This window comes from Spea bombifrons, chromosome 6, assembly GCF_027358695.1.
Source record: "Spea bombifrons isolate aSpeBom1 chromosome 6, aSpeBom1.2.pri, whole genome shotgun sequence".
Lineage (NCBI taxonomy): Eukaryota > Metazoa > Chordata > Amphibia > Anura > Pelobatidae > Spea > Spea bombifrons.
In genome coordinates this window covers 30,719,298-30,982,261 of record NC_071092.1, presented here as the reverse complement: position 1 = coordinate 30,982,261, position 262,964 = coordinate 30,719,298, and the positions used below count along the sequence as shown (strand labels likewise).

At 41.1% G+C, this 262,964-nt stretch overlaps 14 protein-coding genes and 15 long non-coding RNA genes across 72 annotated transcripts; 8 read left to right on the top strand and 21 right to left on the bottom strand.

Moving 5' to 3' along the window:
- Positions 1-9,208: 9,208 nt before the first annotated feature.
- On the bottom strand, positions 9,209-11,481 carry LOC128499886 (uncharacterized). 2 transcript variants are annotated; one of them, XR_008354832.1, is made up of 4 exons: positions 10,640-11,481; positions 10,405-10,514; positions 9,783-9,888; positions 9,209-9,343 (listed from the first exon to the last, which is right to left on the bottom strand). It is a non-coding gene; the product is annotated as an uncharacterized LOC128499886 (long non-coding RNA). The 2 variants fall into 2 exon arrangements; XR_008354831.1 differs by having other exon boundaries at positions 9,829-9,888; positions 10,640-11,477.
- A 2,463-nt stretch (positions 11,482-13,944) lies between these two features.
- On the bottom strand, positions 13,945-18,045 carry LOC128499885 (ATP-binding cassette sub-family D member 3-like). Of its 5 annotated transcripts, XR_008354830.1 has the most exons (6): positions 17,775-18,045; positions 16,323-16,423; positions 15,595-15,642; positions 14,862-14,894; positions 14,256-14,403; positions 13,945-13,984 (listed from the first exon to the last, which is right to left on the bottom strand). XR_008354830.1 is itself a non-coding variant. In XM_053468864.1 (5 exons), the coding sequence occupies exons 1-4, from the start codon at positions 17,781-17,783 to the stop codon at positions 14,281-14,283; spliced, it is 285 nt and encodes a 94-aa protein (XP_053324839.1). In that variant the 5' UTR covers positions 17,784-18,043; the 3' UTR covers positions 13,945-13,984; positions 14,260-14,280. The 5 variants fall into 5 exon arrangements, 2 of the variants coding, with proteins under 2 accessions (XP_053324839.1, XP_053324837.1); XR_008354828.1 differs by lacking the exon at positions 14,862-14,894 and having other exon boundaries at positions 17,775-18,041; XM_053468864.1 differs by lacking the exon at positions 14,862-14,894 and having other exon boundaries at positions 14,260-14,403; positions 16,323-16,427; positions 17,775-18,043.
- Positions 18,046-28,053: 10,008 nt separating this feature from the next.
- On the bottom strand, positions 28,054-29,793 carry LOC128500293 (uncharacterized). 2 transcript variants are annotated; one of them, XR_008354911.1, is made up of 4 exons: positions 29,491-29,793; positions 29,256-29,365; positions 28,628-28,733; positions 28,054-28,188 (listed from the first exon to the last, which is right to left on the bottom strand). It is a non-coding gene; the product is annotated as an uncharacterized LOC128500293 (long non-coding RNA). The 2 variants fall into 2 exon arrangements; XR_008354910.1 differs by having other exon boundaries at positions 28,674-28,733.
- Positions 29,794-32,616: 2,823 nt separating this feature from the next.
- Positions 32,617-38,628, bottom strand: LOC128500001 (ATP-binding cassette sub-family D member 3-like). Of its 5 annotated transcripts, XR_008354858.1 has the most exons (6): positions 38,358-38,628; positions 34,975-35,075; positions 34,247-34,294; positions 33,514-33,546; positions 32,928-33,075; positions 32,617-32,656 (listed from the first exon to the last, which is right to left on the bottom strand). XR_008354858.1 is itself a non-coding variant. In XM_053469006.1 (5 exons), exons 1-4 carry the CDS (start codon positions 38,364-38,366, stop codon positions 32,953-32,955), a joined length of 285 nt encoding a protein of 94 aa, XP_053324981.1. In that variant the 5' UTR covers positions 38,367-38,626; the 3' UTR covers positions 32,617-32,656; positions 32,932-32,952. The 5 variants fall into 5 exon arrangements, 2 of the variants coding, with proteins under 2 accessions (XP_053324981.1, XP_053324980.1); XR_008354856.1 differs by lacking the exon at positions 33,514-33,546 and having other exon boundaries at positions 38,358-38,624; XM_053469006.1 differs by lacking the exon at positions 33,514-33,546 and having other exon boundaries at positions 32,932-33,075; positions 34,975-35,079; positions 38,358-38,626.
- A 3,603-nt stretch (positions 38,629-42,231) lies between these two features.
- On the top strand, positions 42,232-49,383 carry LOC128500002 (uncharacterized). The gene is made up of 2 exons (XR_008354859.1): positions 42,232-43,007; positions 48,749-49,383. It is a non-coding gene; the product is annotated as an uncharacterized LOC128500002 (long non-coding RNA).
- On the bottom strand, positions 48,653-51,147 carry LOC128500003 (uncharacterized). 2 transcript variants are annotated; one of them, XR_008354861.1, is made up of 4 exons: positions 50,088-51,147; positions 49,853-49,962; positions 49,227-49,332; positions 48,653-48,787 (listed from the first exon to the last, which is right to left on the bottom strand). It is a non-coding gene; the product is annotated as an uncharacterized LOC128500003 (long non-coding RNA). The 2 variants fall into 2 exon arrangements; XR_008354860.1 differs by having other exon boundaries at positions 49,273-49,332; positions 50,088-51,139.
- A 548-nt stretch (positions 51,148-51,695) lies between these two features.
- LOC128500833 (ATP-binding cassette sub-family D member 3-like) lies at positions 51,696-55,641 on the bottom strand. Of its 4 annotated transcripts, none has more exons than XR_008354953.1 (5): positions 55,536-55,641; positions 54,030-54,130; positions 53,302-53,349; positions 52,007-52,154; positions 51,696-51,735 (listed from the first exon to the last, which is right to left on the bottom strand). XR_008354953.1 is itself a non-coding variant. In XM_053470127.1 (5 exons), exons 1-4 carry the CDS (start codon positions 55,542-55,544, stop codon positions 52,032-52,034), a joined length of 285 nt encoding a protein of 94 aa, XP_053326102.1. In that variant the 5' UTR covers positions 55,545-55,641; the 3' UTR covers positions 51,696-51,735; positions 52,007-52,031. The 4 variants fall into 4 exon arrangements, 2 of the variants coding, with proteins under 2 accessions (XP_053326102.1, XP_053326103.1); XM_053470127.1 differs by having other exon boundaries at positions 54,030-54,134; XM_053470128.1 differs by having other exon boundaries at positions 52,011-52,154; positions 54,030-54,134.
- A 7,619-nt stretch (positions 55,642-63,260) lies between these two features.
- LOC128500291 (uncharacterized) lies at positions 63,261-67,127 on the bottom strand. 3 transcript variants are annotated; one of them, XR_008354908.1, is made up of 5 exons: positions 66,825-67,127; positions 66,590-66,699; positions 66,008-66,067; positions 65,422-65,522; positions 63,261-63,411 (listed from the first exon to the last, which is right to left on the bottom strand). It is a non-coding gene; the product is annotated as an uncharacterized LOC128500291 (long non-coding RNA). The 3 variants fall into 3 exon arrangements; XR_008354907.1 differs by lacking the exon at positions 63,261-63,411 and having other exon boundaries at positions 65,388-65,522; positions 65,962-66,067; XR_008354906.1 differs by lacking the exon at positions 63,261-63,411 and having other exon boundaries at positions 65,388-65,522.
- Positions 67,128-69,970: 2,843 nt separating this feature from the next.
- On the bottom strand, positions 69,971-75,904 carry LOC128500011 (ATP-binding cassette sub-family D member 3-like). Of its 5 annotated transcripts, XR_008354864.1 has the most exons (6): positions 75,634-75,904; positions 72,317-72,417; positions 71,589-71,636; positions 70,856-70,888; positions 70,282-70,429; positions 69,971-70,010 (listed from the first exon to the last, which is right to left on the bottom strand). XR_008354864.1 is itself a non-coding variant. In XM_053469021.1 (5 exons), the coding sequence occupies exons 1-4, from the start codon at positions 75,640-75,642 to the stop codon at positions 70,307-70,309; spliced, it is 285 nt and encodes a 94-aa protein (XP_053324996.1). In that variant the 5' UTR covers positions 75,643-75,902; the 3' UTR covers positions 69,971-70,010; positions 70,286-70,306. The 5 variants fall into 5 exon arrangements, 2 of the variants coding, with proteins under 2 accessions (XP_053324996.1, XP_053324995.1); XR_008354862.1 differs by lacking the exon at positions 70,856-70,888 and having other exon boundaries at positions 75,634-75,900; XM_053469021.1 differs by lacking the exon at positions 70,856-70,888 and having other exon boundaries at positions 70,286-70,429; positions 72,317-72,421; positions 75,634-75,902.
- A 3,585-nt stretch (positions 75,905-79,489) lies between these two features.
- Positions 79,490-86,640, top strand: LOC128500012 (uncharacterized). Its single transcript, XR_008354865.1, has 2 exons — positions 79,490-80,265; positions 86,006-86,640. It is a non-coding gene; the product is annotated as an uncharacterized LOC128500012 (long non-coding RNA).
- LOC128500013 (uncharacterized) lies at positions 85,910-88,408 on the bottom strand. Of its 2 annotated transcripts, none has more exons than XR_008354867.1 (4): positions 87,349-88,408; positions 87,114-87,223; positions 86,484-86,589; positions 85,910-86,044 (listed from the first exon to the last, which is right to left on the bottom strand). It is a non-coding gene; the product is annotated as an uncharacterized LOC128500013 (long non-coding RNA). The 2 variants fall into 2 exon arrangements; XR_008354866.1 differs by having other exon boundaries at positions 86,530-86,589; positions 87,349-88,400.
- Positions 88,409-88,956: 548 nt separating this feature from the next.
- Positions 88,957-93,080, bottom strand: LOC128500030 (ATP-binding cassette sub-family D member 3-like). Of its 5 annotated transcripts, none has more exons than XR_008354874.1 (5): positions 92,801-93,075; positions 91,303-91,403; positions 90,575-90,622; positions 89,268-89,415; positions 88,957-88,996 (listed from the first exon to the last, which is right to left on the bottom strand). XR_008354874.1 is itself a non-coding variant. In XM_053469042.1 (5 exons), exons 1-4 carry the CDS (start codon positions 92,807-92,809, stop codon positions 89,293-89,295), a joined length of 285 nt encoding a protein of 94 aa, XP_053325017.1. In that variant the 5' UTR covers positions 92,810-93,080; the 3' UTR covers positions 88,957-88,996; positions 89,272-89,292. The 5 variants fall into 5 exon arrangements, 2 of the variants coding, with proteins under 2 accessions (XP_053325017.1, XP_053325016.1); XM_053469042.1 differs by having other exon boundaries at positions 89,272-89,415; positions 91,303-91,407; positions 92,801-93,080; XM_053469041.1 differs by having other exon boundaries at positions 91,303-91,407; positions 92,801-93,076.
- A 3,661-nt stretch (positions 93,081-96,741) lies between these two features.
- LOC128500032 (uncharacterized) lies at positions 96,742-104,037 on the top strand. Its single transcript, XR_008354877.1, has 2 exons — positions 96,742-97,517; positions 103,403-104,037. It is a non-coding gene; the product is annotated as an uncharacterized LOC128500032 (long non-coding RNA).
- Positions 103,307-105,805, bottom strand: LOC128500033 (uncharacterized). Of its 2 annotated transcripts, none has more exons than XR_008354879.1 (4): positions 104,746-105,805; positions 104,511-104,620; positions 103,881-103,986; positions 103,307-103,441 (listed from the first exon to the last, which is right to left on the bottom strand). It is a non-coding gene; the product is annotated as an uncharacterized LOC128500033 (long non-coding RNA). The 2 variants fall into 2 exon arrangements; XR_008354878.1 differs by having other exon boundaries at positions 103,927-103,986; positions 104,746-105,797.
- A 548-nt stretch (positions 105,806-106,353) lies between these two features.
- Positions 106,354-110,287, bottom strand: LOC128499943 (ATP-binding cassette sub-family D member 3-like). Of its 5 annotated transcripts, XR_008354840.1 has the most exons (6): positions 110,164-110,287; positions 108,688-108,788; positions 107,960-108,007; positions 107,223-107,255; positions 106,665-106,812; positions 106,354-106,393 (listed from the first exon to the last, which is right to left on the bottom strand). XR_008354840.1 is itself a non-coding variant. In XM_053468940.1 (5 exons), the coding sequence occupies exons 1-4, from the start codon at positions 110,170-110,172 to the stop codon at positions 106,690-106,692; spliced, it is 285 nt and encodes a 94-aa protein (XP_053324915.1). In that variant the 5' UTR covers positions 110,173-110,284; the 3' UTR covers positions 106,354-106,393; positions 106,669-106,689. The 5 variants fall into 5 exon arrangements, 2 of the variants coding, with proteins under 2 accessions (XP_053324915.1, XP_053324913.1); XR_008354838.1 differs by lacking the exon at positions 107,223-107,255 and having other exon boundaries at positions 110,164-110,282; XM_053468940.1 differs by lacking the exon at positions 107,223-107,255 and having other exon boundaries at positions 106,669-106,812; positions 108,688-108,792; positions 110,164-110,284.
- A 9,576-nt stretch (positions 110,288-119,863) lies between these two features.
- LOC128499944 (uncharacterized) lies at positions 119,864-127,013 on the top strand. Its single transcript, XR_008354841.1, has 2 exons — positions 119,864-120,639; positions 126,379-127,013. It is a non-coding gene; the product is annotated as an uncharacterized LOC128499944 (long non-coding RNA).
- LOC128499945 (uncharacterized) lies at positions 126,283-128,781 on the bottom strand. 2 transcript variants are annotated; one of them, XR_008354843.1, is made up of 4 exons: positions 127,722-128,781; positions 127,487-127,596; positions 126,857-126,962; positions 126,283-126,417 (listed from the first exon to the last, which is right to left on the bottom strand). It is a non-coding gene; the product is annotated as an uncharacterized LOC128499945 (long non-coding RNA). The 2 variants fall into 2 exon arrangements; XR_008354842.1 differs by having other exon boundaries at positions 126,903-126,962; positions 127,722-128,773.
- Positions 128,782-129,329: 548 nt separating this feature from the next.
- On the bottom strand, positions 129,330-133,363 carry LOC128500019 (ATP-binding cassette sub-family D member 3-like). Of its 5 annotated transcripts, XR_008354870.1 has the most exons (6): positions 133,093-133,363; positions 131,655-131,755; positions 130,927-130,974; positions 130,194-130,226; positions 129,641-129,788; positions 129,330-129,369 (listed from the first exon to the last, which is right to left on the bottom strand). XR_008354870.1 is itself a non-coding variant. In XM_053469029.1 (5 exons), the coding sequence occupies exons 1-4, from the start codon at positions 133,099-133,101 to the stop codon at positions 129,666-129,668; spliced, it is 285 nt and encodes a 94-aa protein (XP_053325004.1). In that variant the 5' UTR covers positions 133,102-133,361; the 3' UTR covers positions 129,330-129,369; positions 129,645-129,665. The 5 variants fall into 5 exon arrangements, 2 of the variants coding, with proteins under 2 accessions (XP_053325004.1, XP_053325003.1); XR_008354868.1 differs by lacking the exon at positions 130,194-130,226 and having other exon boundaries at positions 133,093-133,359; XM_053469029.1 differs by lacking the exon at positions 130,194-130,226 and having other exon boundaries at positions 129,645-129,788; positions 131,655-131,759; positions 133,093-133,361.
- A 3,613-nt stretch (positions 133,364-136,976) lies between these two features.
- On the top strand, positions 136,977-144,125 carry LOC128500020 (uncharacterized). Its single transcript, XR_008354871.1, has 2 exons — positions 136,977-137,752; positions 143,491-144,125. It is a non-coding gene; the product is annotated as an uncharacterized LOC128500020 (long non-coding RNA).
- Positions 143,395-145,782, bottom strand: LOC128500021 (uncharacterized). Of its 2 annotated transcripts, none has more exons than XR_008354873.1 (4): positions 144,838-145,782; positions 144,603-144,712; positions 143,969-144,074; positions 143,395-143,529 (listed from the first exon to the last, which is right to left on the bottom strand). It is a non-coding gene; the product is annotated as an uncharacterized LOC128500021 (long non-coding RNA). The 2 variants fall into 2 exon arrangements; XR_008354872.1 differs by having other exon boundaries at positions 144,015-144,074; positions 144,838-145,769.
- A 2,747-nt stretch (positions 145,783-148,529) lies between these two features.
- LOC128499900 (ATP-binding cassette sub-family D member 3-like) lies at positions 148,530-152,615 on the bottom strand. Of its 4 annotated transcripts, none has more exons than XR_008354833.1 (5): positions 152,348-152,614; positions 150,924-151,024; positions 150,196-150,243; positions 148,841-148,988; positions 148,530-148,569 (listed from the first exon to the last, which is right to left on the bottom strand). XR_008354833.1 is itself a non-coding variant. In XM_053468880.1 (5 exons), exons 1-4 carry the CDS (start codon positions 152,354-152,356, stop codon positions 148,866-148,868), a joined length of 285 nt encoding a protein of 94 aa, XP_053324855.1. In that variant the 5' UTR covers positions 152,357-152,615; the 3' UTR covers positions 148,530-148,569; positions 148,845-148,865. The 4 variants fall into 4 exon arrangements, 2 of the variants coding, with proteins under 2 accessions (XP_053324855.1, XP_053324854.1); XM_053468880.1 differs by having other exon boundaries at positions 148,845-148,988; positions 150,924-151,028; positions 152,348-152,615; XM_053468879.1 differs by having other exon boundaries at positions 150,924-151,028.
- Positions 152,616-156,186: 3,571 nt separating this feature from the next.
- Positions 156,187-163,332, top strand: LOC128499904 (uncharacterized). Its single transcript, XR_008354836.1, has 2 exons — positions 156,187-156,962; positions 162,698-163,332. It is a non-coding gene; the product is annotated as an uncharacterized LOC128499904 (long non-coding RNA).
- LOC128499903 (uncharacterized) lies at positions 159,682-162,736 on the bottom strand. Its single transcript, XR_008354835.1, has 2 exons — positions 162,636-162,736; positions 159,682-160,629 (listed from the first exon to the last, which is right to left on the bottom strand). It is a non-coding gene; the product is annotated as an uncharacterized LOC128499903 (long non-coding RNA).
- A 150-nt stretch (positions 163,333-163,482) lies between the features above and the next one.
- On the bottom strand, positions 163,483-165,933 carry LOC128499902 (ATP-binding cassette sub-family D member 3-like). The gene is made up of 5 exons (XM_053468881.1): positions 165,865-165,933; positions 165,488-165,587; positions 165,315-165,406; positions 164,047-164,326; positions 163,483-163,921 (listed from the first exon to the last, which is right to left on the bottom strand). The coding sequence occupies exons 1-4, from the start codon at positions 165,909-165,911 to the stop codon at positions 164,299-164,301; spliced, it is 267 nt and encodes an 88-aa protein (XP_053324856.1). The 5' UTR covers positions 165,912-165,933; the 3' UTR covers positions 163,483-163,921; positions 164,047-164,298.
- Positions 165,934-173,369: 7,436 nt separating this feature from the next.
- LOC128500240 (dimethylaniline monooxygenase [N-oxide-forming] 2-like) lies at positions 173,370-180,561 on the top strand. The gene is made up of 9 exons (XM_053469326.1): positions 173,370-173,492; positions 174,454-174,652; positions 176,062-176,250; positions 176,544-176,706; positions 177,324-177,466; positions 177,595-177,791; positions 179,094-179,449; positions 179,746-179,818; positions 180,131-180,561. Exons 2-9 carry the CDS (start codon positions 174,524-174,526, stop codon positions 180,489-180,491), a joined length of 1,611 nt encoding a protein of 536 aa, XP_053325301.1. The 5' UTR covers positions 173,370-173,492; positions 174,454-174,523; the 3' UTR covers positions 180,492-180,561.
- A 17,441-nt stretch (positions 180,562-198,002) lies between these two features.
- LOC128499806 (dimethylaniline monooxygenase [N-oxide-forming] 2-like) lies at positions 198,003-206,288 on the bottom strand. Of its 2 annotated transcripts, XM_053468736.1 has the most exons (8): positions 206,154-206,288; positions 205,020-205,208; positions 204,623-204,785; positions 201,613-201,755; positions 200,023-200,222; positions 199,369-199,721; positions 199,158-199,230; positions 198,003-198,511 (listed from the first exon to the last, which is right to left on the bottom strand). In XM_053468736.1, the coding sequence occupies exons 1-8, from the start codon at positions 206,286-206,288 to the stop codon at positions 198,160-198,162; spliced, it is 1,608 nt and encodes a 535-aa protein (XP_053324711.1). In that variant the 3' UTR covers positions 198,003-198,159. The 2 variants fall into 2 exon arrangements, with proteins under 2 accessions (XP_053324711.1, XP_053324712.1); XM_053468737.1 differs by lacking the exon at positions 205,020-205,208.
- Positions 206,289-215,243: 8,955 nt separating this feature from the next.
- Positions 215,244-227,340, bottom strand: LOC128499805 (flavin-containing monooxygenase 5-like). 2 transcript variants are annotated; one of them, XM_053468735.1, is made up of 9 exons: positions 227,317-227,340; positions 223,492-223,629; positions 222,721-222,909; positions 222,011-222,173; positions 220,722-220,864; positions 218,968-219,167; positions 217,531-217,880; positions 216,170-216,242; positions 215,244-215,830 (listed from the first exon to the last, which is right to left on the bottom strand). In XM_053468735.1, exons 2-9 carry the CDS (start codon positions 223,621-223,623, stop codon positions 215,491-215,493), a joined length of 1,590 nt encoding a protein of 529 aa, XP_053324710.1. In that variant the 5' UTR covers positions 223,624-223,629; positions 227,317-227,340; the 3' UTR covers positions 215,244-215,490. The 2 variants fall into 2 exon arrangements, with proteins under 2 accessions (XP_053324710.1, XP_053324709.1); XM_053468734.1 differs by lacking the exon at positions 227,317-227,340 and adding an exon at positions 225,256-225,392.
- Positions 227,341-231,695: 4,355 nt separating this feature from the next.
- Positions 231,696-239,416, bottom strand: LOC128499813 (flavin-containing monooxygenase 5-like). The gene is made up of 8 exons (XM_053468749.1): positions 239,285-239,416; positions 238,526-238,714; positions 237,824-237,986; positions 236,989-237,131; positions 236,195-236,391; positions 235,415-235,770; positions 232,713-232,785; positions 231,696-232,159 (listed from the first exon to the last, which is right to left on the bottom strand). The coding sequence occupies exons 1-8, from the start codon at positions 239,414-239,416 to the stop codon at positions 231,814-231,816; spliced, it is 1,599 nt and encodes a 532-aa protein (XP_053324724.1). The 3' UTR covers positions 231,696-231,813.
- Positions 239,417-255,777: 16,361 nt separating this feature from the next.
- Positions 255,778-261,951, top strand: UAP1 (UDP-N-acetylglucosamine pyrophosphorylase 1). 3 transcript variants are annotated; one of them, XM_053468732.1, is made up of 11 exons: positions 255,778-255,834; positions 256,025-256,332; positions 257,105-257,309; positions 257,448-257,623; positions 257,810-257,982; positions 258,071-258,264; positions 258,953-259,093; positions 259,219-259,407; positions 260,089-260,136; positions 261,311-261,377; positions 261,562-261,951. In XM_053468732.1, exons 2-11 carry the CDS (start codon positions 256,053-256,055, stop codon positions 261,658-261,660), a joined length of 1,572 nt encoding a protein of 523 aa, XP_053324707.1. In that variant the 5' UTR covers positions 255,778-255,834; positions 256,025-256,052; the 3' UTR covers positions 261,661-261,951. The 3 variants fall into 3 exon arrangements, with proteins under 3 accessions (XP_053324707.1, XP_053324705.1, XP_053324706.1); XM_053468730.1 differs by lacking the exon at positions 255,778-255,834 and having other exon boundaries at positions 255,891-256,332; XM_053468731.1 differs by lacking the exons at positions 255,778-255,834; positions 260,089-260,136 and having other exon boundaries at positions 255,891-256,332.
- Positions 261,952-262,964: the final 1,013 nt, after the last annotated feature.

Below are 262,964 nucleotides of genomic sequence, written 5' to 3'. Positions count from 1 at the left end.
TAAAGAGTCAGATTACGGAGTTGAAAGTCAATAAAAAGGAAGCCATGAGCAGCGTAAGCGTAAGGTGCATGCGTGAGGTCTTACACGGCTATTACTGCTGGGCGTTAATTAGCACCATGTACTACAAAGAAATTGAATATGAATCAGCGCCGTCCGGAATTCAAAAACCTGCAGAGTTTCCAATGGAAGCAGAGACTTACGGATAAACACATATAATATGTGTTAACTCCTTAATTCCCTCTTTAGGGATTTGAGAGGTAGGCAGTGGTTCATTTTTGGTTTCAGATCCACATTGAGGACAGAATAGACTGTCCTTAAGTGTAGACGGGATAAAATGTGTAATAATAGTAATGGAGATCTGTGTAGGGAGAGGAACAACCCAGGGCCACCATAGAGCCGTCTCTATTTAGAATGATTATAATGCTAGGAGGGTACAGGTAGGCATTTTCATTATGCGGTGCTGGCAAGCGTTACCGTCGGACAGCACCCAATATAAAGCCAACGCTTGCCCTTTGCCCACACCTTTGTTCACCAAAAGAAATGCTCTCCGCTCTTCAGTCCTTTATCCCCGTCTGTCTCTGGCGTGGTGCGGGTACTATAATACATGACTGCCCATCAAAGCCGGCTTTTCCTCCCCATCCCCTGTGTCTTTTGATTGATTAAATATTAATTGCTTACCATTTGATGAATGCTCTCTTTTTTTGCCAATTGACAAATATGTTTTCTCGTGTTCAAGCTCCAAGGACCCATGCAAAAAAACAAACAAACAACAAAACAGTAAAATTTCAGATGAAGAAAAAAGCAAATAAAAAAGAAAAGATGCCAGAAAGACTCCTGCATCAGAGGAAAACATTATGAAAACTGATAACTGGTTTCGCTTAATTAGTTATATTATAACATACATTACACATAACACCCTACGCTTCATTAGGTTAACATTATGAAAACTGATAACTGGTTTCGCTTTATCGCTTTATCAGTTATATTATAACATACATAACACATAACACCCTCAGCTTCATTAGGTTAACTGCAGCTCTAGTCTTATTATCATGAAGCCCAATGGAGTGATCCAGCTGATTATTGCTGTGGTTGCTTATAGCGATTAGACCATTTTTCAGCCAGCAGCAAAAATAAAAAAAATAAAAAAAAAAAAAAGGAATATGATCCGTTTGGCGTCCAAGTCCTGCAGTAACTGCGCTAACTATGGCTGTATAAAATAGTTTTGCGTGTTTGGGTTTATCTTCAGCTTCGTAGTTGGCACAGGACCACAAAACCGAACGTTCAAGCGAACGCAAATGCAGACTATTATTATTATTTACTGTTTTATATAGCACCATCAAATTCCGGAGCGCTGTACAATGGGTAGACAAGACATAGCAAGTAGTATGTAACATAACACATTGACTTACAGAGACAACAGGTGAGTAGAGCCCTGCTCAAAGGAGCTTACAATCTAGAGGGTGTATTACACAATAGTTAAAAGGTGCCATTGTAAGGGATAGACTAGCCCCGCTAGTGTAAGTATTGCGAGGAGGGGTGAGCTAAGGGAATATGGGGGGTGTTAATGTGCAATATTTTAAGCGTCCTTAAAGAAGTGGCCCTTGAGGGATCTTTTGAAGGACCGAAGGCAGTGGGGCGAAGGATAGACCGGGGGAGGGCATTCAAGAGGATAGGAGCAGCCCTGGAGAAATCTCGTAAGCGTGCATGACAGCTAGAAATCAGAGGAGAGGATAGAAGGAGATCGTTGGATGAGCGGAGAGACCGGTGTCGAGTGTATTTAGAGATGAGCGAGGAGATGTAGGGAGGGGAAATGCTGTGAAGGGCTTTGAAAGAAAGAGTGAGGATTTTGAATGAATCCTGAATCACACAGGCAGCCAGTGAAGAGACTGACAGAGGGGAGAGACGTTAGTAAAGCGACGGGAAAGGAAGATGAGTCTGGCAGCAGCATTCATGGTGGATTGTAGAGAGGTCAGACGGTTAAGAGGGAGACCAGCTATAACAGACAGAATAACAGTAGTCAAGACGGGAGATGATCAGGGCATGGACAAGAGCCTTAGTGGCATGCTGTGTTAGGAAGGGACGGGTGCAGGCAGTGTTTTTAAGATGGAGACGACAGACTGAATGTGGGGGGTGAACGGAAGGTCGGAGTCAAGGGTGACACCAAGACAGCGTGCATGAGTAGACGGGGAGATGATGGCACCATTAGCAACTAGGGAAATTGATGGGGGAATCTTAGCATTGGAGGGAGGAAAGATGAGAAGTTCTGTTTCAAAAAATGTGCAGATATCCAGGAAGGGACAGATGCAAGGCAGTTAGTTACACGAGCTAAGACAGAGGGAGAGAGATCAGGGGATAATAGATAGATAGATCAGGGTGTCATCAGCATACGGGTGGTATTGAAAGCCAAAGGATGAGATCAGTTTGCCAAGGGAGGAAGTGTAAAGAGAGAAAAGAAGGGGCCCTAGAACAAAGCCTTGGAAGAAGTTCTGAAGGTTAATAGAGCTGACGTCTCTGGTTAGGCGGGGTTGGGGTGCAAGGGAGTGAGTAGGAGGCAAGGTTAGAGAGCAGGAAAGGAAGTGGTGGTCAGAGAGGGGGAAAGGGGAATTAGAAAGGTTAGAGAGAGAGCACGTGCTAGAGAAAAGGTCCAGGGTGTGACCATCCTCATGAGTAGGGGAGTTAATATGTTGTTGGAGATCAAAAGAGGAGGTAATAGAAAGGCATTTTGAAGCCATGGGACTCAATGAGGTGTCAACTGGGATGTCGAAATCCCCAAGGACAACAGAAGGAATATCAGAGGAGAGGAAGAGAGAAGTGATTGAGAAATATGTTAGCCGGGCCAGGGGCGGTATATAACAGCAACGCGTATGGAGATGGGATGAAATAGTCGGATAGCATGGACTTCGAATGAAGAGAAAGAGAGTGATGGGGCAGAGGGAATAGGTTGAAAAGTACACGTAGGGGAGAGTATGAAGCCTACCCCCCTCTCCCTCCACCCTTCCTGTCATCAGGTCTGGGAGTGTGAGTGAGGTGTAGGCCACCATAGGAGAGAGCAACGGGAGAGGCAGTGTTAGAAGGGCATAGCCAGGTCTCAGTTAGAGCGAGAAGGTGTAAGGAACTAGAGATAAAGTGATCATGTAGGGCTGTTTGTTTGTTACAGACAGAGCACGCATTCCAGAGCGCAAGGGTAAATGGGGGAAGGAGGAGCGGCAGGGTATGTGGGAGATTATTGATTTCTGGAATGTTGACTGGGAGAGGATGGGGGAGAGATCACCTAAGGAGGTCCAGGGTTTGGGGAAATATCCCCAGCTGCTAAACAAATAGTAGAAGAGAAAGCGAGAGGAGGTGGGAATAGGACCTGTGCGAACGGAGAGATTGCTGGGAGTGAGGGGAGGTGGGGGAAAGGGAGGAGGTGACGTTGAAAAGTGCTTGGGATGAGAGAAGGGGAGAAGAAAGTAGTCATGGTGCAATACAGACATAGTGTGGGGTTGCAGGTGGCTGGAGAGAGATAATGATTTTACTAACAACAGAGGAAAGAGAAAAGTGGAACAAGAGGATTGTGAACACTGTATGTGAAGGAAAATGGTGATGGGAATGGAATGGAGGTGGGGGGAAACACAAAAAGCAGTAGGCAGCACTTGACAGTTCAGTGGAATATTGATTGTGGGGAGTCTCCCAGGTCTTCTCTGTCCTTCCTTGTTGTCCTCCTTGGTGAACTCCCAGATAGTGGCATTTAGTAAAAATTGGCACTTGGATTGAAAGTGGCACATTCATTAAGATTTAAAAAAGAGGGTACTTAACCTTAGGGGGCAGCGGCAGCTGCTCTCCTCCACTGCAGTCCAATCACTTTCCACGGGTTAGCTGCGTGAAATCAGGTGAAGCACTTTGCACACGCGCACACAATGTTCGCAGAGTTGGGGCTGGGGCAGTAAGTATATCACATGACAGGAGATATAGAATGCACAGAAAATAGCTGGTGAGGGGGGAAATGCAAATAAGGGGATTCTGCTATTGCAGGGGGGGTCACAATAAACATTTAACCCCTTAAGGACAATGGGCTGTCCTTAAACCCAATAAAAACAATGCATTGTGAGCCTGTACATGTACGGGCTTTGGCATGAAGGGGTTAGAGAGACCTCTCAGTTATCACATGCATTGATGGCTAATGTCCCTTTAACACATTTTTTTTGGCATTTCTCTTACATTTAAGCTTTCTATGAACCGCTTAGGCTACTGACTTAATTCCCTCCAAGCAGACTTTTACTCGCCCATCCCCTTTTTTTTCTCCGCTCTTGTGTCTTTAACCCCTTCGTGACAAAGGCTGATTTTACTTTTTGTACCCTTCGTGACAGTGGCCGTTTTAACATTTCTGTTATGGCGGACGTTGATGCCCCGGGGAGGGGCCAGACATGGCCCCTAGTGCCGATCGCGGCGTTGCTGAATGCCTCGAAGTCGAGGCATCACAGCAACAACGTTTGGGTGCAGAAAGCGAACGTAGATCGCTTTCTGCACCCGTTTAAAATCATGACGGTCCTGGCACGTCAATTGTCACTAACCTGATGGATAGGGAAGGCTTCCCCAAGCGCAGACCTGTATACAGCTGCCCCTGGCATTCTCTTCTTGGATAACTGATGCAGGATACCGTGACGTGATAATACACCCCGGGTGATGAGCCCAGCGAGAAGAGATTTAGGCCAGCAGAACAGTATCCTAGTAGCCAATACATATCTCCACTTTCATGCCACTTCATGGGTTGTATTTTGACAAATAAGGTGTATGAGTTTCTATGGGTAATGTATTAGTTGCCATCAAGTTGAAGTAAAAAAAAAAAAAAAAAAGGTGTGTTATTAAAAAAAATGTATAATAAGGTATCGGAATGGTCTTACTTACACTCCTTCCGTCATTGCGGCCGCTGTAATCAGTCGTTTTAAGTAACAGTGATTTTGAACACAGGCCCAGATCTAAGATGCTGGCGTGCAAGCAGCTCTTCTGACGAGGGTACCGGTTTCCATGCGGTCTGCTTCTCCAGACGTGTTTTTTTTTTTTTTTTGTCCGTTCACATCCAACCCTCATGTTTGTATTATATCGGAAGGTTTAAAGCCACTAAGCGGTGTAGACAATTTGTGTTTTTATCATTATTAACCCACAACAACCTGTTTATTTAAATAAGCGAGAGGTACGGGGAACATTTGAAGAGAATACATCAATGTGTTGCCCACAAAGTATTAGAATCGGATATTGTGTAAGTGAGATTCCAACTACAAGAAGTGCATCATTGCATAGTATGGAACGTAAGGAAATGCGAGTAAAATTAATGGGTCACCAACAATGGTCACTTGTAGTAATTTGAGGCTAGCATACATCTACGTAAAGGGAACACAAAGTTACAATTGACCAGGGAATTAGCTCATTGGAAATATATCTATTTCTGACGAGGCACTGAATCTCTCTATTAGCTTTCCGACCAGAGAAACTTGAATACATTTGAAGATGAAAAGGAGGACCCGAGTGCTCTGTGTGGAAAAACAAAACTGACATCAAATTATGAAAAGCCCAAAGTGCTTACTTTGCATCGAACCCGATCCGTAGCTACTCGACTAGGAAGTCATATTTATTGATGCGTCTGTTTAACTTCTTTAGTTCATAATATTCCACATATAATTTAAACGAATTGTGGCAGATGTTTGGATTTCAGTTATGTAGACTATTTTAGTGATCAGTCATAGAAGTCATTCCCCCCCCCAGCACATAAATTGGAGAATTTATGGTATTTCAGAAATCACTACTTGTGAAATGTCTGTGTGATTTTGCAACGTATAATACTTCATTGCAGATTTCCATGGGATAATGATTAAGTATCCTATTACAGTGGGAAGGTAGGAGTGTATACTAGGGCATTACTCATAGGATTTCATCCATGTAGTTTATGCAAGTTTACAGCTACCCGCTTCCTTCCCGGTATAATATAGTGGTGGAGTATTCAGGAGAAAAATTTTTTTTGCACATTTTCACTACCTTGGATGCTTTATAAATATCCACGGTGACACAGGTTACTTGAAAAGGTTTTAGCAACGATTGGGGGGGGAAACAGACCAAGGACTGTTTAAGGTCTGAGTCTCTACATCGCATGGCATAGGAAGTTTTCTATGGCCGCTGGTTAGATCCAACCGTACGGATTTGTTCCAGCGAATGCAGTAAGTTTGTGGATCAAACTTTACCCAGAATGTTTACCATTTGCCAGGATGACATTAAGCACAGTAGAGTAGAGACTTTGGGGAAGGATTTACACACATTCAATTTATTGCATACTTAGTGCATGCCTTCATCAAGCACATTTCTGTGTTACACGATTTGCTCAAACCCCCCCCCCAAAAAAAACACATATCTACAATACATGGTTTACATTCCAGTAGGGACTGCTCCATTTAACAATGTAAAAAGTCATCCTACTAGTTTAAATTAATAGATTTTAAATCTTACTGGGAAGTGTATAAAATTTGACGACGTATGAATTCAGTCCAACCGGCACACCTAGTGAGACATACAAACCTGTCAACTGGCTCTATTTAGAGCCAAGTGCCAACGCTCAGGGATTTTACTGAGCACGCCGAGTATTTATGATACTCAACTGATTAGTCAGGCGCAAAAATAAAAAGTGAATCTTTGGACTCAAAAATAAAAAAAAACAAAAATTGAACCGGAGATTCATTTGAAAGGAAAACCGTTACAGTTGATGCAATGCCCCAGCGTACGTATCCCATCAGAGCCAGGGGATTAGGGGATCCTCTAGTCTAGCCAGCGGTATCTAGTGCAAAACAAGAAGTGACACAGTCATCTACGATCCTACGGCCATTCTTTGGTCAAAAAAAAATAAAAAAATTATAGCATTCGCTTCGGAACTAAACTTCAAAGAAAACGGGAGACACCTTTCTCCTAGCTAGAAAAGTTACAGTAGTTGATTTCTACCATATAAACCAACTTCACTTATTTATACCCTGAACTTTCAATGTTAGAGTAGTATTGGTGTTGATTATTAAACGGATAAGTGCACAATTGCCAGTTTTCTAAATTGCACATGAAAAAAAAGGCTGCATTATATTTCGCCACAAGTTACTTTCGATTTCCGGTGTACCCTGATATTTATCAGCATAAAACACTTAAGAGCTGAATTCAATGGCGTCATCTGTGATCTGCTTGAACTCAGTTTCCTCTGCTGTCCATGTGGAGGTAGTACTGCAAGAGAGGGGAAACATGAATCAGTGACTTCAATATTACTAAGCAAAATAATAAAAAGGTCGTTCTAATGTTAGAAACACCAGGAAACTAGGAGAGGTGAGCTAAGAGAATATGGGGGGGGGGTGTTAATGTGCAATATAAGCGTCCTTAAAGAAGCGGGGAAGAGGGATTTTTTGAAGGATCGAAGGCAGGGAGGAGAGACGGATAGACTGGGGGAGGGCATTCCAGAGGATAGGGGCAGCCCTGGAGAAATCTTGTAAGCGTGCATGAGAGCTAGAAATCAGAGGAGAGGATAGAAGGAGATCATTGGATGAGCAGAGAGAGCGGCGTGGACTGTATTTAGAGATGAATGAGGAGATGTAGGGAGAGGAACCGCTGTGAAGGGCTTTGAAGGTAAGAGTGAGGATTTTGAAATGAATCCTGAGGCGCACAGGCAGCCAGTGAAGAGACTGACAGAGGGGAGAGATGTAAGTAAAGCGATGGGAGAGGAAGATAAGTCTGGCAGCAGCATTCATGGTGGATTGTAGAGAGGTGAGACTGTTAAGACCAGCTTAGACAGAGTTACAGTAATCAAGGTGGGAGATAATCAGGGCATGGACAAGAGCCTAATTGCCAAGCTGTGTTTGGAAGGGATGGATGCTGGCAATGTTTTTAAGAAGGGGACGACAGTTTTTAGAGACAGACTGAATGTGGGGGGGGGCGAACGAAAGGTCAGAGTCAAGGGTGACACCAAGACTGCGTGCATGAGTAGACGAGGAGATGATGGCGCCATCAACAATGAGGGAAATTGATGGGGGAGTCTTAGCATGGGAAGGAGGGAAGATGAGAAGACCTGTTTTGGAGAGGTTAAGTTTCAAGAAACGTGCCAATATCCAGGTGGAGACAGATGCAAGGCAGTTAGTTACACGATCTATGACAGAGGGAGAGAGATCAGGAGAGGATAGATAGATAGATCTGGGCGTCATCAGCATACAGGTGGTATTGAAAGCCTAAGGATCAGGGCAGGGTGGTGACAGTGCAGATATGTCACCTCTGATGGTTTTAATTTTATTATCGAAGTATGTGGCAAAGTCCGATGCATTAAGGTTAGTGGAAGGGGTTGCAGGGATCGGTTGAAGCAGGGAATTGAAAGTATTAAAGAGTCGTTTAGGGTTGTAAGACAGGGAGGAGATTGAAAGCAGAGTAGTAGGAACATAGCATAACATAGCATTCATTTATAGCGCAGAAAGTCAGACATGGAATGAGGAGACTTTCGCCAACTACGTTGAGCGGTGCGGGAACATCGACGTAGGTGTTGGGTTACAGTCGTGTGCCAGGGTTGGAAGCGTGAACGTCGTGAGGAGCGAGTAGTAACTGGTGCTACATGATGGAGAGCAGATGCGAGAGTGGCGTTACAGACAGAGGTGGCGTTGTTTGGGCACGTCATGTTTGAGATAGGAGAGATAGTAAATTGATTGAGAAGTTCTGAAGGTTAATAGAGCTTAGGGCTGTGCGGAGATCTGTGAGAGCCAGGGACACCTTCATCTAATCAGTGTCCACGTCCTAAAGTTCTCTGCCTTCTCCCCACCCACCCTTACAAATGAACAACGGCGTAAAGGTAACATAACATAATGGGGAGGAATAATCATGTAGATTCAGTGAGAAGGAGAAGATGACTCCCAAGTTGGGTTTGTAACATATATGCATTGCTTATTTAATGCCTAGGCATAGTTACATTTACGTATTTAGCGTGAAGAACTATAAATGTGGGTTTAGCAAAAGGGGCACATTCACTAAGTCTCCAAGTAGTAGTAGAAATTGTAGTGTGGACAACAGGTGTTTTTGTCTAGAAGGTTAATGAAGATACACAATCTCTTGAATAAACGCATGGTCTACCTTTTCTTTTTAGGCTGGGAGCCCTTTTCATAGCATTTTCTTTAGAGATGTAGGCAATTATTATTATGATTTTTCTTTTTTTTTTTAAATACAATAATGCAGTGCTTTCATGAAATGTTTAAAAGATTTACCTCGTGGTGCTTCCATAGGGACTTTCTGTGTGACACTGTGCTCCCTTTTCTTATCCTCTTAGGTTGGAATAGCTTTGTTCACAGTTGAAAGAGGAAACGTGCTGGAGACAACAGACGGCATTAGAAGACCAATGTATGAAAATCTGGAGTGTGTGTAAGACACCGTCTAAGCAACTGATTTTGGAACACGCGGACAGCAAAAGGTTTCCCCGATCGGATGGCTTCTGCGGATAAAATTTTGTCAACGTCAGAAAATGTCACAGAATTTATAAGGTCCACACGCTAATGACATTTCTTTATAAACGTCATAAACAATTATAAACTGCCTGCCGTCCTTTACTTAGTGTGTTTCAGTTTAGGAACTCTGGACGTATGCAGAATCCCAATCTGCACTGCTTGGGCACCGTGTCTTTAGTTTTATTATTTACTGCCACAATATTTTACAGAAGGCGTGGAAGGTCCTGCTCACTAGTGCTTATAATCCAGAGAGAAGTGTAAATCTGACAGACAAGGTTCAGTATGTAGGTGACGATAATTTACCTTTCTGCAGTGGTCATAGATATAAACCTTCTACATCCATACTAACCGCACTAGTGCACTCGTCCAAAATGGCAAACTGGGGTACATGGTAAAATTATCTTGCCATCTGGAAATAAACATAAGTTTAGCTCTCAAGTAACGAGTCTACTTAGCCAAATGAGAAGAAAAAAAAATGAATACTGAATAGTAAGGCAGGAGGAAAAGGAAAAAAAATTAAATATATATATATATATATATACATACATACATATACATGTTTTAACAACATAGCAACTAATAAAATATTCTTGCTGATTGGATAACTCTATAATAGCCACAGTGAAAAATATAAATTTCAGAAAATGTGAATTTGAAGTTAGATTACCCAGACTTGCTTTTATTATAAAGTTTTACTAAGTTTTTTTTTCATTGTTGAGCAAGTACAAATTGGAGATAGTTGGATGGATTTATTAGTGGTCAAAAACAGAATATTGAAAGTTAAATCCAATTCCTCTGTAATCCTAGTATCGCAGTGTGTCTCATCCACTGAACACACCAGCTCAGCCCATAAATGGACACATTTACAATGCTAGAAAATCAGAATTCTGTAGTCTGTAAATTAAAACCAAGATCAAATACGTACTGCCATCCTCTGCTTTTCGCCCCCACTCAGTACATCCAGTCTTGAACACTGTCCCAGCCGCCTTCACGTTCCAAACCCAGCTGCACATTGTCAAGGTATTCCTTCAATACCTGGGGAGTGAATATAAAACAAAGATGGGTAGTTAAGCCACTTAACTAAATACAGCTAAGTAAGTAATTTCAGTGTGTAAGAAAATTAGAAGAGAAGTTTCAACATACTGGACCGTTCTTCTCACCTTATCAGGAATACCTTTACGTTTCCGGTGTTCTGGAGTGTCTGGGTAAATGACTTGGTCCCGTAACGTTCCCAAAGTCATATGGTCTCTATGTAAGATATTGTGCTACAAATAAATTACTGACACCACAACTCAGGATATATTGATTCTACAAATCAAAAGGTGCTGAAATGTGATCACACTACAGGAACAGAGACAGCTGGGCAGAACATAATCAGAAGTACATAAAATATCTTCCTCGTTCAGGTTTGGTCAGACATCCACCGAATAGAGGCCACAGCTGCAGAATAAAACATATTTAGGTAAATTGCTCAAAGATTATTCTATATAAATAATATGTACATTTTTACTTCTACAATTAGACATTACCTAGGCTACTGTAATTTCATCTACATTAGGGCCGTTGTATTACGTAGCATTTACCTATGTTTTATTTTCAACATAAATACCACGCCGTCGCTATAATGCCCTTTAGGGCTGCGGCACTAAACGTTGAGGAGGTTAATTCATACAGAAATTCTAAAACATTTTTATTTTAATTATAGATACAACCGGCTGACACCGCATCACCTAATGCAATAGTAGCTCTTTTAATATATTAGTGGGAACAAATGCCATCAGAAAACCACAGCTTCATCATGTAGCAAGATACAAATCTTGCCTTACACTTCCAACCTTACATAGTTACATTAGCACAAAAACCAAGGATCTTTAAAGTACAATGTCACTACATGATATATAAACACACACCATATTAGAGGTTGCAGCTTCACCCATACTTGAAGTTTGCACCTAAGTATATTTCGAATCGGAAACAAAATTTCTAGAAATTTTCAATACCCTGAATTTTCCCAGGAATAATCCTTTAACCCCTTAAGGACAATAGGGGTTATTACTCGTAGTATATTGTGGGACAATGGCTATTTTAACATTTTTCGGTGTTCCTGTTTAGCTGTGATTTTCTTCTTTCTCATTTCGTGCTCCCACACATATTATATATTGTTTTTTTCAGGACAAACAGGGCTTTCTTTAGATACCATTAATTTTATCATATCATCTAATTTACTATAAAAAAAATGATAAAATATGGGGATTTTTTGTTAAAAAAATACTTTTTCTCACTTTTTAAACAAAAAACTTTTACTCATCTGCAAAAACGAATGAAAAAACCTGCTAAATAGATTCTACTATTTGTCCTGAGTTTAGAAATACCCAATGTTTTTATGTTTTTTTGCTTTTTTCTGCACGTTATGGGGCAATAAGTACAGGTAGCGTTTTGCTATTTCAAAACCTTTTTTTCCAAATCTGGTAATTCTTCCCCCCATGTGCCATTTCGGGTATCTTTGAAGCCGGCCAATGCAATTTACCCCATCAAGTCATATATTTTTAAAAACTAGACACCCCAAGGTATTTCACATGCTGGTAATTTAACCCTTTCCATGCACTAATTTTACCACCAGCCTTTGTGAAACTTTATGGTAGTAAATTTTTTTGTATTTTTTTCACACACGTTGTACTTCAGGTATAAATTTATCGCTCCTGGTATATGTCCGTGTCAAACAACACCCCAATATGTGTTCAGTAACATCTCCTGAGCGCAGTGATACCCCACATGCATGGGTTTGTTGGGTTATTTGGGAGGTAAAAGGCCGCCTTTGTGAGGTGTGTATTTTTTGGCCATTTAGACATCTGATCCTACTGCCCCCATGTCCCATATTTGGGACACCTTTGAACCCGGCCAATTCAATTTATCCCATCCACTCATGCATTTTTTAATACGAGACACCCTATGGGCATTTGTAATGCCAATATTTTAACTCTTTCCATGTTGGAAGTTTTGTAAAGATAAAGAATTTTAGGACTTGCTTATTAATTTTTTTTTTTATTTTTTTGGTGACAGTGGGGATTTTTATATGTTACCATATTATTTTAATTTTTTAAACATTTTTTTAAAAAAAAAATTTTAATTTTTTTTTTTTTTACTTATCACTCATTAGTGAGCTGGGCTCCATTGACCTTGCATGGTTGGATGCAGTACCTGCATTCAACCTGCAGGAGGAGCTCGAGAGTTCACAAGAGGGTCTGGATAGACCCTCTATGAACTCATTTCTATTGTTGATGCCATCCTGTGAATGACGGCAACGTCATTCACAGGATGGCACTTGTGGTTGCTCTTCGGAGCAATCACAAGGCGATCGGGGGTCGGGGGGTAGTGTTGCTACATGCCTCGATATCGAGGCATGTCAGTAACACCATTTATGCTTAGGAAGCGATTCAGTTCGCTTCCTAAGCTGTTTTAGCCGGGCGCCGCCGCGATCTTTGGTGATCGGTGCGGCGGCGGCCATTTTTCTTCCGGGGAGGGCTGCCAAGGGCTGCCCTCCCCGGATCCACGGTCAGCCTCACTTAGGAGGCTTCCGTGGATGCTGCAAAGCCGCCGATCGCGGCGAAAACGCCGCGATCGCGGCGATGCAGCTATTTAACGGCAGCCCGTACATGTACGGGCATTGTCGTTAACCCGTTGCACGGCAACCCCGTACATGTACGTGGATTGTCGTTAAGGGGTTAAGCATGTAAAGTGTTCCCTCTGTTATAATGTCTGCCAGCAACACTTGTCATGTGACACAAGTTTATAAACTCTCAAACATACTGGAGGCGGCAGTTATTGTCGTAACAGCAACCTTTAACAGTGGGTTCACAAGGTGAGAGAGAAAACTTATTACTACATCTCTCATTCCATAAACCGCTGTGAGATACATAACCAAGCCACGGGGAACTGAACTCTTAGGCAAGGCAAAGCATTAAACATTAAGGACGTGCTTGGCTGCAGAGTATATCATCATTTATCCCACCATTATTTCGCTCACCTCAAGGAGCTCAGCTTGAGTGCTGTTCTGATGACGTGGGGGCACATAGGGGTGAGGAACGGACGGCTGAAAACCAGGTAACCAACCACAGTCGCTAGAACTGCAATAATCAAAAAGCACACCACAGACATTAAATGCCAGCATAGACACTGACCACTTAAAATCAATAAACCGCAGGTGCAATCTACAGTCTACTTTTTACACAGCTATATGCAGATGAAGCTATCTGAGAGACCCGGGCATACAGAGCGTCTCCCACCGCCACAGCCTACCTATACCGCACAGTAAATAATAACAACGCTAAACTGTCACAATCTTCTATAGCAAACGGAAAAATATTACTAAAGTATGACATGCAAATAATTCTTGCCAGTAACATTTTCTGATGGTCTCCTGTCTGGTGCGAGTAGCCAAAAACCACCATGTTCACATTCGCATCTCTTTTATTTTTTTATTTCCATTGTAAAAGGCCATTTCTTCACTAGAAATAAATACAAAAGAGAAATGATCAGTATAATTTAATTACACATTACAGATACCAAGCTCCTAGTAAGTACAAGGTTTTTATTAATTGAGTTAACGACCATCATATTTGGCAGCAACAAGCAATGTGTAAGTGGGACATAATAGTTATATCAATTATTTCAAAATTACATTATATCAAAAATGTACTTAATACATTCAGTTTTTACAAAATTTACAAAAATAAATACAATCTGAAAATACAGGAAGCCAGAAGATCGCATACGTACCTACCTATTGATGATGAGACGGGAGTTAACATATCTGTATTTCACCTTCATACCGCTGCTCGGCTACTGTCATCTTACCAATAGGCCTTCTAAGGTGTGTAAGGAAAAGGTCAGCTACGAGTAGGTAAGCCATCATGCTGGCTGGTCCCTATATATGCATGGAAAGAAAGAAAGAAAGAAAGAAAGAAAGAAAGAAAGAAAGAAAGAAAGAAAGAAAGAAAGAAAGAAAGAAAGAAAGAAAGAAAGAAAGAAAGAGTTACTAAGGTTACTTGAAAGAATAAAAAAATAATCAACATACCATAAAAAAAAAACACCTCAACGTGTGAGGAAAGGGATTTAGGGGTAATTATTTCTGAGGATTTAAAGGTAGGTAGACAATGCAGTAGAGCAGCAGGTAATGCTAGCAGAATGCTTGGTTGTATAAGGAGAGGTATTAGCAGTAGAAAGAGGGAAGTGCTCATGCCGTTGTACTGATCACTGGTGAGATCTCACTTGGAGTATTGTGTACAGTACTGGAGACCGTATCTCCAGAAGGATATAGATATGTTGGAGAAAGTTCAGAGAAGGGCTCCTAAAATGGTTTATGGATTACAAAATAAACCTTACCAGGACAGGTTAAAGGATCTTAACCTATATAGCCTGGAAAAAAGACGGGGCAGGGGGGACATGATTTGAAACATTTCAATACTTAAAGGGAATCAACAAAGTAAAGGAAGAAAGTTTATTTAAAAGGAGAAATAAAACCGCAACAAGAGGACACAAGCATAAACTAGAGGGGCAAAGGTTTAATGGTAACATCAGAAAATATTACTTTACGGAAAGGGTAGTGGACGCATGGAATAGCCTCCCAGTGGAAGTGGTAGATGTTAATACAGTAAAGTCATTTAAGCAAGCATGGGATAGGCATAATGCCAAGCTAGATATAGGATAAGGGCAAGTACTAAAGGAGAGTACTCAGAGGTTGGGCAGACTGGATGGGCCTTCTGGTTCTTATCTGCCGTCACTTTCTATGTTTCTAAACTCTTAAAAATAATCCATGTGCGTATAATATAATTTTTTGACTCGGATGCAAGTAAAAAAAAAATATATATCAGCATGTGAAGAATGATTTGTCCTGGCTGATTTTCTACATTATGAAAAATTCAGATAACATGAGTGTGAGTGTGTGTGTGTGTGGGGGGGAACCTGGTTATATCACGATGACCACAGCAGTAATAACCACAGTCTAACTGTTCAATCTGACCGGGATTTTGGCCCTCTGCTCTTTGCACAATTGATGTAATTCATCAATATTCGTGACTTGTGTTGTTAAAGAAGCCCTAGTCATACAAAAACTTACCTGAGCATTTGTCAGCTTGACAATATACAGAACGATATCCAAAAATAGCTGAAGAAAAAAAAATAACAAATGAAACTCACAATACTATATAACAACTCTGTATACCCGCAACAATAATGGGAAATATGTATAATACAGAAGAATAGGAAAGCAAGCCACTAGTTAACGTGGAAAGACGGTATTTTGTTCAACACTGCAAAGTGCACCTTGGGTAAATCCAGACCACAATGGCAAATGATTACATGTTATTCACAAGAACAGCGTATGCATGTATGTAAATTTTATTGATAAATAACAGCATAAAAAAGGGGGAGGCATAATACGTGTAGCCAATAGATTGTCAGCTTCGGTACCAGTATATTTAATGTATGTTCATTTGTAAGTTGTATTTACTTTTACGGTACCCTATTGTAACAGCTCTACCAAATCTGTTGGTGCTATATAAAATGTAAATGTAGTCATGAAAGTACAGCAGTCTACAGACAACTTTATTGGGGTACAAAAGCTATGGATACATTTGTAAAGGAGGCCCCTGTCTGTAAATCTCACAGTGTAAGTAATATACTGGTAATATAAATGGTAGCTACATTAACTTTATAATTATTTTCCTTGTGAAAGAAATACAGTAAGAGCATAAAGGGCCATAGCCTATTTTTGAAGTACCCAGCACAAACAAAAAAAAAAGGTAACAAAACACTCACAACTAGAAGAGCCATGAGGAAACTCACCTTGCTTAAGTTTGAATACTGGTTCACCACGCTGTTACAAAACCTCTCAACATCTTGCGTGAGCAGCTGATGTGCATTTGCTATCCTGTTGTCCAAGTTGCCTATCTTAAACGTGTGGGGGGGGGAACAATCTATGTGGGGAACGTATTATACCTTGTGATATTTTATACATCTAATGGAACATTACTGAGAAAATAAGTAATTGTCTCTTAGGCTCAAAACCAGTTTATATCACCACGATCACAGCAACAATACCCACAGTCAAACTCTTCAAGTAGTTATCAATCTGGCCGAGATTTTGTTCACCGGCTCATTGTAGAATTGATGTAATTCATCAGTGTTTGTGGCTTGAAGTCCTAGTCATACAAAAACATACCCGAGCCCCAATAGCACTTACCAGCTTGATGATATACAGAGACATGATCCTACAGAACAACAGTAGCTGCTAGACACGAGAAATCCATCTTGTATGTCCAGTTATTTAGCCTTGTTCAAGACTATGTTAGCTGTAGCTAAAGTTTCCACACACACACACACACATATATATATATATATAAAAATATACACACACACACACACAGCTACAGTTTTTACCATCATTAAACCATGACAAAAATTGCCCATAGATCCTGCTTTGCATAAACTTGTTTTTGGAGATATGGGGTTTAAAAATAAGAGCCAGTCAAGAACCCTGGCAAAAGGTGGCAAACCCAGCAGAACAGATCTCTGCCTTGTAGGCCTCTATTTTTTTTCTCTTAGACAGCATGTCATGACCTACATGTACTTCCCAAAAGGGAGGAGGAATAACTTAAGGTGAGATGATTCAGGTCAACATGGCTACTCCTACACATATTATATATATATACATATGTGTGTATATACACACACACACATACATACATATACACACACACACACATATATATATATATATACACACACACACACACACACACACACACATATATATATATACACACACACATATATATACATATACACACACACATACACATATATATACATATACACACACACATACACATATATATACATATACACACACACACACACATATATATACATATACACACACACACATATATATATATATATATAAACACTTAAATGCAACATTCTCACTAAGCTCCTGGGCTTACAAACTCAGCGTCTCCTTGGCACAGATAAAATAAAGTTAATAAACGGACAGGCTGATTTAAGAGACGTGTATCTTCACTCATGACATGCCACAGAGGGCAAAAGAAGAAAACAAACATAAAACAAACGTTTTAGCTTACTATAATAACTAGAAAAGCATCTGGCAGCGAGCGGCTCTTGAAAATAGTATCTGGTCGTGTGATATAGCCACTACCAAGCACACATGTCTTAGCATATCCCCCAATGTCTAAACTTTCGATTAAGTAGAAAAAAAGGCAACACAAGAATGCTTACGGCAGGCATGGCGGCTATAAAGTTGAAGAGGCCTCTCTTAAAATCGTTTCTGCTGCGGCTGATGATCGCACTGCAAACCACCACATGTATGTATGTTACAGCGCACTTTCCACAGAGGCAACAGATATTTGAGAAAATCAGTGAAATGCAATATCCTTATACTATGCTTTTGATGGATGCAGAACGGATTTAATATAAAGGCCATGTGGTAGAAACCCAATGCTGCACAGGCAGCAGGCAGTTACGTGACAGTCAAAACCAAGAGCTCACCAGCGGAATGGCAGCTATATGGCGCCAAACCGGAAGTGGGGCACGAAACCGGAAGTGACCATCATCCTAATGCGCATGCGCAGAACGGAGCTGACAGAAACCGGAAGTGGGGCATGAAACCGGAAGTGGGCATGAAACCGGAAGTGGGGCATGAAACCGGAAATGGGCACGAAACCGGAAGTGCCCAACCTCTTACTGCGCATGCGCAAAACAAGAAGTCCGCGCATGCGCAGAACGGACCTGACCGAAACCGGAAGTGGGGCATGAAACCGGAAGTGGGGCACCTCCTACTGCGCATGCGCAAAACCGGAAGTCCGCGCATGCGCAGAACGGACTTGGCCGAAACCGGAAGTGGGGCATGAAACCGGAAGTGGGGCACCTCCTACTGCGCATGCGCAAAACCGGAAGTCCGCGCATGCGCAGAACGGACTTGGCCGAAACCGGAAGTGGGGCATGAAACCGGAAGTGGGGCACCTCCTACTGCGCATGCGCAGAACCGGAAGTCCGCGCATGCGCAGAACGGACTTGGCCGAAACCGGAAGTGGGCACGAAACCGGAAGTGGGGCATGAAACCGGAAGTGGGGCACATCCTACTGCGCATGCGCAAACCAGGAAATCGGCGCATGCGCAGAACGGACCTGGGCGAAACCGGAAGTGGCCGCGAAACCGGAAGTAGCAGGCGAATTACACAGGAGTGGTGTCAGGTCACCAGAGAACAGGACTGGACAGCGGTCAGGTCGATGATTACAGCCAGATAACTGAAATAGGATTGGGTTTCTTGCCACCACTTTTAACAACAGATAAAGAGTCAGATTACGGAGTTGAAAGTCAATAAAAAGGAAGCCATGAGCAGCGTAAGCGTAAGGTGCATGCGTGAGGTCTTACACGGCTATTACTGCTGGGCGTTAATTAGCACCATGTACTACAAAGAAATTGAATATGAATCAGCGCCGTCCGGAATTCAAAAACCTGCAGAGTTTCCAATGGAAGCAGAGACTTACGGATAAACACATATAATATGTGTTAACTCCTTAATTCCCTCTTTAGGGATTTGAGAGGTAGGCAGTGGTTCATTTTTGGTTTCAGATCCACATTGAGGACAGAATAGACTGTCCTTAAGTGTAGACGGGATAAAATGTGTAATAATAGTAATGGAGATCTGTGTAGGGAGAGGAACAACCCAGGGCCACCATAGAGCCGTCTCTATTTAGAATGATTATAATGCTAGGAGGGTACAGGTAGGCATTTTCATTATGCGGTGCTGGCAAGCGTTACCGTCGGACAGCACCCAATATAAAGCCAACGCTTGCCCTTTGCCCACACCTTTGTTCACCAAAAGAAATGCTCTCCGCTCTTCAGTCCTTTATCCCCGTCTGTCTCTGGCGTGGTGCGGGTACTATAATACATGACTGCCCATCAAAGCCGGCTTTTCCTCCCCATCCCCTGTGTCTTTTGATTGATTAAATATTAATTGCTTACCATTTGATGAATGCTCTCTTTTTTTGCCAATTGACAAATATGTTTTCTCGTGTTCAAGCTCCAAGGACCCATGCAAAAAAACAAACAAACAACAAAACAGTAAAATTTCAGATGAAGAAAAAAGCAAATAAAAAAGAAAAGATGCCAGAAAGACTCCTGCATCAGAGGAAAACATTATGAAAACTGATAACTGGTTTCGCTTAATTAGTTATATTATAACATACATTACACATAACACCCTACGCTTCATTAGGTTAACATTATGAAAACTGATAACTGGTTTCGCTTTATCGCTTTATCAGTTATATTATAACATACATAACACATAACACCCTCAGCTTCATTAGGTTAACTGCAGCTCTAGTCTTATTATCATGAAGCCCAATGGAGTGATCCAGCTGATTATTGCTGTGGTTGCTTATAGCGATTAGACCATTTTTCAGCCAGCAGCAAAAATAAAAAAAAAAAAAAAAAAAAAAAAGGAATATGATACGTTTGGCGTCCAAGTCCTGCAGTAACTGCGCTAACTATGGCTGTATAAAATAGTTTTGCGTGTTTGGGTTTATCTTCAGCTTCGTAGTTGGCACAGGACCACAAAACCGAACGTTCAAGCGAACGCAAATGCAGACTATTATTATTATTTACTGTTTTATATAGCACCATCAAATTCCGGAGCGCTGTACAATGGGTAGACAAGACATAGCAAGTAGTATGTAACATAACACATTGACTTACAGAGACAACAGGTGAGTAGAGCCCTGCTCAAAGGAGCTTACAATCTAGAGGGTGTATTACACAATAGTTAAAAGGTGCCATTGTAAGGGATAGACTAGCCCCGCTAGTGTAAGTATTGCGAGGAGGGGTGAGCTAAGGGAATATGGGGGGTGTTAATGTGCAATATTTTAAGCGTCCTTAAAGAAGTGGCCCTTGAGGGATCTTTTGAAGGACCGAAGGCAGTGGGGCGAAGGATAGACCGGGGGAGGGCATTCAAGAGGATAGGAGCAGCCCTGGAGAAATCTCGTAAGCGTGCATGACAGCTAGAAATCAGAGGAGAGGATAGAAGGAGATCGTTGGATGAGCGGAGAGACCGGTGTCGAGTGTATTTAGAGATGAGCGAGGAGATGTAGGGAGGGGAAATGCTGTGAAGGGCTTTGAAAGAAAGAGTGAGGATTTTGAATGAATCCTGAATCACACAGGCAGCCAGTGAAGAGACTGACAGAGGGGAGAGACGTTAGTAAAGCGACGGGAAAGGAAGATGAGTCTGGCAGCAGCATTCATGGTGGATTGTAGAGAGGTCAGACGGTTAAGAGGGAGACCAGCTATAACAGACAGAATAACAGTAGTCAAGACGGGAGATGATCAGGGCATGGACAAGAGCCTTAGTGGCATGCTGTGTTAGGAAGGGACGGGTGCAGGCAGTGTTTTTAAGATGGAGACGACAGACTGAATGTGGGGGGTGAACGGAAGGTCGGAGTCAAGGGTGACACCAAGACAGCGTGCATGAGTAGACGGGGAGATGATGGCACCATTAGCAACTAGGGAAATTGATGGGGGAATCTTAGCATTGGAGGGAGGAAAGATGAGAAGTTCTGTTTCAAAAAATGTGCAGATATCCAGGAAGGGACAGATGCAAGGCAGTTAGTTACACGAGCTAAGACAGAGGGAGAGAGATCAGGGGATAATAGATAGATAGATCAGGGTGTCATCAGCATACGGGTGGTATTGAAAGCCAAAGGATGAGATCAGTTTGCCAAGGGAGGAAGTGTAAAGAGAGAAAAGAAGGGGCCCTAGAACAAAGCCTTGGAAGAAGTTCTGAAGGTTAATAGAGCTGACGTCTCTGGTTAGGCGGGGTTGGGGTGCAAGGGAGTGAGTAGGAGGCAAGGTTAGAGAGCAGGAAAGGAAGTGGTGGTCAGAGAGGGGGAAAGGGGAATTAGAAAGGTTAGAGAGAGAGCACGTGCTAGAGAAAAGGTCCAGGGTGTGACCATCCTCATGAGTAGGGGAGTTAATATGTTGTTGGAGATCAAAAGAGGAGGTAATAGAAAGGCATTTTGAAGCCATGGGACTCAATGAGGTGTCAACTGGGATGTCGAAATCCCCAAGGACAACAGAAGGAATATCAGAGGAGAGGAAGAGAGAAGTGATTGAGAAATATGTTAGCCGGGCCAGGGGCGGTATATAACAGCAACGCGTATGGAGATGGGATGAAATAGTCGGATAGCATGGACTTCGAATGAAGAGAAAGAGAGTGATGGGGCAGAGGGAATAGGTTGAAAAGTACACGTAGGGGAGAGTATGAAGCCTACCCCCCTCTCCCTCCACCCTTCCTGTCATCAGGTCTGGGAGTGTGAGTGAGGTGTAGGCCACCATAGGAGAGAGCAACGGGAGAGGCAGTGTTAGAAGGGCATAGCCAGGTCTCAGTTAGAGCGAGAAGGTGTAAGGAACTAGAGATAAAGTGATCATGTAGGGCTGTTTGTTTGTTACAGACAGAGCACGCATTCCAGAGCGCAAGGGTAAATGGGGGAAGGAGGAGCGGCAGGGTATGTGGGAGATTATTGATTTCTGGAATGTTGACTGGGAGAGGATGGGGGAGAGATCACCTAAGGAGGTCCAGGGTTTGGGGAAATATCCCCAGCTGCTAAACAAATAGTAGAAGAGAAAGCGAGAGGAGGTGGGAATAGGACCTGTGCGAACGGAGAGATTGCTGGGAGTGAGGGGAGGTGGGGGAAAGGGAGGAGGTGACGTTGAAAAGTGCTTGGGATGAGAGAAGGGGAGAAGAAAGTAGTCATGGTGCAATACAGACATAGTGTGGGGTTGCAGGTGGCTGGAGAGAGATAATGATTTTACTAACAACAGAGGAAAGAGAAAAGTGGAACAAGAGGATTGTGAACACTGTATGTGAAGGAAAATGGTGATGGGAATGGAATGGAGGTGGGGGGAAACACAAAAAGCAGTAGGCAGCACTTGACAGTTCAGTGGAATATTGATTGTGGGGAGTCTCCCAGGTCTTCTCTGTCCTTCCTTGTTGTCCTCCTTGGTGAACTCCCAGATAGTGGCATTTAGTAAAAATTGGCACTTGGATTGAAAGTGGCACATTCATTAAGATTTAAAAAAGAGGGTACTTAACCTTAGGGGGCAGCGGCAGCTGCTCTCCTCCACTGCAGTCCAATCACTTTCCACGGGTTAGCTGCGTGAAATCAGGTGAAGCACTTTGCACACGCGCACACAATGTTCGCAGAGTTGGGGCTGGGGCAGTAAGTATATCACATGACAGGAGATATAGAATGCACAGAAAATAGCTGGTGAGGGGGGAAATGCAAATAAGGGGATTCTGCTATTGCAGGGGGGGTCACAATAAACATTTAACCCCTTAAGGACAATGGGCTGTCCTTAAACCCAATAAAAACAATGCATTGTGAGCCTGTACATGTACGGGCTTTGGCATGAAGGGGTTAGAGAGACCTCTCAGTTATCACATGCATTGATGGCTAATGTCCCTTTAACACATTTTTTTTGGCATTTCTCTTACATTTAAGCTTTCTATGAACCGCTTAGGCTACTGACTTAATTCCCTCCAAGCAGACTTTTACTCGCCCATCCCCTTTTTTTTCTCCGCTCTTGTGTCTTTAACCCCTTCGTGACAAAGGCTGATTTTACTTTTTGTACCCTTCGTGACAGTGGCCGTTTTAACATTTCTGTTATGGCGGACGTTGATGCCCCGGGGAGGGGCCAGACATGGCCCCTAGTGCCGATCGCGGCGTTGCTGAATGCCTCGAAGTCGAGGCATCACAGCAACAACGTTTGGGTGCAGAAAGCGAACGTAGATCGCTTTCTGCACCCGTTTAAAATCATGACGGTCCTGGCACGTCAATTGTCACTAACCTGATGGATAGGGAAGGCTTCCCCAAGCGCAGACCTGTATACAGCTGCCCCTGGCATTCTCTTCTTGGATAACTGATGCAGGATACCGTGACGTGATAATACACCCCGGGTGATGAGCCCAGCGAGAAGAGATTTAGGCCAGCAGAACAGTATCCTAGTAGCCAATACATATCTCCACTTTCATGCCACTTCATGGGTTGTATTTTGACAAATAAGGTGTATGAGTTTCTATGGGTAATGTATTAGTTGCCATCAAGTTGAAGTAAAAAAAAAAAAAAAAAGTGTGTTATTAAAAAAAATGTATAATAAGGTATCGGAATGGTCTTACTTACACTCCTTCCGTCATTGCGGCCGCTGTAATCAGTCGTTTTAAGTAACAGTGATTTTGAACACAGGCCCAGATCTAAGATGCTGGCGTGCAAGCAGCTCTTCTGACGAGGGTACCGGTTTCCATGCGGTCTGCTTCTCCAGACGTGTTTTTTTTTTTTTTTTGTCCGTTCACATCCAACCCTCATGTTTGTATTATATCGGAAGGTTTAAAGCCACTAAGCGGTGTAGACAATTTGTGTTTTTATCATTATTAACCCACAACAACCTGTTTATTTAAATAAGCGAGAGGTACGGGGAACATTTGAAGAGAATACATCAATGTGTTGCCCACAAAGTATTAGAATCGGATATTGTGTAAGTGAGATTCCAACTACAAGAAGTGCATCATTGCATAGTATGGAACGTAAGGAAATGCGAGTAAAATTAATGGGTCACCAACAATGGTCACTTGTAGTAATTTGAGGCTAGCATACATCTACGTAAAGGGAACACAAAGTTACAATTGACCAGGGAATTAGCTCATTGGAAATATATCTATTTCTGACGAGGCACTGAATCTCTCTATTAGCTTTCCGACCAGAGAAACTTGAATACATTTGAAGATGAAAAGGAGGACCCGAGTGCTCTGTGTGGAAAAACAAAACTGACATCAAATTATGAAAAGCCCAAAGTGCTTACTTTGCATCGAACCCGATCCGTAGCTACTCGACTAGGAAGTCATATTTATTGATGCGTCTGTTTAACTTCTTTAGTTCATAATATTCCACATATAATTTAAACGAATTGTGGCAGATGTTTGGATTTCAGTTATGTAGACTATTTTAGTGATCAGTCATAGAAGTCATTCCCCCCCCCAGCACATAAATTGGAGAATTTATGGTATTTCAGAAATCACTACTTGTGAAATGTCTGTGTGATTTTGCAACGTATAATACTTCATTGCAGATTTCCATGGGATAATGATTAAGTATCCTATTACAGTGGGAAGGTAGGAGTGTATACTAGGGCATTACTCATAGGATTTCATCCATGTAGTTTATGCAAGTTTACAGCTACCCGCTTCCTTCCCGGTATAATATAGTGGTGGAGTATTCAGGAGAAAAATTTTTTTTGCACATTTTAACTACCTTGGATGCTTTATAAATATCCACGGTGACACAGGTTACTTGAAAAGGTTTTAGCAACGATTGGGGGGGGAAACAGACCAAGGACTGTTTAAGGTCTGAGTCTCTACATCGCATGGCATAGGAAGTTTTCTATGGCCGCTGGTTAGATCCAACCGTACGGATTTGTTCCAGCGAATGCAGTAAGTTTGTGGATCAAACTTTACCCAGAATGTTTACCATTTGCCAGGATGACATTAAGCACAGTAGAGTAGAGACTTTGGGGAAGGATTTACACACATTCAATTTATTGCATACTTAGTGCATGCCTTCATCAAGCACATTTCTGTGTTACACGATTTGCTCAAACCCCCCCCCCCAAAAAAACACATATCTACAATACATGGTTTACATTCCAGTAGGGACTGCTCCATTTAACAATGTAAAAAGTCATCCTACTAGTTTAAATTAATAGATTTTAAATCTTACTGGGAAGTGTATAAAATTTGACGACGTATGAATTCAGTCCAACCGGCACACCTAGTGAGACATACAAACCTGTCAACTGGCTCTATTTAGAGCCAAGTGCCAACGCTCAGGGATTTTACTGAGCACGCCGAGTATTTATGATACTCAACTGATTAGTCAGGCGCAAAAATAAAAAGTGAATCTTTGGACTCAAAAATAAAAAAAAACAAAAATTGAACCGGAGATTCATTTGAAAGGAAAACCGTTACAGTTGATGCAATGCCCCAGCGTACGTATCCCATCAGAGCCAGGGGATTAGGGGATCCTCTAGTCTAGCCAGCGGTATCTAGTGCAAAACAAGAAGTGACACAGTCATCTACGATCCTACGGCCATTCTTTGGTCAAAAAAAAATAAAAAAATTATAGCATTCGCTTCGGAACTAAACTTCAAAGAAAACGGGAGACACCTTTCTCCTAGCTAGAAAAGTTACAGTAGTTGATTTCTACCATATAAACCAACTTCACTTATTTATACCCTGAACTTTCAATGTTAGAGTAGTATTGGTGTTGATTATTAAACGGATAAGTGCACAATTGCCAGTTTTCTAAATTGCACATGAAAAAAAAGGCTGCATTATATTTCGCCACAAGTTACTTTCGATTTCCGGTGTACCCTGATATTTATCAGCATAAAACACTTAAGAGCTGAATTCAATGGCGTCATCTGTGATCTGCTTGAACTCAGTTTCCTCTGCTGTCCATGTGGAGGTAGTACTGCAAGAGAGGGGAAACATGAATCAGTGACTTCAATATTACTAAGCAAAATAATAAAAAGGTCGTTCTAATGTTAGAAACACCAGGAAACTAGGAGAGGTGAGCTAAGAGAATATGGGGGGGGGGTGTTAATGTGCAATATAAGCGTCCTTAAAGAAGCGGGGAAGAGGGATTTTTTGAAGGATCGAAGGCAGGGAGGAGAGACGGATAGACTGGGGGAGGGCATTCCAGAGGATAGGGGCAGCCCTGGAGAAATCTTGTAAGCGTGCATGAGAGCTAGAAATCAGAGGAGAGGATAGAAGGAGATCATTGGATGAGCAGAGAGAGCGGCGTGGACTGTATTTAGAGATGAATGAGGAGATGTAGGGAGAGGAACCGCTGTGAAGGGCTTTGAAGGTAAGAGTGAGGATTTTGAAATGAATCCTGAGGCGCACAGGCAGCCAGTGAAGAGACTGACAGAGGGGAGAGATGTAAGTAAAGCGATGGGAGAGGAAGATAAGTCTGGCAGCAGCATTCATGGTGGATTGTAGAGAGGTGAGACTGTTAAGACCAGCTTAGACAGAGTTACAGTAATCAAGGTGGGAGATAATCAGGGCATGGACAAGAGCCTAATTGCCAAGCTGTGTTTGGAAGGGATGGATGCTGGCAATGTTTTTAAGAAGGGGACGACAGTTTTTAGAGACAGACTGAATGTGGGGGGGGGGCGAACGAAAGGTCAGAGTCAAGGGTGACACCAAGACTGCGTGCATGAGTAGACGAGGAGATGATGGCGCCATCAACAATGAGGGAAATTGATGGGGGAGTCTTAGCATGGGAAGGAGGGAAGATGAGAAGACCTGTTTTGGAGAGGTTAAGTTTCAAGAAACGTGCCAATATCCAGGTGGAGACAGATGCAAGGCAGTTAGTTACACGATCTATGACAGAGGGAGAGAGATCAGGAGAGGATAGATAGATAGATCTGGGCGTCATCAGCATACAGGTGGTATTGAAAGCCTAAGGATCAGGGCAGGGTGGTGACAGTGCAGATATGTCATCTCTGATGGTTTTAATTTTATTATCGAAGTATGTGGCAAAGTCCGATGCATTAAGGTTAGTGGAAGGGGTTGCAGGGATCGGTTGAAGCAGGGAATTGAAAGTATTAAAGAGTCGTTTAGGGTTGTAAGACAGGGAGGAGATTGAAAGCAGAGTAGTAGGAACATAGCATAACATAGCATTCATTTATAGCGCAGAAAGTCAGACATGGAATGAGGAGACTTTCGCCAACTACGTTGAGCGGTGCGGGAACATCGACGTAGGTGTTGGGTTACAGTCGTGTGCCAGGGTTGGAAGCGTGAACGTCGTGAGGAGCGAGTAGTAACTGGTGCTACATGATGGAGAGCAGATGCGAGAGTGGCGTTACAGACAGAGGTGGCGTTGTTTGGGCACGTCATGTTTGAGATAGGAGAGATAGTAAATTGATTGAGAAGTTCTGAAGGTTAATAGAGCTTAGGGCTGTGCGGAGATCTGTGAGAGCCAGGGACACCTTCATCTAATCAGTGTCCACGTCCTAAAGTTCTCTGCCTTCTCCCCACCCACCCTTACAAATGAACAACGGCGTAAAGGTAACATAACATAATGGGGAGGAATAATCATGTAGATTCAGTGAGAAGGAGAAGATGACTCCCAAGTTGGGTTTGTAACATATATGCATTGCTTATTTAATGCCTAGGCATAGTTACATTTACGTATTTAGCGTGAAGAACTATAAATGTGGGTTTAGCAAAAGGGGCACATTCACTAAGTCTCCAAGTAGTAGTAGAAATTGTAGTGTGGACAACAGGTGTTTTTGTCTAGAAGGTTAATGAAGATACACAATCTCTTGAATAAACGCATGGTCTACCTTTTCTTTTTAGGCTGGGAGCCCTTTTCATAGCATTTTCTTTAGAGATGTAGGCAATTATTATTATGATTTTTCTTTTTTTTTTTAAATACAATAATGCAGTGCTTTCATGAAATGTTTAAAAGATTTACCTCGTGGTGCTTCCATAGGGACTTTCTGTGTGACACTGTGCTCCCTTTTCTTATCCTCTTAGGTTGGAATAGCTTTGTTCACAGTTGAAAGAGGAAACGTGCTGGAGACAACAGACGGCATTAGAAGACCAATGTATGAAAATCTGGAGTGTGTGTAAGACACCGTCTAAGCAACTGATTTTGGAACACGCGGACAGCAAAAGGTTTCCCCGATCGGATGGCTTCTGCGGATAAAATTTTGTCAACGTCAGAAAATGTCACAGAATTTATAAGGTCCACACGCTAATGACATTTCTTTATAAACGTCATAAACAATTATAAACTGCCTGCCGTCCTTTACTTAGTGTGTTTCAGTTTAGGAACTCTGGACGTATGCAGAATCCCAATCTGCACTGCTTGGGCACCGTGTCTTTAGTTTTATTATTTACTGCCACAATATTTTACAGAAGGCGTGGAAGGTCCTGCTCACTAGTGCTTATAATCCAGAGAGAAGTGTAAATCTGACAGACAAGGTTCAGTATGTAGGTGACGATAATTTACCTTTCTGCAGTGGTCATAGATATAAACCTTCTACATCCATACTAACCGCACTAGTGCACTCGTCCAAAATGGCAAACTGGGGTACATGGTAAAATTATCTTGCCATCTGGAAATAAACATAAGTTTAGCTCTCAAGTAACGAGTCTACTTAGCCAAATGAGAAGAAAAAAAAATGAATACTGAATAGTAAGGCAGGAGGAAAAGGAAAAAAAATTAAATATATATATATATATATATATATATACATACATACATATACATGTTTTAACAACATAGCAACTAATAAAATATTCTTGCTGATTGGATAACTCTATAATAGCCACAGTGAAAAATATAAATTTCAGAAAATGTGAATTTGAAGTTAGATTACCCAGACTTGCTTTTATTATAAAGTTTTACTAAGTTTTTTTTTCATTGTTGAGCAAGTACAAATTGGAGATAGTTGGATGGATTTATTAGTGGTCAAAAACAGAATATTGAAAGTTAAATCCAATTCCTCTGTAATCCTAGTATCGCAGTGTGTCTCATCCACTGAACACACCAGCTCAGCCCATAAATGGACACATTTACAATGCTAGAAAATCAGAATTCTGTAGTCTGTAAATTAAAACCAAGATCAAATACGTACTGCCATCCTCTGCTTTTCGCCCCCACTCAGTACATCCAGTCTTGAACACTGTCCCAGCCGCCTTCACGTTCCAAACCCAGCTGCACATTGTCAAGGTATTCCTTCAATACCTGGGGAGTGAATATAAAACAAAGATGGGTAGTTAAGCCACTTAACTAAATACAGCTAAGTAAGTAATTTCAGTGTGTAAGAAAATTAGAAGAGAAGTTTCAACATACTGGACCGTTCTTCTCACCTTATCAGGAATACCTTTACGTTTCCGGTGTTCTGGAGTGTCTGGGTAAATGACTTGGTCCCGTAACGTTCCCAAAGTCATATGGTCTCTATGTAAGATATTGTGCTACAAATAAATTACTGACACCACAACTCAGGATATATTGATTCTACAAATCAAAAGGTGCTGAAATGTGATCACACTACAGGAACAGAGACAGCTGGGCAGAACATAATCAGAAGTACATAAAATATCTTCCTCGTTCAGGTTTGGTCAGACATCCACCGAATAGAGGCCACAGCTGCAGAATAAAACATATTTAGGTAAATTGCTCAAAGATTATTCTATATAAATAATATGTACATTGTTACTTCTACAATTAGACATTACCTAGGCTACTGTAATTTCATCTACATTAGGGCCGTTGTATTACGTAGCATTTACCTATGTTTTATTTTCAACATAAATACCACGCCGTCGCTATAATGCCCTTTAGGGCTGCGGCACTAAACGTTGAGGAGGTTAATTCATACAGAAATTCTAAAACATTTTTATTTTAATTATAGATACAACCGGCTGACACCGCATCACCTAATGCAATAGTAGCTCTTTTAATATATTAGTGGGAACAAATGCCATCAGAAAACCACAGCTTCATCATGTAGCAAGATACAAATTTTGCCTTACACTTCCAACCTTACATAGTTACATTAGCACAAAAACCAAGGATCTTTAAAGTACAATGTCGCTACATGATATATAAACACACACCATATTAGAGGTTGCAGCTTCACCCATACTTGAAGTTTGCACCTAAGTATATTTCGAATCGGAAACAAAATTTCTAGAAATTTTCAATACCCTGAATTTTCCCAGGAATAATCCTTTAAGCATGTAAAGTGTTCCCTCTGTTATAATGTCTGCCAGCAACACTTGTCATGTGACACAAGTTTATAAACTCTCAAACATACTGGAGGCGGCAGTTATTGTCGTAACAGCAACCTTTAACAGTGGGTTCACAAGGTGAGAGAGAAAACTTATTACTACATCTCTCATTCCATAAACCGCTGTGAGATACATAACCAAGCCACGGGGAACTGAACTCTTAGGCAAGGCAAAGCATTAAACATTAAGGACGTGCTTGGCTGCAGAGTATATCATCATTTATCCCACCATTATTTCGCTCACCTCAAGGAGCTCAGCTTGAGTGCTGTTCTGATGACGTGGGGGCACATAGGGGTGAGGAACGGACGGCTGAAAACCAGGTAACCAACCACAGTCGCTAGAACTGCAATAATCAAAAAGCACACCACAGACATTAAATGCCAGCATAGACACTGACCACTTAAAATCAATAAACCGCAGGTGCAATCTAGGGCTGCAACTAACGATTATTTTAATAATCGATTAATCGGCCGATTATTTTTTCGATTAATCGATTAATCGGATAAAAAAAAACAATATGCAAATTTTTCGTTTATTTAAAAGAATTTAATGAACTGGATGTTAAAAAACAACTTAAAATTTACATTAACATTCTTATTTTGTTATGATGTAATAAAAAACAATATTTTCAAAGTACAAGAACCCAAACACAATATTTATGAAACAAAATAACCCCAAACATTCTGAAAAGAGGTGGACTATTACTGTTCAAGAAACTTTGCCCCAGCACTTTGCACTTTGCACCCAGCACTTTGCACCCAGCACTTTGCACCCAGCACTTTGCACCCAGCCCTGGCACTTTGCACCCAGCACTTTGCACCCAGCACTTTGCCCCAGCCCTGGCACTTTGCATCCAGCACTTTGCACCCAGCATTCAGCACTTTGCACCAGCACTTTGCACTTTGCACCCAGCACTTTGCACCCAGCCCTGGCACTTTGCACCCAGCACTGGCACTTTGCACCCAGCACTTTGCACTGTGCCCCTGCACCCAGTCTCTAACTCTGCCCTGCACCCAGCCCTGCCCCCACATTCTGCCCTGCCCCCACACTCACACTCTGCCCTGCACCCACTCTGCCCTGCACCCACACTCACACCCTGCCCTGCATCCCCACCCCCACTCTGCCCTGCACCCAGTCTCCCACTCTGCTCTGCACCCACACTCACACCCTGCATCCCCACCCCCACTCTGCCCTGCACCCAGTCTCCTGCCCTGCACCCCCCACCCCCACTCTGCCCTGCACCCCCACCCCCACTCTGCCCTGCACCCCCACCCCCACTCTGCCCTGCACCCACACTCACGAACCGCTCTGTGCGAATGGAGCCACTCGCACAGAGCGGTTCGCTCTGTGCGAATGGAGCCACTCGCACAGAGCGAACCGCTCTGTGCGAATGGAGCCACTCGCACAGAGCGGTTCGCTCTGTGCGAATGGAGCCACTCGCACAGAGCGAACCGCTCTGTGCGAATGGAGCCACTCGCACAGAGCGGTTCGCTCTGTGCGAATGGAGCCACTCGCACAGAGCGAACCGCTCTGTGCGAATGGAGCCACTCGCACAGAGCGAACCGCTCTGTGCGAATGGAGCCACTCGCACAGAGCGAACCGCTCTGTGCGAATGGAGCCACTCGCACAGAGCGAACCGCTCTGTGCGAGTGGCTCCATTCGCACAGAGCGATTCGCTCTGTGCGAGTGGCTCTGTGCGATCCGTGCACATAGACATGAAGAATACTTACCTCCGGAACGCGTCACATCCGTCACGTAGCTAGAAGGCGGAGACTGCAGAGCGTGTAGCAGAAGCGGGGAACGCTCGCGGAGGTAAGTAAAAGGAGCCGAGTGCTCCAACAACGAATTGATCACTCGATTAATCGATAACGGAAATCGTTATCGATGATTTCCGTTATCGATTATTATCGATTTTATCGATTCGTTGTTTCAGCTCTAGTGCAATCTACAGTCTACTTTTTACACAGCTATATGCAGATGAAGCTATCTGAGAGACCCGGGCATACAGAGCGTCTCCCACCGCCACAGCCTACCTATACCGCACAGTAAATAATAACAACGCTAAACTGTCACAATCTTCTATAGCAAACGGAAAAATATTACTAAAGTATGACATGCAAATAATTCTTGCCAGTAACATTTTCTGATGGTCTCCTGTCTGGTGCGAGTAGCCAAAAACCACCATGTTCACATTCGCATCTCTTTTATTTTTTTATTTCCATTGTAAAAGGCCATTTCTTCACTAGAAATAAATACAAAAGAGAAATGATCAGTATAATTTAATTACACATTACAGATACCAAGCTCCTAGTAAGTACAAGGTTTTTATTAATTGAGTTAACGACCATCATATTTGGCAGCAACAAGCAATGTGTAAGTGGGACATAATAGTTATATCAATTATTTCAAAATTACATTATATCAAAAATGTACTTAATACATTCAGTTTTTACAAAATTTACAAAAATAAATACAATCTGAAAATACAGGAAGCCAGAAGATCGCATACGTACCTACCTATTGATGATGAGACGGGAGTTAACATATCTGTATTTCACCTTCATACCGCTGCTCGGCTACTGTCATCTTACCAATAGGCCTTCTAAGGTGTGTAAGGAAAAGGTCAGCTACGAGTAGGTAAGCCATCATGCTGGCTGGTCCCTATATATGCATGGAAAGAAAGAAAGAAAGAAAGAAAGAAAGAAAGAAAGAAAGAAAGAAAGAAAGAAAGAAAGAAAGAAAGAAAGAGTTACTAAGGTTACTTGAAAGAATAAAAAAATAATCAACATACCATAAAAAAAAAACACCTCAACGTGTGAGGAAAGGGATTTAGGGGTAATTATTTCTGAGGATTTAAAGGTAGGTAGACAATGCAGTAGAGCAGCAGGTAATGCTAGCAGAATGCTTGGTTGTATAAGGAGAGGTATTAGCAGTAGAAAGAGGGAAGTGCTCATGCCGTTGTACTGATCACTGGTGAGATCTCACTTGGAGTATTGTGTACAGTACTGGAGACCGTATCTCCAGAAGGATATAGATATGTTGGAGAAAGTTCAGAGAAGGGCTCCTAAAATGGTTTATGGATTACAAAATAAACCTTACCAGGACAGGTTAAAGGATCTTAACCTATATAGCCTGGAAAAAAGACGGGGCAGGGGGGACATGATTTGAAACATTTCAATACTTAAAGGGAATCAACAAAGTAAAGGAAGAAAGTTTATTTAAAAGGAGAAATAAAACCGCAACAAGAGGACACAAGCATAAACTAGAGGGGCAAAGGTTTAATGGTAACATCAGAAAATATTACTTTACGGAAAGGGTAGTGGACGCATGGAATAGCCTCCCAGTGGAAGTGGTAGATGTTAATACAGTAAAGTCATTTAAGCAAGCATGGGATAGGCATAATGCCAAGCTAGATATAGGATAAGGGCAAGTACTAAAGGAGAGTACTCAGAGGTTGGGCAGACTGGATGGGCCTTCTGGTTCTTATCTGCCGTCACTTTCTATGTTTCTAAACTCTTAAAAATAATCCATGTGCGTATAATATAATTTTTTGACTCGGATGCAAGTAAAAAAAAAATATATATCAGCATGTGAAGAATGATTTGTCCTGGCTGATTTTCTACATTATGAAAAATTCAGATAACATGAGTGTGAGTGTGTGTGTGTGTGGGGGGGAACCTGGTTATATCACGATGACCACAGCAGTAATAACCACAGTCTAACTGTTCAATCTGACCGGGATTTTGGCCCTCTGCTCTTTGCACAATTGATGTAATTCATCAATATTCGTGACTTGTGTTGTTAAAGAAGCCCTAGTCATACAAAAACTTACCTGAGCATTTGTCAGCTTGACAATATACAGAACGATATCCAAAAATAGCTGAAGAAAAAAAAATAACAAATGAAACTCACAATACTATATAACAACTCTGTATACCCGCAACAATAATGGGAAATATGTATAATACAGAAGAATAGGAAAGCAAGCCACTAGTTAACGTGGAAAGACGGTATTTTGTTCAACACTGCAAAGTGCACCTTGGGTAAATCCAGACCACAATGGCAAATGATTACATGTTATTCACAAGAACAGCGTATGCATGTATGTAAATTTTATTGATAAATAACAGCATAAAAAAGGGGGAGGCATAATACGTGTAGCCAATAGATTGTCAGCTTCGGTACCAGTATATTTAATGTATGTTCATTTGTAAGTTGTATTTACTTTTACGGTACCCTATTGTAACAGCTCTACCAAATCTGTTGGTGCTATATAAAATGTAAATGTAGTCATGAAAGTACAGCAGTCTACAGACAACTTTATTGGGGTACAAAAGCTATGGATACATTTGTAAAGGAGGCCCCTGTCTGTAAATCTCACAGTGTAAGTAATATACTGGTAATATAAATGGTAGCTACATTAACTTTATAATTATTTTCCTTGTGAAAGAAATACAGTAAGAGCATAAAGGGCCATAGCCTATTTTTGAAGTACCCAGCACAAACAAAAAAAAAAGGTAACAAAACACTCACAACTAGAAGAGCCATGAGGAAACTCACCTTGCTTAAGTTTGAATACTGGTTCACCACGCTGTTACAAAACCTCTCAACATCTTGCGTGAGCAGCTGATGTGCATTTGCTATCCTGTTGTCCAAGTTGCCTATCTTAAACGTGTGGGGGGGGGAACAATCTATGTGGGGAACGTATTATACCTTGTGATATTTTATACATCTAATGGAACATTACTGAGAAAATAAGTAATTGTCTCTTAGGCTCAAAACCAGTTTATATCACCACGATCACAGCAACAATACCCACAGTCAAACTCTTCAAGTAGTTATCAATCTGGCCGAGATTTTGTTCACCGGCTCATTGTAGAATTGATGTAATTCATCAGTGTTTGTGGCTTGAAGTCCTAGTCATACAAAAACATACCCGAGCCCCAATAGCACTTACCAGCTTGATGATATACAGAGACATGATCCTACAGAACAACAGTAGCTGCTAGACACGAGAAATCCATCTTGTATGTCCAGTTATTTAGCCTTGTTCAAGACTATGTTAGCTGTAGCTAAAGTTTCCACACACACACACACATATATATATATATAAAAATATACACACACACAGAGCCGGCCTTAGGTGTTCTGGCGCCCTGTGCGGACTACTCGTCTGGCGCCCCCCCATCCCAAAAAAAGAAAGGAATCAAAACTTGTAACAAAACCCCAATCACTATATACTACGCCAAACATTGATGTGGTGTAGGCCTACCACTTCATTGTCTGGCTTAGTAGTAGGGATGCACCGAAACGAATTCTGGACTGAAACCAAAAGTGCAGCATTTACCTGGCCGAAACCGAATATGACCCCCCCCCTACACATAACAAAACAATTAAATAACAATATTTATATATATATATATATATATATATATATATGATTAACAGCAATCACATTCTTATCATGCCCGCAGATTCCAGGATGTACTCGTAGACTACTTGGCATGATAGGAGTATGATTGCCCTATGTACCCCGTCTCACTCCATTCTCCCTACCTACCCCCTCCTAACTATCTACCCTCTCCCTCTTTGAAGTTCACTTACCTTTCAGAAGTCCTGCGGTGGGGGTGCAATGCCTCTGCCTCCCAGCTCTGCCACTGTATGGAACAGTATAGAGTGATGGGAGTTATGATGTACTTTAGAGCATAATTATATAATGAAAAATACATTGGAAATGGTACAGCATAACACCCATCACTCTCACACCCTTACCAATCCACACACATACACCAATCCACACATATACACCAATCCACACATATATACCAATCCACACACATACACCAATCCACACACATACACCAATCCACACATATACACCAATCCACACATATACACCAATCCACACATATATACCAATCCACACACATACACCAATCCACTCCACACATACACCAATCCACACATATACACCAATCCACACATATACACCAATCCACTCCACACATATACACCAATCCACATATATACACCAATCCACACACACATACCAATCCACACATATACACCAATCCACACATATACCAATCCACACATATACACCAATCCACACGCATACCAATCCACATGCATACCAATCCACACGCATACCAATCCACACGCATACCAATCCACACACGTATACACCAATCCACACATATACACCAATCCACACATATATACCAATCCACACGCATACCAATCCACACATATACACCAATCCACACATATATACCAATCCACACATATACCAAACCACACATATATACCAAACCACACATATATACTAATCCACACATATACCAAACCACACATATATACCAAACCACACATATATACCAAACCACACATATATACTAATCCACACATACACCAATCCACACATATACACCAAACCACACATATATACTAATCCACACATATACCAAACCACACATATATACCAAACCACACATATATACCAAACCACACATTTATACTAATCCACACATATACACCAATCCACTCTCACTGTCACTTTATGCTTTCCTACCTTTCCTCTTTCAGTTTCTTTGCCTCCTCTTCGCTCTTCTTCTTAGTTCTTCTGTCTTCTCTTCTTCCGGGTCAGAGGGCACGGAGACCGGTGGGCGCGGCTTCAGTGCTGTGCGCCGGGATCTGACAGCAAACCCCGGCGCACAGCAGCTGTTGCCGCGGGGATCACAAGGGAGCGGTATCGGAGGTCTGTTAAAGACCTCCGATACTGCTCCCTTGCGAGCCTGCTCCTCCAGCGGCGGACATTACTGTCCGTCTCTGGAGGGGTGCCGGGTGCCCCCATACTGGCGGCAGCGGACCCCGCGGCGGCAGGGGCGTCGGACCGCGCTGCGGCGGCGGCGGCGGCGGCGGTGGACCCCGGCGGACCCCGCGGCGGCGCCCCCTGGAGTGTGGCGCCCTGTGCGGTCGCACAGGTCGCACACCCCAAAGGCCGGCCCTGCACACACACACACACAGCTACAGTTTTTACCATCATTAAACCATGACAAAAATTGCCCATAGATCCTGCTTTGCATAAACTTGTTTTTGGAGATATGGGGTTTAAAAATAAGAGCCAGTCAAGAACCCTGGCAAAAGGTGGCAAACCCAGCAGAACAGATCTCTGCCTTGTAGGCCTCTATTTTTTTTCTCTTAGACAGCATGTCATGACCTACATGTACTTCCCAAAAGGGAGGAGGAATAACTTAAGGTGAGATGATTCAGGTCAACATGGCTACTCCTACACATATTATATATATATACATATGTGTGTATATACACACACACACATACATACATATACACACACACACACACACATATATATATATATATATATATATATACACACACACACACACACACACACACACACACATATATATATACACACACACATATATATACATATACACACACACATACACATATATATACATATACACACACACATACACATATATATACATATACACACACACACACACATATATATACATATACACACACACACATACATATATATACATATACACACACACACATATATATATATATATATAAACACTTAAATGCAACATTCTCACTAAGCTCCTGGGCTTACAAACTCAGCGTCTCCTTGGCACAGATAAAATAAAGTTAATAAACGGACAGGCTGATTTAAGAGACGTGTATCTTCACTCATGACATGCCACAGAGGGCAAAAGAAGAAAACAAACATAAAACAAACGTTTTAGCTTACTATAATAACTAGAAAAGCATCTGGCAGCGAGCGGCTCTTGAAAATAGTATCTGGTCGTGTGATATAGCCACTACCAAGCACACATGTCTTAGCATATCCCCCAATGTCTAAACTTTCGATTAAGTAGAAAAAAAGGCAACACAAGAATGCTTACGGCAGGCATGGCGGCTATAAAGTTGAAGAGGCCTCTCTTAAAATCGTTTCTGCTGCGGCTGATGATCGCACTGCAAACCACCACATGTATGTATGTTACAGCGCACTTTCCACAGAGGCAACAGATATTTGAGAAAATCAGTGAAATGCAATATCCTTATACTATGCTTTTGATGGATGCAGAACGGATTTAATATAAAGGCCATGTGGTAGAAACCCAATGCTGCACAGGCAGCAGGCAGTTACGTGACAGTCAAAACCAAGAGCTCACCAGCGGAATGGCAGCTATATGGCGCCAAACCGGAAGTGGGGCACGAAACCGGAAGTGACCATCATCCTAATGCGCATGCGCAGAACGGAGCTGACAGAAACCGGAAGTGGGGCATGAAACCGGAAGTGGGCATGAAACCGGAAGTGGGCATGAAACCGGAAGTGGGGCATGAAACCGGAAATGGGCACGAAACCGGAAGTGCCCAACCTCTTACTGCGCATGCGCAGAACAAGAAGTCCGCGCATGCGCAGAACGGACCTGACCGAAACCGGAAGTGGGGCATGAAACCGGAAGTGGGGCACCTCCTACTGTGCATGCGCAAAACCGAAAGTCCGCGCATGCGCAGAACGGACTTGGCCGAAACCGGAAGTGGGGCATGAAACCGGAAGTGGGGCACCTCCTACTGCGCATGCGCAAAACCGGAAGTCCGCGCATGCGCAGAACGGACTTGGCCGAAACCGGAAGTGGGGCATGAAACCGGAAGTGGGGCACCTCCTACTGCGCATGCGCAGAACCGGAAGTCCGCGCATGCGCAGAACGGACTTGGCCGAAACCGGAAGTGGGCACGAAACCGGAAGTGGGGCATGAAACCGGAAGTGGGGCACATCCTACTGCGCATGCGCAAACCAGGAAATCGGCGCATGCGCAGAACGGACCTGGGCGAAACCGGAAGTGGCCGCGAAACCGGAAGTAGCAGGCGAATTACACAGGAGTGGTGTCAGGTCACCAGAGAACAGGACTGGACAGCGGTCAGGTCGATGATTACAGCCAGATAACTGAAATAGGATTGGGTTTCTTGCCACCACTTTTAACAACAGATAAAGAGTCAGATTACGGAGTTGAAAGTCAATAAAAAGGAAGCCATGAGCAGCGTAAGCGTAAGGTGCATGCGTGAGGTCTTACACGGCTATTACTGCTGGGCGCTAATTAGCACCATGTACTACAAAGAAATTGAATATGAATCAGCGCCGTCCGGAATTCAAAAACCTGCAGAGTTTCCAATGGAAGCAGAGACTTACGGATAAACACATATAATATGTGTTAACTCCTTAATTCCCTCTTTAGGGATTTGAGAGGTAGGCAGTGGTTCATTTTTGGTTTCAGATCCACATTGAGGACAGAATAGACTGTCCTTAAGTGTAGACGGGATAAAATGTGTAATAATAGTAATGGAGATCTGTGTAGGGAGAGGAACAACCCAGGGCCACCATAGAGCCGTCTCTATTTAGAATGATTATAATGCTAGGAGGGTACAGGTAGGCATTTTCATTATGCGGTGCTGGCAAGCGTTACCGTCGGACAGCACCCAATATAAAGCCAACGCTTGCCCTTTGCCCACACCTTTGTTCACCAAAAGAAATGCTCTCCGCTCTTCAGTCCTTTATCCCCGTCTGTCTCTGGAGTGGTGCGGGTACTATAATACATGACTGCCCATCAAAGCCGGCTTTTCCTCCCCATCCCCTGTGTCTTTTGATTGATTAAATATTAATTGCTTACCATTTGATGAATGCTCTCTTTTTTTGCCAATTGACAAATATGTTTTCTCGTGTTCAAGCTCCAAGGACCCATGCAAAAAAACAAACAAACAACAAAACAGTAAAATTTCAGATGAAGAAAAAAGCAAATAAAAAAGAAAAGATGCCAGAAAGACTCCTGCATCAGAGGAAAACATTATGAAAACTGATAACTGGTTTCGCTTAATTAGTTATATTATAACATACATTACACATAACACCCTACGCTTCATTAGGTTAACATTATGAAAACTGATAACTGGTTTCGCTTTATCGCTTTATCAGTTATATTATAACATACATAACACATAACACCCTCAGCTTCATTAGGTTAACTGCAGCTCTAGTCTTATTATCATGAAGCCCAATGGAGTGATCCAGCTGATTATTGCTGTGGTTGCTTATAGCGATTAGACCATTTTTCAGCCAGCAGCAAAAATAAAAAAAAAAAAAAAAGGAATATGATACGTTTGGCGTCCAAGTCCTGCAGTAACTGCGCTAACTATGGCTGTATAAAATAGTTTTGCGTGTTTGGGTTTATCTTCAGCTTCGTAGTTGGCACAGGACCACAAAACCGAACGTTCAAGCGAACGCAAATGCAGACTATTATTATTATTTACTGTTTTATATAGCACCATCAAATTCCGGAGCGCTGTACAATGGGTAGACAAGACATAGCAAGTAGTATGTAACATAACACATTGACTTACAGAGACAACAGGTGAGTAGAGCCCTGCTCAAAGGAGCTTACAATCTAGAGGGTGTATTACACAATAGTTAAAAGGTGCCATTGTAAGGGATAGACTAGCCCCGCTAGTGTAAGTATTGCGAGGAGGGGTGAGCTAAGGGAATATGGGGGGTGTTAATGTGCAATATTTTAAGCGTCCTTAAAGAAGTGGCCCTTGAGGGATCTTTTGAAGGACCGAAGGCAGTGGGGCGAAGGATAGACCGGGGGAGGGCATTCAAGAGGATAGGAGCAGCCCTGGAGAAATCTCGTAAGCGTGCATGACAGCTAGAAATCAGAGGAGAGGATAGAAGGAGATCGTTGGATGAGCGGAGAGACCGGTGTCGAGTGTATTTAGAGATGAGCGAGGAGATGTAGGGAGGGGAAATGCTGTGAAGGGCTTTGAAAGAAAGAGTGAGGATTTTGAATGAATCCTGAATCACACGGGCAGCCAGTGAAGAGACTGACAGAGGGGAGAGACGTTAGTAAAGCGACGGGAAAGGAAGATGAGTCTGGCAGCAGCATTCATGGTGGATTGTAGAGAGGTCAGACGGTTAAGAGGGAGACCAGCTATAACAGACAGAATAACAGTAGTCAAGACGGGAGATGATCAGGGCATGGACAAGAGCCTTAGTGGCATGCTGTGTTAGGAAGGGACGGGTGCAGGCAGTGTTTTTAAGATGGAGACGACAGACTGAATGTGGGGGGTGAACGGAAGGTCGGAGTCAAGGGTGACACCAAGACAGCGTGCATGAGTAGACGGGGAGATGATGGCACCATTAGCAACTAGGGAAATTGATGGGGGAATCTTAGCATTGGAGGGAGGAAAGATGAGAAGTTCTGTTTCAAAAAATGTGCAGATATCCAGGAAGGGACAGATGCAAGGCAGTTAGTTACACGAGCTAAGACAGAGGGAGAGAGATCAGGGGATAATAGATAGATAGATCAGGGTGTCATCAGCATACGGGTGGTATTGAAAGCCAAAGGATGAGATCAGTTTGCCAAGGGAGGAAGTGTAAAGAGAGAAAAGAAGGGGCCCTAGAACAAAGCCTTGGAAGAAGTTCTGAAGGTTAATAGAGCTGACGTCTCTGGTTAGGCGGGGTTGGGGTGCAAGGGAGTGAGTAGGAGGCAAGGTTAGAGAGCAGGAAAGGAAGTGGTGGTCAGAGAGGGGGAAAGGGGAATTAGAAAGGTTAGAGAGAGAGCACGTGCTAGAGAAAAGGTCCAGGGTGTGACCATCCTCATGAGTAGGGGAGTTAATATGTTGTTGGAGATCAAAAGAGGAGGTAATAGAAAGGCATTTTGAAGCCATGGGACTCAATGAGGTGTCAACTGGGATGTCGAAATCCCCAAGGACAACAGAAGGAATATCAGAGGAGAGGAAGAGAGAAGTGATTGAGAAATATGTTAGCCGGGCCAGGGGCGGTATATAACAGCAACGCGTATGGAGATGGGATGAAATAGTCGGATAGCATGGACTTCGAATGAAGAGAAAGAGAGTGATGGGGCAGAGGGAATAGGTTGAAAAGTACACGTAGGGGAGAGTATGAAGCCTACCCCCCTCTCCCTCCACCCTTCCTGTCATCAGGTCTGGGAGTGTGAGTGAGGTGTAGGCCACCATAGGAGAGAGCAACGGGAGAGGCAGTGTTAGAAGGGCATAGCCAGGTCTCAGTTAGAGCGAGAAGGTGTAAGGAACTAGAGATAAAGTGATCATGTAGGGCTGTTTGTTTGTTACAGACAGAGCACGCATTCCAGAGCGCAAGGGTAAATGGGGGAAGGAGGAGCGGCAGGGTATGTGGGAGATTATTGATTTCTGGAATGTTGACTGGGAGAGGATGGGGGAGAGATCACCTAAGGAGGTCCAGGGTTTGGGGAAATATCCCCAGCTGCTAAACAAATAGTAGAAGAGAAAGCGAGAGGAGGTGGGAATAGGACCTGTGCGAACGGAGAGATTGCTGGGAGTGAGGGGAGGTGGGGGAAAGGGAGGAGGTGACGTTGAAAAGTGCTTGGGATGAGAGAAGGGGAGAAGAAAGTAGTCATGGTGCAATACAGACATAGTGTGGGGTTGCAGGTGGCTGGAGAGAGATAATGATTTTACTAACAACAGAGGAAAGAGAAAAGTGGAACAAGAGGATTGTGAACACGGTATGTGAAGGAAAATGGTGATGGGAATGGAATGGAGGTGGGGGGAAACACAAAAAGCAGTAGGCAGCACTTGACAGTTCAGTGGAATATTGATTGTGGGGAGTCTCCCAGGTCTTCTCTGTCCTTCCTTGTTGTCCTCCTTGGTGAACTCCCAGATAGTGGCATTTAGTAAAAATTGGCACTTGGATTGAAAGTGGCACATTCATTAAGATTTAAAAAAGAGGGTACTTAACCTTAGGGGGCAGCGGCAGCTGCTCTCCTCCACTGCAGTCCAATCACTTTCCACGGGTTAGCTGCGTGAAATCAGGTGAAGCACTTTGCACACGCGCACACAATGTTCGCAGAGTTGGGGCTGGGGCAGTAAGTATATCACATGACAGGAGATATAGAATGCACAGAAAATAGCTGGTGAGGGGGGAAATGCAAATAAGGGGATTCTGCTATTGCAGGGGGGGTCACAATAAACATTTAACCCCTTAAGGACAATGGGCTGTCCTTAAACCCAATAAAAACAATGCATTGTGAGCCTGTACATGTACGGGCTTTGGCATGAAGGGGTTAGAGAGACCTCTCAGTTATCACATGCATTGATGGCTAATGTCCCTTTAACACATTTTTTTTGGCATTTCTCTTACATTTAAGCTTTCTATGAACCGCTTAGGCTACTGACTTAATTCCCTCCAAGCAGACTTTTACTCGCCCATCCCCTTTTTTTTCTCCGCTCTTGTGTCTTTAACCCCTTCGTGACAAAGGCTGATTTTACTTTTTGTACCCTTCGTGACAGTGGCCGTTTTAACATTTCTGTTATGGCGGACGTTGATGCCCCGGGGAGGGGCCAGACATGGCCCCTAGTGCCGATCGCGGCGTTGCTGAATGCCTCGAAGTCGAGGCATCACAGCAACAACGTTTGGGTGCAGAAAGCGAACGTAGATCGCTTTCTGCACCCGTTTAAAATCATGACGGTCCTGGCACGTCAATTGTCACTAACCTGATGGATAGGGAAGGCTTCCCCAAGCGCAGACCTGTATACAGCTGCCCCTGGCATTCTCTTCTTGGATAACTGATGCAGGATACCGTGACGTGATAATACACCCCGGGTGATGAGCCCAGCGAGAAGAGATTTAGGCCAGCAGAACAGTATCCTAGTAGCCAATACATATCTCCACTTTCATGCCACTTCATGGGTTGTATTTTGACAAATAAGGTGTATGAGTTTCTATGGGTAATGTATTAGTTGCCATCAAGTTGAAGTAAAAAAAAAAAAAAAAAAGGGTGTGTTATTAAAAAAAATGTATAATAAGGTATCGGAATGGTCTTACTTACACTCCTTCCGTCATTGCGGCCGCTGTAATCAGTCGTTTTAAGTAACAGTGATTTTGAACACAGGCCCAGATCTAAGATGCTGGCGTGCAAGCAGCTCTTCTGACGAGGGTACCGGTTTCCATGCGGTCTGCTTCTCCAGACGTGTTTTTTTTTTTTTTTTGTCCGTTCACATCCAACCCTCATGTTTGTATTATATCGGAAGGTTTAAAGCCACTAAGCGGTGTAGACAATTTGTGTTTTTATCATTATTAACCCACAACAACCTGTTTATTTAAATAAGCGAGAGGTACGGGGAACATTTGAAGAGAATACATCAATGTGTTGCCCACAAAGTATTAGAATCGGATATTGTGTAAGTGAGATTCCCACTACAAGAAGTGCATCATTGCATAGTATGGAACGTAAGGAAATGCGAGTAAAATTAATGGGTCACCAACAATGGTCACTTGTAGTAATTTGAGGCTAGCATACATCTACGTAAAGGGAACACAAAGTTACAATTGACCAGGGAATTAGCTCATTGGAAATATATCTATTTCTGACGAGGCACTGAATCTCTCTATTAGCTTTCCGACCAGAGAAACTTGAATACATTTGAAGATGAAAAGGAGGACCCGAGTGCTCTGTGTGGAAAAACAAAACTGACATCAAATTATGAAAAGCCCAAAGTGCTTACTTTGCATCGAACCCGATCCGTAGCTACTCGACTAGGAAGTCATATTTATTGATGCGTCTGTTTAACTTCTTTAGTTCATAATATTCCACATATAATTTAAACGAATTGTGGCAGATGTTTGGATTTCAGTTATGTAGACTATTTTAGTGATCAGTCATAGAAGTCATTCCCCCCCCCCAGCACATAAATTGGAGAATTTATGGTATTTCAGAAATCACTACTTGTGAAATGTCTGTGTGATTTTGCAACGTATAATACTTCATTGCAGATTTCCATGGGATAATGATTAAGTATCCTATTACAGTGGGAAGGTAGGAGTGTATACTAGGGCATTACTCATAGGATTTCATCCATGTAGTTTATGCAAGTTTACAGCTACCCGCTTCCTTCCCGGTATAATATAGTGGTGGAGTATTCAGGAGAAAAATTTTTTTTGCACATTTTAACTACCTTGGATGCTTTATAAATATCCACGGTGACACAGGTTACTTGAAAAGGTTTTAGCAACGATTGGGGGGGGGAAACAGACCAAGGACTGTTTAAGGTCTGAGTCTCTACATCGCATGGCATAGGAAGTTTTCTATGGCCGCTGGTTAGATCCAACCGTACGGATTTGTTCCAGCGAATGCAGTAAGTTTGTGGATCAAACTTTACCCAGAATGTTTACCATTTGCCAGGATGACATTAAGCACAGTAGAGTAGAGACTTTGGGGAAGGATTTACACACATTCAATTTATTGCATACTTAGTGCATGCCTTCATCAAGCACATTTCTGTGTTACACGATTTGCTCAAACCCCCCCCCCCCAAAAAAAACACATATCTACAATACATGGTTTACATTCCAGTAGGGACTGCTCCATTTAACAATGTAAAAAGTCATCCTACTAGTTTAAATTAATAGATTTTAAATCTTACTGGGAAGTGTATAAAATTTGACGACGTATGAATTCAGTCCAACCGGCACACCTAGTGAGACATACAAACCTGTCAACTGGCTCTATTTAGAGCCAAGTGCCAACGCTCAGGGATTTTACGGAGCACGCCGAGTATTTATGATACTCAACTGATTAGTCAGGCGCAAAAATAAAAAGTGAATCTTTGGACTCAAAAATAAAAAAAAACAAAAATTGAACCGGAGATTCATTTGAAAGGAAAACCGTTACAGTTGATGCAATGCCCCAGCGTACGTATCCCATCAGAGCCAGGGGATTAGGGGATCCTCTAGTCTAGCCAGCGGTATCTAGTGCAAAACAAGAAGTGACACAGTCATCTACGATCCTACGGCCATTCTTTGGTCAAAAAAAAATAAAAAAATTATAGCATTCGCTTCGGAACTAAACTTCAAAGAAAACGGGAGACACCTTTCTCCTAGCTAGAAAAGTTACAGTAGTTGATTTCTACCATATAAACCAACTTCACTTATTTATACCCTGAACTTTCAATGTTAGAGTAGTATTGGTGTTGATTATTAAACGGATAAGTGCACAATTGCCAGTTTTCTAAATTGCACATGAAAAAAAAGGCTGCATTATATTTCGCCACAAGTTACTTTCGATTTCCGGTGTACCCTGATATTTATCAGCATAAAACACTTAAGAGCTGAATTCAATGGCGTCATCTGTGATCTGCTTGAACTCAGTTTCCTCTGCTGTCCATGTGGAGGTAGTACTGCAAGAGAGGGGAAACATGAATCAGTGACTTCAATATTACTAAGCAAAATAATAAAAAGGTCGTTCTAATGTTAGAAACACCAGGAAACTAGGAGAGGTGAGCTAAGAGAATATGGGGGGGGGGTGTTAATGTGCAATATAAGCGTCCTTAAAGAAGCGGGGAAGAGGGATTTTTTGAAGGATCGAAGGCAGGGAGGAGAGACGGATAGACTGGGGGAGGGCATTCCAGAGGATAGGGGCAGCCCTGGAGAAATCTTGTAAGCGTGCATGAGAGCTAGAAATCAGAGGAGAGGATAGAAGGAGATCATTGGATGAGCAGAGAGAGCGGCGTGGACTGTATTTAGAGATGAATGAGGAGATGTAGGGAGAGCAACCGCTGTGAAGGGCTTTGAAGGTAAGAGTGAGGATTTTGAAATGAATCCTGAGGCGCACAGGCAGCCAGTGAAGAGACTGACAGAGGGGAGAGATGTAAGTAAAGCGATGGGAGAGGAAGATAAGTCTGGCAGCAGCATTCATGGTGGATTGTAGAGAGGTGAGACTGTTAAGACCAGCTTAGACAGAGTTACAGTAATCAAGGTGGGAGATAATCAGGGCATGGACAAGAGCCTAATTGCCAAGCTGTGTTTGGAAGGGATGGATGCTGGCAATGTTTTTAAGAAGGGGACGACAGTTTTTAGAGACAGACTGAATGTGGGGGGGGGCGAACGAAAGGTCAGAGTCAAGGGTGACACCAAGACTGCGTGCATGAGTAGACGAGGAGATGATGGCGCCATCAACAATGAGGGAAATTGATGGGGGAGTCTTAGCATGGGAAGGAGGGATGATGAGAAGACCTGTTTTGGAGAGGTTAAGTTTCAAGAAACGTGCCAATATCCAGGTGGAGACAGATGCAAGGCAGTTAGTTACACGATCTATGACAGAGGGAGAGAGATCAGGAGAGGATAGATAGATAGATCTGGGCGTCATCAGCATACAGGTGGTATTGAAAGCCTAAGGATCAGGGCAGGGTGGTGACAGTGCAGATATGTCACCTCTGATGGTTTTAATTTTATTATCGAAGTATGTGGCAAAGTCCGATGCATTAAGGTTAGTGGAAGGGGTTGCAGGGATCGGTTGAAGCAGGGAATTGAAAGTATTAAAGAGTCGTTTAGGGTTGTAAGACAGGGAGGAGATTGAAAGCAGAGTAGTAGGAACATAGCATAACATAGCATTCATTTATAGCGCAGAAAGTCAGACATGGAATGAGGAGACTTTCGCCAACTACGTTGAGCGGTGCGGGAACATCGACGTAGGTGTTGGGTTACAGTCGTGTGCCAGGGTTGGAAGCGTGAACGTCGTGAGGAGCGAGTAGTAACTGGTGCTACATGATGGAGAGCAGATGCGAGAGTGGCGTTACAGACAGAGGTGGCGTTGTTTGGGCACGTCATGTTTGAGATAGGAGAGATAGTAAATTGATTGAGAAGTTCTGAAGGTTAATAGAGCTTAGGGCTGTGCGGAGATCTGTGAGAGCCAGGGACACCTTCATCTAATCAGTGTCCACGTCCTAAAGTTCTCTGCCTTCTCCCCACCCACCCTTACAAATGAACAACGGCGTAAAGGTAACATAACATAATGGGGAGGAATAATCATGTAGATTCAGTGAGAAGGAGAAGATGACTCCCAAGTTGGGTTTGTAACATATATGCATTGCTTATTTAATGCCTAGGCATAGTTACATTTACGTATTTAGCGTGAAGAACTATAAATGTGGGTTTAGCAAAAGGGGCACATTCACTAAGTCTCCAAGTAGTAGTAGAAATTGTAGTGTGGACAACAGGTGTTTTTGTCTAGAAGGTTAATGAAGATACACAATCTCTTGAATAAACGCATGGTCTACCTTTTCTTTTTAGGCTGGGAGCCCTTTTCATAGCATTTTCTTTAGAGATGTAGGCAATTATTATTATGATTTTTCTTTTTTTTTTTAAATACAATAATGCAGTGCTTTCATGAAATGTTTAAAAGATTTACCTCGTGGTGCTTCCATAGGGACTTTCTGTGTGACACTGTGCTCCCTTTTCTTATCCTCTTAGGTTGGAATAGCTTTGTTCACAGTTGAAAGAGGAAACGTGCTGGAGACAACAGACGGCATTAGAAGACCAATGTATGAAAATCTGGAGTGTGTGTAAGACACCGTCTAAGCAACTGATTTTGGAACACGCGGACAGCAAAAGGTTTCCCCGATCGGATGGCTTCTGCGGATAAAATTTTGTCAACGTCAGAAAATGTCACAGAATTTATAAGGTCCACACGCTAATGACATTTCTTTATAAACGTCATAAACAATTATAAACTGCCTGCCGTCCTTTACTTAGTGTGTTTCAGTTTAGGAACTCTGGACGTATGCAGAATCCCAATCTGCACTGCTTGGGCACCGTGTCTTTAGTTTTATTATTTACTGCCACAATATTTTACAGAAGGCGTGGAAGGTCCTGCTCACTAGTGCTTATAATCCAGAGAGAAGTGTAAATCTGACAGACAAGGTTCAGTATGTAGGTGACGATAATTTACCTTTCTGCAGTGGTCATAGATATAAACCTTCTACATCCATACTAACCGCACTAGTGCACTCGTCCAAAATGGCAAACTGGGGTACATGGTAAAATTATCTTGCCATCTGGAAATAAACATAAGTTTAGCTCTCAAGTAACGAGTCTACTTAGCCAAATGAGAAGAAAAAAAAATGAATACTGAATAGTAAGGCAGGAGGAAAAGGAAAAAAAATTAAATATATATATATATATATATATATACATACATACATATACATGTTTTAACAACATAGCAACTAATAAAATATTCTTGCTGATTGGATAACTCTATAATAGCCACAGTGAAAAATATAAATTTCAGAAAATGTGAATTTGAAGTTAGATTACCCAGACTTGCTTTTATTATAAAGTTTTACTAAGTTTTTTTTTCATTGTTGAGCAAGTACAAATTGGAGATAGTTGGATGGATTTATTAGTGGTCAAAAACAGAATATTGAAAGTTAAATCCAATTCCTCTGTAATCCTAGTATCGCAGTGTGTCTCATCCACTGAACACACCAGCTCAGCCCATAAATGGACACATTTACAATGCTAGAAAATCAGAATTCTGTAGTCTGTAAATTAAAACCAAGATCAAATACGTACTGCCATCCTCTGCTTTTCGCCCCCACTCAGTACATCCAGTCTTGAACACTGTCCCAGCCGCCTTCACGTTCCAAACCCAGCTGCACATTGTCAAGGTATTCCTTCAATACCTGGGGAGTGAATATAAAACAAAGATGGGTAGTTAAGCCACTTAACTAAATACAGCTAAGTAAGTAATTTCAGTGTGTAAGAAAATTAGAAGAGAAGTTTCAACATACTGGACCGTTCTTCTCACCTTATCAGGAATACCTTTACGTTTCCGGTGTTCTGGAGTGTCTGGGTAAATGACTTGGTCCCGTAACGTTCCCAAAGTCATATGGTCTCTATGTAAGATATTGTGCTACAAATAAATTACTGACACCACAACTCAGGATATATTGATTCTACAAATCAAAAGGTGCTGAAATGTGATCACACTACAGGAACAGAGACAGCTGGGCAGAACATAATCAGAAGTACATAAAATATCTTCCTCGTTCAGGTTTGGTCAGACATCCACCGAATAGAGGCCACAGCTGCAGAATAAAACATATTTAGGTAAATTGCTCAAAGATTATTCTATATAAATAATATGTACATTTTTACTTCTACAATTAGACATTACCTAGGCTACTGTAATTTCATCTACATTAGGGCCGTTGTATTACGTAGCATTTACCTATGTTTTATTTTCAACATAAATACCACGCCGTCGCTATAATGCCCTTTAGGGCTGCGGCACTAAACGTTGAGGAGGTTAATTCATACAGAAATTCTAAAACATTTTTATTTTAATTATAGATACAACCGGCTGACACCGCATCACCTAATGCAATAGTAGCTCTTTTAATATATTAGTGGGAACAAATGCCATCAGAAAACCACAGCTTCATCATGTAGCAAGATACAAATCTTGCCTTACACTTCCAACCTTACATAGTTACATTAGCACAAAAACCAAGGATCTTTAAAGTACAATGTCACTACATGATATATAAACACACACCATATTAGAGGTTGCAGCTTCACCCATACTTGAAGTTTGCACCTAAGTATATTTCGAATCGGAAACAAAATTTCTAGAAATTTTCAATACCCTGAATTTTCCCAGGAATAATCCTTTAAGCATGTAAAGTGTTCCCTCTGTTATAATGTCTGCCAGCAACACTTGTCATGTGACACAAGTTTATAAACTCTCAAACATACTGGAGGCGGCAGTTATTGTCGTAACAGCAACCTTTAACAGTGGGTTCACAAGGTGAGAGAGAAAACTTATTACTACATCTCTCATTCCATAAACCGCTGTGAGATACATAACCAAGCCACGGGGAACTGAACTCTTAGGCAAGGCAAAGCATTAAACATTAAGGACGTGCTTGGCTGCAGAGTATATCATCATTTATCCCACCATTATTTCGCTCACCTCAAGGAGCTCAGCTTGAGTGCTGTTCTGATGACGTGGGGGCACATAGGGGTGAGGAACGGACGGCTGAAAACCAGGTAACCAACCACAGTCGCTAGAACTGCAATAATCAAAAAGCACACCACAGACATTAAATGCCAGCATAGACACTGACCACTTAAAATCAATAAACCGCAGGTGCAATCTACAGTCTACTTTTTACACAGCTATATGCAGATGAAGCTATCTGAGAGACCCGGGCATACAGAGCGTCTCCCACCGCCACAGCCTACCTATACCGCACAGTAAATAATAACAACGCTAAACTGTCACAATCTTCTATAGCAAACGGAAAAATATTACTAAAGTATGACATGCAAATAATTCTTGCCAGTAACATTTTCTGATGGTCTCCTGTCTGGTGCGAGTAGCCAAAAACCACCATGTTCACATTCGCATCTCTTTTATTTTTTTATTTCCATTGTAAAAGGCCATTTCTTCACTAGAAATAAATACAAAAGAGAAATGATCAGTATAATTTAATTACACATTACAGATACCAAGCTCCTAGTAAGTACAAGGTTTTTATTAATTGAGTTAACGACCATCATATTTGGCAGCAACAAGCAATGTGTAAGTGGGACATAATAGTTATATCAATTATTTCAAAATTACATTATATCAAAAATGTACTTAATACATTCAGTTTTTACAAAATTTACAAAAATAAATACAATCTGAAAATACAGGAAGCCAGAAGATCGCATACGTACCTACCTATTGATGATGAGACGGGAGTTAACATATCTGTATTTCACCTTCATACCGCTGCTCGGCTACTGTCATCTTACCAATAGGCCTTCTAAGGTGTGTAAGGAAAAGGTCAGCTACGAGTAGGGAAGCCATCATGCTGGCTGGTCCCTATATATGCATGGAAAGAAAGAAAGAAAGAAAGAAAGAAAGAAAGAAAGAAAGAAAGAAAGAGTTACTAAGGTTACTTGAAAGAATAAAAAAATAATCAACATACCATAAAAAAAAAACACCTCAACGTGTGAGGAAAGGGATTTAGGGGTAATTATTTCTGAGGATTTAAAGGTAGGTAGACAATGCAGTAGAGCAGCAGGTAATGCTAGCAGAATGCTTGGTTGTATAAGGAGAGGTATTAGCAGTAGAAAGAGGGAAGTGCTCATGCCGTTGTACTGATCACTGGTGAGATCTCACTTGGAGTATTGTGTACAGTACTGGAGACCGTATCTCCAGAAGGATATAGATATGTTGGAGAAAGTTCAGAGAAGGGCTCCTAAAATGGTTTATGGATTACAAAATAAACCTTACCAGGACAGGTTAAAGGATCTTAACCTATATAGCCTGGAAAAAAGACGGGGCAGGGGGGACATGATTTGAAACATTTCAATACTTAAAGGGAATCAACAAAGTAAAGGAAGAAAGTTTATTTAAAAGGAGAAATAAAACCGCAACAAGAGGACACAAGCATAAACTAGAGGGGCAAAGGTTTAATGGTAACATCAGAAAATATTACTTTACGGAAAGGGTAGTGGACGCATGGAATAGCCTCCCAGTGGAAGTGGTAGATGTTAATACAGTAAAGTCATTTAAGCAAGCATGGGATAGGCATAATGCCAAGCTAGATATAGGATAAGGGCAAGTACTAAAGGAGAGTACTCAGAGGTTGGGCAGACTGGATGGGCCTTCTGGTTCTTATCTGCCGTCACTTTCTATGTTTCTAAACTCTTAAAAATAATCCATGTGCGTATAATATAATTTTTTGACTCGGATGCAAGTAAAAAAAAAATATATATCAGCATGTGAAGAATGATTTGTCCTGGCTGATTTTCTACATTATGAAAAATTCAGATAACATGAGTGTGAGTGTGTGTGTGTGGGGGGGGGAACCTGGTTATATCACGATGACCACAGCAGTAATAACCACAGTCTAACTGTTCAATCTGACCGGGATTTTGGCCCTCTGCTCTTTGCACAATTGATGTAATTCATCAATATTCGTGACTTGTGTTGTTAAAGAAGCCCTAGTCATACAAAAACTTACCTGAGCATTTGTCAGCTTGACAATATACAGAACGATATCCAAAAATAGCTGAAGAAAAAAAAATAACAAATGAAACTCACAATACTATATAACAACTCTGTATACCCGCAACAATAATGGGAAATATGTATAATACAGAAGAATAGGAAAGCAAGCCACTAGTTAACGTGGAAAGACGGTATTTTGTTCAACACTGCAAAGTGCACCTTGGGTAAATCCAGACCACAATGGCAAATGATTACATGTTATTCACAAGAACAGCGTATGCATGTATGTAAATTTTATTGATAAATAACAGCATAAAAAAGGGGGAGGCATAATACGTGTAGCCAATAGATTGTCAGCTTCGGTACCAGTATATTTAATGTATGTTCATTTGTAAGTTGTATTTACTTTTACGGTACCCTATTGTAACAGCTCTACCAAATCTGTTGGTGCTATATAAAATGTAAATGTAGTCATGAAAGTACAGCAGTCTACAGACAACTTTATTGGGGTACAAAAGCTATGGATACATTTGTAAAGGAGGCCCCTGTCTGTAAATCTCACAGTGTAAGTAATATACTGGTAATATAAATGGTAGCTACATTAACTTTATAATTATTTTCCTTGTGAAAGAAATACAGTAAGAGCATAAAGGGCCATAGCCTATTTTTGAAGTACCCAGCACAAACAAAAAAAAAAGGTAACAAAACACTCACAACTAGAAGAGCCATGAGGAAACTCACCTTGCTTAAGTTTGAATACTGGTTCACCACGCTGTTACAAAACCTCTCAACATCTTGCGTGAGCAGCTGATGTGCATTTGCTATCCTGTTGTCCAAGTTGCCTATCTTAAACGTGTGTGGGGGGGAACAATCTATGTGGGGAACGTATTATACCTTGTGATATTTTATACATCTAATGGAACATTACTGAGAAAATAAGTAATTGTCTCTTAGGCTCAAAACCAGTTTATATCACCACGATCACAGCAACAATACCCACAGTCAAACTCTTCAAGTAGTTATCAATCTGGCCGAGATTTTGTTCACCGGCTCATTGTAGAATTGATGTAATTCATCAGTGTTTGTGGCTTGAAGTCCTAGTCATACAAAAACATACCCGAGCCCCAATAGCACTTACCAGCTTGATGATATACAGAGACATGATCCTACAGAACAACAGTAGCTGCTAGACACGAGAAATCCATCTTGTATGTCCAGTTATTTAGCCTTGTTCAAGACTATGTTAGCTGTAGCTAAAGTTTCCACACACACACACACATATATATATATATATAAATATACACACACACACACACAGCTACAGTTTTTACCATCATTAAACCATGACAAAAATTGCCCATAGATCCTGCTTTGCATAAACTTGTTTTTGGAGATATGGGGTTTAAAAATAAGAGCCAGTCAAGAACCCTGGCAAAAGGTGGCAAACCCAGCAGAACAGATCTCTGCCTTGTAGGCCTCTATTTTTTTTCTCTTAGACAGCATGTCATGACCTACATGTACTTCCCAAAAGGGAGGAGGAATAACTTAAGGTGAGATGATTCAGGTCAACATGGCTACTCCTACACATATTATATATATATACATATGTGTGTATATACACACACACACATACATACATATACACACACACACACATATATATATATATATATATATACACACACACACACACACACATATATATATATACACACACACATATATATACATATACACACACACATACACATATATATACATATACACACACACATACACATATATATACATATACACACACACATACACATATATATACATATACACACACACACACACATATATATACATATACACACACACACACACATATATATACATATACACACACACACACATATATATATATATATAAACACTTAAATGCAACATTCTCACTAAGCTCCTGGGCTTACAAACTCAGCGTCTCCTTGGCACAGATAAAATAAAGTTAATAAACGGACAGGCTGATTTAAGAGACGTGTATCTTCACTCATGACATGCCACAGAGGGCAAAAGAAGAAAACAAACATAAAACAAACGTTTTAGCTTACTATAATAACTAGAAAAGCATCTGGCAGCGAGCGGCTCTTGAAAATAGTATCTGGTCGTGTGATATAGCCACTACCAAGCACACATGTCTTAGCATATCCCCCAATGTCTAAACTTTCGATTAAGTAGAAAAAAAGGCAACACAAGAATGCTTACGGCAGGCATGGCGGCTATAAAGTTGAAGAGGCCTCTCTTAAAATCGTTTCTGCTGCGGCTGATGATCGCACTGCAAACCACCACATGTATGTATGTTACAGCGCACTTTCCACAGTAGGAGGTGCCCCACTTCCGGTTTCATGCCCCACTTCCGGTTTCGGTCATGCGCAGAACGGACTTGGCCGAAACCGGAAGTGGGGCATGAAACCGGAAGTGGGGCACCTCCTACTGCGCATGCGCAAAACCGGAAGTCCGCGCATGCGCAGAACGGACTTGGCCGAAACCGGAAGTGGGGCATGAAACCGGAAGTGGGGCACCTCCTACTGCGCATGCGCAGAACCGGAAGTCCGCGCATGCGCAGAACGGACTTGGCCGAAACCGGAAGTGGGCACGAAACCGGAAGTGGGCATGAAACCGGAAGTGGGGCACATCCTACTGCGCATGCGCAAACCAGGAAATCGGCGCATGCGCAGAACGGACCTGGGCGAAACCGGAAGTGGCCGCGAAACCGGAAGTAGCAGGCGAATTACACAGGAGTGGTGTCAGGTCACCAGAGAACAGGACTGGACAGCGGTCAGGTCGATGATTACAGCCAGATAACTGAAATAGGATTGGGTTTCTTGCCACCACTTTTAACAACAGATAAAGAGTCAGATTACGGAGTTGAAAGTCAATAAAAAGGAAGCCATGAGCAGCGTAAGCGTAAGGTGCATGCGTGAGGTCTTACACGGCTATTACTGCTGGGCGTTAATTAGCACCATGTACTACAAAGAAATTGAATATGAATCAGCGCCGTCCGGAATTCAAAAACCTGCAGAGTTTCCAATGGAAGCAGAGACTTACGGATAAACACATATAATATGTGTTAACTCCTTAATTCCCTCTTTAGGGATTTGAGAGGTAGGCAGTGGTTCATTTTTGGTTTCAGATCCACATTGAGGACAGAATAGACTGTCCTTAAGTGTAGACGGGATAAAATGTGTAATAATAGTAATGGAGATCTGTGTAGGGAGAGGAACAACCCAGGGCCACCATAGAGCCGTCTCTATTTAGAATGATTATAATGCTAGGAGGGTACAGGTAGGCATTTTCATTATGCGGTGCTGGCAAGCGTTACCGTCGGACAGCACCCAATATAAAGCCAACGCTTGCCCTTTGCCCACACCTTTGTTCACCAAAAGAAATGCTCTCCGCTCTTCAGTCCTTTATCCCCGTCTGTCTCTGGCGTGGTGCGGGTACTATAATACATGACTGCCCATCAAAGCCGGCTTTTCCTCCCCATCCCCTGTGTCTTTTGATTGATTAAATATTAATTGCTTACCATTTGATGAATGCTCTCTTTTTTTGCCAATTGACAAATATGTTTTCTCGTGTTCAAGCTCCAAGGACCCATGCAAAAAAACAAACAAACAACAAAACAGTAAAATTTCAGATGAAGAAAAAAGCAAATAAAAAAGAAAAGATGCCAGAAAGACTCCTGCATCAGAGGAAAACATTATGAAAACTGATAACTGGTTTCGCTTAATTAGTTATATTATAACATACATTACACATAACACCCTACGCTTCATTAGGTTAACATTATGAAAACTGATAACTGGTTTCGCTTTATCGCTTTATCAGTTATATTATAACATACATAACACATAACACCCTCAGCTTCATTAGGTTAACTGCAGCTCTAGTCTTATTATCATGAAGCCCAATGGAGTGATCCAGCTGATTATTGCTGTGGTTGCTTATAGCGATTAGACCATTTTTCAGCCAGCAGCAAAAATAAAAAAAAAAAAAAAAAAAAAAAAAGGAATATGATACGTTTGGCGTCCAAGTCCTGCAGTAACTGCGCTAACTATGGCTGTATAAAATAGTTTTGCGTGTTTGGGTTTATCTTCAGCTTCGTAGTTGGCACAGGACCACAAAACCGAACGTTCAAGCGAACGCAAATGCAGACTATTATTATTATTTACTGTTTTATATAGCACCATCAAATTCCGGAGCGCTGTACAATGGGTAGACAAGACATAGCAAGTAGTATGTAACATAACACATTGACTTACAGAGACAACAGGTGAGTAGAGCCCTGCTCAAAGGAGCTTACAATCTAGAGGGTGTATTACACAATAGTTAAAAGGTGCCATTGTAAGGGATAGACTAGCCCCGCTAGTGTAAGTATTGCGAGGAGGGGTGAGCTAAGGGAATATGGGGGGTGTTAATGTGCAATATTTTAAGCGTCCTTAAAGAAGTGGCCCTTGAGGGATCTTTTGAAGGACCGAAGGCAGTGGGGCGAAGGATAGACCGGGGGAGGGCATTCAAGAGGATAGGAGCAGCCCTGGAGAAATCTCGTAAGCGTGCATGACAGCTAGAAATCAGAGGAGAGGATAGAAGGAGATCGTTGGATGAGCGGAGAGACCGGTGTCGAGTGTATTTAGAGATGAGCGAGGAGATGTAGGGAGGGGAAATGCTGTGAAGGGCTTTGAAAGAAAGAGTGAGGATTTTGAATGAATCCTGAATCACACAGGCAGCCAGTGAAGAGACTGACAGAGGGGAGAGACGTTAGTAAAGCGACGGGAAAGGAAGATGAGTCTGGCAGCAGCATTCATGGTGGATTGTAGAGAGGTCAGACGGTTAAGAGGGAGACCAGCTATAACAGACAGAATAACAGTAGTCAAGACGGGAGATGATCAGGGCATGGACAAGAGCCTTAGTGGCATGCTGTGTTAGGAAGGGACGGGTGCAGGCAGTGTTTTTAAGATGGAGACGACAGACTGAATGTGGGGGGTGAACGGAAGGTCGGAGTCAAGGGTGACACCAAGACAGCGTGCATGAGTAGACGGGGAGATGATGGCACCATTAGCAACTAGGGAAATTGATGGGGGAATCTTAGCATTGGAGGGAGGAAAGATGAGAAGTTCTGTTTCAAAAAATGTGCAGATATCCAGGAAGGGACAGATGCAAGGCAGTTAGTTACACGAGCTAAGACAGAGGGAGAGAGATCAGGGGATAATAGATAGATAGATCAGGGTGTCATCAGCATACGGGTGGTATTGAAAGCCAAAGGATGAGATCAGTTTGCCAAGGGAGGAAGTGTAAAGAGAGAAAAGAAGGGGCCCTAGAACAAAGCCTTGGAAGAAGTTCTGAAGGTTAATAGAGCTGACGTCTCTGGTTAGGCGGGGTTGGGGTGCAAGGGAGTGAGTAGGAGGCAAGGTTAGAGAGCAGGAAAGGAAGTGGTGGTCAGAGAGGGGGAAAGGGGAATTAGAAAGGTTAGAGAGAGAGCACGTGCTAGAGAAAAGGTCCAGGGTGTGACCATCCTCATGAGTAGGGGAGTTAATATGTTGTTGGAGATCAAAAGAGGAGGTAATAGAAAGGCATTTTGAAGCCATGGGACTCAATGAGGTGTCAACTGGGATGTCGAAATCCCCAAGGACAACAGAAGGAATATCAGAGGAGAGGAAGAGAGAAGTGATTGAGAAATATGTTAGCCGGGCCAGGGGCGGTATATAACAGCAACGCGTATGGAGATGGGATGAAATAGTCGGATAGCATGGACTTCGAATGAAGAGAAAGAGAGTGATGGGGCAGAGGGAATAGGTTGAAAAGTACACGTAGGGGAGAGTATGAAGCCTACCCCCCTCTCCCTCCACCCTTCCTGTCATCAGGTCTGGGAGTGTGAGTGAGGTGTAGGCCACCATAGGAGAGAGCAACGGGAGAGGCAGTGTTAGAAGGGCATAGCCAGGTCTCAGTTAGAGCGAGAAGGTGTAAGGAACTAGAGATAAAGTGATCATGTAGGGCTGTTTGTTTGTTACAGACAGAGCACGCATTCCAGAGCGCAAGGGTAAATGGGGGAAGGAGGAGCGGCAGGGTATGTGGGAGATTATTGATTTCTGGAATGTTGACTGGGAGAGGATGGGGGAGAGATCACCTAAGGAGGTCCAGGGTTTGGGGAAATATCCCCAGCTGCTAAACAAATAGTAGAAGAGAAAGCGAGAGGAGGTGGGAATAGGACCTGTGCGAACGGAGAGATTGCTGGGAGTGAGGGGAGGTGGGGGAAAGGGAGGAGGTGACGTTGAAAAGTGCTTGGGATGAGAGAAGGGGAGAAGAAAGTAGTCATGGTGCAATACAGACATAGTGTGGGGTTGCAGGTGGCTGGAGAGAGATAATGATTTTACTAACAACAGAGGAAAGAGAAAAGTGGAACAAGAGGATTGTGAACACTGTATGTGAAGGAAAATGGTGATGGGAATGGAATGGAGGTGGGGGGAAACACAAAAAGCAGTAGGCAGCACTTGACAGTTCAGTGGAATATTGATTGTGGGGAGTCTCCCAGGTCTTCTCTGTCCTTCCTTGTTGTCCTCCTTGGTGAACTCCCAGATAGTGGCATTTAGTAAAAATTGGCACTTGGATTGAAAGTGGCACATTCATTAAGATTTAAAAAAGAGGGTACTTAACCTTAGGGGGCAGCGGCAGCTGCTCTCCTCCACTGCAGTCCAATCACTTTCCACGGGTTAGCTGCGTGAAATCAGGTGAAGCACTTTGCACACGCGCACACAATGTTCGCAGAGTTGGGGCTGGGGCAGTAAGTATATCACATGACAGGAGATATAGAATGCACAGAAAATAGCTGGTGAGGGGGGAAATGCAAATAAGGGGATTCTGCTATTGCAGGGGGGGTCACAATAAACATTTAACCCCTTAAGGACAATGGGCTGTCCTTAAACCCAATAAAAACAATGCATTGTGAGCCTGTACATGTACGGGCTTTGGCATGAAGGGGTTAGAGAGACCTCTCAGTTATCACATGCATTGATGGCTAATGTCCCTTTAACACATTTTTTTTGGCATTTCTCTTACATTTAAGCTTTCTATGAACCGCTTAGGCTACTGACTTAATTCCCTCCAAGCAGACTTTTACTCGCCCATCCCCTTTTTTTTCTCCGCTCTTGTGTCTTTAACCCCTTCGTGACAAAGGCTGATTTTACTTTTTGTACCCTTCGTGACAGTGGCCGTTTTAACATTTCTGTTATGGCGGACGTTGATGCCCCGGGGAGGGGCCAGACATGGCCCCTAGTGCCGATCGCGGCGTTGCTGAATGCCTCGAAGTCGAGGCATCACAGCAACAACGTTTGGGTGCAGAAAGCGAACGTAGATCGCTTTCTGCACCCGTTTAAAATCATGACGGTCCTGGCACGTCAATTGTCACTAACCTGATGGATAGGGAAGGCTTCCCCAAGCGCAGACCTGTATACAGCTGCCCCTGGCATTCTCTTCTTGGATAACTGATGCAGGATACCGTGACGTGATAATACACCCCGGGTGATGAGCCCAGCGAGAAGAGATTTAGGCCAGCAGAACAGTATCCTAGTAGCCAATACATATCTCCACTTTCATGCCACTTCATGGGTTGTATTTTGACAAATAAGGTGTATGAGTTTCTATGGGTAATGTATTAGTTGCCATCAAGTTGAAGTAAAAAAAAAAAAAAAAAGTGTGTTATTAAAAAAAATGTATAATAAGGTATCGGAATGGTCTTACTTACACTCCTTCCGTCATTGCGGCCGCTGTAATCAGTCGTTTTAAGTAACAGTGATTTTGAACACAGGCCCAGATCTAAGATGCTGGCGTGCAAGCAGCTCTTCTGACGAGGGTACCGGTTTCCATGCGGTCTGCTTCTCCAGACGTGTTTTTTTTTTTTTTTTGTCCGTTCACATCCAACCCTCATGTTTGTATTATATCGGAAGGTTTAAAGCCACTAAGCGGTGTAGACAATTTGTGTTTTTATCATTATTAACCCACAACAACCTGTTTATTTAAATAAGCGAGAGGTACGGGGAACATTTGAAGAGAATACATCAATGTGTTGCCCACAAAGTATTAGAATCGGATATTGTGTAAGTGAGATTCCAACTACAAGAAGTGCATCATTGCATAGTATGGAACGTAAGGAAATGCGAGTAAAATTAATGGGTCACCAACAATGGTCACTTGTAGTAATTTGAGGCTAGCATACATCTACGTAAAGGGAACACAAAGTTACAATTGACCAGGGAATTAGCTCATTGGAAATATATCTATTTCTGACGAGGCACTGAATCTCTCTATTAGCTTTCCGACCAGAGAAACTTGAATACATTTGAAGATGAAAAGGAGGACCCGAGTGCTCTGTGTGGAAAAACAAAACTGACATCAAATTATGAAAAGCCCAAAGTGCTTACTTTGCATCGAACCCGATCCGTAGCTACTCGACTAGGAAGTCATATTTATTGATGCGTCTGTTTAACTTCTTTAGTTCATAATATTCCACATATAATTTAAACGAATTGTGGCAGATGTTTGGATTTCAGTTATGTAGACTATTTTAGTGATCAGTCATAGAAGTCATTCCCCCCCCCAGCACATAAATTGGAGAATTTATGGTATTTCAGAAATCACTACTTGTGAAATGTCTGTGTGATTTTGCAACGTATAATACTTCATTGCAGATTTCCATGGGATAATGATTAAGTATCCTATTACAGTGGGAAGGTAGGAGTGTATACTAGGGCATTACTCATAGGATTTCATCCATGTAGTTTATGCAAGTTTACAGCTACCCGCTTCCTTCCCGGTATAATATAGTGGTGGAGTATTCAGGAGAAAAATTTTTTTTGCACATTTTAACTACCTTGGATGCTTTATAAATATCCACGGTGACACAGGTTACTTGAAAAGGTTTTAGCAACGATTGGGGGGGGAAACAGACCAAGGACTGTTTAAGGTCTGAGTCTCTACATCGCATGGCATAGGAAGTTTTCTATGGCCGCTGGTTAGATCCAACCGTACGGATTTGTTCCAGCGAATGCAGTAAGTTTGTGGATCAAACTTTACCCAGAATGTTTACCATTTGCCAGGATGACATTAAGCACAGTAGAGTAGAGACTTTGGGGAAGGATTTACACACATTCAATTTATTGCATACTTAGTGCATGCCTTCATCAAGCACATTTCTGTGTTACACGATTTGCTCAAACCCCCCCCCCCAAAAAAACACATATCTACAATACATGGTTTACATTCCAGTAGGGACTGCTCCATTTAACAATGTAAAAAGTCATCCTACTAGTTTAAATTAATAGATTTTAAATCTTACTGGGAAGTGTATAAAATTTGACGACGTATGAATTCAGTCCAACCGGCACACCTAGTGAGACATACAAACCTGTCAACTGGCTCTATTTAGAGCCAAGTGCCAACGCTCAGGGATTTTACTGAGCACGCCGAGTATTTATGATACTCAACTGATTAGTCAGGCGCAAAAATAAAAAGTGAATCTTTGGACTCAAAAATAAAAAAAAACAAAAATTGAACCGGAGATTCATTTGAAAGGAAAACCGTTACAGTTGATGCAATGCCCCAGCGTACGTATCCCATCAGAGCCAGGGGATTAGGGGATCCTCTAGTCTAGCCAGCGGTATCTAGTGCAAAACAAGAAGTGACACAGTCATCTACGATCCTACGGCCATTCTTTGGTCAAAAAAAAATAAAAAAATTATAGCATTCGCTTCGGAACTAAACTTCAAAGAAAACGGGAGACACCTTTCTCCTAGCTAGAAAAGTTACAGTAGTTGATTTCTACCATATAAACCAACTTCACTTATTTATACCCTGAACTTTCAATGTTAGAGTAGTATTGGTGTTGATTATTAAACGGATAAGTGCACAATTGCCAGTTTTCTAAATTGCACATGAAAAAAAAGGCTGCATTATATTTCGCCACAAGTTACTTTCGATTTCCGGTGTACCCTGATATTTATCAGCATAAAACACTTAAGAGCTGAATTCAATGGCGTCATCTGTGATCTGCTTGAACTCAGTTTCCTCTGCTGTCCATGTGGAGGTAGTACTGCAAGAGAGGGGAAACATGAATCAGTGACTTCAATATTACTAAGCAAAATAATAAAAAGGTCGTTCTAATGTTAGAAACACCAGGAAACTAGGAGAGGTGAGCTAAGAGAATATGGGGGGGGGGTGTTAATGTGCAATATAAGCGTCCTTAAAGAAGCGGGGAAGAGGGATTTTTTGAAGGATCGAAGGCAGGGAGGAGAGACGGATAGACTGGGGGAGGGCATTCCAGAGGATAGGGGCAGCCCTGGAGAAATCTTGTAAGCGTGCATGAGAGCTAGAAATCAGAGGAGAGGATAGAAGGAGATCATTGGATGAGCAGAGAGAGCGGCGTGGACTGTATTTAGAGATGAATGAGGAGATGTAGGGAGAGGAACCGCTGTGAAGGGCTTTGAAGGTAAGAGTGAGGATTTTGAAATGAATCCTGAGGCGCACAGGCAGCCAGTGAAGAGACTGACAGAGGGGAGAGATGTAAGTAAAGCGATGGGAGAGGAAGATAAGTCTGGCAGCAGCATTCATGGTGGATTGTAGAGAGGTGAGACTGTTAAGACCAGCTTAGACAGAGTTACAGTAATCAAGGTGGGAGATAATCAGGGCATGGACAAGAGCCTAATTGCCAAGCTGTGTTTGGAAGGGATGGATGCTGGCAATGTTTTTAAGAAGGGGACGACAGTTTTTAGAGACAGACTGAATGTGGGGGGGGGGCGAACGAAAGGTCAGAGTCAAGGGTGACACCAAGACTGCGTGCATGAGTAGACGAGGAGATGATGGCGCCATCAACAATGAGGGAAATTGATGGGGGAGTCTTAGCATGGGAAGGAGGGAAGATGAGAAGACCTGTTTTGGAGAGGTTAAGTTTCAAGAAACGTGCCAATATCCAGGTGGAGACAGATGCAAGGCAGTTAGTTACACGATCTATGACAGAGGGAGAGAGATCAGGAGAGGATAGATAGATAGATCTGGGCGTCATCAGCATACAGGTGGTATTGAAAGCCTAAGGATCAGGGCAGGGTGGTGACAGTGCAGATATGTCATCTCTGATGGTTTTAATTTTATTATCGAAGTATGTGGCAAAGTCCGATGCATTAAGGTTAGTGGAAGGGGTTGCAGGGATCGGTTGAAGCAGGGAATTGAAAGTATTAAAGAGTCGTTTAGGGTTGTAAGACAGGGAGGAGATTGAAAGCAGAGTAGTAGGAACATAGCATAACATAGCATTCATTTATAGCGCAGAAAGTCAGACATGGAATGAGGAGACTTTCGCCAACTACGTTGAGCGGTGCGGGAACATCGACGTAGGTGTTGGGTTACAGTCGTGTGCCAGGGTTGGAAGCGTGAACGTCGTGAGGAGCGAGTAGTAACTGGTGCTACATGATGGAGAGCAGATGCGAGAGTGGCGTTACAGACAGAGGTGGCGTTGTTTGGGCACGTCATGTTTGAGATAGGAGAGATAGTAAATTGATTGAGAAGTTCTGAAGGTTAATAGAGCTTAGGGCTGTGCGGAGATCTGTGAGAGCCAGGGACACCTTCATCTAATCAGTGTCCACGTCCTAAAGTTCTCTGCCTTCTCCCCACCCACCCTTACAAATGAACAACGGCGTAAAGGTAACATAACATAATGGGGAGGAATAATCATGTAGATTCAGTGAGAAGGAGAAGATGACTCCCAAGTTGGGTTTGTAACATATATGCATTGCTTATTTAATGCCTAGGCATAGTTACATTTACGTATTTAGCGTGAAGAACTATAAATGTGGGTTTAGCAAAAGGGGCACATTCACTAAGTCTCCAAGTAGTAGTAGAAATTGTAGTGTGGACAACAGGTGTTTTTGTCTAGAAGGTTAATGAAGATACACAATCTCTTGAATAAACGCATGGTCTACCTTTTCTTTTTAGGCTGGGAGCCCTTTTCATAGCATTTTCTTTAGAGATGTAGGCAATTATTATTATGATTTTTCTTTTTTTTTTTAAATACAATAATGCAGTGCTTTCATGAAATGTTTAAAAGATTTACCTCGTGGTGCTTCCATAGGGACTTTCTGTGTGACACTGTGCTCCCTTTTCTTATCCTCTTAGGTTGGAATAGCTTTGTTCACAGTTGAAAGAGGAAACGTGCTGGAGACAACAGACGGCATTAGAAGACCAATGTATGAAAATCTGGAGTGTGTGTAAGACACCGTCTAAGCAACTGATTTTGGAACACGCGGACAGCAAAAGGTTTCCCCGATCGGATGGCTTCTGCGGATAAAATTTTGTCAACGTCAGAAAATGTCACAGAATTTATAAGGTCCACACGCTAATGACATTTCTTTATAAACGTCATAAACAATTATAAACTGCCTGCCGTCCTTTACTTAGTGTGTTTCAGTTTAGGAACTCTGGACGTATGCAGAATCCCAATCTGCACTGCTTGGGCACCGTGTCTTTAGTTTTATTATTTACTGCCACAATATTTTACAGAAGGCGTGGAAGGTCCTGCTCACTAGTGCTTATAATCCAGAGAGAAGTGTAAATCTGACAGACAAGGTTCAGTATGTAGGTGACGATAATTTACCTTTCTGCAGTGGTCATAGATATAAACCTTCTACATCCATACTAACCGCACTAGTGCACTCGTCCAAAATGGCAAACTGGGGTACATGGTAAAATTATCTTGCCATCTGGAAATAAACATAAGTTTAGCTCTCAAGTAACGAGTCTACTTAGCCAAATGAGAAGAAAAAAAAATGAATACTGAATAGTAAGGCAGGAGGAAAAGGAAAAAAAATTAAATATATATATATATATATATATATATACATACATACATATACATGTTTTAACAACATAGCAACTAATAAAATATTCTTGCTGATTGGATAACTCTATAATAGCCACAGTGAAAAATATAAATTTCAGAAAATGTGAATTTGAAGTTAGATTACCCAGACTTGCTTTTATTATAAAGTTTTACTAAGTTTTTTTTTCATTGTTGAGCAAGTACAAATTGGAGATAGTTGGATGGATTTATTAGTGGTCAAAAACAGAATATTGAAAGTTAAATCCAATTCCTCTGTAATCCTAGTATCGCAGTGTGTCTCATCCACTGAACACACCAGCTCAGCCCATAAATGGACACATTTACAATGCTAGAAAATCAGAATTCTGTAGTCTGTAAATTAAAACCAAGATCAAATACGTACTGCCATCCTCTGCTTTTCGCCCCCACTCAGTACATCCAGTCTTGAACACTGTCCCAGCCGCCTTCACGTTCCAAACCCAGCTGCACATTGTCAAGGTATTCCTTCAATACCTGGGGAGTGAATATAAAACAAAGATGGGTAGTTAAGCCACTTAACTAAATACAGCTAAGTAAGTAATTTCAGTGTGTAAGAAAATTAGAAGAGAAGTTTCAACATACTGGACCGTTCTTCTCACCTTATCAGGAATACCTTTACGTTTCCGGTGTTCTGGAGTGTCTGGGTAAATGACTTGGTCCCGTAACGTTCCCAAAGTCATATGGTCTCTATGTAAGATATTGTGCTACAAATAAATTACTGACACCACAACTCAGGATATATTGATTCTACAAATCAAAAGGTGCTGAAATGTGATCACACTACAGGAACAGAGACAGCTGGGCAGAACATAATCAGAAGTACATAAAATATCTTCCTCGTTCAGGTTTGGTCAGACATCCACCGAATAGAGGCCACAGCTGCAGAATAAAACATATTTAGGTAAATTGCTCAAAGATTATTCTATATAAATAATATGTACATTGTTACTTCTACAATTAGACATTACCTAGGCTACTGTAATTTCATCTACATTAGGGCCGTTGTATTACGTAGCATTTACCTATGTTTTATTTTCAACATAAATACCACGCCGTCGCTATAATGCCCTTTAGGGCTGCGGCACTAAACGTTGAGGAGGTTAATTCATACAGAAATTCTAAAACATTTTTATTTTAATTATAGATACAACCGGCTGACACCGCATCACCTAATGCAATAGTAGCTCTTTTAATATATTAGTGGGAACAAATGCCATCAGAAAACCACAGCTTCATCATGTAGCAAGATACAAATTTTGCCTTACACTTCCAACCTTACATAGTTACATTAGCACAAAAACCAAGGATCTTTAAAGTACAATGTCGCTACATGATATATAAACACACACCATATTAGAGGTTGCAGCTTCACCCATACTTGAAGTTTGCACCTAAGTATATTTCGAATCGGAAACAAAATTTCTAGAAATTTTCAATACCCTGAATTTTCCCAGGAATAATCCTTTAAGCATGTAAAGTGTTCCCTCTGTTATAATGTCTGCCAGCAACACTTGTCATGTGACACAAGTTTATAAACTCTCAAACATACTGGAGGCGGCAGTTATTGTCGTAACAGCAACCTTTAACAGTGGGTTCACAAGGTGAGAGAGAAAACTTATTACTACATCTCTCATTCCATAAACCGCTGTGAGATACATAACCAAGCCACGGGGAACTGAACTCTTAGGCAAGGCAAAGCATTAAACATTAAGGACGTGCTTGGCTGCAGAGTATATCATCATTTATCCCACCATTATTTCGCTCACCTCAAGGAGCTCAGCTTGAGTGCTGTTCTGATGACGTGGGGGCACATAGGGGTGAGGAACGGACGGCTGAAAACCAGGTAACCAACCACAGTCGCTAGAACTGCAATAATCAAAAAGCACACCACAGACATTAAATGCCAGCATAGACACTGACCACTTAAAATCAATAAACCGCAGGTGCAATCTAGGGCTGCAACTAACGATTATTTTAATAATCGATTAATCGGCCGATTATTTTTTCGATTAATCGATTAATCGGATAAAAAAAAACAATATGCAAATTTTTCGTTTATTTAAAAGAATTTAATGAACTGGATGTTAAAAAACAACTTAAAATTTACATTAACATTCTTATTTTGTTATGATGTAATAAAAAACAATATTTTCAAAGTACAAGAACCCAAACACAATATTTATGAAACAAAATAACCCCAAACATTCTGAAAAGAGGTGGACTATTACTGTTCAAGAAACTTTGCCCCAGCACTTTGCACTTTGCACCCAGCACTTTGCACCCAGCACTTTGCACCCAGCACTTTGCACCCAGGCCTGGCACTTTGCACCCAGCACTTTGCACCCAGCACTTTGCCCCAGCCCTGGCACTTTGCATCCAGCACTTTGCACCCAGCATTCAGCACTTTGCACCAGCACTTTGCACTTTGCACCCAGCCCTGGCACTTTGCACCCAGCACTTTGCACCCAGCCCTGGCACTTTGCACCCAGCACTGGCACTTTGCACCCAGCACTTTGCACTGTGCCCCTGCACCCAGTCTCTAACTCTGCCCTGCACCCAGCCCTGCCCCCACATTCTGCCCTGCCCCCACACTCACACTCTGCCCTGCACCCACTCTGCCCTGCACCCACACTCACACCCTGCCCTGCATCCCCACCCCCACTCTGCCCTGCACCCAGTCTCCCACTCTGCTCTGCACCCACACTCACACCCTGCATCCCCACCCCCACTCTGCCCTGCACCCAGTCTCCTGCCCTGCACCCCCCACCCCCACTCTGCCCTGCACCCCCACCCCCACTCTGCCCTGCACCCCCACCCCCACTCTGCCCTGCACCCACACTCACGAACCGCTCTGTGCGAATGGAGCCACTCGCACAGAGCGGTTCGCTCTGTGCGAATGGAGCCACTCGCACAGAGCGAACCGCTCTGTGCGAATGGAGCCACTCGCACAGAGCGGTTCGCTCTGTGCGAATGGAGCCACTCGCACAGAGCGGTTCGCTCTGTGCGAATGGAGCCACTCGCACAGAGCGAACCGCTCTGTGCGAATGGAGCCACTCGCACAGAGCGAACCGCTCTGTGCGAATGGAGCCACTCGCACAGAGCGAACCGCTCTGTGCGAATGGAGCCACTCGCACAGAGCGAACCGCTCTGTGCGAATGGAGCCACTCGCACAGAGCGAACCGCTCTGTGCGAGTGGCTCCATTCGCACAGAGCGATTCGCTCTGTGCGAGTGGCTCTGTGCGATCCGTGCACATAGACATGAAGAATACTTACCTCCGGAACGCGTCACATCCGTCACGTAGCTAGAAGGCGGAGACTGCAGAGCGTGTAGCAGAAGCGGGGAACGCTCGCGGAGGTAAGTAAAAGGAGCCGAGTGCTCCAACAACGAATTGATCACTCGATTAATCGATAACGGAAATCGTTATCGATGATTTCCGTTATCGATTATTATCGATTTTATCGATTCGTTGTTTCAGCTCTAGTGCAATCTACAGTCTACTTTTTACACAGCTATATGCAGATGAAGCTATCTGAGAGACCCGGGCATACAGAGCGTCTCCCACCGCCACAGCCTACCTATACCGCACAGTAAATAATAACAACGCTAAACTGTCACAATCTTCTATAGCAAACGGAAAAATATTACTAAAGTATGACATGCAAATAATTCTTGCCAGTAACATTTTCTGATGGTCTCCTGTCTGGTGCGAGTAGCCAAAAACCACCATGTTCACATTCGCATCTCTTTTATTTTTTTATTTCCATTGTAAAAGGCCATTTCTTCACTAGAAATAAATACAAAAGAGAAATGATCAGTATAATTTAATTACACATTACAGATACCAAGCTCCTAGTAAGTACAAGGTTTTTATTAATTGAGTTAACGACCATCATATTTGGCAGCAACAAGCAATGTGTAAGTGGGACATAATAGTTATATCAATTATTTCAAAATTACATTATATCAAAAATGTACTTAATACATTCAGTTTTTACAAAATTTACAAAAATAAATACAATCTGAAAATACAGGAAGCCAGAAGATCGCATACGTACCTACCTATTGATGATGAGACGGGAGTTAACATATCTGTATTTCACCTTCATACCGCTGCTCGGCTACTGTCATCTTACCAATAGGCCTTCTAAGGTGTGTAAGGAAAAGGTCAGCTACGAGTAGGTAAGCCATCATGCTGGCTGGTCCCTATATATGCATGGAAAGAAAGAAAGAAAGAAAGAAAGAAAGAAAGAAAGAAAGAAAGAAAGAAAGAAAGAAAGAGTTACTAAGGTTACTTGAAAGAATAAAAAAATAATCAACATACCATAAAAAAAAAACACCTCAACGTGTGAGGAAAGGGATTTAGGGGTAATTATTTCTGAGGATTTAAAGGTAGGTAGACAATGCAGTAGAGCAGCAGGTAATGCTAGCAGAATGCTTGGTTGTATAAGGAGAGGTATTAGCAGTAGAAAGAGGGAAGTGCTCATGCCGTTGTACTGATCACTGGTGAGATCTCACTTGGAGTATTGTGTACAGTACTGGAGACCGTATCTCCAGAAGGATATAGATATGTTGGAGAAAGTTCAGAGAAGGGCTCCTAAAATGGTTTATGGATTACAAAATAAACCTTACCAGGACAGGTTAAAGGATCTTAACCTATATAGCCTGGAAAAAAGACGGGGCAGGGGGGACATGATTTGAAACATTTCAATACTTAAAGGGAATCAACAAAGTAAAGGAAGAAAGTTTATTTAAAAGGAGAAATAAAACCGCAACAAGAGGACACAAGCATAAACTAGAGGGGCAAAGGTTTAATGGTAACATCAGAAAATATTACTTTACGGAAAGGGTAGTGGACGCATGGAATAGCCTCCCAGTGGAAGTGGTAGATGTTAATACAGTAAAGTCATTTAAGCAAGCATGGGATAGGCATAATGCCAAGCTAGATATAGGATAAGGGCAAGTACTAAAGGAGAGTACTCAGAGGTTGGGCAGACTGGATGGGCCTTCTGGTTCTTATCTGCCGTCACTTTCTATGTTTCTAAACTCTTAAAAATAATCCATGTGCGTATAATATAATTTTTTGACTCGGATGCAAGTAAAAAAAAAATATATATCAGCATGTGAAGAATGATTTGTCCTGGCTGATTTTCTACATTATGAAAAATTCAGATAACATGAGTGTGAGTGTGTGTGTGTGTGGGGGGGAACCTGGTTATATCACGATGACCACAGCAGTAATAACCACAGTCTAACTGTTCAATCTGACCGGGATTTTGGCCCTCTGCTCTTTGCACAATTGATGTAATTCATCAATATTCGTGACTTGTGTTGTTAAAGAAGCCCTAGTCATACAAAAACTTACCTGAGCATTTGTCAGCTTGACAATATACAGAACGATATCCAAAAATAGCTGAAGAAAAAAAAATAACAAATGAAACTCACAATACTATATAACAACTCTGTATACCCGCAACAATAATGGGAAATATGTATAATACAGAAGAATAGGAAAGCAAGCCACTAGTTAACGTGGAAAGACGGTATTTTGTTCAACACTGCAAAGTGCACCTTGGGTAAATCCAGACCACAATGGCAAATGATTACATGTTATTCACAAGAACAGCGTATGCATGTATGTAAATTTTATTGATAAATAACAGCATAAAAAAGGGGGAGGCATAATACGTGTAGCCAATAGATTGTCAGCTTCGGTACCAGTATATTTAATGTATGTTCATTTGTAAGTTGTATTTACTTTTACGGTACCCTATTGTAACAGCTCTACCAAATCTGTTGGTGCTATATAAAATGTAAATGTAGTCATGAAAGTACAGCAGTCTACAGACAACTTTATTGGGGTACAAAAGCTATGGATACATTTGTAAAGGAGGCCCCTGTCTGTAAATCTCACAGTGTAAGTAATATACTGGTAATATAAATGGTAGCTACATTAACTTTATAATTATTTTCCTTGTGAAAGAAATACAGTAAGAGCATAAAGGGCCATAGCCTATTTTTGAAGTACCCAGCACAAACAAAAAAAAAAGGTAACAAAACACTCACAACTAGAAGAGCCATGAGGAAACTCACCTTGCTTAAGTTTGAATACTGGTTCACCACGCTGTTACAAAACCTCTCAACATCTTGCGTGAGCAGCTGATGTGCATTTGCTATCCTGTTGTCCAAGTTGCCTATCTTAAACGTGTGGGGGGGGGAACAATCTATGTGGGGAACGTATTATACCTTGTGATATTTTATACATCTAATGGAACATTACTGAGAAAATAAGTAATTGTCTCTTAGGCTCAAAACCAGTTTATATCACCACGATCACAGCAACAATACCCACAGTCAAACTCTTCAAGTAGTTATCAATCTGGCCGAGATTTTGTTCACCGGCTCATTGTAGAATTGATGTAATTCATCAGTGTTTGTGGCTTGAAGTCCTAGTCATACAAAAACATACCCGAGCCCCAATAGCACTTACCAGCTTGATGATATACAGAGACATGATCCTACAGAACAACAGTAGCTGCTAGACACGAGAAATCCATCTTGTATGTCCAGTTATTTAGCCTTGTTCAAGACTATGTTAGCTGTAGCTAAAGTTTCCACACACACACACACATATATATATATATAAAAATATACACACACACAGAGCCGGCCTTAGGTGTTCTGGCGCCCTGTGCGGACTACTCGTCTGGCGCCCCCCCATCCCAAAAAAAGAAAGGAATCAAAACTTGTAACAAAACCCCAATCACTATATACTACGCCAAACATTGATGTGGTGTAGGCCTACCACTTCATTGTCTGGCTTAGTAGTAGGGATGCACCGAAACGAATTCTGGACTGAAACCAAAAGTGCAGCATTTACCTGGCCGAAACCGAATATGACCCCCCCCCTACACATAACAAAACAATTAAATAACAATATTTATATATATATATATATATATATATATATATGATTAACAGCAATCACATTCTTATCATGCCCGCAGATTCCAGGATGTACTCGTAGACTACTTGGCATGATAGGAGTATGATTGCCCTATGTACCCCGTCTCACTCCATTCTCCCTACCTACCCCCTCCTAACTATCTACCCTCTCCCTCTTTGAAGTTCACTTACCTTTCAGAAGTCCTGCGGTGGGGGTGCAATGCCTCTGCCTCCCAGCTCTGCCACTGTATGGAACAGTATAGAGTGATGGGAGTTATGATGTACTTTAGAGCATAATTATATAATGAAAAATACATTGGAAATGGTACAGCATAACACCCATCACTCTCACACCCTTACCAATCCACACACATACACCAATCCACACATATACACCAATCCACACATATATACCAATCCACACACATACACCAATCCACACACATACACCAATCCACACATATACACCAATCCACACATATACACCAATCCACACATATATACCAATCCACACACATACACCAATCCACTCCACACATACACCAATCCACACATATACACCAATCCACACATATACACCAATCCACTCCACACATATACACCAATCCACATATATACACCAATCCACACACACATACCAATCCACACATATACACCAATCCACACATATACCAATCCACACATATACACCAATCCACACGCATACCAATCCACATGCATACCAATCCACACGCATACCAATCCACACGCATACCAATCCACACACGTATACACCAATCCACACATATACACCAATCCACACATATATACCAATCCACACGCATACCAATCCACACATATACACCAATCCACACATATATACCAATCCACACATATACCAAACCACACATATATACCAAACCACACATATATACTAATCCACACATATACCAAACCACACATATATACCAAACCACACATATATACCAAACCACACATATATACTAATCCACACATACACCAATCCACACATATACACCAAACCACACATATATACTAATCCACACATATACCAAACCACACATATATACCAAACCACACATATATACCAAACCACACATTTATACTAATCCACACATATACACCAATCCACTCTCACTGTCACTTTATGCTTTCCTACCTTTCCTCTTTCAGTTTCTTTGCCTCCTCTTCGCTCTTCTTCTTAGTTCTTCTGTCTTCTCTTCTTCCGGGTCAGAGGGCACGGAGACCGGTGGGCGCGGCTTCAGTGCTGTGCGCCGGGATCTGACAGCAAACCCCGGCGCACAGCAGCTGTTGCCGCGGGGATCACAAGGGAGCGGTATCGGAGGTCTGTTAAAGACCTCCGATACTGCTCCCTTGCGAGCCTGCTCCTCCAGCGGCGGACATTACTGTCCGTCTCTGGAGGGGTGCCGGGTGCCCCCATACTGGCGGCAGCGGACCCCGCGGCGGCAGGGGCGTCGGACCGCGCTGCGGCGGCGGCGGCGGCGGCGGTGGACCCCGGCGGACCCCGCGGCGGCGCCCCCTGGAGTGTGGCGCCCTGTGCGGTCGCACAGGTCGCACACCCCAAAGGCCGGCCCTGCACACACACACACACAGCTACAGTTTTTACCATCATTAAACCATGACAAAAATTGCCCATAGATCCTGCTTTGCATAAACTTGTTTTTGGAGATATGGGGTTTAAAAATAAGAGCCAGTCAAGAACCCTGGCAAAAGGTGGCAAACCCAGCAGAACAGATCTCTGCCTTGTAGGCCTCTATTTTTTTTCTCTTAGACAGCATGTCATGACCTACATGTACTTCCCAAAAGGGAGGAGGAATAACTTAAGGTGAGATGATTCAGGTCAACATGGCTACTCCTACACATATTATATATATATACATATGTGTGTATATACACACACACACACACATATATATATATATATATATATACACACACACACACACACACACACACATATATATATACACACACACATATATATACATATACACACACACATACACATATATATACATATACACACACACATACACATATATATACATATACACACACACACACACATATATATACATATACACACACACACATATATATATATATATATAAACACTTAAATGCAACATTCTCACTAAGCTCCTGGGCTTACAAACTCAGCGTCTCCTTGGCACAGATAAAATAAAGTTAATAAACGGACAGGCTGATTTAAGAGACGTGTATCTTCACTCATGACATGCCACAGAGGGCAAAAGAAGAAAACAAACATAAAACAAACGTTTTAGCTTACTATAATAACTAGAAAAGCATCTGGCAGCGAGCGGCTCTTGAAAATAGTATCTGGTCGTGTGATATAGCCACTACCAAGCACACATGTCTTAGCATATCCCCCAATGTCTAAACTTTCGATTAAGTAGAAAAAAAGGCAACACAAGAATGCTTACGGCAGGCATGGCGGCTATAAAGTTGAAGAGGCCTCTCTTAAAATCGTTTCTGCTGCGGCTGATGATCGCACTGCAAACCACCACATGTATGTATGTTACAGCGCACTTTCCACAGAGGCAACAGATATTTGAGAAAATCAGTGAAATGCAATATCCTTATACTATGCTTTTGATGGATGCAGAACGGATTTAATATAAAGGCCATGTGGTAGAAACCCAATGCTGCACAGGCAGCAGGCAGTTACGTGACAGTCAAAACCAAGAGCTCACCAGCGGAATGGCAGCTATATGGCGCCAAACCGGAAGTGGGGCACGAAACCGGAAGTGACCATCATCCTAATGCGCATGCGCAGAACGGAGCTGACAGAAACCGGAAGTGGGGCATGAAACCGGAAGTGGGCATGAAACCGGAAGTGGGGCATGAAACCGGAAATGGGCACGAAACCGGAAGTGCCCAACCTCTTACTGCGCATGCGCAGAACAAGAAGTCCGCGCATGCGCAGAACGGACCTGACCGAAACCGGAAGTGGGGCATGAAACCGGAAGTGGGGCACCTCCTACTGCGCATGCGCAAAACCGAAAGTCCGCGCATGCGCAGAACGGACTTGGCCGAAACCGGAAGTGGGGCATGAAACCGGAAGTGGGGCACCTCCTACTGCGCATGCGCAAAACCGGAAGTCCGCGCATGCGCAGAACGGACTTGGCCGAAACCGGAAGTGGGGCATGAAACCGGAAGTGGGGCACCTCCTACTGCGCATGCGCAGAACCGGAAGTCCGCGCATGCGCAGAACGGACTTGGCCGAAACCGGAAGTGGGCACGAAACCGGAAGTGGGGCATGAAACCGGAAGTGGGGCACATCCTACTGCGCATGCGCAAACCAGGAAATCGGCGCATGCGCAGAACGGACCTGGGCGAAACCGGAAGTGGCCGCGAAACCGGAAGTAGCAGGCGAATTACACAGGAGTGGTGTCAGGTCACCAGAGAACAGAACTGGACAGCGGTCAGGTCGATGATTACAGCCAGATAACTGAAATAGGATTGGGTTTCTTGCCACCACTTTTAACAACAGATAAAGAGTCAGATTACGGAGTTGAAAGTCAATAAAAAGGAAGCCATGAGCAGCGTAAGCGTAAGGTGCATGCGTGAGGTCTTACACGGCTATTACTGCTGGGCGCTAATTAGCACCATGTACTACAAAGAAATTGAATATGAATCAGCGCCGTCCGGAATTCAAAAACCTGCAGAGTTTCCAATGGAAGCAGAGACTTACGGATAAACACATATAATATGTGTTAACTCCTTAATTCCCTCTTTAGGGATTTGAGAGGTAGGCAGTGGTTCATTTTTGGTTTCAGATCCACATTGAGGACAGAATAGACTGTCCTTAAGTGTAGACGGGATAAAATGTGTAATAATAGTAATGGAGATCTGTGTAGGGAGAGGAACAACCCAGGGCCACCATAGAGCCGTCTCTATTTAGAATGATTATAATGCTAGGAGGGTACAGGTAGGCATTTTCATTATGCGGTGCTGGCAAGCGTTACCGTCGGACAGCACCCAATATAAAGCCAACGCTTGCCCTTTGCCCACACCTTTGTTCACCAAAAGAAATGCTCTCCGCTCTTCAGTCCTTTATCCCCGTCTGTCTCTGGAGTGGTGCGGGTACTATAATACATGACTGCCCATCAAAGCCGGCTTTTCCTCCCCATCCCCTGTGTCTTTTGATTGATTAAATATTAATTGCTTACCATTTGATGAATGCTCTCTTTTTTTGCCAATTGACAAATATGTTTTCTCGTGTTCAAGCTCCAAGGACCCATGCAAAAAAACAAACAAACAACAAAACAGTAAAATTTCAGATGAAGAAAAAAGCAAATAAAAAAGAAAAGATGCCAGAAAGACTCCTGCATCAGAGGAAAACATTATGAAAACTGATAACTGGTTTCGCTTAATTAGTTATATTATAACATACATTACACATAACACCCTACGCTTCATTAGGTTAACATTATGAAAACTGATAACTGGTTTCGCTTTATCGCTTTATCAGTTATATTATAACATACATAACACATAACACCCTCAGCTTCATTAGGTTAACTGCAGCTCTAGTCTTATTATCATGAAGCCCAATGGAGTGATCCAGCTGATTATTGCTGTGGTTGCTTATAGCGATTAGACCATTTTTCAGCCAGCAGCAAAAATAAAAAAAATAAAAAAAGGAATATGATACGTTTGGCGTCCAAGTCCTGCAGTAACTGCGCTAACTATGGCTGTATAAAATAGTTTTGCGTGTTTGGGTTTATCTTCAGCTTCGTAGTTGGCACAGGACCACAAAACCGAACGTTCAAGCGAACGCAAATGCAGACTATTATTATTATTTACTGTTTTATATAGCACCATCAAATTCCGGAGCGCTGTACAATGGGTAGACAAGACATAGCAAGTAGTATGTAACATAACACATTGACTTACAGAGACAACAGGTGAGTAGAGCCCTGCTCAAAGGAGCTTACAATCTAGAGGGTGTATTACACAATAGTTAAAAGGTGCCATTGTAAGGGATAGACTAGCCCCGCTAGTGTAAGTATTGCGAGGAGGGGTGAGCTAAGGGAATATGGGGGGTGTTAATGTGCAATATTTTAAGCGTCCTTAAAGAAGTGGCCCTTGAGGGATCTTTTGAAGGACCGAAGGCAGTGGGGCGAAGGATAGACCGGGGGAGGGCATTCAAGAGGATAGGAGCAGCCCTGGAGAAATCTCGTAAGCGTGCATGACAGCTAGAAATCAGAGGAGAGGATAGAAGGAGATCGTTGGATGAGCGGAGAGACCGGTGTCGAGTGTATTTAGAGATGAGCGAGGAGATGTAGGGAGGGGAAATGCTGTGAAGGGCTTTGAAAGAAAGAGTGAGGATTTTGAATGAATCCTGAATCACACGGGCAGCCAGTGAAGAGACTGACAGAGGGGAGAGACGTTAGTAAAGCGACGGGAAAGGAAGATGAGTCTGGCAGCAGCATTCATGGTGGATTGTAGAGAGGTCAGACGGTTAAGAGGGAGACCAGCTATAACAGACAGAATAACAGTAGTCAAGACGGGAGATGATCAGGGCATGGACAAGAGCCTTAGTGGCATGCTGTGTTAGGAAGGGACGGGTGCAGGCAGTGTTTTTAAGATGGAGACGACAGACTGAATGTGGGGGGTGAACGGAAGGTCGGAGTCAAGGGTGACACCAAGACAGCGTGCATGAGTAGACGGGGAGATGATGGCACCATTAGCAACTAGGGAAATTGATGGGGGAATCTTAGCATTGGAGGGAGGAAAGATGAGAAGTTCTGTTTCAAAAAATGTGCAGATATCCAGGAAGGGACAGATGCAAGGCAGTTAGTTACACGAGCTAAGACAGAGGGAGAGAGATCAGGGGATAATAGATAGATAGATCAGGGTGTCATCAGCATACGGGTGGTATTGAAAGCCAAAGGATGAGATCAGTTTGCCAAGGGAGGAAGTGTAAAGAGAGAAAAGAAGGGGCCCTAGAACAAAGCCTTGGAAGAAGTTCTGAAGGTTAATAGAGCTGACGTCTCTGGTTAGGCGGGGTTGGGGTGCAAGGGAGTGAGTAGGAGGCAAGGTTAGAGAGCAGGAAAGGAAGTGGTGGTCAGAGAGGGGGAAAGGGGAATTAGAAAGGTTAGAGAGAGAGCACGTGCTAGAGAAAAGGTCCAGGGTGTGACCATCCTCATGAGTAGGGGAGTTAATATGTTGTTGGAGATCAAAAGAGGAGGTAATAGAAAGGCATTTTGAAGCCATGGGACTCAATGAGGTGTCAACTGGGATGTCGAAATCCCCAAGGACAACAGAAGGAATATCAGAGGAGAGGAAGAGAGAAGTGATTGAGAAATATGTTAGCCGGGCCAGGGGCGGTATATAACAGCAACGCGTATGGAGATGGGATGAAATAGTCGGATAGCATGGACTTCGAATGAAGAGAAAGAGAGTGATGGGGCAGAGGGAATAGGTTGAAAAGTACACGTAGGGGAGAGTATGAAGCCTACCCCCCTCTCCCTCCACCCTTCCTGTCATCAGGTCTGGGAGTGTGAGTGAGGTGTAGGCCACCATAGGAGAGAGCAACGGGAGAGGCAGTGTTAGAAGGGCATAGCCAGGTCTCAGTTAGAGCGAGAAGGTGTAAGGAACTAGAGATAAAGTGATCATGTAGGGCTGTTTGTTTGTTACAGACAGAGCACGCATTCCAGAGCGCAAGGGTAAATGGGGGAAGGAGGAGCGGCAGGGTATGTGGGAGATTATTGATTTCTGGAATGTTGACTGGGAGAGGATGGGGGAGAGATCACCTAAGGAGGTCCAGGGTTTGGGGAAATATCCCCAGCTGCTAAACAAATAGTAGAAGAGAAAGCGAGAGGAGGTGGGAATAGGACCTGTGCGAACGGAGAGATTGCTGGGAGTGAGGGGAGGTGGGGGAAAGGGAGGAGGTGACGTTGAAAAGTGCTTGGGATGAGAGAAGGGGAGAAGAAAGTAGTCATGGTGCAATACAGACATAGTGTGGGGTTGCAGGTGGCTGGAGAGAGATAATGATTTTACTAACAACAGAGGAAAGAGAAAAGTGGAACAAGAGGATTGTGAACACGGTATGTGAAGGAAAATGGTGATGGGAATGGAATGGAGGTGGGGGGAAACACAAAAAGCAGTAGGCAGCACTTGACAGTTCAGTGGAATATTGATTGTGGGGAGTCTCCCAGGTCTTCTCTGTCCTTCCTTGTTGTCCTCCTTGGTGAACTCCCAGATAGTGGCATTTAGTAAAAATTGGCACTTGGATTGAAAGTGGCACATTCATTAAGATTTAAAAAAGAGGGTACTTAACCTTAGGGGGCAGCGGCAGCTGCTCTCCTCCACTGCAGTCCAATCACTTTCCACGGGTTAGCTGCGTGAAATCAGGTGAAGCACTTTGCACACGCGCACACAATGTTCGCAGAGTTGGGGCTGGGGCAGTAAGTATATCACATGACAGGAGATATAGAATGCACAGAAAATAGCTGGTGAGGGGGGAAATGCAAATAAGGGGATTCTGCTATTGCAGGGGGGGTCACAATAAACATTTAACCCCTTAAGGACAATGGGCTGTCCTTAAACCCAATAAAAACAATGCATTGTGAGCCTGTACATGTACGGGCTTTGGCATGAAGGGGTTAGAGAGACCTCTCAGTTATCACATGCATTGATGGCTAATGTCCCTTTAACACATTTTTTTTGGCATTTCTCTTACATTTAAGCTTTCTATGAACCGCTTAGGCTACTGACTTAATTCCCTCCAAGCAGACTTTTACTCGCCCATCCCCTTTTTTTTCTCCGCTCTTGTGTCTTTAACCCCTTCGTGACAAAGGCTGATTTTACTTTTTGTACCCTTCGTGACAGTGGCCGTTTTAACATTTCTGTTATGGCGGACGTTGATGCCCCGGGGAGGGGCCAGACATGGCCCCTAGTGCCGATCGCGGCGTTGCTGAATGCCTCGAAGTCGAGGCATCACAGCAACAACGTTTGGGTGCAGAAAGCGAACGTAGATCGCTTTCTGCACCCGTTTAAAATCATGACGGTCCTGGCACGTCAATTGTCACTAACCTGATGGATAGGGAAGGCTTCCCCAAGCGCAGACCTGTATACAGCTGCCCCTGGCATTCTCTTCTTGGATAACTGATGCAGGATACCGTGACGTGATAATACACCCCGGGTGATGAGCCCAGCGAGAAGAGATTTAGGCCAGCAGAACAGTATCCTAGTAGCCAATACATATCTCCACTTTCATGCCACTTCATGGGTTGTATTTTGACAAATAAGGTGTATGAGTTTCTATGGGTAATGTATTAGTTGCCATCAAGTTGAAGTAAAAAAAAAAAAAAAAAAGGGTGTGTTATTAAAAAAAATGTATAATAAGGTATCGGAATGGTCTTACTTACACTCCTTCCGTCATTGCGGCCGCTGTAATCAGTCGTTTTAAGTAACAGTGATTTTGAACACAGGCCCAGATCTAAGATGCTGGCGTGCAAGCAGCTCTTCTGACGAGGGTACCGGTTTCCATGCGGTCTGCTTCTCCAGACGTGTTTTTTTTTTTTTTTTGTCCGTTCACATCCAACCCTCATGTTTGTATTATATCGGAAGGTTTAAAGCCACTAAGCGGTGTAGACAATTTGTGTTTTTATCATTATTAACCCACAACAACCTGTTTATTTAAATAAGCGAGAGGTACGGGGAACATTTGAAGAGAATACATCAATGTGTTGCCCACAAAGTATTAGAATCGGATATTGTGTAAGTGAGATTCCCACTACAAGAAGTGCATCATTGCATAGTATGGAACGTAAGGAAATGCGAGTAAAATTAATGGGTCACCAACAATGGTCACTTGTAGTAATTTGAGGCTAGCATACATCTACGTAAAGGGAACACAAAGTTACAATTGACCAGGGAATTAGCTCATTGGAAATATATCTATTTCTGACGAGGCACTGAATCTCTCTATTAGCTTTCCGACCAGAGAAACTTGAATACATTTGAAGATGAAAAGGAGGACCCGAGTGCTCTGTGTGGAAAAACAAAACTGACATCAAATTATGAAAAGCCCAAAGTGCTTACTTTGCATCGAACCCGATCCGTAGCTACTCGACTAGGAAGTCATATTTATTGATGCGTCTGTTTAACTTCTTTAGTTCATAATATTCCACATATAATTTAAACGAATTGTGGCAGATGTTTGGATTTCAGTTATGTAGACTATTTTAGTGATCAGTCATAGAAGTCATTCCCCCCCCCCAGCACATAAATTGGAGAATTTATGGTATTTCAGAAATCACTACTTGTGAAATGTCTGTGTGATTTTGCAACGTATAATACTTCATTGCAGATTTCCATGGGATAATGATTAAGTATCCTATTACAGTGGGAAGGTAGGAGTGTATACTAGGGCATTACTCATAGGATTTCATCCATGTAGTTTATGCAAGTTTACAGCTACCCGCTTCCTTCCCGGTATAATATAGTGGTGGAGTATTCAGGAGAAAAATTTTTTTTGCACATTTTAACTACCTTGGATGCTTTATAAATATCCACGGTGACACAGGTTACTTGAAAAGGTTTTAGCAACGATTGGGGGGGGGAAACAGACCAAGGACTGTTTAAGGTCTGAGTCTCTACATCGCATGGCATAGGAAGTTTTCTATGGCCGCTGGTTAGATCCAACCGTACGGATTTGTTCCAGCGAATGCAGTAAGTTTGTGGATCAAACTTTACCCAGAATGTTTACCATTTGCCAGGATGACATTAAGCACAGTAGAGTAGAGACTTTGGGGAAGGATTTACACACATTCAATTTATTGCATACTTAGTGCATGCCTTCATCAAGCACATTTCTGTGTTACACGATTTGCTCAAACCCCCCCCCCCAAAAAAAACACATATCTACAATACATGGTTTACATTCCAGTAGGGACTGCTCCATTTAACAATGTAAAAAGTCATCCTACTAGTTTAAATTAATAGATTTTAAATCTTACTGGGAAGTGTATAAAATTTGACGACGTATGAATTCAGTCCAACCGGCACACCTAGTGAGACATACAAACCTGTCAACTGGCTCTATTTAGAGCCAAGTGCCAACGCTCAGGGATTTTACGGAGCACGCCGAGTATTTATGATACTCAACTGATTAGTCAGGCGCAAAAATAAAAAGTGAATCTTTGGACTCAAAAATAAAAAAAAACAAAAATTGAACCGGAGATTCATTTGAAAGGAAAACCGTTACAGTTGATGCAATGCCCCAGCGTACGTATCCCATCAGAGCCAGGGGATTAGGGGATCCTCTAGTCTAGCCAGCGGTATCTAGTGCAAAACAAGAAGTGACACAGTCATCTACGATCCTACGGCCATTCTTTGGTCAAAAAAAAATAAAAAAATTATAGCATTCGCTTCGGAACTAAACTTCAAAGAAAACGGGAGACACCTTTCTCCTAGCTAGAAAAGTTACAGTAGTTGATTTCTACCATATAAACCAACTTCACTTATTTATACCCTGAACTTTCAATGTTAGAGTAGTATTGGTGTTGATTATTAAACGGATAAGTGCACAATTGCCAGTTTTCTAAATTGCACATGAAAAAAAAGGCTGCATTATATTTCGCCACAAGTTACTTTCGATTTCCGGTGTACCCTGATATTTATCAGCATAAAACACTTAAGAGCTGAATTCAATGGCGTCATCTGTGATCTGCTTGAACTCAGTTTCCTCTGCTGTCCATGTGGAGGTAGTACTGCAAGAGAGGGGAAACATGAATCAGTGACTTCAATATTACTAAGCAAAATAATAAAAAGGTCGTTCTAATGTTAGAAACACCAGGAAACTAGGAGAGGTGAGCTAAGAGAATATGGGGGGGGGTGTTAATGTGCAATATAAGCGTCCTTAAAGAAGCGGGGAAGAGGGATTTTTTGAAGGATCGAAGGCAGGGAGGAGAGACGGATAGACTGGGGGAGGGCATTCCAGAGGATAGGGGCAGCCCTGGAGAAATCTTGTAAGCGTGCATGAGAGCTAGAAATCAGAGGAGAGGATAGAAGGAGATCATTGGATGAGCAGAGAGAGCGGCGTGGACTGTATTTAGAGATGAATGAGGAGATGTAGGGAGAGCAACCGCTGTGAAGGGCTTTGAAGGTAAGAGTGAGGATTTTGAAATGAATCCTGAGGCGCACAGGCAGCCAGTGAAGAGACTGACAGAGGGGAGAGATGTAAGTAAAGCGATGGGAGAGGAAGATAAGTCTGGCAGCAGCATTCATGGTGGATTGTAGAGAGGTGAGACTGTTAAGACCAGCTTAGACAGAGTTACAGTAATCAAGGTGGGAGATAATCAGGGCATGGACAAGAGCCTAATTGCCAAGCTGTGTTTGGAAGGGATGGATGCTGGCAATGTTTTTAAGAAGGGGACGACAGTTTTTAGAGACAGACTGAATGTGGGGGGGGGCGAACGAAAGGTCAGAGTCAAGGGTGACACCAAGACTGCGTGCATGAGTAGACGAGGAGATGATGGCGCCATCAACAATGAGGGAAATTGATGGGGGAGTCTTAGCATGGGAAGGAGGGATGATGAGAAGACCTGTTTTGGAGAGGTTAAGTTTCAAGAAACGTGCCAATATCCAGGTGGAGACAGATGCAAGGCAGTTAGTTACACGATCTATGACAGAGGGAGAGAGATCAGGAGAGGATAGATAGATAGATCTGGGCGTCATCAGCATACAGGTGGTATTGAAAGCCTAAGGATCAGGGCAGGGTGGTGACAGTGCAGATATGTCACCTCTGATGGTTTTAATTTTATTATCGAAGTATGTGGCAAAGTCCGATGCATTAAGGTTAGTGGAAGGGGTTGCAGGGATCGGTTGAAGCAGGGAATTGAAAGTATTAAAGAGTCGTTTAGGGTTGTAAGACAGGGAGGAGATTGAAAGCAGAGTAGTAGGAACATAGCATAACATAGCATTCATTTATAGCGCAGAAAGTCAGACATGGAATGAGGAGACTTTCGCCAACTACGTTGAGCGGTGCGGGAACATCGACGTAGGTGTTGGGTTACAGTCGTGTGCCAGGGTTGGAAGCGTGAACGTCGTGAGGAGCGAGTAGTAACTGGTGCTACATGATGGAGAGCAGATGCGAGAGTGGCGTTACAGACAGAGGTGGCGTTGTTTGGGCACGTCATGTTTGAGATAGGAGAGATAGTAAATTGATTGAGAAGTTCTGAAGGTTAATAGAGCTTAGGGCTGTGCGGAGATCTGTGAGAGCCAGGGACACCTTCATCTAATCAGTGTCCACGTCCTAAAGTTCTCTGCCTTCTCCCCACCCACCCTTACAAATGAACAACGGCGTAAAGGTAACATAACATAATGGGGAGGAATAATCATGTAGATTCAGTGAGAAGGAGAAGATGACTCCCAAGTTGGGTTTGTAACATATATGCATTGCTTATTTAATGCCTAGGCATAGTTACATTTACGTATTTAGCGTGAAGAACTATAAATGTGGGTTTAGCAAAAGGGGCACATTCACTAAGTCTCCAAGTAGTAGTAGAAATTGTAGTGTGGACAACAGGTGTTTTTGTCTAGAAGGTTAATGAAGATACACAATCTCTTGAATAAACGCATGGTCTACCTTTTCTTTTTAGGCTGGGAGCCCTTTTCATAGCATTTTCTTTAGAGATGTAGGCAATTATTATTATGATTTTTCTTTTTTTTTTTTAAATACAATAATGCAGTGCTTTCATGAAATGTTTAAAAGATTTACCTCGTGGTGCTTCCATAGGGACTTTCTGTGTGACACTGTGCTCCCTTTTCTTATCCTCTTAGGTTGGAATAGCTTTGTTCACAGTTGAAAGAGGAAACGTGCTGGAGACAACAGACGGCATTAGAAGACCAATGTATGAAAATCTGGAGTGTGTGTAAGACACCGTCTAAGCAACTGATTTTGGAACACGCGGACAGCAAAAGGTTTCCCCGATCGGATGGCTTCTGCGGATAAAATTTTGTCAACGTCAGAAAATGTCACAGAATTTATAAGGTCCACACGCTAATGACATTTCTTTATAAACGTCATAAACAATTATAAACTGCCTGCCGTCCTTTACTTAGTGTGTTTCAGTTTAGGAACTCTGGACGTATGCAGAATCCCAATCTGCACTGCTTGGGCACCGTGTCTTTAGTTTTATTATTTACTGCCACAATATTTTACAGAAGGCGTGGAAGGTCCTGCTCACTAGTGCTTATAATCCAGAGAGAAGTGTAAATCTGACAGACAAGGTTCAGTATGTAGGTGACGATAATTTACCTTTCTGCAGTGGTCATAGATATAAACCTTCTACATCCATACTAACCGCACTAGTGCACTCGTCCAAAATGGCAAACTGGGGTACATGGTAAAATTATCTTGCCATCTGGAAATAAACATAAGTTTAGCTCTCAAGTAACGAGTCTACTTAGCCAAATGAGAAGAAAAAAAAATGAATACTGAATAGTAAGGCAGGAGGAAAAGGAAAAAAAATTAAATATATATATATATATATATATATATATACATACATACATATACATGTTTTAACAACATAGCAACTAATAAAATATTCTTGCTGATTGGATAACTCTATAATAGCCACAGTGAAAAATATAAATTTCAGAAAATGTGAATTTGAAGTTAGATTACCCAGACTTGCTTTTATTATAAAGTTTTACTAAGTTTTTTTTTCATTGTTGAGCAAGTACAAATTGGAGATAGTTGGATGGATTTATTAGTGGTCAAAAACAGAATATTGAAAGTTAAATCCAATTCCTCTGTAATCCTAGTATCGCAGTGTGTCTCATCCACTGAACACACCAGCTCAGCCCATAAATGGACACATTTACAATGCTAGAAAATCAGAATTCTGTAGTCTGTAAATTAAAACCAAGATCAAATACGTACTGCCATCCTCTGCTTTTCGCCCCCACTCAGTACATCCAGTCTTGAACACTGTCCCAGCCGCCTTCACGTTCCAAACCCAGCTGCACATTGTCAAGGTATTCCTTCAATACCTGGGGAGTGAATATAAAACAAAGATGGGTAGTTAAGCCACTTAACTAAATACAGCTAAGTAAGTAATTTCAGTGTGTAAGAAAATTAGAAGAGAAGTTTCAACATACTGGACCGTTCTTCTCACCTTATCAGGAATACCTTTACGTTTCCGGTGTTCTGGAGTGTCTGGGTAAATGACTTGGTCCCGTAACGTTCCCAAAGTCATATGGTCTCTATGTAAGATATTGTGCTACAAATAAATTACTGACACCACAACTCAGGATATATTGATTCTACAAATCAAAAGGTGCTGAAATGTGATCACACTACAGGAACAGAGACAGCTGGGCAGAACATAATCAGAAGTACATAAAATATCTTCCTCGTTCAGGTTTGGTCAGACATCCACCGAATAGAGGCCACAGCTGCAGAATAAAACATATTTAGGTAAATTGCTCAAAGATTATTCTATATAAATAATATGTACATTTTTACTTCTACAATTAGACATTACCTAGGCTACTGTAATTTCATCTACATTAGGGCCGTTGTATTACGTAGCATTTACCTATGTTTTATTTTCAACATAAATACCACGCCGTCGCTATAATGCCCTTTAGGGCTGCGGCACTAAACGTTGAGGAGGTTAATTCATACAGAAATTCTAAAACATTTTTATTTTAATTATAGATACAACCGGCTGACACCGCATCACCTAATGCAATAGTAGCTCTTTTAATATATTAGTGGGAACAAATGCCATCAGAAAACCACAGCTTCATCATGTAGCAAGATACAAATCTTGCCTTACACTTCCAACCTTACATAGTTACATTAGCACAAAAACCAAGGATCTTTAAAGTACAATGTCACTACATGATATATAAACACACACCATATTAGAGGTTGCAGCTTCACCCATACTTGAAGTTTGCACCTAAGTATATTTCGAATCGGAAACAAAATTTCTAGAAATTTTCAATACCCTGAATTTTCCCAGGAATAATCCTTTAAGCATGTAAAGTGTTCCCTCTGTTATAATGTCTGCCAGCAACACTTGTCATGTGACACAAGTTTATAAACTCTCAAACATACTGGAGGCGGCAGTTATTGTCGTAACAGCAACCTTTAACAGTGGGTTCACAAGGTGAGAGAGAAAACTTATTACTACATCTCTCATTCCATAAACCGCTGTGAGATACATAACCAAGCCACGGGGAACTGAACTCTTAGGCAAGGCAAAGCATTAAACATTAAGGACGTGCTTGGCTGCAGAGTATATCATCATTTATCCCACCATTATTTCGCTCACCTCAAGGAGCTCAGCTTGAGTGCTGTTCTGATGACGTGGGGGCACATAGGGGTGAGGAACGGACGGCTGAAAACCAGGTAACCAACCACAGTCGCTAGAACTGCAATAATCAAAAAGCACACCACAGACATTAAATGCCAGCATAGACACTGACCACTTAAAATCAATAAACCGCAGGTGCAATCTACAGTCTACTTTTTACACAGCTATATGCAGATGAAGCTATCTGAGAGACCCGGGCATACAGAGCGTCTCCCACCGCCACAGCCTACCTATACCGCACAGTAAATAATAACAACGCTAAACTGTCACAATCTTCTATAGCAAACGGAAAAATATTACTAAAGTATGACATGCAAATAATTCTTGCCAGTAACATTTTCTGATGGTCTCCTGTCTGGTGCGAGTAGCCAAAAACCACCATGTTCACATTCGCATCTCTTTTATTTTTTTATTTCCATTGTAAAAGGCCATTTCTTCACTAGAAATAAATACAAAAGAGAAATGATCAGTATAATTTAATTACACATTACAGATACCAAGCTCCTAGTAAGTACAAGGTTTTTATTAATTGAGTTAACGACCATCATATTTGGCAGCAACAAGCAATGTGTAAGTGGGACATAATAGTTATATCAATTATTTCAAAATTACATTATATCAAAAATGTACTTAATACATTCAGTTTTTACAAAATTTACAAAAATAAATACAATCTGAAAATACAGGAAGCCAGAAGATCGCATACGTACCTACCTATTGATGATGAGACGGGAGTTAACATATCTGTATTTCACCTTCATACCGCTGCTCGGCTACTGTCATCTTACCAATAGGCCTTCTAAGGTGTGTAAGGAAAAGGTCAGCTACGAGTAGGGAAGCCATCATGCTGGCTGGTCCCTATATATGCATGGAAAGAAAGAAAGAAAGAAAGAAAGAAAGAAAGAAAGAAAGAAAGAAAGAAAGAAAGAAAGAGTTACTAAGGTTACTTGAAAGAATAAAAAAATAATCAACATACCATAAAAAAAAAACACCTCAACGTGTGAGGAAAGGGATTTAGGGGTAATTATTTCTGAGGATTTAAAGGTAGGTAGACAATGCAGTAGAGCAGCAGGTAATGCTAGCAGAATGCTTGGTTGTATAAGGAGAGGTATTAGCAGTAGAAAGAGGGAAGTGCTCATGCCGTTGTACTGATCACTGGTGAGATCTCACTTGGAGTATTGTGTACAGTACTGGAGACCGTATCTCCAGAAGGATATAGATATGTTGGAGAAAGTTCAGAGAAGGGCTCCTAAAATGGTTTATGGATTACAAAATAAACCTTACCAGGACAGGTTAAAGGATCTTAACCTATATAGCCTGGAAAAAAGACGGGGCAGGGGGGACATGATTTGAAACATTTCAATACTTAAAGGGAATCAACAAAGTAAAGGAAGAAAGTTTATTTAAAAGGAGAAATAAAACCGCAACAAGAGGACACAAGCATAAACTAGAGGGGCAAAGGTTTAATGGTAACATCAGAAAATATTACTTTACGGAAAGGGTAGTGGACGCATGGAATAGCCTCCCAGTGGAAGTGGTAGATGTTAATACAGTAAAGTCATTTAAGCAAGCATGGGATAGGCATAATGCCAAGCTAGATATAGGATAAGGGCAAGTACTAAAGGAGAGTACTCAGAGGTTGGGCAGACTGGATGGGCCTTCTGGTTCTTATCTGCCGTCACTTTCTATGTTTCTAAACTCTTAAAAATAATCCATGTGCGTATAATATAATTTTTTGACTCGGATGCAAGTAAAAAAAAAATATATATCAGCATGTGAAGAATGATTTGTCCTGGCTGATTTTCTACATTATGAAAAATTCAGATAACATGAGTGTGAGTGTGTGTGTGTGGGGGGGGGAACCTGGTTATATCACGATGACCACAGCAGTAATAACCACAGTCTAACTGTTCAATCTGACCGGGATTTTGGCCCTCTGCTCTTTGCACAATTGATGTAATTCATCAATATTCGTGACTTGTGTTGTTAAAGAAGCCCTAGTCATACAAAAACTTACCTGAGCATTTGTCAGCTTGACAATATACAGAACGATATCCAAAAATAGCTGAAGAAAAAAAAATAACAAATGAAACTCACAATACTATATAACAACTCTGTATACCCGCAACAATAATGGGAAATATGTATAATACAGAAGAATAGGAAAGCAAGCCACTAGTTAACGTGGAAAGACGGTATTTTGTTCAACACTGCAAAGTGCACCTTGGGTAAATCCAGACCACAATGGCAAATGATTACATGTTATTCACAAGAACAGCGTATGCATGTATGTAAATTTTATTGATAAATAACAGCATAAAAAAGGGGGAGGCATAATACGTGTAGCCAATAGATTGTCAGCTTCGGTACCAGTATATTTAATGTATGTTCATTTGTAAGTTGTATTTACTTTTACGGTACCCTATTGTAACAGCTCTACCAAATCTGTTGGTGCTATATAAAATGTAAATGTAGTCATGAAAGTACAGCAGTCTACAGACAACTTTATTGGGGTACAAAAGCTATGGATACATTTGTAAAGGAGGCCCCTGTCTGTAAATCTCACAGTGTAAGTAATATACTGGTAATATAAATGGTAGCTACATTAACTTTATAATTATTTTCCTTGTGAAAGAAATACAGTAAGAGCATAAAGGGCCATAGCCTATTTTTGAAGTACCCAGCACAAACAAAAAAAAAAGGTAACAAAACACTCACAACTAGAAGAGCCATGAGGAAACTCACCTTGCTTAAGTTTGAATACTGGTTCACCACGCTGTTACAAAACCTCTCAACATCTTGCGTGAGCAGCTGATGTGCATTTGCTATCCTGTTGTCCAAGTTGCCTATCTTAAACGTGTGGGGGGGGGAACAATCTATGTGGGGAACGTATTATACCTTGTGATATTTTATACATCTAATGGAACATTACTGAGAAAATAAGTAATTGTCTCTTAGGCTCAAAACCAGTTTATATCACCACGATCACAGCAACAATACCCACAGTCAAACTCTTCAAGTAGTTATCAATCTGGCCGAGATTTTGTTCACCGGCTCATTGTAGAATTGATGTAATTCATCAGTGTTTGTGGCTTGAAGTCCTAGTCATACAAAAACATACCCGAGCCCCAATAGCACTTACCAGCTTGATGATATACAGAGACATGATCCTACAGAACAACAGTAGCTGCTAGACACGAGAAATCCATCTTGTATGTCCAGTTATTTAGCCTTGTTCAAGACTATGTTAGCTGTAGCTAAAGTTTCCACACACACACACACATATATATATATATATAAATATACACACACACACACACAGCTACAGTTTTTACCATCATTAAACCATGACAAAAATTGCCCATAGATCCTGCTTTGCATAAACTTGTTTTTGGAGATATGGGGTTTAAAAATAAGAGCCAGTCAAGAACCCTGGCAAAAGGTGGCAAACCCAGCAGAACAGATCTCTGCCTTGTAGGCCTCTATTTTTTTTCTCTTAGACAGCATGTCATGACCTACATGTACTTCCCAAAAGGGAGGAGGAATAACTTAAGGTGAGATGATTCAGGTCAACATGGCTACTCCTACACATATTATATATATATACATATGTGTGTATATACACACACACACATACATACACATACACACACACACACATATATATATATATATACACACACACACACACACACACACATATATATATATACACACACACATATATATACATATACACACACACATACACATATATATACATATACACACACACATACACATATATATACATATACACACACACACACACATATATATACATATACACACACACACACATATATATACATATACACACACACACATATATATACATATACACACACACACATATATATATATATATATAAACACTTAAATGCAACATTCTCACTAAGCTCCTGGGCTTACAAACTCAGCGTCTCCTTGGCACAGATAAAATAAAGTTAATAAACGGACAGGCTGATTTAAGAGACGTGTATCTTCACTCATGACATGCCACAGAGGGCAAAAGAAGAAAACAAACATAAAACAAACGTTTTAGCTTACTATAATAACTAGAAAAGCATCTGGCAGCGAGCGGCTCTTGAAAATAGTATCTGGTCGTGTGATATAGCCACTACCAAGCACACATGTCTTAGCATATCCCCCAATGTCTAAACTTTCGATTAAGTAGAAAAAAAGGCAACACAAGAATGCTTACGGCAGGCATGGCGGCTATAAAGTTGAAGAGGCCTCTCTTAAAATCGTTTCTGCTGCGGCTGATGATCGCACTGCAAACCACCACATGTATGTATGTTACAGCGCACTTTCCACAGAGGCAACAGATATTTGAGAAAATCAGTGAAATGCAATATCCTTATACTATGCTTTTGATGGATGCAGAACGGATTTAATATAAAGGCCATGTGGTAGAAACCCAATGCTGCACAGGCAGCAGGCAGTTACGTGACAGTCAAAACCAAGAGCTCACCAGCGGAATGGCAGCTATATGGCGCCAAACCGGAAGTGGGGCACGAAACCGGAAGTGACCATCATCCTAATGCGCATGCGCAGAACGGAGCTGACAGAAACCGGAAGTGGGGCATGAAACCGGAAGTGGGGCATGAAACCGGAAGTGGGGCACGAAACCGGAAGTGCCCAACCTCTTACTGCGCATGCGCAAAACAAGAAGTCCGCGCATGCGCAGAACGGACCTGACCGAAACCGGAAGTGGGGCATGAAACCGGAAGTGGGCACCTCCTACTGCGCATGCGCAAAACCGGAAGTCCGCGCATGCGCAGAACGGACTTGGCCGAAACCGGAAGTGGGGCATGAAACCGGAAGTGGGGCACCTCCTACTGCGCATGCGCAAAACCGGAAGTCCGCGCATGCGCAGAACGGACTTGGCCGAAACCGGAAGTGGGGCATGAAACCGGAAGTGGGGCACCTCCTACTGCGCATGCGCAAAACCGGAAGTCCGCGCATGCGCAGAACGGACTTGGCCGAAACCGGAAGTGGGGCATGAAACCGGAAGTGGGGCACCTCCTACTGCGCATGCGCAGAACCGGAAGTCCGCGCATGCGCAGAACGGACTTGGCCGAAACCGGAAGTGGGCACGAAACCGGAAGTGGGGCATGAAACCGGAAGTGGGGCACATCCTACTGCGCATGCGCAAACCAGGAAATCGGCGCATGCGCAGAACGGACCTGGGCGAAACCGGAAGTGGCCGCGAAACCGGAAGTAGCAGGCGAATTACACAGGAGTGGTGTCAGGTCACCAGAGAACAGGACTGGACAGCGGTCAGGTCGATGATTACAGCCAGATAACTGAAATAGGATTGGGTTTCTTGCCACCACTTTTAACAACAGATAAAGAGTCAGATTACGGAGTTGAAAGTCAATAAAAAGGAAGCCATGAGCAGCGTAAGCGTAAGGTGCATGCGTGAGGTCTTACACGGCTATTACTGCTGGGCGTTAATTAGCACCATGTACTACAAAGAAATTGAATATGAATCAGCGCCGTCCGGAATTCAAAAACCTGCAGAGTTTCCAATGGAAGCAGAGACTTACGGATAAACACATATAATATGTGTTAACTCCTTAATTCCCTCTTTAGGGATTTGAGAGGTAGGCAGTGGTTCATTTTTGGTTTCAGATCCACATTGAGGACAGAATAGACTGTCCTTAAGTGTAGACGGGATAAAATGTGTAATAATAGTAATGGAGATCTGTGTAGGGAGAGGAACAACCCAGGGCCACCATAGAGCCGTCTCTATTTAGAATGATTATAATGCTAGGAGGGTACAGGTAGGCATTTTCATTATGCGGTGCTGGCAAGCGTTACCGTCGGACAGCACCCAATATAAAGCCAACGCTTGCCCTTTGCCCACACCTTTGTTCACCAAAAGAAATGCTCTCCGCTCTTCAGTCCTTTATCCCCGTCTGTCTCTGGCGTGGTGCGGGTACTATAATACATGACTGCCCATCAAAGCCGGCTTTTCCTCCCCATCCCCTGTGTCTTTTGATTGATTAAATATTAATTGCTTACCATTTGATGAATGCTCTCTTTTTTTGCCAATTGACAAATATGTTTTCTCGTGTTCAAGCTCCAAGGACCCATGCAAAAAAACAAACAAACAACAAAACAGTAAAATTTCAGATGAAGAAAAAAGCAAATAAAAAAGAAAAGATGCCAGAAAGACTCCTGCATCAGAGGAAAACATTATGAAAACTGATAACTGGTTTCGCTTAATTAGTTATATTATAACATACATTACACATAACACCCTACGCTTCATTAGGTTAACATTATGAAAACTGATAACTGGTTTCGCTTTATCGCTTTATCAGTTATATTATAACATACATAACACATAACACCCTCAGCTTCATTAGGTTAACTGCAGCTCTAGTCTTATTATCATGAAGCCCAATGGAGTGATCCAGCTGATTATTGCTGTGGTTGCTTATAGCGATTAGACCATTTTTCAGCCAGCAGCAAAAATAAAAAAAAAAAAAAAAAAAAAAAAGGAATATGATACGTTTGGCGTCCAAGTCCTGCAGTAACTGCGCTAACTATGGCTGTATAAAATAGTTTTGCGTGTTTGGGTTTATCTTCAGCTTCGTAGTTGGCACAGGACCACAAAACCGAACGTTCAAGCGAACGCAAATGCAGACTATTATTATTATTTACTGTTTTATATAGCACCATCAAATTCCGGAGCGCTGTACAATGGGTAGACAAGACATAGCAAGTAGTATGTAACATAACACATTGACTTACAGAGACAACAGGTGAGTAGAGCCCTGCTCAAAGGAGCTTACAATCTAGAGGGTGTATTACACAATAGTTAAAAGGTGCCATTGTAAGGGATAGACTAGCCCCGCTAGTGTAAGTATTGCGAGGAGGGGTGAGCTAAGGGAATATGGGGGGTGTTAATGTGCAATATTTTAAGCGTCCTTAAAGAAGTGGCCCTTGAGGGATCTTTTGAAGGACCGAAGGCAGTGGGGCGAAGGATAGACCGGGGGAGGGCATTCAAGAGGATAGGAGCAGCCCTGGAGAAATCTCGTAAGCGTGCATGACAGCTAGAAATCAGAGGAGAGGATAGAAGGAGATCGTTGGATGAGCGGAGAGACCGGTGTCGAGTGTATTTAGAGATGAGCGAGGAGATGTAGGGAGGGGAAATGCTGTGAAGGGCTTTGAAAGAAAGAGTGAGGATTTTGAATGAATCCTGAATCACACGGGCAGCCAGTGAAGAGACTGACAGAGGGGAGAGACGTTAGTAAAGCGACGGGAAAGGAAGATGAGTCTGGCAGCAGCATTCATGGTGGATTGTAGAGAGGTCAGACGGTTAAGAGGGAGACCAGCTATAACAGACAGAATAACAGTAGTCAAGACGGGAGATGATCAGGGCATGGACAAGAGCCTTAGTGGCATGCTGTGTTAGGAAGGGACGGGTGCAGGCAGTGTTTTTAAGATGGAGACGACAGACTGAATGTGGGGGGTGAACGGAAGGTCGGAGTCAAGGGTGACACCAAGACAGCGTGCATGAGTAGACGGGGAGATGATGGCACCATTAGCAACTAGGGAAATTGATGGGGGAATCTTAGCATTGGAGGGAGGAAAGATGAGAAGTTCTGTTTCAAAAAATGTGCAGATATCCAGGAAGGGACAGATGCAAGGCAGTTAGTTACACGAGCTAAGACAGAGGGAGAGAGATCAGGGGATAATAGATAGATAGATCAGGGTGTCATCAGCATACGGGTGGTATTGAAAGCCAAAGGATGAGATCAGTTTGCCAAGGGAGGAAGTGTAAAGAGAGAAAAGAAGGGGCCCTAGAACAAAGCCTTGGAAGAAGTTCTGAAGGTTAATAGAGCTGACGTCTCTGGTTAGGCGGGGTTGGGGTGCAAGGGAGTGAGTAGGAGGCAAGGTTAGAGAGCAGGAAAGGAAGTGGTGGTCAGAGAGGGGGAAAGGGGAATTAGAAAGGTTAGAGAGAGAGCACGTGCTAGAGAAAAGGTCCAGGGTGTGACCATCCTCATGAGTAGGGGAGTTAATATGTTGTTGGAGATCAAAAGAGGAGGTAATAGAAAGGCATTTTGAAGCCATGGGACTCAATGAGGTGTCAACTGGGATGTCGAAATCCCCAAGGACAACAGAAGGAATATCAGAGGAGAGGAAGAGAGAAGTGATTGAGAAATATGTTAGCCGGGCCAGGGGCGGTATATAACAGCAACGCGTATGGAGATGGGATGAAATAGTCGGATAGCATGGACTTCGAATGAAGAGAAAGAGAGTGATGGGGCAGAGGGAATAGGTTGAAAAGTACACGTAGGGGAGAGTATGAAGCCTACCCCCCTCTCCCTCCACCCTTCCTGTCATCAGGTCTGGGAGTGTGAGTGAGGTGTAGGCCACCATAGGAGAGAGCAACGGGAGAGGCAGTGTTAGAAGGGCATAGCCAGGTCTCAGTTAGAGCGAGAAGGTGTAAGGAACTAGAGATAAAGTGATCATGTAGGGCTGTTTGTTTGTTACAGACAGAGCACGCATTCCAGAGCGCAAGGGTAAATGGGGGAAGGAGGAGCGGCAGGGTATGTGGGAGATTATTGATTTCTGGAATGTTGACTGGGAGAGGATGGGGGAGAGATCACCTAAGGAGGTCCAGGGTTTGGGGAAATATCCCCAGCTGCTAAACAAATAGTAGAAGAGAAAGCGAGAGGAGGTGGGAATAGGACCTGTGCGAACGGAGAGATTGCTGGGAGTGAGGGGAGGTGGGGGAAAGGGAGGAGGTGACGTTGAAAAGTGCTTGGGATGAGAGAAGGGGAGAAGAAAGTAGTCATGGTGCAATACAGACATAGTGTGGGGTTGCAGGTGGCTGGAGAGAGATAATGATTTTACTAACAACAGAGGAAAGAGAAAAGTGGAACAAGAGGATTGTGAACACGGTATGTGAAGGAAAATGGTGATGGGAATGGAATGGAGGTGGGGGGAAACACAAAAAGCAGTAGGCAGCACTTGACAGTTCAGTGGAATATTGATTGTGGGGAGTCTCCCAGGTCTTCTCTGTCCTTCCTTGTTGTCCTCCTTGGTGAACTCCCAGATAGTGGCATTTAGTAAAAATTGGCACTTGGATTGAAAGTGGCACATTCATTAAGATTTAAAAAAGAGGGTACTTAACCTTAGGGGGCAGCGGCAGCTGCTCTCCTCCACTGCAGTCCAATCACTTTCCACGGGTTAGCTGCGTGAAATCAGGTGAAGCACTTTGCACACGCGCACACAATGTTCGCAGAGTTGGGGCTGGGGCAGTAAGTATATCACATGACAGGAGATATAGAATGCACAGAAAATAGCTGGTGAGGGGGGAAATGCAAATAAGGGGATTCTGCTATTGCAGGGGGGGTCACAATAAACATTTAACCCCTTAAGGACAATGGGCTGTCCTTAAACCCAATAAAAACAATGCATTGTGAGCCTGTACATGTACGGGCTTTGGCATGAAGGGGTTAGAGCAGGGGTGTCCAACCTGCGGCCCTCCAGCTGCTGCAGGACTACATATCCCATAATGCTCGTTCAGCTAAGGGGCTGGCTGAGGAGTATGGGAGATGTAGTCCTGCAGCAGCTGGAGGGCCGCAGGTTGGACACCCCTGGGTTAGAGAGACCTCTCAGTTATCACATGCATTGATGGCTAATGTCCCTTTAACACATTTTTTTTGGCATTTCTCTTACATTTAAGCTTTCTATGAACCGCTTAGGCTACTGACTTAATTCCCTCCAAGCAGACTTTTACTCGCCCATCCCCTTTTTTTTCTCCGCTCTTGTGTCTTTAACCCCTTCGTGACAAAGGCTGATTTTACTTTTTGTACCCTTCGTGACAGTGGCCGTTTTAACATTTCTGTTATGGCGGACGTTGATGCCCCGGGGAGGGGCCAGACATGGCCCCTAGTGCCGATCGCGGCGTTGCTGAATGCCTCGAAGTCGAGGCATCACAGCAACAACGTTTGGGTGCAGAAAGCGAACGTAGATCGCTTTCTGCACCCGTTTAAAATCATGACGGTCCTGGCACGTCAATTGTCACTAACCTGATGGATAGGGAAGGCTTCCCCAAGCGCAGACCTGTATACAGCTGCCCCTGGCATTCTCTTCTTGGATAACTGATGCAGGATACCGTGACGTGATAATACACCCCGGGTGATGAGCCCAGCGAGAAGAGATTTAGGCCAGCAGAACAGTATCCTAGTAGCCAATACATATCTCCACTTTCATGCCACTTCATGGGTTGTATTTTGACAAATAAGGTGTATGAGTTTCTATGGGTAATGTATTAGTTGCCATCAAGTTGAAGTAAAAAAAAAAAAAAAAAAGGGTGTGTTATTAAAAAAAATGTATAATAAGGTATCGGAATGGTCTTACTTACACTCCTTCCGTCATTGCGGCCGCTGTAATCAGTCGTTTTAAGTAACAGTGATTTTGAACACAGGCCCAGATCTAAGATGCTGGCGTGCAAGCAGCTCTTCTGACGAGGGTACCGGTTTCCATGCGGTCTGCTTCTCCAGACGTGTTTTTTTTTTTTTTTTGTCCGTTCACATCCAACCCTCATGTTTGTATTATATCGGAAGGTTTAAAGCCACTAAGCGGTGTAGACAATTTGTGTTTTTATCATTATTAACCCACAACAACCTGTTTATTTAAATAAGCGAGAGGTACGGGGAACATTTGAAGAGAATACATCAATGTGTTGCCCACAAAGTATTAGAATCGGATATTGTGTAAGTGAGATTCCCACTACAAGAAGTGCATCATTGCATAGTATGGAACGTAAGGAAATGCGAGTAAAATTAATGGGTCACCAACAATGGTCACTTGTAGTAATTTGAGGCTAGCATACATCTACGTAAAGGGAACACAAAGTTACAATTGACCAGGGAATTAGCTCATTGGAAATATATCTATTTCTGACGAGGCACTGAATCTCTCTATTAGCTTTCCGACCAGAGAAACTTGAATACATTTGAAGATGAAAAGGAGGACCCGAGTGCTCTGTGTGGAAAAACAAAACTGACATCAAATTATGAAAAGCCCAAAGTGCTTACTTTGCATCGAACCCGATCCGTAGCTACTCGACTAGGAAGTCATATTTATTGATGCGTCTGTTTAACTTCTTTAGTTCATAATATTCCACATATAATTTAAACGAATTGTGGCAGATGTTTGGATTTCAGTTATGTAGACTATTTTAGTGATCAGTCATAGAAGTCATTCCCCCCCCCCAGCACATAAATTGGAGAATTTATGGTATTTCAGAAATCACTACTTGTGAAATGTCTGTGTGATTTTGCAACGTATAATACTTCATTGCAGATTTCCATGGGATAATGATTAAGTATCCTATTACAGTGGGAAGGTAGGAGTGTATACTAGGGCATTACTCATAGGATTTCATCCATGTAGTTTATGCAAGTTTACAGCTACCCGCTTCCTTCCCGGTATAATATAGTGGTGGAGTATTCAGGAGAAAAAATTTTTTTGCACATTTTAACTACCTTGGATGCTTTATAAATATCCACGGTGACACAGGTTACTTGAAAAGGTTTTAGCAACGATTGGGGGGGGGAAACAGACCAAGGACTGTTTAAGGTCTGAGTCTCTACATCGCATGGCATAGGAAGTTTTCTATGGCCGCTGGTTAGATCCAACCGTACGGATTTGTTCCAGCGAATGCAGTAAGTTTGTGGATCAAACTTTACCCAGAATGTTTACCATTTGCCAGGATGACATTAAGCACAGTAGAGTAGAGACTTTGGGGAAGGATTTACACACATTCAATTTATTGCATACTTAGTGCATGCCTTCATCAAGCACATTTCTGTGTTACACGATTTGCTCAAACCCCCCCCCCCCAAAAAAAACACATATCTACAATACATGGTTTACATTCCAGTAGGGACTGCTCCATTTAACAATGTAAAAAGTCATCCTACTAGTTTAAATTAATAGATTTTAAATCTTACTGGGAAGTGTATAAAATTTGACGACGTATGAATTCAGTCCAACTGGCACACCTAGTGAGACATACAAACCTGTCAACTGGCTCTATTTAGAGCCAAGTGCCAACGCTCAGGGATTTTACGGAGCACGCCGAGTATTTATGATACTCAACTGATTAGTCAGGCGCAAAAATAAAAAGTGAATCTTTGGACTCAAAAATAAAAAAAAACAAAAATTGAACCGGAGATTCATTTGAAAGGAAAACCGTTACAGTTGATGCAATGCCCCAGCGTACGTATCCCATCAGAGCCAGGGGATTAGGGGATCCTCTAGTCTAGCCAGCGGTATCTAGTGCAAAACAAGAAGTGACACAGTCATCTACAATCCTACGGCCATTCTTTGGTCAAAAAAAAATAAAAAAATTATAGCATTCGCTTCGGAACTAAACTTCAAAGAAAACGGGAGACACCTTTCTCCTAGCTAGAAAAGTTACAGTAGTTGATTTCTACCATATAAACCAACTTCACTTATTTATACCCTGAACTTTCAATGTTAGAGTAGTATTGGTGTTGATTATTAAACGGATAAGTGCACAATTGCCAGTTTTCTAAATTGCACATGAAAAAAAAGGCTGCATTATATTTCGCCACAAGTTACTTTCGATTTCCGGTGTACCCTGATATTTATCAGCATAAAACACTTAAGAGCTGAATTCAATGGCGTCATCTGTGATCTGCTTGAACTCAGTTTCCTCTGCTGTCCATGTGGAGGTAGTACTGCAAGAGAGGGGAAACATGAATCAGTGACTTCAATATTACTAAGCAAAATAATAAAAAGGTCGTTCTAATGTTAGAAACACCAGGAAACTAGGAGAGGTGAGCTAAGAGAATATGGGGGGGGGTGTTAATGTGCAATATAAGCGTCCTTAAAGAAGCGGGGAAGAGGGATTTTTTGAAGGATCGAAGGCAGGGAGGAGAGACGGATAGACTGGGGGAGGGCATTCCAGAGGATAGGGGCAGCCCTGGAGAAATCTTGTAAGCGTGCATGAGAGCTAGAAATCAGAGGAGAGGATAGAAGGAGATCATTGGATGAGCAGAGAGAGCGGCGTGGACTGTATTTAGAGATGAATGAGGAGATGTAGGGAGAGCAACCGCTGTGAAGGGCTTTGAAGGTAAGAGTGAGGATTTTGAAATGAATCCTGAGGCGCACAGGCAGCCAGTGAAGAGACTGACAGAGGGGAGAGATGTAAGTAAAGCGATGGGAGAGGAAGATAAGTCTGGCAGCAGCATTCATGGTGGATTGTAGAGAGGTGAGACTGTTAAGACCAGCTTAGACAGAGTTACAGTAATCAAGGTGGGAGATAATCAGGGCATGGACAAGAGCCTAATTGCCAAGCTGTGTTTGGAAGGGATGGATGCTGGCAATGTTTTTAAGAAGGGGACGACAGTTTTTAGAGACAGACTGAATGTGGGGGGGGGCGAACGAAAGGTCAGAGTCAAGGGTGACACCAAGACTGCGTGCATGAGTAGACGAGGAGATGATGGCGCCATCAACAATGAGGGAAATTGATGGGGGAGTCTTAGCATGGGAAGGAGGGAAGATGAGAAGACCTGTTTTGGAGAGGTTAAGTTTCAAGAAACGTGCCAATATCCAGGTGGAGACAGATGCAAGGCAGTTAGTTACACGATCTATGACAGAGGGAGAGAGATCAGGAGAGGATAGATAGATAGATCTGGGCGTCATCAGCATACAGGTGGTATTGAAAGCCTAAGGATCAGGGCAGGGTGGTGACAGTGCAGATATGTCACCTCTGATGGTTTTAATTTTATTATCGAAGTATGTGGCAAAGTCCGATGCATTAAGGTTAGTGGAAGGGGTTGCAGGGATCGGTTGAAGCAGGGAATTGAAAGTATTAAAGAGTCGTTTAGGGTTGTAAGACAGGGAGGAGATTGAAAGCAGAGTAGTAGGAACATAGCATAACATAGCATTCATTTATAGCGCAGAAAGTCAGACATGGAATGAGGAGACTTTCGCCAACTACGTTGAGCGGTGCGGGAACATCGACGTAGGTGTTGGGTTACAGTCGTGTGCCAGGGTTGGAAGCGTGAACGTCGTGAGGAGCGAGTAGTAACTGGTGCTACATGATGGAGAGCAGATGCGAGAGTGGCGTTACAGAAAGAGGTGGCGTTGTTTGGGCACGTCATGTTTGAGATAGGAGAGATAGTAAATTGATTGAGAAGTTCTGAAGGTTAATAGAGCTTAGGGCTGTGCGGAGATCTGTGAGAGCCAGGGACACCTTCATCTAATCAGTGTCCACGTCCTAAAGTTCTCTGCCTTCTCCCCACCCACCCTTACAAATGAACAACGGCGTAAAGGTAACATAACATAATGGGGAGGAATAATCATGTAGATTCAGTGAGAAGGAGAAGATGACTCCCAAGTTGGGTTTGTAACATATATGCATTGCTTATTTAATGCCTAGGCATAGTTACATTTACGTATTTAGCGTGAAGAACTATAAATGTGGGTTTAGCAAAAGGGGCACATTCACTAAGTCTCCAAGTAGTAGTAGAAATTGTAGTGTGGACAACAGGTGTTTTTGTCTAGAAGGTTAATGAAGATACACAATCTCTTGAATAAACGCATGGTCTACCTTTTCTTTTTAGGCTGGGAGCCCTTTTCATAGCATTTTCTTTAGAGATGTAGGCAATTATTATTATGATTTTTCTTTTTTTTTTAAATACAATAATGCAGTGCTTTCATGAAATGTTTAAAAGATTTACCTCGTGGTGCTTCCATAGGGACTTTCTGTGTGACACTGTGCTCCCTTTTCTTATCCTCTTAGGTTGGAATAGCTTTGTTCACAGTTGAAAGAGGAAACGTGCTGGAGACAACAGACGGCATTAGAAGACCAATGTATGAAAATCTGGAGTGTGTGTAAGACACCGTCTAAGCAACTGATTTTGGAACACGCGGACAGCAAAAGGTTTCCCCGATCGGATGGCTTCTGCGGATAAAATTTTGTCAACGTCAGAAAATGTCACAGAATTTATAAGGTCCACACGCTAATGACATTTCTTTATAAACGTCATAAACAATTATAAACTGCCTGCCGTCCTTTACTTAGTGTGTTTCAGTTTAGGAACTCTGGACGTATGCAGAATCCCAATCTGCACTGCTTGGGCACCGTGTCTTTAGTTTTATTATTTACTGCCACAATATTTTACAGAAGGCGTGGAAGGTCCTGCTCACTAGTGCTTATAATCCAGAGAGAAGTGTAAATCTGACAGACAAGGTTCAGTATGTAGGTGACGATAATTTACCTTTCTGCAGTGGTCATAGATATAAACCTTCTACATCCATACTAACCGCACTAGTGCACTCGTCCAAAATGGCAAACTGGGGTACATGGTAAAATTATCTTGCCATCTGGAAATAAACATAAGTTTAGCTCTCAAGTAACGAGTCTACTTAGCCAAATGAGAAGAAAAAAAAATGAATACTGAATAGTAAGGCAGGAGGAAAAGGAAAAAAAATTAAATATATATATATATATATATATATATATACATACATACATATACATGTTTTAACAACATAGCAACTAATAAAATATTCTTGCTGATTGGATAACTCTATAATAGCCACAGTGAAAAATATAAATTTCAGAAAATGTGAATTTGAAGTTAGATTACCCAGACTTGCTTTTATTATAAAGTTTTACTAAGTTTTTTTTTCATTGTTGAGCAAGTACAAATTGGAGATAGTTGGATGGATTTATTAGTGGTCAAAAACAGAATATTGAAAGTTAAATCCAATTCCTCTGTAATCCTAGTATCGCAGTGTGTCTCATCCACTGAACACACCAGCTCAGCCCATAAATGGACACATTTACAATGCTAGAAAATCAGAATTCTGTAGTCTGTAAATTAAAACCAAGATCAAATACGTACTGCCATCCTCTGCTTTTCGCCCCCACTCAGTACATCCAGTCTTGAACACTGTCCCAGCCGCCTTCACGTTCCAAACCCAGCTGCACATTGTCAAGGTATTCCTTCAATACCTGGGGAGTGAATATAAAACAAAGATGGGTAGTTAAGCCACTTAACTAAATACAGCTAAGTAAGTAATTTCAGTGTGTAAGAAAATTAGAAGAGAAGTTTCAACATACTGGACCGTTCTTCTCACCTTATCAGGAATACCTTTACGTTTCCGGTGTTCTGGAGTGTCTGGGTAAATGACTTGGTCCCGTAACGTTCCCAAAGTCATATGGTCTCTATGTAAGATATTGTGCTACAAATAAATTACTGACACCACAACTCAGGATATATTGATTCTACAAATCAAAAGGTGCTGAAATGTGATCACACTACAGGAACAGAGACAGCTGGGCAGAACATAATCAGAAGTACATAAAATATCTTCCTCGTTCAGGTTTGGTCAGACATCCACCGAATAGAGGCCACAGCTGCAGAATAAAACATATTTAGGTAAATTGCTCAAAGATTATTCTATATAAATAATATGTACATTTTTACTTCTACAATTAGACATTACCTAGGCTACTGTAATTTCATCTACATTAGGGCCGTTGTATTACGTAGCATTTACCTATGTTTTATTTTCAACATAAATACCACGCCGTCGCTATAATGCCCTTTAGGGCTGCGGCACTAAACGTTGAGGAGGTTAATTCATACAGAAATTCTAAAACATTTTTATTTTAATTATAGATACAACCGGCTGACACCGCATCACCTAATGCAATAGTAGCTCTTTTAATATATTAGTGGGAACAAATGCCATCAGAAAACCACAGCTTCATCATGTAGCAAGATACAAATCTTGCCTTACACTTCCAACCTTACATAGTTACATTAGCACAAAAACCAAGGATCTTTAAAGTACAATGTCACTACATGATATATAAACACACACCATATTAGAGGTTGCAGCTTCACCCATACTTGAAGTTTGCACCTAAGTATATTTCGAATCGGAAACAAAATTTCTAGAAATTTTCAATACCCTGAATTTTCCCAGGAATAATCCTTTAAGCATGTAAAGTGTTCCCTCTGTTATAATGTCTGCCAGCAACACTTGTCATGTGACACAAGTTTATAAACTCTCAAACATACTGGAGGCGGCAGTTATTGTCGTAACAGCAACCTTTAACAGTGGGTTCACAAGGTGAGAGAGAAAACTTATTACTACATCTCTCATTCCATAAACCGCTGTGAGATACATAACCAAGCCACGGGGAACTGAACTCTTAGGCAAGGCAAAGCATTAAACATTAAGGACGTGCTTGGCTGCAGAGTATATCATCATTTATCCCACCATTATTTCGCTCACCTCAAGGAGCTCAGCTTGAGTGCTGTTCTGATGACGTGGGGGCACATAGGGGTGAGGAACGGACGGCTGAAAACCAGGTAACCAACCACAGTCGCTAGAACTGCAATAATCAAAAAGCACACCACAGACATTAAATGCCAGCATAGACACTGACCACTTAAAATCAATAAACCGCAGGTGCAATCTACAGTCTACTTTTTACACAGCTATATGCAGATGAAGCTATCTGAGAGACCCGGGCATACAGAGCGTCTCCCACCGCCACAGCCTACCTATACCGCACAGTAAATAATAACAACGCTAAACTGTCACAATCTTCTATAGCAAACGGAAAAATATTACTAAAGTATGACATGCAAATAATTCTTGCCAGTAACATTTTCTGATGGTCTCCTGTCTGGTGCGAGTAGCCAAAAACCACCATGTTCACATTCGCATCTCTTTTATTTTTTTATTTCCATTGTAAAAGGCCATTTCTTCACTAGAAATAAATACAAAAGAGAAATGATCAGTATAATTTAATTACACATTACAGATACCAAGCTCCTAGTAAGTACAAGGTTTTTATTAATTGAGTTAACGACCATCATATTTGGCAGCAACAAGCAATGTGTAAGTGGGACATAATAGTTATATCAATTATTTCAAAATTACATTATATCAAAAATGTACTTAATACATTCAGTTTTTACAAAATTTACAAAAATAAATACAATCTGAAAATACAGGAAGCCAGAAGATCGCATACGTACCTACCTATTGATGATGAGACGGGAGTTAACATATCTGTATTTCACCTTCATACCGCTGCTCGGCTACTGTCATCTTACCAATAGGCCTTCTAAGGTGTGTAAGGAAAAGGTCAGCTACGAGTAGGTAAGCCATCATGCTGGCTGGTCCCTATATATGCATGGAAAGAAAGAAAGAAAGAAAGAAAGAAAGAAAGAAAGAAAGAAAGAGTTACTAAGGTTACTTGAAAGAATAAAAAAATAATCAACATACCATAAAAAAAAAACACCTCAACGTGTGAGGAAAGGGATTTAGGGGTAATTATTTCTGAGGATTTAAAGGTAGGTAGACAATGCAGTAGAGCAGCAGGTAATGCTAGCAGAATGCTTGGTTGTATAAGGAGAGGTATTAGCAGTAGAAAGAGGGAAGTGCTCATGCCGTTGTACTGATCACTGGTGAGATCTCACTTGGAGTATTGTGTACAGTACTGGAGACCGTATCTCCAGAAGGATATAGATATGTTGGAGAAAGTTCAGAGAAGGGCTCCTAAAATGGTTTATGGATTACAAAATAAACCTTACCAGGACAGGTTAAAGGATCTTAACCTATATAGCCTGGAAAAAAGACGGGGCAGGGGGGACATGATTTGAAACATTTCAATACTTAAAGGGAATCAACAAAGTAAAGGAAGAAAGTTTATTTAAAAGGAGAAATAAAACCGCAACAAGAGGACACAAGCATAAACTAGAGGGGCAAAGGTTTAATGGTAACATCAGAAAATATTACTTTACGGAAAGGGTAGTGGACGCATGGAATAGCCTCCCAGTGGAAGTGGTAGATGTTAATACAGTAAAGTCATTTAAGCAAGCATGGGATAGGCATAATGCCAAGCTAGATATAGGATAAGGGCAAGTACTAAAGGAGAGTACTCAGAGGTTGGGCAGACTGGATGGGCCTTCTGGTTCTTATCTGCCGTCACTTTCTATGTTTCTAAACTCTTAAAAATAATCCATGTGCGTATAATATAATTTTTTGACTCGGATGCAAGTAAAAAAAAAATATATATCAGCATGTGAAGAATGATTTGTCCTGGCTGATTTTCTACATTATGAAAAATTCAGATAACATGAGTGTGAGTGTGTGTGTGTGTGTGTGGGGGGGAACCTGGTTATATCACGATGACCACAGCAGTAATAACCACAGTCTAACTGTTCAATCTGACCGGGATTTTGGCCCTCTGCTCTTTGCACAATTGATGTAATTCATCAATATTCGTGACTTGTGTTGTTAAAGAAGCCCTAGTCATACAAAAACTTACCTGAGCATTTGTCAGCTTGACAATATACAGAACGATATCCAAAAATAGCTGAAGAAAAAAAAATAACAAATGAAACTCACAATACTATATAACAACTCTGTATACCCGCAACAATAATGGGAAATATGTATAATACAGAAGAATAGGAAAGCAAGCCACTAGTTAACGTGGAAAGACGGTATTTTGTTCAACACTGCAAAGTGCACCTTGGGTAAATCCAGACCACAATGGCAAATGATTACATGTTATTCACAAGAACAGCGTATGCATGTATGTAAATTTTATTGATAAATAACAGCATAAAAAAGGGGGAGGCATAATACGTGTAGCCAATAGATTGTCAGCTTCGGTACCAGTATATTTAATGTATGTTCATTTGTAAGTTGTATTTACTTTTACGGTACCCTATTGTAACAGCTCTACCAAATCTGTTGGTGCTATATAAAATGTAAATGTAGTCATGAAAGTACAGCAGTCTACAGACAACTTTATTGGGGTACAAAAGCTATGGATACATTTGTAAAGGAGGCCCCTGTCTGTAAATCTCACAGTGTAAGTAATATACTGGTAATATAAATGGTAGCTACATTAACTTTATAATTATTTTCCTTGTGAAAGAAATACAGTAAGAGCATAAAGGGCCATAGCCTATTTTTGAAGTACCCAGCACAAACAAAAAAAAAAGGTAACAAAACACTCACAACTAGAAGAGCCATGAGGAAACTCACCTTGCTTAAGTTTGAATACTGGTTCACCACGCTGTTACAAAACCTCTCAACATCTTGCGTGAGCAGCTGATGTGCATTTGCTATCCTGTTGTCCAAGTTGCCTATCTTAAACGTGTGTGGGGGGGAACAATCTATGTGGGGAACGTATTATACCTTGTGATATTTTATACATCTAATGGAACATTACTGAGAAAATAAGTAATTGTCTCTTAGGCTCAAAACCAGTTTATATCACCACGATCACAGCAACAATACCCACAGTCAAACTCTTCAAGTAGTTATCAATCTGGCCGAGATTTTGTTCACCGGCTCATTGTAGAATTGATGTAATTCATCAGTGTTTGTGGCTTGAAGTCCTAGTCATACAAAAACATACCCGAGCCCCAATAGCACTTACCAGCTTGATGATATACAGAGACATGATCCTACAGAACAACAGTAGCTGCTAGACACGAGAAATCCATCTTGTATGTCCAGTTATTTAGCCTTGTTCAAGACTATGTTAGCTGTAGCTAAAGTTTCCACACACACACACACATATATATATATATATAAATATACACACACACACACACAGCTACAGTTTTTACCATCATTAAACCATGACAAAAATTGCCCATAGATCCTGCTTTGCATAAACTTGTTTTTGGAGATATGGGGTTTAAAAATAAGAGCCAGTCAAGAACCCTGGCAAAAGGTGGCAAACCCAGCAGAACAGATCTCTGCCTTGTAGGCCTCTATTTTTTTTCTCTTAGACAGCATGTCATGACCTACATGTACTTCCCAAAAGGGAGGAGGAATAACTTAAGGTGAGATGATTCAGGTCAACATGGCTACTCCTACACATATTATATATATATACATATGTGTGTATATACACACACACACATACATACATATACACACACACACACATATATATATATATATATATATACACACACACACACACACACATATATATATATACACACACACATATATATACATATACACACACACATACACATATATATACATATACACACACACATACACATATATATACATATACACACACACATACACATATATATACATATACACACACACACACACATATATATACATATACACACACACACACATATATATATATATATAAACACTTAAATGCAACATTCTCACTAAGCTCCTGGGCTTACAAACTCAGCGTCTCCTTGGCACAGATAAAATAAAGTTAATAAACGGACAGGCTGATTTAAGAGACGTGTATCTTCACTCATGACATGCCACAGAGGGCAAAAGAAGAAAACAAACATAAAACAAACGTTTTAGCTTACTATAATAACTAGAAAAGCATCTGGCAGCGAGCGGCTCTTGAAAATAGTATCTGGTCGTGTGATATAGCCACTACCAAGCACACATGTCTTAGCATATCCCCCAATGTCTAAACTTTCGATTAAGTAGAAAAAAAGGCAACACAAGAATGCTTACGGCAGGCATGGCGGCTATAAAGTTGAAGAGGCCTCTCTTAAAATCGTTTCTGCTGCGGCTGATGATCGCACTGCAAACCACCACATGTATGTATGTTACAGCGCACTTTCCACAGAGGCAACAGATATTTGAGAAAATCAGTGAAATGCATGAGGCTGTAAGGGACATAAGACTGCTAAATAATAAAACCATACTAAAATAAAGACACACACACCGAAATTTGGATGAATCAGGCCGTGGCTTTTATTTAGTTTCACCAACATAACAAAACCATATACCGTAACTCAACTCTGTAACCATATAATATAAATAAACACAAGCCCTTGGCATAAGCCCCAGAGCACCATATAAACCTTTAAACCTTGCCAACCGCCCTGAAAGCCAGCCAGCATAGCAATAATTACAGTTCACCCATAGGGCAACTTTACCCCGATAAAAGCCACGACAATAAATAAAACATAAGGGTGGGTGGGAGGGAGCATCTTCATCAGCTCTTCCATGCTGACTCTTCGGTTCACCACTTCGCTACCGCTCACCAGACTCTTACGGTCAGTGCAGATAATCGCTCAGTGGATCGCCAGGTAAGTGACCGCTCCCCTCAGAGTGCGCCTATTTATAGGTGCAATTCCCGCCCTTTAGCGCGGCGCGAGGCACCCGCGCGGACACTAAGAGGCAGCACGAGCCACTCAAAAAGAGCGGCAACGCGCTAGCGCAGGCGCAAACGAGAATAAAGTTATATAACCTATTTTTTTTTTTTTTTTTACATAACCCCTAACCTGACCTTTCTATGACCTATCTGACCTGCCTTACACTGTATAATACTTATCCCTGTCCCCACAACCTCATGTCAGCCTGCCCTATTTGTTCAGGCTTTTTCATGAGGCTGTAAGGGACATAAGACTGCTAAATAATAAAACCATACTAAAATAAAGACACACACACCGAAATTTGGATGAATCAGGCCGTGGCTTTTATTTAGTTTCACCAACATAACAAAACCATATACCGTAACTCAACTCTGTAACCATATAATATAAATAAACACAAGCCCTTGGCATAAGCCCCAGAGCACCATATAAACCTTTAAACCTTGCCAACCGCCCTGAAAGCCAGCCAGCATAGCAATAATTACAGTTCACCCCAACCGCCTCAAATGAACTATTCTTCATTTGAGGCCCTACCCCACCAAACCACGGCCTGTTCAACCATACCCTGAAGGTCCACATTAAAAATGTCATTCCCAATATCTGACAAATGAACCCCATCCTGCCTATAAAGACCCACACTGCCACCCTCTAACTCTGTATGTCTAAAAGATAAACCACCCTCTAACAACATAAATTTCTCCATTGCTCTGTTGCATTTGCGTCTAACCCTCTCTAAAGCTTTCAATTCTGGCCTTTGAAGCCACAGAAGACGAGGTATTATCTCTGACCATATCAATAAAACATTCTGAAAACATTCTTTAAGACACAAAATTAAACTTTTACAATAACAAATTAACTCCAATGACTTCATTTTACCCATATCGTTACCACTACAATGTATTATTATGGCATTAGGCCAAGGAAAACATGTAACACATTCATCTAAGTATTCTTTAAGTTGCTCTACCCGCAAACCCCGCACACCCAACCAAAATATAACTAACTCTTTTTCGTCAAAACCTAAATTCGTGCCATATCTTCGTACCGCCGCTCTTCTCTGTGCCCAAAACACGAAAGAATGCCCCACAATCCAGACAACCAATGCCTGGTGACCTGCAAGAAATTCACAAATAACATCATAACCACATATCATTATAACAGGTTAGGACGAACATATAACTTGAAACGATCCGATTGCCATCTCCCTAAACGTTTAATAACTGACTCATCCAATCCCAATAAAGCTGCCTCTGTCGCAGCCCCAATTCGAAAAGAATGGGACGTATACCTCTCATCAGCTAAACCCAGCTCCTTTAAACCCAAACTTAAAACCCTACGAAACTGGAACTTAGTCAATGGCAAACCAGACTGATGCACTAGCCAATTACCCTTCACCGCAGGCCTAACTGCATTAAAAAGCTCAGCAGCCGCTACTGGGCAGATATCAACATCATGCAACCTATTCAAAGACACCCAACAACCTCTACGTTTCTTATCCGTTTTAGATGTTTCTATAAACAATCTTAACTGCTCCGAACAGCTAACATTTCCAAACTGTAAACCAGAACATCCATCCTTATTATGCGCCACAAGCTCGCTGACTCTAAAAGCACCAAAGAAAGCAACAACAAAAGCTGCTCTAAACAATCTACATTCGAAACTATTCCAACAAACTTTATGCAACACACCAACTAAATTCCTTAACAACCCTGACGATAACGGCTTCCTGTTATCCAAAACTCTACTCTTAATACTATAACCCTTTAGCACTTGCCTAACCAAAAATTCCTTAAATGCACACTTCTTACCTGCCAATTTAAAAAAGAAAGTAACACCAGCCAAATGCATGTCTATACTAGACCTAGCCATTCCCTTATTGATCAAACTAAACACAAAAGCTAGCGCTCCCTCAATACTACCCTCAAAAATATCCCAACTCCCTTGCTGTACAAAACCAGACCAAGCCTTCCAAGCCTTGGAATAGCAGTTCCACGTGTTCTGTGACAAAGATTTCGCCAAAAGCTCTCTTAGCTGGGTGAAGTCAATTCCCATACATATGCCGGAATTACCATCCCCACTTCTTCCGCTTGTGGAGCCAAAGATCTGAAAACCTTGAAATTGAAACGAGACAGCGCATCAGCCAAAACGTTCCTGCAACCTGGGATATGTCTGGCTTTAAGCCAAATATTACCTTGTAAACATAAATAAACCAATCTTCGTAATAAATTAATAACTGGAATAGACTTAGCATGTAAAGTGTTGATCACCCACACCACTCCCATATTATCGCAATTGAGCAAAATCCTCTTATTCGCCCAATCCTTAGACCACAGCTCAAAAGCAACTATTACCGGAAAAAGCTCCAATAAAACCATATTTTTAACCCACCCGGACGATACCCATGAAGCGGGCCACTCCGCAGCAGCCCATTTCCCTCTCCAGAAAATCCCAAATCCCGTTGAACCAGCCGCATCCGTAAAGAATTCCATAGCATCATTATCAATAAATTCTTCCTGCCAAATAGTTGATCCGTTAAACTCACTCAAAAACAAATCCCATATTTTCAAATCCTCTTTAATCTGTCTAGTCACCCTAACTCTATGATGCGGCTGCTTCTTACCCGAAATAGCTCGTGCTATATGTCTAGAGAAAACCCTACCCATCGGCATCACCCGCGCCGCAAAATTAAACATACCCAGCAAAGATTGAAATTCTTTAACTCTTAACTTATCACTACTTATAACCTTTTTAATAAACAACCTTAACTTAACAATTTTATCAACTGGCAACCGAAAACACATCTTATTCGTATCTATCACTATCCCTAAAAATTGAAGTTCCGTAGTTGGGAAGACCGTCTTATCACCAGCCAACGGAACACCAAAACAACTTGATAACTGCAAAAATGACTCCAACATGGACAAACAATCATTGGAACCAGCCTTACCAATAAATAAAAAATCATCCAAATAATGTACTATAGAGTCAAAACCAGAAACATCTTTTATAACCCATTCCAAAAATGAAGAGAACGCTTCAAAATAAAACAAGAAACTGCACAACCCATTGGCAAGCATTTGTCAAAATAAAATAAATTATCAAATTGAAACCCCAAAGAACAAAAACAATCCGGGTGAATTGGTAACAAGCGAAAAGCCGCCTCAATATCCACCTTAGCTAACAGCGTATCCTTACCCATAGCTCGAACCCATTTAAGAGCATCATCAAAAGATGCATAGTGTACTGAATAATCTTCTTTCACAATCTCGTCATTCAATGAATCACCCTTAGGAAAAGACAAATGATGAATGAGCCTAAAAGCACCCGGTTCCTTTTTAGGCACCAAACCTAGCGGAGATAAACGAAAACAGGAAAAAGGGGGCTCTACGAAAGGCCCTTCTATTCTTCCCAAGCTTAACTCCTTCCTTATTTTAACTCTAACAATATTTTCATTGTCCACCACAGATCGTAAATTATCCACCCAAACCATACCTTTCTTACCATAAATGGGAATTTTAAAACCGTCATTAAAACCATCAAAAATTAACTTAGCCATCCGACGGTTTGGGTACCTGCCTAAAAAGGGGAGCAGATTTATTAACCTCACTGGCGTCACCGCCTTTTGATACCTCTTTTCCTGCATTGTGCAAGTTCTTCCGAAAACACCGAAATGCTGGGTGATTCCCAGCACAAACTGAACATTCATGTTTAAATTTACAATTATTGGGCCACTTGCACTGGCTCTCATTAAATGCCCAGCAAAACCCTTTCTGCCTATGTTGCTGCTGCAAATTACCACTCATTCTAAAACTAACATTCTTCTGGGGCAACATAATGCTCACCCACGAACCCACATCCTTCATTCCCCATTTCAAACTTTTATGTACTGACATTTTCTGCCTAAACGTCTCATCGTAATAGAACCACGCCAGACCACCAAAATTTTTATAGGCTTCTAATACTGCGTCTAGATGCTGAAACAGACCAGCGCAACTATCCTTGTGCTTCTCACAATACACACTAGAGAAGATGCAAAACGATTGTAACCAATTGTTAAATGATCTTACTACTGGCCTGCGTCTTTCTTCCTCTTTATCATTTTTCATAAGAAATTCCTTAGACGCAGGCAACAATGATAAAATGTCCACATACTCATCATTCCAAATTTTTTCCTTGACCCCTTTGCTTAAATGAAAACCAAGAGGTGACACCTCACAAGACATGACTTCTTTCATGCAAGCTTCGTTCACTACACTTGCTCTAGAACCAGCAGTATCCTTAACCCAAGCCTGAGCTGGACCATGACTTTTCTCTTGAATGTCCTTTAAAACATTCACCAAAGCAGCAACAGCATCATTAAGATTTTTAACAGAAACACCAGTAGACTCACCCACAGCATCCCCAGCTCTGCCTTCAGCTTCATATTGCTGCCTTACAGCATCTTGTTCTTGTCCAGCAACCGGGACAGCCAGAGACTGACGCCTGTCCTGGTAATTCAGGTGCTTACTGCAGCCCTCACCCGGATCCTCCACACTCCTGGGCCGCTTTGAGGACACCTTCACCCGAGAAGCGGGCCTTTTCTTCTTCTTGGATAAGTCCGGGACACTTGCTGAGGGTCTATCACGACTATTAGCCGTGACCGAGACCCTGTCCCGTAATCTGCCTGCCGCGCTGACCTCTCGCGAGCCGACTCCATCTCGCGAGACACTTGCCGGCAACATTTCAATATTCCGCTCCTCCTCCGGCACTTCTTCTTCAGCACCGCCAGGGGTCGCCTGAATCAGTTCCTCGGAAACCGCAGAAGAATAAAGGCATCTCCGAAGCCACTCCTCTCCTCCTCGCTCCGAGACCCGCTCCTGCAGCATCTTCATCAGCTCTTCCATGCTGACTCTTCGGTTCACCACTTCGCTACCGCTCACCAGACTCTTACGGTCAGTGCAGATAATCGCTCAGTGGATCGCCAGGTAAGTGACCGCTCCCCTCAGAGTGCGCCTATTTATAGGTGCAATTCCCGCCCTTTAGCGCGGCGCGAGGCACCCGCGCGGACACTAAGAGGCAGCACGAGCCACTCAAAAAGAGCGGCAACGCGCTAGCGCAGGCGCAAACGAGAATAAAGTTATATAACCTATTTTTTTTTTTTTTTTTACATAACCCCTAACCTGACCTTTCTATGACCTATCTGACCTGCCTTACACTGTATAATACTTATCCCTGTCCCCACAACCTCATGTCAGCCTGCCCTATTTGTTCAGGCTTTTTCAATATCCTTATACTATGCTTTTGATGGATGCAGAACGGATTTAATATAAAGGCCATGTGGTAGAAACCCAATGCTGCACAGGCAGCAGGCAGTTACGTGACAGTCAAAACCAAGAGCTCACCAGCGGAATGGCAGCTATATGGCGCCAAACCGGAAGTGGGGCACGAAACCGGAAGTGACCATCATCCTAATGCGCATGCGCAGAACGGAGCTGACAGAAACCGGAAGTGGGGCATGAAACCGGAAGTGGGGCATGAAACCGGAAGTGGGGCACGAAACCGGAAGTGCCCAACCTCTTACTGCGCATGCGCAAAACAAGAAGTCCGCGCATGCGCAGAACGGACCTGACCGAAACCGGAAGTGGGGCATGAAACCGGAAGTGGGGCACCTCCTACTGCGCATGCGCAAAACCGGAAGTCCGCGCATGCGCAGAACGGACTTGGCCGAAACCGGAAGTGGGGCATGAAACCGGAAGTGGGGCACCTCCTACTGCGCATGCGCAAAACCGGAAGTCCGCGCATGCGCAGAACGGACTTGGCCGAAACCGGAAGTGGGGCATGAAACCGGAAGTGGGGCACCTCCTACTGCGCATGCGCAAAACCGGAAGTCCGCGCATGCGCAGAACGGACTTGGCCGAAACCGGAAGTGGGGCATGAAACCGGAAGTGGGGCACCTCCTACTGCGCATGCGCAGAACCGGAAGTCCGCGCATGCGCAGAACGGACTTGGCCGAAACCGGAAGTGGGCACGAAACCGGAAGTGGGGCATGAAACCGGAAGTGGGGCACATCCTACTGCGCATGCGCAAACCAGGAAATCGGCGCATGCGCAGAACGGACCTGGGCGAAACCGGAAGTGGCCGCGAAACCGGAAGTAGCAGGCGAATTACACAGGAGTGGTGTCAGGTCACCAGAGAACAGGACTGGACAGCGGTCAGGTCGATGATTACAGCCAGATAACTGAAATAGGATTGGGTTTCTTGCCACCACTTTTAACAACAGATAAAGAGTCAGATTACGGAGTTGAAAGTCAATAAAAAGGAAGCCATGAGCAGCGTAAGCGTAAGGTGCATGCGTGAGGTCTTACACGGCTATTACTGCTGGGCGTTAATTAGCACCATGTACTACAAAGAAATTGAATATGAATCAGCGCCGTCCGGAATTCAAAAACCTGCAGAGTTTCCAATGGAAGCAGAGACTTACGGATAAACACATATAATATGTGTTAACTCCTTAATTCCCTCTTTAGGGATTTGAGAGGTAGGCAGTGGTTCATTTTTGGTTTCAGATCCACATTGAGGACAGAATAGACTGTCCTTAAGTGTAGACGGGATAAAATGTGTAATAATAGTAATGGAGATCTGTGTAGGGAGAGGAACAACCCAGGGCCACCATAGAGCCGTCTCTATTTAGAATGATTATAATGCTAGGAGGGTACAGGTAGGCATTTTCATTATGCGGTGCTGGCAAGCGTTACCGTCGGACAGCACCCAATATAAAGCCAACGCTTGCCCTTTGCCCACACCTTTGTTCACCAAAAGAAATGCTCTCCGCTCTTCAGTCCTTTATCCCCGTCTGTCTCTGGCGTGGTGCGGGTACTATAATACATGACTGCCCATCAAAGCCGGCTTTTCCTCCCCATCCCCTGTGTCTTTTGATTGATTAAATATTAATTGCTTACCATTTGATGAATGCTCTCTTTTTTTGCCAATTGACAAATATGTTTTCTCGTGTTCAAGCTCCAAGGACCCATGCAAAAAAACAAACAAACAACAAAACAGTAAAATTTCAGATGAAGAAAAAAGCAAATAAAAAAGAAAAGATGCCAGAAAGACTCCTGCATCAGAGGAAAACATTATGAAAACTGATAACTGGTTTCGCTTAATTAGTTATATTATAACATACATTACACATAACACCCTACGCTTCATTAGGTTAACATTATGAAAACTGATAACTGGTTTCGCTTTATCGCTTTATCAGTTATATTATAACATACATAACACATAACACCCTCAGCTTCATTAGGTTAACTGCAGCTCTAGTCTTATTATCATGAAGCCCAATGGAGTGATCCAGCTGATTATTGCTGTGGTTGCTTATAGCGATTAGACCATTTTTCAGCCAGCAGCAAAAATAAAAAAAAAATAAAAAAAAAAAAAGGAATATGATACGTTTGGCGTCCAAGTCCTGCAGTAACTGCGCTAACTATGGCTGTATAAAATAGTTTTGCGTGTTTGGGTTTATCTTCAGCTTCGTAGTTGGCACAGGACCACAAAACCGAACGTTCAAGCGAACGCAAATGCAGACTATTATTATTATTTACTGTTTTATATAGCACCATCAAATTCCGGAGCGCTGTACAATGGGTAGACAAGACATAGCAAGTAGTATGTAACATAACACATTGACTTACAGAGACAACAGGTGAGTAGAGCCCTGCTCAAAGGAGCTTACAATCTAGAGGGTGTATTACACAATAGTTAAAAGGTGCCATTGTAAGGGATAGACTAGCCCCGCTAGTGTAAGTATTGCGAGGAGGGGTGAGCTAAGGGAATATGGGGGGTGTTAATGTGCAATATTTTAAGCGTCCTTAAAGAAGTGGCCCTTGAGGGATCTTTTGAAGGACCGAAGGCAGTGGGGCGAAGGATAGACCGGGGGAGGGCATTCAAGAGGATAGGAGCAGCCCTGGAGAAATCTCGTAAGCGTGCATGACAGCTAGAAATCAGAGGAGAGGATAGAAGGAGATCGTTGGATGAGCGGAGAGACCGGTGTCGAGTGTATTTAGAGATGAGCGAGGAGATGTAGGGAGGGGAAATGCTGTGAAGGGCTTTGAAAGAAAGAGTGAGGATTTTGAATGAATCCTGAATCACACGGGCAGCCAGTGAAGAGACTGACAGAGGGGAGAGACGTTAGTAAAGCGACGGGAAAGGAAGATGAGTCTGGCAGCAGCATTCATGGTGGATTGTAGAGAGGTCAGACGGTTAAGAGGGAGACCAGCTATAACAGACAGAATAACAGTAGTCAAGACGGGAGATGATCAGGGCATGGACAAGAGCCTTAGTGGCATGCTGTGTTAGGAAGGGACGGGTGCAGGCAGTGTTTTTAAGATGGAGACGACAGACTGAATGTGGGGGGTGAACGGAAGGTCGGAGTCAAGGGTGACACCAAGACAGCGTGCATGAGTAGACGGGGAGATGATGGCACCATTAGCAACTAGGGAAATTGATGGGGGAATCTTAGCATTGGAGGGAGGAAAGATGAGAAGTTCTGTTTCAAAAAATGTGCAGATATCCAGGAAGGGACAGATGCAAGGCAGTTAGTTACACGAGCTAAGACAGAGGGAGAGAGATCAGGGGATAATAGATAGATAGATCAGGGTGTCATCAGCATACGGGTGGTATTGAAAGCCAAAGGATGAGATCAGTTTGCCAAGGGAGGAAGTGTAAAGAGAGAAAAGAAGGGGCCCTAGAACAAAGCCTTGGAAGAAGTTCTGAAGGTTAATAGAGCTGACGTCTCTGGTTAGGCGGGGTTGGGGTGCAAGGGAGTGAGTAGGAGGCAAGGTTAGAGAGCAGGAAAGGAAGTGGTGGTCAGAGAGGGGGAAAGGGGAATTAGAAAGGTTAGAGAGAGAGCACGTGCTAGAGAAAAGGTCCAGGGTGTGACCATCCTCATGAGTAGGGGAGTTAATATGTTGTTGGAGATCAAAAGAGGAGGTAATAGAAAGGCATTTTGAAGCCATGGGACTCAATGAGGTGTCAACTGGGATGTCGAAATCCCCAAGGACAACAGAAGGAATATCAGAGGAGAGGAAGAGAGAAGTGATTGAGAAATATGTTAGCCGGGCCAGGGGCGGTATATAACAGCAACGCGTATGGAGATGGGATGAAATAGTCGGATAGCATGGACTTCGAATGAAGAGAAAGAGAGTGATGGGGCAGAGGGAATAGGTTGAAAAGTACACGTAGGGGAGAGTATGAAGCCTACCCCCCTCTCCCTCCACCCTTCCTGTCATCAGGTCTGGGAGTGTGAGTGAGGTGTAGGCCACCATAGGAGAGAGCAACGGGAGAGGCAGTGTTAGAAGGGCATAGCCAGGTCTCAGTTAGAGCGAGAAGGTGTAAGGAACTAGAGATAAAGTGATCATGTAGGGCTGTTTGTTTGTTACAGACAGAGCACGCATTCCAGAGCGCAAGGGTAAATGGGGGAAGGAGGAGCGGCAGGGTATGTGGGAGATTATTGATTTCTGGAATGTTGACTGGGAGAGGATGGGGGAGAGATCACCTAAGGAGGTCCAGGGTTTGGGGAAATATCCCCAGCTGCTAAACAAATAGTAGAAGAGAAAGCGAGAGGAGGTGGGAATAGGACCTGTGCGAACGGAGAGATTGCTGGGAGTGAGGGGAGGTGGGGGAAAGGGAGGAGGTGACGTTGAAAAGTGCTTGGGATGAGAGAAGGGGAGAAGAAAGTAGTCATGGTGCAATACAGACATAGTGTGGGGTTGCAGGTGGCTGGAGAGAGATAATGATTTTACTAACAACAGAGGAAAGAGAAAAGTGGAACAAGAGGATTGTGAACACGGTATGTGAAGGAAAATGGTGATGGGAATGGAATGGAGGTGGGGGGAAACACAAAAAGCAGTAGGCAGCACTTGACAGTTCAGTGGAATATTGATTGTGGGGAGTCTCCCAGGTCTTCTCTGTCCTTCCTTGTTGTCCTCCTTGGTGAACTCCCAGATAGTGGCATTTAGTAAAAATTGGCACTTGGATTGAAAGTGGCACATTCATTAAGATTTAAAAAAGAGGGTACTTAACCTTAGGGGGCAGCGGCAGCTGCTCTCCTCCACTGCAGTCCAATCACTTTCCACGGGTTAGCTGCGTGAAATCAGGTGAAGCACTTTGCACACGCGCACACAATGTTCGCAGAGTTGGGGCTGGGGCAGTAAGTATATCACATGACAGGAGATATAGAATGCACAGAAAATAGCTGGTGAGGGGGGAAATGCAAATAAGGGGATTCTGCTATTGCAGGGGGGGTCACAATAAACATTTAACCCCTTAAGGACAATGGGCTGTCCTTAAACCCAATAAAAACAATGCATTGTGAGCCTGTACATGTACGGGCTTTGGCATGAAGGGGTTAGAGAGACCTCTCAGTTATCACATGCATTGATGGCTAATGTCCCTTTAACACATTTTTTTTGGCATTTCTCTTACATTTAAGCTTTCTATGAACCGCTTAGGCTACTGACTTAATTCCCTCCAAGCAGACTTTTACTCGCCCATCCCCTTTTTTTTCTCCGCTCTTGTGTCTTTAACCCCTTCGTGACAAAGGCTGATTTTACTTTTTGTACCCTTCGTGACAGTGGCCGTTTTAACATTTCTGTTATGGCGGACGTTGATGCCCCGGGGAGGGGCCAGACATGGCCCCTAGTGCCGATCGCGGCGTTGCTGAATGCCTCGAAGTCGAGGCATCACAGCAACAACGTTTGGGTGCAGAAAGCGAACGTAGATCGCTTTCTGCACCCGTTTAAAATCATGACGGTCCTGGCACGTCAATTGTCACTAACCTGATGGATAGGGAAGGCTTCCCCAAGCGCAGACCTGTATACAGCTGCCCCTGGCATTCTCTTCTTGGATAACTGATGCAGGATACCGTGACGTGATAATACACCCCGGGTGATGAGCCCAGCGAGAAGAGATTTAGGCCAGCAGAACAGTATCCTAGTAGCCAATACATATCTCCACTTTCATGCCACTTCATGGGTTGTATTTTGACAAATAAGGTGTATGAGTTTCTATGGGTAATGTATTAGTTGCCATCAAGTTGAAGTAAAAAAAAAAAAAAAAAAGGGTGTGTTATTAAAAAAAATGTATAATAAGGTATCGGAATGGTCTTACTTACACTCCTTCCGTCATTGCGGCCGCTGTAATCAGTCGTTTTAAGTAACAGTGATTTTGAACACAGGCCCAGATCTAAGATGCTGGCGTGCAAGCAGCTCTTCTGACGAGGGTACCGGTTTCCATGCGGTCTGCTTCTCCAGACGTGTTTTTTTTTTTTTTTTGTCCGTTCACATCCAACCCTCATGTTTGTATTATATCGGAAGGTTTAAAGCCACTAAGCGGTGTAGACAATTTGTGTTTTTATCATTATTAACCCACAACAACCTGTTTATTTAAATAAGCGAGAGGTACGGGGAACATTTGAAGAGAATACATCAATGTGTTGCCCACAAAGTATTAGAATCGGATATTGTGTAAGTGAGATTCCCACTACAAGAAGTGCATCATTGCATAGTATGGAACGTAAGGAAATGCGAGTAAAATTAATGGGTCACCAACAATGGTCACTTGTAGTAATTTGAGGCTAGCATACATCTACGTAAAGGGAACACAAAGTTACAATTGACCAGGGAATTAGCTCATTGGAAATATATCTATTTCTGACGAGGCACTGAATCTCTCTATTAGCTTTCCGACCAGAGAAACTTGAATACATTTGAAGATGAAAAGGAGGACCCGAGTGCTCTGTGTGGAAAAACAAAACTGACATCAAATTATGAAAAGCCCAAAGTGCTTACTTTGCATCGAACCCGATCCGTAGCTACTCGACTAGGAAGTCATATTTATTGATGCGTCTGTTTAACTTCTTTAGTTCATAATATTCCACATATAATTTAAACGAATTGTGGCAGATGTTTGGATTTCAGTTATGTAGACTATTTTAGTGATCAGTCATAGAAGTCATTCCCCCCCCCCAGCACATAAATTGGAGAATTTATGGTATTTCAGAAATCACTACTTGTGAAATGTCTGTGTGATTTTGCAACGTATAATACTTCATTGCAGATTTCCATGGGATAATGATTAAGTATCCTATTACAGTGGGAAGGTAGGAGTGTATACTAGGGCATTACTCATAGGATTTCATCCATGTAGTTTATGCAAGTTTACAGCTACCCGCTTCCTTCCCGGTATAATATAGTGGTGGAGTATTCAGGAGAAAAAATTTTTTTGCACATTTTAACTACCTTGGATGCTTTATAAATATCCACGGTGACACAGGTTACTTGAAAAGGTTTTAGCAACGATTGGGGGGGGGAAACAGACCAAGGACTGTTTAAGGTCTGAGTCTCTACATCGCATGGCATAGGAAGTTTTCTATGGCCGCTGGTTAGATCCAACCGTACGGATTTGTTCCAGCGAATGCAGTAAGTTTGTGGATCAAACTTTACCCAGAATGTTTACCATTTGCCAGGATGACATTAAGCACAGTAGAGTAGAGACTTTGGGGAAGGATTTACACACATTCAATTTATTGCATACTTAGTGCATGCCTTCATCAAGCACATTTCTGTGTTACACGATTTGCTCAAACCCCCCCCCCCAAAAAAACACATATCTACAATACATGGTTTACATTCCAGTAGGGACTGCTCCATTTAACAATGTAAAAAGTCATCCTACTAGTTTAAATTAATAGATTTTAAATCTTACTGGGAAGTGTATAAAATTTGACGACGTATGAATTCAGTCCAACTGGCACACCTAGTGAGACATACAAACCTGTCAACTGGCTCTATTTAGAGCCAAGTGCCAACGCTCAGGGATTTTACGGAGCACGCCGAGTATTTATGATACTCAACTGATTAGTCAGGCGCAAAAATAAAAAGTGAATCTTTGGACTCAAAAATAAAAAAAAACAAAAATTGAACCGGAGATTCATTTGAAAGGAAAACCGTTACAGTTGATGCAATGCCCCAGCGTACGTATCCCATCAGAGCCAGGGGATTAGGGGATCCTCTAGTCTAGCCAGCGGTATCTAGTGCAAAACAAGAAGTGACACAGTCATCTACAATCCTACGGCCATTCTTTGGGCAAAAAAAAATAAAAAAATTATAGCATTCGCTTCGGAACTAAACTTCAAAGAAAACGGGAGACACCTTTCTCCTAGCTAGAAAAGTTACAGTAGTTGATTTCTACCATATAAACCAACTTCACTTATTTATACCCTGAACTTTCAATGTTAGAGTAGTATTGGTGTTGATTATTAAACGGATAAGTGCACAATTGCCAGTTTTCTAAATTGCACATGAAAAAAAAGGCTGCATTATATTTCGCCACAAGTTACTTTCGATTTCCGGTGTACCCTGATATTTATCAGCATAAAACACTTAAGAGCTGAATTCAATGGCGTCATCTGTGATCTGCTTGAACTCAGTTTCCTCTGCTGTCCATGTGGAGGTAGTACTGCAAGAGAGGGGAAACATGAATCAGTGACTTCAATATTACTAAGCAAAATAATAAAAAGGTCGTTCTAATGTTAGAAACACCAGGAAACTAGGAGAGGTGAGCTAAGAGAATATGGGGGGGGGGGTGTTAATGTGCAATATAAGCGTCCTTAAAGAAGCGGGGAAGAGGGATTTTTTGAAGGATCGAAGGCAGGGAGGAGAGACGGATAGACTGGGGGAGGGCATTCCAGAGGATAGGGGCAGCCCTGGAGAAATCTTGTAAGCGTGCATGAGAGCTAGAAATCAGAGGAGAGGATAGAAGGAGATCATTGGATGAGCAGAGAGAGCGGCGTGGACTGTATTTAGAGATGAATGAGGAGATGTAGGGAGAGCAACCGCTGTGAAGGGCTTTGAAGGTAAGAGTGAGGATTTTGAAATGAATCCTGAGGCGCACAGGCAGCCAGTGAAGAGACTGACAGAGGGGAGAGATGTAAGTAAAGCGATGGGAGAGGAAGATAAGTCTGGCAGCAGCATTCATGGTGGATTGTAGAGAGGTGAGACTGTTAAGACCAGCTTAGACAGAGTTACAGTAATCAAGGTGGGAGATAATCAGGGCATGGACAAGAGCCTAATTGCCAAGCTGTGTTTGGAAGGGATGGATGCTGGCAATGTTTTTAAGAAGGGGACGACAGTTTTTAGAGACAGACTGAATGTGGGGGGGGGCGAACGAAAGGTCAGAGTCAAGGGTGACACCAAGACTGCGTGCATGAGTAGACGAGGAGATGATGGCGCCATCAACAATGAGGGAAATTGATGGGGGAGTCTTAGCATGGGAAGGAGGGAAGATGAGAAGACCTGTTTTGGAGAGGTTAAGTTTCAAGAAACGTGCCAATATCCAGGTGGAGACAGATGCAAGGCAGTTAGTTACACGATCTATGACAGAGGGAGAGAGATCAGGAGAGGATAGATAGATAGATCTGGGCGTCATCAGCATACAGGTGGTATTGAAAGCCTAAGGATCAGGGCAGGGTGGTGACAGTGCAGATATGTCACCTCTGATGGTTTTAATTTTATTATCGAAGTATGTGGCAAAGTCCGATGCATTAAGGTTAGTGGAAGGGGTTGCAGGGATCGGTTGAAGCAGGGAATTGAAAGTATTAAAGAGTCGTTTAGGGTTGTAAGACAGGGAGGAGATTGAAAGCAGAGTAGTAGGAACATAGCATAACATAGCATTCATTTATAGCGCAGAAAGTCAGACATGGAATGAGGAGACTTTCGCCAACTACGTTGAGCGGTGCGGGAACATCGACGTAGGTGTTGGGTTACAGTCGTGTGCCAGGGTTGGAAGCGTGAACGTCGTGAGGAGCGAGTAGTAACTGGTGCTACATGATGGAGAGCAGATGCGAGAGTGGCGTTACAGACAGAGGTGGCGTTGTTTGGGCACGTCATGTTTGAGATAGGAGAGATAGTAAATTGATTGAGAAGTTCTGAAGGTTAATAGAGCTTAGGGCTGTGCGGAGATCTGTGAGAGCCAGGGACACCTTCATCTAATCAGTGTCCACGTCCTAAAGTTCTCTGCCTTCTCCCCACCCACCCTTACAAATGAACAACGGCGTAAAGGTAACATAACATAATGGGGAGGAATAATCATGTAGATTCAGTGAGAAGGAGAAGATGACTCCCAAGTTGGGTTTGTAACATATATGCATTGCTTATTTAATGCCTAGGCATAGTTACATTTACGTATTTAGCGTGAAGAACTATAAATGTGGGTTTAGCAAAAGGGGCACATTCACTAAGTCTCCAAGTAGTAGTAGAAATTGTAGTGTGGACAACAGGTGTTTTTGTCTAGAAGGTTAATGAAGATACACAATCTCTTGAATAAACGCATGGTCTACCTTTTCTTTTTAGGCTGGGAGCCCTTTTCATAGCATTTTCTTTAGAGATGTAGGCAATTATTATTATGATTTTTCTTTTTTTTTTAAATACAATAATGCAGTGCTTTCATGAAATGTTTAAAAGATTTACCTCGTGGTGCTTCCATAGGGACTTTCTGTGTGACACTGTGCTCCCTTTTCTTATCCTCTTAGGTTGGAATAGCTTTGTTCACAGTTGAAAGAGGAAACGTGCTGGAGACAACAGACGGCATTAGAAGACCAATGTATGAAAATCTGGAGTGTGTGTAAGACACCGTCTAAGCAACTGATTTTGGAACACGCGGACAGCAAAAGGTTTCCCCGATCGGATGGCTTCTGCGGATAAAATTTTGTCAACGTCAGAAAATGTCACAGAATTTATAAGGTCCACACGCTAATGACATTTCTTTATAAACGTCATAAACAATTATAAACTGCCTGCCGTCCTTTACTTAGTGTGTTTCAGTTTAGGAACTCTGGACGTATGCAGAATCCCAATCTGCACTGCTTGGGCACCGTGTCTTTAGTTTTATTATTTACTGCCACAATATTTTACAGAAGGCGTGGAAGGTCCTGCTCACTAGTGCTTATAATCCAGAGAGAAGTGTAAATCTGACAGACAAGGTTCAGTATGTAGGTGACGATAATTTACCTTTCTGCAGTGGTCATAGATATAAACCTTCTACATCCATACTAACCGCACTAGTGCACTCGTCCAAAATGGCAAACTGGGGTACATGGTAAAATTATCTTGCCATCTGGAAATAAACATAAGTTTAGCTCTCAAGTAACGAGTCTACTTAGCCAAATGAGAAGAAAAAAAAATGAATACTGAATAGTAAGGCAGGAGGAAAAGGAAAAAAAATTAAATATATATATATATATATATATATATATACATACATACATATACATGTTTTAACAACATAGCAACTAATAAAATATTCTTGCTGATTGGATAACTCTATAATAGCCACAGTGAAAAATATAAATTTCAGAAAATGTGAATTTGAAGTTAGATTACCCAGACTTGCTTTTATTATAAAGTTTTACTAAGTTTTTTTTTCATTGTTGAGCAAGTACAAATTGGAGATAGTTGGATGGATTTATTAGTGGTCAAAAACAGAATATTGAAAGTTAAATCCAATTCCTCTGTAATCCTAGTATCGCAGTGTGTCTCATCCACTGAACACACCAGCTCAGCCCATAAATGGACACATTTACAATGCTAGAAAATCAGAATTCTGTAGTCTGTAAATTAAAACCAAGATCAAATACGTACTGCCATCCTCTGCTTTTCGCCCCCACTCAGTACATCCAGTCTTGAACACTGTCCCAGCCGCCTTCACGTTCCAAACCCAGCTGCACATTGTCAAGGTATTCCTTCAATACCTGGGGAGTGAATATAAAACAAAGATGGGTAGTTAAGCCACTTAACTAAATACAGCTAAGTAAGTAATTTCAGTGTGTAAGAAAATTAGAAGAGAAGTTTCAACATACTGGACCGTTCTTCTCACCTTATCAGGAATACCTTTACGTTTCCGGTGTTCTGGAGTGTCTGGGTAAATGACTTGGTCCCGTAACGTTCCCAAAGTCATATGGTCTCTATGTAAGATATTGTGCTACAAATAAATTACTGACACCACAACTCAGGATATATTGATTCTACAAATCAAAAGGTGCTGAAATGTGATCACACTACAGGAACAGAGACAGCTGGGCAGAACATAATCAGAAGTACATAAAATATCTTCCTCGTTCAGGTTTGGTCAGACATCCACCGAATAGAGGCCACAGCTGCAGAATAAAACATATTTAGGTAAATTGCTCAAAGATTATTCTATATAAATAATATGTACATTTTTACTTCTACAATTAGACATTACCTAGGCTACTGTAATTTCATCTACATTAGGGCCGTTGTATTACGTAGCATTTACCTATGTTTTATTTTCAACATAAATACCACGCCGTCGCTATAATGCCCTTTAGGGCTGCGGCACTAAACGTTGAGGAGGTTAATTCATACAGAAATTCTAAAACATTTTTATTTTAATTATAGATACAACCGGCTGACACCGCATCACCTAATGCAATAGTAGCTCTTTTAATATATTAGTGGGAACAAATGCCATCAGAAAACCACAGCTTCATCATGTAGCAAGATACAAATCTTGCCTTACACTTCCAACCTTACATAGTTACATTAGCACAAAAACCAAGGATCTTTAAAGTACAATGTCACTACATGATATATAAACACACACCATATTAGAGGTTGCAGCTTCACCCATACTTGAAGTTTGCACCTAAGTATATTTCGAATCGGAAACAAAATTTCTAGAAATTTTCAATACCCTGAATTTTCCCAGGAATAATCCTTTAAGCATGTAAAGTGTTCCCTCTGTTATAATGTCTGCCAGCAACACTTGTCATGTGACACAAGTTTATAAACTCTCAAACATACTGGAGGCGGCAGTTATTGTCGTAACAGCAACCTTTAACAGTGGGTTCACAAGGTGAGAGAGAAAACTTATTACTACATCTCTCATTCCATAAACCGCTGTGAGATACATAACCAAGCCACGGGGAACTGAACTCTTAGGCAAGGCAAAGCATTAAACATTAAGGACGTGCTTGGCTGCAGAGTATATCATCATTTATCCCACCATTATTTCGCTCACCTCAAGGAGCTCAGCTTGAGTGCTGTTCTGATGACGTGGGGGCACATAGGGGTGAGGAACGGACGGCTGAAAACCAGGTAACCAACCACAGTCGCTAGAACTGCAATAATCAAAAAGCACACCACAGACATTAAATGCCAGCATAGACACTGACCACTTAAAATCAATAAACCGCAGGTGCAATCTACAGTCTACTTTTTACACAGCTATATGCAGATGAAGCTATCTGAGAGACCCGGGCATACAGAGCGTCTCCCACCGCCACAGCCTACCTATACCGCACAGTAAATAATAACAACGCTAAACTGTCACAATCTTCTATAGCAAACGGAAAAATATTACTAAAGTATGACATGCAAATAATTCTTGCCAGTAACATTTTCTGATGGTCTCCTGTCTGGTGCGAGTAGCCAAAAACCACCATGTTCACATTCGCATCTCTTTTATTTTTTTATTTCCATTGTAAAAGGCCATTTCTTCACTAGAAATAAATACAAAAGAGAAATGATCAGTATAATTTAATTACACATTACAGATACCAAGCTCCTAGTAAGTACAAGGTTTTTATTAATTGAGTTAACGACCATCATATTTGGCAGCAACAAGCAATGTGTAAGTGGGACATAATAGTTATATCAATTATTTCAAAATTACATTATATCAAAAATGTACTTAATACATTCAGTTTTTACAAAATTTACAAAAATAAATACAATCTGAAAATACAGGAAGCCAGAAGATCGCATACGTACCTACCTATTGATGATGAGACGGGAGTTAACATATCTGTATTTCACCTTCATACCGCTGCTCGGCTACTGTCATCTTACCAATAGGCCTTCTAAGGTGTGTAAGGAAAAGGTCAGCTACGAGTAGGTAAGCCATCATGCTGGCTGGTCCCTATATATGCATGGAAAGAAAGAAAGAAAGAAAGAAAGAAAGAAAGAAAGAAAGAGTTACTAAGGTTACTTGAAAGAATAAAAAAATAATCAACATACCATAAAAAAAAAACACCTCAACGTGTGAGGAAAGGGATTTAGGGGTAATTATTTCTGAGGATTTAAAGGTGGTAGACAATGCAGTAGAGCAGCAGGTAATGCTAGCAGAATGCTTGGTTGTATAAGGAGAGGTATTAGCAGTAGAAAGAGGGAAGTGCTCATGCCGTTGTACTGATCACTGGTGAGATCTCACTTGGAGTATTGTGTACAGTACTGGAGACCGTATCTCCAGAAGGATATAGATATGTTGGAGAAAGTTCAGAGAAGGGCTCCTAAAATGGTTTATGGATTACAAAATAAACCTTACCAGGACAGGTTAAAGGATCTTAACCTATATAGCCTGGAAAAAAGACGGGGCAGGGGGGACATGATTTGAAACATTTCAATACTTAAAGGGAATCAACAAAGTAAAGGAAGAAAGTTTATTTAAAAGGAGAAATAAAACCGCAACAAGAGGACACAAGCATAAACTAGAGGGGCAAAGGTTTAATGGTAACATCAGAAAATATTACTTTACGGAAAGGGTAGTGGACGCATGGAATAGCCTCCCAGTGGAAGTGGTAGATGTTAATACAGTAAAGTCATTTAAGCAAGCATGGGATAGGCATAATGCCAAGCTAGATATAGGATAAGGGCAAGTACTAAAGGAGAGTACTCAGAGGTTGGGCAGACTGGATGGGCCTTCTGGTTCTTATCTGCCGTCACTTTCTATGTTTCTAAACTCTTAAAAATAATCCATGTGCGTATAATATAATTTTTTGACTCGGATGCAAGTAAAAAAAAAATATATATCAGCATGTGAAGAATGATTTGTCCTGGCTGATTTTCTACATTATGAAAAATTCAGATAACATGAGTGTGAGTGTGTGTGTGTGTGGGGGGGAACCTGGTTATATCACGATGACCACAGCAGTAATAACCACAGTCTAACTGTTCAATCTGACCGGGATTTTGGCCCTCTGCTCTTTGCACAATTGATGTAATTCATCAATATTCGTGACTTGTGTTGTTAAAGAAGCCCTAGTCATACAAAAACTTACCTGAGCATTTGTCAGCTTGACAATATACAGAACGATATCCAAAAATAGCTGAAGAAAAAAAAATAACAAATGAAACTCACAATACTATATAACAACTCTGTATACCCGCAACAATAATGGGAAATATGTATAATACAGAAGAATAGGAAAGCAAGCCACTAGTTAACGTGGAAAGACGGTATTTTGTTCAACACTGCAAAGTGCACCTTGGGTAAATCCAGACCACAATGGCAAATGATTACATGTTATTCACAAGAACAGCGTATGCATGTATGTAAATTTTATTGATAAATAACAGCATAAAAAAGGGGGAGGCATAATACGTGTAGCCAATAGATTGTCAGCTTCGGTACCAGTATATTTAATGTATGTTCATTTGTAAGTTGTATTTACTTTTACGGTACCCTATTGTAACAGCTCTACCAAATCTGTTGGTGCTATATAAAATGTAAATGTAGTCATGAAAGTACAGCAGTCTACAGACAACTTTATTGGGGTACAAAAGCTATGGATACATTTGTAAAGGAGGCCCCTGTCTGTAAATCTCACAGTGTAAGTAATATACTGGTAATATAAATGGTAGCTACATTAACTTTATAATTATTTTCCTTGTGAAAGAAATACAGTAAGAGCATAAAGGGCCATAGCCTATTTTTGAAGTACCCAGCACAAACAAAAAAAAAAGGTAACAAAACACTCACAACTAGAAGAGCCATGAGGAAACTCACCTTGCTTAAGTTTGAATACTGGTTCACCACGCTGTTACAAAACCTCTCAACATCTTGCGTGAGCAGCTGATGTGCATTTGCTATCCTGTTGTCCAAGTTGCCTATCTTAAACGTGTGGGGGGGGAAACAATCTATGTGGGGAACGTATTATACCTTGTGATATTTTATACATCTAATGGAACATTACTGAGAAAATAAGTAATTGTCTCTTAGGCTCAAAACCAGTTTATATCACCACGATCACAGCAACAATACCCACAGTCAAACTCTTCAAGTAGTTATCAATCTGGCCGAGATTTTGTTCACCGGCTCATTGTAGAATTGATGTAATTCATCAGTGTTTGTGGCTTGAAGTCCTAGTCATACAAAAACATACCCGAGCCCCAATAGCACTTACCAGCTTGATGATATACAGAGACATGATCCTACAGAACAACAGTAGCTGCTAGACACGAGAAATCCATCTTGTATGTCCAGTTATTTAGCCTTGTTCAAGACTATGTTAGCTGTAGCTAAAGTTTCCACACACACACACACATATATATATATATAAAAATATACACACACACACAGCTACAGTTTTTACCATCATTAAACCATGACAAAAATTGCCCATAGATCCTGCTTTGCATAAACTTGTTTTTGGAGATATGGGGTTTAAAAATAAGAGCCAGTCAAGAACCCTGGCAAAAGGTGGCAAACCCAGCAGAACAGATCTCTGCCTTGTAGGCCTCTATTTTTTTTCTCTTAGACAGCATGTCATGACCTACATGTACTTCCCAAAAGGGAGGAGGAATAACTTAAGGTGAGATGATTCAGGTCAACATGGCTACTCCTACACATATTATATATATATACATATGTGTGTATATACACACACACACATACATACATATACACACACACACACATATATATATATATATACACACACACACACACACACATATATATATATATATACACACACATATATATACATATACACACACACATACACATATATATACATATACACACACACATACACATATATATACATATACACACACACACACACATATATATACATATACACACACACACACATATATATATATATATAAACACTTAAATGCAACATTCTCACTAAGCTCCTGGGCTTACAAACTCAGCGTCTCCTTGGCACAGATAAAATAAAGTTAATAAACGGACAGGCTGATTTAAGAGACGTGTATCTTCACTCATGACATGCCACAGAGGGCAAAAGAAGAAAACAAACATAAAACAAACGTTTTAGCTTACTATAATAACTAGAAAAGCATCTGGCAGCGAGCGGCTCTTGAAAATAGTATCTGGTCGTGTGATATAGCCACTACCAAGCACACATGTCTTAGCATATCCCCCAATGTCTAAACTTTCGATTAAGTAGAAAAAAAGGCAACACAAGAATGCTTACGGCAGGCATGGCGGCTATAAAGTTGAAGAGGCCTCTCTTAAAATCGTTTCTGCTGCGGCTGATGATCGCACTGCAAACCACCACATGTATGTATGTTACAGCGCACTTTCCACAGAGGCAACAGATATTTGAGAAAATCAGTGAAATGCAATATCCTTATACTATGCTTTTGATGGATGCAGAACGGATTTAATATAAAGGCCATGTGGTAGAAACCCAATGCTGCACAGGCAGCAGGCAGTTACGTGACAGTCAAAACCAAGAGCTCACCAGCGGAATGGCAGCTATATGGCGCCAAACCGGAAGTGGGGCACGAAACCGGAAGTGACCATCATCCTAATGCGCATGCGCAGAACGGAGCTGACAGAAACCGGAAGTGGGGCATGAAACCGGAAGTGGGGCATGAAACCGGAAGTGGGGCATGAAACCGGAAGTGGGGCATGAAACCGGAAGTGGGGCACGAAACCGGAAGTGCCCAACCTCTTACTGCGCATGCGCAAAACAAGAAGTCCGCGCATGCGCAGAACGGACCTGACCGAAACCGGAAGTGGGGCATGAAACCGGAAGTGGGGCACCTCCTACTGCGCATGCGCAAAACCGGAAGTCCGCGCATGCGCAGAACGGACTTGGCCGAAACCGGAAGTGGGGCATGAAACCGGAAGTGGGGCACCTCCTACTGCGCATGCGCAAAACCGGAAGTCCGCGCATGCGCAGAACGGACTTGGCCGAAACCGGAAGTGGGGCATGAAACCGGAAGTGGGGCACCTCCTACTGCGCATGCGCAGAACCGGAAGTCCGCGCATGCGCAGAACGGACTTGGCCGAAACCGGAAGTGGGCACGAAACCGGAAGTGGGCATGAAACCGGAAGTGGGGCACATCCTACTGCGCATGCGCAAACCAGGAAATCGGCGCATGCGCAGAACGGACCTGGGCGAAACCGGAAGTGGCCGCGAAACCGGAAGTAGCAGGCGAATTACACAGGAGTGGTGTCAGGTCACCAGAGAACAGGACTGGACAGCGGTCAGGTCGATGATTACAGCCAGATAACTGAAATAGGATTGGGTTTCTTGCCACCACTTTTAACAACAGATAAAGAGTCAGATTACGGAGTTGAAAGTCAATAAAAAGGAAGCCATGAGCAGCGTAAGCGTAAGGTGCATGCGTGAGGTCTTACACGGCTATTACTGCTGGGCGTTAATTAGCACCATGTACTACAAAGAAATTGAATATGAATCAGCGCCGTCCGGAATTCAAAAACCTGCAGAGTTTCCAATGGAAGCAGAGACTTACGGATAAACACATATAATATGTGTTAACTCCTTAATTCCCTCTTTAGGGATTTGAGAGGTAGGCAGTGGTTCATTTTTGGTTTCAGATCCACATTGAGGACAGAATAGACTGTCCTTAAGTGTAGACGGGATAAAATGTGTAATAATAGTAATGGAGATCTGTGTAGGGAGAGGAACAACCCAGGGCCACCATAGAGCCGTCTCTATTTAGAATGATTATAATGCTAGGAGGGTACAGGTAGGCATTTTCATTATGCGGTGCTGGCAAGCGTTACCGTCGGACAGCACCCAATATAAAGCCAACGCTTGCCCTTTGCCCACACCTTTGTTCACCAAAAGAAATGCTCTCCGCTCTTCAGTCCTTTATCCCCGTCTGTCTCTGGCGTGGTGCGGGTACTATAATACATGACTGCCCATCAAAGCCGGCTTTTCCTCCCCATCCCCTGTGTCTTTTGATTGATTAAATATTAATTGCTTACCATTTGATGAATGCTCTCTTTTTTTGCCAATTGACAAATATGTTTTCTCGTGTTCAAGCTCCAAGGACCCATGCAAAAAAACAAACAAACAACAAAACAGTAAAATTTCAGATGAAGAAAAAAGCAAATAAAAAAGAAAAGATGCCAGAAAGACTCCTGCATCAGAGGAAAACATTATGAAAACTGATAACTGGTTTCGCTTAATTAGTTATATTATAACATACATTACACATAACACCCTACGCTTCATTAGGTTAACATTATGAAAACTGATAACTGGTTTCGCTTTATCGCTTTATCAGTTATATTATAACATACATAACACATAACACCCTCAGCTTCATTAGGTTAACTGCAGCTCTAGTCTTATTATCATGAAGCCCAATGGAGTGATCCAGCTGATTATTGCTGTGGTTGCTTATAGCGATTAGACCATTTTTCAGCCAGCAGCAAAAATAAAAAAAAAAAAAAAAAAAAAAAAGGAATATGATACGTTTGGCGTCCAAGTCCTGCAGTAACTGCGCTAACTATGGCTGTATAAAATAGTTTTGCGTGTTTGGGTTTATCTTCAGCTTCGTAGTTGGCACAGGACCACAAAACCGAACGTTCAAGCGAACGCAAATGCAGACTATTATTATTATTTACTGTTTTATATAGCACCATCAAATTCCGGAGCGCTGTACAATGGGTAGACAAGACATAGCAAGTAGTATGTAACATAACACATTGACTTACAGAGACAACAGGTGAGTAGAGCCCTGCTCAAAGGAGCTTACAATCTAGAGGGTGTATTACACAATAGTTAAAAGGTGCCATTGTAAGGGATAGACTAGCCCCGCTAGTGTAAGTATTGCGAGGAGGGGTGAGCTAAGGGAATATGGGGGGTGTTAATGTGCAATATTTTAAGCGTCCTTAAAGAAGTGGCCCTTGAGGGATCTTTTGAAGGACCGAAGGCAGTGGGGCGAAGGATAGACCGGGGGAGGGCATTCAAGAGGATAGGAGCAGCCCTGGAGAAATCTCGTAAGCGTGCATGACAGCTAGAAATCAGAGGAGAGGATAGAAGGAGATCGTTGGATGAGCGGAGAGACCGGTGTCGAGTGTATTTAGAGATGAGCGAGGAGATGTAGGGAGGGGAAATGCTGTGAAGGGCTTTGAAAGAAAGAGTGAGGATTTTGAATGAATCCTGAATCACACGGGCAGCCAGTGAAGAGACTGACAGAGGGGAGAGACGTTAGTAAAGCGACGGGAAAGGAAGATGAGTCTGGCAGCAGCATTCATGGTGGATTGTAGAGAGGTCAGACGGTTAAGAGGGAGACCAGCTATAACAGACAGAATAACAGTAGTCAAGACGGGAGATGATCAGGGCATGGACAAGAGCCTTAGTGGCATGCTGTGTTAGGAAGGGACGGGTGCAGGCAGTGTTTTTAAGATGGAGACGACAGACTGAATGTGGGGGGTGAACGGAAGGTCGGAGTCAAGGGTGACACCAAGACAGCGTGCATGAGTAGACGGGGAGATGATGGCACCATTAGCAACTAGGGAAATTGATGGGGGAATCTTAGCATTGGAGGGAGGAAAGATGAGAAGTTCTGTTTCAAAAAATGTGCAGATATCCAGGAAGGGACAGATGCAAGGCAGTTAGTTACACGAGCTAAGACAGAGGGAGAGAGATCAGGGGATAATAGATAGATAGATCAGGGTGTCATCAGCATACGGGTGGTATTGAAAGCCAAAGGATGAGATCAGTTTGCCAAGGGAGGAAGTGTAAAGAGAGAAAAGAAGGGGCCCTAGAACAAAGCCTTGGAAGAAGTTCTGAAGGTTAATAGAGCTGACGTCTCTGGTTAGGCGGGGTTGGGGTGCAAGGGAGTGAGTAGGAGGCAAGGTTAGAGAGCAGGAAAGGAAGTGGTGGTCAGAGAGGGGGAAAGGGGAATTAGAAAGGTTAGAGAGAGAGCACGTGCTAGAGAAAAGGTCCAGGGTGTGACCATCCTCATGAGTAGGGGAGTTAATATGTTGTTGGAGATCAAAAGAGGAGGTAATAGAAAGGCATTTTGAAGCCATGGGACTCAATGAGGTGTCAACTGGGATGTCGAAATCCCCAAGGACAACAGAAGGAATATCAGAGGAGAGGAAGAGAGAAGTGATTGAGAAATATGTTAGCCGGGCCAGGGGCGGTATATAACAGCAACGCGTATGGAGATGGGATGAAATAGTCGGATAGCATGGACTTCGAATGAAGAGAAAGAGAGTGATGGGGCAGAGGGAATAGGTTGAAAAGTACACGTAGGGGAGAGTATGAAGCCTACCCCCCTCTCCCTCCACCCTTCCTGTCATCAGGTCTGGGAGTGTGAGTGAGGTGTAGGCCACCATAGGAGAGAGCAACGGGAGAGGCAGTGTTAGAAGGGCATAGCCAGGTCTCAGTTAGAGCGAGAAGGTGTAAGGAACTAGAGATAAAGTGATCATGTAGGGCTGTTTGTTTGTTACAGACAGAGCACGCATTCCAGAGCGCAAGGGTAAATGGGGGAAGGAGGAGCGGCAGGGTATGTGGGAGATTATTGATTTCTGGAATGTTGACTGGGAGAGGATGGGGGAGAGATCACCTAAGGAGGTCCAGGGTTTGGGGAAATATCCCCAGCTGCTAAACAAATAGTAGAAGAGAAAGCGAGAGGAGGTGGGAATAGGACCTGTGCGAACGGAGAGATTGCTGGGAGTGAGGGGAGGTGGGGGAAAGGGAGGAGGTGACGTTGAAAAGTGCTTGGGATGAGAGAAGGGGAGAAGAAAGTAGTCATGGTGCAATACAGACATAGTGTGGGGTTGCAGGTGGCTGGAGAGAGATAATGATTTTACTAACAACAGAGGAAAGAGAAAAGTGGAACAAGAGGATTGTGAACACGGTATGTGAAGGAAAATGGTGATGGGAATGGAATGGAGGTGGGGGGAAACACAAAAAGCAGTAGGCAGCACTTGACAGTTCAGTGGAATATTGATTGTGGGGAGTCTCCCAGGTCTTCTCTGTCCTTCCTTGTTGTCCTCCTTGGTGAACTCCCAGATAGTGGCATTTAGTAAAAATTGGCACTTGGATTGAAAGTGGCACATTCATTAAGATTTAAAAAAGAGGGTACTTAACCTTAGGGGGCAGCGGCAGCTGCTCTCCTCCACTGCAGTCCAATCACTTTCCACGGGTTAGCTGCGTGAAATCAGGTGAAGCACTTTGCACACGCGCACACAATGTTCGCAGAGTTGGGGCTGGGGCAGTAAGTATATCACATGACAGGAGATATAGAATGCACAGAAAATAGCTGGTGAGGGGGGAAATGCAAATAAGGGGATTCTGCTATTGCAGGGGGGGTCACAATAAACATTTAACCCCTTAAGGACAATGGGCTGTCCTTAAACCCAATAAAAACAATGCATTGTGAGCCTGTACATGTACGGGCTTTGGCATGAAGGGGTTAGAGAGACCTCTCAGTTATCACATGCATTGATGGCTAATGTCCCTTTAACACATTTTTTTTGGCATTTCTCTTACATTTAAGCTTTCTATGAACCGCTTAGGCTACTGACTTAATTCCCTCCAAGCAGACTTTTACTCGCCCATCCCCTTTTTTTTCTCCGCTCTTGTGTCTTTAACCCCTTCGTGACAAAGGCTGATTTTACTTTTTGTACCCTTCGTGACAGTGGCCGTTTTAACATTTCTGTTATGGCGGACGTTGATGCCCCGGGGAGGGGCCAGACATGGCCCCTAGTGCCGATCGCGGCGTTGCTGAATGCCTCGAAGTCGAGGCATCACAGCAACAACGTTTGGGTGCAGAAAGCGAACGTAGATCGCTTTCTGCACCCGTTTAAAATCATGACGGTCCTGGCACGTCAATTGTCACTAACCTGATGGATAGGGAAGGCTTCCCCAAGCGCAGACCTGTATACAGCTGCCCCTGGCATTCTCTTCTTGGATAACTGATGCAGGATACCGTGACGTGATAATACACCCCGGGTGATGAGCCCAGCGAGAAGAGATTTAGGCCAGCAGAACAGTATCCTAGTAGCCAATACATATCTCCACTTTCATGCCACTTCATGGGTTGTATTTTGACAAATAAGGTGTATGAGTTTCTATGGGTAATGTATTAGTTGCCATCAAGTTGAAGTAAAAAAAAAAAAAAAAAAGGGTGTGTTATTAAAAAAAATGTATAATAAGGTATCGGAATGGTCTTACTTACACTCCTTCCGTCATTGCGGCCGCTGTAATCAGTCGTTTTAAGTAACAGTGATTTTGAACACAGGCCCAGATCTAAGATGCTGGCGTGCAAGCAGCTCTTCTGACGAGGGTACCGGTTTCCATGCGGTCTGCTTCTCCAGACGTGTTTTTTTTTTTTTTTTGTCCGTTCACATCCAACCCTCATGTTTGTATTATATCGGAAGGTTTAAAGCCACTAAGCGGTGTAGACAATTTGTGTTTTTATCATTATTAACCCACAACAACCTGTTTATTTAAATAAGCGAGAGGTACGGGGAACATTTGAAGAGAATACATCAATGTGTTGCCCACAAAGTATTAGAATCGGATATTGTGTAAGTGAGATTCCCACTACAAGAAGTGCATCATTGCATAGTATGGAACGTAAGGAAATGCGAGTAAAATTAATGGGTCACCAACAATGGTCACTTGTAGTAATTTGAGGCTAGCATACATCTACGTAAAGGGAACACAAAGTTACAATTGACCAGGGAATTAGCTCATTGGAAATATATCTATTTCTGACGAGGCACTGAATCTCTCTATTAGCTTTCCGACCAGAGAAACTTGAATACATTTGAAGATGAAAAGGAGGACCCGAGTGCTCTGTGTGGAAAAACAAAACTGACATCAAATTATGAAAAGCCCAAAGTGCTTACTTTGCATCGAACCCGATCCGTAGCTACTCGACTAGGAAGTCATATTTATTGATGCGTCTGTTTAACTTCTTTAGTTCATAATATTCCACATATAATTTAAACGAATTGTGGCAGATGTTTGGATTTCAGTTATGTAGACTATTTTAGTGATCAGTCATAGAAGTCATTCCCCCCCCCAGCACATAAATTGGAGAATTTATGGTATTTCAGAAATCACTACTTGTGAAATGTCTGTGTGATTTTGCAACGTATAATACTTCATTGCAGATTTCCATGGGATAATGATTAAGTATCCTATTACAGTGGGAAGGTAGGAGTGTATACTAGGGCATTACTCATAGGATTTCATCCATGTAGTTTATGCAAGTTTACAGCTACCCGCTTCCTTCCCGGTATAATATAGTGGTGGAGTATTCAGGAGAAAAATTTTTTTTGCACATTTTAACTACCTTGGATGCTTTATAAATATCCACGGTGACACAGGTTACTTGAAAAGGTTTTAGCAACGATTGGGGGGGGGAAACAGACCAAGGACTGTTTAAGGTCTGAGTCTCTACATCGCATGGCATAGGAAGTTTTCTATGGCCGCTGGTTAGATCCAACCGTACGGATTTGTTCCAGCGAATGCAGTAAGTTTGTGGATCAAACTTTACCCAGAATGTTTACCATTTGCCAGGATGACATTAAGCACAGTAGAGTAGAGACTTTGGGGAAGGATTTACACACATTCAATTTATTGCATACTTAGTGCATGCCTTCATCAAGCACATTTCTGTGTTACACGATTTGCTCAAACCCCCCCCCCCAAAAAAAACACATATCTACAATACATGGTTTACATTCCAGTAGGGACTGCTCCATTTAACAATGTAAAAAGTCATCCTACTAGTTTAAATTAATAGATTTTAAATCTTACTGGGAAGTGTATAAAATTTGACGACGTATGAATTCAGTCCAACTGGCACACCTAGTGAGACATACAAACCTGTCAACTGGCTCTATTTAGAGCCAAGTGCCAACGCTCAGGGATTTTACGGAGCACGCCGAGTATTTATGATACTCAACTGATTAGTCAGGCGCAAAAATAAAAAGTGAATCTTTGGACTCAAAAATAAAAAAAAACAAAAATTGAACCGGAGATTCATTTGAAAGGAAAACCGTTACAGTTGATGCAATGCCCCAGCGTACGTATCCCATCAGAGCCAGGGGATTAGGGGATCCTCTAGTCTAGCCAGCGGTATCTAGTGCAAAACAAGAAGTGACACAGTCATCTACGATCCTACGGCCATTCTTTGGTCAAAAAAATATAAAAAAATTATAGCATTCGCTTCGGAACTAAACTTCAAAGAAAACGGGAGACACCTTTCTCCTAGCTAGAAAAGTTACAGTAGTTGATTTCTACCATATAAACCAACTTCACTTATTTATACCCTGAACTTTCAATGTTAGAGTAGTATTGGTGTTGATTATTAAACGGATAAGTGCACAATTGCCAGTTTTCTAAATTGCACATGAAAAAAAAGGCTGCATTATATTTCGCCACAAGTTACTTTCGATTTCCGGTGTACCCTGATATTTATCAGCATAAAACACTTAAGAGCTGAATTCAATGGCGTCATCTGTGATCTGCTTGAACTCAGTTTCCTCTGCTGTCCATGTGGAGGTAGTACTGCAAGAGAGGGGAAACATGAATCAGTGACTTCAATATTACTAAGCAAAATAATAAAAAGGTCGTTCTAATGTTAGAAACACCAGGAAACTAGGAGAGGTGAGCTAAGAGAATATGGGGGGGGGTGTTAATGTGCAATATAAGCGTCCTTAAAGAAGCGGGGAAGAGGGATTTTTTGAAGGATCGAAGGCAGGGAGGAGAGACGGATAGACTGGGGGAGGGCATTCCAGAGGATAGGGGCAGCCCTGGAGAAATCTTGTAAGCGTGCATGAGAGCTAGAAATCAGAGGAGAGGATAGAAGGAGATCATTGGATGAGCAGAGAGAGCGGCGTGGACTGTATTTAGAGATGAATGAGGAGATGTAGGGAGAGCAACCGCTGTGAAGGGCTTTGAAGGTAAGAGTGAGGATTTTGAAATGAATCCTGAGGCGCACAGGCAGCCAGTGAAGAGACTGACAGAGGGGAGAGATGTAAGTAAAGCGATGGGAGAGGAAGATAAGTCTGGCAGCAGCATTCATGGTGGATTGTAGAGAGGTGAGACTGTTAAGACCAGCTTAGACAGAGTTACAGTAATCAAGGTGGGAGATAATCAGGGCATGGACAAGAGCCTAATTGCCAAGCTGTGTTTGGAAGGGATGGATGCTGGCAATGTTTTTAAGAAGGGGACGACAGTTTTTAGAGACAGACTGAATGTGGGGGGGGGCGAACGAAAGGTCAGAGTCAAGGGTGACACCAAGACTGCGTGCATGAGTAGACGAGGAGATGATGGCGCCATCAACAATGAGGGAAATTGATGGGGGAGTCTTAGCATGGGAAGGAGGGAAGATGAGAAGACCTGTTTTGGAGAGGTTAAGTTTCAAGAAACGTGCCAATATCCAGGTGGAGACAGATGCAAGGCAGTTAGTTACACGATCTATGACAGAGGGAGAGAGATCAGGAGAGGATAGATAGATAGATCTGGGCGTCATCAGCATACAGGTGGTATTGAAAGCCTAAGGATCAGGGCAGGGTGGTGACAGTGCAGATATGTCACCTCTGATGGTTTTAATTTTATTATCGAAGTATGTGGCAAAGTCCGATGCATTAAGGTTAGTGGAAGGGGTTGCAGGGATCGGTTGAAGCAGGGAATTGAAAGTATTAAAGAGTCGTTTAGGGTTGTAAGACAGGGAGGAGATTGAAAGCAGAGTAGTAGGAACATAGCATAACATAGCATTCATTTATAGCGCAGAAAGTCAGACATGGAATGAGGAGACTTTCGCCAACTACGTTGAGCGGTGCGGGAACATCGACGTAGGTGTTGGGTTACAGTCGTGTGCCAGGGTTGGAAGCGTGAACGTCGTGAGGAGCGAGTAGTAACTGGTGCTACATGATGGAGAGCAGATGCGAGAGTGGCGTTACAGACAGAGGTGGCGTTGTTTGGGCACGTCATGTTTGAGATAGGAGAGATAGTAAATTGATTGAGAAGTTCTGAAGGTTAATAGAGCTTAGGGCTGTGCGGAGATCTGTGAGAGCCAGGGACACCTTCATCTAATCAGTGTCCACGTCCTAAAGTTCTCTGCCTTCTCCCCACCCACCCTTACAAATGAACAACGGCGTAAAGGTAACATAACATAATGGGGAGGAATAATCATGTAGATTCAGTGAGAAGGAGAAGATGACTCCCAAGTTGGGTTTGTAACATATATGCATTGCTTATTTAATGCCTAGGCATAGTTACATTTACGTATTTAGCGTGAAGAACTATAAATGTGGGTTTAGCAAAAGGGGCACATTCACTAAGTCTCCAAGTAGTAGTAGAAATTGTAGTGTGGACAACAGGTGTTTTTGTCTAGAAGGTTAATGAAGATACACAATCTCTTGAATAAACGCATGGTCTACCTTTTCTTTTTAGGCTGGGAGCCCTTTTCATAGCATTTTCTTTAGAGATGTAGGCAATTATTATTATGATTTTTCTTTTTTTTTTTAAATACAATAATGCAGTGCTTTCATGAAATGTTTAAAAGATTTACCTCGTGGTGCTTCCATAGGGACTTTCTGTGTGACACTGTGCTCCCTTTTCTTATCCTCTTAGGTTGGAATAGCTTTGTTCACAGTTGAAAGAGGAAACGTGCTGGAGACAACAGACGGCATTAGAAGACCAATGTATGAAAATCTGGAGTGTGTGTAAGACACCGTCTAAGCAACTGATTTTGGAACACGCGGACAGCAAAAGGTTTCCCCGATCGGATGGCTTCTGCGGATAAAATTTTGTCAACGTCAGAAAATGTCACAGAATTTATAAGGTCCACACGCTAATGACATTTCTTTATAAACGTCATAAACAATTATAAACTGCCTGCCGTCCTTTACTTAGTGTGTTTCAGTTTAGGAACTCTGGACGTATGCAGAATCCCAATCTGCACTGCTTGGGCACCGTGTCTTTAGTTTTATTATTTACTGCCACAATATTTTACAGAAGGCGTGGAAGGTCCTGCTCACTAGTGCTTATAATCCAGAGAGAAGTGTAAATCTGACAGACAAGGTTCAGTATGTAGGTGACGATAATTTACCTTTCTGCAGTGGTCATAGATATAAACCTTCTACATCCATACTAACCGCACTAGTGCACTCGTCCAAAATGGCAAACTGGGGTACATGGTAAAATTATCTTGCCATCTGGAAATAAACATAAGTTTAGCTCTCAAGTAACGAGTCTACTTAGCCAAATGAGAAGAAAAAAAAATGAATACTGAATAGTAAGGCAGGAGGAAAAGGAAAAAAAATTAAATATATATATATATATATATATATATATATATACATACATACATATACATGTTTTAACAACATAGCAACTAATAAAATATTCTTGCTGATTGGATAACTCTATAATAGCCACAGTGAAAAATATAAATTTCAGAAAATGTGAATTTGAAGTTAGATTACCCAGACTTGCTTTTATTATAAAGTTTTACTAAGTTTTTTTTTCATTGTTGAGCAAGTACAAATTGGAGATAGTTGGATGGATTTATTAGTGGTCAAAAACAGAATATTGAAAGTTAAATCCAATTCCTCTGTAATCCTAGTATCGCAGTGTGTCTCATCCACTGAACACACCAGCTCAGCCCATAAATGGACACATTTACAATGCTAGAAAATCAGAATTCTGTAGTCTGTAAATTAAAACCAAGATCAAATACGTACTGCCATCCTCTGCTTTTCGCCCCCACTCAGTACATCCAGTCTTGAACACTGTCCCAGCCGCCTTCACGTTCCAAACCCAGCTGCACATTGTCAAGGTATTCCTTCAATACCTGGGGAGTGAATATAAAACAAAGATGGGTAGTTAAGCCACTTAACTAAATACAGCTAAGTAAGTAATTTCAGTGTGTAAGAAAATTAGAAGAGAAGTTTCAACATACTGGACCGTTCTTCTCACCTTATCAGGAATACCTTTACGTTTCCGGTGTTCTGGAGTGTCTGGGTAAATGACTTGGTCCCGTAACGTTCCCAAAGTCATATGGTCTCTATGTAAGATATTGTGCTACAAATAAATTACTGACACCACAACTCAGGATATATTGATTCTACAAATCAAAAGGTGCTGAAATGTGATCACACTACAGGAACAGAGACAGCTGGGCAGAACATAATCAGAAGTACATAAAATATCTTCCTCGTTCAGGTTTGGTCAGACATCCACCGAATAGAGGCCACAGCTGCAGAATAAAACATATTTAGGTAAATTGCTCAAAGATTATTCTATATAAATAATATGTACATTTTTACTTCTACAATTAGACATTACCTAGGCTACTGTAATTTCATCTACATTAGGGCCGTTGTATTACGTAGCATTTACCTATGTTTTATTTTCAACATAAATACCACGCCGTCGCTATAATGCCCTTTAGGGCTGCGGCACTAAACGTTGAGGAGGTTAATTCATACAGAAATTCTAAAACATTTTTATTTTAATTATAGATACAACCGGCTGACACCGCATCACCTAATGCAATAGTAGCTCTTTTAATATATTAGTGGGAACAAATGCCATCAGAAAACCACAGCTTCATCATGTAGCAAGATACAAATCTTGCCTTACACTTCCAACCTTACATAGTTACATTAGCACAAAAACCAAGGATCTTTAAAGTACAATGTCACTACATGATATATAAACACACACCATATTAGAGGTTGCAGCTTCACCCATACTTGAAGTTTGCACCTAAGTATATTTCGAATCGGAAACAAAATTTCTAGAAATTTTCAATACCCTGAATTTTCCCAGGAATAATCCTTTAAGCATGTAAAGTGTTCCCTCTGTTATAATGTCTGCCAGCAACACTTGTCATGTGACACAAGTTTATAAACTCTCAAACATACTGGAGGCGGCAGTTATTGTCGTAACAGCAACCTTTAACCCCTTAAGGACCGGGCTCATTTTTCGTTTTCTACCCTGTGGGACCGAGGCTGTTTTGACACTTTTGTGGTGGTTGTGTTCAGGTGTAATTTTCTCCTCACCCATTTAGTGAACCCACATAAGTTATATATTGTTTTTTTCAGGACAAGATGGGGTTTCTTCAGATACCATTATTTTGATCGTATCATCTTATTTACTATAAAAAAAATAAAAAAAACATGGTGAAAAATTGAAAAAAAAGACATTTTATGACTTTTATTTGAAAAATATTTTACTCACCTAAAAAAGCAAGTAAAAAAACTAGCTAAATAGATTCTACTACTTGTCCTGAGTTTAGAGATACCCAATGTTTTTATGTTTTTTTGCTGTTTTTTGTAAGTTACAGGGCAATAAGTACAAGCAGCGTTTTATGATTTCCAAATCTTTTTTAACAAATCTGGTCAGTCTGCCTCCATCTCCTCTTTGGAACATCTTTGAAGCTGGTTAACTCAATTTAACCCATTCAAACCATATATTTTTGAAAACTAGACACCCCAGGGTATTCCAAATGCTGTAATTTTAACCCTTTCCATGCACCAATTATACAACTACACTTTGTCAAACTTTGTAATAGTAATTTTTTTTATTTTTTTTTCCACACAAATTGTACTTTAGTTATAGATATACAGGTTCTGGTATATGCCACTGTCTAACAACACCCCAATGTGTGTTCAGGAACATCTCCTGAGTACAGCGATACCCCACATGCATGGGTTTGTCAGATTGTTTGGCTGCTAAAAGGCTACTTTTGGGGCATGCGTAATTCAGGTGGTCATTTGGTCATTCTGCCTCCATCTCCTCTTTGGAATATCTTTGAAGCCGGTTAACTAAATTTAACCCATTCAAACCATATATTATGGAAAACTAGACACCCCAGGGTATTCCGAATGCTGTTATTTTAACCCTTTCCATGCACCAATTATAGAACTACACTTTGTCAAACTTTGTAATAGTAATTTTTTTCACACAAATTGTACTTTAGTTATAGATATACAGGTTCTGGTATATGTCACTGTCAAACAACCCCCCAATATGTGTTCAGGAACATCTCCTGAGTGCAGTGATACCCAACATGCATGGGTTTGTCGGGTTGTTTCAGATTTAAAATGCCACATTTGGGAAGTGCGCTTTTTTTCTCCATTTTGGTCAGTCTGTACCTATGCCCTATCTGTGAGCTAGGCCACTCCAATTTACCCCATCAGCCATTTTTTTTATATATTAGACACCCCTTGGGTATTTGAAGTGCTTTTATTTTAACTCTTTGAGATTTTTGAGAAATTTTAGCACTTGCTCAAAATAATAAACTTTATTTTTTTATTTTTTTTTATTTTTTTAATACTTTTTTTATTATTTTTTTTACACATTTTGCTGGTACTGGATGGTTCATCTAGTGACATCACTGCATAATTATTTTTAAATGTTAGCACATTTTTTTTTTTTTTTTTAATATTTTACTAATCACATAGTGATTAGAAAGCTGGGCTCCATTGACTTGCATGGTTGAATGCAGTACCTGTATTCAACCAGCAAGTGGAGCCAGTTCTCTAGAGGGTCTGGAGACCCTCTAGCGAACTTTTTCGTCTCTCTTGTTTTATTTCCCGGCCGCCGCCATCTTACTTGATGGCGAAGATCACCGGCAGCGGCGGCTGTGACCGCTCTCCGGAGCGGTCACAGCCCACCTAAAGGTAAGTGTTTGGTGTCGCTGGATGCCTCCTGATCGAGGCATTCCAGCGACACCATTTAAGTTTAGGAGGCGATCGTTGATCGCCTCCTAAACGCTTTCAAAACGGGCGTCCGCCGCCATACAATGTATGGCGGCTGTTGACGCCCCGGGGAGGGGCCAGACATGGCCCCCGATGCCGATCTCGGCCTTGCTGAATGCCTCGACGTCGAGGCATTGCAGCAAGGCCGTTTAAGCGAAGAAAGTGATCCTTGATCACTTTCTAAGCTTATTTAACTTTTTGACGGTTCAGGACCGTCAAAGGTCATTTAGTGACCTTCTTGTCATGACGGTCCTGAACCGGCAAAGGTCGCGAAGGGGTTAACAGTGGGTTCACAAGGTGAGAGAGAAAACTTATTACTACATCTCTCATTCCATAAACCGCTGTGAGATACATAACCAAGCCACGGGGAACTGAACTCTTAGGCAAGGCAAAGCATTAAACATTAAGGACGTGCTTGGCTGCAGAGTATATCATCATTTATCCCACCATTATTTCGCTCACCTCAAGGAGCTCAGCTTGAGTGCTGTTCTGATGACGTGGGGGCACATAGGGGTGAGGAACGGACGGCTGAAAACCAGGTAACCAACCACAGTCGCTAGAACTGCAATAATCAAAAAGCACACCACAGACATTAAATGCCAGCATAGACACTGACCACTTAAAATCAATAAACCGCAGGTGCAATCTACAGTCTACTTTTTACACAGCTATATGCAGATGAAGCTATCTGAGAGACCCGGGCATACAGAGCGTCTCCCACCGCCACAGCCTACCTATACCGCACAGTAAATAATAACAACGCTAAACTGTCACAATCTTCTATAGCAAACGGAAAAATATTACTAAAGTATGACATGCAAATAATTCTTGCCAGTAACATTTTCTGATGGTCTCCTGTCTGGTGCGAGTAGCCAAAAACCACCATGTTCACATTCGCATCTCTTTTATTTTTTTATTTCCATTGTAAAAGGCCATTTCTTCACTAGAAATAAATACAAAAGAGAAATGATCAGTATAATTTAATTACACATTACAGATACCAAGCTCCTAGTAAGTACAAGGTTTTTATTAATTGAGTTAACGACCATCATATTTGGCAGCAACAAGCAATGTGTAAGTGGGACATAATAGTTATATCAATTATTTCAAAATTACATTATATCAAAAATGTACTTAATACATTCAGTTTTTACAAAATTTACAAAAATAAATACAATCTGAAAATACAGGAAGCCAGAAGATCGCATACGTACCTACCTATTGATGATGAGACGGGAGTTAACATATCTGTATTTCACCTTCATACCGCTGCTCGGCTACTGTCATCTTACCAATAGGCCTTCTAAGGTGTGTAAGGAAAAGGTCAGCTACGAGTAGGTAAGCCATCATGCTGGCTGGTCCCTATATATGCATGGAAAGAAAGAAAGAAAGAAAGAAAGAAAGAAAGAAAGAAAGAAAGAAAGAAAGAAAGAAAGAAAGAAAGAAAGAAAGAAAGAAAGAAAGAAAGAAAGAAAGAAAGAAAGAGTTACTAAGGTTACTTGAAAGAATAAAAAAATAATCAACATACCATAAAAAAAAAACACCTCAACGTGTGAGGAAAGGGATTTAGGGGTAATTATTTCTGAGGATTTAAAGGTAGGTAGACAATGCAGTAGAGCAGCAGGTAATGCTAGCAGAATGCTTGGTTGTATAAGGAGAGGTATTAGCAGTAGAAAGAGGGAAGTGCTCATGCCGTTGTACTGATCACTGGTGAGATCTCACTTGGAGTATTGTGTACAGTACTGGAGACCGTATCTCCAGAAGGATATAGATATGTTGGAGAAAGTTCAGAGAAGGGCTCCTAAAATGGTTTATGGATTACAAAATAAACCTTACCAGGACAGGTTAAAGGATCTTAACCTATATAGCCTGGAAAAAAGACGGGGCAGGGGGGACATGATTTGAAACATTTCAATACTTAAAGGGAATCAACAAAGTAAAGGAAGAAAGTTTATTTAAAAGGAGAAATAAAACCGCAACAAGAGGACACAAGCATAAACTAGAGGGGCAAAGGTTTAATGGTAACATCAGAAAATATTACTTTACGGAAAGGGTAGTGGACGCATGGAATAGCCTCCCAGTGGAAGTGGTAGATGTTAATACAGTAAAGTCATTTAAGCAAGCATGGGATAGGCATAATGCCAAGCTAGATATAGGATAAGGGCAAGTACTAAAGGAGAGCACTCAGAGGTTGGGCAGACTGGATGGGCCTTCTGGTTCTTATCTGCCGTCACTTTCTATGTTTCTAAACTCTTAAAAATAATCCATGTGCGTATAATATAATTTTTTGACTCGGATGCAAGTAAAAAAAAAATATATATCAGCATGTGAAGAATGATTTGTCCTGGCTGATTTTCTACATTATGAAAAATTCAGATAACATGAGTGTGAGTGTGTGTGTGTGTGGGGGGGAACCTGGTTATATCACGATGACCACAGCAGTAATAACCACAGTCTAACTGTTCAATCTGACCGGGATTTTGGCCCTCTGCTCTTTGCACAATTGATGTAATTCATCAATATTCGTGACTTGTGTTGTTAAAGAAGCCCTAGTCATACAAAAACTTACCTGAGCATTTGTCAGCTTGACAATATACAGAACGATATCCAAAAATAGCTGAAGAAAAAAAAATAACAAATGAAACTCACAATACTATATAACAACTCTGTATACCCGCAACAATAATGGGAAATATGTATAATACAGAAGAATAGGAAAGCAAGCCACTAGTTAACGTGGAAAGACGGTATTTTGTTCAACACTGCAAAGTGCACCTTGGGTAAATCCAGACCACAATGGCAAATGATTACATGTTATTCACAAGAACAGCGTATGCATGTATGTAAATTTTATTGATAAATAACAGCATAAAAAAGGGGGAGGCATAATACGTGTAGCCAATAGATTGTCAGCTTCGGTACCAGTATATTTAATGTATGTTCATTTGTAAGTTGTATTTACTTTTACGGTACCCTATTGTAACAGCTCTACCAAATCTGTTGGTGCTATATAAAATGTAAATGTAGTCATGAAAGTACAGCAGTCTACAGACAACTTTATTGGGGTACAAAAGCTATGGATACATTTGTAAAGGAGGCCCCTGTCTGTAAATCTCACAGTGTAAGTAATATACTGGTAATATAAATGGTAGCTACATTAACTTTATAATTATTTTCCTTGTGAAAGAAATACAGTAAGAGCATAAAGGGCCATAGCCTATTTTTGAAGTACCCAGCACAAACAAAAAAAAAAGGTAACAAAACACTCACAACTAGAAGAGCCATGAGGAAACTCACCTTGCTTAAGTTTGAATACTGGTTCACCACGCTGTTACAAAACCTCTCAACATCTTGCGTGAGCAGCTGATGTGCATTTGCTATCCTGTTGTCCAAGTTGCCTATCTTAAACGTGTGGGGGGGGAAACAATCTATGTGGGGAACGTATTATACCTTGTGATATTTTATACATCTAATGGAACATTACTGAGAAAATAAGTAATTGTCTCTTAGGCTCAAAACCAGTTTATATCACCACGATCACAGCAACAATACCCACAGTCAAACTCTTCAAGTAGTTATCAATCTGGCCGAGATTTTGTTCACCGGCTCATTGTAGAATTGATGTAATTCATCAGTGTTTGTGGCTTGAAGTCCTAGTCATACAAAAACATACCCGAGCCCCAATAGCACTTACCAGCTTGATGATATACAGAGACATGATCCTACAGAACAACAGTAGCTGCTAGACACGAGAAATCCATCTTGTATGTCCAGTTATTTAGCCTTGTTCAAGACTATGTTAGCTGTAGCTAAAGTTTCCACACACACACACACATATATATATATATAAAAATATACACACACACACACACAGCTACAGTTTTTACCATCATTAAACCATGACAAAAATTGCCCATAGATCCTGCTTTGCATAAACTTGTTTTTGGAGATATGGGGTTTAAAAATAAGAGCCAGTCAAGAACCCTGGCAAAAGGTGGCAAACCCAGCAGAACAGATCTCTGCCTTGTAGGCCTCTATTTTTTTTCTCTTAGACAGCATGTCATGACCTACATGTACTTCCCAAAAGGGAGGAGGAATAACTTAAGGTGAGATGATTCAGGTCAACATGGCTACTCCTACACATATTATATATATATACATATGTGTGTATATACACACACACACATACATACATATACACACACACACACATATATATATATATATATATATACACACACACACACACACACACACACACATATATATATATACACACACACATACACATATATATACATATACACACACACACACACATATATATACATATACACACACACATATATATACATATACACACACACACATATATATATATATATATAAACACTTAAATGCAACATTCTCACTAAGCTCCTGGGCTTACAAACTCAGCGTCTCCTTGGCACAGATAAAATAAAGTTAATAAACGGACAGGCTGATTTAAGAGACGTGTATCTTCACTCATGACATGCCACAGAGGGCAAAAGAAGAAAACAAACATAAAACAAACGTTTTAGCTTACTATAATAACTAGAAAAGCATCTGGCAGCGAGCGGCTCTTGAAAATAGTATCTGGTCGTGTGATATAGCCACTACCAAGCACACATGTCTTAGCATATCCCCCAATGTCTAAACTTTCGATTAAGTAGAAAAAAAGGCAACACAAGAATGCTTACGGCAGGCATGGCGGCTATAAAGTTGAAGAGGCCTCTCTTAAAATCGTTTCTGCTGCGGCTGATGATCGCACTGCAAACCACCACATGTATGTATGTTACAGCGCACTTTCCACAGAGGCAACAGATATTTGAGAAAATCAGTGAAATGCAATATCCTTATACTATGCTTTTGATGGATGCAGAACGGATTTAATATAAAGGCCATGTGGTAGAAACCCAATGCTGCACAGGCAGCAGGCAGTTACGTGACAGTCAAAACCAAGAGCTCACCAGCGGAATGGCAGCTATATGGCGCCAAACCGGAAGTGGGGCACGAAACCGGAAGTGACCATCATCCTAATGCGCATGCGCAGAACGGAGCTGACAGAAACCGGAAGTGGGGCATGAAACCGGAAGTGGGGCAGGAAACCGGAAATGGGCACGAAACCGGAAGTGCCCAACCTCTTACTGCGCATGCGCAAAACAAGAAGTCCGCGCATGCGCAGAACGGACCTGACCGAAACCGGAAGTGGGGCATGAAACCGGAAGTGGGGCACCTCCTACTGCGCATGCGCAAAACCGGAAGTCCGCGCATGCGCAGAACGGACTTGGCCGAAACCGGAAGTGGGGCATGAAACCGGAAGTGGGGCACCTCCTACTGCGCAAAACCGGAAGTCCGCGCATGCGCAGAACGGACTTGGCCGAAACCGGAAGTGGGGCATGAAACCGGAAGTGGGGCACCTCCTACTGCGCATGCGCAGAACCGGAAGTCCGCGCATGCGCAGAACGGACTTGGCCGAAACCGGAAGTGGGCACGAAACCGGAAGTGGGCATGAAACCGGAAGTGGGGCACATCCTACTGCGCATGCGCAAACCAGGAAATCGGCGCATGCGCAGAACGGACCTGGGCGAAACCGGAAGTGGCCGCGAAACCGGAAGTAGCAGGCGAATTACACAGGAGTGGTGTCAGGTCACCAGAGAACAGGACTGGACAGCGGTCAGGTCGATGATTACAGCCAGATAACTGAAATAGGATTGGGTTTCTTGCCACCACTTTTAACAACAGATAAAGAGTCAGATTACGGAGTTGAAAGTCAATAAAAAGGAAGCCATGAGCAGCGTAAGCGTAAGGTGCATGCGTGAGGTCTTACACGGCTATTACTGCTGGGCGTTAATTAGCACCATGTACTACAAAGAAATTGAATATGAATCAGCGCCGTCCGGAATTCAAAAACCTGCAGAGTTTCCAATGGAAGCAGAGACTTACGGATAAACACATATAATATGTGTTAACTCCTTAATTCCCTCTTTAGGGATTTGAGAGGTAGGCAGTGGTTCATTTTTGGTTTCAGATCCACATTGAGGACAGAATAGACTGTCCTTAAGTGTAGACGGGATAAAATGTGTAATAATAGTAATGGAGATCTGTGTAGGGAGAGGAACAACCCAGGGCCACCATAGAGCCGTCTCTATTTAGAATGATTATAATGCTAGGAGGGTACAGGTAGGCATTTTCATTATGCGGTGCTGGCAAGCGTTACCGTCGGACAGCACCCAATATAAAGCCAACGCTTGCCCTTTGCCCACACCTTTGTTCACCAAAAGAAATGCTCTCCGCTCTTCAGTCCTTTATCCCCGTCTGTCTCTGGCGTGGTGCGGGTACTATAATACATGACTGCCCATCAAAGCCGGCTTTTCCTCCCCATCCCCTGTGTCTTTTGATTGATTAAATATTAATTGCTTACCATTTGATGAATGCTCTCTTTTTTTGCCAATTGACAAATATGTTTTCTCGTGTTCAAGCTCCAAGGACCCATGCAAAAAAACAAACAAACAACAAAACAGTAAAATTTCAGATGAAGAAAAAAGCAAATAAAAAAGAAAAGATGCCAGAAAGACTCCTGCATCAGAGGAAAACATTATGAAAACTGATAACTGGTTTCGCTTAATTAGTTATATTATAACATACATTACACATAACACCCTACGCTTCTTTAGGTTAACATTATGAAAACTGATAACTGGTTTCGCTTTATCGCTTTATCAGTTATATTATAACATACATAACACATAACACCCTCAGCTTCATTAGGTTAACTGCAGCTCTAGTCTTATTATCATGAAGCCCAATGGAGTGATCCAGCTGATTATTGCTGTGGTTGCTTATAGCGATTAGACCATTTTTCAGCCAGCAGCAAAAATAAAAAAAAAAAAAAAAAAAAAAAAGGAATATGATACGTTTGGCGTCCAAGTCCTGCAGTAACTGCGCTAACTATGGCTGTATAAAATAGTTTTGCGTGTTTGGGTTTATCTTCAGCTTCGTAGTTGGCACAGGACCACAAAACCGAACGTTCAAGCGAACGCAAATGCAGACTATTATTATTATTTACTGTTTTATATAGCACCATCAAATTCCGGAGCGCTGTACAATGGGTAGACAAGACATAGCAAGTAGTATGTAACATAACACATTGACTTACAGAGACAACAGGTGAGTAGAGCCCTGCTCAAAGGAGCTTACAATCTAGAGGGTGTATTACACAATAGTTAAAAGGTGCCATTGTAAGGGATAGACTAGCCCCGCTAGTGTAAGTATTGCGAGGAGGGGTGAGCTAAGGGAATATGGGGGGTGTTAATGTGCAATATTTTAAGCGTCCTTAAAGAAGTGGCCCTTGAGGGATCTTTTGAAGGACCGAAGGCAGTGGGGCGAAGGATAGACCGGGGGAGGGCATTCAAGAGGATAGGAGCAGCCCTGGAGAAATCTCGTAAGCGTGCATGACAGCTAGAAATCAGAGGAGAGGATAGAAGGAGATCGTTGGATGAGCGGAGAGACCGGTGTCGAGTGTATTTAGAGATGAGCGAGGAGATGTAGGGAGGGGAAATGCTGTGAAGGGCTTTGAAAGAAAGAGTGAGGATTTTGAATGAATCCTGAATCACACAGGCAGCCAGTGAAGAGACTGACAGAGGGGAGAGACGTTAGTAAAGCGACGGGAAAGGAAGATGAGTCTGGCAGCAGCATTCATGGTGGATTGTAGAGAGGTCAGACGGTTAAGAGGGAGACCAGCTATAACAGACAGAATAACAGTAGTCAAGACGGGAGATGATCAGGGCATGGACAAGAGCCTTAGTGGCATGCTGTGTTAGGAAGGGACGGGTGCAGGCAGTGTTTTTAAGATGGAGACGACAGACTGAATGTGGGGGGTGAACGGAAGGTCGGAGTCAAGGGTGACACCAAGACAGCGTGCATGAGTAGACGGGGAGATGATGGCACCATTAGCAACTAGGGAAATTGATGGGGGAATCTTAGCATTGGAGGGAGGAAAGATGAGAAGTTCTGTTTCAAAAAATGTGCAGATATCCAGGAAGGGACAGATGCAAGGCAGTTAGTTACACGAGCTAAGACAGAGGGAGAGAGATCAGGGGATAATAGATAGATAGATCAGGGTGTCATCAGCATACGGGTGGTATTGAAAGCCAAAGGATGAGATCAGTTTGCCAAGGGAGGAAGTGTAAAGAGAGAAAAGAAGGGGCCCTAGAACAAAGCCTTGGAAGAAGTTCTGAAGGTTAATAGAGCTGACGTCTCTGGTTAGGCGGGGTTGGGGTGCAAGGGAGTGAGTAGGAGGCAAGGTTAGAGAGCAGGAAAGGAAGTGGTGGTCAGAGAGGGGGAAAGGGGAATTAGAAAGGTTAGAGAGAGAGCACGTGCTAGAGAAAAGGTCCAGGGTGTGACCATCCTCATGAGTAGGGGAGTTAATATGTTGTTGGAGATCAAAAGAGGAGGTAATAGAAAGGCATTTTGAAGCCATGGGACTCAATGAGGTGTCAACTGGGATGTCGAAATCCCCAAGGACAACAGAAGGAATATCAGAGGAGAGGAAGAGAGAAGTGATTGAGAAATATGTTAGCCGGGCCAGGGGCGGTATATAACAGCAACGCGTATGGAGATGGGATGAAATAGTCGGATAGCATGGACTTCGAATGAAGAGAAAGAGAGTGATGGGGCAGAGGGAATAGGTTGAAAAGTACACGTAGGGGAGAGTATGAAGCCTACCCCCCTCTCCCTCCACCCTTCCTGTCATCAGGTCTGGGAGTGTGAGTGAGGTGTAGGCCACCATAGGAGAGAGCAACGGGAGAGGCAGTGTTAGAAGGGCATAGCCAGGTCTCAGTTAGAGCGAGAAGGTGTAAGGAACTAGAGATAAAGTGATCATGTAGGGCTGTTTGTTTGTTACAGACAGAGCACGCATTCCAGAGCGCAAGGGTAAATGGGGGAAGGAGGAGCGGCAGGGTATGTGGGAGATTATTGATTTCTGGAATGTTGACTGGGAGAGGATGGGGGAGAGATCACCTAAGGAGGTCCAGGGTTTGGGGAAATATCCCCAGCTGCTAAACAAATAGTAGAAGAGAAAGCGAGAGGAGGTGGGAATAGGACCTGTGCGAACGGAGAGATTGCTGGGAGTGAGGGGAGGTGGGGGAAAGGGAGGAGGTGACGTTGAAAAGTGCTTGGGATGAGAGAAGGGGAGAAGAAAGTAGTCATGGTGCAATACAGACATAGTGTGGGGTTGCAGGTGGCTGGAGAGAGATAATGATTTTACTAACAACAGAGGAAAGAGAAAAGTGGAACAAGAGGATTGTGAACACGGTATGTGAAGGAAAATGGTGATGGGAATGGAATGGAGGTGGGGGGAAACACAAAAAGCAGTAGGCAGCACTTGACAGTTCAGTGGAATATTGATTGTGGGGAGTCTCCCAGGTCTTCTCTGTCCTTCCTTGTTGTCCTCCTTGGTGAACTCCCAGATAGTGGCATTTAGTAAAAATTGGCACTTGGATTGAAAGTGGCACATTCATTAAGATTTAAAAAAGAGGGTACTTAACCTTAGGGGGCAGCGGCAGCTGCTCTCCTCCACTGCAGTCCAATCACTTTCCACGGGTTAGCTGCGTGAAATCAGGTGAAGCACTTTGCACACGCGCACACAATGTTCGCAGAGTTGGGGCTGGGGCAGTAAGTATATCACATGACAGGAGATATAGAATGCACAGAAAATAGCTGGTGAGGGGGGAAATGCAAATAAGGGGATTCTGCTATTGCAGGGGGGGTCACAATAAACATTTAACCCCTTAAGGACAATGGGCTGTCCTTAAACCCAATAAAAACAATGCATTGTGAGCCTGTACATGTACGGGCTTTGGCATGAAGGGGTTAGAGAGACCTCTCAGTTATCACATGCATTGATGGCTAATGTCCCTTTAACACATTTTTTTTGGCATTTCTCTTACATTTAAGCTTTCTATGAACCGCTTAGGCTACTGACTTAATTCCCTCCAAGCAGACTTTTACTCGCCCATCCCCTTTTTTTTCTCCGCTCTTGTGTCTTTAACCCCTTCGTGACAAAGGCTGATTTTACTTTTTGTACCCTTCGTGACAGTGGCCGTTTTAAAATTTCTGTTATGGCGGACGTTGATGCCCCGGGGAGGGGCCAGACATGGCCCCTAGTGCCGATCGCGGCGTTGCTGAATGCCTCGAAGTCGAGGCATCACAGCAACAACGTTTGGGTGCAGAAAGCGAACGTAGATCGCTTTCTGCACCCGTTTAAAATCATGACGGTCCTGGCACGTCAATTGTCACTAACCTGATGGATAGGGAAGGCTTCCCCAAGCGCAGACCTGTATACAGCTGCCCCTGGCATTCTCTTCTTGGATAACTGATGCAGGATACCGTGACGTGATAATACACCCCGGGTGATGAGCCCAGCGAGAAGAGATTTAGGCCAGCAGAACAGTATCCTAGTAGCCAATACATATCTCCACTTTCATGCCACTTCATGGGTTGTATTTTGACAAATAAGGTGTATGAGTTTCTATGGGTAATGTATTAGTTGCCATCAAGTTGAAGTAAAAAAAAAAAAAAAAAAAAAGGGTGTGTTATTAAAAAAAATGTATAATAAGGTATCGGAATGGTCTAACTTACACTCCTTCCGTCATTGCGGCCGCTGTAATCAGTCGTTTTAAGTAACAGTGATTTTGAACACAGGCCCAGATCTAAGATGCTGGCGTGCAAGCAGCTCTTCTGACTAGGGTACCGGTTTCCATGCGGTCTGCTTCTCCAGACGTGTTTTTTTTTTTTTTTTTTGTCCGTTCACATCCAACCCTCATGTTTGTATTATATCGGAAGGTTTAAAGCCACCAAGCGGTGTAGACAATTTGTGTTTTTATCATTATTAACCCACAACAACCTGTTTATTTAAATAAGCGAGAGGTACGGGGAACATTTGAAGAGAATACATCAATGTGTTGCCCACAAAGTATTAGAATCGGATATTGTGTAAGTGAGATTCCCACTACAAGAAGTGCATCATTGCATAGTATGGAACGTAAGGAAATGCGAGTAAAATTAATGGGTCACCAACAATGGTCACTTGTAGTAATTTGAGGCTAGCATACATCTACGTAAAGGGAACACAAAGTTACAATTGACCAGGGAATTAGCTCATTGGAAATATATCTATTTCTGACGAGGCACTGAATCTCTCTATTAGCTTTCCGACCAGAGAAACTTGAATACATTTGAAGATGAAAAGGAGGACCCGAGTGCTCTGTGTGGAAAAACAAAACTGACATCAAATTATGAAAAGCCCAAAGTGCTTACTTTGCATCGAACCCGATCCGTAGCTACTCGACTAGGAAGTCATATTTATTGATGCGTCTGTTTAACTTCTTTAGTTCATAATATTCCACATATAATTTAAACGAATTGTGGCAGATGTTTGGATTTCAGTTATGTAGACTATTTTAGTGATCAGTCATAGAAGTCATTCCCCCCCCAGCACATAAATTGGAGAATTTATGGTATTTCAGAAATCACTACTTGTGAAATGTCTGTGTGATTTTGCAACGTATAATACTTCATTGCAGATTTCCATGGGATAATGATTAAGTATCCTATTACAGTGGGAAGGTAGGAGTGTATACTAGGGCATTACTCATAGGATTTCATCCATGTAGTTTATGCAAGTTTACAGCTACCCGCTTCCTTCCCGGTATAATATAGTGGTGGAGTATTCAGGAGAAAATTTTTTTTTGCACATTTTAACTACCTTGGATGCTTTATAAATATCCACGGTGACACAGGTTACTTGAAAAGGTTTTAGCAACGATTGGGTGGGGAAACAGACCAAGGACTGTTTAAGGTCTGAGTCTCTACATCGCATGGCATAGGAAGTTTTCTATGGCCGCTGGTTAGATCCAACCGTACGGATTTGTTCCAGCGAATGCAGTAAGTTTGTGGATCAAACTTTACCCAGAATGTTTACCATTTGCCAGGATGACATTAAGCACAGTAGAGTAGAGACTTTGGGGAAGGATTTACACACATTCAATTTATTGCATACTTAGTGCATGCCTTCTTCAAGCACATTTCTGTGTTACACGATTTGCTCAAACCCCCCCCCAAAAAACACATATCTACAATACATGGTTTACATTCCAGTAGGGACTGCTCCATTTAACAATGTAAAAAGTCATCCTACTAGTTTAAATTAATAGATTTTAAATCTTACTGGGAAGTGTATAAAATTTGACGACGTATGAATTCAGTCCAACCGGCACACCTAGTGAGACATACAAACCTGTCAACTGGCTCTATTTAGAGCCAAGTGCCAACGCTCAGGGATTTTACTGAGCACGCCGAGTATTTATGATACTCAACTGATTAGTCAGGCGCAAAAATAAAAAGTGAATCTTTGGACTCAAAAATAAAAAAAAACAAAAATTGAACCGGAGATTCATTTGAAAGGAAAACCGTTACAGTTGATGCAATGCCCCAGCGTACGTATCCCATCAGAGCCAGGTGATTAGGGGATCCTCTAGTCTAGCCAGCGGTATCTAGTGCAAAACAAGAAGTGACACAGTCATCTACGATCCTACGGCCATTCTTTGGTCAAAAAAAAATAAAAAAATTATAGCATTCGCTTCGGAACTAAACTTCAAAGAAAACGGGAGACACCTTTCTCCTAGCTAGAAAAGTTACAGTAGTTGATTTCTACCATATAAACCAACTTCACTTATTTATACCCTGAACTTTCAATGTTAGAGTAGTATTGGTGTTGATTATTAAACGGATAAGTGCACAATTGCCAGTTTTCTAAATTGCACATGAAAAAAAAGGCTGCATTATATTTCGCCACAAGTTACTTTCGATTTCCGGTGTACCCTGATATTTATCAGCATAAAACACTTAAGAGCTGAATTCAATGGCGTCATCTGTGATCTGCTTGAACTCAGTTTCCTCTGCTGTCCATGTGGAGGTAGTACTGCAAGAGAGGGGAAACATGAATCAGTGACTTCAATATTACTAAGCAAAATAATAAAAAGGTCGTTCTAATGTTAGAAACACCAGGAAACTAGGAGAGGTGAGCTAAGAGAATATGGGGGGGGGTGTTAATGTGCAATATAAGCGTCCTTAAAGAAGCGGGGAAGAGGGATTTTTTGAAGGATCGAAGGCAGGGAGGAGAGACGGATAGACTGGGGGAGGGCATTCCAGAGGATAGGGGCAGCCCTGGAGAAATCTTGTAAGCGTGCATGAGAGCTAGAAATCAGAGGAGAGGATAGAAGGAGATCATTGGATGAGCAGAGAGAGCGGCGTGGACTGTATTTAGAGATGAATGAGGAGATGTAGGGAGGGGAACCGCTGTGAAGGGCTTTGAAGGTAAGAGTGAGGATTTTGAAATGAATCCTGAGGCGCACAGGCAGCCAGTGAAGAGACTGACAGAGGGGAGAGATGTAAGTAAAGCGATGGGAGAGGAAGATAAGTCTGGCAGCAGCATTCATGGTGGATTGTAGAGAGGTGAGACTGTTAAGACCAGCTTAGACAGAGTTACAGTAATCAAGGTGGGAGATAATCAGGGCATGGACAAGAGCCTAATTGCCAAGCTGTGTTTGGAAGGGATGGATGCTGGCAATGTTTTTAAGATGGGGACGACAGTTTTTAGAGACAGACTGAATGTGGGGGGGGGGGGGCGAACGAAAGGTCAGAGTCAAGGGTGACACCAAGACTGCGTGCATGAGTAGACGAGGAGATGATGGCGCCATCAACAATGAGGGAAATTGATGGGGGAGTCTTAGCATGGGAAGGAGGGAAGATGAGAAGACCTGTTTTGGAGAGGTTAAGTTTCAAGAAACGTGCCAATATCCAGGTGGAGACAGATGCAAGGCAGTTAGTTACACGATCTATGACAGAGGGAGAGAGATCAGGAGAGGATAGATAGATAGATCTGGGCGTCATCAGCATACAGGTGGTATTGAAAGCCTAAGGATCAGGGCAGTGACAGTGCAGATATGTCATCTCTGATGGTTTTAATTTTATTATCGAAGTATGTGGCAAAGTCCGATGCATTAAGGTTAGTGGAAGGGGTTGCAGGGATCGGTTGAAGCAGGGAATTGAAAGTATTAAAGAGTCGTTTAGGGTTGTAAGACAGGGAGGAGATTGAAAGCAGAGTAGTAGGAACATAGCATAACATAGCATTCATTTATAGCGCAGAAAGTCAGACATGGAATGAGGAGACTTTCGCCAACTACGTTGAGCGGTGCGGGAACATCGACGTAGGTGTTGGGTTACAGTCGTGTGCCAGGGTTGGAAGCGTGAACGTCGTGAGGAGCGAGTAGTAACTGGTGCTACATGATGGAGAGCAGATGCGAGAGTGGCGTTACAGACAGAGGTGGCGTTGTTTGGGCACGTCATGTTTGAGATAGGAGAGATAGTAAATTGATTGAGAAGTTCTGAAGGTTAATAGAGCTTAGGGCTGTGCGGAGATCTGTGAGAGCCAGGGACACCTTCATCTAATCAGTGTCCATGTCCTAAAGTTCTCTGCCTTCTCCCCACCCACCCTTACAAATGAACAACGGCGTAAAGGTAACATAACATAATGGGGAGGAATAATCATGTAGATTCAGTGAGAAGGAGAAGATGACTCCCAAGTTGGGTTTGTAACATATATGCATTGCTTATTTAATGCCTAGGCATAGTTACATTTACGTATTTAGCGTGAAGAGCTATAAATGTGGGTTTAGCAAAAGGGGCACATTCACTAAGTCTCCAAGTAGTAGTAGAAATTGTAGTGTGGACAACAGGTGTTTTTGTCTAGAAGGTTAATGAAGATACACAATCTCTTGAATAAACGCATGGTCTACCTTTTCTTTTTAGGCTGGGAGCCCTTTTCATAGCATTTTCTTTAGAGATGTAGGCAATTATTATTATGATTTTTCTTTTTTTTTTAAATACAATAATGCAGTGCTTTCATGAAATGTTTAAAAGATTTACCTCGTGGTGCTTCCATAGGGACTTTCTGTGTGACACTGTGCTCCCTTTTCTTATCCTCTTAGGTTGGAATAGCTTTGTTCACAGTTGAAAGAGGAAACGTGCTGGAGACAACAGACGGCATTAGAAGACCAATGTATGAAAATCTGGAGTGTGTGTAAGACACCGTCTAAGCAACTGATTTTGGAACACGCGGACAGCAAAAGGTTTCCCCGATCGGATGGCTTCTGCGGAAAAAATTTTGTCAACGTCAGAAAATGTCACAGAATTTATAAGGTCCACACGCTAATGACATTTCTTTATAAACGTCATAAACAATTATAAACTGCCTGCCGTCCTTTACTTAGTGTGTTTCAGTTTAGGAACTCTGGACGTATGCAGAATCCCAATCTGCACTGCTTGGGCACCGTGTCTTTAGTTTTATTATTTACTGCCACAATATTTTACAGAAGGCGTGGAAGGTCCTGCTCACTAGTGCTTATAATCCAGAGAGAAGTGTAAATCTGACAGACAAGGTTCAGTATGTAGGTGACGATAATTTACCTTTCTGCAGTGGTCATAGATATAAACCTTCTACATCCATACTAACCGCACTAGTGCACTCGTCCAAAATGGCAAACTGGGGTACATGGTAAAATTATCTTGCCATCTGGAAATAAACATAAGTTTAGCTCTCAAGTAACGAGTCTACTTAGCCAAATGAGAAGAAAAAAAAATGAATACTGAATAGTAAGGCAGGAGGAAAAGGAAAAAAAATTAAATATATATATATATATATATATATATATATATATACATACATACATATACATGTTTTAACAACATAGCAACTAATAAAATATTCTTGCTGATTGGATAACTCTATAATAGCCACAGTGAAAAATATAAATTTCAGAAAATGTGAATTTGAAGTTAGATTACCCAGACTTGCTTTTATTATAAAGTTTTACTAAGTTTTTTTTTCATTGTTGAGCAAGTACAAATTGGAGATAGTTGGATGGATTTATTAGTGGTCAAAAACAGAATATTGAAAGTTAAATCCAATTCCTCTGTAATCCTAGTATCGCAGTGTGTCTCATCCACTGAACACACCAGCTCAGCCCATAAATGGACACATTTACAATGCTAGAAAATCAGAATTCTGTAGTCTGTAAATTAAAACCAAGATCAAATACGTACTGCCATCCTCTGCTTTTTGCCCCCACTCAGTACATCCAGTCTTGAACACTGTCCCAGCCGCCTTCACGTTCCAAACCCAGCTGCACATTGTCAAGGTATTCCTTCAATACCTGGGGAGTGAATATGAAACAAAGATGGGTAGTTAAGCCACTTAACTAAATACAGCTAAGTAAGTAATTTCAGTGTGTAAGAAAATTAGAAGAGAAGTTTCAACATACTGGACCGTTCTTCTCACCTTATCAGGAATACCTTTACGTTTCCGGTGTTCTGGAGTGTCTGGGTAAATGACTTGGTCCCGTAACGTTCCCAAAGTCATATGGTCTCTATGTAAGATATTGTGCTACAAATAAATTACTGACACCACAACTCAGGATATATTGATTCTACAAATCAAAAGGTGCTGAAATGTGATCACACTACAGGAACAGAGACAGCTGGGCAGAACATAATCAGAAGTACATAAAATATCTTCCTCGTTCAGGTTTGGTCAGACATCCACCGAATAGAGGCCACAGCTGCAGAATAAAACATATTTAGGTAAATTGCTCAAAGATTATTCTATATAAATAATATGTACATTTTTACTTCTACAATTAGACATTACCTAGGCTACTGTAATTTCATCTACATTAGGGCCGTTGTATTACGTAGCATTTACCTATGTTTTATTTTCAACATAAATACCACGCCGTCGTTATAATGCCCTTTAGGGCTGCGGCACTAAACGTTGAGGAGGTTAATTCATACAGAAATTCTAAAACATTTTTATTTTAATTATAGATACAACCGGCTGACACCGCATCACCTAATGCAATAGTAGCTCTTTTAATATATTAGTGGGAACAAATGCCATCAGAAAACCACAGCTTCATCATGTAGCAAGATAAAAATCTTGCCTTACACTTCCAACCTTACATAGTTACATTAGCACAAAAACTAAGGATCTTTAAAGTACAATGTCACTACATGATATATAAACACACACCATATTAGAGGTTGCAGCTTCACCCATACTTGAAGTTTGCACCTAAGTATATTTCGAATCGGAAACAAAATTTCTAGAAATTTTCAATACCCTGAATTTTCCCAGGAATAATCCTTTAAGCATGTAAAGTGTTCCCTCTGTTATAATGTCTGCCAGCAACACTTGTCATGTGACACAAGTTTATAAACTCTCAAACATACTGGAGGCGGCAGTTATTGTCGTAACAGCAACCTTTAACAGTGGGTTCACAAGGTGAGAGAGAAAACTTATTACTACATCTCTCATCCCATAAACCGCTGTGAGATACATAACCAAGCCACGGGGAACTGAACTCTTAGGCAAGGTCAAGTCACCCCTTATTTACAGAACTGGGGCCTAACTACTAAACTAAGGACCAGATGAAGCATTTCAACATCTTGAGTACTACACTGTACAACAAAATATATCTTCTATACATAGGTTGGTAAATGTCACCTTGTGATGAACAGTAAATTTAATTTACTTTTCGGTTGACTCACCCTGCTAATCTTGTCATTTCCCGTCCTGCGAGGACGATTCGTCCCAATGCCAGAGACATCCTCAGCAGCATTCTTCCACTCTGGTAATAATCCTTCAAGGCAAAGCATTAAACATTAAGGACGTGCTTGGCTGCAGAGTATATCATCATTTATCCCACCATTATTTCGCTCACCTCAAGGAGCTCAGCTTGAGTGCTGTTCTGATGACGTGGGGGCACATAGGGGTGAGGAACGGACGGCTGAAAACCAGGTAACCAACCACAGTCGCTAGAACTGCAATAATCAAAAAGCACACCACAGACATTAAATGCCAGCATAGACACTGACCACTTAAAATCAATAAACCGCAGGTGCAATCTACAGTCTACTTTTTACACAGCTATATGCAGATGAAGCTATCTGAGAGACCCGGGCATACAGAGCGTCTCCCACCGCCACAGCCTACCTATATCGCACAGTAAATAATAACAACGCTAAACTGTCACAATCTTCTATAGCAAACGGAAAAATATTACTAAAGTATGACATGCAAATAATTCTTGCCAGTAACATTTTCTGATGGTCTCCTGTCTGGTGCGAGTAGCCAAAAACCACCATGTTCACATTCGCATCTCTTTTATTTTTTTATTTCCATTGTAAAAGGCCATTTCTTTACTAGAAATAAATACAAAAGAGAAATGATCAGTATAATTTAATTACACATTACAGATACCAAGCTCCTAGTAAGTACAAGGTTTTTATTAATTGAGTTAACGACCATCATATTTGGCAGCAACAAGCAATGTGTAAGTGGGACATAATAGTTATATCAATTATTTCAAAATTACATTATATCAAAAATGTACTTAATACATTCAGTTTCCATTTTTCCAAAACACCTTTGATGCAAAATTTACAAAAATAAATACAATCTGAAAATACAGGAAGCCAGAAGATCGCATACGTACCTACCTATTGATGATGAGACGGGAGTTAACATATCTGTATTTCACCTTCATACCGCTGCTCGGCTACTGTCATCTTACCAATAGGCCTTCTAAGGTGTGTAAGGAAAAGGTCAGCTACGAGTAGGTAAGCCATCATGCTGGCTGGACCATGGAAAGAAAGAAAGAAAGAAAGAAAGAAAGAAAGAAAGGGTTACTAAGGTTACTTGAAAGAATAAAAAAATAATCAACATACCATAAAAAAAAAACACCTCAACGTGTGAGGAAAGGGATTTAGGGGTAATTATTTCTGAGGATTTAAAGGTAGGTAGACAATGCAGTAGAGCAGCAGGTAATGCTAGCAGAATGCTTGGTTGTATAAGGAGAGGTATTAGCAGTAGAAAGAGGGAAGTGCTCATGCCGTTGTACAGATCACTGGTGAGATCTCACTTGGAGTATTGTGTACAGTACTGGAGACCGTATCTCCAGAAGGATATAGATATGTTGGAGAAAGTTCAGAGAAGGGCTCCTAAAATGGTTTATGGATTACAAAATAAACCTTACCAGGACAGGTTAAAGGATCTTAACCTATATAGCCTGGAAAAAAGACGGGGCAGGGGGGACATGATTTGAAACATTTCAATACTTAAAGGGAATCAACAAAGTAAAGGAAGAAAGTTTATTTAAAAGGAGAAATAAAACCGCAACAAGAGGACACAAGCATAAACTAGAGGGGCAAAGGTTTAATGGTAACATCAGAAAATATTACTTTACGGAAAGGGTAGTGGACGCATGGAATAGCCTCCCAGTGGAAGTGGTAGATGTTAATACAGTAAAGTCATTTAAGCAAGCATGGGATAGGCATAATGCCAAGCTAGATATAGGATAAGGGCAAGTACTAAAGGAGAGTACTCAGAGGTTGGGCAGACTGGATGGGCCTTCTGGTTCTTATCTGCCGTCACTTTCTATGTTTCTAAACTCTTAAAAATAATCCATGTGCGTATAATATAATTTTTTGACTCGGATGCAAGTAAAAAAAAAATATATATCAGCATGTGAAGAATGATTTGTCCTGGCTGATTTTCTACATTATGAAAAATTCAGATAACATGAGTGTGAGTGTGTGTGTGTGTGGGGGGGAACCTGGTTATATCACGATGACCACAGCAGTAATAACCACAGTCTAACTGTTCAATCTGACCGGGATTTTGGCCCTCTGCTCTTTGCACAATTGATGTAATTCATCAATATTCGTGACTTGTGTTGTTAAAGAAGCCCTAGTCATACAAAAACTTACCTGAGCATTTGTCAGCTTGACAATATACAGAACGATATCCAAAAATAGCTGAAGAAAAAAAAATAACAAATGAAACTCACAATACTATATAACAACTCTGTATACCCGCAACAATAATGGGAAATATGTATAATACAGGAGAATAGGAAAGCAAGCCACTAGTTAACGTGGAAAGACGGTATTTTGTTCAACACTGCAAAGTGCACCTTGGGTAAATCCAGACCACAATGGCAAATGATTACATGTTATTCACAAGAACAGCGTATGCATGTATGTAAATTTTATTGATAAATAACAGCATAATAAAAGGGGAGGCATAATACGTGTAGCCAATAGATTGTCAGCTTCGGTACCAGTATATTTAATGTATGTTCATTTGTAAGTTGTATTTACTTTTACGGTACCCTATTGTAACAGCTCTACCAAATCTGTTGGTGCTATATAAAATGTAAATGTAGTCATGAAAGTACAGCAGTCTACAGACAACTTTATTGGGGTACAAAAGCTATGGATACATTTGTAAAGGAGGCCCCTGTCTGTAAATCTCACAGTGTAAGTAATATAAATGGTAGCTACATTAACTTTATAATTATTTTCCTTGTGAAAGAAATACAGTAAGAGCATAAAGGGCCATAGCCTATTTTTGAAGTACCCAGCACAAACAAAAAAAAAAAGGTAACAAAACACTCACAACTAGAAGAGCCATGAGGAAACTCACCTTGCTTAAGTTTGAATACTGGTTCACCACGCTGTTACAAAACCTCTCAACATCTTGCGTGAGCAGCTGATGTGCATTTGCTATCCTGTTGTCCAAGTTGCCTATCTTAAACGTGGGGGGGGGGACAATCTATGTGGGGAACGTATTATACCTTGTGATATTTTATACATCTAATGGAACATTACTGAGAAAATAAGTAATTGTCTCTTAGGCTCAAAACCTGTTTATATCACCACGATTTTTTTTTGTTGATCCGCTAGGGGGCGCTTGTGTATTCAGTTGTTTTTTTCAGTTTATAAAATAAAACAGAAAAAGTTTATGATAGTGTGGTATGTCAAATGGACTTTTAACATAAAAAAAGTGTATATGCACTCACACTTTAAATGAGACGATCAAGCCTTATGTATAGACCCTCCACGGTCCACATGTAGGGTATATGTAAAGAGAAGTAGAGAAATAAAACACAATGGTGTAATATCTTAAAAGCGTTCTGACACGCCAGCACCGATGTACACTTACAGTTTGTAACTGGTGTGTCTGGCGTCTAGTGTTATTGGTCTCCTCCGTGCTTCCTGATCCCGTGCTTGTATGTGCAGCTTAATATATAAACTGATCCACCGGGTATATATAAAGGAAATAGATTTATTCTGGGCAGATGCCCTATGACATGAAATACACTACGTGTATAGGATATACCTATACCACGTTAGAAGTAAAACTAATAAAAAATAAAAATAATTAAAAAATGCCGAAAAATCCAATAAAAAAGTCCAAATGGAAATAAGGACGGGAGCTCTATCCGTCCTATCTCAACGCGTTTCGCCTGTATCGTGGCTTCCTCAGGAGTATCTTGTACGATGTCTTGTTCGTCTTTTTATTCTTATGGGGGGCGCCATCTTTGTGTTGGACGTCCGTCTGACGTCAATCGTCAATCCGTTTCTCCCCTCCCAGCGTCTGTTCGTCATCCGTTCGTGTAGTTCCTCTGTATGATACCGCCTTCTTCGTTCTTCTCTCTCGTATTCCAAGGTAAGTATTCAATGTGGGAAACGAGGAGACAAGGGGTTAATGTTCAACATAATAATTTTAATTTATTTCTAGGTACATTTCTCCCCCGGAAAGCTGGTGTCACATTATGGGTGAAAAATGTTGAAAAAAGAGTCCGGATGTACATTGCTCGACCTCAATGAAAAAATAAAGAATAAAAAAGAATAAGAATATCACATAAATGTAGGAGATATTAAACCTGTCTGTGTGTGTGTGTTAATTGTCCAGATATGGACAAATTAGAATGAGGAGGCAAATAAAAGATATTTAAACATAATCATAATGAATGAAAGGTGAATGAAATAGAAAATGATGGTAATAAAAGTTATGATAATAGAGATTAGTGCTTGAGTGAAATAAAAACATTAAAAACATTAGAAAATGACTTATGTATTCTTCTATATATGTGTTTGGTGATGTGTGTATGTATAATGAAAATCCATGTAGTGTTATTCTATATTAAAAATATATTAAAAATATTGGAATTTTTTTTTTTTTTTTAAATGTTTAAAAATTAAAATTGCTTAAAAATTATTAGTGGATCATTCATTATGTTGGTTCATATGTGTGCTAAAATGTCCAGCTCCATATTTAAGCCTCCTTCTGCTCGCATACAGGTGTCCTGATTGCTAAGATACTATGGCAGGATTTTTGAAGGCTCTATGGAAAATAGCAGTAGTAGTAGTGGTGGTAATAGTAGTGATGTAGTGGAGTGGAGAAAGATATTTTCTTAATGTTTCTTAACATTGCACTAATATTTCTCCTTCACCATTGTAGGTAGCCATTCTAGATTTAGAAGACTGCTTCACATAAAAAACACACTGTACTGTACATGTTGTTTTATGGCAAAGCTTATCAAGTCCTTCAACACCAGTCTACATAAAAAAGAATTAAAAGTGGACTTATGCACCCCTTTTATGGTAAAAAAAAAAATAATTAAAAAAATGGCCAATAGGCTGGTCTGTTCCCTAATGACTACCTTATGGGCAATGGTATCATTTCATGACTTTTAAATAGGCTAAATATTTCCAGGATTTTTAGTCAGAACAGCAAGTTTGTTCTGAATGTCGTCAAGCTTATTACAAAATACTTTTGAAATTAATATTTGTCAGCTTCAAAACTACCCTGTTGAGGTCATAGTGTATCTTACAACCAGTTTAGGATAATTTTTGTTGAACCATGTTCAATGTTAATGTGTTGATTGATGGTTGATGGCAGACCAGCCCCCTGCTGGCGACCAATAGAGTTGCTCGTACGGACATTTAAACTCCTGGCGCCAGAGCTGCTGCGGTATGCGTTAACCCCGTATTAACCCCTTATAAAAAACAGAAAAAACGAAGAAAAAACGATCACGAAGAATGTTCACGAATATTCGCCCGAAGAGAACACAGGAACGGGCAAATATTCACGGAATACAAAGATTTTTTTTTCTGAAGACGACCCTGCAGGGCCGGCCCAAGACTTAATGCCGCCTGCCATTCGCTGACGCCATTATCTACCCCCCCCGGTACTTAGCTTTAAACAGTCCTGTGGCAAGTCTCCCTGCTGTGCCACGGTGCCAGCTTGTAATGCTGAGTGCCGGAAATTGACTGTGGCAGAGCAGGGAGACTCGCCGCAGAGGAGAGAGAGAGGGGCGCTGAGCGGGTAAGCGAAAACCACTCAGCGCCCCTCTCTCTCCTCCGCTTCAAAAAAAAAAAAAGCACTTGGGGCAGGAAAGTGCCGCCCCTTCTAAGGTGCCGCCTGGAGCAATTGCCCCAGTCAGCTCCATTGTAGGGCCGGCCCTGTAAGCACGAAGAAGAACACTTACCAGGGTAAGGCCTTAAAGCATCTCACTGATATAAAACAACATATAAGTATACACCACAGTGTAGCTTTGCTTCAGGGGCAAATTGGCAATGCTGTCACTAACAGCAAACTCACAGCAGCTGTGGGTTAGAAATTAGACACAGCGGCCCCAAAGGAAGTCTGCAAGCTGCACCGACCACTGCAGTTCAGTTAAGGGGATGGGGGAGGTTGTATGAATGAGTATGCATGATTGGGGGAATGAATGAGTATCTGTCAATTAGTGAATGAATGATTATCTGTAAATGAGGGAATGAATGAGTATTTGTGAATGACTAGTACCTGTGAATGAATGAATGCGTATAGGAATGAGTTAATGCATGAATGTGAATGAGTAAATGAATGAATATGTGTGTGACAGCATGGATGTATAATGGATGTCTCTTCTTGCTCTTCTGTATTTTGTATTCTTTCTTCTGTTCTCTTTCTTCTTTCTTGGTCTGCTTCTCCCTGCTATCCACTAGGTTAAGCAGGTGTCAATGAGCACTTCTATATATGGGTGGTACAGCATAACTGTTATCATTATATACTGAGGCACACATTGACAGGGGGACAGCATAACTGTTATCCTATATACTGAGGCACACATTGCCGGTGGTACAGCATAACTGTTATCATTATATACTGACGCAAACATTGCCGGTGGTACAGCATAACACCTATCACTATATACTGAGGCAAACACAGCAGGAGTTGCTGCACGCATCGCAAGGAGCAGGATCAAAAGTCTGCATTAACAGACCTCCCGCTCCTTTGATTGTCTGTAAGCCAGTTAGAGGGAGATCCTTGATCTCCCCAACTGAGCCTGCTCCTCTAGCCCCAGGTGCCGGCGTGGTGGCACCTCCCTGATGAGCGGCACCCGGGGCAGACCGCCTCCCGCTAGGTACATTACTGCCTAAATTACAACGTGTGTGGGAAAAATACACAAAAAAGTACTAATGCAAACTTTGACAAAGGCCAGTGGTAGAATTAGTGCATGGAAATAGTTAAAATAACCAGAATTTGAAATACCCTGGAGTGACTAGGTTTTTAAAAATATATGGTTTTATAGGGCACACTGCATTGGCCGGGCTCAGAGATGTACCAAATTGGGCATGGGCAGTGGATCACCAAATGTCAAAGTTCAACATTGAAAAATGTGCATGCCCCAAATGAGGCCCTTTTGCTAGGCAAACCCATGCATTGGTGGTATCACTGTACTCAGAAGATGTTACTGAACACATATTGGGATGTTGTGTGACAGTGACGTATACCAGGACCTGTCAACTCACAACTGAAGTAAAATGTGTGTGAAAAAAATGACTACCACAAAGTTTGACAAAGACTGGTGGTAGAATTAGTGCATGGAAAGAGTTAGAATACTAGCATTCGAAATACCCTGGGGTGTCTTCAACAATATATGGTTTCATGGGGTAAATTGCAATTACCAGACTTTTTTTTTTTTCAGAGAGTTTTATGGGTGGTATGTTACAGATTTGGACTTACAGAGACCTCTATGGCCAGTATTTGCACCAAGATTTGATGTCCAACCAGTTTTAGTCAAAAGTCAGGGAACCTCCGTGTTGACCATCTTTCCCAGATACTGTAATAGTAACCCCCTACTGAGCTGAGGTGAGCAGAGTGGAAATACTGAGCAGTGTGCAGATGAAGGCCTGATTGAGAACTGTGTATTTTTGCTGTGACTATTGTATGTAAATGATCCCTTAGTTCTGTTAAACCCCTTAACGACCTATGAAGGGCCAGGCACATCACACAAAAATGGTGAGTTAACTTCCAATAACGTGCCTGGCACATCATGGCATTAAAAATCCTTAGAATGATAATCAGATGATAATACAAACCTTCTTGTCTGCAGATAAATTGAGCTTGGTAAAACACAATGAAACAAAACCTTCTTCAATACACCTGCTCTTAATCCACATACTCAAACATGTTTTCTTGCTGTTTAATTTTTCAATCAAAATAGTGAATTAATTATAGTTTGCAGGATTGGGTTACAGATATTGCGAAATAAATACCACACTCCTCTGTTGCAAAGGGATTAGCGTTTTACATAAAAAAACAAATGCATGATTTCCTTCAAGCTAAGCTCAAGCCCTGGGCCTTAGAGCTATTCAATAAAACTAATGCAACATGTTCATATGATTCTCTATGAAACGGGGTGTGTCTTCGACTGTTCAAAAGCTAATATAAGTGTGAAGAGCTTCTCAACCTTCACAAAATATCCATCTCTCTGTTCCCTACAACTTTTTCCACTTACTACTTAAGTTAATTTTTGTAGATCCTTTGTGGAAACTGCAATAAATATATAAGCACAGGTGGTCGAGGAAACATACCAATTCTTACTTCAGACAGTAAGTACCCAAAGAATAACATTAGATTATTGTATATTGTATATTTAAACCAGACATTGGGTAGTTGTGTGGTATGCAGTATTAAGGCTATTTAAGACCCAACTTTGTAGTAATCATTACAAAACACATTTAAAAATAAATGTTTATTGTTAAAGACTGCAGATCTTGTAGAAGCTGGATAGTTGGTAGCCTTCCAAATGTCACTGTTGGCATATGTTCTTTTTTTCTGCCCCCCCCCTTATATTTAATATGCATTAACACCTTGCGGAATATTAATTCTAAATGCAATAACACATGAGTCACATTTGTGTTTTACGCAATTAATACGTATAACCAAATTGATCACTGGGAAAATGCTGACAATATATGTCTCACTATACCTTGTATTTTTTCTATCTTTGCAATATTATTATCCACCATGTCTGTTCTGTTGCTTAAAACCCGGATAAAAATAATTTTGAAAACACAAACAAACAAAGAATAGTCATGTAGACCCAAAGAACAAAAAGTTAAAAAGGCTGCTTCTATGGTAATTAATATAGAAGGAGGATTTAGAATAAACATAGACTGTTTATAATATAATAATGAAAACAGTGGCATATATTCATAGGAATTCCTATCATTGGCATTGTCAGGACTGGATTCTTGATAAAGTAGACTAGGCATGTGGCTAGGATACAGTTTTATTGGTATTTGGTAACCTTTGTTCCTGGATGCGTCTGCTGTACATTTTGTCCTCCCAATATTTACAAATGTGCCCTTTTTAATAGATTACCTGGAGTTGATGAATTTCTCATGATCTCTGTTTAATGATTTATAGACACCACTGTCAATTATCATCCCACCCTAGTTTCTATAGTACATTCATATTTTATGACATATTGTAACAATTGTATTATAAAAAATATTACTCCTTCTAGCTGATCGAATTCACTATTTAATGTGATTTGCTTTTCCTAAGGCTGTCAACGCTTTACTGGCCACATTAGACAAGTATCTCAGAACACAAAGAAATAATAACCAAGTTAACAATGGTTAAGACAGTTGGAATTATTGGAGCCGGTGTTAGTGGTCTAACAGCTATCAAAAGCTGTTTGGAAGAAGGTTTACAACCCACATGCTTTGAAAGAAACGACATTGGAGGGCTCTGGAACTTCAGAGTAAGTCTACATTTGCCATTTAAAAAAAGCTTACCGCTTGGACCTAAATTATCGGAAATAAAAATAAATTATATCTTAATAGAATAGTCTAAAAAGAAATAAAATTATTTGAAAATTACATTTTATTATCTAGGAAATAGAACAAGTAAAGTTAAATGGAAAAGAATGAAAAATAATTTCCACAATTAAAGACGGACAGGATATTTGTATATAGGACCGGTCTTTAATAAATATTATCATTTTTTTATAATTCATCAGTATTTATTCAGTAAAAATAAAAAAGGATAAGTGTAAACCAACCTGTAGGATCTATGTTCAGGCCACGTCTGATGGTGCAATCAAGGAAAACTGATGTAAACGACAAGGATACAGGCAACCATGAAACAAATGATGATAGAAAAGAAACATTCAGGCTGGATGTAGTTAGTTTATTGCATGCCCATAAGACCATATAGTTTATCTTGCGGTCGAGCTCTTATACCCACACGCACCCCTAAAACATACCCGAGTCACACTATTTACCATACAAATAACTAAATAACTATATAAAACATTATTTTTATCACATTATTTTATTAAAATGCCAGAAAGCAAAAGTATTAAAAGGCCCTAATAAATGAAATACATTACACATAATGGAATCAAAACATTTGCTACTGCAAACATTTTTAGTTGAAAAAGTTCCATTTTATTCAGTGATCACAAAACAGCGATCACATTATTCTTCACTATATTCTTGTAAGAAACTTTTATTTCTTTATTAATTCATGTAAACTATTTTTTAATATTTAATAAAATCTATGATTGAGAAAAATATTTCTTTTGTTTTTATCGCCCCTGTAATGAATATCTGCCCCCAGAAATGCCTTATACCCCCCTGTATGCCACTCTGCCTCCCTGATATGCCTTATACCCTCCTATATGCCACTGTGCCCCATGATATGCCTTTTACCCTCTGTATGCCACTCTGCCTCCAGAATTGCCTTCTAACCCCCTATATGCCACTCTGCCTCCAGAAATGCCTTATACCCATATATGCTATGTCATGGGACATAGTGGCATATAGGGGGTGAAAAGGCATATCATGGGACAGATGTGAGATCAACAGCTGTGAGATCCCTAGCAAAAAAGAACACCTTAAGTCACCCACAATACAGTTACAGTGAAGGAAAACATGATTTGATCCCCTGCTGAATGTGTACGTTTGCCCACTGATAAAGACATGATCAGTCTATAATTTTAATGATAGCTTTATTTGAACAGTGAGAGACAGAATAGTAACAAAATAAATTCCAGAATTGCCTGGAACCTGGAGATTTTTGTTTCAGAGTGACAGAGCAATCAGATAGATTTATTAAGTATATAAAAATGTAAAATTTTAATAAAAGGCTGGATCATTTTTATTTTAGGAGGATTCAGAAGATGGCAGACCCAGCATCTACAAATCTTTGGTCAGCAACGTTTCTAAAGAAACAATGAGTTTCAGTGATTTTCCAATACCAGAGGATTTTCCTAACTTCCTACCTCACGTAAAATATTTGGAATATTGCAAGTTATATGCAGAACATTTTCAGTTGCTGAAATACATAAAATTTAAGGTGGGTTTTAACAGCATGTCTGTAACTGATATAGTGTCAACATGACATACTGTAACTGTTTAAGGACTTACTGAATTTGGCTTAGCATTTACATGGGAATAAACATCATTATCATCATCATCACCATTAATAACAAGCTAATTAATAGTGTATTGTATTTAATGTTTTTTTTTCCATATGTATTGATATAAAAAGTAAGGTGGAAGTAATTGCAAGCAGGAAAATTGTTTATTGTTTGTAATTGTTTATTTGTAATTTGTAAATCCGATATCGATATTTAATATGTTGTATAGACAGTGGTTTGCAGTGTGGAGAAGCATTTGGATTTTAAGCAGACAGGGCAGTGGGTTGTTATCACTGAATCAGACGACAAAAAACATACAACCATCTTTGACGCAGTTATGATTTGCTCTGGCCAGCATGTGGATCCTTTATTACCAATGGATGCTTTTCCAGGTACATCTTTATGTGTCATTTCAAAATGAATACGTTGCACAGAGCGGTTTTGAATTGATGAGCTAAATAGGGCTTTTGTATCACTTTGTTGCTCAAAGCCCTCAACATATGGCTCCAATGAAGTAAAAAACCTGGTTTCGTTACCCCATTTCTCTGCTCCTCTACTAATTTGCTGACATGTGTTACAGCTTTTAGCATAGCACTACCTATAGCTAGTGGGGTTTTTTTGCCAATAGTCCAATTGCCTATGGAACCTGAGATTCTTGTTTAAGAGCGACAGATCAATTTATTTAGTATATAAAAATGTTAAATATTGTGCCAATGGAAAGCGACAGATTCAATTTCACAGGAGCCATCTATTTAGTTTGACTAAACTAAAATGAAACAAAATGAGTGTTTGTGGGGTACATTTGATAGCACATTGCTTCACAGAGAGGATCACATGCAATGGGGTCCATGATGCATTTATATGTTGGGCACTGCCCAATAAATGACCACAACACCCTATGGAAACGTACTCTGCTCCCCCACTATGCAACACATTATTAACACTAAGACAGGGAACGTTTTTTTATATCCCATTGAATTCTTTAAGATTTCATCTTCTTTACACCAAGGTATAAACAAGTTTAAGGGAAAAATTCTACACTGCCGACAATACAAGAGACCAATTGGATTTGATGGGAAAAAAGTGTTAATCATAGGGATGGGTAACAGCGGAGTTGATCTATCTACTGAGCTCTGTACCAGAGCTTCACAGGTAATTTTATTTCATCTATGTTCATTTACAAAAATAAAAAGTAGGCCTTTCATTTAGAGTTTTATTCTCTAAGATTGAGTAATGTCAAAGGTCTTTCAATGCTACCTTTTATGAATGTATCTTCCCAGGTATACCTCAGCACAAAGAGGGGTGTTTGGGTTTTACGCCGCCTTGGAAGTAAAGGATACCCTTATGATGTACTTCTTCTTACTCGATATAAGAGTTGGATCCAAAGCATTCTACCACTTGCTGTATCACAGTGGTTATTTAAGAAGCAAATGAATAATCAGTTCAACCATCATCTCTATGACTTTGAGCCAGAAGGGTAAATTAGAATCTGTGATTTTGATAACATTTAAGTATCCTTACCATTATGTTAAATTGAGTGATTGTTATTGTGCTGAGTTGTTCTAATTTGTTTTTTTTGGATGCATGGGTAATCCATGTTTTAGCCTTTCATGTTATGTGTGACTCCAATTTACGCTATGTTCAGCAATCAAGACTTGTCCACTTGAATTCGTATGAACTGCAGTTCTAACAATTTTTTGTCTAATTTGTGGATTTAAAGGAACCTTAAAAATGAGGAGGGACCCCAAAGGAAATAAATGAAAATGAACCGGAAACATCTAAATATTCTTTTGCTCGTTTGGCTCACTTCACTGTTCCACCTCTTAACTTAATGATTTTGAACCTAGACCAGATTATTTTCTGGGATCTCATCCAACAATCAATCACTGCTTGGTACATTTAATAGGAGCCATGAAATGTACAAGGTAGTATGTATGACTTTGTATAGCATAGTAATACATGGGGGGTATACATGTGTATAGGATAGTAAGCTTGTGTATAGGTTTAAGTTGCTGTGTATTGTTTAGTATATTGTAGCTAGGGTACTTTGACTGCACTGTGTACTTTGCATGTGTATAGGGTGGTATGACTGTGTATAAGGTAGTACGCATGTGTATCTCTGGTTTAGTGTGACTGCATTGTGTACTTTGCATTAATATAAGGTAGTGTGACTCTGTACAGTCATAAGTTATAACTAATGGTTGCATGAGAAAATCTGAGTCAGGTTCCAAGTCATTAAGTTAAGGAGAGGAACAGTGATGTGAAGAAAATAAATAAGAAATTATATCACTGAATTTCATTTTGCAACAGAAACAAAAACCCTGAAAGTTCAGTACAAGAGGTGATACACTAAAACTAACAAGTCCGTGAAATGAAATGTAAAAATGTTTTACCGTTTTAAATTACCGAGAGGGTGGCAGATAAATAGAACGTCCTCTATCAGAAATGGTAGGACCTAACACAAAGAGCGAGTTTAAACATGCATGGGATAGACCTGAATCTAAGACACGACCAATGACTAATTAAGGTCTGAGTGTCTACATCAGGAAAATGGGCAGACTTAATGGGCCAATGGTTCTTATCTGCCGTCAAATTCTATCTTTTGCTTATACTGATGCCGAGTATGCCTGCAACATATAGTAAGTTTATTGTTCTTTAACATGGGATTCTTGTTTAATTTCCTATTTTATGTAAGGTTACTCCATATTTTGTCATCACGACAACATGTTTTTTCTGCTAGTATTAAATGTTGTGAATTTTGTAATTTTGTTGTTTACAGAGCCATGACAAAAGAACCATTGGTTAATGAAGAGCTCCCGAGTCGCATTCTGTCAGGATCGATAATTATGAAGCCTGGAGTAATTAAATTCATGGAGACATCAGTCCAGTTTTCAGATGGTACAACAGTAGACAATATTGACATTGTCATCTTTGCCACAGGATATAATCTATCATTTCCATTCCTGGACGAATCCGTCATTAAAATGGATAACAGTAAAGGATTTTTATACAAAAAAATAATTCCTGTCGACATTGAAAAACCCACATTAGCTTTCATTGGTTTTATTCAGCCAGTTGGGTCAATCATGGTAGCTGCTGAACTTCAGAACCGTTGGGCTACTAGGCTCTTTAAAGGTCAGTAGTATATTAACAATTTAACTATATTGTGAAATCAGAACTCAATATTAGTTATCAATCTATAATACACTAACTTTATATTACATTCTTTAAGAACTGATATACTTATGTTTAGGCCCACTAGAAACAGAAGTTGTTGGCAGATAATAACCAGTCAGCCTTTCTTGTTTGCTTGTTTTTCTTTGTCTTATATTCAGGATAACATTATGCTTATTGAAATTCCTTTCCAGTAACAAAAGAATATTGTTGGACACGGCATTTAAATACATATTGAAATAAATTCTGTTTTTTAGGATTACTTGAGCTTCCAAGCAAAGACGAGATGAAGAATTACTTAGTCAGTGATGAGAAATTCAGAATTAAATGGTATGTTTTATTTTTATTTCAGAAGAAGTAGTATAAAACCACCTCAATTTAAATATAACACTTTTTCTGGATATGCATGGGTTCAAACGTGTGTAGCCATGGCAGGTTAATGAGATTTACCATCTGCTTGTAAACCAAGTATGTCTTGCTGGTCTCATCCCATTCAAATTCTGTTTATTGAATAGCCACTCTTTCATTTACATCCTTTCTCTAAATGTAGCTACCTACCTTTCTGTCCTTTCATGTATCTAAAATTGTAATTGTTAATTGAAGAGTTTTGTTTAAAGATCTGGCTTATTTTTTCCCATCAAGGTTTGGGTCAGCAAAAGAGAATTCCCGACGTATGAACTACGTTGCATATTTGGATGAATTGGCGTCACAGATTAAAGTAAAGCCAAACATCCTGAAACTGCTTCTGACAGATCCAGTTTTGGCTCTGAAAGTTTTTTTTGGACCACTCAATTCTTATCAATATCGTTTAACTGGTCCTGGAAAGTGGGCTGGAGCAAGGGATGCCATTATGACCCAATGGGATCGTATCGAAAAGCCTCTGAGAACAAGAGGCAAACGAGAAAAGTCATGTTCTCCTGTGTTGACTCGTTTGTCTTTGTCGATCTTGCCCTGGATCTTCTTCCTTGTGATTTCACTTTTAGCTTTTTGGATAAAAAGTTAAACACCTTCAGAAATTATGTAGGCTGGCTACACTGCCAAATGGTACAGGTAATCCTTATGAGCAATTTATACAAATTATATATATATTGTAGGGGACAGCTCACGCATGGGGCGGCAATGACAGTTTCACACAGGTTTCCAATGTAAAAGCGTGTTTATTTAGATGTTGTAGTCACAGAGCACCTTGTAAACAAAACAAACTATAAGCCTGTCCGGCTCTAACTAAACAGCAGGATACCTCTCTAGCAGCCTAAGGTCTGACGCAAAGCAAAGTAACCAGTTTTGTATGGGGTAAAGCTTCATACCTGGTGGGCTGCAGCGCTGGCTGTAGCTGCTCCTCCATTCAGGTTCTCCCTCTCTTTGCAAACCTAACAGCCCTCTCTTTTAAGGCTTCCTCCCCAGTAACGAGCTTAGGAAGCCTCACCTGAGAGCACCTGGGTTTGCTACCATGCCTGACTGAGGTAACCAGGTGAGATATATATCCCATCAACCACTCTCCCATACACTTTACCACATATCCCCCCCGTCGACTCCAGACCAGAGGTCTGGACAGCGTCAGCAACCATACAGTACACCCTGGACAACGCATCCGCATTCCCATGTAACTTCCCTGGTCTATGCTCCACTGTAAATCTAAAATTTTGCAAGGAGAGAAACCATCTGGTCACTCTTGCATTCCTCTCCTTATTCTGTTTCATCCATGCCAGAGGAGCATGGTCAGTCACCAACACGAATTCCCTGCCCAGGAGATAATATCTCAGAGACTCCAACGCCCACTTGATGGCGAGACACTCCCTTTCCACTATGGCATAATTTTCCTCGGCTGGGGTCAGTTTCCTACTCAAGAACAGCACTGGGTGTTCTTCCCCATTAACCACTTGTGACAAAACTGCCCCCAAACCTCTAGCAGACGCGTCTGTCTGAACCAGAAATGGTTTCCTAAAATCAGGGGAAACTAGCACTGGCTGGTCACATAGGGCAGACTTCAGACTCTGAAAAGCCCTTTCTGCCTCGGGGTTCCACTGTACCATCACTGACTTACCACCCTTTGTTAAGTCTGTCAATGGTGTGGCCATGGAGGCAAAATTGGGCACGAACCGACGGTAGTACCCGGTTATGCCAAGGAAAGCCCTCACTTGTTTCTTTGTTACTGGCCTAGGCCAGTTCTGTATCGCCTCAATCTTATTGATCTGGGGTTTAACCAGCCCCCTACCAATGATATAACCCAGGTATCTTGCTTCCTCCAGACCCACTGCACATTTTTCAGGGTTTATGGTTAGGCCTGCATCACTAATGGAGTCTAACACGCCCTGTACCTTACCGAGGTGACTTTTCCAGTCAGACGAAAAAATTACCACATCGTCCAGGTAAGCAGCGGCATAATCACGATGTGGTCTCAAAATCAGATCCATCAGCCTCTGAAAGGTAGCAGGGGCCCCATGTAACCCAAATGGCATCACAACATACTGGAACAGGCCCTCTGGAGTGGAAAAGGCAGTCTTCTCTTTAGCCTCCTCAGTTAACGGTATCTGCCAATAGCCCTTTGTAAGGTCAAGTGTTGTAATGTACCTTGCCTTCCCAAGCCTCTCCACCAGTTCATCCACTCGGGGCATGGGGTACGCATCAAACTTTGAGACCTCATTTAATCTCCTGAAGTCATTACAGAACCTCCACGTCCCGTTGGGCTTTGGGATTAGCACTATGGGGCTTGACCATTCACTAGTAGATTCCTCAATAACACCTAATTCACGCATGCGCCTGACCTCCGTGGATACCGCCTCTCTACGGGCTTCTGGTATCCTGTATGGCTTCAGGTTCACTTTACTGTGAGGCTCAGTTTTAATATGGTGTTTTATGAGGTGGGTACGGCCCGGTAGGTCCGAAAACTTGCGTCTGTTTTCCTGCAGGAACTCCCTCACCTCCTGCTTCTGGGGCACTGACAGTGCCTCTCCTATTGTTACTGGGGGAACTGGTTGCCCCACTTCTTTGACCCCTGCCTGGGTCGCCCCCAAAGACTCCCGCTCTTTCCACGGCTTGATCAGGTTTACGTGGTAAACCTGGAAGGGTTTTCTCCTGCCCGATTGATGGACCTTGTAGTTCACCTGACTCATCTTCTCTACAACCTCATAGGGACCCTGCCACTTGGCTAAAAACTTACTTTCGACGGTGGGCACTAAAACCAAGACCCTGTCCCCAGGATTAAAGGCCCTCAACCTGGCAGATCTGTTATAAATTCTGCTCTGGGCCTCCTGCGCTCTTTGCAGATGCGTTTTAACTATAGGCATCACCGTCGCTATTCGCTCCTGCATCTGAGCCACATGTTCAATAACACTCTTATATGGGGTGGCCTCGGTCTCCCAAGTTTCTTTGGCAATATCTAACAAACCCCGTGGATGTCGGCCATAGACTAACTCAAAGGGGGAAAACCCTGTAGACGCTTGGGGCACCTCCCGGATAGAGAACATGAGGTAGGGTAATAGACAGTCCCAATCCCGACCATCCCTTTCTACCACCTTTTTTAGCATATGCTTTAGGGTTTTGTTAAACCTCTCCACTAACCCGTCTGTTTGAGGGTGGTACACTGAGGTACGGAGGTGAGTGATTTTAAACAACTTACACAGGTCTTTCATGACCCGTGACATAAAGGGCGTACCCTGGTCAGTAAGAATTTCTTTAGGGATCCCCGTGCGAGAGAACATGTAAAACAACTCCCTAGCAATATTTTTGGAGGCCATGTTTCTTAAGGGTACCGCCTCTGGGTACCGGGTAGCATAATCCAAGACAACCAAAATGTATTGGTGTCCCCTAGCAGATTTGACAATGGGCCCTACCAAATCCATGGCAACTCTCTCAAATGGTACTTCAATGATGGGAAGTGGCACCAAGGGGCTACGGAAGTGTGGTGTTGGGGCACTCTTCTGGCATGTGGGGCATGACTCACAATACCTTTTTACTTCTTCATATACCCCAGGCCAATAAAACCTTTGGAGGACCCTCTCTTGTGTTTTATTAGTCCCCAAGTGCCCCCCAAACACATGGTTATGGGCTATGTCCAGCACCAGGTGTCGGTATGGTTTTGGCACCAGAAGCTGTTCCACAATTTCCTTGTTAACTTTGGTGACCCGGTATACTAGATCCCCATTCATGGCAAAATGCGGAAATTTCTGGTCAGCTTCGGGTTCCTGTGGTACCCCATTTACTACCGTGACATTTGCCCGTGCAGTTCCCAGAGTGGGGTCTCTCACTTGCTCGGTCCCGAAGTTACCCCGAGACATTTCTAAATCTAAGACCTGTTGGCCGGGTAGGGAAGTTTCTTCTTCTTCCTCCCCAGCTAACACCTGCAAGGGGAAAGAATCTTCACTATACATTTCAGGTGGGCCTAGATCCTTTTCATCATGCCCCTTACTGGTATCATTGTTCCCAATGGCCGTCTCACCTGACCCATTATTTACAGGGAGGGGTACAGACTCTGCCGGGGTTTGTTCCCCAGCTGCAGAAACGTTCCCCCTTCTCCACAACTCCCAGAACAAGGGGAAATCGCGGCCTAAAATAACCGCATGCATAAGTCTTTTTACAACTCCGACTTCGTAGGTCACAGTTCCAGATGGGGTCACCAACTTAATGGGGGCCACAGGGTAAGCTACAATATCCCCGTGGATGCATAGCACTCTTATGTGCTTGTTCGGCACGTAGTCCATAGTCACAAGGCCAGCCCGAACCAAAGTCACCAGGCTACCCGAGTCCAAAAGTGCCTTCACGGAGCAGTCACCTATCTTCACCATACAAAAATGCGGCTCAGTCTCTGATTCTGGAATGGCTGCACAAACAGGTTCTGCAAACAGGGACTGACGCCGACTAGCGTCACACACCATGGGCTCGGAGTTAAGAGGGCAATAGGCGGCTATGTGTCCCCACTCATGGCACCTCCAGCACTGGGGGGTCCCTGGCCTCCTTAGTAGGGAGCCCTTTCTAGGATTGTGGGGTCCCAGGGGTTCAGGATCAGTCTTTTGCCCTTGCCCAAACTCTAGAGCCCTGCTCTCTCTCACATTTTTCCATACACCTCCAGCTGGGACTCTCTTACCCAAAGATGTCGCGGGTCTGACAGTCTTGGAAGGTGTTGGTGCCGCAGGGACCTCACGGAGAAAGTCCTCGGTTGCTATGAACCTTTCCACCATGTTGACAAGCTGCTCAGCAGTTCTGGGGTCTCCATGCCCAACCCACCGTTGTAGCTCCGCCGGGAGGGCGCGGAGGTAGTGGTCCACTACCACCTTTTCCACAATCTGGGCTGGTGTAGTGGATTCTGGTTCCAGCCACTTGCGTACAAGATGAAGCAGATCATACATCTGGGACCTGGCAGGCTTGTCCATGGTGTATTTCCAACAGTGGACTCTCTTGGCCCGAACAGCGGGCGTAACACCCAGGCGAGCAAGGATCTCCATTTTTAGTTTTGTAAAGTCCCGGACATCCTGCTCCCCGAGGTCATAGTAGGCCTTTTGCGGTTCACCAGTCAGGAAGGGTGCAATCACTTCTGCCCACTCTGCAACTGGCAGTCTCTCTCTCTCCGCCACTCTCTCAAATACAGTGAGGTATGCCTCAACGTCGTCGTCGGGTGTCATTTTTTGTAAGCCCCGCTGAACGGCCCTCCTCACGTTAACAGTCTCAGGGGGGCTTGCCTCCACTTGTTGGGGCTGAGCCACAACAGTCTCTCTGAGCGCAGCAATCTGCTCCATTAACAGGCGATTCGTTTCCTGTTGTTGGGCCATAGTCTGCTGTTGCGCATGTTGCTGGGCGTGAAAAGCCTCTGCATGAAACTTCCGTTGCTGTTCCAAGGCCTGCTCATGTCTCAGGTTAGCCTGTATCAGCTGCTTTATCACTTCCTCCATTGTGCCGGATGGGCCTTACAGTGCTGCAGCCTTCACTCAGGACATATGCTTCCGGCCCTTTAAATGTCCACAAAATTCAGATGCTGTGTTTTGTCCTGCCGTTGCTCCTAGCACCACTGTGCCCGCATTCTCCACCAATTGTAGGGGACAGCTCACGCATGGGGCGGCAATGACAGTTTCACACAGGTTTCCAATGTAAAAGCGTGTTTATTTAGATGTTGTAGTCACAGAGCACCTTGTAAACAAAACAAACTATAAGCCTGTCCGGCTCTAACTAAACAGCAGGATACCTCTCTAGCAGCCTAAGGTCTGACGCAAAGCAAAGTAACCAGTTTTGTATGGGGTAAAGCTTCATACCTGGTGGGCTGCAGTGCTGGCTGTAGCTGCTCCTCCATTCAGGTTCTCCCTCTCTTTGCAAACCTAACAGCCCTCTCTTTTAAGGCTTCCTCCCCAGTAACGAGCTTAGGAAGCCTCACCTGAGAGCACCTGGGTTTGCTACCATGCCTGACTGAGGTAACCAGGTGAGATATATATCCCATCAACCACTCTCCCATACACTTTACCACAATATGTATGTATCTATATACTTTATTTACTTTTCTGATGGCTTCCTCTAGACGAAAGTCAGGCAAAACCACTGGGTCACACCCTCAATGCATGATGGAACCAACAGCTCAACCCTCTTGACAGGGGGTACAGCTTAAAGTTAATATTTCACGCTACATGAATTAAGGGATATTCCTTACCAGACCATAGGCTTCTTCTTGCTTGTTCATCCAGAGCCCTAGTCCAAAATAAGTATAGGTTTAGGGATATTTAAAAAAGAGAGAGGGGCTCTGGAGTTACTTTCCAATTCACCCATAATCTGTATTTTATTAGCATGGGAAATTCAAAGCAAACAAAGTCTGTATTAAACTTGTTTTGCATCTCATCCAGTGCTTACTCTTAAGTGTGAGGTAACATGCAATACTAATTTCATAACGTATGCATCATGATTAGCTATTAGCAATTCATACAACAGCCATAAAGAAAGATAAACTTAAGAATTGAATTATATATAGATGCAATCTATATAATTAATCATTAATACACCAGGCTTGGAATATTTGGAATGGTGTGCAATGGACTCTGTGAGTAAATATATATATATATATATATATGATTTATTGGTGTAGTACCAGTAATATATATATATTGATATGTTTATACCGTATATATATATATATATATATATATATATATATATAGTAAAAGATCAATAAAAATAGGAAATGTCATATTTAGAATTCATTCCATATGGTCGTCTACTACCTACCGGTACCTCTCTTTGTCTTGTGAAATTTGTCTCCCTCCCTTGGGTTTGCTTTGACATGTTCTATGACTTGTTCAGATTGCAACAATGTAAATTGAGTAATAGGAGTATCCCTTTTTCGAAACAATGTCATTTAGATGTTCTCTGATTCTACATTTCAAAGGTGTGCTGGTTTTACCTGCATATAACATACATTTATGTAAACTACACTCTGTATTGTAGTAGGCATTACCCTGAAAATTGCATGTTCTGTTGTCAAGGGCTGAGATTGTGTCATTCCAGCTATCGATGACACTCTATACCTACATACAGTATATTGAGAACCGTTGGCTTTAAACCAACATGCTTTCTGGGAGTGGAGAAGTCCCTGCAAAGTATATTAAAATGACAGTATTAGTTCTCTTCATTTTAGGTCTGTTTTGTGTATCTTTCAGCCAACATACGTTCCGATTTCTAGCTGTAAACCTTTTAACTGATTCAATCACTTTTTTAAAGCCAGGATCTTCTAGGAATTCAGTTCGTTTGAAAATTCCGAGGCATTTTTGAATCAGGAACGAAATTCATGCCCAGTGCCCACATACACTCTCACTCACTCTCACTGAATGAGCCGCCATATTCCTCTGAGTTTAAGTAAGGGCAAAATGAGAGCACTTTCTGTGACGTTCTTCTGGATTGGAGGAACGTGGCTTCATACGAATTGCAGAGAATACATTTGCAATTCGTACAAATCCGAATGCACAAGTCTAATAAACAGGGTTTAAGGCCAATTTCTTGTATAAGTACATGGTAGACCCTTAGCATGAAATCTGGCTATTTAATGGTTTGGTAATAATCTTAATTTTAGCTATGGAAGTATTTAGAATGTTTCTACTTTATATTGCCAAGATAAAAATAACAACTTCTTGGGTAATGTGTATTCATTGTTTTTGTTCTACATTGAGAGTAACGCATAAACAAGTGCTTGGCATACATACGGCCTACCATATTAAACTGCTTTGTAATAGAAGATGTACAATACAGATTAGATTACACATATTTTGACAGTTACATTATGTATGTTGTCAAACAATTCAAGCCTGAGGCAGCTAGCCCTACCCTGCAATTATTACAAATACTATTTCCCCACAGTAGGGGGAAAACCACTCTAGAGCTGGCCTGCACACATCTAGCTCCTTCTTTGCTTGCTACATTGGTGCTACGTCTATAAGACACTCTGGACACCCCCAGAGGTAGGGACACTCAGACGGAGGGGCCACATGACAGAGGTGGGTGCAGGCACCACTTTCGAGGTTAAATTCCGTCTCTCTCATAACTTCTGCTGCTCCTTGCAGAAGCTTCCAGGTATCTGGTTGGTTGCGGTCACATGCATGGGGCATTATGTAAGGGGCTTGCTGAGGGTGACAACTCTTCCCTTATGAAATACATCTATGCCAGCATGGTGGTCAATATCTGTTTAAGTGGTTTAATTTATGTTTGGTTGGAATTGGGTATGGTACTTGTTTAACCCCTTGACTGCTAACGACGGCATGGTGCCGTCGCTAGCAGTCCCAGTCAGGTGCTAACGACGGCACCATGCCGTCGCTAGCACTATCTTACCTTGATGGAGGTCTGTGGACCTCCATCACCACCTATCCCGGCGATCTGCCCCTCATCCTGAAGGGCATCACTGGGACCACCCGATCCGGCCGGTGAAGTCGCGCGTAATGACGCGATGACGTCACCGCGCAACTTTATTGAAAACTGACAATTGTCAGTTAAAGCGTTATGGGGGCATGCTGCTTAGATGCCTGTATCTCAGGCATCTAAGCAGCTACAGACCCCCAACATATACCGTTGGAAAGGTAATCGCCTCACCTTTCCAACGGTATACTTGTAAAAAAAGAATAAAAAATATTAAGTAAAAAAAATAAAAATGTACAAAAAAAGTAAAAAAAATGATTTGGGGGTCTCTAAAGGCAGATAAATAAAGATCAAAATTGCGTAGAGACCCCAAATTAAATTATCTAAACATAAACTGGTTTAACTTTAAAAAAAAAAAAGTTTAAGTATTCAAGCTAAATGATCACTGTGGTAGCCAATGTTACCACAGTGATCATATAGCTATGAGCAGTCACATTCCCTTTTTAAAAATGGCCGATACTAAATTTTAACCCCATGATCCCTTTGATCATGGGGTTAAATCCTGATGAACTGCAAATATTATTAAAATCAGCCATTTAGCCTGTAGTACGTAAGTTAACCATGTCATCCCTGGAGCCCCTTGCATTTTTACTGCAAAACTTATTTTTGCTGTAAAAGTGATTTTTTTTTTCTCCCTTTACGATCATTTCTTTGGGATTGTAAGGGGAAAGAATGGTGTGTGTGCTTCTGTGAGTGAATGTATGGAAAGTATGGTGTGTGCTTCTGCGAGTGAATGGAGATATGAAAAGCGTGTGAATGGTCAGTAATTAGGGTTGTAGCCTTGACGTGGCATTACTGCTCACATAAGAAGTTAAATTATGGCACAAAAAGTACATATTTTCAAAAACTACACCCCTTGGCGCATCAAATGAGGGGCTGCATGTGTTTCTAGTACAAACCTGGAGTGCGCAAGACACAAATGAACATGTCACTATGGTTAGAAAAAACATTTTCTAGCCAAAGCGACACATTCCATCATTATTTGTGAACTCAACTTTTGTCCTAGAAATACATGTAGCCCCTCATTTGAAGCTCCAAGGGGTGTAGTTTCTTGAAATATGTACTTTATGTACCCTAATTTAACTTCCCAGATGTCTAGACCACTTTATCTTCAGATATGGCAGATTGGAGAATCTTGTTAAAAAATTGTCTTAAAACATTTAGGGGTGATGCCTGCATTTAGACAGCTCTAGATAGCTGGGAAGTTAAATTATGGTACATAAAGTATATATTTTCAGAAACTACACCCCTTGGCGCATCAAATGAGAGGCTGCATGTATTAGTAGCACAAGACTGGAGTGCGCAAGACATAAATGAACTTGTCACTTTTAATTTTATTTTTTTTTAATTTTTATTAGTGTGATATTCACTTATTTGTTGTGCACGGCAGATTTGTGATACAAATACAAATAAGACCTCATTTGCTGGGGCTGGGGGTGTAGTTTCTAAAAATATATAGTTTTTGTGGCATATTTTAACATCCCGGGCAGCTAGACCTGTTTAATAGACGGCAGCCATGCATTAAATTTAAAGATGTCTTTTGTGATAGTCTAATAAATTTAACTTTTAGCAATAAAATATTAGCAAAACACAGTCTACTGTTCTCAATGTCTGTTTATTTTAGACCGGTTACCTACTACAAATATTTAGCAACACAGCTTTTGATATTAGGGTTTAGAAAAATAACATTACGAACTAGTTTTTATTGAGTTGGAAGTGAAAAATTACACTTTTTTTCCCATTTTTGGCTGTATTTTGCAAACCTAATGAGACGTACACATATAAAAATGGTATATTTGGAAGCTGCAGGGTGTGCTGAAAAAAACAATATATGGTTTGTATAGTTTATTCCCAAGAAATTGACTTTGAAACACGTTTAAACGTGAGATGCACCAAAATGCCGAAAACCAGCTTCGCACCAGGGTGGGAAATGGCTTAGCAGCCAAGGGGTTAAATTGCCATAAAGACAAATTATTGGTATAAAGTTACACAATTATAATGACGTATGATGTTTGTAATAATGCTTTGGTGGTCTTTATTATGGTTAATATGCAAATTACATTTATATGATTGTCACAGTGTGGTTGAAAGAATGGCCTTCACTGTGGACATATTTATCCATAGCTGACTTTTAATAAACGATTGTTAAGTATTAAGCATCGTCTGTGACTCATTTTAAGGAGAAGGGGGCCCACGATAAGCATATCTCAGTAAAGAGTGACCAAGAATGTCACACACATGGTTGTTTTTGGTGGCAAAAACTTCAAGCATACATGGGAACATTTCGGTTCCGTCCATCAGGAAACACCCCCATCAGGAAACACCCCATCAGGAAACACCCCCATCAGGAAACACCCCATCAGGAAACACCCCCATCAGGAAACACCCCATCAGGAAACACCCCCATCAAGCTGCAGACCTCAAAAACACACAAAAGCATTTAGAAAAAATATACCCACTCCTCTATGCAGGTCCGCTTCAACTCGGGGTTTTCATGCTCCGTTAAATGTTTTTTTTTTTACCACAATATGATATTGGCTTTTAGCTTCTTTAGGTGGAACATAAGCGAATGTGGTTTGACTGGGTCATGTAAGTCTTTAATATTCCAGGGTACTACCTTACAGACCAAACATAGGCTAATCTAAGAGCCTTAGGATAACATGTAGGAATCTGACAGCTTTGAGCTCTGTTCCATAGGCCTATCGCCCTCCACTGGATTTCCTATGAATTGTGATATACAAGAAAAAAGCAACTGTGTGTGAGATCCAGAAGCTAGAAGACATATCCAAAGCTTCAACTGAGCAAATAAAAGTTTGTTTTACGGGACCATAACATCTAAAGGGTACCAAACATTAGGAACTTGTGGTCCAAGAGTCAGTTAACGTGGTCAGTTAGGTAGAGTTTCAATGAGTTGTTTGTCCTCCCCTTTGCATTAAAACACTTGGCTGTGTCCTGGTACTGAAACCAAAGTCTCACTTGGGAAAACTATGCAAACCTGCTCTTCTTGTTGTATAAAGCTGCACAGACAGTTAGGAAGCTACTGCACTTTTCTGTAATGGATGCTGATTAGTCTTGGAACAGGAGAAGGGGGTTGATTCCTAAAGCGCAGGGACATTTACATTAACATTGTGCATTGAAGATTGTCCAGGTTGGATGCAGGTAGATACACGTGAGTTTATCCAGGCAATTGGAGATCAGATATTAACGTTTCCAGGATAGTCTATTGACACTCTCATTACGTTGAATTTGGAGTCAATTCACAGAGTTGGTAATTCCACTAGTTTTTGTGCAAAAATGTCCACATCTGTGCCTTGTTAGTTTTGTGGAGACGGAGAGTTTGGCCAGCAGGAGTCTAAATCCTTCACTGGAACATTATCTCTTTTTCTAGTTTTTTCTCTTTGAGGTTTGGCAGGCATGGTTACCTGTGATTTACGATAGCATATTTCCATAGAACAAGTTCAAGGATCTGCACAGAAAGAGTTAGGGTATGAATTGCGAAATTTCTGGCCAAACTAAGAAAGTTAACATGGCTGTCAAGTAGGTGCATGGCTGTTTTTGGTGGCAAAACTTCAAGCATCAAGGGGTGGTCCATCAGGAAACACCCCCATTTAAAGGTGAAATAGGCTGGTAGTGGGTGTGTCAGGACCCTGTTCCCACGACATGGAGCATTTGGGTGTCGATCCAGGGAAATGATAAAGCGGGCACTTCTCCCAGAGTCTCCGGTTTTTGATCTTAAGGCAGTAGATGATCAACGTGGTTGGTCAAGCTTTTTGAAAGTATGATCAACAAGGTGCAAAAATATTTCCCCTTTGTGTACTGAAAGGGAGGCATCTATTGTTGCTCATGGCAATTGTATGTCCTTGTCACATTTATCAGCAAGGACACTTCAAGTATTATGTCACAACATGGCTGATGAAGCCCAGTGTAAAGCACATACCTCACAGCCTGGCCCCGTATGTCACTCTAGAAGGGGAGAGGCAGGCGTGCAGCAGGGTGCTGTTTCTCCCACATCTGCTTTCAGTCACCACCTCTGACATCTAATTATTTGCTCCCCATCATGGGGAGCAGAGTTCCCAAAAAGGAGCAGGGCCGGCTTACAGTCAAGCATGCTGCACCATCCCTTGATAACGGTATCCAACATGAAGTTCAAGGTGGTGGAGCCTGCAGCAACCACAATGAGGTTGCTCATGGTCCCCTGCTCATGGTTTAAATTAGAAAGCCTCAACATCAGCATAGAGCACAATAGGACACAAGAGGTTTAGAAGTAGTACTGCCACTCTTGCTAAAGGATCACCCCCCCACCACTTTGCCTTCATAATCTTCCACTGCACGTCTATATCCCTTACACAAGGTTTAATTTTAAGGATGGGTGTCCGTGGTCTTTGAACCTTTAAACTTAAAACTAGCAGTTAAGGGACTGTATAGTTACATCTTAAAGTACTCACTGTCATATTACCTTATATCTAAACTTGTCATACTCAATAAATAGGTTCCAATGCTGAGCAACCATAAGTAAGAACATATTCCACTAGTGTTTAGTTATACGTACTGGGTCAGAAACTACTTTCAGACTGAAGTCACCAAGGATTAACTTGGTGGGATTAAGTGGGATACAGTCCAAGTTAGAAAAACAGACAAAACCATCTGTTCCTTAAAAAATGTTTCTGGTTCTGTTCCAGGGGTTCCTGGAATTTCACAAGCTGGCTTCCAAATGCATTCTTATAAGATTTCTGCCTCAAGAATTAAGTTTCTATTAGGCCTAATTTTTAAGATGAAAAAGACACTACAATGAATAAAATTTATGTTTCTATAAGAGTCCAAATGTCATCAGTTTTCCACTGCTTAAAGTAAAAATAGAGCCAAAAAATAGTAGACTTGTGCAATCAGATTTGTACAACGCTTAATTTTAACAAAATCTGTCCAAAAATGAGGAGGGACCCCAACAAATGTAAATCAAGAAGAGAGATAGTTTTTTTTCACTCTCATTCACTCTTTCAAGCTCTTTCTTAACGTCTCCCCATTTTCTCTGCTGAATGCTTTTGTGTCCTTGTCTCCTTTTCCTTAGTTCCACTTCTCCCTTTGCCTCTTAGTTTTCTGTCTGTGAATTTTTTCTTTGTATTCCAAGAGGCAAGAATAATACAGACAGGTTCATGGAGATAGACAGGTACAGAAAAGGATGGGAAAAGCCCCCCTGAATAAACATACATTGTCCGAAAACAAATGGACCAAAAATGAAATAAAAAATCAATCAGTCTGAAAATAATCCCATAAATAATGTTCTAGAATATTTTAAACAATAGCTTAGAAACAAGATTTCTATTTCTCTAAATAAAGCCGATGAGAAGCACAAAATATTTTTGTTTAAAGGTGGAAGTTATTCTAATTTGGCAACCTATATCTGAAAACAAACCAGGACTTGTGTGTGTGTGTGCTTTTATCACAATTTTGGTTTGGAGACTTTTGTATGAGTTTACTATTCTTTTTTCCATTTCTGGTCATGTTTTCCATTTTTTGGGGGGACAGTACTCAAGTTTGTGTTTTATTTTAGTTTTAGCTAGTTGTTAATTATTGTGCCATGAAACAACATGGGCTATAATAACGAAGAGGCATCTGTTGCATATATGTTGCATGGGGCAAGTAAATTCAAAATTTGATTTGAAATACCTTATATAAATTTTTCTTCAACATGTCATGAAGAAGTATTCCATTAGGAATATATTATAGGTAGAAGAGGATAACCGGGGGAGGGGGCTCTTAAGGACTAGCTCAAGCAATATCACCAAAAATAGTCTAAAAAAGAAGTTAACCTTTTTATCCCATCTAGTTATTTTATTATTACGAATGGGAAACAAATGTAAAAAAGAAACAGAAACAAATTGTCACGTACAAGTAGTTAGGAGACACCGTGGTCAGGTAGGACTCCAGGACAGAACAGGTCAAACAAGCCGAGGTCAGGTTTCCGGAGAGCAGGATAGTCATATAACGTAGCCGAGGTCAGGATTCAGGAAAACAGGATAAACGTAAACGTAGCCGAGGTCAGGAATCAGGAACACAACGAAGTCAGACAAGCCGGGATCATACACGAGAATACAGGAACCAAAACGCTATCTGGGTGCTAGCACAAGGCATAGACGACCATCAGAAGGCAAGGTGAAACTGGTCTGAGGGGTTTAAATGGAGAACCGCAGAGGAAGTCTGAATCTCCCATCAGCCCCTCATGACATCACTTCCGGTGTCTGTGACTCCCGGCCATCTTGTGGATGGCGTAATCTCCCTTCATAAATTCCTCTAGTATGCGAGTTCGCCACTAGAGGTCGCGCATGCGCAGCAGCAGGACGCCGTGTACCAGGAGGTCTGCCTCTCCTGCGCGGCACTTCAGAGGAAGGCAGCGGAAGCGGCCTTGCGGTGGAGGGGGGTCTCCCTCTCCCTCGTGGTGGCTGCTGCGGAGGTGGCCGTGCGGTGGAGGGGGGTCTCCCTCTCCTTCGTGGCGGCAGCTGCGGAGGTGGCCGTGCGGTGGAGGGGGGTCTCCCTCTTGTCGGCTGCTGCGGAGGTGGCCGTGCGGTGGAGGGGGGTCTCCCTCTCCCTCTTGTCGGCTGCTGCGGAGGTGGCCGTGCGGTGGAGGGGGGTCTCCCTCTCCCTCTTGTCGGCTGCTGCGGAGGTGGCCGTGCGGTGGAGGGGGGTCTCCCTCTCCCTCGTGCCGGCTGCTGCGGAGGTGGCCGTGCGGTGGAGAGGGGTCTCCCTCTCCTGCGTGGCGGCTGCTGCGGCGACGTGGGAACCGAGGACGGGTAAGTAACACAAATACAACGGTATAAATAATTCAACTGAACAAATTTGTGACATATTGATCTAAATATTTAATAATATCATAATACAATAACATGGTTACACTTGGTAATTTAGTTTCAAAATTATTTTTGGCTACATTATATGTGCGTTTGTTGCCACTACAGTTTCATCAATCTCTATAATTGCAGTTTAAAAAAGATACATAGACTGTTTTTGACACTTTTCTGTCAAGTATTAGGGTAGAAGAGCATGATCTTGGCACGCTTAAGATAAGCAGCACAATCTGATCTTGGCCCAGACCCCAGCCTTGACTAACCCCGAGAAAAAAAGAATTTCCTTGCGCTGTTAGAATAATCCAAATAATTAGCTTCCACTAATATAAGAAACAAGGTACTTGATTCTACTGCTATCGTAAAAAAAAAAATGTCGATAATAGTTTCGAAATGTCAGTTTGCCGCACAAACTCTCGCCAGTACTAACACATGAAAAAATGTCACTTCCCCACCTAGATCTACATCCATGGAAGCCATAGAGAAGACAAAGTGCATGTGCTATCCTATTCCAATACCTAAAAGTCTAGATAGATGTAACACAGGATCTGGCTTCCTTTCCTTCACGCTTGTTGAGCCTTCTTAACCCCTTCGCGACCTTTGCCGGTTCAGGACCGTCATGACAAGAAGGTCACTAAATGACCTTTGACGGTCCTGAACCGTCAAAAAGTTAAATAAGCTTAGAAAGTGATCAAGGATCACTTTCTTCGCTTAAACGGCCTTGCTGCAATGCCTCGATGTCGAGGCATTCAGCAAGGCCGAGATCGGCATCGGGGGCCATGTCTGGCCCCTCCCCGGGGCGTCAACAGCCGCCATACATTGTATGGCGGCGGACGCCCGTTTTAAAAGCGTTTAGGAGGCGATCAACGATCGCCTCCAAAACTTAAATGGTGTCGCTGGAATGCCTCGATCAGGAGGCATCCAGCGACACCAAACACTTACCTTTAGGTGGGCTGTGACCGCTCCGGAGAGCGGTCACAGCCGCCGCTGCCGGTGATCTTCGCCATCAAGTAAGATGGCCGCCGCTCTGTAAAAAAAACAAACAAGAAAAAGTTTGCTAGATGGTCTCCAGACCCTCTAGAGAACTGGCTCCACTTGCTGGTTGAATACAGGTACTGCATTCAACCATGCAAGTCAATGGAGCCCAGCTTTCTAATCACTATGTGATTAGTAAAATATTCAAAAAAAAATTAAAAAAAAAAAAAAAAATGGAAAAAAAAAAAAAAATGTGCTAACATTTAAAAATAATTATGCAGTGATGTCACTAGATGAACCATCCAGTACCAGCAAAATGTGTAAAAAAATATAAAAAAAGTATTACAAAATAAAAAAAATAAAAAAATAAAGTTTATTATTTTGAGCAAGTGCTAAAATTTCTCAAAAATCTCAAAGAGTTAAAATAAAAGCACTTCAAATACCCAAGGGGTGTCTAATATATAAAAAAAATGGCTGATGGGGTAAATTGGAGTGGCCTAGCTCACAGATAGGGCATAGGTACAGACTGACCAAAATGGAGAAAAAAAGCGCACTTCCCAAATGTGGCATTTTAAATCTGAAACAACCCGACAAACCCATGCATGTGGGGTATCACTGCACTCAGGAGATGTTCCTGAACACATATTGGGGGGTTGTTTGACAGTGACATATACCAGAACCTGTATATCTATAACTAAAGTACAATTTGTGTGAAAAAAATTACTATTACAAAGTTTGACAAAGTGTAGTTCTATAATTGGTGCATGGAAAGGGTTAAAATAACAGCATTCGGAATACCCTGGGGTGTCTAGTTTTCAAAAATATATGGTTTGAATGGGTTAAATTGAGTTAACCGGCTTCAAAGATGTTCCAAAGAGGAGATGGAGGCAGAATGACCAAATGACCACCTGAATTACGCATGCCCCAAAAGTAGCCTTTTACCAGCCAAACAATCTGACAAACCCATGCATGTGGGGTATCGCTGTACTCAGGAGATGTTGCTGAACACATATTGGGGTGTTGTTTGACAGTGACATATACCAGAACCTGTATATCTATAACTAAAGTACAATTTGTGTGGAAAAAAAAATAAAAAAAATTACTATTACAAAGTTTGACAAAGTGTAGTTGTATAATTGGTGCATGGAAAGGGTTAAAATAACAGCATTTGGAATACCCTGGGGTGTCTAGTTTTCAAAAATATATGGTTTGAATGGGTTAAATTGAGTTAACCGGCTTCAAAGATGTTCCAAAGAGGAGATGTAGGCAGACTGACCAGATTTGTTAAAAAAGAATTGGAAATCATAAAACGCTGCTTGTACTTATTGCCCTATAACGTACAAAAAACAGCAAAAAAACATAAAAACATTGGGTATCTCTAAACTCAGGACAAGTAGTAGAATCTATTTAGCTAGTTTTTTTACTTGCTTTTTTAGGTGAGTAAAAGATTTTTCAAATAAAAGTCATAAAATGTCTTTTTTTTCAATTTTTCACCATGTTTTTTTTATTTTTTTTATAGTAAATAAGATGATACGATCAAAATAATGGTATCTGAAGAAAGCCCATCTTGTCCTGAAAAAAACAATATATAACTTATGTGGGTACACTAAATGGGTGAGGAGAAAATTACACCTGAACACAAGCACCACAAAAGTGTCAAAACAGCCTCGGTCCCACAGGGTAGAAAACGAAAAATGAGCCCGGTCCTTAAGGGGTTAAAGCTTATGCTGGCTTGTCCAGCTATATATAGCACTTAGTCATTTAAGTGCCAAAATGATGCACCATACATTACTTAGATACAATATTATTTGTCTGTGTAGGTTTGGTAAGATTGCTAAAATGAAACAAAAGCAATTAGTACTTGTTATCAGTATTCCTTAAAAGTAAAGGATGTCTGGAAAAAGTCTGGAAATAATGGGCCATTATTAAAATCTAAATGTAAAGGAGAAAACCTTCTAAAGAAGATCTCTATAATTCACACTCTTAATATTTGTACACAACTACTGAAAACAGCACAACTAGAGCACAAATAGCTCCAAGGAAAAATGCCATTCCCATAGATTTAGATTCATGTTGTTTCACGGTTCGGGTTTTCATTGGTTTTATTATGCGATCCCAGGTGGTCATGATCTGCTTCCTGGCTTGCGGCCATTTCCCAGGTCCAACAAGACGGTACTGTGCTGGTGTGCAGGGTCCAAACAGGACTGCAAGGGCTAAAAATGGGTCTGTGGGGAAAAGCTGTAAAATATTAGGTTTGACCTCCATGTCAGTTGCTAGTTCATCCAGGTATTCAATGTAATCCAGCTGTAAACCACTCTCCCTTGATATGCCAAACCTGTAACGAATAATAATAAATATTACAATGCCTTCATTTCATTATATAATGTTTTGAGATACATGTTTTAATAACTACAAGAAATAAATATACATGGGTGGATGACAGGTTCACATTCTTCTTATAGACCCAATGAAATTAAGATGTAAGTATGGCTCTCCTGTTATTAATCCAGGCTGAATGTTGTTATGTTTTAGACAAGAACACACGTATACTATATAGGAGTGATAATCACTAAGAAGAATGCACCAAATCACCATGCCAAGTATATAAACTTTTAGTCCATTATGTTATGCTCATCAATAATCCCTTTTTCAATGTGATAGCTCTAAATCTCCCTTAATTGTGACCTACTGCATTTAGAAAGAGCAAGAGCACCCAGTAACAACAATAATAGTACTTATTCTTTGGTGTGTGTGTCCAATATTTAACTTTTATTGCAAGTGTTTATTAAAGGCCATATTACTCTCTTAAAAATGATTGGATTTGATGCATGATCCAGCTATATGCTACACACCGTCTATGTTTTTTGTTATTCCTCAGGCAGAGCCATTAAACGTCAAGAGTCTTATGAGTATGACATTTCATTTTCATTATAAGTGCTTGAGTTGGAATGCAAGTTTAATAAAAGGAAACAAAGAATTACTTTTTTTTGGTGATCTGCTTTTTCTTTTCGATATCAGCCATCACCTCTTTCAAAGATGGAAATTTACACAAACCTATAAGGAAAAATAAAATCATTGGTATATATTATTTTTGGATATAAATTCCTAAATGTGGACATAAACATGTATTTCAGTTAAAATATATCTTTGCAAAATATGTAATAAAAAATAATGATTTTCTAGGAATCTTACCTTTAAAGACTCTGGTGACCCATCTAGCCTGGATCTCTGCAGCTGACATAATAGGACCAAGGGGCTGGATAAGCCCAATAACACCCAGAGTGGGCTTCTCCAAGCTTGCTGGAAAAATGTTTCTATACAAAGCTGTTTTATTATTTTCAACTTTTATAATAGACTCATCCAAAAAGGGAAATGAGAAGTTATACCCCGTGGCAAATATGATAACATCAATGTTTTCTGTAGTTCCATCATCAAATTTGACTGAATTCTCAGTGAATTCTATCACCTCTGGCTTCACCAACACAAATCCACATGTTATCCGACTTGGCAGTTCATCGTTTAGCAAGGGCTCTTTAAACTGAGTTCTGCACAAAGATGTTTTTGATTAGTACGCATGGATTATACTACTTCTTGTTCAGACAAATGTAGGTGAATGCAACAATTTTGTTGCTTTGTATTTCTAAGTAATAAACTAAAATAATATTTTATGGAACAATCATAAGGTTATCCTGAACATAGGACAAAACCAAGGACCATCTAAGGTTTGAGGTTCCATGGCATGCAGAAGAAGGGTCTTCATGCCTGAACACTCCTCACAGCGATTAAACCTTGCAACTCCAGTTGATATTTTTTTAGATCTCATTTCCTGAAAAATCTCACAATTACCTGTCATAGGGCTGAAGGCCATAGTTGGCATGGTCAAACCATTCATTCACTTTCCTGTCAATTAACCAGCTAACAACAGATACAGGAAGTATATTACGGAACCAATTTTGAAACCGTGTGTCAAAGCAGATATCCCACGGGTAACCCTGCTCAAAAACACGACTCATTACCCAGGATCCTCTTCTTGTGCTAAGAAACACCTGAAAAACATGTAGGTTACCTTTTATATATTTAGCTAATACTTTATATAGTTATATTAGCATTTTATATTAATCAAGTTACATGAGAAATCATTATACCAACCAACAAAGAACCTAGTCCTAGCAAAATATTGCAAACAAAAAGGAACATATATTATTAAACATAACATTTTATTTATACAACAACGCAACAAACAAGATGTGTCTTCTTAACAATTTTTATTTTATGTACGCTTTTAGCATACGTTTCATGAATGATTTAATAATTCTAAACTGAGCCTTAAATACAGTATTATCACTGATACCCAGAATGGTAATTGATTGAATGATTGTAGCAGGATCTCAAGATAGCATAGTCAAAGAATACCGTATTTGCTCGATTATAAGACGAGGTTTTTTTCAGAGCAAATGCTCTGAAAAATACCCCTCGTCTTATAATCGAGGTCGTCTTCTAATAAGACCTCAAAATGTCCGCTGTGGCCATGCTACTTAACGGGCTTTGGCCGGGAGCAGCAGGAGAATAGGAAGCTAGAAGAGTGTCACATAACTCTGCCTCCCCCCTCCTTCCTCTGGGGGCGGGGCCAGAGAAGTTGCACTCACAGCCGGGCCCCCTGCAGAAGTCTTCGAGTGAGAGATCTGCAGTTCAGGTAAGGGGGTGGGGGGTTTTTGTGTGTGTGTGTGTGTGATTAATGGAATGAATGAGTATTTAAAGGTTTGTGAATGAGTGTGTTAGTATGGATGTGTAAGGGTGGTGGTAGCATGGCATAGGGAGGCTGTACTCACACTCCTATCATCCTCAGGTTCCAGCATGTACTGGCTGACTTGGCTTGATAGGAGTGTGATTGCTGTTAGCAGTTATATATACACACCTCCAGAAATGCCTTTTAACCCCCTATATGCCACTCTGCCCCATGATATGCCTTTTAACCCCCTATATGCCACTCTGGCATATAGGGGATTAAAAGGCATATCATGGGGCAGAGTGGCATATAGGAGGGTATAAGACATTTCTGGAGGCAGAGTGGCATATAGAGGGTTAAAAGGCACATCATGGGGCAGAGTGGCAAATAGGGGGTATAAGGCATTTCTGGGGGCAGAGTGGCAACCCTGGGGGCAGATGTGCATAACTGGGGGGGCAGGTTGGCAAATAAAAGGAAATAAAAAAAATATATTTTTCTCAATCATAGCTTGTATTAAATATGAAAATATTGTTTACATGAATTAATATTTACTAGTAAAACTTTTTTTCCTATAGGGTAGTCTTATATTCAGGCTTTTTGTTTTTTCCTAAATTAATATTTAGATTTTGGGGGGTCGTCTTATAATCAGGGTCGTCTTATAATCGAGCAAATACGGTATGTCACATTATGGATAACATAAAGCATGTTACCTGAGAAGCAGTTCGGCTGAGTTCAACAGCAATATCGCACCCTGTATTTCCCATTCCTACTATGAGAACCCGTTTCCCTTTAAATCCTTCAGCAGTCTTGTATTCTCGGCTGTGGAAGTATTTACCTTTAAAAACTTTTATACCTGTGAATCAGTGAGAGAAATATTGTTAATCCAAAATTAGTGAGTACCTGAACATCATACGTTTCATAAACAGATCATTCTTGTTGTCCAAGAATACTGTGTTTTGTTCCTTCCACAATTTGTAGGAATTGAAAACTTTTAATGCTTCAAGAAGTTCTTTGGTAGGAAGCTATGACAAGCATAGAATGAAATAGATTGAGGGTGCTGAGGTTGAGTGGACCATTGATGGGGCAGTGTGGTTTTGGTGTGTGGCTAGCTAAACAGTAATAATTTTTTTGCACATTTTATTGTTTTAATTGGAATTGCTCATACATATACTGTATAGATTTATATAAAATTGTATATTGGAAATGTATAAGCAAATACATTTTTGATTGTATAATCAAGAGGAAAGACATTATCTTGAAAACTAGCAAATATAATCTACCTGGCCTAAAGAATAATCATGTTTAACAAATGTGTTCTTTCCATGCCTCATGCAGTGCAATTGTATAGCTTTATTAGTGGATAGCAACTATTTCACTTTTTTTCTAATATAAATAACCAATTAATGGGGAAAAAACATTAAGATACAAAAACAACTATTTTTGTAGAAGCATAATTACTAGTTTCATGCTTGGGCTATCTACAGTGAAAAACATTTAGCTATTATACTAATGTAGTCCCACTGAGATAATTTTAAATACCGTATATTCCGGCGTATAAGACGACTTTTTAACCCCAGAAAATCTTCTCAAAAGTCGGGGGTCGTCTTATACGCCGGGTACTAACCGAGTACCGGGTACTTACGGAGCCGGAGGTTCCCACGAAGCCACCAATCTCTAGGGGAGGGGCGAGCGGAGAAGCCGCCTCCCCTGGGCCGGTCTTCAGGGCCGCGCCGAGGTAGGTGCAAGATCGTGATCTCTCCAACTAGCCCTGATCAGCAGGGCTGGTTGGGGAGATCACGACCTCCCTCTAACTAAACCAACATTAGGGAGCTCGAGGTCTGGCACTTCAGACCTCGGCTTCCCTGCTCCCTAATCACTACGTGCCGGCTATTGATCCCGAGCACGGGGATGACGTCATGTCCCGGCGCTCGGCATCAATTGCCGGCGCGTAGTGATGAGGGAGCAGTAAAGCAGAGGTCTGAAGTGCCAGACCTCGCGCTCCCACAACTGGATGGAAGAAAGAAGATAAGGTAAGAGATGGGGAGAAAGGGGTGTGAGTGCAGTGTATGTATGTTGGTGTGAGATGGTCAGTGTATTTGTGTGTTTGTAAGCTGGTGTGTATATATATGTGTGTATATATATATACATACATGTGTATGTGTATACACACATATATACACACACGTGTATGTGTATACACGTGTGTATACACACATATATATACACATGTGTGTATATATAGATATACACATGTGTGTATATATATATATATATATATATATATATATATATACACGTGTATACATATATATGTGTGTGTGTGTAAAGGCAGGGGTGTGTGGTGAGGGCAGTGTATAACTGTGTATGTATGGACAGGCGTATGTGTAGATAGATATACCGTATTTGCTCGATTATAAGACGAGGTTTTTTCCAGAGCAAATGCTCTGAAAAATACCCCTCGTCTTATAATCGGGGTCGTCTTCTAATCAGACCCCAAAAAAATGCTGGCGCCATGCTGCTTACCGGTCCCGAGCAGCGTCTCTTCTGTTAGAAGCAGGGCAGGAAGCTTGCAGCGTCCTCACAGAACTCTATCTCCCCCCTCCCTCCTCTGAGGGCGGGGCCAGAGAAGTTACTACAGCCGGTCCCCTGCAGAAGTCTGCAAGTGGGAGATCTGCGGTTCAGGTGAGGGGGTGGGGGAGGGTTTTTGAGTATGTGTGAAGTGTGTGTGATTAAGGGAATGAATGAGTATTTAAATGTTTGTGAATGAGTGTGAGTGTGTGTGTGATAGCATGGATGTGTAAGGGGGGTGGGGGTTGTAGCATGGCATATGGAGGCTGTAATCCCACTGCTATCATCCCCAGGTTCCAGCATGTACTGGCTGCCTTGGCTTGATAGGAGTGTGATTGCTGTTAGCAGTTTGATATATATATATATATATATCAAACTGCTAACAGCAATCACACTCCTATCAAGCCAAGGCAGCCAGTACATGCTGGGTTAAAAGGCATATCATGGGGCTGAGTGGCATATAGGGGGTTAAAATGCATTTCTGGACCTCCAGAAATGCATTTTAACCCCCTATATGCCTATATACCTCCAGAAATGCTTTATACCCCCCTATATGCCACTCAGCCCCATGATATGCCTTTTAACCCCCTATATGCCAGAGTGGCATACAGGGGTATAAGGCATATCATGGGGCAGAGTGGCAAATAGGGGGGTATAAAGCATTTCTGGGGGCAGAGTGGCATAACTGGGGGGGGCAGGTTGGCAAATAAAAGGAAATTTAAAAAATATATTTTTCTCAATCATAGCTTTTATTAAACATGAAAATAATTTACATTAATTAATATTTACTGGTAAAACTTTTTCCCTATAGGGTAGTCTTATATTCAGGCTTTTTGTTTTTTTCCTAAATTAATATTTTGATTTTGGGGGGTCGTCTTATAATCGGGGTCGTCTTATAATCGAGCAAATACGGTATATATATACGGGCAGTATAAGTCTGTATAACAACCAGCAAATCACCGGTAAGGTACATTGCTTGCCGTGATTGGCTGGTTGTTGTACGCTGGGTAGAGGGGTAGTCTTATACGGCGAGTATAGCCCAAACTCTATATTTGAACTGGAAATACGGTATGTTAATTAATAAGGTTTGTTGTTGCAAATATAAAACAATTTTAAATGATCTCTATGAAAACATACATTTTCATTACTCACCTGGAAAAGCCTCTAGTGGATAATTTGGTTCAGTGTGGTGACCAGAGCAAACCATGACAGCATCAAAGATGGCTGTCTCTTGCTTTCCATCTTTTTCTGTAGTCACTTCCCACTGGCCTGTACTCGAGAAGTCCGGGGTTTTCTTCACACTCCGAATGAGTGTCTGAAAGAAACCCGCATAGCAAACACATAAACATAACTATCCATAATCCATTATCCATAATTATCTTAATATGTTTAATATTTGTTTTATTATATAAAAAAAGCTTATTCAAGTTTCACATTTCAATAATATATTGATTATAAAGTGATCTTAATTTTTGAGACAGATGATGATTGTCTTGAGATTTTAAGCTCTGATCAATGAATGATAGTGAACTTGACATTTCTTTTTTACCCTGAACTTGATATATTTCAGTAGTCCAAATGCTTCTGCATAATTCCGATAATAGTCCAGCATTCTAGTATTGTGGAGGAAGTTGGAGGTGTTATCGGGGTGTGGAAAATCACTGTAACACATCATTTCTTTACTGGTATTGCTGACAACGGACTGGTAGATACTGGCTCTTCCATTTTCCACATTTGGCTAAAACAAACGTGAAGTGATACATTAATTTAGGAATTAAAACAAAATACAAGACTTTTTTAACCAGACCGGTGTCTTGCGGATTTGCAAGTTGAAATTTAGATTGTTATGTAATGGTAAAACGATGAATTGTGTCATTGTTATTATTTATCTTTGTCACTTAAAAAGGCAAAATCTGCAAAATTTAGTTAATGTAATAAAGTGTATTATACACTGTGTATCATATGTGCTTTAATGTATATGTCCCCTTATACCCTACATTTTTTGCAAGCAAATGCATAGAGGGATTCATCTGAATCATCTGTATACACTTGCACCGTTTCCTATCCCCCAGGTCCAGGGTTTGCATGAAATGCATTCGGCTGAATGCATCTCCTGCTTACTAGTAGGCTTATGCACATACTCGCTGCCAGCCAACATTGGCTCTCATCAGATGTCCAGGAGGTCTAATAAGACTTCTGTGCACATGAGCAAGAAGCACGGATTTCAGTGAGCAATCTTTCTATGCTGCAGGTCTGGAGTTGTAGCATCTTCAGTAGGTAAATATTTTTTGGGCGAGGTAGGTATAGAATAAATATGAAAGCACTTATTAATTTACCCCATCGTGAGGCTGTCTGGGACAGTAGACTCTCCATTTATTTTTAATTTTTTTGCCTTTGTTAAAATGCAATGGTGTTCACATATGAAGCAGCAATCAGTTTACCACACCCTATACCTATGATACTCAGAGACTAGGACATGCCCATAATGTAATTACATAATAGTGTCTTTACATAACAATTTGTTGACTCTCCATCGATACCATACTTTAAAGGTGCTGTCCCCCTTATTCTGCCTAATTTAACATTTTCTGATAATGTTATTTTCTTAACATACTACAGTATGCAATTAACTGGAACAACATCCTTAACATCCTAACTACGGAAGGTCAGTGACTTTACTTACAGTGTACCTCCAAATCCCACCAATATCATCACTTCTTTCAAAGCAGGTAGGCTCCAAACCCTCATCGAGGCAGCATTTCAGAGATGTCAGACCACTGGCTCCTGCTCCGATAATTGCAACCCTCATTTTCGCCATTGCAGAAAAATACTAGAAAACCGACATACCGAGATATAGTGATACACATTATTTACAAAAAATTTATATATCAGTAAATTGATGTCCCATAATAAACCAAAAAGCACGAATAGAAACCAAAATAAAGCGGGGACCGACAAACAATGGTGAAAGTGCGGTCACCTTAAGTGTTTCACCTTAACGGCTTCATCAGGGACTCAGGGATATGTCTTCATCAGGGACTCAGGGACATGCACATCTGTTGTGTTAATCCTACTAAATATAACATTTAAGTATTGATTGGTGAATATTTACTTTACTGGAAGATCATTAATTTGAAGTTCTTCTAGAACCTTAAACTTTTGTTACAGCTCCATCATATATATATTAGTAATCAATCAAATAGTAGCTATATCCTAAACATAACAAGTAGAGAAACGCGTTATCCAAAAAAGGAAAGTATTCATTCTACAAATACTTTGTGGTTTTATTTATGTATTAATAGTCATTGTGATCACATTTATACCTTTTTCTAGGTAATATTATTTTGAAAAAGATCAAGACCAAAAACTGCTCAAAAAGAAAGGAGAATGAGTGGTTGAGAAAACTGTACCAAAGGTTGGCTCAGATTTAATATATAGAATTTTTTTTCACGTAAGAATGCCAGATGCCTGGAATAACCAAGGCACAAGGCAGGTAACTACCATAAATATGAAATCTTTAAATCTTCATTATTTTATAACACAAATTATAGTTTCCTCTTTGAAGCAGACAGTAAACAAGTATTTCCAGACCTGGACATATTTTCCAGAAGCCGTGAGACATAAACCTACATATGTGACAAACAAAACAAATAGCAAGAGTGCCCAGATATTTTCTTCTAAAAAAACTTTATAGAAAAACAGCACTATGCATCACAACGCTGTTGAATTTTTCTGTTGATTTACACAAACCCTGTAACTGCTTGTTATAGCGCATGTATCTAATATATTACGTTTATACTTACGCTTTTTGGTGCTTCCCTGATGGTGCCAAAGAAGTTGTGTCACCGATAAGTCTCTAACTTTCCTTCTGAAATCAGCCTCAAAGAGTGCTCCTCCTACATAATGAAGTCATTAAAAATTAGTGTACTGCAGGAGGATGGCAACAATAGTAAACACTTGGTGAATTAATATTACCATTCATTTAAAAAAAAAAAATATGTCTAACATTCTCTGAATATATCTTAAGTTTTAGTAGTGGCTGGGAGTACCCAACAACAATATGTATAATTTAAACACTGTGCAAAATGTAACCGGTTCATAAATATTTGTACAGTAAGAGGACCATGTTGGCCATTTTCTTAAGGACACATACATATTGTAATGTGCTGCCCTGCACCATGTGAGATGTATAAACTCACAGAAGGGAATCGGTTACCTGCTGGGTAGGACTGCACAGAGATTCATGTTAAATATATATGTGTTGGAGAAAAATTGGTCGATGTGCAGATACTTACAAATTATCCAAAATCTACACTTTTTATATTATTTGCATCTAAATTTATCCTTTATAAATATTAAATTATAAACTGACATATTATCCTGCAAAAGCAGTGCTTGTGCTCTGTAGAAGAAGCACTACTGTATATATATATATATATATATATATATATATATATATAGATATCTATCTATCTATCTATCTATATATATATATATATATATATACAGTAGTGCTTCTTCTACAGAGCACAAACACTGCTTTTGCAGGATAATATGCCTTATACGATGAACATTTGTCCACTAAATCCTGTACACAAATGTAAATTCACACTAATCCAATCTAAATATAAAATCAACTGTGCCTAGAATTGCAAGATCAGTTTTGGGTGTTCCACTGCACACACCATGTATTAAGAAGGGAGGGTCCAGGTATCAGGGTAGACTTTATATTCCTTCATGCCACTTACAGCTGGTACCGGTTAACTATTTGCTGTTTGGGCTGAGAGAGATCTAATTGATATATAATTCTACATTCTGTATTTCAGTCTGATGGAATGAGAGTGGTTTATCATTAAAGGTTGTGATTCAGATTATGTGCTCAAACCCTTCTTCAAAGTAGAATGTATATGGTATTTGTTCATGTCAGTTTTGTTTCATGATTATTTTCCCCCAAAAACCATGGTTTCCCATACTTGGCAGGTGAGCCTGGCTTTGCTTTTTACATTCCAGAATACTACATTCCCCCTGCATGACATTGTATTCTAATGCTAAAAAGTTAGAGCGGTCAAAAAATAATTTAGACAGTTTATTAACCCCTTAAGAACACAAGTAGTTTACACTACTTTGCTCTTGAGCATGCTAGGGTTTTCAGCATTTTTGCTATGGCTCCGTTTAACTGTAATTTCCTGCCTTCTTGTTTATTTTATTATTTTATTTTTCAAGGACAACTAGGGTTTTTTATATGAAACCAATCCCATTTATACGGTATATGCTATAGCTGAGAAAACAAACAAAAAAAAGAATATGTGCAAATACAGAAAAAATTTAGATGTGTATTCAACATTTTCTGGATATAGCCAAGTCCCACAGATATATATGCCATGTTGTTTTGGATGTAATGGGGTCCAAATTGGAATATGCAGATTTCCATTTTTCAACCATTTTCAGCAATCAGGACCCATGTCTCATCTGAGGCAGTATGATGGTTGCATATTTCAGCTCAAGAAAACAATTTTTAAAAACTAGATATTTATCGCGGGGCATATGGTCATGTTTTATGCACTTCTAAAATTGGTGGTTAAAAAAAAAATTGTTTTTCTCAAAAAATGTGCAATATCACATTTTTTTTTATTTTCTCTGGCTGTATATGTGTGCACATACAAAAATCTCACAGTTTGCATTCAGCAACATCATCTGAGTTAATCAATGTCCTATATGCTTAGGTTTGGCATGGTTTTGGGACATTAGACAATCTAAACTGGAACATGCGCATTTCATTGAGGATGGAACATATGCATCCTCAATGGTAACTAAGGCATTAGTCTCTCTCTCTCTCGCTCTCTCTCTATATAAATATACTGGAACGCCCATATTGCCATTAGTGTTAAAGGTTAATTATTAAATAACAGCTAATAACTACTCATAGTTATTAGCTAAGGGAGGGGAAATAGAATCTTAAATAAACAATGCCCATAATTACAGAACCTTTTTGGGCGTTACTCTGCATGCACTATATATTAGGGAGGGAAGGTTCTGGTATTAAGGTAGAGTTAATATTTCAAGGTGTAAGTTGCTGCAGCTAAAAGTATTTTCCGGAAAGCAGATATATAGCATGTAAAATTAATGGGTATTCTGCATTTTTGCATTTTAGTCAGCGAGTCCGGTGGGGACATCACAGCCCATGGACTGTAGCTTGAGTGCTAGCCAAGCTGGACTGCTGTTGCAGTTAGAGGCCTATTGTTTTCAGATACTTTTAGTGGTTATTTATTATTCAGTGTAGATTGCAGGAATCTAGTGATCTAGTGCCACAGAATAATCTGGAGAATCCACCTAGAATTTCCTTACTTTTCCAATCACTTATTCAAATCTTTTTAATATGCTTTATCCCTCTGCATTTGCAGATTTGGCATGCTGTCCACCAGAAGTTCATTAAATTTGTATCTATATGTATCTATATTTAGACTATTTGTTTCCCTTAGATTAAGTATGGACAGGAGATTATTTTTAAATCTTCTCCCTCCTTCGCCTTGAGGGGGCCCCTCTCCGGCAAAGGAGGGTGCAGATAAGGACAAGGAAGAGAAAAGGGAAAAGTACTGGTATAGAAGGATTCCCCAAACCTTCAATAATTGGATGAGGGCTTTCTATATCTTCAAAAAGTAAATAACAAGCCCTTAAATGGCTGGGGTCCAGTGGTTAGGTGCACTGGGTTCAGCGTCTCCCTGAGTTGTTTCAGCTCTTCAGGATCCTTGGTTCCCCGCTGGTGTTAGTTATTCACCTGGGGGGCCACGACCTGGGTTCGGTTACGATGTGGACTTTTGGGGGTATTATTAAGCGTAACCTGGCACAGGTTTTAATTATTTTTCCTGATGTACAGATCATTTGATCTGAAGTGGTCCCTCTGAATTTTTGGCAGCACGTGAAAAGTCAGTGGGCTCTTAAGTGTTCCCCTATCAAGTTAAACAATAGGATATCTATGTTTGTTGTAGGGGTTAAAATCATTCCAGTGCAGCACCGGGTCTTTAAACGGAATGCTGCAAATGTAATTTGCGGCCACAACTGAGGTTGGCCTTGATCTCTTCAATTTCGCCATTAAGGAGGTGATTGTGCAGGCCACGGCTCTTCTGTGTTATATTGACAGGGGGCATGTCTTTGCCAGTCAGGGATAATACGTTAAGGAGAAGGAAACAAGTGTAGTAGATGGCAAGTTGAGTCTCAACCCAATGGATGTGTCCATCGAGCTTTCAGGATGGCTTGTGATCAGCACTTTGAGTGGAAGGTATTGGAAGGTATGTGAAGGTTAGTGGACAAGGGAGGAGGTGAGTACCTTTAAGGTGAATTTCTATTGGCCGACTAGCAAGGATGATTTAGATTCCTATACTGTATTATGCTACATGTTAGAACATAAGTTATTTGTTAATAATCAGTGTTACTTGTAGTGAATTATGGATGTTTACAGGTTTTATAATTGGATAAAACAATATTCTAAGCAACTTTAAAAAATGCTGTGGCCTATTGTCATCCATACATTGATGTCTATGGCTATTTGGGGGAGAGGTCTATATGGTGGGGTGGTATATTTTGAAGTAGCACGGCCCCCACAACATTCATACATTTCTGATTTGGCCCTATGCAGAGTAGTAATATGTGCTAGGAAACCAACACTATTATTTACATTAGGCTATAATAAACTATTGTAGCTAAAATGAAGCAACTTATAAACATAGGTGGTTTTTAGAACAAGAACTGGAGTTGAACACATATAATAAACATAGTTATTATCTAACAAACACTGCAGTTCAATCGCAGTTTATCCCTTTGAGCAAGCATGTGATTCCGGGAGATAACATTGCCTGTTTATGTTAAAACTTGTGTTGTTTGCTTAAGAAAATACAGCAGGAAAAAAAGATACTTATCTTGATACAGATTAACCCCTTAATGACAAAGCCCGTACATGTACGGGCTCAAAATGCTTTGTTTTCAATGGGTTTTGGGACCGCCCATTGTCCTTAAGGGGTTAAAAGAACATTTAACTAGGCACATAAGAAAATTATTTTATTTAGAGGCATGTGAACTATTTGTGTTTAGTTACTTTTGGATAATTTACAGCTTAAAAAACAATAACTAATTAATTAACTGCTCGAAGTTGTTTTGCAGGAAAAGCTGGTACCCTAAGACAATTTCCCTATGTTACTGAGAAGGAAGAATTGGGCAGATCTTAAAACTATTTGCAGAGTACATGTCAATTTGGCAGCTGTAAAGATTCGGTTTGCCTTGCACTACCCATGTACATCTTGACTGGCCTACCGTTACACTACCCAATACGCAAGAAACTGGGATGCACTGTGTGTTCTGACACATATATCAGAACCAGCATTAACTGTTTCAGCAATTTGAGCTACAGTAGCTTGTCTGTTGGATTTAACCATATGGGCCAGCCTTCGCCTCACCACGTGCATAAATGAGGCTTGGCCACTCACGACCCTATTGCTGGTTCACCGTTTTTCTTTCCTTGGACCACTTTTGATAGGTACTAACTACTGCAGACCGGGACCACCCCACAAGAGCTGCGGTTTTGGAGATGCTCTGACCCATCTAGCCATCACAATTTGGTGCTTAGTCACTTCCCAATCCTTTATAAACCTTCAGTGGACACTAAGACCTTGCCCTCTGATGCTTCATTGATCCCCTTAAGACATAAATACAGGTTTACGTAACTTTCCAATTATGTGTTTTTTTGTCATAATCAGCTATCTTCTCCCTTCTCTCCTCTCTTAAATCCTTTTTTTTTTGTCCAGATCTCCACGGACAAAACCCGTCAAATTCCACCAAAATAGCGGTGCTGCATTGACATCCTCCTCGATCCTCCAATTTGGTGGAGCTTTGGTGACGTCATCTCCCTGATCCTCCATTCTGTTACCGCAAGCGCCGCCATATTGCCTTCAGCTGATGCTTTCGGTAATGTCCTCTTCCCAGATTGGATGATCTACTACACCTCAGCTGGTTGTAAGTGGTTAGATATTGGCCCTTGGCATGTAGAGAGAGCAGCTTTAAAGGGAGCAAGTGGTCACAGGTCACCATCTACTGGTCACTTTTGGTTTAACTTATTCAGGCCTGCAAAAAAAATTGGGGATAGATACATTAAGGTCAGTGGCATAACAATCCCAACATGTTCAATCGAAAGTGGCCAGTAGATGGCAAACTGTTGCTAATTATGGTTTAGGCGTTCAGACAAATAACAACATTTTGCAAGTCATACAGTCCCACCACCAATTCTTTTTGTTCTCATCGTGCACAGTAAGATGGTTGCCACAGATGTTAACCACATCTAAATTGATGAGACAAGATTTGATGATTGATGGAAATATAATCATGGAAGAATGCTAAGTGGCGATAACCCTCCCCTTTCTGAAGATATGCAGAAGATTATGCAGATTTAACAGGAATTGATGTCGATATTTGTATGAACAACGGCGTGACAGAAACACTCTTATACCGATCATTCAGAGTGAATGCGAAACAGGTTCAGTGATCCTTCCGATGAAGGGCCGGCATATGGAAATCTAAATGCCACTGGTTACAGCCATTTTATGGCGAACTATCAAGAAAATTATGTGGATCCATTAGCAGAAGTAAACTCGCAAGCGACTGAATGGTCATGGTTGATTACCAAAATACCAATTTTGAAGAAAATGAGAGGTGTTCACAATGAGCTGTTTCAATCACACCTTGATCACATTTGCTGGAAAGTGCTAAGAAAGGATGCAGAAGATTTGTTTCTGGCATTCCTTAAGGACATACAGCGTGTATTTCAGTTAAAGGATAGAAAACATTGCTGATAAAATTAAATATAAAAAATATTGTAGATAAAGTAGAAAAGTTCACGTGGACTGCATGCAAAAGTAGTATCCTATTTCGTATAGAGCACTAGCAGACTATGTGATGCTATTACAATAGGAGGACAGTGACAATTAACAGTGACATTAAAACTGAAAAATAGAAGCGGGCCTTGCTCTTGTTAGCTTACAATCTATTCGGAGGCTGAAAGGGAACCCAGGACTCAGAAGAAGAGTGACTGCTTGGGAGAGGATGATTCAATTGGGGTGGCCAAGGATGGATTCACATTCCAAGTGTCCATTGCACAATGCATTGCCTGCATTTTTTATCTTTGTTAAGGCATAGTGGTTTACAAAGTGTCCCTGGACACTACAAATGACAACGCTTATGGAAGTCCTTGGTTCCTTACGAACACTTTGTCCCCAAGACACTAAAGATATAATACCAAAAAAGAGTGAATGTTAGAAATTAGCTGCATACACTATGATGCTGTCCACAACTGTCACAATAATAAAATACAAATAGGAGAATAGGCCCCCCTGGTATCAAACTACTTTGGAGCTGGTGCTAAAAAATTACATATACACTATAAATATCAATAATAAAATGCAATTCATAAGCCAATATGATCTGTTTTAGGTCACAAAAGTATAGAACAAGACACAAGCTTGTTCAGTTCTAGTTTAGACATACCAAATTAACACATTTTAGTTTAATGCTGGTTTTGATTCATTTATGATGGATTTCGTGCATTATAATTCGAAATAATTGGAATTCATGGGTGGTTTACTTATTCGGTAACTTCCACTAGGTGTGGAAGTACCTGAATGAAGACTCAATGAATGTACCTTATTCTGACCAGCTCACAACTTTACTAACTTGTTATATGATAAAGCGCACATTATCTGCGGTGACTATAGGAGAGAATTTGGGGACAATTAGCAGAATCATAACTAAAGGGGTAGTAGAAGCATTATTAAACACTCATCTACAGACACCAGACAAGCCAGAAGACATGTTTTTTTCCCCTCAGAAATCTCATGGGAAAAAAACAAGCCTTCTGGCGTGTCTGGTGTCTGTAGATGAGTGTTTAGCAATGCTTCTACTACCCCCTTAGTTTTAAATGGAAGGGTTTTCCATCACCTTTACCCAGCATAACTTTTGTTATCAGCATCATAACTGAATTTCTTCTCTGTGCAGATGTATGGGACAGGTCCCAGCAAATGTACAACTCATTTCACAAGGTGAATATTTCCTGAGAATATCACATCTGAGACACTCCGACTAAATTATTCCTTAACTGTAAGACATTCTGCAACAGGTCTCCATTTAGATATTAGAGTTCAAGATAAAAAAGATGATTGATAATAGAAACTTCAGTAAAGTGCACTTTTTATTAAAATATAATTTTCACAAGGTAGAATACACAGATTATGAAAAAGATCATACTCTAACGAAGAGTCATGTGAAGATATATCCAGAAGTACAATGTTTAATAAAATGCTTTACAAATTGTTTTAAAACCAAGAAATACAATGCATTTTTAAGAAAATTTACATTAGCTTCTCTAAATGGAAAACATTTATTTGCTAATATCATTATAATGGGATTACAGTAAATGCTTCTCCTACTCAACGTGTAGATTAGAGGTCAGTGTTGTTTGATAAAACATGCTTTAAAAAAAATTATTGTTAATTGTGACACTGAGCACTTTGGTTGCACTATTCTTACTATGTGAACCAGAGGTTTATTTTTTTATAAAAAGTTTCAGGGCTAAACATACAATGGACACCTGACCGATATTTGATGGCCGGCTTATTAAAAATGAACCTTATGAAAGAAATAAAGTAGTATTTATTTCTGGAAATGTGGCAACCCTAGATATATTTTTGTTTAAAATGTACCAAGAGAAAAGCAAGTGTAATTTTTTTTTATTGGAAACGCATTTACATTTTGTTTCTTAAAAGTAAAGATAGAATATGTCAATATGTGTAAAGCAGAAAAAAAAATCGTTCAACTTTTAGAAGTAGGACTTCTTCAAAGAAGACACATTCAGTTGTCATTACTGTATTTACTGATACACAATTCAATAGAATAGGAAAAGTCCTAAAAGTAGTCATCTCACTTTGAAATAGGCAAATATGGTTAACCCTTGCAGAATATTATATAATTTATCCTACTTCCAATCAATAGTAAAAGACAACAGCGGCAAGAAGCACCACTATCCCTATAATGATTAAATTCACTATAGGACTTCCTTTGGGAGAGTCTATATGTCGAGTTCTCAGTGGTTTCAAAGCTCGATTCCATTGAGTCAGGATGGCTTTCCTTGCCTTGTCCCACTTTCCAGGCCCAAAAAGCCGATACTGGTACGGTGTACATGGTCCAAAAAAAACTTGCCAGGCTAGCTTTGGATCAGTAAAAAAAAGGCTTGCTATGTTTGGTCTTACGCCTAATAACTCTGCAAGTTCATCCATATATTCCATATAGTCCACTTGTATGGTGTGGCGTTGGCTGCTCACATAGCTGACAATAAAAGATTGGATTCATAGGTTATATAAAAGCATTGATATTTCTTACAAACAAAAAAATATGTGCAATGTTCTGGATTGAGCACAGATCTAGACCTACAGGAGATGACAGAGAATGTTTAGGAGATTCCCAAATAGAATGGAAAGCCGAAGAGTGTGACATTATTTTACATATATCTGATCATTAACTGATGAAAATAATAAATACATGCATATGAAAATTCAATTTTAACATTTAGATTTCTATATTACTAGTACTACTAAGATGTGTAGAGATAGCTCTGGTGACCAATATCCAGGGGGTTTCAGTTTATTATACGAAAATTAGATTTACCGGTTTTCCATTTCTTCCTTCTTTCTCTGGATATCTTCCTTCATGGCACTAACAGATGGCAGTAACTGATTACCTGCAAGTTCATTACAAAGCTTTGTTTAAATGCCAAGAAATGGTATTTGTAGCTTTTGTCTTCGTTTTTCAAAAAGTGTAAAACATGTTATCATTAGGCTCCAGTAAGCTTAGTAAGTTATTGTAATGGATTAGTTTCTCATGTCTCATGGGCATCTAATAAAAACCGCTTGATCTATAATAAAACACTGCACACACACACATATATATATATATATATATATATATATATATATATATATTTACTGTATATGTAAATACAGTGCTGCGGAAAAGTATTTTTGCATATTTGTTAAACTTACAGCTATCCAACACTAATTGGCCGTATGTGAAAAAGTAATTGCCCCCTTAGTTACTAAATCAGCCAATTAACCAAATATAATTGATAATTGGGTTCAGTTTAAGACACACCAGGTATGATTACCACCAGCCCTGTTTAATCTAAACATCAATTAAATAGAACCTGTCTTTAAAAGTAAAGTAGGCTAAAAGGTCTCAAAAAGAAGCACATGATGCAACCAATGAAAAAATTCAAGAACAGATGAGAAGCAAAATCATTGACATCTATCAGTCTGGAAAGGGTTACAAAGGGTTCCTCTAAGAGATCATTGATGACTCATCCAGAAGGTCACAAAAGAACCTGGACTAACTTGTACAGGACTTTAGGCCTCACTTTTCTCAGTTCATGACCTTCGACATTCGACATTAAGAAAGTGACTGAGCAAAAATGGCATCCATGGACCAGTTACAAGGTGAAAACCACTACTGATGAGTCCTGGATCTTTGGAAAAATATTCTGTGGCCCGATGAGTCAAAAGTGGAAGTTTACATCTGGAATAACCCATGATGTAAACACAGCATTCCACAATAAGAACATCACACCAACATTCAAACAAGGTGGTGGTAATGTGATGATTTGGGGCTGATCAGGACCTGGGTAACTTGCTATAATTGGTAGAAGCATGAAAATCAGAAAACTTAAAGGAGAATATCCGACCAAAAGCTCAGAAGGAGAGAATAGAAAGAGGGAGAGATAGGAGATAGGGTGAATTAAGAAAAAAAAAAGAGAAATGAGTGAGAGGAGAAGTAAAGACTGAAAGAAAAAAAATAGACTGGAGAAAGAAATAGCAGGGGTCGACCGGAGGAGCGAAGAGGTAGGGGAGAGACATAATGGAAAGAAAAGGGAGAGAGTATAGAGAGGAGACAATAAAGGGGGGAGAAGAGAGAAAATAGATAGCTAGGTTCAATGACCATTCCGCCTAAAATAAGTGCAAATGTTTCAGTCTTACCATTGAAAACCCTGGTAGCAAGCCGGCACTGGAGTTCTGAAATAGGCATTATGGCACCAAGTGGCTGTATTAAGCCAATGACAGCTAGGGTTTGTTTTTCAAGCTCTGGAGAGAAAACATATTTATACAAGGAGATCTTGTTCTTTTGGACTCTGAGATGTTCACAGAAAGGAAAATCAAAGCTATAGCCAGTTGCAAAAATTACAGCATCAATGTTTTTCTCCACACTTCCGTCTTCAAAAATGGCATCTGTTTCAGTGAATTTGACCACGTTAGACTTTATGACCACTGTACCCGCAATAATACGGTTTGGAAGATCATCATTCACCATCGGGTGCTGGCTAAATATTCTGCAAAAATATATGATAGCGTATTTACAAATTAATATACAGAGAATGTAAATTAAAATGTTTCAGTGCATGTTTTGCCAAGTAGGTCAGGCCTAGGACAGTGTTCCTCCAAAATACATAATTGAGGTCAGGACAAATGAGACAATGACCTCAAATTCCACGATACACATGTGGATCACCGAAAAGGGTCGATAGTGTGTAACCGAAAATAACATGAAAAATAATTACAGGGGACATCTCGGTAGGTATAAGCTTATGAATAATAATAAAGTTCTGCTGTTTTGCTTTTTGCCCTTTTCTGTCTTTGTTTTTTAGCAATGTTTATCTTTTCAGTGCTTGTTATGATTGTTGCTTAGTAACATATAAAAATGAAAAGAAATGGCATGTTGTTTGCTTGGTAATGCCCTAGGCATCATTAACAGTAGAAGCAGTGTCATGTTGTAGATCTTTAATGCAATGGATTTTTTTTATCACGAGTCCTTAAATCAAGTATACCAAGTAACAGCATTTTACCGAATAATTGCTCCTATTAACAAATGCTTTCTGTCAAATACCATTAGCATTCTGAAATAAGATGGTTATTATGTACCAGTGGCGGAACTACCAGGGTTGCAGGGGGCGCGACTGCGACCCGGCCCTGGAGTTCTGCCTGTCAGGGGGGACCAAGGGTTGCCGAGCAGTCGTTTTCAGCAACCGCTCGCCGCCCTTCTGTCTCCTCTGCTCCCTGCCACCACCTGCCTCAGCGCTGCCTCAACTGCAGTGGTGGGAGCGTGAAGCATCTGTCTCGGGTGCCGGTGCTTCAGCAGTGAAGCCGCGTGTACCGCGGCAGAGCAGAGAGACAGAGGCCTCACGCCCCCACCACAGGACTGCAGGTAAGTGACCTACAAAGGGGGTAGGGAGAGGGTAGATAGTAAGAAGGGGGGTAGGGAGAGGGTAGATAGCCTGAGAAGGGGAGCCTTAACAGATTCTCGCACCAGGGCCCTGAGGCTTCTAGTTACGCCCCTGTTATGTACCCTTTGATCCACTATATTAGCATCTTAAGGGGTACATATAATATTGGTAGAGAAACTATAGATCACAAACATACCTGTGTTTAGGTTTCAGGCCATAAGTAGCATGGTCAAATCTCTTATTTATCTCGGATTCGCCAATCCAGTTCAGTAAGGAAGTAGGTAATAAGTGTTTAAGAGTATTTAAGAATCGAGTAAGGACAATCATGTCCACGGGATAACCATAGTCCGAGACCCGATTCAAAACCCAGGATCCTCTTCTGGTACTTAAAAAGACCTGGAGAACAGAATCTTTTATTGGATGCACTTAACACTTAAAAACTGAAATGTCCATTCATCTACCTTACCAAAGAATGTATGCAGCAAACACTTTAAAGTAAGAAAGTAAGTACTTTCAAATAAGAATTTAGATTTGGTGTATTTTCTTGGGAGCTGTTATTGTCTCTCCCCATTAATTGCCCTTTTACTAGTGGTACACATGGCACACATGCACAATCAGTTCAAGCTAGCAAGCTTGCTTTATTTATTGAACTTTGCTTTAAAATATTTCTTGATGGGTTATGGGGTTTATTTTACATTTAAGGACAGCACCCACTAGAAATGGGCAAGATCGTTTCTCATCATGTACCAAGGATGATGACCTGAGGGGAGTTGGATGCTGGATATTTTTCTACTTTACATGGTTTAATATCCACTTTAGGAAAACATGAATCATTTATCTTGCACAAAAACACAAAAACTAAACAAGCTAAAGCTCAGCTATGTGATATTTTGTACAATATCCGTAAACCAAAACCAAAGTTTTGTAACATAGATTAATGTGCAGGCTTTCAAATGTTTAACATGACTGATTTGCTTCTGCAGTGATATTGTCGGAAGTTGAAGAAAAGATGTATCAAAAAAATTCAGTTTCTTAATTCATTTTGTTTTATAGAAGCTTTGTAGAAAATATCTCTGACGAATGCACACTGTAAATGCTTTGGAACGTAACCAAATCCACAATAAGGTCTGTATTTGACCCATGTGTCCATATGTCTGGAGATATTAGTAGACCAGGGGCCTGGAGTCCTCCGCTTTCTGGTACCACACTGGATGCTATTTCAAGGACAGTGTCTTAACCTCCATGTGGGGTCATAACATTTTTAGTCTGGCCTATTAACATAATGGTGGACACTGGGGAAACTATGGTTGGAGAAGGCTGGTGTGTAAGATCCAGCGTGTCAGATGAGCAGACTCCCACGTGCAGCCTGGGAGGCATAAAACCTAGTCATGGAGATGGGACCCAGTTATGAATTTGGCCTTTTCTTTTAATCATGAGTTAAAAGGTTAGGTCTGCCTTATAATTACAACCAGAGATAGGGATACATTACTTTGATGCGAACAACTCATGATTTAATGAATTCCTTCATAGGACATATTTTGGAACTGCACGATCCTGAGCATTTACATTTTCTAAAACCTAGAATACTTCATTACTGTATTTAATGACTATGCCGAACTGCTTTTCCTTGGAATTCACTTTTTTATTATTTTATGTTTTTAGTATTTTTTAGGATTCTCTAAACCACTTTTAGTAGCTGAGACAGATATAGGAACACAGGTATTATAGACACAGGGTATTTGTCTTCAAAATATTTTATACTTGGATTATTTATTATTTGTACTGATAAAGCCACACGTAAAACACACACAATTATAGCTCTTGTATTTGAGTACCACCTCCTTTTTTGGTAAACAGTAGTTTTGGTCGTAAATTACATATTATATATTATATTATATATTTTACCTTGGAGTGCCAAACCACACATTGTTGTCATTTAAAAATGCAAACCTGTTCAGCTGTCCTACTGAGCTCCACTGCAATGTCACCGCCAGAGTTGCCAATTCCGACTACGATCACTCTTTTTCCTTTAAATGCTTCCGGATCTTTGTAATCTCGACTATGTATGTACTGTCCTTTAAACTTCTCAATGCCTATCAGATATTAAGATGGATAAAGATACCGGTGACATCTTACATTTTATTATACTTTTTATAACTCTGTTCAACCAGTGTCAGGAGATCATAAAGATTATTTAATATTCGTGTTTTAAAATACACATGACTGACGTATAAAGGAATATAGGATAAATAGATTCAACTACATTGGGTCACAATCTGCACTTGTATTATTTGGGTGAAAAGGTCTGACAACACTTGTAAATACCAGTTCAAGGAGTGACTGTATTTGATAAAGCACATGATTTGATCTGTACTTTATGCTCACACGTGTATTGATAAGGTGATATATTGTGATTATCTTGTCGGTCCAAGTAATGTCATACATGCAGGTATAACAAAAAAGCTTGACTCCTCATAACCATGCAAATACCTTAAAATATATACTCTTCTCAGTTGGTGTCTTTTGGGGAGTTGGGAATTTTCCTCTAAATACAAAATCATTCTCTGCCTGATTGCATTGATGTCTTAAAAATCTTTTATTGTGCGAACTAAGAAGCATGCAGAGAAAAATAATTTTAATGTAAATGGTAGGAGTACTCTATAGAGATGGCCAAAAGCTTCTTCTCTCTGGATGGCAGTAGTCCTTAGCTTGCCAAATGGAATTGCTAGACTGGCAAAGCTTCTGACTGTACCAGTGTCACTATCATCTTACAATGGAACCAAAGAAACCACGACTACGCAAATAATTATGTATACAGAGAAGGGCTGGCAAAGAAGGCTAGTAGGACAATTGCCCTGTTGTTGGTCTGACTTTTGATTCTATAGCAATTATAGAATAACCACCTGGATGTCAAGTGCAAGAAAGGCTTTAGATGACTGCATCCCCATGGAATATCTATGCGTTCTCTTTGAGTAAGTGTGTTTTGGATAGGAATACATAGTACACACAGGGCATGTTCTCTCTCGGATGTTTTTATTACTGGGATATTTGGTTGAATTTGTCAGAAAGTCTGCATGCTGCCAGCCCACATCTGTCTGTATCATTGAGCGCTGGAAGGCAGCCAACCAACGTGCTACATTGCCAGCTTGCCTAACATTGTAGAAAGCTAGCACTATGCGAATGCTCATATAATACCAAAATTAAGTAAACATATTGTCTTCTATTTGAAGGAAACTGACCTGTGAAAGAATCCAGCGGGAGATGGGCATTTGTGTGGTGTCCACTGCAAACTAGGACAGCATCAAATACAGCCGTTGCCTGCTTGCCCTCATTTTCAGTGACAACATCCCACTGGCCGGTTGTAGAAAAGTCTGGACGCTTCTTTATGCTACAAACGATTGTCTAAAAGAATTAATAATTTGGTTAATAAAGCCTGAATATTTCAGGGCATACCAACTAAAAATATGAACAAAAGATTCAAACATTACATCTACGCAACCATTGTAAAAGGTGTTTAATTATTTATACTGGCTATGAAATCAGAGTATGGACAGCCATTTTACAAGCCACATGGTGCCATAATGCTTTAGAAATAATGAATATTTTAAAAGTACATGTAGGGAAGTTCTACAGTCCATAACTCAGGGCCTAGTTCCTCCTATTCAATTGTATGCCTATACATGGAACATATATTGAAAATATTGACGTCCAAGCATTACATAAGAGTAAAATGATGATAGTCAACATTACTCATGATATACTTTCAAAACCCTTTAGGGACCCATTGTATTCGCACAAACACAACTTTTAGCCAACACTGTAGTATTAAAATAGTTATTTTACCCCGGCTGACACATTTTATTATAAGAAAGTACAATGCATTATTATTAAAACCAAAATGTAACCAATGGATCGTTATTTTGCTCAGTATAATTAAATGGCATCTTACCTTGAACTGGATGTATTTTGTCAGCTGGAAATGCTCAGCATACATTTTGAAATAATTGAAGATCTTAGAGTTGTGCATATAATTTGGGAAATCATCAGGAATGGGAAAATCACTGTAACACATCATCTCTTTGGACGTGTTAATAATAACAGACTTGTAGATACTTGCTCTGCCTTCTTCGGGATCTTCCTGCAAATTTCAATTGGAACAGTTTATAGTATAAATCATCATTGGCCGCATAGAAGATTATTTTCAGAGCTTTTGAGGAGATTAGGGCGCTTTGGCCCTGTAGCAATTTTACAGCAATGGTCCCTTCTCTGGATTTCCTACCTTTAGCAACCTGTTTTTCTGCTTTCTGCTCTTGTGCACACACATACATAAAAATCATACATCCACACATTCGGCCCTGGAGAGGGGGTATTTTTTTTTAAAGAAATATAGAGGTACCACAGGCTTCTACAAAATACAAAAGGTAAAAAGGGGGCACCAAAAAAGAATCATGTAACCTGCAGTGTATTCCACTTCCAAATAAGGGCCAATATATTATAGTTTTTTTTAAAAAGGTATCTTATATATATATATATATATATATATATATATATATACAGCAGTACAGCAGTGAGAAGGAAAGAGTCACACTCTCTGCTTGGAAAATAAATAATAAAAATAAAGTTTATTAAAATAGGCACTGTTCTATAAGCTATATGATTATAACAGATCCATTATGAAAAAATATTTTGAATATAACAGTAAAAATGAGTGACTACTAACTTTGAACCTCCATAGACCACCAATGTCATCAGATTTCTCAAAGCAGGTAGGTTCCAAACCTTCATCCAGACAAGATTTAATGGCAACCAGACCACTGGCTCCAGCTCCAATCACAGCAACCTTCTTGCCCATTGTGTCCTACAGCATAAAAGAAAATGCAACATTATTTTTGCAAAATTGTAACGTGTTACCCACATAATAACTTGTAACTTCCTCTGTACATCGGTAAAATGATGGTAATTACAAACAAAAACATTTTGACGAGAAGCATGACAAAAATCTATTAGAATATTAATCAGTGGCTTCAATGTGTGCCACAGGTTTATAGTTTATAAAGCTTCTTCACTTACACCCGACAGCAATGAAATGTATGTAAATTCTGTAGTACGTAATGGAGTCCCTGTACCAGCACTGTGGGCTGCACAATGGCTGCACATTTTGCACGTATAAGAGTCTTGTTGAGAAAAAACAATAAGCGTTTCTGTGGGGACAAAGTTCAAAGTACTCATAATTAAATGTTACAAAAGATAAAGCGGTGGAAAGAAGGTCGTAAACAATGTTTCATGGAACCCTCAAGCACTATAGAACCCTTGCGTTTAGTTAATCCTTGATGTATTTGACAATAGAAGTGAACACCTGCAAGATTTTTAAGAATGATATATATATATACAAAAAAGTCTTAGAACAACTCAACGGGATATGGAAAGCTGCTCAAACCCTATGGAGGGTCTCTGCTCAGGAACGTCTTAGCTCACTTGTGCCATCACATTAGAAAAATCTCTATCAACATGTCAGATCCTGTCTACAAGGGCAGCCCAGAACTGAAATGCGAGGCACATTTTCCTTGCATGAGGGAACCAACAACTCCAGATTTTAGCCTTCACTGGCCTCATCACTGAGGTACAGCTGGTATCCCTCTAGGCACAAGTGATCAAGGAGGTCCATATCCGATGGGTGAACCCCATAAGATATCTCCAATAGGCCATTAAGTGACTATCCGTTCTTAGAGTTGTTCTCAAACCTTTTTGTGTGTAATTTCACCCTTGGGTAATATGTTGACATGTAGATTTTGTTATTTCATTAATAAAATGCCTTGGGGAAAAATGTAGCTAACTGAAAAATGTTCCTGTTACATTTTTACTACTTTACATGATTATATAATCCTGAAAAATCTTGTCTCATTTATATTTTTTGGGCAACAATTAATATTCATATAAGTTAGATTTTCAAGCTGTTTTGACAAATAGAACATAAATTTAAGTATTAGTTAAATGTGTTTGATAAAATACATATCTTATCAAATACATACATACACATTCTCTATATATAAATACATATATAGATTGATATTACAGTATCATATACCATAGTGCCATACAATGGGACATTACAGGCAGTACATGACAAATTAGAGTTACAGAAGGTAGCACCTACATTTATATGCAATTCATAATCTGTTATTTGCATTATATATATTATATATATATAAATATATATATATATATATATATATTATGTGTCTGTGTTTATGTGCGTGCAAGAACAAACACACCTACTTAATTATATATATTTATGTACAATCTACAGTGAAACAATATAATAAATCACACCAAGATTGGATTAAGTCATCAAGAAAGAAGAACACAAATATTTGAGGTTAAACAATTAAATCTAAAGTTATAAGTAGTTGCTATTTCTTACGGATCTTATTTTGGTTGCTTAACCTATATAATGTATATATTCTTTTTATGCAGCTTTGCTCACCTGTCTGTGCTTTACCTGCATCAGTCTTTTAGTCTGAATGTAAGCAAAGATTTCCTGATTTGTTGCTTGCAGCACCTTCTCTGTTTAGATTCTGTGTATTGTCTTTAACTCTTTGGATGGTAAGCTAACAACCATAGACCATTAACTTACTGTACTAGTTAATAACATTCCAGCATAAAAGGTGTTAATGAAAGAGGGCTGTCTGAGAGGGGCGTGTACAAAATCAGTTAACCAATCAGGAGTAGGATTGTTACAGTATACGGAAGAGGACTGTGGAGCGTGACTACATTGATTATACTGCATTGTATTCAGCATATGCAGTGCATGTTTACTACGTACATGAGGAGTGTACATTTCAAAGGAGGGAAAATGTTAGAACAATATGTTATAATCTAAAACTAGCGGGCCAGAGGTTTGGATGTAATGTAAAGAAGTTTTACTATACTGGGAGAGTGGTAGATAAACAGACTCCCAGCAGAAATGGTAGAGGTTAATACAGTCAGGGATAGGCAGAAAGTTATCCTGAATCTAAGAGGAGATCGAGGAATGATTAAGGTCTCTACATCAGGAGAAATGGGCCGACTCGATTGGCCGAATGATTCTTATCTGCCGCCAAATTCTGTGTGTCTGTATTTCTATGAAATTGAAATAATCCTTAACTCTGTGTGGGAGAAACTTTCTGTGGCCTTGTGATTTCAGACCAGATTACATCATTTGGATTATATTTAGGGGAAAACTGTATAAATACTTTTCCTAAGGAAATATATATATATATATATATATAGAGAGAGAGAGAGAGTTAAAGGCAAATTGAGCAGCTGACAGTATACAACATACAGTATATCACGGGTTAGGCAAACATAAAATGGGGATTATGAAAACCTAGAGAGAAAATACACATTTTTGCAAGCATGACACTGTTTTGTGGGAAAACCCCCAGATTAAGATGCTTGTATCCCATTTTAGCAAGGCCAAGTTATAAATCAGAGAATATCACACTAGTGATTTGAAGGGCAAAAATATACAACGTCAGCACAACAAAGGCGGCTGTGCAAAATTGGCACATATTAGAACACAATTATCCACAAGTTGCAGTATTTTTGCACATTAGCATAAATAAATATGCAAAATACATGATATATCACAAGCTCAAGCATGAAGCAACGTGTAAACAGGGTGTACCCATGAGATCTCACACAACATTTCGCCAGAGACGCCTTCTGACAGCACATCTAAGTCTGCCCATTTCAATGGGCATCGGGACACATAATAGGGCAAGTAGGCACACAGAAAATAAAGGGTCCTATGATATGTACAATATACAAATATCCGGCACTAGGGGGGTTAATGGGGGTTCCTGAGGACTGCCTCGCTTGCGCTAATAGTAATCCAGCCTGCCACTGGTTAACTTTTACTTTTTTTTTTTTTTTTACCTTACTGAGACTACTGATTGGCATTCGACTTATAGATCCTTGCTTTCATTGAGAACACAAGGCATCCATTCATAATAAAAGTCTTGATGCTTTCATGCAATACTGGCACTGGGAGGGTTAATGGCGGTTCCTCAGGAAGGGAGTGCACACCACAACTTTCTTCATGATCTTCAATGTCGTCATGATAAGTTTTTGGGCCACTTATTTCATGACAGCTTGGAACGTCTTGAAAGTTTTAAGGGGTTAAACTGGGCAGTGTTAAACTGCGCCTGTGCCGTGTCTTTGCTTTAGGCTTTAACAGCGTATTTATATATGTCTGCAAATTTCAAGAATTCCTTTTTGTCTGTCTAGAAAATCTTATTAAAAATAATAAGTGAAGATGTGCTAAAATGTTGTACACTCCATGAAATACTTAGGCAAGGTTCTTTTCTGTTGATTTGTGTTGGTAGTTGAATCACAAACCTTGCTTTTTTCATCACTGTTACACGTGTCATTAAATCTGGCCCCTAATATGAATTTCCCACGACAATTCAACAGAAAGTTTAGCTAGGGTTTTGGGAGATTTCTCTATTTCATCATGGCTTTATACAACTCACATACATGATAAGAAAATAAAATAATATATTACCTGCTAAGCTATTGCTGCTGATTGGCATGAAAGTAGTTTGTCGATCGGGTTAATATCGCATGATCGACTCTGTCTAAAGTCTAACTAAAGCAGCAGCCGCTGTTCCATTTACAACATCTCTATCTGTGGTTTTAACTTATCTCTGTGACCTTTATGCAGCTTGACTAAGGGGGCACGAAGCTTAGCACAAATAATGTAGGCGACAAAAAGAAAATGTTAAATCTTTCTTTTACTCTAGATGACCATTATTTATTGAAATACACTTTACCCTTATCTCCAAAACATGTGGTTAATATGTATATATTGAATTTCTAAACTAAAAAGAAAAATGAGTAGTGCGCAAAATAAATTATATAAACAATATAAAACAAAATTATGTGAACAAAATACAAAACATATATAGGTGACCACGCCCTCCACACCAAGTGAGTGTAGATAATATAAATAATACCAATTCAATGTAGCAATTAAATGTAGCAATTAAATGTAGCTTCAAAGACATCCGAGCAGTATGTTGAATTCAATCATAAAACAAGAAAAAAAGAAAAAGACATCATAGTGTAATTCATCAAGACAAATGTATATATATATATATATATATATATATATATATATATATATATATATATATATATACCGTATTGGCTCGAATATAGGCCGCACTTTTTTCCCCCACTTTAAGTTTTTAAAGTGGGGGTGCGGCCTATATTCAGGGTCTAGCGCCCGACGCCCGGGACAGGCAGCCGGGCAGGCAGCGGGGTTAAGATACAGATCCCCCGCAGCGGTGCAGGGGACCTGCATCCTTCTCCCCGATACGCTCAGACAGCCTCCCCTGCCAGCACTTCCCACGGGGGGGGGGGGGGGTGCCGGCACGGGAGGTTATCTAAGCGTTTTACCTCTGCCCACCCCCGACTTACCGGAGCAGACTCCCGGGTGTCTTGCGGGGCCGTCGGGAGACATCTACGCAATACGCGCATGCAACTTCCGGTACCGGTACCGGAAGTTGCATACGCGTATTGCGTAGATGTCCCTCGCCGGCCCCGCAAGACACCCGGGAGTCTGCTCCGGTAAGTCGAGGAGGGGGGGCAGAGGAGGACAGCGGCAGCGTATCTCGGGGAGGGAGGACAGCGGCAGCGTATCGCGGGGAGGGAGGACAGCGGCAGTGTATCGCGGGGAGGGAGGACAGCGGCAGCGTATCGCGGGGAGGGAGGACAGCGGCAGCGTATCTCGGGGAGGGAGGGAGGGCAGCGTATCTCGGGGAGGGAGGACAGTGGCAGCGTATCTCGGGGAGGGAGGACAGTGGCAGCATATCTCGGGGGGGGGACAGAGTGGCAGCATGTTTTTTTTTGGTGCTTTTTTAAAGAAAAAAAACTTTTTCTTTAAAAAAAGCACCAAACTTTTAGGGTGCGGCCTATATACGGGGGCGGCCTATATCCGAGCCAATACGGTATATCTGGTAGGCAAATTGGACCCTTACGTTTGGTGGGGCTTATGATGAATTACATGATTTTCTTCTTCTTTCTTTTTCTTTTTCTTTTTTTCTTGTTTTATGATTGAACTTAACATACTGCTCGGATCTCTTTGAAGCTACATTGAATTCCTACATTGAATTGGTATTATTTATATTATCTACACTCACTTGGGAGGGGAGAACATCTGCCCTATATATATATATTAAATAGGCAACCTGGTGTGCCATACAGTCCCACCAATGAATTACATTTTTTGTAAGTGTTTTAATATGAATTCCTTAACCTATATGTGAAAAAACAAAGCTACTTACCTTTCAGAGAAGATGCAGTTTATTGGTTCATGTTTTGCAGCATATTTTGACTGCTTTTAGCAGCCAATTAGTTTCAGGGAAGTGCTTCAATTGAAATCAAGGCTGTGATATACATTAAAGTGCATATGCTGTCCCTTTGGATTACAGGTTCAGGACCTTGGACAATCAGGTTATTAATCGAGTTAATTATAGTAGTGGCAAGTTTGACAAACTCATACTGCATCTTTGGGGTTTCACAAAAGCTTGTCTCATTACCATCAACCTAAAGACTCATGACCCAAACTGCCCTTCTGATTTCTGTGTGCTTCATGTCTGTAATAATTGTCCATGACTTCAAATGCCCTTTAATACATTTGTTTTAGTATTAAGTTCACATGTGTTTGGTTGAATTGTAAGGCTCAGCTGTATGAAAGTGAGCCAAACCTATGTTCCCTCCAAGAATTTGAGTGTTGTGACATGATCCAAGCCGGTAAAAGGATGAGTCCCATTCTAAAGAATTATCTTCATTCCACAAGAAAACATATTGGTTTCTAAACTCACTAAATATTTACTGTTTGTTTTGAATGTTTGGTTCGACTGCTGATTTTAAGAGAAAGCCTGCCAAAAATATCATGCTGCATGGCCTGGAATATGAACAAACACAAAGAACAAACATTCAAAGAAAAAAACTTTCATGTTCTACTTCTCATTTAGTTTAGCTACACTAGCTCATTGAAAATGATATTGGGATGAGGGCAAAACGATCTATACTATAAGTGTTTGATATACATCAATGCATTATCTGACTTGTCTAAGTCTTTGGCCACAATCTACCAATTGACTACCGTGATGTACCTTACAGATGTCCGGGCTAGCAACTATTATTAACTATTCATTTATTTGGGTTTTGTTCAACACTGAACCTTATTCATACATATATGTCGTGAATGATTAAGTGAGTAATGCGTTCCTGGCAAAAGTATGATCCACTACGTTTATTGTGTTTATGATTACCAATAGTGGGGAGGGACTCCCCTTCGTGATTAGCGATAGGTGGGAGGACTGGTGCCGTGTGATCACAGTGCCCCTCACAAGCAGGTTAAAGCGGTATGGGACGCGATTGGTTAATATAGGATGAAGCATCTGTGTGGCTGACACTGGAAGATACTAGCTATAGTGGATCATGGGAACCATATTATGGGACAATTTTATTTTGTGATGTGACTTTGGATGTTTTTATAGGAGAGGAGAGGGTGCATGGCTTTGGTCTGATAAGGAACTATTGTAATCAAATGTTGCGTGATGTATGGCTCCTCTGGCTCTGCTTTAGCTTTCCTTGGTGTCCCAATGCTTTCCTGTTCTTAGGTCGGTATGCATAGCATTTTGAGAGATCAATTTTAATGCTTGTCTGGGAACATGGGCAGTTTTGGTATGCAGTATACACGCATGTATCTTGCGTGCCCATTATGTTTATAGTATATAGACTGGGGAGATTTGATTTTTAATAGCGAGAAAGTTTATTTATATTAAATAGTATTGCTTAACCCTTTTTTATTGTTTCCCCCTTTAATGATGAAGCCTATAGGCATTCTTAGCTCTGTATTTTTAAAGTTGTCTCATCACTTTCCATGCTTCTAATACGCCCTGGCGATGCAATGATGGCTACCGCGAAACGCCTTAATGCAGGCCTAGATTGTACTGTAATTAGGGCATAGGTAGGGTGATGCTTTAGGATAACTTTGTGTAGCCTTACAGAAGTTGATTCAAGGATGCATTTCAATACAAGATATGCCGGGCTTAGTAATCAGGGCTTCGTGAATTACCGTATTTGCTCGATTATAAGACGAGGTTTTTTTCAGAGCAAATGCTACAAAATTACATTGATGTACAAGTAAATGTTTTAATAAGAGCTCAATATTAAGATTACTTAAGAGCCTCATATTAATTTCTTCAAATTAGCAGAATTGCTGTCTTTTTAGACACTATGCAAACAAATGAAGCCTATAACTATTGTAGAGAGGGCTAGAATCCATTAGAATGAAAAACTATACAAGTTCACTCATGAAAGTGGTCTGCTTCGGTGAAATACCTGAAAACGAAGACAGCAACCCCCATCTAAGCTTTTAATGAACTGTTGTAATGTTGAGTGTTCAGGTATCGTCCAGGGTTTTTGTTAAAAACATACTTTATATTTAAGAGCAACACATGTTGACTATCCTTTAGTTCACTGGACAAAAAACCCTACACAAACACCTGAACGATGCCTGTGCTAACATTATAGTATATGTAATATTACAAATTTCAAATTTCATGACCTTTATTTATTACTTGCATTATTGTGACAGGGCCAGGTTAACTGGAGTTGCCCAGACCTCCTGTCCCCGGGCAGAGACAGACAAAGTGTTTCGTTGTGTGAGGGTGGTTTGGAGGTCTTTGTTGGGGATTCGTGTGCTTTGTAATAAAAGTGCTCTTGTTTTACTGCACAAATTGTGGTCTGACTGATCCGTGGATAGCATGGATATAGGTACAGACTGGTGATTCCTCAGCCCTCAAACAGGGGTACCCAGCCTTGGGTACGGTGACCCTGTAACAATTATACGCTACTTTCTACAACTAATGAATATCAGCCTGATGTGACTGCATGTATTTTTATTTATGAAAAGTGACTGAGCTTCAGTCAAAATGGAATCTAGCTAAGCTTAATGATAGGTCATAATGTATAATATTTGATCACCTTAGAATGAGGCATATATGGCAGCAAATACAATCAGGATGCCAAGAATCTTAAACATGAAAGAAAAAGAACTTTGAACAGACTGATCCTTCAAGACTCGAGTCTTAGTTGGCTTGATAACACGATCCATCTGGGTTAGAATGGCTCTCCTGGCTTCCTTCCATTTTCCTGGGCCAAACAGGCGATATTGATAAGGAGAGCATGGTCCAAAGAAAACTTCCCGAGCTAGCTTGGGATCAGTGACAAATAGTTTCATCAGATTTGGTTTGCAGCCTATCTCTGCGGCAATTTCATCCATGTATGGAACATAATCCACTTGGATGGTGTGGCGCTCACTTTTCACATACCTGGAGGCATGAGTATGATAGAGTACTAGCATTAGAAAATCATTTTCAAACTTTGTAATTAAACTGCCTTACTAAATGTGCTTACACCGCTTGTCTAGTCTGCAATTCACAGAGCATATGTACTAAAAATGGATTTCAAGAGTCTATTTACAAGAATGTTATGACATTAACTCTTGTGTTTACAACTGTACTGCACTCACCCTTTCACTGTTCTAAAATGTTTGTCCCACATAACAAAGGAGTAAGGATTTACTAGTTTTGGAAAGAAAGCTAACAATACATATAATAACAATCTATAGTACCAAGTTACTTAATGTTAAAAGGAAGTGTAGAAACTGTTTTCTTCTGTTTTCTGCAAAAACTAAAAAAAGTGGAAGTACGCTTTGCTCATGTTTAATTAAATTAAAACAAAATGTAATGTCAATTTGATGATTTGCGTTATTGATGATTTTGGAAGTGTTATATATATGAATACCAATGAATAGCAAATAGTAGCCAAACAAAAATGAAACTACCGCCTCATGATACATTCTGTTATTTAAGGAATCCAAACCTTTTTTGCATATTTTCTTTCCTTATGGTAATTTCATCCATCATTTCTTCTTTTGATGGCAACGTATTCAGGCCTAGAATTAAATTTCAAAAATACATTTCACAGTAATTAGTAATATTAACAAGTGTCTGCTTGTGTCACAGTAATAAGATGATTAACAAGTGTCTGCTCACATTTTTCTTATTTTTTTAATTGATGATGTGCAATACTCTGATTTGGCAATAAAATACCATTTGCTGCCTTTCAGGGACCAGTAAGTAAAACGGCAGATAATCCCTGACTCCATTATTAGAATGTCCTGGCTAGATCTGACAAACTGATTATTTCATCACAAATTAATTTTGTTAATTAAGTTTAGTGATAGGTTTTGGCGATCAGAAGGAACATTCCACTGGATGCTACGGTGATCATGCAACTTTTCTAACTTGGCTCCAGAATCACTTTTTATATGCACAAACTGGTAAGCCCTATCCAAAACTGTGTTGTTCACATGTTGAACAACCACATTGTGGTTACAATCAACGTTGGTGATTGTAGGATGGTGATAACCAGGTCGGGAGACTCAGGATAATCGGGCTAAGGAGCGTGGCAAAGGAGAAAGCAGTCCCTCGTAGATCTCACCTCATCATCCCTCGACATAAGTAGCAAACAAGCTATAGACGCGGACGTCCCTACCGTGAAGAGCGCAAGCGGGATAGAGCGACATTTCAGGAGGAAGAGTGGGATAAAGGGGGTTAAAAAGGGTTAAAATCACGGGGCACTCTGCCTCCAGAAAACCCTCCGTAACCCCCCCCGACTTACCAGTGCTTTTAACTCCCTGGTGTCTAGTGGGGGCAGCGGGTGGAGGCCGGGGTTAGTTTCGCCAGCGCTTCTATGACTGAGCACCGGAAGGTCATGTGACACCGGTGCTCCTTCATTGAAGCCTCTGCGGAAGTCCCAGCAGTAGTGGGGGTTGTCTGCGTCCATCAAGCGGAGGTTTGCCAACTGCCAGAGATGCAAATTCCCCATAGCACTGAAGGGAATTCTCCTCTCTGGCAGCCGGGGAAGGCATGCGCGATGCGGGTAGACAACCTCCGCTGCTGCCCGCGCTTTCACCAACGCGATAGAAGCCCCTGTGGAAGTGCCGGCAGCAGCTGAGGCTACCAGACAGGAGGATCCAGGTCCCCTGCAGCGCTGCAGGGATCTGGATCTTAGTCTCATTGTTAGACCTCTATTTGAGGTCTGATTAGAAGATGACCTTGATTAGAAGACAAGGGGTATTTTTCAGAGCACCTTGTCTTATAAATCGAGCAAATAAGGTATATTTAATATGATGTATTTTTTAAGTTCATATATACTTTTTAATATTTGTGATTATAGCTGTCCTTGTGTAGAAGTGCTGTTCCTTATTTGTTCTGCAAGTTTTACAGTTACTTCTATAGACACCTAGTGGAAAAATATGATATGACTGCCTCTTGTAAAGTGAAATGCATCAGATCAGGCCACCTTCTTCCATTGTTCCGTGGTCGATTTCTTATGCTCACATGCCCATTGTAGGCACTTTCAGCATGGGCACCCTGACTGGTCTGCAGCTGCACAGCCCCATACACAACAAACTGTGATGCACTGTGTGTCCTGACACCTTCAGTTTTAACTTTTTCAGCACTTTCAGTAGCCAGCCTTCGCCCCCCCATGCATCAATGAGCCTTGGCTGCCCATGACCGTGTTGCCAGTTCATTGCTGTTCCTCCCTTGGACCACTTTTCATAGGTACTGACCACTGCAGACTGGAAACACCCCACAGATCTTTATGCTTGCCGATTTTTCCTGCTTCTAACACATCAACTTGTTCGAAATGTTCACTTGCACAGATTATCAGTGTTATTCCCTTCACCTGTCAGTAGTTATAACGTTATGGCTGATTGGTATATAGCTTATTTGGGTACAGTAAATGAGAAAGAAGAAAATGGCAGCTAAACACGAGCACTGCAAAAATTTTAAGAAGGATACAAAAAAAAAAATCAGCCATTGTCATTAAGCTGTTAAACAAATATTTGCAATTGATTAATATTAAACAATCACTTTTCAATAGGCTTATAAACAATTTTAATTTTGAACCATCATAACTACACAGATTTTCTTCAATTACCAAGTGACAATTCTCCTGAGGAAGCCACAGAAAATTGGCGAAACGCGTAGAGAAGGACACTAGACTTGAAGACTACACCATTGTAGTTTACTGTTTTGCAGATTTTAAGAAGCCATTAAACAGAAATTTTATCTGAATTCTCTGATTCACCAATTTGGTTTCAACATATTGCACTATTATTATTTTTTATTTTTTTCCCTTATGTACATGCGCTCCAATGGTTTGGTGATTTATATTTTTACACCCTGAGGAGGAGTGTTTTACGGTAGCTGCAGTCACTTGGGAAGTACTTTATATTTATATTCATATTTATAGTTACATTTATATTCATTAATATTCACTTATTTACGTGAAAATTAGGCTCTTATACACATTTTTTTTTCACTACCTGTGCTTTAAGCATGATCTTAATTCTTTTCAATGCTTTACATATGCCTAAAAATCCACCATAATCACTTTTTAGCCATGCACGTATAAAATAACCAATAAAATAATTATTGTCACAGAAACCGAATTACAGTTACATCAGGTATCCAGAAAGCATTTTTTTCACAATAACTACCAGGCTTACTTACCCTTAAAGACTCTAGCTGCCCAACGAGCCTGAATTTCCGATACAGGCATTATAGCCCCGATAGGCTGTACGTAGCCAATGCATGCCAGCGTAGGATTTTCCAAATGAGGGGGGAACACCATTTTGTATAAAGGTATATTGTTGTTTTCAACCTTCAACACAGAATCGTCAAAAAAGGGAAAGGAAAATCGGTATCCTGTGGCAAAAATGACCACGTCAATATCCTTTTCCACACTCCCATCCTTAAAGATGACATCCGTCTCTGTAAACCTTTCCACATCTGTCTTCATCAATACTTTGCCAGCAATAATGCGGTTGGGAAGATCATCACTGATAGTTGGATGCTGGCTAATAAATCTGTATGAGTAGGGCGATAATAAATAAAATTTGCAAAATTAAGTGGGAATAGTATCAAGACAAAGAACTTGTGTGAAAGATTTACGCTCTTCAAATGGAATTCACAAATAACCATAACCTTATAAAACATTTCGAGATTTCAATTAAATTATAATATGATACTGCATTTGTTTGTTTCAATACTTGGCATATATTTTATGAGGAATCAACAGATTCAACAGATTTATGAGGAATCAACAGATAACAATTAGTATAATGGGTCAGATTAAATAAATATCAACTCAGAGGTAGTGGAGTAGCTACTTGCCCCCATTATGCTTCAGGAGATTGATGAGACCATATCTTCCATACACTTAAAAAAAATCCTTTCATGTTCCTTGGAAAATATGTTCTTAGTACTTAATTTGGCACAAACCAAACATACCTGTGCTGTGGCCTTAGACCATAGTTATCATGGTTGACCCTTGAGTTGATTTTATTTTCTATGAATTTGCAGCTCAAAGTTGGCAGAGCAGTCAGAATGATGCTTTTAAAACGAGTGAAATGGACTACATCCAAAGGGTAACCGTCATCACTGACACGATTCAGTAACCATGCTCCTCTCCTGGTGCTCAAAAAGACCTAAGATGGGCAATGAACATTTTTAATATTCACAGGTAAATTTCATACAATAACATGTTATATACGCAGCCATCAGTGACCTATACTTGTAGACCTATACATTGCTAAAACCTTATAGTGTCTTACATCAGGATAGGCTCTGCAGCTAAATAGTCAGAAGAGCTCAGTTGTCACCTTCACTTATCTGCTCACATTATATTTCACACAGCAAGCATGGAGGAGGTGAAGAATCCTGTTCAGGTGATAATTGTTGTTTTTTTTTACTTTACGTCACCCGTATGCCATAGTGGTTTATTTATGTTTATTCTGTGGACTTCATCAAGGTCAAACTAGATTTAGCATTCCATCGACTGAATCCAGACCAGTCTTTATCAATATTATCAAACTCATTGTCTACTGACCCCCTATCTTCCTACTTTCACCTGCTTGACTGCATAATACTGTCCACAAAAGGTAAAAAAAACTTTTATTATTGTGCTTGTCTGAATAAACTTACCAATGACCAAATTGTTTATTTTGAAACATTGACAATCTAAAGAGTCATATAGTTATACACGTGATAAAAGCATTATATTTATAGCGAGTTTCACCACCTACCTGTTTGGCGACAGCACTGAGTTCTACAACCAGGTCAACTCCTGTATTTCCAATACCAATAACCATAACCTTTTTACCCTTAAATGCCTCAGGGGTTTTATAATCGCGACTGTGGAAATACTGACCTTTAAAGATCTCTAAGCCTGTAGCGATAGAAAAGTTAAGAAGTACACACAGCAAAATAAAAATGATACGTATCTGTGTAGACACATATAATTTGCTTGGCATTTTTTGTAAAACAGATAATCCTGCCAGCGATCAGCATAAGATTTAAAAGAACACCAGATTTGGACTCATCGATGACATGCTTCTGCAGCTACAGTTCTAAATGTAGACCAAAGGCCAAGGGCAGCATAACAATGGAGCAAAAGTGGCAGTTTCTCCAGGGCCCCTCGTGGCAAGAGGCCCCACTTGCCTTTTTACTTGCAGTACAATGTATGTAATAATTGCATGCACTGATAAGCAAGAATACAGTTGTGTGGTGAGTAGTGTGGGGGCAAAGAAAGTCGTTTTTGAAGATCCAGCTCCAGTGAGCAGAAAGTCCTTGGCTGCCCTTTATGAACTATATATATATATATATATATATATATATATATATATATATATACATATACACACATGGAGGGGGAAGGGGCAAATACAAGTTGGATCTGCAAATTCAAAATGGACAGCATGTAGCTATTATATGCATTACAGTACACATGATGGTTGGAGTTCCCCTTTAAGTTTTGCAGTTAGTTCATTTAAGATTACTCATGGGTACTTTAGACTTCCAAAGGAAAAATAGTATCAACAAATAATAGTTGTTCTAGAACAGTAGACTGAATCATAATACCTGGGAAAGAATTCAGAGGCAAGTTTGGAACCGAGTGGTGACCTGTGCAGACGAGGATAGCATCAAAAATATCTTTTTTCTTTTGTCCATTACACTCTGTGATAACCTCCCACTGGCCAGTGGTGGCAAAGTCTGGGCTTTTCTTTATACTGACAACAGTGGTCTTAAAAGGAAATTGGGAATGGTTAATTTCTTATTTATTTGACCTTATTTTATATATCAAAGCCATACTTGTATAGTTGGAAGACATGTGTTACAGCCATATTGCTAACTGACATAAAAAACATTCTACTAATTAGTAACACATAATGTAATATATTTGTATTATTATTGCTTTATAGATTCACCATAACATCTGACAATTTGAGGGATATTTGTCTCCAGGAGCTTAACATTAAAACTACTAATAAGTTGGCTTTAGTGATGTTAGTTGGTGTTAGGAGTTCTGTGGGCTCAATGAGTTTTCTTCACACCAGTCCACACAATTTTATCTATACCCCTGTTATTTTATCTATAACCTTGAATAATCTATAAAACCCCAATTATTAATAGACCTTCAGGAAATTGTGTTGATAAAGTGAGAAAAAAAGTAAATCCCAAATATCCCCTTTGGCTCACAAGTTATCATAGCCATGTACAAGGGTTAGATGCCCTGGTTGAATCCATTTAAATTCTAAAATAATTCAGTTTTATGTTCATTACCTTGAACTGGATATATTTAATGAGCTGAAAGTGTTCGGCATATAGACGAAAGTACTGAAGCACCTTGGAATTGTGCATATAGTTTGGGTAATCATCGGGTATTAGATAATCACTGTAACACATCATCTCTTTGGATGTGTTGATGATGACGGAATTATAAATGCTGGCTCGGCCATCCTCTGAAACATCCTGCAACAAATACACTTCTCAAAAAAACATCAATGTCCATTTACATCAAGAGACAAATAGCTGTTAACATTTCTACAACAAAATATGAGAATATTTGGGAAATATATCAATTAGAACTGCTAAAGCAAAGGGCTAAAATGGACGTTTACCCACATATTATGTCACCTAAATTAATTTACATGAGATTATTGTGTCAACTTCCGATGATTTTCTCATCTTCTCTTTACTATTGTACAAACAAGCAATTTAGCAACAGAGAATAGTAACTAGACAAAAAAATACAAATAAAAATCAGTAACAAGATAAAGACTTGGGTCACACGATGCAGTTGTATTACAAAGTTATATAAAAATAAAACCCTTTTAAATGGCTCAAGATGAAAAAAAAAAGAAAGAAGAAGCAGCATACTGAAGACTGTGTTTTATGCATAATAGACAATTAGAGGGGTCTGTTTACTAAAGGACGAGTTGGCCGGCATTTAATTTAAGAGCAGCAAAACTGTTACATATTGTAATAAAGTACAGAGAGTACATTATTTAGGGTATTTTATATTAGCAAATGTTATGATACCTTAAACCTCCAGAGCCCTCCAAGATCGTCGGTTCTTTCAAAACATGTGGGCTCCAAGCCTTCATCCAGGCAACATTTTATGGCAGGCAAACCGCTCGAACCAGCTCCAATGACTGCAACTTTCTTAACCATTTTGCTGATTTCACGTTAGCTTAATGGAATGGAAAGGCTGTTGAAGAAAGCAACATTTATTAAACTCTTCCATAGGCATACCGTCTGTTAAGTGCACAAATCAAGAATCAACTTTTAATCCTCAATAATTCAAAGTAAAGATGAAACATCTCCAAATCTCAATTAATACGACTGCATTATGCATATAACAATAGTCACATCCAAAAGGGTGCAAATGGAGATGTGGTGATACCTAAACTATTAGAGTTTCTATTCTTTTGTTATGGGACAGCCAAGATTCCTCAAAAATAAAGAAATTACAGTAGTAGTGCCATTTGGTTACACTACAAAACAAAATTCAAATTATACAAATTAAGTTACATTTTTTTTAAAAAATCCATACAATGAATTTTCAAGAAGCACTGCCCTAGATGTCTTCTGTATAAAATCAATTGCACTATTTAATTATTTATCCTAAACCTAAACTCTTTAACAACCTTTATAATAACAATAGCTTAGAACTACTCTGGCTACAAAATTAATTTATGCTATACTGAATCGGTTACCACTAAGTATGCTTAAAAATATTAAAGTTGTTTTGCTCTGAACTTTGTGTTATTCATGCATATAGAATAATATATATATATATATATATATATATATATATATATATATGTATGAAATCACCCAAGAATTAAATAAATGTTAAACATTTTCAAAAATTAGATCTATAAATGCAGATATTATAATACCCCTAGTCTCAATAAAAAAGGCACTTGCCTGTTTGTCCAAGAGTAGGTGCTCTTCTAAAGTGAAATTCTTTTAAACAGATGCTTTCATTTATGGTAACCCTGCCCCTCCACCTCATATGACCCAGAGTGTTCATAAAAACAAATACTTTGAATTTGGAATTGCTTAAAAAAGGGTGGTGACTGGAGCATATTTGATAGAAGGGGTCAATCAGAATGCAACAGGAACATAAACATTTTTTTTATTAATCTTAGTAATTTGAGCTTTGGTAATAACATCAGGCAACTTTTAGAGTGCTCATCGTGTAGAGAATAGAGTCCACATATCTGCATGCCCCCCCAAATGTCCCGATTTGGGCCGGACAGTCCCGATTGCACTCTGTCCCTCTGTCCCACCTATCCCTACCTCTGTCTCACTTTGTCAGGCCCATAGGAAGGGTGAGGCGAGAGAGACACTCGCCCTGGGCGCAGCTGCGAGGGCGAGCACAGCCCCCCGATCAGCAGCTGCAGGGCCGGACTGGGAATGAAAAGCAGCCCTGGAAACTATAAAACATTCTTTTTATCACATTATTTTATTAAAATGCCAGAAAGCAAAAGTGTTAAAAGGCCCTAAAAAATTAAATGCATTACACATAATGGAATCAAAACATTTGCTACTGCAAAAAATTTTTAGATGAAAAACAGCGATCACATTATTCTTCACGATATTCTTGTAAGAAACTTTTATTTCTTTATTAATTCATGTAAACTATTTTTTTCACATTTAACAAAAGCTATGATTGAGAAAAATATTTTTTTGTTTTTATTTCCTTTTATTTGCCAACCTGCCCCCCCAGTTCTGCACATCTGCCCCCAGGCTTGCCACTCTCTCCCCAGAAATGCCTTATACCCCCCAATATGCCACTCTGCCTTCCTGATATGCCTTATACCCTCCTATATGCCACTCTGCCCCATGATATGCCATTCAACCCCCTATATGCCAGTGTGGCATAGAGGGGTATAAGGTATTTCTGGAGGCAGAGTAGCATATAGGGGGTTAAAAGGCATATATATATATGCTACTCTGCCTCCAGAAATGCCTTATACCCTTATATGCCACTTTGGCATATAGGGGGTTAAAAGGCATATCATGGGGCAGAGTTGCATAAAGGGGGTTAAAGGAATATCATGGGGCACTCTGCCTCTAAAAAAGCCTTATGCCCAAATATAACACTCCCCCTGACTTACCACTGCTTCTGACTCCCTGGTGTCTGGTGGGGGCAGCAGATGGAGGCTGGCGTTCATGAAATTAAAGAGGCCGGCGTGCACGCACCGAGCTGCCCAATGGCCATGCCTTAGACCTTCGTCTCGTCCCTTTAAAGACATGAGACGAAGTGTTGAGGCACGGCCATTGGGTGGCGCAGTGCGTTCACCCCGGCCTCTTTAATTTCATTAGGCGCCGGGAGAGGCAGCTTTCAATCCCGCTTGCAGCCGCTCAGTGGCTTTTTTGAATATTGGTCTGTCGGCCACCCGGTTCACTGGGAAATTTCCTGGTATCCCAGAGCTGCTGCAGCCTGCGGGACTGGTTGAGGAGATCACTATCCCCCTGTGGAAGAATACAGGATGAACTCTATCCCATATCTTGTTCACCTAAAAGTACGCGTCCACACTATTATCCGATAACAGCGGTTTTGGCTGGAACTAGGTACAAGGTTCTTTTGGATGAAACAACAATTATCTATTACCCACCCTTTTACTCTGTTATTCTGTAGATTAATTTTAATTCCACAGTATTTGTCACTTTTTCCTTCTGCAAAAAGATGAAGATTAAAATTCTCATCAATTATTTTACTATCAGTATCAAAGTCAAGGAGTTCTTAAGAGTACTGTGCTGTTTTCTGGGTTTTAGATGTTTTCAGGTAGCTAAACAGTTGACATATACATGTGTTCTATCTGTCTACAAGGCAAAAGTCCTTATTATACTGTCTTGTGGTAAACAAGAGAATGACTCGGTCTTAATTACACACACTAAAGGAAATCTATGGGGAAAAGGATTTCATTGGATAAACAGAACTTCATCATAATATAAAGATGGATCTATCTTCTCAATAAGCATTTGTTATTGATTTTGCAGGGAGGCAATGGAAAAAGAAGAAGACCTAGGAGGGAAAGTAGAGAGAGTGAATGAAGGGCTACTTGCCCACAACCACCATTTCCTGAGTGGCAGGGACAGCAGCGTTAGTGAGACAGAGTCTGTGGGCTGCAGGGACACAGGCCAGATTGAGGAGCAATGTTACAATCTGCTGGGAATCTGTCCGTGGTCAGAAAAATACCTGCGAGTAAGACCAACAGCCTTAAGAAAGTTAGGATGCAGTCAAAGAGGCAGTAGACAAGTGGATGATCCATCAACTCTCTCAGTAACACTAAGAAGACTAAGTAGGTTTCTACAGACTTCTAGAGGCAAGTTAAGGGTGGGATGGTTAAAATGTTATAGAAGCCAAGTAACATGAAGCATGCTGTGGGACTGAACCCCCCCCAATCATCCATCAGAGTAAGGAAGGTGATAAAGCAGCTGCAACAGTAGTAGGACACTAAGCAGACACTGGCAGACCAACACATTCAGCCCCACAGTACAGAACTAAATTTCCCCCAAAATTAGGAAAACATTTAAAGAATTGATCCCTCAGAGCAACAAAGGAGATTGAGCCACAGCAGCAGTAGCAGCAGCAGGGAAGGCCAAAAAGTCACAGACAGATAGACACATACAGCCATATGGCACAAGACTGAATCCCCCAATATTAGAAGAATTGATCCCCCAGAGTAAATAAATGAAATGCCACCTCCGACCATGTAATTGTTTAATTATAACCAAATGACAGGCAACAGTCTCTCCAAGGTTGCTCAAGCCTGAAATTTGAGCACCCCACTCCAACGACGGCGCAAAACAGTAACCAAACGCTACCACTCCTTTAAATAAGAGACGATCAGATGATGTGTCATTAAAAATGTATAACTATTATTATTATTTATTGTTTTATATAGCACCATCATATTCCGTAGTGCTGTACAGTGGGTAGACAGGACATTACAAGTAGTATATAACATTACAATTTGACTTACAGAGACAACAGGCGTTCTGCCCTGCTCAAACGAGCTTACATTCTATTTGGGTCTGTAGTCTCATAGGAAAAAATTGTATATTAAACACAGAATAATAAATATACCAGCCAATAGAACTCGGCTTAAGCAGGTTTTCTTTGCTGTGATATTCACGAGTTCTGCTGCCTGGAATGTTTATTATTTTGTGTTGGAAATAAAATTTTTTACTGCAGGCCCGAAATTTAATTATACATTTTTAATGGCACATCATCTGATCGCCTTTTCTCTGAAGGAGTGCCAGCATTTGGTTACGATTCCCCATAGTAAGGAATGAGACATTCATCAGCAGCAGCATGGGCACAGGACCACATTTCCCCAAACATTTGAAATACTAAAAGTAGGAACTGACTTCTTAGAACAAGGAAGGATACAGAAAGCCCCAGAGGCCAAAATGAACAGAGGGGCTGCATGACCAGGGCAAGCTGAAGTAAACAGCCTATCCTAAGAAACCATGTGGTGTGGTGGAGGCAGGGAATGGGTAACAGGAAGGGGTGGTACAAAGGGATTCGTATATATACAGGACACCATCCCTCTGTTTGTAGCACTTTGTTGGAGGTCAGCAGGAGTTTAATAGCTATCTTGATGTGTTGTTATTAGGCGTTTTTTGGAGGTGGTTCGTCAATTGGTGAGGCGGTGGTACGCCTCAGTAAGTTGGTGTATTGTTTTTCCCTAGGGAAGGGTCCCTTAGGAAACGTAATGTGATTTACGCTGGTCCGCCTGCTAGTGTAAGGTTACGGCAGGCGAGAGTAATGTCACCATTGGTTAGAGTGGCTTGTTGCCATATGTTTTATGAATATTTTAAGACAGTCTTATAACCAAAAGTTTATTGTTGCTTACAAAGTGTATCACTTGACAGAGATAGTGTCAAGCAGTGTTTGACGAGTATTAACATTTTGAATGCCGTTTTGTCACAGTGTATAATAAATGATAATTTGGCAGTGGCCATACACTTTCCAACTAAATTTCGGTCTCCTGTGTGTTTTATTATTATGTGAAGTCAATAAGCGGTAGAGAAGGTACTGCAGTAATGGTGCTAGTGTTTTTTTCCCCATGAGAGTATTAGTGATGGTGGTAGTGGTGCCAGTGCATGTAGGGGAACCAGTGGCAAAGCTACACTGCTGCTGCTTCTACAGAGTGGAAGGAGCAACGCATCTCATAGAGAAATTACTAGAAGATACACTCACTGGATACTTTATTAGGTACTTGTTAACACAAATAGCTAATGAGCCAATCACAAGTGACCTTGAACGTGGCATGATTGTTGGTGCCAGATGGGCTGGTTTGAGTATTTCAGAAACTGCTGAACTACTGGGATTTTTACGCACAACCATCTCTAGGGTCAGAAAAAGAGAAAATATCCAGTGAGCGGCAGTTGTGTGGACGAAAATGCCTTGTTGATGTCAGAGGAGAACGGGTAGACTGGTTCAAGATGACAAAAAGGCAACAGTAACTCAAATAATCACTCGTATCAACCAGGGTATGCAGAATACCATCTCTGAACGCACAACACATGAAGCAGATGGGCTACACCGGGTGCCACTCCTGTTAGCTAATAACAGGAAACTGAGGCTACAACTCGCGCAGGCTCACCAAAATTGGACAATGGAATACAGAAAGAACGTTGCCTGGTCTGATGAATCTCTATTCCAGCTGCGACATTTGGATGGCAGGGTCAGAATTTGGTGTAAACAACATGAAAGCATGGATCCATCCTGCCTTGTATCAACGGTTCAGGCTGGTAGTGATTGTGTAATGGCGTGCGGTGCATTTTCTTGGCACACTTTGGACCCTATAGTACCAATTGAGCATTGTTTAAATGCGACAACCTACCTGAGTATTGTTGCTGACCATGTCCATCCCTTTATGACCACACTGTACCCATCTTCTGATGGCTACTTCCAGCAGGATAATGCACCATGTCACAAAGCTCACATCATCTCAAACTGGTTTCTTGAACATTACAATGAGTTCACTGTACTCCAATGGCCTCCACAGTAATCCGACCTCAATTCAATAGAGCACATTTGGGATGTGGTGGAACGGGAGATTCGCATCATGGATGTGCAGCCAACAAATCTGCAGCAACTGCGTGATGCTATCATGTCCATAAAAACCTAAATCTCTGAGGAATGTTTCCTGCACCTTGTAGAAAGTATGCCACGAAGAATGAAGGCAGTTGTGAAGGCAAAAGGGATCCAATCCAGTACTCGCAAGTTCAAAATCCAGGTCATCTTCATCGACACTATTGATGACCATATTCTTTCCACTTGTGCACAAGTGGAGTAATACCCACTTCTGCTGTTATGATTGACCCTCTCACTTTCTTCTGCCCATCTTTAGAAAACTACTTGCAGTATTGTTGGCACCAGTGACTGTTGTGGTGGCACTGCTAGTTGTTTTATTCCATGCTTCACTATAGAATAGATCGCAAGCAATTTAGGCATTTGATCCTACTTAGAGTCCTTATTATAGTGACTAAAATCCTACCTCACATTGTTAGGTGGGGTAGAGAACATGCTGCTGTGTGCAGCTAGTTGTATTTCTGACTTGGGACTTGTATACCAGCATACCTGGGAACTTCTGGGCTCCGGCTACCCGGAGCCTTCCCTTGCGGGACTCGGCCAGGACTAACCACTGAAGTGAGTGGTTGGTCCCACTGACATCGGTGGGAGTTCCTGCTAATGGCAGCGGGAAACAGCCCCGCAACCCAAGAGTTCCCAGCATACTGACAGCACTCAATCTGCAATAGTGAAGACAACTGTACACCATGAGTACAAATATAAAAAAAGTATTTTGACCAATAAACAGATGGGACACCATGGGGGCAAGAAAGACAGCAAACTTTACAGAACACTTATTGTGTTTTCCCTACTTGGAAAATTATCTAAACATGATTATCAGTGCAACAAACCATTGGTTTTTCTTCAGAATGAAATAACATTTCGTCAACAAGTTAAGCATAAGACATATCACATGTTAGCAAGAAACTGTTACTTATGTAATAGCTGTCCCAGTTTGCCCTGATTTAAGGTGAATGTGATGTTTTGAATATAAAAATCTATCTGTTAAGTGCTTCACTTATAAATGAAAGCAATAAAAATTTCAAATGATGCATTACTTTACTGGCCAAAAAATGGAAAAACACATTAACCAGCTAGAAACAGCTGTGTGAAAGAATGTTAAAGGACTCTTTTAATCGGACACTCCAGCTATTACATACACTTTGTACATCATGCATATGATAGCTCAGTGGTCCTTTTAAATTTCCAAGATTCCCCAACATCCCCCCCCATATGCGTTTTCCCCACCCGCCATCTATTTGTCGCACAGATGAGTTCTGCTGACCATATCTCCTGACACATAGTATACTTACCGTCAGTCATTTCCAGCACTGGCTCAACAGGTGTTCCAGGGAATCTAACAAGATCCCTCCTGCGCATGTGGTATTATTGAAGCAGCCAATCAGTGGTGCCATAGGTTGGACCATCGTAGCACTCATAGAATGCCCATTTTGGTGAAGAACAGAAGCATTAAGTGGGTGAAACATCATGTTACAGTAACACCCATGCATGATGTCAGTGCTGCATTGTCCCAAAAGGCCAGGAAATATGAGTGAAATATATATGTTTAAATGAATTTAATTTTATGTCTAATTGTGTATAATATAATGGCTAAACCACCCCCCTTTGCAGTTGATGACACCCTAACTTTCCTAAAAAAAACCATCTTCCTTCCAAATGTCATGAAGACGGATTGAATGTGCTCTTTAAAAAACAAATAGAAACCGGATTGGTTTCAATAACTGGCATAATGCTCTTCTACTCATCTCGCTTTAGCATCGTTGCTACCCATGCAGAAATATGCTTGCTACATAGGACTGTAATCATAAATGCAGATATGTCAATATCAGATTTGGCCCATCTGGTCTGCCCATTTTTCCTCATGTAAACACTCAGAACTTAATCAGTCCTTGGTCTTAATGTCTTAATTCCCTCACTGCACTCAGCAGTTCTCATCACGTGAAAGCAGCACATTATGGTCTTTTCCACTAGAGGGAGCATGCTGAAATACAACGGATTTATAACATGCTAACCAAAGTTATTCCATTACCATCTACCATCTAGTGGTGACAAATCAATACTACATGTACAAAAACTATTACTATTTGTTGGCTACCACTGTTGTGCATAGGGTAAATAGGGATTGCAGTTAGTTTTTTTTAACCTCCTGTCTCATTTCCCAACAACTACCTATTGAGTTGCTGATTTATTATTAGTATTTGTTATTTATTTGAAAGTTATTGTTGAACTTGTATTCTTCAATCACCATAATAGTGACACGTACCTTCCTGTCTCTTTTTTTAAATAAAATGTAATAACAAAAATACTGATTGCTGGAAATGGTAATTTATTATTTAACATAATAGAAGTTTATGATCATATTTTGTGATCAACCAAGGATGATATTATATTTAGGGCAGCTGAGGCAACATTCTATTCAAGCCAGTTTGTTATTTTTGGGGAATTTTGTGTTACTTCAGATTTTTACTCTTATTTAATGTAAGGAAGTTTTACCTAATGTCAGGAAGGTTTACTTTACTAGGAGGCTGGTGGATAAGTGGAACAGCCTCCTAGCCTGTGGCGTAACTAGAAACCACAGGGCCATTATTGCCCCTCGCTCGATGGCACCCTATCTGAAGTCTGTATCCTGTCGTGGTGCATCTGAGTTTGTACCTTTATTACACTTGTGAATGAGTCTTGCTTCTTCTGTTCTGCCGCCACGCGCCAATATAGACTGTTATTTGCATATATATTCAGCCTCATGCGTCTTTATCCAGCCCTTGGTATCCCCTGCAAGTGGGCTCCTACCCAACCGGCTTGCCCAAGTCTTGACATCCATGCTCACACACACACAATTACACATCCATACTCACACACAAGTACACATCCATGCTAACACACACAAAAAGTTAAAACCTACCTTGATTTAATCTTGTTTTTTAAACATTCTGTATTGTTGTTGCATCTGGAAAGGACACTATAAATAGAATTCAGGTTTTATTATATCTGTTTTTTTCTTTCCTATTGACACTCCTTGAACATATCTCCCAATTACCTCTAAACGTAGCATGAAAATTTTGACCGCACTCCAATTATGCCATTATCAAGTACATTAATACACATTTATTACTTTTCAAAATCATAAAAATTAAGGATGTTACATTTTTGCTGCTTCTATGGTCTTTTAAATTGCTCCTAAGAAAATCACGCCTGCAGCAACTTTTTCTCCTACTCTCCTGTACAATCATTGTCAGGAAATTGGCTCCCATTGTGTTGATGTAGTGTGATTGACATAAGGTGGGATGTGTGATGTATGGGTGTGGTGGGAGCAAGGTATGATGGGCAAGAAGTGTGATGTGTAGTGGCTTAGTGTGAGGTGTGATTGACATCAGGTACAAAGTTTACTGCCTAAGTGTGATGGGTGGGATCTGTGATGTGCGTGATGGTTGGATGTGATGAGCATGAGGTATTGTGTGTGATGGCTGGGTGCGATAGGTGTCAGCAGAGCCGGCCTTAGGTGTTCTGGCGCCCTGTGCGGACTACTCGTCTGGCGCCCCCCCATCCCAAAAAAAGAAAGGAATCAAAACTTGTAACAAAACCCCAATCACTATATACTACGCCAAACATTGATGTGGTGTAGGCCTACCACTTCATTGTCTGGCTTAGTAGTAGGGATGTACCGAAACGAATTCTGGACTGAAACCGAAAGTGCAGCATTTACCTGGCCAAAACCGAATATGACCCCCCCACACACACACCATAACACATAACAAAACAATTAAATAACAATATTTATATATATATATATATATGATTAACAGCAATCACATTCTTATCATGCCCGCAGATTCCAGGATGTACTCGTAGACTACTTAGCATGATAGGAGTATGATTGCCCTATGTACCCCGTCTCACTCCATTCTCCCTATCTACCCCCTCCTAACTATCTACCCTCTCCCTCTTTGAAGTTCACTTACCTTTCAGAAGTCCTGCGGTGAGGGTGCAAGGCCTCTGCCTCCCAGCTCTGCCACTGTATGGAACAGTATAGAGTGATGGGAGTTATGATGTACTTAAGAGCATAATTATATAATGAAAAATACATTGGAAATGGTACAGCATAACACCCATCACTCTCACACCCTTACCAATCCACACACATACACCAATCCACACACATATACCAATCCACACACACATACACCAATCCACACACATACACCAATCCACTCCACACATATACACCAATCCACACATACACACCAATCCACACATATATACAAATCCACACACACATACACCAAACCACACACATACACCAATCCACACACATACACCAATCCACTCCACACATATACACCAATCCACACACATACACCAATCCACACACATACACCAATCCACACATATACACCAATCCACACATATACACCAATCCACACATATACACCAATCCACACATATACACCAATCCACTCCACACATATACACCAATCCACTCCACACATATACACCAATCCACACACACATACCAATCCACACACACATATACCAATCCACACATATACACCAATCCACACATATACACCAATCCACACATATACACCAATCCACACGCATACCAATCCACACACGTATACACCAATCCACACATATACACCAATCCACACATATACACCAATCCACACACATATACACCAATCCACACACATACCAATCCACACGCATACACCAATCCACACGCATACACCAATCCACACACATACACCAATCCACACATATACACCAATCCACACACATACACCAATCCACACACATACACCAATCCACACATATACACCAATCCACACACATACCAATCCACACGCATACACCAATCCACACGCATACACCAATCCACACACATACACCAATCCACACACATACACCAATCCACACATATACACCAATCCACACACATACACCAAACCACACATATATACCAAACCACACATATACACCAATCCACTCTCACTGTCACTCCATGCTTTCCTACCTTTCCTCTTTCAGTTTCTTTGCCTCCTCTTCGCTCTTCTTCTTAGTTCTTCTGTCTTCTCTTCTTCCGGGTCAGAGGGCACGGAGACCGGTGGGCGCGGCTTCAGTGCTGTGCGCCGGGATCTGACAGCAAACCCCGGCGCACAGCAGCTGTTGCCGCGGGGATCACAAGGGAGCGGTATCGGAGGTCTGTTAAAGACCTCCGATACTGCTCCCTTGCGAGCCTGCTCCTCCAGCGGCGGACATTACTGTCCGTCTCTGGAGGGGTGCCGGGTGCCCCCATACTGGCGGCAGCGGACCCCGCGGCGGCAGGGGCGTCGGACCGCGCTGCGGCGGACCCCGCGGCGGCAGTGGCGTCGGACCGTGCTGCGGCGGACCCCGCGGCGGCGAGCCCTGGAGTGTGGCGCCCTGTGCGGTCGCACAGGTCGCACACCCCAAAGGCCGGCCCTGGGTGTCAGATGTGATATATGATGGCTGTGTGTAATTAGATGGGCTGGACATGAGATGTGATGGCTGGGTGTGATGGGAGTGAGTTGTAATGTGTGATGACTGGGTGAGATGGGTGTGAGGTCTGGTGTGGTATGGGTGTTAGGTGTGATGGAAGTGAGGTGTGATGTGCGTGATCACAATTAGATATAGTGAGTGTGATGGGAGCATAGTAGGTATAAAGGGGTGAGTTGTGATGCTTGAAAAAGAAACTAGGAAGAAGGGGAGAAAATTACGAAAAAGGAGAAGATAGAATAAAGAAAGAGGGAGGAAGAAAAAAAAGAAAGGGTTAAGAGAAGAAAAAAGTAGTGAAAAAAGGTAGAAAGAGGAGAGAAAACAAAAGAGAGAGAGACGAGCAAAAATGTCATTTATTAATGTATATCATAACATACATTATAAAATACCGTACTTGCTCGATTATAAGACAAATGCTCTGAAAAATAACCATCGTCTTATATTCGAGGTCGACTTCTAATGAGACCTCAAATAGAGGTCTGACTACAAGACTAAGATCCAGATCACCGCAGCGCTGCAGGGTACCTGGATCCTTCCCTCTGGCAGCCGGAGGACATCTGTGCAATGCCGAGGCTTCTATGACAGAGCGCCGGCGTCACATGACCTTCTAGTGCTCATTCATAGAAGCCCTGGCGGAAGTGGCGGCAGCAGAAGTTGTCTACGTGAATCGCGCAGACCTTCACTGGCTGCCAACACTACACACCAAAGAATATGAAGCATTGGGAGAAATCTGGTAAGTCTGGGATAGAATTAATCTATGTCCTGTTTTTCATATAGCCAACAAGACATCCCCAAAAGCAGGTAACCAGCCTCTACCAACCCAGTATGGACTATTAAAATCATTGTTAACTATGTACTTTTACAATATACAATTAAGATCTATATTTTTTATTTGGACTAGCTCCCATGATTGCCAACATAGTGTACACAAGTGGAACTGTGGTTAAAGGCTTGCTGAGTCCTCATCTCATTTTAAGACTACCCATATGATTTAGGCAGCTTGTGAAAGAAGCTCATCATTCTACTCACATGTTTCATGTGTTCTTTGTGCATTGCAGAATTGTAATAGCGATATGTCTGAGAGGGGCATCCACAGCACTCAACTATGCCTGTGACATAACTACTCTATGACAATTTAAACATATGTTAACCCACCACATATTAAAAATATTCAAGGGTATGGTACTGGCTCACACTTTAAACTTTGGTCCATTATTCCATACCTTGCAGGTGTGTGTGGGTGTGACAGCATAACTCTGAGACACCACAACGAGGACATACCTTTATATTTTTCCTTTACGTGTTCTGTATGTCACACACACTGATTCAGCACACTAACTTTAGAACAGGATTGCTATAATCAGTCCTTAAGTCTTTTATTTTGAACTCGTTTTAGAGTCTCCATTAGCAACTAGTAATTACAAAGTAGAGTTAACAGCAGATGTGTGTTTGGCGACTGCAATTAAAGTATGACATCACAGCTTTAAAGTAAAATCGATGATTTCCATGAAAGAACTACACAATGTTTACTACTTACAAGCAAAGGTACAAAAAACATGTCACACTGTTTACGGGGGCTTCAAGTAAACTAGTCACACCACACTGTTCAGTGTTTCCAAACAGCATAATTTAGTTTAAATGCCAGAATTATAACAAATATTGCATAAGTAACTATGTCACTGCCCTGACCTTGCATCATCATTACTTCTTCTAAGGCTGTCGGGACCAATCATTCTACCCCACAGGTAAGGAGTAACACAGTGAGAAGAACCACATTAGGCTGGTGCTGAGGTGAGTGGTTGGACTATCCTATGGTTTTTGCTGGTATTTTTTGCTTCAATATTTGTGTCAGGTGGATGTAGAAGTATCTGATTATTATCAAATTAAAAATAAGTTTTAAGAAATATTCTTCTTCGTAAAATCCCTTCTATTTTTTTGTAATATAATAAATTAACAGTAAAAAGAGTTAAGTGCTCATGCACTTGGAGTATTGTATTGTATACAGTACTGGAGACCGTAACTCCAGAAGGATATAGATATGTCGGGAGAAAGTTCAGAAATGGCTACTAAAATGGTTCATGGATTACAGGATAAACCTTACCAGGACAGGTTAAAGGATCTTAACATATATAGCCCGGAAGAAAGACGTGACGGGGGGATATGATAGAAACATTTCAATACTTAAAGGGAATCAACAAGATAAAGGAAGAAAGTTTACTTCAAAGGAGAAATACTACTGCAACAAGTGGACATAGACTTAAAATAGAGGGGCAAATGTTTAAAAGTAGCATCAGGAAATATTACTTTACTTAAATAGTAGTGCATGCATGGAATAGCCTTCCAGCAGAAATGGTAGATGTTAATACAGTGAAGGCTTATAAGCAAGCACAGCCATAAGGCTAAGCTAGATATAAGATAAGGACAAAGAAAAGAATTCAGAATATGTTATACTAGCCGAATCTACTAAACAGACACCCTCACGTTTGATCATATTGCCTTGTGGTAAACAATAGAATTGGTTAGTCCAAGTCACCCAGCTGGATACTATGATGCATAGAGGAGTTATAGCATTGCCATAAAGGATCAGCTCAGTGTGGTGTTTGGCTAACAACAATGGCTGCTCAGCCACATACCATATGCAAACACCATGTCTGGTTTAAATGTTATCTGCTAGACGAAGGACTAAGATAACAGTGAAAGGTGCATTTATCGGTTTGGTGGGTTCTTCAATCTCCCTGATGTGGTTTTGGGGGAAAAAAAAACCAAGTCGTTCTTTACAGGGATTATTGGCAGAGAAGATTGATTTGAAATATCACTGTATTCGAGCTCCAGTGGTTATCAATCAGTGAAGGTTAATACATGGACGATGGAATCATCCATACCTCACAGCTGTCCCTATAGAGGGGTCAGTCCCTATAGAGGGGCTTTATCCTATGAAGTGACGATTTCACTGCAGGATCACTGGGTGAGGTGTCAGGTATGAAGGTTCGAAAAAAAAATTTCTATGCAGAGCGACCAGGAAGAAAAGTTATCATTATTATGTTGTCACCAACAATTTACGCAGCGTTCTTACACTGACAAACAAGATAAACCAATTAGATAAAGAGGGCTCCGTTGGAGAGCTTACAATCTAGGGCATTGTTCTGCTTTGTAAATTGGCAATGCTAGGAGAAGCGGTGACTCCGTCGACCATTTGTTTTCCAGGGAGCACATATACATTGCTAAGCATCATATGTGAAGCGCTGCCCTGCAGCATGTGGAATGTATAACTTTACAAAATGAAAGCCCGTTATTCATTGATATATCCTGCGTACTCAGGGGCAGTCTGGTAGGGGGCATCCGGAAAATGTCTAAACCAAGTCTCCAAAGCACAGCTGACTCATAGCATTCTTTCACAATTAATAAGCCTCGGGAGGGCTTTCCGCCTCCCCGTTATTAATCCCAGCTGTGGAGAAATAATGCTTTTTAGCGATGTCAGGTTTCTGATTGTTTTGTATAAAGGCGGCTCTCTTCTCCTATCTGCAACGAGCATCTTAAAAAAACAAGCCCAGAGACGGAGCGCCCAGACCCTCTCGTCAGTAAGGGAGGAATCGGATTCACTTTTAAATTAATCCGAGTAGTTGATTATTTCAGTGATATTCGAAGATTGTGGCGCTCGTTTACATACAGCGATTTTGTTCTATTTATACTGAAAGCGTTGCTTTACGGTTGAATGGGGTTTTTTTTGTGGAATTCATAGTAGATTCAAACTTTTGATAACGATCTGAAAATAGGCTGTTTTTAAATGGAAAGAAAGCAGACATAATATGCATATTCAAATGTAATTATGCTAATGATAGCTTTCATTAGCGTCTACTCAGCAGACCAACCCCCCCTGGGTAGTTGATTTACTTTGTTAGCGTAATTAATACTCCGTGTCTGCAGATGTCTAACACCACCACTAAAGTGCACTAAACGTAATCGACATACCTATAAAAATAAAAAAAAAGGGGGGGGGGGACTGAAAAAAGATTTCAGTAGTTCAATATATATATATATATATATATATATTTGGGCTGTGGGCACTTTTTCTTCTGGAATAATCAGTAAATTACTATGCTAACATTAAACCCTTAAGGACATTTGCAAAAAAATAAAACGCAAAGCTACCAGATTCCCTTCAATTAACCTTATTAAATAAATAATGTAAGGAAGTTTTACTATACTGGGAGAAAGGCAGATAAATGGAACAGACTCCCAGTAGAAATGGTAGCGGTTAATACAGTCAGGGAATTTGAAGGTACACCGGTAGGCAGAAAGGTATCCTGAATCTAAGACAGGATGGAGGAATGATTGATTAAGGGCTGAGGGCCTACATCAGGAAAAACGGCCAGAATTATTTTGATTTGCCGCCAAATTCTATGCTTCTACGCTAAGGAACGTATTCTCCTTTACCATAGAAGAGGAAGCTATGAGCGGTTAACTGCCTCTTCCACGGCTGAGCAGCGCAAACCCGTCTTGTCCCGAATGACTTTCTCTCTCCCGCTGAGTTTCTTTGCATTCTATACTAACGTATAACATATGTCCGCAATCTCCCTATAGAGACATATCCCAGCTCCGCCCCTTCCTACATGTCACCATATGCCACGCTGTTTAGGAGGCAGGACCGGCTGAGGCTCAGAGCAAGACGTTCGCATGACGTCACTAAAACCGGAGCCAATAGTTTGGAAAAGTCGCGAGCCACGGCCCATTAGGGCGGCTGCACTGGGAATATTTGATGTCAGATTTTAGCCAATCGCCAGATGGCCACCCCCCTACGTCGTATCGGTGCCATAGAAACCTGACCTGTAGCATTTTATGGGCGTGGTTAGATGCGGTATAGTATAAAAATATAGTTGAAAGGGCGTGGCTTGCTCTTGTTTGATATAAATTGAGGGCTGGCGGACCGGTGGGTGTGTGGTTAGTGGAATCCCGGTATAAGGTGAGGTTATAGTGAGTGTATGTAGGGCGCATTAGAGTTTAGAGGCGGAAGTGAGTTTTGAGATGTACACGTCATATACTTAGATGTGGCGTTTTTTCGCTGTATTAGCAGATCTGTTCTTTTATGGATCTATAATCTGTGTTTCACTGCTGTGTTTTAAACGAGTTTTCTTGTCGCCTGCTGCTTCCAGCGTTCGGTTATTGGATCTGTCGGCCGGAATGGATGTGGATGCTGTTCGCCAGTCCCTGTCCGACGCTGGTCAGGGCCATGTACTACGGTTCTGGGATGAGCTGTCCTTGGACCAGCAATCCAGCCTCCTGGAAGATCTTAAGGGCTTGGACTTCTTAGAGCTTAATGACTTCTTTCGTAAGGCTATGGATTCGTTCTCCGTCTCGTCCAGTCAACAGAAAGTGGATTCCAGGATGGAGGCTGTGCCCAGAGAGGTCCTTGGCAGTGTGACCCGGGACAGGGAGGACATAAAGGACTGGGAGACTCAAGGTATAACCTACTATTACTTTAGCAAGCCATTCTGTGATGTTACTGGCCACATCAGTCTACTGCAAGTGGTGATATATTATATTAGATGCTAGCTATAACTTGAGGAGCATGGCTATATGGATCAGCTGTGGATGGTATGGAGTTTGGTATAGAAGCTGATTCTGGTGACAGTTTTCTGTAGACATCACTGGAGTTCCCACTCATGAAACCATTGCAGTAAGAATCAGCTTTTATGTTCCAGTAAGTCTCCCACATGTCTCCCTGGAGTTGTTATATGCATGATGACATCATGTGACAGAAGTGTTAATGGAATCTCAAACGGGTCCTGTTATCCTGCTGATAAAATGTACTAAACAAATTGTCTCCAGTACACTAGGGGGTTCATACACACACAGAGATGAATGGGGTACAATACATGTTTAAGATTGACTTTTTTGTGGCAACTATGTCCCTCAATGGGAAGAACTTGGATCTCCCTTTTTAAGTGTGGAACACTGGAGAGCTTGGAGGACTCCAATAGAACCATAGAAACTAGAGGTTGAGAGCTTTTTTAAGGTATCTTGGATATCTACTGAAAAAAGACATGTCGTGTCGCTTCCTTACCATTAATCCCAGTGTAATTATGTGACACCTTCTACTGTTCCTTTATATAAAAGTAAAACATGGAATAAAGGTATGTGGGGTCTGTGATCCTTGTGATTGTGATGTATCAAGAATGTATATAAGTAGATCAGAAATGGGTCATTGCCTTACTTTTGCCTGTTTTATATAGGCTTTTTGCAGATTTCTAGGGGTAAAGTGGCAGTCCTGTTGCTAGCTGGAGGGCAAGGAACCCGTCTGGGTGTGTCGTATCCAAAGGGAATGTATGATGTGGGTCTGCCATCTCACAAAAGCCTCTTCCAGATCCAAGCTGAACGTATACTGAAACTGGAGAGGTTGGCAAAGGATCTCTATGGCCAGCAATGCACGATTCCTTGGTGAGAGAACTATCACTTGTTTACTTTAGTTTATTTAATGAACTTTTTTTGTCCTAGGCACCCTTTCTGTGTTATATGAAAGATGCCTTTGGTCAATATGTATAAGCCCAACTCCTTCTCCTTCTATGTTTGTGATAGGTACATCATGACCAGTGGACGTACCATGGAATCCACGCACGAATTCTTTAAGAAACACAAATATTTTGGACTGAATGAAGAGAACGTCATTCTCTTTCAACAAGGCATGCTGCCAGCTATGGACTTTGAGGGCAAGATTCTTATGGAAGAAAAGGGGAAGCTCTCTATGGCACCAGGTAAGCTTCTGGTTAGGTTTCAAGCACATATAGGCCCTCAAGTTGTCTACAACTTTGGTTAAATCACAGTGAGTGCTCTAGTAGATGCTTAAGTACAACTCTGGGAGTTTCTTTAACAGAATCATTTTGTGGATGGTTGGTTTCTACCATTGTATAGCATTGTAAATAACATTCTTTATTATGCAGATGGTAATGGCGGTCTGTACAGGGCATTGGGTGCCTATGGTATACTGAAAGATATGGAGAAGAGAGGAATAGAGTACATACACGTATACTGTGTGGACAACATTCTGGTAAAGGTGGCAGATCCTATATTTATAGGCTTCTGTGTGACGAAGGAAGCAGACTGTGGGGCCAAGGTAAGGCTGGTGACTGTCACAGTCGCTTCATTATTTATTTAGTTTGTTGTGCACCAGTTTGGTATTGTAAAATACTCACTTCTTACAGGTGGTAGAGAAGATGAACCCCACAGAGCCAGTTGGTGTGGTTTGCCGTGTGGATGGTGTGTATCAGGTCGTGGAATATAGTGAGATCTCGCTGACCACTGCTCAGGCTCGTGGTACGGACGGCCGACTTATGTACAATGCTGGCAACATTGCCAACCACTTCTTCACTCGACGGTTTCTGCAGCAAGTTGTAGAGTAAGTGACTTGGGGTAACCAACCATATCAGGGTGCTTTTGATAGGTGACACCACAGAAAGTGTTGTAAAAGAAAATATGCTGGTAAGTGTTGCAGTTGCCATGGCAACTGCAATCAATGAAATTCTCATGGAGATGGCTACACTCCTGTCTGGAAGCAGAATTATTCTTTATACATAATTACATAGAACTTTATGTAAGTTGACATGATGGGGCTTTGACAACTTTTCACGTTTCCTTTTGAGCTGTACTTGTCTATGGACCACAGGACATAACTTGAACATTGAAAGTCTGTTTTTTTTTTTTGTTTGTTTGTTTGTTTTGTTTTTTTGCTGTTCCTTTGAATTTTGCTTTTATGTGGCTTTATAAATTGTCTTGTCAGCTACAGATAGTATATTCTGAATGACCCCTACTCAAGTTGACTCCAATAAATGTCTATGGTGGCAAGTAGCTATTCTGTATTGAGTATGCAGAGACCACACGTTTCAAATGTAGCTAATTTGCTTTATATACTTATGCACTTTTGCTTTATAGTGTATTATGATGCATCTGTCACTTTAGATATAGCTTAAATGGCCTATTTTTAAGCAGCCTAAATGATCAGTGTCTTCTACGTAATGAATTACAATGGCTATACAGTAATGAGTTCATGGGGTAAATAATGAATGCATTATCTTCTTATGTTTCAGGGTTTATGAACCTCGGCTTAAACACCACGTGGCACTCAAGAAAATTCCATATGTGGATTCACACGGTTCACTAATTAACCCCGATAAGCCAAACGGAGTAAAGATGGAAAAATTTGTATTTGATATCTTTCAGTTTGCAGAGTAAGTCACTGTTGAAATTTACTTTTTATACAAAGTGTCCAACATACCAGTGCTTAGAACACATACAAATGTCTAATATGCAGCGGCCATGTGTGCTATTTCAATGTATATTTTTACACTGCCAGGAAGTTTGTCGTGTTCGAGGTTCTGCGCGAGGATGAGTTTTCACCTCTGAAGAACGCCGACAGCCAAAACGGGAAGGATAACCCCAGTACTGCCCGCCAGGCCCTCATGTCATTGCATCACTGCTGGGTTTTGAATGCTGGCGGACATTTTGTTGATGAGAACGGAACCAGACTTCCAGCCATCCCCCTGTGAGTAAAATACTATTGCCAGTCTAGAGTACATGTAAGCATTTAGATGCCTGAACCATAATAAGACCTACTAAAGAGTATCTAAGCTGTAGAACCTGTCCTTGATCGAGGAGGGAATGTTTACAACAGATAAAATTGGCGAGCCACCACTTACAGACACTACCCAGCTTTTTATTTTTTTTATAAATAGATATTTAAGATATTGCTCTTAAACCATCTTGAATATAACTGCAGTATTGTATTCGGTTTCAGTAATTTCAATAAAACAAGCCTTTTATTTTTCTTTATATTGAAACATTATGGGAATAATACATTTCCTTTTTAGCTCAAGAATGTATAGGTGTTTGAATGAATAAAGCAACCCCAGCCACAGCTATATTAACCTCATATAATTAGCTGTGGTAAAATAATAATGGCTATAAAATTCTGTTTTTCTTGTTCTTACTGGCTGACCAACAGACCAGTGTAGCGATTGGTTAGCACCAAACTCTGGACTCCTGTGTAGGCTTGGGTTTTGGTATTCTACAAATTCTAATTCTATGTATTTTAATCTTATAGGGTCGAACAGCTTTACATTGATTCTCTAGCTCTGAAATCATATGTCTAAAATGTATGGGGGGGTCCTTTATTGTGACATGACATAGGTTATGACCAAAACTGTCATATTTATCTTTAAAACAGCCATGGTAGCAGAGTGTATGGAGCGGCGCCGGATCATATCCACAACAAGTAATTATAAATGCATGGTGCAGGGTCTGTCACTATTAACAAACCTTTTGAGGTGGTGGGAACCAAAGTCTCTAACCTTATTTTACCTACTGTCACTGACCAACTGTCTTACTCATTCACTTTGAATGCAAATTCTAAATACCGCTGGGTATCCCTGCATGTCCATTAAAAATTATGACCAGAAGTGAGAACTGCCTTGTAGAGCATGGCCGCCTTGTAACCCCTTAACTTAAGAGACTTGTATATATTGGGCCCCTTTTGATTGCAGAACAGTAATCGCCTGCAGGTACACTGAATGGCTCGTTGCATGTGTCTATCCTTGGTTTCACAGCTTTAAGATAACACCAAGTTTAAAGCTGTATCGCATTACACAAAAAGACGGTGCAACAACCTGAGTGAGTAATTCTGTAGTTGGATTGGGCAGTACTAAATGGTGCTGTTTTATTGTATTGTTTGCTGATATAGTCTTATCTTGCACCATGCGATTATTCAAGGAGTCCATACTAGACTGAATTTTGGTAACTTTGGCATTTCGTACGAAGCCCTGAAAAGAAACTAAGCAAAAAGCTCAGCTTTTCCTTCAGACGTTTGTGGGTCCACATTCACTCACACTCATTCTTGTTTAGTCTCATGCTCTCCACTTTCGCATCTTCATCCTCTTCTCAGTTATCTTCAATCTGGTATCCTCTCTCTGCTGACAAAGTCATCAGGAACTTCTGCCAAAATGACACTTGCAATGACCTCCTCTCCCCTAATTGGAGAGTACACCACTGCAAGCGTTGCCATATTACCCTCAGTTGGCGATTTTTGGTGACGTCCTTTCCCCCGATTGGAGGATTGTTGAGAGGATGTCCTTGCAAGCGCTGCCATTTTGGCAGAAGCTCCTGCTGTGTTATTTCTGCAGAAATGCGAACGTAAAAAAGATGAAGATGCGTAAGCAGTCGGCAGAGAAGGTAGGGAAACCTTTAGAGAGACTGAACAAGAATACGCGAGTGCTGGGCAACAAAAAACAAATAAAGATGCTCCCGAGATAGATATATATATCTATCATAAACGGTACATTATATAAATACTGTGACCTGCAGCTCCTGCTTATCGAGATGCTTGCAGTCTCCGGTTTCCGCAGGTTACTACCACTGATTCCACTTAAATATGTGGCTTTTTTTTTTTGCAGCATGAAGGATGTTGGTGACCTACCAATCCAGTGTGAAATCTCACCTTTGATATCCTATGCTGGAGAGGTAAATACATAGCTTCCATGTTTGTTTTCTTGCATTGTCGAAGGTAATATTAGTTGCCATATTAAAGTACTCGTGCTAGTTACGGGTTAAACACGACCCAGCTGTTTTTATATATAGCTTCCAGTTCCCTTCAGGCACTAGTTGCCCTAAGCTTCTGCTTTCTTCATTCCCTATCCAAAATCAGGGCTTGGAACCATACGTGCAGAATAAAGAATTCCAAACGCCACTAACAATAGATGAAAATGGAGCCCATCAGCTGTTGAAGAATGGCAACGGTCTATAGAATTTACGAACATGAAGAATAATATTTAATAATGGTGGTTGGTGGCTTTGAGGTACTTGAATTGTATAAATTGCATGGGTCTTCCTGGACAATTCCTACCAATACTGTAACTATCTATTTTTAAATGCCAAAAGATGAAGGAAATGTATGCATATTTATGATTATCCTATTTTCATTGTAAGGAAACGTTTTTTTAACATTGTGTATATAGCAAACTCCTCTACACTTAAATATTTTATTGGTCCTGTGCATTTTTCTTAACTTTTTTGTAATAAATTGTCTGACTCATTATTTTGGAAGAGAAATACTTTATTTATTTTTCTTGAAAATGTTTCTAATTTCTCCCGCATACAGTCCTGCCGCTTACCTTAAATAGGCTGTCTGGCTTGCACCTAAATTGTAGCAAATTTGACCAAAACACGAACGTCCCCAGAGCTGTAATTGATATTTGTAACTACTCAATTATAGTCTGTAATCCCCTATTCTTCTCGACCCTTTCAAATTCCTTCTTTAACCCCCCTCCCCAAGCAGTCACCGACCATCACCAAAATAACAAAGATCCTCCCCACTAGACTGTAAGCAAGCCACTTCTTTCTTTATCCTCCTGGAACTTCTTCGGCCTGTACACTTTCTGCTGCTTCTCGTTCCACCATATTGATCTCCGATGCCTGGTATTTTCGCCACATGCCTCGTTAAACTTGACTAATTCTCTCCTATTAATGATCTCATCTGAATTGGTTCAGCTCCCTACTAAACGCCCTCTTCTGTTTCACTGCTCCAACCCATTCTGAGTTGCTCTTCCAGACTCGCTGTATTCCATCACTGCCTCTCCATACTCTCAAGAATGAAAGGTAAACTCTCTTGCTGCAGCCCTCTATATTCTGGATTCAAGTCTTGGAGGTTTTTTTTTTTTTTGTTTTGTTTGTTTTTTAAATTCCTTTTACTCTTATGAGAATTAAATATTTTCAATTTTTGGCTTAAAATATCATGAAGATGTTGCCACCTTCATCAATTTTTAAAGATTGAGAAAAAATCTAAATTCCAGACATCCAAATTTATGTGAAGCTAACTTCATTGTTTACAAACTCCATATGTAAAAATCAAACTTAATTTTATTCATAATATTTTCTAATTGTTTAACGCTGCAAATAATTCAACCGTGATTAAATAACTGCAACATTTCAGAACTCTAGGTGGCTAGGAAGTGAGTGAAAACTAGATCACCAAATTTTGACCAGACAAATGAAGTTAAATAAAAGTGCATAATAAAAACTGGACTAATCTGTCATTTACTTGACTAGTGT

What these genes read in the sequence shown, in the direction of transcription:
- LOC128500030 (XM_053469042.1), bottom strand. An exon ending in AGTATTCAAACTTAAGCAAG is followed by an intron (nt 90,623 to 91,302) that starts GTGAGTTTCCTC and finishes TTTTTTCTTCAG; the next exon opens with CTATTTTTGGATATCGTTCT. An exon ending in TCAAGCTGACAAATGCTCAG is followed by an intron (nt 89,416 to 90,574) that starts GTAAGTTTTTGT and finishes ATGCATATATAG; the next exon opens with GGACCAGCCAGCATGATGGC.
- LOC128499902 (XM_053468881.1), bottom strand. Translation starts at nt 165,911, where the DNA reads ATGGTGGTTTTTGGCTACTCGCACCAGACAGGAGACCATCAGAAAAT. An exon ending in ACAGGAGACCATCAGAAAAT is followed by an intron (nt 165,588 to 165,864) that starts GTTACTGGCAAG and finishes TGATTATTGCAG; the next exon opens with TTCTAGCGACTGTGGTTGGT. An exon ending in GAAATGACAAGATTAGCAGG is followed by an intron (nt 164,327 to 165,314) that starts GTGAGTCAACCG and finishes TTTATTCTGCAG; the next exon opens with CTGTGGCCTCTATTCGGTGG.
- UAP1 (XM_053468730.1), top strand. Translation starts at nt 255,918, where the DNA reads ATGTGGCGTTTTTTCGCTGTATTAGCAGATCTGTTCTTTTATGGATCT. An exon ending in AAAGGACTGGGAGACTCAAG is followed by an intron (nt 256,333 to 257,104) that starts GTATAACCTACT and finishes TGTTTTATATAG; the next exon opens with GCTTTTTGCAGATTTCTAGG. An exon ending in CAGCAATGCACGATTCCTTG is followed by an intron (nt 257,310 to 257,447) that starts GTGAGAGAACTA and finishes TGTTTGTGATAG; the next exon opens with GTACATCATGACCAGTGGAC.
- LOC128499806 (XM_053468736.1), bottom strand. Translation starts at nt 206,288, where the DNA reads ATGGCGAAAATGAGGGTTGCAATTATCGGAGCAGGAGCCAGTGGTCTG. An exon ending in GTGGGATTTGGAGGTACACT is followed by an intron (nt 205,209 to 206,153) that starts GTAAGTAAAGTC and finishes CGTTTGTTTTAG; the next exon opens with CCAAATGTGGAAAATGGAAG. An exon ending in TCCACTAGAGGCTTTTCCAG is followed by an intron (nt 201,756 to 204,622) that starts GTGAGTAATGAA and finishes ACTGATTCACAG; the next exon opens with GTATAAAAGTTTTTAAAGGT.
- LOC128499805 (XM_053468734.1), bottom strand. Translation starts at nt 225,276, where the DNA reads ATGCAGGTAAAGCACAGACAG. An exon ending in CCCGCTGGATTCTTTCACAG is followed by an intron (nt 220,865 to 222,010) that starts GTCAGTTTCCTT and finishes AATATCTGATAG; the next exon opens with GCATTGAGAAGTTTAAAGGA. An exon ending in GGCCTGAAACCTAAACACAG is followed by an intron (nt 217,881 to 218,967) that starts GTATGTTTGTGA and finishes ATATTTTTGCAG; the next exon opens with AATATTTAGCCAGCACCCGA.
- LOC128500019 (XM_053469029.1), bottom strand. An exon ending in AGTATTCAAACTTAAGCAAG is followed by an intron (nt 130,975 to 131,654) that starts GTGAGTTTCCTC and finishes TTTTTTCTTCAG; the next exon opens with CTATTTTTGGATATCGTTCT. An exon ending in TCAAGCTGACAAATGCTCAG is followed by an intron (nt 129,789 to 130,926) that starts GTAAGTTTTTGT and finishes ATGCATATATAG; the next exon opens with GGACCAGCCAGCATGATGGC.
- LOC128499813 (XM_053468749.1), bottom strand. Translation starts at nt 239,416, where the DNA reads ATGGTTAAGAAAGTTGCAGTCATTGGAGCTGGTTCGAGCGGTTTGCCT. An exon ending in TTAAATATATCCAGTTCAAG is followed by an intron (nt 237,987 to 238,525) that starts GTAATGAACATA and finishes TTTCCTTTTAAG; the next exon opens with ACCACTGTTGTCAGTATAAA. An exon ending in AAAGAAAATATGCAAAAAAG is followed by an intron (nt 232,160 to 232,712) that starts GTTTGGATTCCT and finishes TCATGCCTCCAG; the next exon opens with GTATGTGAAAAGTGAGCGCC.
- LOC128499900 (XM_053468880.1), bottom strand. An exon ending in AGTATTCAAACTTAAGCAAG is followed by an intron (nt 150,244 to 150,923) that starts GTGAGTTTCCTC and finishes TTTTTTCTTCAG; the next exon opens with CTATTTTTGGATATCGTTCT. An exon ending in TCAAGCTGACAAATGCTCAG is followed by an intron (nt 148,989 to 150,195) that starts GTAAGTTTTTGT and finishes ATGCATATATAG; the next exon opens with GGACCAGCCAGCATGATGGC.
- LOC128500240 (XM_053469326.1), top strand. Translation starts at nt 174,524, where the DNA reads ATGGTTAAGACAGTTGGAATTATTGGAGCCGGTGTTAGTGGTCTAACA. An exon ending in GAGGGCTCTGGAACTTCAGA is followed by an intron (nt 174,653 to 176,061) that starts GTAAGTCTACAT and finishes TTTTTATTTTAG; the next exon opens with GAGGATTCAGAAGATGGCAG. An exon ending in TGAAATACATAAAATTTAAG is followed by an intron (nt 176,251 to 176,543) that starts GTGGGTTTTAAC and finishes TATGTTGTATAG; the next exon opens with ACAGTGGTTTGCAGTGTGGA.
- LOC128499885 (XM_053468864.1), bottom strand. An exon ending in AGTATTCAAACTTAAGCAAG is followed by an intron (nt 15,643 to 16,322) that starts GTGAGTTTCCTC and finishes TTTTTTCTTCAG; the next exon opens with CTATTTTTGGATATCGTTCT. An exon ending in TCAAGCTGACAAATGCTCAG is followed by an intron (nt 14,404 to 15,594) that starts GTAAGTTTTTGT and finishes ATGCATATATAG; the next exon opens with GGACCAGCCAGCATGATGGC.
- LOC128500011 (XM_053469021.1), bottom strand. An exon ending in AGTATTCAAACTTAAGCAAG is followed by an intron (nt 71,637 to 72,316) that starts GTGAGTTTCCTC and finishes TTTTTTCTTCAG; the next exon opens with CTATTTTTGGATATCGTTCT. An exon ending in TCAAGCTGACAAATGCTCAG is followed by an intron (nt 70,430 to 71,588) that starts GTAAGTTTTTGT and finishes ATGCATATATAG; the next exon opens with GGACCAGCCAGCATGATGGC.
- LOC128499943 (XM_053468940.1), bottom strand. An exon ending in AGTATTCAAACTTAAGCAAG is followed by an intron (nt 108,008 to 108,687) that starts GTGAGTTTCCTC and finishes TTTTTTCTTCAG; the next exon opens with CTATTTTTGGATATCGTTCT. An exon ending in TCAAGCTGACAAATGCTCAG is followed by an intron (nt 106,813 to 107,959) that starts GTAAGTTTTTGT and finishes ATGCATATATAG; the next exon opens with GGACCAGCCAGCATGATGGC.
- LOC128500001 (XM_053469006.1), bottom strand. An exon ending in AGTATTCAAACTTAAGCAAG is followed by an intron (nt 34,295 to 34,974) that starts GTGAGTTTCCTC and finishes TTTTTTCTTCAG; the next exon opens with CTATTTTTGGATATCGTTCT. An exon ending in TCAAGCTGACAAATGCTCAG is followed by an intron (nt 33,076 to 34,246) that starts GTAAGTTTTTGT and finishes ATGCATATATAG; the next exon opens with GGACCAGCCAGCATGATGGC.
- LOC128500833 (XM_053470127.1), bottom strand. An exon ending in AGTATTCAAACTTAAGCAAG is followed by an intron (nt 53,350 to 54,029) that starts GTGAGTTTCCTC and finishes TTTTTTCTTCAG; the next exon opens with CTATTTTTGGATATCGTTCT. An exon ending in TCAAGCTGACAAATGCTCAG is followed by an intron (nt 52,155 to 53,301) that starts GTAAGTTTTTGT and finishes ATGCATATATAG; the next exon opens with GGACCAGCCAGCATGATGGC.